Here is a 288,358-nt window from a genome sequence, read left to right on the forward strand (position 1 = left end):
GTCACTTTTGTCAGTGCTGTTGTGACTTTGAACGGTCACTAAATGAACTGTTGTAAGTCGAGGACTACCTGTATCCTAAGGGGGACTTTAGTTTAAAAAATATAGGGAATCTGAGCAATGGGAATTGCTTTCCCAGGCCTTCCATTCATTATTCCTATTCTCCTTAGAAATTTCATTACCGGTCTTCCTAAGGTGGGTCTGAATCATTGTTTCAGAATAATGACAGGGTTTTAAGTGACCATATCCTGAGCATTTTTCTAGCTTGGTGGTCGAAATTCTTGTTTCCCTTGTCATTCTCGGGTGTTGATATCTTCTAATTCAGGGGTCTCCAAACCTTGGCAACTTTTAAGACTTGTGGACTTCGACTCCCAGAATTCCTCAGCCAGCAGCTTATAGTATGTCTATAAGCTTACAGGTAGTCCTCATCTTACGACCGCTGTTCGGACCAGGATTTCCATTGTTAAGCAAGATGATTGTTAAGTGAGTCGCACTCGATTTTATTATCCTTTTTTTTTGCCACGGGTGGTAAGCAAACCGCAGTAGTTGTTAAGGGAATCATGCGGTCGCTAAGTGAATCCGGCTTCCCCCATTGATTTTGCTCGTCCGAAGGCCTCCAGGAAGGTTGCGAATGGCCACCATGTGATCCCAGATCTCTGCAGCCATCGTAAATATGTTCCTGTTGGTAACCTCCCACATTGTAATCACTTGAGTGTGGGGATGACAGTTGTACATTGAGAACCGGTTCTAATTCAGTTTTGCTACTGTAGCTTTGTTCTGATTTAGGCTTCCCCCGCAGCACAAAGTCGCGTCCTCGTCCCGATAAACCCCTTTTGTTTAATTGACAGTGAATTCCTCTCTAGCAAAGTCTTTCCTCTCCCACAGTCTTTCAAGATAGTTCACAGTTCCCGACCTTATCAGGTTTGGAGAGTGGCCAGGCCGTTATCTTTCAGACACCACAATACTTGGCAGGAAGTCAAGAACAGAATCTTCACTCTAATGAATTGAACTAACTGTCTCCTGCAAACTCCACTCCCCTTTCGCTCCTCTTTTATTCCCCATGGGAGGGGCCATTCACCGTCCACCTGTGGCCTTACTGCCAAGCCGACCGTTGTTCCTTAGCTGTTCCCTTCGTCTGGCAAGTCTGCACGTGCGCACATCAGGAACAGTCTCCAGTTGTTCATCTGCCTTACTAATGTCTGACTCCGATGGCAGCTGATAACTGCTATATGGCCCTGGCCTCATCTCTGCCTCTGAAGCAGAGCCCTCGTCAGAGCCTTCCCCAGACTCCAGGACTGGCCCATGTCCCTCCCCAACCTCCTCACTGTCCGAATCTGCTGCCAGCTCAGCTGGTTACTGGCGGGCCACCACAAATGGTCACTAAATGAATGGTTCTAAGTCAAGGGCTACCTGTATGCAAAGGAGAAGTGGCAACTAGTGAAATTGCACAGAATTTGGGAAAAATGAATGTAGAAGAAGCGATGAGCTTTGTTCTTGGGGTGGGGTGGAGTGGAGTTCCACGGAGTTCCAGGACGGATAGATTTGGTTCTCCAGATCTGTAAATGGATCACTTTTAGGGTTTGAGGTGTTTTTTTAAAAAAAAAGTCTGAATGGCAGTCAAGATGGACAGAAGGATATGCAGTTGGTCTTCATTTATAAGGATGAACGAGCAACTGGTCATTATTATTAATATTGGTTCCCTGAACGGTCAGTCAGATGTTCAGACTGGATTTGGCATTTTTATCCACCTATCGACTCCTTCCCAAAGGCCTGGGATAGCCTGATGTGGATGTTTTATGGTATTATTATTTGGTTCATTTTGGGTGAGATTCACAGCCTTTATGGCTGGTTGGTAGTTCAACAGCTCGAGTCCTAACCAAGGACGTAGAAACTGTTAAGGTAACGTCGGAGGATATAAGTTGTTCCAAGTAGGGTGGTTTTTTGTAGAGTCAGAATGTTCAAGTCAGGTACATTTAGAATTTCCAAATAGCGAGGTAGCCCTTTAGGTATTGCTCCAAGGGCTCCAATTACAATCGGGACAACACATGATTTCTTTTTCCGCAGTCGCTCAACTTCAATTTGCAAGTCCCGGTACTTTGTGATCATCATCTTCTTCTTCTTCTTCTTCTTCTTCTTCTTCTTCTTCTTCTTCTTCTTCTTCTTCTTCTTCTTCTTCTTCTTCTTCTCCTTCTCCTCCTCCTCCTCCTCCTCCTCCTCCTCCTCCTCCTCCTCCTCCTCCTCCTTCCTTCTCCTCCTATTATCATCATCATCATCATCATCATCATCATCATCATCATCATCATATTTATTTGCTGCCCATCTCGTGGTTCAAGAGGACTCTAAACCTGTCAAGCCAAGAAAGCCTAAAAATATGTCTATACTGGGGGTGTCAAACTCGATTTCCTTGAGGGACGCATCAGGGTTGTGCTTGATCTCGAGGTGGTGGTGGGGAAGCTCGACATCACCTATCATGCCACTTCTGTCTGTGGTGCCTGTGGTGGCCCGAGCGGGCTGCCAGCAAAAACGGAGCTCAGGAGTGCCGTTTTCACTGTGCAGAGGGTTGCAGGAGGCTGTGGTGAGTTCCGGATCCCGGGTGCAACTGATATGGTGCAATGGGGCCCAGCATCCACCACATGAACATGCGCAGCAGATGCGCACACACGTACTTACTGCCTGCAATGCTCCGTGACGCGTCCGTGATGCTCCAGCTGCTTGGCATAGCATCACGCAGGGGGCTGTAAGCTCCGTGCGCGTAAGCCCCGAAGTGCTCAAATAGAGGTAAGGAGCGCGGGCTGGTGGGTGGCCCTCTGGAGCACCGTACCAGAATGGTACCCGGTGTTCCTGGCAGGCACCGGTACACCTGTACCAGGGTGTACCAGTTGTAACCCACCACTGGTAGGAGGCCATCACAGCCCTCCCGAGCTCCGTTTTTGCTGGCAGAGGTACAACGCAGACCAGGATTCAGCCCCCCAGCCTTGAGTCTGACACCCCTGGTCTATACCTTTAAGTACCTTTCTTTTGAATTTAAATCAATTGAACAAGCTCTTTTTATGGGTAGATCTATCCCTTTTTAGAAGACCATTGAATATATATTTAACAGCAACTCCGGTGTCCTTCCCTCTCCTCAAAAACCATGACAGTGATGTCTCAAACCCATGGTAAGAGCCATGCAAAATTCAACTTAATCTTAACTGGATTAAGCTACTATTGAAAGCCTAGTTTATTAGATTATGTTGAGAGGATCTCAGCCCTGATTCTCAGGTGTATGACCTGGACAAAACAATGGGATCAATTATCTTGCAGTACCCTTTCTCCTAAAAAATAAGCCTAAAAATGATGTCTATACCAGGTATGCCACCTTCCTGATGTGTGTGTGGTAACCAGCAACCGTTGCTAATAATTCTGGGAGTTGGAATCCACCTACTTAGAAGTTGTCCAGTTTGGAAAATATTGCTATAAAGGCTTGAGAAAGAAAGCAAACTTTAATGGAAAGGAAATAAGATTGAATAACAGAATTACAGAGTTGGAGGTCCTCTAGTCCACCCCTCTACTCAAGCAGGAGACCCTATACCAGGACTGTCAAACTCCCGGCCCGCGGGCCCGATACATCACACGCTGGCCACACCCATTCCCAGTTTAGCAAAGGGGGGGGAAGTCCCGATACGTCACGTGACACCGCCGTGACAATGTGAATTTGACACCCCTGCCCTATACCATTTCTGACTTTTAGTCCAATCCCCTGCTCAGGCAGGAGACCCTATACCATTCCAGCAGTGGTGGGTTTCAAATTTTTTTAGAACCTCTTCTGTAGGTGTGGCCTGCTTTGTGGGAGTGGCTTGCCGGCCATGTGACTGGGTGGGAGTGGCTTGGCAGCCATGTGACCGAGTGGGAGTGGCTTGCCAGCCATGTGACTGGGTCGGCATGGCCAACTTGTAAAATGTGGTGAAACTCACTTAACAACGCTCTTGCTTAGCAACCAAAATGTTGGCTCAGAAACTCTGGCATTTGAAGCACACGAGTCTTAAAGCTGTCAAGTTACAAGACCCTCGCACCCCTAACCCTTTAGTAAAAAACCCCCAGGGGTGTTCAAACTTGACAGCTTTAAGACTTGTGGACTTCAACTCCTAGAATTCCTCCTCCAGTCATGTTGGCTCAGGAACTCTGGCATTGAAGTGTGCAAGTCTTAAAGCTGTCAAGTTACAAGACCCTTGCACCCCTAACCCTTTAGAAAAAAACCCCCAGGGATGTTCAAACTTGACAGCTTTAAGACTTTACAGTTTAGATAGGACTCTTAGAGGCGGGCGGGGTAATTGGTGAGCCAGCCAATCAGTGAGCAGTGGGCGGGGCAAGTGTGGTGCGGACAGGCGGGGGGAGGGAGCTGGAACCGGTTCTAAATGGCACGGTAGATTTGTGGAACCTCTTCTATAGAAGAGGTTAGAACTGGCAGGAACCCACCCCTGCATTCCAAATAAGTGGCTATCTAGTCTCTTCCTAAAAGCCTCCAGTGATGGAGGCACCCACAACTTCTGAAGGCAAGCTGTTCCATTGGTTAATTGGTCCCACTGTTAGGACATTTCTCCTTATTTCTAGGTTTTTGATATTTTTCTTTCTGTGTCTTTAAGAGAAGAAAAAAAAAGGAATCCTAGTCCTCAGAGAAACATTTTGCATTGAAGGTCATAGGGTTATCCAGCCTACTGCATTTTATATTGTTCCTACTGCATTATTTACATATATGACCACAATACAAGAAAGAGGTTGAGACTCTGGAAGAAGTGCAGAAAAGAGCAACAAAGATGATTAGGGGGCTGGAGGCTAAATATATATAAAGAACAGTTGTAGGAATTATGTATATCTAGTCTAGTGAATCCTGCCAATGCTGCCAACAAAAGTGCCTATAGTCAAGGCGATGGTTTTCCCAGGTGCAATGGATGGCTGTGAAAGTTGGACCATAAGGAAGGCTGAGCGCCAAAGGATGGAGGCCTTTGGACTCTGGTGCTGGAGAAGACTCCTGCAAGTCCCTTGGACTGCTAGGTGATTAAACCGGTCAGTCCTAGAGGAGATCAACCCTGACTGCTCTTTAGAAGGCCAGATCCTGAAGAGGAGACTCAAATACTTTGGCCACCTAATGAGAAGGAAGGATTCACTGGAGAAGAGCCTAACGCTGGTGAAGATGGAGGGCAAAAGAAGAAGGGGACGGCAGAGAATGAGGTGGCTGGATGGAGTCACTGAAGCAGAGCTTAAATGGACTCCAGAGGATGGTAGAGGACAGAAAGGCCTGGAGGTACGTTGTCCATGGAGTTGCGATGGATCGGACACGATTTCACAACTAACAACAACGAATCTAGTGAAAAGGTCTAACGGTGATATGATAGCAATTTTTCAATAGTGGAGGGGCTGTCACTAAGGTGAAGGGAGCACACTATTTTCCAAAGCCCCAGAAGGCAAGGCGAGAAACAATGGATGGAAACTAATCAAAGAGAGAAGCAACCTAGAACTAAGGAGAAATTTCCTAGCAGTGAAGACAACCAGCTTGCAGTCATAAGGTGTGGGTGCTCCATCACTGGAGATTTTTTTAGAAGAAACTAGACAGCCACCTGTCTGGAACGGTATAGGATCTCCTGCTTGAGCAGTAGGTTGGACTAGTAGACCTCCAAGGTCCCTTCCAACTCTGTTATTTTATGTTCTGTGATTTCTTTCCTACCTTCATTCAACAAACCCTAGGTGGCAGGGCCACTTCTAAAAGCAATAATGAGAATTTAACATGTTTGTACAGCCAAGGGGAAGTGGGGAAGACTCTTCATGCTTCTCCAGGTTTTAACACCATGCTCAGAAGGTCTGTATTTCACTTTTAAGGACTTTAATGGTGATTCTGAAAAGCCCTCTTAACGAGTGGAGAGAAAAAGAAGAGTCAATATATCACAGAGATAATGAGAGTCCGTTAACGGTGAGCATGCTTTCTCTGGGTGTTTTTTTCTTTTTCTTTTCTCTTTCTTTCTCATTTATATAACTCTCGGGTTCAAGGGAGGTTGAAGTGGGTTGAAAATGGAAAAAAATGAGCCTCTAAATAAGAAATAAAACAAACTTTTCAGTCATCTCGTATTTCATCAGGCAGCAAGAGATACCATAGTCTTAGACAATTAGGCTGGAACTCAAACGGAAGGAGTAAGGGGCATCAGGCCAAGATATGCGGTAGGAGGGGGGAGAAATAGATCCTGTAAATAAGATGTCTCTTTTCCAAAATCAGTGGAGGAGTTCAGTCAGGGGTGTCAAACTCAAGGCACAGGGGCCAGATTTGGCTGGTGTGGTGCTTACATCTGGCCCACAGGGGTAGCCTGGAAGCATCAAAGGACTGACCTATGGTACCTCTGCCAGTGAAAATGGGGGGAAGCCCCATGAGCTCCGTTTTCATGGCCGAAAACGGCGCACTGGGGGGGACGACGTGTCTGCCCCCCTAGGTTCCATTTTTGCTATCAAAACAAACTAAAAACAAAACAAAAGAAACAATGAACGGGGGTTTGACTAGATGACCTACAAGGTCCCTTCCAACTCTGTTAATCTGTTAAAAATCTGTGAAATGTTTCCCCTTTTGCATTTGAGTATGCAAGAAGAGACAGGAAAGGAGAAAGGGAAAGACAAAAGGGGAGGGAGTCTGGGAGGAAAGAAGGAAAGAAAGGAAAGAAGGAAGGAAGGAGAGCCTTTCTTCTCTGTTGCAGCTCCAGCCCTTTGGAACGACCTCCCCGTGGAGATCCGGACCCTTACTACCCTCCCGGCCTTCCGCAAAGCCACCAAGTCCTGGCTGCTCCAACAGGCCGGGGGGCTTGTGAAATATCCAGCCCCACAGTAACTGTGAATGTTGTGTATTTTAATGTGTTGTTTTGTTTATTTATCCCCTTCCCTTGTTTATTGTAAGCCGCCCGGAGTCCTTCGGGAGTGGGCGGCATACAAGACCAATAAACTCAACTCAACTATAATGCGAGGGAGGGAGGGTCTCAGGAAGTCCTGCCTTTGCATTTGGCCACCACAGCCCCCCCCCTCGACATGAGTCTCGTGTCATACCCATCTTGGCCACATCCACCCACCCACCTGGCCCTCCAAGGTCAAAACAATCATGATGCAGCCCTCAAATGAAATCGAGTTTGATACCCCTGAGTTAAGTCAAGAGGAGGTCATTAGAGTTTGTTCTCTGGAGATGGGAAAGAAAACATATGTAAATAAAAATGCCAAAAACATTTTTCAGGAATTCAGATTTATTTTTTTTTTGAAAATAAAAGAATGTAAGGATTGGAGGGCCGTACATGAAGTCTTTACCTGGAGATCTTCTGATAGATGATATCACGGTTTGCATTCAATTAAGTTGTTTACGGGGACATTTCTGTGAAGGGCTGAGGAGGCAAATATAGAATAACAGGCAGTCTTCGACTTACGACCAGAATTGGGGCCAGAGTGGTTATGCGAATCACTGCAGTCGTTAAGAGAATTGAGCGGTCATTAAGCGAATCCGGGTTCCCCCATTGATTTTTGCATGTCAGAAAGGTTGCAGAGGGTCAAAACTGCAACTGTCACAAATACCTGCCCTACGTCAAGTGCCTGAATTTTGACCCTGCGACAGTCAGGATGCGATGAAGATCATAACTCATCATTGTATAGTGCCCTCGTAACTTCAAATGGTCACTAAACAAATGGTTGTAAGTCAAAGACTATTTTTAACATCTGTTGAATTGCAAATCCTGATAGAAATACAACTTCTGACAGCAAATTCAATCTGGCCAGGCTAAAACCTGGGGTTTTCTTGAATGAACATAATTGCCACCAATGTCAAATGGACACCCAGGATGATCTTCTCCTAAGCAAAGGCCCTACCTAGAAAAATATAAAATGTTAAAACAGGGTAGATGAGTTTTTATGCTGACATGCTTAGATGTCAACAAAACAGCCATAACACTCCCCCCTCTAGTTTTAAAGCAAGTTAAAGAGGAATAGTTTACAGTGATACAAGTCAGGCAAATTTGCTGTTTGATTGAAAATTTATGCACCAGAGACAAATTCCTTGTGTGTCCAGTCACACTTGGCCAATAAAGAAATTCTATTCTATTCTATTCTATTCTATTCTATTCTATTCTATTCTATTCTATTCTATTCTATAATAATCTATTCTATTCTATAATAATCTATTCTATTCTATAATAGTCTATTCTATTCTATAATATTCTATTCCTTATTCATTCCATTCCACTCCATTCCATTCCACCTCCAACCCCCATTCCATTCTATTCCACTCCATTCTATTCTATTCCATTCTATTCTATTCCATTCCATTCCTGGGAAAAATGTCACAAACCTAGCAGAGACATTACCGCTGCAGAGGACAACAGGGCCATGTCTTCTGCTTGGAAGCCAACACATTGTGCTTCTCTTTGTAGCAAATGTCATCATAACTCTACTTTGATTCTATTTTCCTTCTACTTTTTAAATTGTCACACCCTTTTTCTAACAGCAATGTAGGAGACAGTCAAAATATCCCCCTTCTCATTAGTTCATCTGCTTGTTTGGGATGTATATACACAAGATGTGAAATCGCAACTGCCAGTTCTTTAGCTCGGGTTGGCCTTCATAGACTTCAAATTCTTCCCAAGAACTAGGAATCTCGTACAGGTTAGTCCTTGACTTACAAACCACCACTGAGCCCTAAATTTTTGTGGCTAAGTGGAACATTTGTTACTTTTGCCACATTTTACAACCTTTTCTGCCACAGTTGTTAAGTGAATCATTGCAATTGTTAAATTAGCCACACGGTTGTTAAGTGAATCTGGCTTCCCCATTGACTTTGCTTGTAAGAAGGTCTCAAGAGGTGATCACATGACCCCCAGGACACTGCAGATGTCATAAAAATGAGTCAGTTGCCAAGCATCCGAATTTTGCTCATGTAAGGATGGGGATACTGAAATGGTCATAAGTGTGAAAAATGGTCACAAGTCGCTTGTTTCAGTGCCATTGTAACTTTGAATGATCACTAAGTGAACTGTTGTAAGTAAAGGACTACCTGTAATAGATCGTATAGTACCAGGATGGCGAACCTATGGCATGTGTGCCACAGGTGGCACGCGGAGCCATTTGTTAGGGCACACGAGGTGTTGCCCTGTCAGCTCCAGCTGACTTCGGCCTTATTTTGAGGCCATTTTTCACCTTCCGGAGGCTTTCTTGAAGCCTCCGAAGCACGAAAAACCGGCCCTACGGGCAAACCAGAAGTTTAGGGACGCACTTCCGGTTTGCTCACAGGGACGTTTTTTGCCCTCCAGAGCCTTCAGGAGCCTTCAGGATGCTTCCCTGAAGGTTCCGGAAGACAAAAACCAAACCTACGAGCAAACCGGAAGTTTGTTAAAATCAGCTCTTTTAAAGTTTAAGTCACTGGTTGGATTATTTTCTATTGCTTATGTTTGCATTATATTGAATTCCAGTATGATGTGGTCACTTTCACCCAAGGTTTCGACAACTACAACAACTTCCGGTTTGCCCGTCGGGCTTGTTTTTCGCACTCCGGAGGGCCTCTGGGGGGAGTGGGGGAGTCTGTTTTCACCCTCCCCAGGCTCCTAGAAAGCTTCTGGAGCCTGGGGAGGGCGAAAAAAGCATGTCAAAAATGGGGGGGAGCGCTGGTCGTGTGTGCATGTGCGCTGGGGTTGTGCACATAGCATTATGGGTGTGGCCCGCCCGTGCATGACCCCCCTGCACTCCCCCCACTTTTGGCACGTGAGCCAAAAAAAGGTTCGCCATCACTGATATAGTATATCGGTGGTTCAAAACAGCATGGCCTTTTTTAGTTAACGGAAGGAAAAATTATTTTATTTCGTTTATCAAATGTTGTCAATGCACAGATTTTCTAAGCGCCATCTAAGATTTTTGCGCATGGCCCCAGTACACCAATAACCACTGGGACCACCATGACCAGTTTTTTCCATAATCTATAGTAAAATATATTATTATTATGACTCATCACACAGTCAAATAGATCTTTAGACTGGATTCGGCACTTTTATCTACCTATCAAGTCTTACCTAAGAACCTGAACTAGGCAGGAGAGTTCTTACTATTATTTCCAATTTCACCAATCGTGGGTCACAGTCAATATTGGCTCATTTTCTGCTTTAGGATTCAGGCTGAGACTTGGGAACCACAAAAGTAACATCTAGTAGCAACACTGTTGTTGTTGTTTACACGTGGGCTGTTTTAAGATGTTCCAGATTTAGGCAAGTTAATACCTATCTACATCCTTCTGGTGTGACCGAACACCAATCATAATAGCAATAGCAATAGCAGTTAGACTTATATACCGCTTCATAGGGCTTTCAGCCCTCTCTAAGCAGTTTACAGAGTCAGCAAATTGCCCCCCAAAATCCGGGTCCTCATTTTACCCACCTCGGAAGGATGAAAGGCTGTGTCAACCCTGAGCCGGTGAGATTTGAACAGCCGAACTGCAGAACTGCAGTCAGTTGAAGTAGCCTGCAGTGCTGCATTTAACCACTGCGCTACCTCGGCTCATATTATTAAGAATAATAATACCTCCAAAATGAAAATAAATTTCCCAAGTTTATCAGAGGCTTCCTATACCTCGTTTGCCTTTCAACTACTGTATGGGGGAGCTGCAAAAAACATGTTGCTAAATGTGGGCATTTTACTTTCCCATTTTGATATTGCAGACCGGGGAAAAGTGGGCTTCAGGAGTAGCCCAGGAAACATGCTGGAAAAGTTCCCTCCCCCCCTGCTTTTAATCATTGGCTAAGAAAAGGAATACTATGGAAGTCTTGAATTGTCGCATAACAATAATACTATGAGGCAATAGAGATTGTCTTACGCGCCTGCTTATCCATTTGCTTGCTATTCCTTAACACCCCTGGAGCAGAGGTCTTGACGCAATCCCAAAATCCCTGCGGTTCAAAGTGTGGCTGACACTTTGGCGGGGAAGGGGGGGGGGTTGGGGGTGCTGCGCATGCCCAGTGAAGGTTTCCCCAATTGCATGGCCACAGCCGAGCTCAGAATGGCACCGCTTTGGCCCGCATGGCGCTCCATGTTTAAACCAGCAATCACAGAGCATGCAAGATGGCTTGGTCCATTTCAGAACAGTGAGTTTAAAAAAAAATGTGTTTCAAGCAATGTAGCTTTTGTTGAAATATGTGTGTGTGTGTGTGTGTGTGTGTGTGTGTATACACACACACATACACATACACATGCACACATACTTACACACAAACACACATACATACCTACACACACACACACAGAGTCCTCGAGTTACGACCACAATGGAGCCCAACATTTCTGCGACTAAATGAAATATTTGTTAAGTGAATTTTGATCCCCATTTTACGGCTTTTCTTGCCATTGTTGTTAAGTGAATCACTGCAGTTATTAATAGCAATAGCTCTTAGACTTATATACTGCTTTATAGTGATTTACAGCCCCCTCTAAGCGGTTTACAGAGTCATCACATTGCCCCCAACAATCTGGGTCCTCATTTTACCCATCTCAGAAGGATGGAAGGCTGAGTCAACCTTGAGCCTGGTGGGATTTGAACTGCCAAATTGCCGAGAGATGGCACTCAGCAGGAGCAGCCTGCAGTACTGCACTCTTAACCACTGCGTCACCGCAGCCTATCACTTGTTAAGTTAGTAACACGGTTGTTAAGGGAATCTGGCTTCCCCGTTGGTCGAAAACAAAAGGGGATTGCATGACTCTGGGAAATTGCAAGAGTCATAAATTTGAGTCAATTGCTAAGCATCCAATTTTTGATTATGTGACTATGGGGATGTTGCAATGGCTGTGTGAAAAACAGTTATAACTCACTTTTTCCAGTGCTATTGTAACTTTGAATGGTCACTAAATGAACTGTTGTAAATCGGGGACTACCTGTATACACATATACACACATACATAAAAATGGATCTTTGTGTATAGGGTGTATGTATGTGTGTCTCTGTGTATGTACACATATATTGTGTATGTATGCAAATACATACACGCACGCACACACACACACACACACACACACACACACACTATATATATATATATATATATATATATATATATATATACACACACACACACACACACATACATACATATACATATACACTATACATACATATACATACATACATATATACACATACATACATATATATATATATATATATATATATATATATATATATATATATATATATATACACACACACACATACATACATACATATATGTATTGTGTCACAATTTATCAGCACAAATGCAACACACACACACATGCTGATCTTGTTGTATTTCGGTCTTTTCCCATGTAAGATCGAGATTGTCTTGGCAACGTTTCAGCGAGGTCTCACTCGCCATCTTCAGGCTGGTGTTTTCGGCTTAAAGTGTGATCGGAACTGCCATCTTTCTATAAATCTTGGTGGGTGTGTGTGGAGTGCTGGCGTTGTTTCAGTAAATGGATTGATTGGCTGTGTGGCTGTATCATGATTGGTACATTGACAGCCACACAGCCAATCAATCCACTTACTGAAACAACGCCAGCACTCCATCTCCCTCACCAAGATTTATAGAAAGACGGCAGCTCTGATCACACTTTAAGCTGAAAACACCAGCCTGAGGATGGTGAGTGAAACCTCACTGAAATGTTGCCAGGCAATCTCAATCTTACATGGGAAAAGACCGAAATACAACAAGACCAGCATACCTACACCCATGAAAATCTACGAAACACCCCTGATGAAATGCAGAATATCTCCTAGCTGTGGATGGGTGTCATATGGACTTCTTTTGTGTAATCCACAGTCCTTACAAAATATTTTTACAATGATTTTTCCCCCTGCCACTTTCTGTCGTAAGTTCCCTATGAAATAAGTATAAATAGTTGGTAGAATATATGTAATTATTTACATAGACATGTCTTTGTGTGTGTGTGTGTGTATGCGCAAGCACGACATACACATGCATATCCTTATACTGTATTTACATTTATCAGGGAACATACCAAATGAAACCAGTCATGCTTTGTATAAGAAAAAAAAAAACGACCAGTGTTTCTGTGTGAAATTATCTTGTATCTTCTGGAAGACCGAAGCGAAGCAGAGCAATAACTTGTTGTACCAAAATGTCATGTTTGATTTGCACATATCAGCTGGATCTGGGTTGCAGCTTAACCTCACAAGGACTTTGGCTTCCCGCCTTGTGTCTTTTGTCTCTGCCCTGGAATTGTACCACCGGCGCTGTACAGGTAATCCTCGACTTACGACCACAATTAGGACCAGAAATTCCTGTTGCTAAGCAAGGCAGTCGTTAAATCCAATTTTACAACCTTTCGTTGCCGTGGTTGTTAAGTGGATCACTACAGTTGTTAGTGACAGCTACGTGTTGACATTAGGCCTATCCAGCTTCCCCTATTGATTTTGCTTGTCCGAAGCCAGCTGGGAAGGCTGTAAACGGCCATCACGTGACACGCCCCCTCCCCCGATGCTGCAACCATCATAAATGCATGCCAGGTGCCGTTTTGAATTTTGATCATGTGACTGCAGGGACTCTTGTGATGGCCGTAAGTGTGAGGTTTTAAGACACTTTTCTCCAATGCTGCTGTAAGCTTGAACGGTCACTAAATGAATGGTTATAAATCGAGAACTACCTGTACTTGTTCTTCATATTAATTGCGAGTTTCCACCCCTGAAAATGCTCTTTGTTTTCTTCTTCCACCATATCTGTGTCAAGCATTTAAGATTTTTAAAAGAATTGTTCCACCTAAAAGGGAAATTAGAGAACGGTTATGCCCAGTCCCGGGGGAATCCTTTCTTTGTGTCTGTGTAACCAGTGGTGGGATTCAGCCAGTTCGCACCTATTCGGGAGAACCAGTTGTTAACTTTCTAAGCAGTTTGGAGAACCAGTTGCTGGAAGAAATCTCCTTTTGTATTTTTCCACTTTACAGGGCTAATGCTGTAAGGAAGGCAGGAAGGAAACATTTTGGTGTTGTTTCTAGCCTAATCTTTATTGCCCTGCTTACAGAAACTGCCTCTCTGGTTAACCCTTGTTACATTGTAACAGCTAAAGCAAAGCACCCATCGACCTGAGTGACGTTGAGTTATCCACGCCCAGACGGTCACATGACCACCGAGCCCCACCTACCCAGCTGGTCATTATGGCAGAGAACCAGTTGTTAAATTATTTGAATCCCACCACTGTGTGTAATGTAACCAATGATGTACAACAGGAGGACACAAGTTTGAGATGCACAAGGCTCTGGACATGAGTACAGCTGCCGGAAGTCTCCAAAAGTTCCTACCATTTTTCAATCTTTCATGTGTAGGAAGTGAGAAATTTCAAAAGACCAAATTCCTATCTGGAGCATTATCATACTCACTATACTTAATTTCAATTAAATTTTATGTGTAAACGAATGAAAAAAGACAATGTAGTTGTTTTTTTTTTTAATTCTGGCTCTCGTTCACTACTTTATGCCGTAATTCCTCATGCTTACCTTTACACAGAAATCGTTTTCATCTAATATGTCTTTTCCCAAAGGAAAAAGACTGGATAAACTGGCAAAAATCAAAGACCTTGTCTCGTCCCAAGGACAGAGAATTTTCTCCCCTGTTTGAAGATGACCGCATCAAACAGGACAGGACTGTATATTCCAACAGGGTTCGTATTGTGAAGGAGAAGTTCTCCTTAGCCTGATGCAATCCACCTTCCTGACAGAAAGGGATAGATGCTCTCTCCTTTCCCCATTTCATGAGCTTTTGCGTGTCTTCCACAACTACTCATCTTGGAAGGACAGGGGATAGAAATTCCCTATTTTTACACAGGGGACATCCTGTATCCTGCTTTTGTTCTGTTTGAAATTCATCAGGATTCCTCTGGGTGTTCTGACCTGGGCTTCCCAAGATCATGAAGCAGACTCCTCATCCCGATAAAACCTCTTTTATTTAGGTGAAAGGGAATTCCTCTCCAGCAAAATCCCGGCAAACAGTCATGAGATTTCACAACTACAGACCTTTATCAGGCTTGGAGAGTTGCCAGGCCGATATGTTACAAACGCCATGCTGTAGCAGCAATTACTTGGCAAGAAGTCAGGAACAGATCTTCACCCTAATGAATTGAACTAATTGTCTCCTGCAAACTCCTCTCCACTTTCACTCCTCTTTATTCCCTATGGGAGGGGCCAATCACCGCCACCTGTGCCTTTACAGGTCCTTGTTCCTTAGCTGTTCCCTTCTCCTGGCAGCTCTGTGCATGCGCAAATCGGGAACAGGCTCCGGCTGGTCTTCTGTCCCACTGATATCCAACTCTGAAGGCAGCTGATAACTGTCGGATGGCCCTGTCCTCATCTCTGCCTCCGACACAGAGCCCTCATCAGAGCCTTCCCCAGACTCCAGGACTGGCCCATGTTCCTCCCCAACCTCCTCACTGTCTGTGTCTGCTACCAGCTCTGCTGGTGGGCCACAACACTGGGTAGGGGAAATAGACAAAATATGCTTAGGGACATGTGAAAAATCAGTATCATTTGCACTAAAACATACAATCCCCTTGGGTCTTACGACAAACTCTTGCATCTACAGCAACGGTCTCCAAACTTTCTCGTTTGGGGGGGTGGGGAGAGGGGATGGTTTCGTGCACATGCACACACCGCTTTTATAAATGCAGCTTCGTGTACAGTGCATACACACGCTCGCCCACCACTTCAGTGGCCCAAGTCCAAACAGACTGTGCCCTGCCACTGGGCCGCAGACAGGGGGTTGTGGACGCCTGATCTATGGGATCTAGCTTTTCTATGTATCCAGATAGGGATCAAAAAACAGGGATAGGAGAAGACTCCTGAGAATGCCATAGGTAGCCAAGAAAACAAACAAACACACAATTGAACAATCAAACCAGATTTCTCACTGGAGGCACAAATGACCAGTTTCAAATGTGTACCTTACACACATTGTGCAAAGACTTGGGAATATAGGAATATTCTTTATTGGCCAAGTGTAATTGGGCACACAAGGAATTTATCTCCTGTGTATACATTCTCAGTGTATTAGAGACCACTTCACCGAGGCTACCAATGGTGGCGCCATCTTGAGGCGCCATCTTTGCTCTCTAGAGAAAACTCCAATGCTGGAAAAAATGGAAGGAAAGGGGAGAAGAAGAAGAAGAGGACAACTAATTGGAAGGCAGATGAACTCACAGTGGTGATGGGTGCACCACTGAAAGACTTGAAAGGTCATCATAGAGAAAATATGTTTGGTTACTAAGAGTCAACACTGACTTGATAAGACATAGAATAGTAGTAGTAGTAGTAGTAGTAGTAGTAGTAGTAGTAGTAGTAGTAGTAGTAATAATAATCTGATGAATTCTTAGGCATTCTGCAGTTGGATAACATCAAGCATGGAGAAGTAAAAACTATTGTCAGGCGAGAGTACACCAACAGAGTTAGGAAAATTTTGAAATCTTAAATTGAATGGTGGAAATACAATCAAGGCCATAAATACCTGGGCAATACCAGTTATAAGATGCACAGCCGGTATAGTTAACTGGACACAAGCTGATTTGGACATTTTGGACCGAAAAACCAGGAAACTAATGACAATGCACTACAGTTTACATCCATGTGGTGATACTGATAGATTATACCTGCCCCGAAAATCAGGTGGCAGAGGATTATTACAAGTGAAGCAAATAGTTGAAGAAGAAAAACATGCACTGGCTGATTATTTAAAAGAAAGTCAAGAACATCTATTAATCGAAGTAAAGAACAAAAATCTACTGAAGGCCCAACAGACGAAACAAGAATACAGAAAAGATGTGATAAAATCAAGAATGGAGAGTTGGCAGAAGAAAGCACTGCATGGCCAATTTCTGGAAAAAATGAAAGATAAAGTGGACAGTGAACAAACTTGGTTATGGTTAACAACAGGTACATTAAAGAAAGAAACAGAGTCACTAATCCTGGCTGCGCAAGAACAAGCTATCCGCACAAATGCCATTAAGGCCAAAATCGAAAAATCCTCTGATGATGCCAAATGCAGACTTTGCAAAGAAGCTGATGAAACTGTTGATCACATACTCAGCTGCTGTAAAAAAATCACGCAGACTGATTATAAATTGCACCACAATTCAGTAGCACAAATCATCCATTGGAATTTGTGCAAAAATTATAATATTCAAACAGCAACAAACTGGTGGGAACATACGCCTGAAAAAGTCATCGAAAATCAGATGGTCAAGATCTTGTGGGATTTTCGCATACAAACCGACAAAATACTGGCGCATAATACACCAGACATCACACTGGTTGAGAAAAATAAGGTCACAATCATAGACATCGCAATACCAGGTGATAGCAGGGTCGACGAGAAGGAACGTGAAAAAATCGTGAAATACCAGGACTTAAAAATCGAAATTCAACGATTATGGCACAAACCAGCAGTGGTAATTCCAGTGGTAATTGGCCCACTGGGTGCTATTCCAAAAGCACTGGAATTACATTTAAAACAGTTAAAAATTGACAAAATCACCATCAGTCAAATGCAAAAAGCCGCACTGCTTGGATCTGCACGCATATTACGAAAATACGTTACGACGTCCTAGGCCCCTGGGTGGGGCCCGACTAGTAACCAATGCCAAAACCGGCGAAACAACTGGCCGCTGTGATACAATTCTATAATAATAATAATAACAACAACAACAACAACAACAACAACGACCCTCCGAGGAGCTTTACCTTGTCATGGTGGAGGGGATTCCGTGCTCTAATGATCCTAAAGAATATGCTAAACAGGTACAACCATATCAGACAGGTCTTAAGTGAAAGGCCAGATAAAATTTGCGCGCACACAAATCGAATCGGCAATAATGCCGGCAGCAACTACCTGCTCTGTAAGCAAAATAAATTCATCACAACAATTACCATAATGAGATGGAAGAAATGTCCATTTGGGTTCAGTTCCAAGTGGGGAGAAAGACACTGGAAACATGGAGGCTGTTTGGAAAGATGGTTTTTAATGGTGGACAGATCACATGCTTTGAAGATGTTGGGGGAAGAAAAAAAAGGGCGCAGAGATGCTGAGAGTCTGTAAGTTTTATACCCTTTCTGGGCTTTTGAATTAGAGCTTGTATTTTGATTGGTTGTCAAACTCCCGTTGGGCCATGCAGGGGCAACTCTGTAGACTGTCCTGAGTCCCAGGCTTGGTTGACTCTTGCTAGGTGATGTAATCTTCCCAGGTGCCATATGGTGAGATGGGTAGAGAGCTTTGGGCAATTCCTACTATGGCTCTGCCTGAAGGAGGTAGATTTTTGTTATGTAGAATAGACTGGCCCAGGCCTTAATGGGCCACTGTCAAAGGTGGGGGGGGGGGAACTAAGTTTCTGCCTCCCTTTTAGGGGAAATATTCTGTCCTTTTAATATTTCCTAAAATATCTCCTTTTTCTAGGAGAGGGGTGGGTGCTGACTTCCTACAGAGGTATAACCCAGTGTTTCAGCAACTTTAAGCAACTTTAAGACGTGTGGCTTTCAACTCCCCAAATCCTCCAGCCAGGATGTTGGCTGAAGTCCACAGATTTTTAGGGTGTTGAGATTGAGAATCACTTGCCCAAACTTTCCCTCCGAGATGCCACCAAGTGGATTTTGCTCACTATATACAGCTTAGAGCAGTGTGTTTCTCCACTTTGGTCACTTTAAAATGGGTGGACTTCAATTCCCAGAATTCCACAGCCAGCTAAGCTGGCTGTGGAATTCTGGGAGTTGCTGTCCACAAATCTTAAAGTTACCAAGATTGGAGAACCCTGGCTTAGAGCACTAGATGGAGATATCGCTGGATAAGGCACATTCATAATTCCCTCCATGCAACACCTCCACTGGAACATCTCATGCATAGGAATTACATTAGAAAGGTGAAGCTACTGTGTTTCCCCAAAAATAAGACATGCCCTGCTAATAAGCCCAATTGGCCTTTTCAGAGCATGCGCCATAATAAGCCCTCCCCCCAAAATAAGCCCACCCCAACTATTTGAGCGCATGCGCAACCAGCCATTAGCACTGTACCACCTTCCAGTACAGCTTGCGGGGCAAAAAGAGGGCCCACCACAAAAACAGCAGCAGGCGAAGCAAAGTGCTCCCACCCACCCCGCCCTTCCCTCCTGCTCAACTAGAGCCCGCAGGCCAGCAATGCGATCACCCCCTCCCGCCTGTTCCTTCTTGCGCAAAAAAAACACCGCCCACCCCACCTCAATGGTAAAGGCAGCCTGCATGGTTCCTTTCCCTGCCGTCCCTTTAGCGAGGGGTGGCAGGTGAAGGGGGGGAAGAAGCAAGGCACGCCTCTTGCAACGGATCTGGAAAGGTAAGAGGCGCGCCTCGCATCTCCCCCCCCCCACCTGCCACCCCTCGCTAAAGGGACGGCGGGGAAGGGAACAGGCAGGCTGCCTTTACCATTGGGGTGAGGTGGGCGGTGTTGGGCCGCGAGGCACGCCTCTTACCTTTCCAGGTCCGTCGCGGTCCTCGCCATTGTGTCCAGCGAAGCCCCTGGTTAAAAAAAAACCTTCTCGTGACTTCAAGAAGTTTGAACTTGTGAGAAGGGTTTTTTTTTTTACCAGCGGCTTCCCTGAACACAATGGCGAGGAACACGATGGAGATGGAAAGGTAAAAGGCACGCCTCGCTTCTCGCCTGCCCCAGAAAATAATAAGCCCTCCCCTATAATAAGCCCAAGGCCATATTTTGTGGGAGCAAAAGAAAATAAGACCCTGTCTTACTTTCGGGGAAACACGGTATCTGCAATGCACTACATCCGGCATGTAATTCCTCCCTTGCTAGTAGCATGGATGTACTTAGTTGAGAACCAATGAAGCCACTTCCGTGTGAAGGGGCTTTTCACATAAATTTAGAGCTGCCTTTGACAACAACTAAGTACTTTTTAACGAGCTTCCCTCCCCATTCCAGTAATACCCCACCCCCAGGGAAACAATGGTGCATTCACCAACTTTGCAGCTCAGCATTTGTTTTATTTACTTTACTGGCATTTGTTTTGCATTTCAAACAGGTGAAATTAATGTCCATTTGTTCTTTGGAGAATGTGGTTAGCTCAGTTCCCTTTAGCCAGCTGCCTGTTCTCCAGGCATGCTGGACTTCTGCCAGGGGTGGGTTACTCCTGGCGTTACAGCCGGTTCGCAATTTGTATGCCATATGCGCGCTGCGCGTGCATGCACTATTCAATGTAAACTGTTCTGCGTGCAAGCACAGTCACTAAAATCCAAAATGGCTGACATGCGGTAGCAAGGGAACTGGTTCGGGGGCATGGCCGGCCAGGGTCGCTGCCGGTTCTGCGACCCAGGCCTGAATTCCAGTACCAGTTCGGCCGAACCAGGCCAAACCGGCAGCAACCCACCTCTGATTGCTGCACCTGATCTGCAAACTAGGGTAAGCCTAGATCTTCTCTATATATAAAAACATGCTTGTGTACATGCGTGAATGTGTGTGTGTGTGTGTGTGTGTGTGTGCGTGTTTTCCAGCATAACTCTGGAACGCCTCGAGCAATTTCAACCAAACTTGATACACAGATGACTTACTCTCTGAAAACAAATATTGTGGGGGTAAGACAGCCCTAAAACCCCTCAGGGTGTGTTCTGTTAAGATACAGCCTGTTGTGCTTTAAAATGGCTTCTACTGTAAAGTGCAGTGGAGTTGCCATGGTAACGGCTTCATAGTACTCCACAAGGGGGCTCCCTCTGGTGAGGGGAAAAATCCAACATTGTAAATTACATTTGGTCCGGACATTTTCCCCCTATAAATAAATACCTGGGCAACGCTGGGTTATCGGCTAGTTACAAATAAACCCAACAGCCTACCTTATTCCGTTCTTTCTGCAATGAATTCATTGGCCCCAAGTTTGAACCAGATTGCCATTTAAGAAGATGTTTTGCTGAGTCACTCCTCTGACAACAGGCCAAATTTGCAGGACAGCCCTTGCCAAGAAAGGCGGGCGAGGGGGATAAATACACCTTTATTAGTGTACGCTACACGTTCGGGCCGGTTCCTTGTGTAAGCAAATGATAGCAACAGAATTGTAGTCGTAATTGTAGGCTTTTCAAAAGAGACTTGCTGTCCACTTCTCTAACAACTGGATACAGACTGGGGTGGGCTTCAGAACTTTTAGCATGGGGTTCTCTGCCCAGTTGCTGGGTGGGCATGGCCTAATCAGCTTCCTGCCTCTCCAGGCTCTGGAGGCTTTCCTTGAGCCTCTGGGAGGGCGAAAACAGCCTCCCAAGGCTCCAGAGACTCTCAGGAAGCCAGAAACGAGCCCGTTTCCGGCTTTCCCAGCCTTCCGGTAGGCCCACTTTTTGCCCTTCCCGAGCGCACCCTGCATACAAAATGGGCCATGTGGGGACTCCCGGGAGGGGTGCGGTAGACGGGGCCAGCCAGGTGTGGGATTTGGGGGTTCTCCGAACTGCAGAGAATCTTAACTAGAGGTTCTCCCAAACCAGAAGTGGGTTCCTACCAGTTCGGACCGATTCGGACAAGTAGGTAGTAACTCGGCTGCCCGCGCAGCCGAAGCGGTTCTATTGTCGGCGGCGCCATCTTTATTTTTGGTTCTGCGCATGTGCAGAACAATCTCCATTGCAGAAATGTAACTGTTGTCCCTTTTCTAACGGTCTGCAACCGTTTTAGGTGTAAATGAGTACGCGCGCCGAACTGGCAGCAACCCCACCCGTCCCGAACACCCAGCAGCCCACCCCTGGATACAGAGATATACCAGTAGTCTTTGACTTACATCCTCAACTGAGACCAGAATTTCCATTGCTAAAGCAAGGCAGTTGTTATGTGAGTCACACCCAATTTAACAAACTTTTTTTTGCCATGGCTGGTAAGCAAATCACTCAACTTTTTAGAGAGTCACCTTGTCCTTAAGCGAATCCAGCTTCGCCTTTTGACTCGGTTTGTCGGAAGCCAGATGGAAAGGTTGTATATGGCCATCACCTGACCCTGGGATGCTGCAATTGTGAATACATGTTGGTTGTCAAACACTCCGTTTTTGATCACTTGATTGTGGAGATGCTGCCCTAAGTCATAAGGACTGGTTGAAAGTCATTTTTCCCCCCAGTGATGTTGTAATTTCAAATTGTCACTAAATGAATAGTTGTAAGTCAAGGACTACTGGACAACAACTCAGAATATCCACAAAGAAGGAGTCCAAAAGAGTCAAAATGGTAACTTCAAGCATATAATTGAAGGCCCACGCCCATTGTTTACATTCAATCACATGGTTCTGGCTGACAACTTAATATTTTTTGGGGGCTGCTGTGGTTACCTTTGCTGCTATTGAGTCAGTGGGAGCCAATTTGGTTAAGGCGCCAAGATAGAATCCAGGTGACTGTGAGTTCTAGTCCAGCCTTAGGCATGAAAGTTTTGCTGAGTAACTTTCGGCCAATCACGAGGAGACGAGGAGATCTAGACCCACCTTAGGCATGAAAATGGGCCAATCACTAGGAGACTGTGAGTTCTAGTCCTGCCTTAGGCACAAAAGCCAGGTGAGTGACCTTGGCCCAGTCACTCTGTCTCAGCCAACCCACTTCACGGGGTTGTTGTTGAGGGAAAATAGGAAGAAGGCGGAATATTAGATATGTGTCAGGCTGGCAGCCATCATTTATTTTGGATCTTTGGCCTGCCACACTTTCTATTATTCTACTATGCAATTTCTATTGTGGGAAAATGGGAGAGGGGGATTGTAAGGAGTGAGATGCAATGTAGCCATAACAACATTCTTTCTAGAAAGCCAAGGTCATCCTTTGTCTTTACACCTCTGCACCTGACCAGAGCTGGATGGGTGGAACTGCCAGCATAGCAGTCTTTACACCTCTGCACCTGACCGGAACTGGATGGGTGGAACTGCCAGTATGGCAGTAGGAGATTGGACCATGTGATGGACTTGTGGGTGTGGGGGGAAAGATCTTGAACTTTCAACTGGGTGGGGAAAACTGGGAAGTTTTCAGATTTGGGTTTTTCTAGATGGGCCCACATGGCTGTCTTAATAAATTGGAACTTTGAGGAATGCTTTGCCTCGAACTCTGATTTAATTTTGGATGTTATTTGGAACCCTGACATTAACTCGAATCTGCCTTAAAATACTTCATCAGTTCCCCCGAACTTTGGGGTGCTGTCCGGGGTCCTAAGCCCCAGTGCCGACATGAACCCAAGCGGCGTAAAGACTCAGGGAAGATGGAGGAAGCCTTTGCTTCGGATTTTGATTTACTTTTGGATGCTATTTGGAACCCTAACAATATGTTCACCGCCTTGAGTTATTTATAAAAATAATCAAGGCAGGATGAAAATAAATAAATAAAAATAAACTGAATGGGGAGCTTTCTCATGGGTAATAGTGACCAGGGGAAAGTCTCCTCCTCTGTTTTACTTCCTCAAAAACATGGAAAGACCATGCCTATTGTTAATTAGAAAATTATGCATCATGTACAAATGTTTATTTTGTCTCCTGGATCAGCTGATCATTTGCGTTGGCTAGTCCCCAAATTCTAACATTATGAGAAACAAAAGTGGGAAGGTTGTTCTCCTTGGCCCAATCTTAAATCAGCGGCCTTCAGATGTGTTTATTTATTTACTTATTTGATTTTTAAAATCTCACCGTTCCTACTTTATTAAGTAATTCAAGGTGGCAAACATACATAATACTCTTTCCTCATGTGATTTTCTCCACAGCAACAACCCTGCGAGGTGAGTTACATCCAGAATTGTAAATAATTAGGAATTTTGGGAGTCGGTGTCCCAACATTTTGCTCTAGTCATCAATCATCTGATCTATTGCCAGCACATAGAGATGTTTCGGTTTTCTGCTGTGCAGAACTGAGATGCAGATTGCGCACTGAATTCTGACATCATGTCAAAGAACTCCCGATGACGAAGACAAAAATAAGGTGGACAAGTGGCGGATACCCCATCTGGCTGAGGAATTCTGGGAGCTGAAGCCCACACATCTTAAAATTGCCAAGATTGAGAGAGAATTCTCTAAGACAGGGGTCGGCAACCTTAAACAATCAAGGAGCCATTTGGACCCGTTTCCCAAAGAAAAGAAAACACCGGGAGCCACAAAAACCTTCCCAAGCCTGACTAGTTTCTGAGGGAGCCACAAAACTAGCATATGTGGCTGAATTAAACATTCTGTTTTCTTCTGATTTTTTTTCTTTTCCTGGATTTATCCATGGCTGGCCTATAGGGAGTCAAAAAGCTCAATAAATTGCGTGCCAGCAGGTGTCACACATTGGTGGTTCTGATGCATATTTTGAGCGACAGAAAGCCACAGCAGAGGGATTGAAAGAGCCACATGCAGCTCCAGAGCTGTGGGTTGCTGATCCCTGCTCTAGGAGAGGGCACATATCCCAGAATACTCTGAGGCAGCGTTTCTCAATCTAGGTCACTTTATGACATTCATGCTGGCTGGGGAATTCTGGGAGTGGAAGTCCACAGGTCTTAAAAGTCACCTACGTGAGAAACACTGCTCGAGGTGTGTTGCCGATGAGAACACCAATCCCACAAGTGAAGAGGAACTGTCCTTGCCGTCATGTTCCAATTTGCCCCAGCATTTCCACCCACCCATCCCTACATAAATCCTTTGAGTTTTGAGAAGTGTGCCGCCTATTGCTGCTAAACTTTCTCTGGATGCGTTTCTCAGATTCATGGCTTGCAAAAATATACGGCAGAACCTCTCTTTTGGGCATGTCTGTTCTTGTCAATCATTCGCCCTGAGATGCCAATATTAAGTCCGATCTGCAGCGAGATCCCAGAAATGGAATAAGAGGAGAGAATGTTTATTCCATCGTTGTCCTTGAGAATCTATTCTTATTTTCATTGCGTCAAAACACCGTCTTGAGGGGAAACAAGATAAACTGCTGATTCATGCAGGATTTCTCTTGTGCGCTGCCAGTCTTTGCAAGACCGTCTCATCTGGACTACACAAAATACATTTAAATCACTTTAAATCTTGTCTTAGAGAAATGTAAACGCTCACATAGGTCCCTCTTTAGACAATGGTTAATGTTACTTTACTTGCAAACAACTCCCTTTTAACGACTTTCTAATTCCTTAATTCGGGGAAGAGTCAGGGCGACGAGAGGTTATTTCACAAACCTTCAACCTAGTTGATGTGTTAGTTAGTTAGTTAGTTAGTTAGTTAGTTAGTTAGTTAGTTAGTTTAATAAAATTCTCTTGTAGTTCTTATGCATTCCCTATTCTGCCTCATTACACCCTGGACCTCTGCCCTAAGGATCTGTCTTAAGGGCACCACAACATCAAAACTATAGCTAGAATTCAGCACACAGGAAATACCTCCTCTTTTTATTGCTGTTTTAATTAAGATGAACAAAAGCCAAAAAGGTCAGCATTGGAATCTCACATCAATATGGAGGAAGGACCAGGGAATTCCACCACACCTGAAGGTAGCAAGCGAAACTGGGTGTGTAAGAAAGCTTCCAACAATAAAGAAATTGCTGGGGTGGAGCATGTATCCTGAGAATATAGAATCCAGAGGAACAGAGTTGGAAAGGGCCTGGCTTGGAGGTCTTCTAGCTCAACCCCATGCTCAGGCAGGAGACTGTACCATTCCAGACAAATGGTTGTCCAATCTCTTCTTAAAGCCTCCAGTGATGGAGCACCCACAACTTCTAGCTATCAGCTGTTCCACTGATTAATTGTTCTGAATGTCAGGTGCTTTCTCCTTAGTTCTAGGTAGGATCTCTCTCTAATGATCTTCCATGCTTTACTTCTCCTGTTCTCAGGTGCTTTGAAGAATACATCAACCCCCCTCTTCTCTGTGACATCCCTTCCAATCCTGGAAGACTGCTATCATGTCACCCATAATCCTTCTCTTCGTTAGACTAGACATACCCAGTTCCTACAACCGTTCCCAGTATGCTTTAGTCTCCCCTCCCCCAATCCTCTTTGTTGCTCTTCTCTGCTTTTTCTCTAGTCAAATGCATTGTGTCAGGCAATTATATTCCTGTTAGAATCTTTGGCCTGCCACACTTTCTCTTATTTCATTATGCTGTTTCATTAGTATAGTTGTTGGGAGGGGGGAATAGAAAGGAGTAGGATTGTGGAATGTATTGTTGTCATTCTTTTCTAGAAGACCAAGGTCATCTTTTGTCTCCGCACTTTTACACCTGACTGGAAGCAGCTGGGTGGAGATGCCAGCGTGGAAGAAGAAGCTTGGACCATGTGATGGATTGTGGGTGATCATGAACTTTTAATTGGGTGGGATTCTGATGTTATTTTCGGAATTGGGATTTACACAGATGTGCTAAATGTGCCCCCTTCCTAAGAGAAGGGAAGGTCTTGTGTGAGACACTTACTTGGGTTACAGTTCTGGCCCAGGCTCAGATTTCTTTTATCTGACCCTTGTCTTGACAGTGTCTCTTCCTCCTGTTCCTCGAGGTTACTTCTTCTTCCCATTACATTCTTCCTCCCAGTCCCTTCTCTACCCTGAGCCATAAATCACTCATGCCAACTTCATTACCTCTCCGTCTTTCCCCCAAGCAGAGTTCAAGATGCAAACCAAGAATCTGATGAGGAAGAGAAGGATTAGTATCTGCTAACTCCATGATGGCCAACCTATGGCACGCGTGCCCAAAACGGCATGCGGAGCCATGTTGCCTGGCACACACAGCATCGCCCATTCCTCTTCTGGGTTTCTGGCGCGCATGCTTGTGCAAGCCAAGGTGGCGCAGTGGTTAAATGCAGCACTGCAGGCTACTGCTAGATCAGCAGTTCAGCGGTTCAAATCTCACCGGCTCAGGGTTGACTCAGCCTTCCATCCTTCCGAGGTGGGTAAAATGAGGACCCAGATTGTTGGGGGCAATATGCTGACTCTCTGTAAACCGCTTAGAGAGGCCTGAAAGGACTATGAAGCAGTATATAAGTCTACTGCTATTGCAACGATCAGCTGGCCTTTGTGCATGCGGCAGTGCCAGAAACTGGAGGAACTGGTCTTCCGTTTCCCGCCGTGAGCATGCGTGCCTGCCAGCTGATTGTCATGCGTGCATACACGCCAGTAACTGGAAGACTAGCATGCCGACGCGCATGCATGTGCTGGCAAATGGAAGTTCTTTTCCAGTGCATACATGCACCCTGGGCAACTCCTCTGGTGGGTTGCGGCCCTGACCAGTGTGCACGCTCCCTTTTCAGCACTTGGTGCCGAAAAGGTTCGCCGTCACTGTGCTAACACATCCAACAATTTTTAGACGCACTTTTCATCTCCATACAAAAGATATCTAGACAAAATTAGCAACAGCTACCTGTGTCTCCTGGCACAAAAACTGGAGGACAACAAGGGCAGGGAAGTAAAAGAGTTGCTGATGTCATTCTTAAAGGTCCTGATGTTTCCTGGATTACCTACATCAGCCTACACAAAGCTTCTGCTCATGAATACACCAATGCAAATACAATGTGCATAAATAAACATGGGCCACTTTCATGAGGTACTTCATGTTGAACTAGATGACCTCTGAGGTCCCTTCCAGCACTATGATTCTATGTCTATAGGGGCACAGCGGCCAACGGTTAAGTTGCTGACATGTCAACCGGAAGGTCGGTAGCTTGAAATCCAAGAACTGTATAAGCTCCCATTCCTTGCTCCAGCTCAAGCCAAACTAGCAGTTCAAAAGCCTGCAAATGCAAATAGATAAATAGGTAGTACTTTAGTGGGAAGGTAGCAGTGTTCTATGCACTTTGGTCTCTTCACTTGTTTGCCCGTCCCCATCTCTGGCATGCCAAGTCCTGGTGCCAGTCCACAGACCAGGGGTTGGGGACCACGGCCTTAGAGCAATGTTTCTCAATCTTGGGAATTTTAAGATGTGAGGGTTGCATTAGGGTTGTGTTTGACCTTGGTGGGCTGGGATGGGTGTTGCCAGCTCGACGTCACTCATTTCAGGGGCGTCTGTAGTGGTCCAAGTGTATTGCCAGTGAATACGGGCTCCCGAGCTCTGTTTCGGCTGTGACGGCCTCCTGCAACCCTCTGCCAATGAAAAGAGAGTTGGGAGTGCTGCCTATGGCCTTCGCAAGCTCAATTTTCGGCTGCAACAGCGTCCTGCAACCCTCTGCCAGCATGTGGCCCTCACAAGCTCCGTTTTCAACTGCTGCCAGTGAAAATGGAGCTCAGAAGGCCTTCCCAGTTCCGTTTTCACTGGCAGAGGCACTGTGGGCTCTGCCAGCACTGGTCCTTCGCTGTTTCCAGGGAGGCCCCAAGGGCCAGATCTAAGCACCTCCTGGGCCGGATCCAGCCCCCTGGGCATTGAGTCTGACACGCCTGTTTTACCTTTACCCTGTGTACGTCTGTATCTATCATATTTTTCAGAGTATAAGACGCACTGGAGTATAAGACGCACCCAGATTTTCAGCCTCTTTTTTGAGGGAAAAAGGTGCGTCTTATACTCTGAAAAATATGTCTTCTTTTAGGACTAGACTCTCTGAAACTCTCTTAGAGCCCAGTGGCTTTTCTGTGCTTTCTTAGGCCACAGCACAGTACTCCCTTGTTAACACAGATGTTGTGCAATGTTCATGCAACCATGGGATTGTAGAAGTATAATTAGAATGGCTGTTCTTGTAATGGTTTCAGAAGGTTGTCCTAAGCAGCACTGGTTCTGTTAGCTAGATACCGAACTGCTGGGTTCAAGAATCTTTGCTTTGAACGGATTCCTCCCTTGATCAAGAGACAAGCTCTTGATACTCTTGTAAACAAAGTTCAGCTGGGCTTTGAAGTGGGTTGCACTGCTACCTTTAATGGATGGATCATCTTACTCTTCTTTGAGGTTGCTCAATGACATGAAAAGGGGGGGGGAATCACTTGAGTTGGTATATATCAGCAGTGCTTAATAGGGGAGGAAGCAACAGGAGCTAAGCCTCCATCGATTAACATGTCTGAAGTAAAAATGACAGAGCTAATTAGAGGGGGGAGGCGGGTGGATGGGCCTATCAGGCGCACAAGGGCCAAATTGATCAATGATGTATAAGGGCAAATATCTATTCAATGGTAGTTTTTACACTCTGACATTGCTAGCAGAGCAGAGGTGGGTTCCTACCGGTTCGCACCAGTTCGGTAGAACCGGTTCATCAAATCTACCGAACCGGTTAGAAGAGGTTCCACCAGTGGACTCAGAAAGCAGGCCACACCTACAGAAGAGGTTCCAAATTTTTTTGAAACCCACCACTGTAGCAGAGGCTAATGAAAGCTAAGTGGATAATATATTTTAAGTTCAGGGAAGCCTCCTTAAGGCTCCGGAGGTCGAAAATCAGCCCTACAGACAAACCGGAAGTCACCATTCCCAAACTTCCGGGTTCCCTGTAGGGCTGTTTTTCGCCCTCCAGAGGCTTCAGGGAAGCTCCTGAAGCCTCTGGAGGGCCTCCAAGCGGGGTTGTGGGGCTGTTTTCGCCCTTCCCAGACTCCTAGAAACCCTCTGGAGCCTGGGGAGGATGAAAAAAATACGCCAAAACTGTGTGGGGGCAATGGTTGCGTGTGCATGTGTGCACGGGGGAGTTTTGTGTGCATACGCGCTGGGTCGCACGGGTAGCATTATGGGTGTGGCTTGCCCACCCATGACCCCCCTGCGCCTCTCCCACTTTTGACACGGGAGCTGAAAAGGGTTAGCCATCACTGGATTAGAAGATCTCCAAGGTCCCTTCCAGCTCTATTCTGATTGACTGAACTTTAAAACATGTGGATTTCAACTCCTCAGAATTCCCCAGTCGGGTGAAATCTATGTCTTAAAGCTGCCAAATCTGAGAAACATTGATCTGGATGATCACACATTGCCTACTGCTTCTACTGTCAGAAAGGAAGCAAATTTGGCTGAGCTGCTCTGGACTTGGAAACAAAGCAAGGTTGGATCTGGTTCGTACTTGGATGGGGAACTAATTGGAAATCATAGAACTGTACACTAAACTGAGAAATTGGAGGGGAAAACACTGAAAGAAGGAAATGGCATACTGTTGCGAAGAAAATGATGTAAATTTGTCCAGAGCTTTATCTTTATTGTTTTTATAAATAAGTTAAGGCAGCCAACATATTTTCTCACAACAACAACCCTGTGAGGTGGGTTGGGCTGAGAATGAGTAAATTGCCCTTAGTCACCCAGCCCGTTTTTTCATGCCTAAGGAGGTGGAACTAAAATTCACAGTTCTCCTTCTTTCTAGCCCTGTGTCTTAATCATGACACCAAACTGCATCAAATCGAAGGGGATAAAATGAATTTCTTGCCACAATTCTTGAATAAAAGCTCATCTGTCTGGAACCCGCACTGCCTATCAGACATTAATACAATTGAACGAGTCCAGATATATTTCACGAGAAGAGTGCTCCACTCCTCTGCTCACAGCAGAATACCTTATGCCACCAGACTTGAAATTTTAGGCTTCGAACTTCGCCGTCATTGATCCGACCAAAGTGTCGTACATAAAATTATCTGCTACAATGTCCTATCTGTCAATGAATACTTCAGCTTCAACCACAACACAACAAGCACACAATAGATACAAATTTATAGTAAAGCGCTCCAAACTTGATTGCAGAAAATATGACTTCAGCAACAGTGGTGTTGAATGGTAGTGAAAATATGATTCTGTGGTTTCTTCCCCAAACCCCCAAAACTTTAACCTTAGACTGTCTACTGTTGACCTCACCTCATTCCTAAGAGGGGCATGTATAAGCACACCAGTGTGCCTACTGTCCCTGTCCTAATTTTCCCTTTTATTCATATCCATTTCATGTATTTATAACCATGTCTATACTTATATCTGTTATCAATGCTCGACAAAATAAAATAAACAAAATAAATAAAATCAATTAAGTGAATCACTGAAGTTATAAAATTAGTAGCTCTGCCCCTAAGTGAATCTGGCTTCCCCATTAAGTTTGCTTGTTAGAAGCCAGGACACTGCAACCGTCATAAATACATGCCAGTTGCCAAGCATCTGAATCTTGATCCACGTGAACAGGGGAAAATGCAGCCATGGTCGTTAAGTGTGCAACGCGGTCATAGCTCACTTTTTTCAACGCCAACGGTCCCTGCATGAATGGTATACGGTCCCCTGTTTGAGCGGGGAGGTTGGACTAGATGACCTATAAGGTCCCTTCCAACTCTCTTAATCTGTTATCTTATCTGGTCGTAAATTGAAAACGACCTGCATCGCAGTTTCTCATCTGGCCCTATTCAGAGGTGTGAACTCTGTAAATTACTGTATATTGTTATGTATGTTCTGTGTTTTGTTTTGTCTTATTGTGTTTTTTTTCTTTGCTGCGTCTTTCCTATTGTTTTCAAAGATCAAAACATTTAATAAAAAATATTTTTTTAAAAAATATGAAAACGACCTGTATCGCAGTTTCTCATCTGGCCCTATTCAGAGGTGTGAACTTCAGCTCCCAGAATTCTCGGGGATTCCCTATATCCTCTACAATCAGCTCTGCCTCTTTAAGGCAGTTGCAAGGCTCGCCCCTGCAAAAAAACGCCATGAATTTTGCCCCCGGCCGGCCGCCGTCGGCCTGGCTGGGCGAGGCTTCCGTGACAGGCGGGGGTGAGGGGGCGGGGCCAGCGGCCGAGGGCGGCGTGTCAGGGGTCGGAGCGGCCGCCGAGGTGAAGTGCGGACCACGTGGGGCTGCGACGGGCTCGACTGTCCTTCCAGCGGCAGCGCAAGCAGGGCCGGCGGGGCAGCGGTAGAAGAGCGCGAGCGGCGGCGGCAGCGGCCGGCCATGGTCATTAAGGCGGACGAGATGACTCCTGCGGGAGGAGCGGCAGCGGAGCAGCCCAGCCAGAGCGCCGGCAAGGACCCGCCGAGGGAACCCGCAGGTGGGCGAGGAGGCGGCGGCGGCGGCGGAACCGAAGTAGTAATAGTAATAGTAGTAGGATCCGGGGTGTAGATCCTCCTGCTCTCCCCTATCACCTTCCATACCTTCGGTCGGGAGCGATCCCTCGCTTTGCTCCTGCGCCCGATCCTCAACACCCCCCCCCCCCCCCCGGCGAGGTAGCTATCCTGGAATAACTCCCGTTCCTCTCCTCGGTGTAGTGTGTGTGTGGACCCTGCGGAGGTCTTTTCTGCTCCCCCCTCCCCAGCCGTCGGTGTAATATGTTTATGGGGGGGGTGTCCTGCGGGGGTCTTTTCTACCCCCCCCCACCCGACGCGGCCGATGCATTCCTGGGGAGTTTCTTAACCAGGTGGGAAAGACTTAGCTTGCTGTCTTTAAAGAGAGTCTCCCAAAAGAGGAAGCCGTTGGGGTGGGATTTGAACCGTGGAGGTGGGGTTGGGGAGGCAGGCAAAGGGGCCTGTCGGCTCCCCCCTTCTCCTTGCATTTGGGAGGAAAGGATTCCTGGGGTCAGCTTCGGGATCCTCTCTTGCTCTTTCTGTAGCCGACCGGGCCTATTTTTCTCCCCCCGGGCTGTCTTGTAACCTTGCTCGAAGCCAACCCAAGGTTGCACTTTTTTTCTTAAGAGAGGAGCCTTTTTTTTTTTTTTTTTACTTTGGGGTGGGGGGTTAAATGAAAGGTTGCGGGGCTGAGACTTTGGGCGGCTGCAGTCTGCTGCGCACCCTTTTGGGGTGGGGGAAGTGTTGGAAGAAGTGAGGTTTACCCCTGAGTAAAATCTCCAGGACTGTTTGGAAGAAAAGGGAGCGAGCCTTGCCTTTGCTTTTTTCCCAACGTGGTGATAATCCCTTGGCTTTGATTCCTCTCTTTCTTTGCACCCGTTGTGGCAGTTGGTAAACCTTCAAAGTCAAGTTTAGGGAGTTGATTCAATCTACATGGATAGATAGACGGATGGATTGATAGATAGATAGATAGATAGATAGATAGATAGATAGATAGATAGATAGATAGATAGATGATAGATAGATATAGAGAGAGGTTTTGCAGATATAGATATATAGGTTTTGCAGGGAGCGCATGAAGCAATCGTAGCCACAATAACTTTAACCTAAAAAAAATCAAGCGATTGTGCAAAGGGAAAACAATAGTTTGCTCTTAATTCAACCAGCCTGACACCTCCCCCCCCCCAAAAAAAACCTCAAAGCACATTAACCTTCTGCATAGACTTCTATGAAGCAATGTTTTCCATTTTAGGCAATTTTACTCAGGTGTAAGCCTCAAAGGATATGCTCTCTGAAGGTTTTAACCCTGGGTGTAAATTGGTTAGCATGCAAGTACATATTTCTTACATATTTGCTTATCTCCCTGACCAGAGACTTTTGGAATAGGGTGGCCATAGCAGATGATATTAATGATACCTGTGATTATTATTTTTTTGCAGGTAGGATAATAATGCTTTGTTGTATGTGCAGTTTTCTGCATTTGAAAGCGATGAAGCCTGCATGCTTTAAGAATATAGAGCAAGTTAATCTTGGGGCCTAGAGCTCCGTGGGATCAAATCCTTTTTATTCTTCTGTCCTTCATATATGGAGGAGAGCGAGTGAAGAAGTATGGCTTACTTGAACTGTAGAACTCCCCTTTTACCTACATCAGGAGTAGTTTTCGTGTGTTGCCCTTCTTGCATACAGGTTTTTTTTTATTCTTGCATGATTTTTTTCTGGGGATAAACCCACTAGTTACTGTCAGACAGCAGTGTGGTGTGTATAACATGTAGATTACATTCCTCTGTATGGAGAATGGTGGTCTTGGAGGTAGTAGTTGACCTTTGTCCTGCTTGCATTCAATTCCCCCACTCGTCGCATGGCTTCCAGGAGGCCAGTTCTGCTCTGTAAATGTTGTGACCCCTATGTAACCTTCTGGATAAAGAGCTTTCCTAGGACTCTCGGCTTGCAAAGGCCTAGCCCTGCGGAAACAGCTAACCCGTGTTTACTGTCCTCCAGATGCACGGGATCTCAACAAACCCTTGACCTGGGGGCTTATGGGAGTTGAAGTCCAAAACATAGAGGCCCCTTGGTTGCGCACTTCTAATCTAGGTTGTGATTTTAGTGCTACTCGGTGCAAGAGAAACACAATTTCCTCCATAAAGAAATGAAACTATCCATGATTTTAGCTCTCCTTTCTTTCATAAAATGCTGGTTTGAATGAATTTTATGAGTTTCTGAACACCTCCAGACGCAACTGGAGTCTGCTTTTGCAGGTCACAGGCTACTCACTACAAAACTAGGCCTCTGTTATGCAGAGTTCCCCTTCCAATGTACATACTTTGCAGGGGAAATCATAGTCTCCTTTCCGCACAAAATGCTTTATATATGTGTAGCAGAGGTGGGTTCCTACCAGTTCGCACCTATTCGGTAGAACCGGTTCGTCAAATCTACCGAACCGGTTAGAAGAGGTTCCACCAGTGGACCCGGAAAGCAGGCCACACCTACAGAAGAGGTTCCAAAAATTTTGAAACCCACCACTGGTCCTTGGATATGATTATTCTACACTATCATGCTCATATTTATAAAAACTCAGTGCCTCTGTGAAAGGTAAGGATGACTACTGCGTTTGTGGTGCAATCAGAACATTGCGTGTGTTGAGTTGTTTTAACTTAAACCAAAGATGCCTTTTAAAAAATAAGCTTACATCATATTCTTATGCATGCCAGTGCTGTGTATGAAGTAATTTAAGGTGGTTCTGACAAGTGTCATCGGCATCTTCATATCCGGTCACATGGGCAGCAAGCCACTCCCATCCGGTCACATGGGCAGCAAGCCACTCCCGCAAAGGAGGCCACACCCACAGAGTAGGTTCGAACAATTTTTGAAACCCACCACTGATGTGTAGGCAGTGTCTCTAATCCAGCTATTAGCATGGTAACATTTGTGGGCATGGGGGGTGCTAGCTGCCTCTTGATATTCCTTGTACTAGCCCTTCCCTACTTTTCCAGGTGAGTTGTGCCTACAACTGTAGAATTCCTCACCAGGTAGCCTTCAATTTACGATCACAATGGAGCCTAAAATTCCAGTTGCTCAGCAAAACGGTTTAAGTGAGCCGCACCCCATTTTATGATCTTTTTTTCCCAGTCGTTAAGTGAATCATGTGGTCTTTAAGCAAATTGGCTCCCCCCCAATGACCTTGCTTGTCGGAGGTAAGCTTGGAAGGTGATCACGCGAGCATGGGGAAGTCACTTTTTCCAGTATTGTAACTTCAGTCTCTTAGCAAATGGTTGTAAGTCAAGGACTACCTGTATATAATCTAAATCAGTGTTTCTCAATCTTGGCTACTTGAAGGTGGGTGGACTACAACTCCCAGAATTCCTCAGCCAACTATGATGGCTGGGAATTCTGGGAGTTGAAGTCCACTTTAAATGGCCAACGTTGAGAAACACTGATCTAAATGTATCTGGAGTGCATCAGTAAACAAAGGTTTACGACATTGGAGGAAGGCCACGCAGTTCAGAAGGTACAGTTCAGAAACGCTACATTTGGTCTGCTGCTATCTGACAAAGTAATGCATTCTTGTAACTTATGAGAAACTATAACAAGGGATACCTCTTCAAACAGTAAGACTTATCAAATCTGCTTCCCTCTGGTTCCTCGCTGACAGTACTTTTCTTGATCTGAATATCTTATTTTTTCTTAAAGAGTTTAGGAGAAGATTCCAATCTGGACCAAATTTCTTTTAGCAATAGCACTTAGACTTATATACCGCATTATAGTGCTTTACAGCCCTCTCCTAAGACGTTTTACAGTCAGCCTATTGTCCCCAACAATCTGAGACCCACCCTCAGAAGGATGGAAGTCTTCTGCATGATTATCTTCACATGCTGTCCTAAACCACAATTTGCATAAGCATGGTTCATTGAATAAACCGTGGTTGGCTGGGCTCACACACAATATGTCATAAAGCATGGATCACAAGCCCCAAGGGATGGGTTGCAGATCATGCTACTGAATGTCTCCAAAATACATTATAACTTAAGACACTCAGCCTCTGCGGGGGATTATGTAGAATTTTCTCCCATCCTTTCACATGCAAACATTCTGCACTCTGATCTACACCGTTTAAATGCTTTCCTCTTGATGTAAATGATTACCTCAAGAAAAAAAACCTGTTATCTAATTTTTGGGTGTGGTTTGCTATCAGAACCAAAGATCTCCTAAGCATCCAATTTCCCCCAATGGCTAACCAGAATGGAAAATTGCAGAGAAAAATGTGAAAATTGAAAGTTTGTAATATCTTGAGATAGACTGTCTTGGTATTTGGAGGTTCTGCTTGAATTGGTATTGTGTGTATACTGCATTTTACTATGCAGCATATAAAAGATAGAGCTAGATTTATCTATTGGGTGTTAGAAGATGTTAAAGTAGAGCAAGGGAGTCAAACTCGCAGCCCACGGGCGCCACCCGGTTTAGTGAAGTCCCAATACATCATGTGATGCCACTGTGATGACGTGAGTTTGACACCCTTGAAATAGAGCTTGGGAATGGATTTTCAGCTTACCAGTAGTGTTCAATTTTTGTATTTCAAGGAATTCCTAGGCCGAGAATTCATTAAGACAGCAAACACGTAAAGGTAGTCCTCGACTTATGACCACAATTGAGCCCAAAATGTCTGTTGCTAAGCAAGGCATTTGTTAATTGAGTTGTGCCCCACTTTACAGTCTTCCATGCCATATTGTTAAGTGCAGTTGTTAAGTTGCTACATGGTTGTTAAGTGAATCTTTGCTTCCCCATTGACTCTGTTTGTCAGAAGGTTGCAAAAAATGGTCATATGACCCCCAGGACACCGCAACCGCCATAAAGGTGAACCAGTTGCCAAGCATCTGAATTTTGATGGTCATAAGTATGAAAACCGGTTATAAGTCATTTTTTCCTGTGCCATTGTACTGTCACGAAACGAATGGTTGTAAGTCAAGGACTAGCTGCATTGTGATAAAACATCATTAAATACCAGTCTTGCACTCATGCAAAGTGACTATATCTTGTTTGCCCCCTTCTTGGTTCTTTCACTTGCTTTTTTAGTCCTCTCCCCTCTATACCTCTATGGATTGATTGGAGCAATGTTTCTCAAACTTTGCAATGTTAAGATGTGCGAACTTCAACTCCCAGAATCCCCCAGCAAGCATGCTGGCTGAAAAATCCTGGGAGATGAAATCTACATATCTTAAAAGTTTTCAAGGTTGAGAAACGCTGGAATAGAGATTTGGCTGGCACATAAAAATAAATTCCGTACATGCTGAGAATTTGCAACCTAACAGTAGTTTTCTGTTGACACATCATGCTTGGAAGAGTTGAAATCTGGAAGCTAACAATATTGAGTCGTAAAACATAAAGTTTATTTGGTGACCCCCATTTCTACATCACTGTAAGCTAAAAGAGCAATATTATTTATTGTTTAAGTAATGATGATGTAGTTCATTTTGTTGTAGCTTCTTGTATATGACTCGATTCATTTGGTGCTTCCACTCCCCATGTACCAGGGTTATAACAAACCTTGGCACAGCATGTATCATATTTAATACTTGGACTGAGATAATGAGGAAATATTCTCCATATTTGCATGCTTGAAATAATTCTGTCATTATGGGAAGGGAATAAGAGGAGCCATATCAGTGTTGGCGAATCTTTTTGGCACCGAGTGCCAAAACGGGAGCACGCACACACATATGGGGGAGCACTGGAAACCAGAAGAGCAGCTCCCTGGAGTGCACATGCAGGAGTGCCAAAAACCAGAAGTGCAGTTCCCTGGCGCGCATGTGTGTTCCATGAACCTGAACTTCCAGTTTCCGGCATGCGCATGTGTGCCAGTCACTTGGTTTTTAAGTTTCCGGCATGCATGCACATGCAAAGACCATCTGCGACCACCATGCGCTCCAGGGAACTGCTTTTCCAGTGCTCGCACATGCATGAAGACCAGCTGGAACCCAGAAGAGCAACGGGTGACGTTTGGCGTGCCCGGAGAGATGGCCGTGCGTGCCACTTCCGGCAGGCGTGCCATAGGTTCGCCATCATGGAGCTATATTATTCACCCACAGAATCAGAAACCATGTTGTGTTGTCTCTTCACAACCTCCATTTCACACGTTCCCAAGTTGTTGTTGTTGTTGTTGTTATTATTATTATTACTATTAATATTATTATTGACAATACAAGGCACCTTAAACTGTGTAACATTTGCGGAAGACAAGTCACCTGCCTCCTTAATCACCTTTGGCAATTTCAATCTACACTAAAATGGCCGGATCATGGGATGCGATGGGACTGCTTTGTTCATAAAAATGTATAGCACATCTTTCCTGCTCTCACAAATCTCTCCTTCACAACTTACAAATTCTGCAGAATATCTCTTTGGCTCAGAGGGAAAGAGGAAAAATAATGAAACCATTTAGTATTGAGGGTTTAAAAAAAAAGTTTTCCAAAGACTGTTGATAGGGGAAGATGTATAAAATATGTATGTGAAGGTTTGGGACTGGGGAGGAAAGAAAGGCCTGAAATTGGCACATGGATGTGTGTGTTATATTAACGCCACACGTTAGGCAGAGAGGAACAGTTTCTGAATTAGTTTTTCTTCTTGGTGTGTTTGTTACGCAGTGCATTAGTGTCTTGGGTTGCATTGTATAAGAGCGCATTCTTTCATGCCTGTAACACTGGAAAAGCAAGCTACCTCTTCTGGTTCTCTACTAAAATGGATTACAGCCTCTTTTATAGATCTCTGTAAATCCCGCCTTCCACACTGCTTTTTGCAAGGAGTTAATGCTAACTGACGCCCCTTTCTCTCAGCCAATCATTTATGATCCTGGGAAGTTTTGAAAGCAGGAGAAAGTGTTAAGAAGGCGTCGGCCTCTTCCTGTTGCCAAGACTTAATCGGGCACCCTCTTCCCCTCCCTTTTTTCCGCAAGAGAGTTGGCAAGGTGGCAAGAAGAGCTGAACACTTACCTATTGGATGTTGGCTGCATTAAGTTAATCCAGGCAAGGAGCAATCAGTGCTAATGTTCACCCATTGCTCCATACAATCGTATACTAGTCTTAGTTTTGGCTTAGTCTAGTTTAATGAAATAGATGGGGTAGAAATGGAGCTAGTGACAGATTTTATTTTCCTGGGCTCAAAGATCACCGCAGATGGGAACTGCAGCCAAGAAATTAAAAGATGCTTGCTCGTGGGGAGGAAAGCTATGACAAATCTAGACAGCATGATAAAAAGCAGAGACATCACCCAGCCAACAAAAGGGCGTATAGTCAAGGCGATGGTTTTCCCAGTTGCAATGTATGGTTGTGAAAGTTGGACCATAAGAAAGGCTGAGCGCCAAAGAATTGAGGCCTTTGAACTCTGGTGCTGGAGAAGACTCCTGTGAGTCTCTTGGACTGCAAGACAATCAAACTGATCAGTCCTGGAGGAGATCAACTGCTCTTTAGAAAGCCAGATCCTGAAGATGAAACTCAAAATAGTTTGGCCACCTAATGAGAAGGAAGGACTCCCTGGAGAAGAGCCTAATGCTGGGAAAAATGGAGGGCAGAAGAAAAAGGGGACAACAGAGAATGAGGTGGCTGGATGGAGTCACTGAAGCAGTAGGCATGAGCTTAAATGGACTCCAAAGGATGGAAAAGGACAGGAAGGCCTGGGGGAACGTTGTCCGTGGGGTTGCAATGGGTCAGACACAACTTTGCAACTAACAACAACAGTTTAATGAACTCCGTGGTGAAGTTTGTAAGTCACGGTTGAACAACGGTAAATTGCAGGCGCCAAGATTTTTTGGTTTCAGGAATACAGGTTGTCCTTGACTCACAAGCATTCATTTAATGACTGTTCAAAATTACAACGACACTGTAAAAAGTGACATGACCACTTTTCACTCTTACGACAGTTGCAACATCCTCCTAGTCACGTAATCAAAATTCAGGCGCTTGGCCACTGACATGTGTTTATGTCGGTTGCAGTGTCCTATGCGATCAGCTTTTGTAACTGGCGTCCAATAAGCAAAGGCAATCTGGCAAGCCAAATTCGTTCAATGACCGCATGATTCACTTAACAACTGTGGCAAAAAAAGGTTGCCAAGTGGAGCAAAACTCACTTAACAGTTGTTTTGCTTAGCGATGGAAATTTTGGGCTCGATTTTGGTCATTAGATATAACCACCTATGTTGTAAATCATAGAACAAAATACAGTTTACCACAATGTACAGGTAGTCCTCGACTCATTGAGCCCAAAATTTCTGTTGTTAAGTGAAACATATGTTAAGTGCGTTTTGCCCCATTTTATGACTTTTCTTGCCACAGTTGTTATGTGAATCACTGCAGTTGATAAGTTAGTAACACAGTTAAGTGAATCTGGCTTCCCCATTTTTTTTGTAATTTTTTTATTTTTTATTTTTAGACAGACATAGACAAACAAGATATAAAACATAAAACCATCTTTCATTACATACAGTGTGTCGATTGGTTACAAGGTTTTTGTGCATCCTTTCCATAATCATCACTTGCAATTTATATATATTATCAAATCAAATATGTTTATATACATTATTATTGTACCTTATTTGTTTAACTATCACTATTTATTCTTTCATTTTCAACAAGCTATACTAAATATTGGGATCATTTATATTATAACAATTCATTACATCGTCTCCAATCTATCCAATAATAATATATCTTTATGCTATATTCAATATCATTCTATTATTCTTGTATTGATATCATTCTCTAGTACCTTTCCATTTTTTTTATCTAACCATTGATAAAATAAATCCCATGTCTTATAAAATTGTTTATCTTCTTGTTCTCTAATTCCAAATGTCAATTTACTCATTTCTGCACATTCCATTATTTTGAATCTGGCTTCCCCATTGACTTTGCTTGTCAGAAGGTTGCAAAATCTGACCACATGACCTCGGGACACAACAACAGTCACAAGTATGAACCAGTTGCCATGCATCTGAATTTGGATCCCATGATCATAGGGATGCTGCAAAGGTTGTAAGTGTGAAAAATGGTCGTAAGTCACTTCTTTCAGTGCCATTGTAACTTTGAATGAGCACTAAACAAACTGTTGTAAGTCGAGGGCTATCTGTATAGAAAACAAAGCTACTTTAGATCTTTTGCAAAAGTTTATACAGGTAATTCTTGCTTATCAGTTATGTCCCATTTTGGGAAGTTGCAATGGCCACAAGCAGTCATATGATTGCATCTTGGGCACTTGGCACCAGGCTTGCATTTATGGCCATTTGCAGCATCCCATAATTTTTGATAATTTTTTGCCAGTTCCAGAAACTTGCTGGTGTTTTACTTCTAATTTCTGACAAGAAAAAATGCCTTTGGGGAAAATGGACTCACTTAATGGCCATGGCCTTCACTTAACGTGCACTGCAAAACAACCTAGTAAAATCAGGTTGAACATGTGATGACCCACCTAATGGCCACTCGGTTTATGACTGTAATTCTGGGCTCAATTCTAGTTGTAATTCAAAGACTACTTGTGGTGCCTGCAGTTATCACAGGCCTGGCTCACAGAAGACAAGCAAAAGGGTTGAGCTGATTGCTCGTCTTCAACATTAGATGAACTGCAGGATATGCATTTTGGTTAAAAAGAGGTTCGTTCAACATCGCGAAGGCTTTTTTTAAAGTTCTGAGTAGATCACCAGAAGCTCAGACTGTGTTGACATGTAACCATTTGATTAAGATCCACCCAAGTTCTCACCTCTGTCCATCTTTCATATCCCAACACGTTTTGCATACAATACTATGTTCTCCATAGTGAGGGGAGGAGTATCCAGAATGGCTTGACTTTATCCTCTCGTTGATTGGACTGAGTCAGATAACCTCTTGGGACACGCCCCTGGCCTATTAGGCACCGCCCAGTTATCAACTCAGTCCCTCAACTGGACGGTTTGCCATCCTGGATCTCCGATAAATTTGGAAGAAATTTAAAGAAAGAAAAGGAATTAATCTGTCTCCATACCGCAGCAGCCACATGAGAGCTGGACAGCTCCCTGAGCTGCAAAAGGACAGCCAAAAACCCCCTTGGGGGCCTGTCCAGGCCTCTGAGTGAGATAAGCATCACTCAGAAAAGGATTCTGCCAGGCAAGCAAGAGACAAGGGCACAAGCCTTCCAAAGGCAAGCCATGCCGCGGAGGCTCCAGCAGCACCGGAGCACTCTGCCGCTCCCCACAGGGTCGAGCAGTGATCCGTGGCTTTCCTCAAACACTACGGAGCGCCCGCACCGATTCCACGTGAATCGGGCCACCGGCAAGTGAAGGCAGCACTGGATTCCAGCCCAAGAAGGTGAGCCTTGCTGCGGAAACTGCTGGGCGCCGGAGCGCTCCACTGCTCCCCGCAGGGTCTGCGGGCTGGAATAGAAGACCTCCAAGATGCCTTTCAACTCCTGTCATTCCGTTCTATTCTAAATCCAGCTTCTCTCATTGGCTTCGCTTATTGGAAGCAGGCTGGGAAGGTCACACATGGCAGTTAAGTGACTCTGGGAATCTGTGATGTTCATCAATACAAGGAATGTTGCAAGTCAATTTTTAAGTGCTGTTATAACCTTGAACTGTTCCTAAATGAAGATTGTAAGTCAAGGACTAATGGACCTTGGCTTAGTGTAGTGATGGCTAACCTTTTTGTCGTTGCGTGCCGAAAGCATAATGCAATGCACATGTGACCCCCCCACCCCCCTGAGCATATGTGTGTGACCCCCTGCATGCTCCCTGCCCCACGAATACGTTCGTGAGCCCCGCATGTGCATCCTGCGCATGGACCTGCATTTTCCACATGTGTTCCGTGCATGCACAGCAGAGACCGGAAACCAGCTGGCTGGTAGGAGGTGCGCATGCATGCATGGTGGAGCTGAGCTGCGGCAATGGCTCACGTGCCCGCAGAGAGGCCTCTACGTGCCACATGTGACACGCGTGCCAAAGATTCACCATCACAGGCTTAGTGTAATGATAAGGAATTTAGAATGCTTTTTAATCTAGGATGTTATATAAACCGACGTTCAGTCAACCATTAGTAACATAAATTTGCTTAGCACACTTTGGAAAATCAAGTCTTTATGTAAACTTGAGTGCATCTTCTATTCTATACAATGCATGATACCAGTGTTATAAATAATACCAGATTATTAGGGTTAACGTATAGGATGAAGGCAGTCTTTAAGTTAATGACCTGGTTAAGGCATATAAGTTTATCTTCCATTTCAACAATCTCTTTCCTATTGGATCAGGATATTAACATGTTCAAGAAGAGCATGTGAACTGAATCTACCTTAACTCAGAAGAAAAACGAACAGAGAAAAATGTTTGGGGGGGGATATATATGTATGAGGGGGTGTCTTATTATCTACTTATTTGTAAACTGAATCCAGCTGGTTTAATGAGGATTGCAAGTCCTAACAGCTACTTGGAAATAATCTTTTTATTTAAAACACTGACCTTTATATGACATTTCTTCTTTGGCCCCCAAAACTAATCTGCCCCCATCTTACCTCTTTCCATCTATGGAATATAATTCTTTGTCCGTTTGACAGTTCCTTCCTAAACAAACCTCTGTTTTCTTCTCGCTGGTCTTCCTGATTGTAGAAATCTTTCACAACTTTTCATTTGGTCTGCTTTTATCTTATTCACACTGACTTTTGAAACATAACTACAGACTGCCATCACCATTGGAACCAGCATTTCCATGGCTTAAGCAAGGGGGTTAAAGTGAGTCACCCCGCTTTTACAACCTTTTGTTCTGACCAAGGCTTCCCAAGAGCATAAAACAAAGTCCTTGTCCTGGAAAAAAAACCCTTTTATTAATTTACTGTGAATTCTGCTCATTCACAGCTGGCAAAGCCTTTCAAAGGAGGATTTACGGTCACAGACCTTATCTGGCTTGGAGACCTGACAGACCGATATCTGCAGAAGTTGGCAAGGAGTTTCGAAGAGTCACAAACCAATCTGGGCTTACTCCCAAGTCAACCCCTGTTCTTTAGTTGTTCCCTTCGCCTGGCAACTCTGCGCATGCGCACACTGGGAACAGGCTCCAGCTGTTCATCTGCCTCACTGATGTCTGACTCTGAAGGCAGCTGATAACTGGCATACAGCTCTGATCCCTTCTCTGCCTCTGACACAGAGCTCTCATCAGAGCCTTCTCCAGACTCCAGGACTGGCCCATGTTCCTCCCCAAACTCCCCACTGTCCAAATCTGTTGCAAACTCCATAACTTCAGTTGCTAAATGAATGTATGTAAATCAAGGACTAGCTGCATTTCTTGGGGCTGGAGCTAGACCATTTTCAACCTCATTTCTCCCCACCCCCCAATCCCATTATTCCCAAGCTTTATCAGCATTCCCCCGTACAAATTGCTAAATGTAATCTTCAAGAATAGCCCCTTGAGAGGCACTTTGCAATAATCCAAACTGAATGAGGTTTTAGATTAACCCATCTGGAAAGTGCTAGATCAGAAATCTGTTGTCTCCAATATAGTTAGGGGTGCTTTTGGAGAGCCTGAGAGCAGAAGTGCTTTCTAGAATGGAAGCAGGTGATGTTTGGATCAGGGTCTCCAACCTTGGCAACTTTTAAGACTTGTGGACTTCAACTCCCAGAATTCCTCAGCCAGCTTTGCTGAGGAACTCTGGGAGTTGAAGTCCACAAGTCTTAAAAGTTGCCAAGGTTGGAGGAGACCCATGGTTTGGGTGATCTAACTGGGCTTTGGAGATATTGGGGACATGCTCAAGAGGACATGTTGGGATAAGGGCAGTCATCAAACACTCCTGTGTGTTTTGTGAGCAAGAGGGCAAAGCAGTGGACCCAAGGAAAAGATCACACATGCAGTAGTGCCCTCCAAAATTTGCTAACCCCTGTTCTTATACAATCTGCCAGTGGGCATGGCTAAAAGGAGTCACCAGTGATCAGAACAAAAACTCACACATGCACGAAAGGACCTACAGTCTTTTTACCTCTGCAAAACACCTGCTAGTGACTGCCAGAATAGGTTCAGATTACTGTTGCTGATGGGTTTTAGAAGGATTTGGGTCTTAGGTCTGAGCAACATCAATTCTTTATGCCAGCACAGCTTATCCATTAAAGAGCCTCTCAGATCAGCCTAAAGCTGAGCTACATGAATCCTGGACTAGATCTAAAAAAAAGTTAAGCAGGGTCAAACCTGGTTAATACTGGGATGGGAGACCACCAGGAAATCCCACTGCTTTAACTTAGATTGGGAAGGCATAAAAATATCCTGGAAAGAAGGCAGTTGGCTAACTGCAGGCAATGCAGTTGAAGGGGGAACAGCAATACATCACATGTATTTGGCATTGGGTAAGACAGGTGGGGAGGTGGAGAAGTTTGGTGGAGTCTATGGAGAGTCTCAGTCATCCAGGTCATGGTTGTCCCAAAGATGCTTTTCCAAGAGGCAAATGGACTTTCTGTTTTTTCTTTGAAGACGTTTCGCATCTCATCCAAGAAGCTTCTTCAGCTCTGACTGGAACGCAATATAAATATACATGGAATATAGAGCCTTCCATTCCCCCCCCCCCCCCCCACCAATCCAGTCAGCTGAAAAAGCTTCTTGGATGAAAAGTGAAACGTCTTCAAAGAAAAAAAACAGGAAGTCCAGTTGCCTCTTGAAAAAGCACCTTTGGGCTTGAATGGGTATACCTGGACTGCTTTCAGAGGGGGAGGGGGGAGTGATCGCATGTTCAGGCTGGTGGTTGTTAGTCGCGAAGTTGCGTCCGACCCATTGTGACCCCATGGACACTGTTCCTCCAGGCCTTCCTGTCCTCTACCATCCTCTGGAGTCCATTTAAACTCACGCCTACTGCTTCAGTGACTCCATCCAGCCACCTCATTCTCTGCCGTCTCCTTCTTCTTTTGCCCTCCATCTTTCCCAGCATGAGGCTCTTCTCCAGGGAGTCCTTCCTTCTCATTAAGGGGCCAAAGTATTTGAGTTTCATCTTCAGGATCTAATCTTCTAAAGAGCAGTCAGGGTTGATCTCCTCTAGGACTGACCGGTTTGATGGCCTTGCAATCCAAGGGACTCGCAGGAGTTTTCTCCAGCGCCATAGTTCAAACGCCTCCATTCTTTGGCGCTGAGCCTTTCTTATGGTCCAATTTTCACAGGCATCCATTGCAACTGGGAAAACCATAACCTTGACAATACACACTTTTGTTGGCAGGGTGATGTCTCTGCTTTTTACTATGCTTATTTATTTATTTCATCAAGCATGAATGGGATAATAGATATAAGTGTAGACATGATTATGAATACATGAAATGAATACAAACACAAGGGAATATTAGGACAGGGACAATAGACCCACTGGTGCACTTATGCACGCCCCTGACGGACCTCTTAGGAATGGGGTATGATCGACAGTAGACAGTCTTAAGGTTAAAGTTTTGGGGGTTTGGGGAAGAAATCACAACGTCAGGTAGAGCGTTCCAGGCATTGACCACTGTTTCTGAAGTCGTATTTTCTGCAACCAAGTTTGGAGTGGTTTACCATAAGTTTGTATCTATTGTGTGCTTGTGGTTGAAGCTGAAGTAGTCATTGACAGGTAGGACATTGTAGCAGATAATTTTATGTGTTAACGTTTAGGTCTGATCTGCTAAATTCTAAGTTCTCCAAGCCCAAAATTTCAAGCCTGGTGGCATAAGGGATTCTGTTGCGAGCAGAGGACTCTTTGCGTGAAATACCTCTACACTCACTCAATTGTATTAATGTCTGATATGTGATGCGGGTTCCAGACAGGTGAGCTGCATTCAAAAATTGGTCTAGCAAAAGTTTTGTATGCCCTACTTTGCAGTTCATATTTCGAAAATTTCAAATTTGCTGTCTAGATGTGCCCTACCTTCCCTTCTCCAGGAGCAAGCGCCTTTTGATTTCTTGGCTGCAAGTCCCCATCTTGCACACACGGCTACCACCCCTTCAGGCTGGCCCTGTGTGCAAATTGCAACGGCTCGACCTTCTCTACCGCGAGTTCCTCCTCCTCCTCTCTTCCCCCCTCCCTTCTCCTTTCCACCACCTCCTCCCTTCAAGGTCACCTTCACCGGGGTGTGCAAATCCCGCGCAGCCAATCCGGACGGAGTGTGGGCTGGTCTTAATTAAGATCGCAGGGTTCCCTTTAGGGAAGGTGTCCTTTTGTGTGTACCTTTTAGCGGTGTGTGTGTGCGCGCGCACGCACACGCGGGAGGAAGGAAGGATTCCCCCAACCCGACCCGTCTCATCGTTCAAATAGATGCAACTCTTCCCCCATCCCCGACGCGTGTCCTAAAAAAAAACTGGCCCCGGATTTGGGGAAAGTGGATTGGAAGCGAAGCGTGCAGGGGAATCCCGATGCCCTTGGGCGCGCGCGCCCGCTCTGGAGCAGGGGAGGGGGCGGGGCAGGAATGCCTCCTTTGCTCCTCCCTTCTCCTCCCGCCCTTCCCCCCGCGCACGTGGCCGCTTCTCTTGTCAGCGAAGATGCCACCCTTGGCAACGGTGACTCCGCCCCCGCCGTTGCCTGGAGAGAGATTTAAAGCGACAGGCGCTTTTTTATTTTTATTTTTTCTTCTTCTTTTCCTTCCCATCCAAGTCACAGCAGCAAGTCGGCAAAGGATGCCCTCTTGACTTATTGGCTAGGTTAGGGGCATAGATGGTTGCCCCAAAACCATGGGGCGTTAATGGAGGTTTACAAAGATGCCTCTCTACCCTGGTGGCTTGCCGTTGCAGGTGGTTCTCCAATAGAATAGAATAGAATAACAGAGTTGGAACGGACCTTGGAGGTCTTCTAGTCCAACCCCCTGCTTAGGCAGGAAACCCTACACCACTTCAGACAAATGGTTGTCCAATCTCTTCTTAAAAACTTCCAGTGTTGGAGCATTCAGAACTTCTGGAGGTAAGTTGTTCCACTGATTAATTGTTCTAACTGTCAGGAAATTCCTCCTTAGTTCCAGGTTACTTCTCTTCTTGATTAGTTTCCACCCATTACTTCTTCTTGTCCTGCCCTCTGGTGCTTTGGAGAATAGCTTGACTCCCTCTTCTTTGTGGCAACCCCTGAGATATTGGAAGACTGCTATCATGTCTCCCCTAGTCCTTCTTTTCATTAAACTAGACATACCCAGTTCTTGCAACTCTTCATATGTTTTAGCACCCAGTCCCCTAATCATCCTTGTTGCTCTTCTCTGCACTCTTTCTAGAGTCTCCACATCTTTTCTACATCATAGTGACCAAAAGTGGATGCAGTATTCCATTCAGTTTTGGTCACCATGATGTAAAAAAGATGTTGAAACTCTAGAAAGAGTGCAGAGAAGACCAACAAAGACTTACAATGGCTTGTTTAACTGACCGTTCAAGAGCACTTGGAAATAAAGGAACTTCTTATGACCGTTCACTGACAACTTCACTTGCCGCCATTGCAGCCTTCCCGTGGTTCATGTGATCAGAGTTTGGATGCTTGGCAACTGACTTGTATTTATGGCGGTTGCAGGGTCCCGGGATCATGTGATCCCCTTTTGCAACCTTCTGACAAGCAAAGTCAAGGGGGAAACCAGATTCACTTTACAACCGTGTTACTAACTTAACGACTATGTCCAGACAGGTTGTAAAACGGGATCAAACTCAGTTAACAAACAGCTTTATTAATTTAACTGTGGCCAGACAGGTCGTAAAACGGGGCAACACTCATTTAACAAACGTCTCGCTTAGCAACGGACATTTTGGGCTCCATTTTGATAGTAAGTCAAGAACTTTCCTGCATTATGAAGCAGCTGATAAATAATCGCCTTGATTAAGACTGTTGTGATGAAATGAAAAGGGATGTAGAAGTTTTTATGTATGCCACCTTCAGTTAGGAGAGGCAATTCTTTTTAATTTAAATAGGGAAAAAAAAGAGAGCTGAGTTGTCATGCTGCAGAGCCAGGCCACCACTTTAGTTTATATTTCCAAGAATATCCAAATATAATAAAGGGAACAAGAAAATAAGTCTGATTCATGCTTGAAAAATAAATCTGATTTATGACTGAAGGGACTGGGATTATTTTTCTGATCTATGCATGAATGTTTCTAAATCTCACCTTTGTTTTCTGAGTTAGCCTGCTTTAATTATTAAATTAGATGGTCCGGGTGGAAAAAGGACCTATTGCAGGCGTGGCACGACAAAACCGCGCTAGTCAAAATCGCGGTGATAAAATCGCGGCGCTAAAGCCGCGACATCATCACCGCGCATCATCACCACCGCGACAACAGTGCGGCAACAGAAGGGCGCTTTAAAACGGCGCCGCAGCAGAAAGCCGACTTCAATTAAGGTAAGGGTTAGGATTAGGTTTAGGGGTTTGTTTTAGGGTTAGGTTTAGGGTTAGGGTTAGGTTTAGGTTTAAGGTTAGGGTTAGGGTTAGCATTAGGTTTAGCGTTAGGTTTAGCGTTAAGTTTAGGGTTAGGTTTAGGGTTAGGTTTAGGGTACTGAGTGCTTGGGAATGCGCGAATTTGCCCTCCGCGATTATGTCATCGCGGTAGGGTCGCGTTTTTCCTTAGCGCTTAGAACGGCGCAAATTAGTCTTCGCATTTATGTCTCCGCGGATAAGGGCTTCACGGAATTGTGGTGGACCCTATTGCAGGAATGGAATCACTGCATGTTATTTAATAAACTAAGGAAAATGCATTGATTGAGGTGAGGGAAGCCCCAATTAGAGGAAGAAATGCAGGCAGTTCTCACTGAACTACCGGTTCCTATGTTTCAAGTTACGACCGACCTCCCCAAAGCAACTTATGTTTGGGTTCTTGAGTTCTATGGTGGCCCCCTCCATCACATGATCATATTTTGGGTGCTTGTCAACTAACTTGCATTATACCATTTGCAGTGTCCCACAATTGTGATTCTTTTGTGAGGGGCTTTTTTTATTTTTTTGCCTGTTTCCAACATTTACTTCCAGTTTCTGGCCAAAAAAAAAAAAAAAGCCCATTGAGTAAAATCTGCTTTTGCTTAACAATCTTGCAATTCACATAATGATCACTGCAGAAGAGTTCATAAAACTGGCCATGATCATGTGGTGACCTGCTTAATGAACCCTGGAACTTGCAATCGTAATTTCCTCCCGAGGACTACAATGCCTGTCAAGAGTTTTCACATCTAAGGTGATTCCCCATTTAAGTCTGCGGAGCCTTAATCCGTATAAGCCTGGGTTTTTAATTCAGAATACCACTTTGCAGCTTTTCTTTTGAGACTGTGCATTGTTCCACTTCAAAATCGATTTCAGACTTCTGTGTGTGGCATTGCAACAAATCAAGTTTTTTTCTGGGTTATATAGGGGGCATTTAAAACTTCAATAAGGCTCATCTCCTATTTAAAATGTGATGACTTTTCAGAACTGTCCCTCTGGGGCCTCACTGTGTCTCCTTAGTTTCATTTACCCTTGAAGGTCTTTGAAAAAGAATGGTAGCTTGCTGGTTTTCCAGTTCCTCCCATGGAATTGCTAGATTTTTTTATATGTTTTATTTTACATTGTTGTTAGTTGTGAAGTCATGTCCGACCCATCGCAACCCTATGAACAACGTTCCTCCAGGCCTTCCTGTCCTCTACCATCCTCTGGAGTCCATTTAAGCTCATGCCTTCTGCTTCGGTGACTCCATCCAGCCACCTCATTCTCTGCCGTCCCCTTCTTCTTCTTTTGCCCTCCATCTTTCCCAGCATCAGGCTCTTCTCCAGTGAGTCCTTCCTTCTCATTAGGTGGCCTAATTACCTAACTCAAATTAGTATTTGAGTTTCATCTTCAGGATCTAATCTTCTAAAGAGCAGTCAGGGTTGATCTCCTCTAGGACTGACCGGTTTGATCTCCTTGCAGTCCAAAGGCCTCCATTCTTTAGCACTCAGCCTTTCTTATGGTCCAACTTTCACAGCCATACATTGCAACTGGGAAAATCATAGCTTGACTATACGCCCTTTTGTTGGCAGGATGATGTCTCTGCTTTTTAGTATGCTGTCTAGGTTTGCCATAGCTTCCCCAGGAGCAAGCGTCTTTTAATTTCTTGGCTGCAGTTCCCATCTGTGGTGATCTTGGAGCCCACGAAAGTAAAATCTGTCACTACCTCCATTTCTCCCCCATCTATTTGCCAGGAATTGAGAGGGCCGGATGCCATGATCTTAGTTTTCTTAATGTTGAGTTTCAAGCCAACTTTGGCACTCGCCTTCTTCACCCGCATCAACAGGCTCTTTAGTTCCTCTTCACTTTCTGCCATTATTTTACATATGACCTGGCAAATGCAAACACATATGATCTGAAGCAAAAATTCAAACAATAACAGAAAGTGCAGGCAGTCTATTTTTTTTCTCTTCATTTTCAGAGTGTGGAAATCACCTTTGTTCTTCATTCTTAGCGTTGCAGAACTGGAGGAAAAGAAGGCAGTTGTGGTTGGAAGAGGCCGTCCGGAAGAATTCTGGTTGCCTTAAGCAAAGTTCACTCTCAATCTCCTCGTCTTCAGAAGAGAGGACAATAATTATGTCTTGTTTTGTAGCAGGCTTCCCTGACCAGATGCAGTGTTGGGATTCGCAAAAGCTCCATTAGCTGGGAATTGGGGTTGGTGCATATACAGAGGGCGCTATGATAGAGAAGGTAGAAGTAGGATTACCAAAAGATAGGAGGCAGTGGTGGGATTCAGTCAGTTCGCACTTATTCGGGAGAACCGGTTGTTAACTTTCTAAGCAATTCAGAGAATCAGTTGTTGGAAGAAATCTCATTTTGTTTTTCCCCACTTTACAGGGCTAATCCTGTAAGGAAGGCAGGAAGGAAACATTCTGGTGTTGTTTCTAGCCTAATCTTTATTGCCCTGCTTACAGAAACTGCCTCTCTGGTTAACCCTCGTTACATTGTAACAGCTAAAACGAAGTGCCCATCAACGTGAGTGACATTGAGTTGGCCACACCCACCCAGTCACATGACCACAGAACCACAGCTACCCAGATGGTCATTAGAGCAGAGAACTGGTTGTTAAATTATTTGAATCCCACCACTGATAGGAGGTATGGTGAGTATGGCATAGTAGGAATAAAATGGAAAACTTCCCCTGAACTTGCCAAACTCCAATTTTGACTGTTGCAACCATCGGCAACATTTTGGAATTTGCAGACTGGGCCTCCCCCCCCCCCCCCCGGTGGTAACTAGAGATTGAATTTGGGATCATTTGCATACAAGGATGTTTTCCAGACATTGGCACATACAGAGAGTCCTCAGCTTACAACCATTCATTTTTTGACCATTCAATGTTACAACAGCACTGAAAAAAGTGACATGGCCATTTTTCACACTTAGCAACCATCCCAACATCCCCTATGGTCATGTGATCAAAACTCAGATGCTTGGCAACTGACTCATATTTATGACGATTGCAGGGTCCCGGGGTCATGCGATCACCTTTTGCCACCTTCTGGCAAGGGAAATCAAGGGGGAACCAGATTAAGTTAACAATTGGGTTGCTAACTTAAGAAGTGCTTAACAATTTACTTAATAATTGTGGCAAGAAAGGTAATAAAATGGGGCAAAACTCATTTAACAACTATTTTGCTTAGCAAAATAAATTTTGAATCCAATTGGACTTGGGTTGTAAGTCGAGGACTACCTGCAATGCCTTATGGCAGTGGTCCCCAACCTTTTTATCACCGCGGACCAGTCAGCCTTTGATAATTTTACCGTGGCCCGCTGAGCGCGCGCAGGGGTGGGGGGGCGTTGTTCCCTCTCTTCCCTGGAGCCTTTGCGCACGGCCCAGGAGCCTTTGCGCTGCAGCGAACATCAGAAGCCCAAAGCAGCATATATAAGTCTAATAAATAAATATTGTGCCATTTTTTCCTGCAACAACAGTGAGATTGGTTCATCTGAGAGCAAATGACCAAAATTACCCAGTGGACTTTTAGGTAAGGGACACCATTGACGGGGGGGGGGGGATGTTTGATTTAAAAAAATTGTTTCACTTAACAAATGTGGCAAGAAAAATTGTAAAATGGGGCAAAACTCAATCAATTTCTCACTTAACAACATACATTTTGGGCTCAATTGTGGTCGTGCATTGAGGACTACCTGCACTTACTTTCAGTGTCACTTCATTCTACTGTAGCATTAAATTTCATATAGAACAAGCTTGTTCTTTCAGAATTGTGGAATTGTTATATAACTGTCTACCTTTAGAAAAGTTTCTCTTGAGTTAAACTCAGCTCCTATAATTTTATTGATGTGTCGTAATTTTCTTAGCAGTAGTATGAAAATTGTCATTGTTGCTTTTGGACAATTTTTAATATTTTACTATTAAATATACAGTACTGAGATTCCCAGGTGGGTTCCCCTCCAATTATTAGCCAGGTTCAACCCTGCTCATCTTTTTGAGAGCAGGCAAAAACAGCCAGGTTACATCCCTACAAATTGAAAGCTCTCTCTCTATCTCTCTCCCCTCCCTTCCTCTCTCTCTGTCACTCTGTGTGTATATGTATGTGTGTGTGTGTGTCTATCTCTCACTCACTCACTTAATCACAGTGTGTGTGTCTGTCTCTCCCTCCCTCTCTATCACTCTATCCCTCTCCCCTCCCTTCCTCTCTCTCTGTCACTCTGTGTGTATGTGTGTGTGTGTGTCTATCTCTCACTCACTCACTTAATCACACTGTGTGTGTCTGTCTCTCCCTCCCTCTCTATCACTCTATCCCTCTCCCCTCCCTTCCTCTCTCTGTCACTCTGTGTGTATATGTATGTGTGTGTGTCTATCTGTTTCTCACTCACTCACTCACTCACTCACTCTGTGTGTGCATCTCTCTCTGTGTCTCTGTCTGTCTGTTTTTCTGTCTGTCTCTCCCTCCTTCCCAACCTGCAGATGGGCTCCGGACCAGTGGAGCCTCTTCCTTCTTTTTAACCAGGTGATCTTTATTAAGGCATAAAAATGAACCTTAATTAGAGGCTCAACAAAAGAAGCTGGAAAGAGATAATGAGATAATGGAGCCAAGAAGCTGAAACCTGGAACTGGAGAAAAACCTTTTCTATCCCCTTACCAGCCCATTCGGGAAGACGATCCCTCCCCCCGTGGATGGGTTCTAGATCAGCGGAGCCTCCCTGGACATCACAGCAGCAGCAGCCCCAAGTGTGCCGATCTCGGCGTTTTTCACATCGGGGCGTGCTGCAAGAGGGAGGGAGTGAAGACCTTTTCTAGCCGGCGCAAAGGACTTCCCCAGACTTGCTTTGCTGAGCAGGGGATTCAGTAGAAAGGAAAGCAACTTCAGAGCTACGGCTGGTGTTGGGCCGGCAAAGGCTTCCCACTGACCTCCCCCCCACCTCCGAGTTCCTGACAGATCGAATTATTTCAGCAACAGCTTCCCCCACCATGGCGCCCAGCCTCCCCCTCGTACGTCACCTCCGCTCCATTCTCCAGCAAGCCTCATGGGGTTTTTTGCCTTTAGGAATAAGAATGTTTAAAAGGCTTTTTTTTTTAATTTGAAAAAAAGATGATGCAGGTTCTGAAAGAGTGAATCTCCGTCGCACTGCTATGCTTTTTCTTCCTCCAAATAATGGTCACTGTTTGTAGAATTTTTAAAGAATTCCAAAGACGAGGTTCGGAGTAGAAAAATAAAGTTCCTTTTTATTTTCCAAAAATAAATCAGAGTTAATTTGAAAGCGGTTTGCAAAGCGCTGGTGGGTCTCACCCTGACTTCACCTGAGTCACAAAGGAGAGCCACACCAAATTCGAAAGTGAAACAGTAGTTATACCCTCCCTAACTCCTCCTACTCCTGGTCAGCTAGCCTGACGAGGGTGGTTACAGACCAATCAGAGACAATAATTACCCTATCTTTTACCTTATTTGGAAATACAATCTTTAGCCAATTAGCCCTTGGCATCCTTCTGGCCAATCAAACAATCACATTTTTCCCGCTCAGTTCATAGCCACTCCTCTTACAGTTCATTGTTCCCCTCTCAAGCATTTACATATCCTTCCCTCCGCCATTACCACGTGGTATAGCTCCCCCTAGTGGACTATTTTAGTAAAATATAAACACTTTATATTATTTTATTACTCCAATTCCCCCATTTCTTATTTGGTGATTTGTTTAATATTTTCTTTAATTTCTTTCAATCTTTCTTTCTCAGTTTCAGTATTTTTCATAGGGTGTAGAGTGTCCATACTTTCCAACAGGTGTATCTGGTTACCAATTTCTTTTAGTACCATCATTGTTTTCTCTGTTTGTTGGGCCTGCATAATACTTTTCACAGTTGTGATTACTAAGTTTCTTATTACCGGGATTAGACATGGCAACAACATTAATCCAATTAAAACTACACCAACCATAAATAAGGCTTGCTTCCAGTTTCTGAAAATGTCCCCTAGGAACCCTCCTTCATCTAGCAGGCCGGTCCAGGTCTGTACAGGAACATGAGCTGTCTGTATCATTTTATGGGTGATTTTCTCTATTACTATTCCGGAATCATCAATTTGTATGCAACAATTGCTAAGGTTAAACTTTCCGCAAACCCCTCCTTCTGCAGCGAGCAAATAGTCTAAGGCTAAGCGATTCTGCATAATATATGTTCTTGATAATACACTTTCCTTTGCAAGTTTTGTTAACGCCTTCGCAGTTTCATTTGTAATTACTTCTAATACTGCTTGTAACCTAATAATTCTGTTAATCATGTAAATTGGCGTTCTATATCCCCACGATCCATCTTGTGCCCACGTTGCAGGATCATAATATGCAATAATTCTCTCAGGGGGCCACTCATCATCCCTCCAGTTACCTATTTTTATCCCTTTAGAGAGATCCACTGAACGTCTACGTCGTGCGAGAACATCATATACAGGGACTCCCAATCTTTGTCTCTTTTCAATAGGAATTAGGAAAAATGAAGGTTGAATGGCCCCCAGAACACATGACCCATACCAACCCGCAGGTAACATATTATATGCAAAATTACCGCATATCCAATACAATCCATCAGGTGAATTCCATGCAATGGTATCGTTCTCTGGGTCCCAGATTCCTTGTAATTGAGTTACATTCAGTAACGAGTTCTCAGGTTTACTCATATTAATTTGTGAACTCCAAATATTATTTTCCCATTCATTAGTACATTTCAAAAAGCCCATGGGTTTATTCCGATTAGTTTGGTTATTCTTATTTCTAGTATAACATATATGACCTACTATATGGGATGTAACCTGCCAGGTTTCATTGAAATTATTTTTAAAAGTGAAGTTTCTTTGGTATAGTGCTATTTCAGTATAATTTGCCTCTTGCACATGCCATGGCCACCTATCTCCCATCGTAGTCCCTCCACATACAAAGCAATTCTTTAGCATAAGTTCTTTAGCTACTTCCTGAGCCAAATTTACAAACATGTTCTTTGCCCTCGGAGGCGTGGGTAGGTCGTTAAGTTTTCCAATCTCTTCTTCATAACTCCAGAAGAACTTTACAGGCTGATTTGTTAGCCTAGTCAACTCGGTTTTTATGACAATCCAACCGTAAGGGTCTTTTCCTGTTCCATCCACCCCGAGTCCCAAAGTGAAATATCTAATGGTAGGATGTTTATCATCTTCAGTATAATAGCGATTGATTTCTGTTAAATTAAATCGAAGACACAGAGGTGTACAAGAACCTGACAGACAGTCTGTAGTTACCGAGGGCTGGAATAAGGTTATACCAGGGGGTCCCTTAGCAGTTTGATGATTTATAGGGGCATACCAATAGGTAGTTCCCTCGTAACCACCATATGTGGATCCTGAAGATGGCTCCTGCCACAGGTATCTGCGGTTGACAATATATTGTTGTTCCCAAGAATGTGACCCACAAGTAACCCCTCCCCAGGACTTCTGCCCTTGTCCTTTCTCAATAGCTGCACAAACATCAAAGCAAATATCAATTGTGGTTCCTGTAGTGGTATTGGATCCCACCAGGGAATTTTCCCCCTTTTTGTATTGTATTACCTTATCTGCAGATCCACCTCCCTTATATCCTACAATAGTAACAGTACTCTGGATAGGTCCTACAGCTTTAGGCTCATAGCACTGTATTCCATTGGGAGTGTGACACTGGTTGTATTGAGTATTATTATATACACATGTTGGTAATATGGTCTCATTACATTCTGGCTTCATAGTATAGTATATTAAGGTCATAGAAACCCTTATACCTTGTTTAGTCTTTTGTAGACAGGCCCTACAGGTGTCATCCTTCAATTCTCTTCCTGTCCTAACTAATCTTAATGCTCTTTTCTCGAGATGGCCAAAACCGTCGCTTCCTCCCTCTAGCTGCTGTTCCAAAAAGGACAGGAACCATTCGCTAAAAGGAGGATATCCTATACTCGCTCTGGAGGTTACTTCTGCCATTATAATTTTTTTAGTCCTTTCTGATTGATACTGGGTGCACTGATACCATCCTATCGTTTGTTCAGTCACCTTGATGGTTATTCGTGACCGACACCTATTCTTTCCAGAATATGACATACCTCTCACATACCGGGGAGCTTTCTTATTTGCAGGCCAGACTTTCCATGTCATGAAACATGGTGCCTCTATACTCTGTAACCAACATGTCAAAGTTATCCAAGTATTAGCTTCCCCATGTATATGGTGAGGGTAAATACATATCCCTTCGGGATTGCACCTTGGTCCATCAGAATGTGGAACAATTGATCTTTTTGAGCGATTGTGCGGGAAAGGGATTCCATAGACTTCCTCTACCATCCCTTTCCTGCCTCTATTTTCATGCGTGCATACCCCCCATATGATTAAAGGTAAAATTCCCATCACTATTATCATCCCTATAAAATGCCATAGAAAATACTTGCAAGACATAGATGGAACCCAATAATCCCAGAACCCTTCTACTTGTCCTCTGATGAAAGGGCATCGTGGTTGCTTTACCCTTTGAACGTAAGGGCGGCCAGTAACTTGCGCAGGTCGGATCTTCATTTCCTTTTCTTTTAGGAAAGTTGTTGCCTTTTCAACACCAGCTTCAGTGGCTCCTTTTGAAACGCCCTCCAAGTTCCTGGTTCTTCCAAATTGGCTCTCTTCACTCTGGTGTAGTGGGTCCAGCCTTTTTCCCCAGTCCGGATTGCAGTGTCCGTGGTCAGCAGCACCAGGAATGGTCCATCCCACTTTGGCTTTAGGGAATCGTCCTTCCAAGTTTTTATCCACACCTGGTCTCCCACTTCAATGGAGTGTACTTTGAAGCTCAATGGAGGAGTCTGTATCAAATATCCAGCTTTTCTGAAAAATTCAAAAGTCTGGGACAGTGTTTGCAAGTATTGAATCAACCCTTTGTCTTTACTAGGTAAATCTCCCATTCGTATCCCAACATCTCTTAATGGCATCCCAAATAACATTTCGTAAGGTGAGATTCCCACATCCCTCCTGGGTTGTGTTCTTATTCTAAATAAAGCTATTGGCAAGGCTTTTATCCAATTCATTCCTGTCTCCAAATACAACTTTGTCAGCATTACTTTAATTTTTCCATTCATATTCTCCACCTTTCCACTAGAGGGCGGATGCCACGGGCTATGCAGGTCCCACTTAATTCCCAATACATTAGCAATTCCTTGAGTAATCTTCCCCGTGAAATGTCTTCCCTGATCACTATCGATTCTCTGAACCACTCCATATCTTGGTATAATATGCTCTAAGATTAATCTGACAACAGTTCTAGCAGTTTCATCAAAACATGGGTAGGCTTCCACCCACCCTGTTAAATGATCTATAATAACCAACAAATATTTATATCTTCCCACTTGTGGCATTTCAGTAAAGTCTATTTGTATATTTTGAAAAGGATAAAGCGCTAAAGGCCTCCCTCCTCTTTGTTTTTCCCTTAATTGGTTTTGATTTACCCTCTGACAAATTATACATTTTTGGGTCACTTGTTGCGCGGCAGTATAAACTTTTATTCCTGCATATTTCTTTAGTACTTCATCAATCAAAGCTTGAGTTCCCCAATGGCTCCCCTCATGTAATCTCTCAAAGATTTGTCTCATTAGGGGGTAATTGAGGATTTGTCTCCCATCTGGTAACCACCATTTCCCCTCTTCATTCTTCTTTCCCCCCATTTGTTTAATTTTATTCTCCTCCTTCTCATTAAAAATTGGTATTTCTTTCACTTCATACACATGGGGAATCATAACTTTGATCTGTTCAATGACTTCATTCATGCCTGCTTCTTTAGCCTCCTGGTCCGCCAGCCTATTTCCCTGTTTCTCTATTTCATCCCCTCTTTGATGTGCCCTTAAATGCACCACTGCAACTCTATGTGGCAATACAAGGGCTGATAATACTTCTTCTATTAACTGTTGATGTATCAGGTCTTTCCCTTGGCTTGTCACATACCCCCTCTCCTTCCAGATTTTCCCAAAGGTTTGCACCACTCCAAAGGCATACTTAGAGTCGGTGTAAATCGTCAAATTTGATTTTTCCCCCAATATGAGAGCTCTTTTCAAGGCATATAATTCAGCTGCCTGTGCAGACCAATGGTTTGGCAACCTCCCCCCTTCCAAAAGAGCCCACGTGCCCTCCTGAATTATAGCGTACCCATTTTGCCTTTTCCCCTCCACCACTCGTGAAGAACCATCAATGTACCATCTTTCTCCCTTTTCCAAAGGGGTATCCTGTAAATCCGGCCTAATTTTTGTTTCTAAATCCACTATTTCACTACACCAATGTTCAATTTCTTCCCCTCCTGATGAATTAATTTTATTGAGGAACTGTGCTGGATTCAATGCCGAGTCCGTTGTTAGAACTAGGTCAGCATGATCCAGCAACATACCCTCATATTTCAACAACCTTGAATCAGTCAACCACCTCCCAGCTTTCTGTCTCAACAATGTTCTCACTTGGTGTGGGCTGCTCACAATTAGCGCCCCTCCCATTGTGATTTTCTCACTCTTCTTTACTAATAACGCTACTGCTGCTATGGCTTGAATACATGTGGGCCATCCTTGAGCTACAGGGTCAAGGTTTTCGGACAGATATGCTACTGGTTTCTTTTGCCCTGCCCAACTTTGTGTCAAAATCCCCAGGGCTGTCCCTCCTTCCACTGACGCAAAAAGGTGAAATGGTTTCTCTAAATTGGGAAGACTTAAGACTGGGGCACTGACTAACAAGTGCTTAAGTCTCTGAAAGTCTTCATCCAACCCCTTGGTCCACCCAATTTTAAATGGTTTTGTTTGAGTTAACTGTTCATATAATCCTTTGGTCCATTTGGCATAATCTTCTATCCATAGCCTACAATATCCAATTAATCCTAAAAACTTTCTCAACTCTTTTTGCGTTTTAGGCCTTGGTTGTTCTATAATCCCTTGAATTCTTTCAGCACTGATCTTTCTTGAGCCCTGACTAATTAAATGTCCCAAATATTTCACTTCTGGTTCTACAAACTGAAGTTTCCCTCTACTTACTCTCAGACCCTGTTGGGCCAAAAAATTCAATAAAGCCACTGTTCCTTCCTCGGTATCTATTTTCTTCTTGCCTGACACTAAAAGATCATCTACATATTGGATCATGTTTATTCCTTTTGGTAACTTAAACTTTTCTAAGGTCTGTTCTAATACTTGTCCAAACAAATTTGGAGATTCTGTAAACCCTTGAGGCAACACTGTCCATTGATACTGCTGTTTCCTCCCAGTGAAAGGGTTCTCCCATTCGAATGCAAATAGAGCCCTACTGTCTTTGTCTAAAGGACAGGACCAGAAAGCGTCTTTTAAATCTATTACACTAAACCAGCGGTGTTCTACAGGTATTTTGCTCAAGATAGTATAGGGATTTGGGACTACCGGATGTCTGGTTTCTACTATTTTATTTAAAAGTCTCAGGTCCTGCACCATCCTGTAAGTACCATCTGGTTTTCTCACAGGCAATATAGGGGTATTGTAAGGTGACATAGTCCCTTCTAATAATCCGTCGTTTATTAGTTGGTCTATTACTGGTTGAAGACCTTTTCTTCCTTCCATCGGAATATTATACTGTTTTTGGCTTACTATCTCACTATTGGGTTTCAATTTTATCTTTAGAGGCTCTATCTCTAACCCACCCCTATTTCCCGGTTGCACCCAAACTAAAGGGTCGATCTTTTGCTCTTTCTCTTCTGTTAGAACATAAACTGTTTCACTTTTGTCAAAGCTTATTGTAATTCCCAAGGCAGACATCAGATCTCTTCCCATGATGTTAATTCCTGCTTCAGGCACATACAATAATTTTAGAGTCCGGATCTCATTTTTCCCATATCTTATTTTCACTGGTTCTAACTGCTTTACATTAAAAGCTTCCCCCTTTACCCCACTAACTTTTATTTTTGCTTGATCATCAATTTTTCCCTCTTTTGGCATCACACACATAGAGGTGCGAGATGCTCCAGTGTCCACTAAGAAGGTATATTCCTGGGTTCCCACCTCCAAATTTATCAAGGGCTCCCGGCGGGAACTCCTAATGAGGGGCCCCTGACTTCCCTAGTATATGTCTTCGTCCTCTTCCATCAGCCTATTAATTTGTTCCTCTCTGATCAGGGCGGGGCACTCTCTCTTAAAATGCCCCATCCTGCCGCAATGAAAGCAAGTTCCTCTTTCACCCATTGCCCCTCCTCTCATCATCCCTCTGGTGGCTCCACCCCGATTCCTCATTCCAAACCTACCTCTACATCCAACAGTCCCTCCCCCTCGCCCACGTGGCGCCCAACTCCTTTCTCCTTCCCTTTTCTCCGCTTGCATCACTTCCCTTACTGCAACTGCCATCATCTTGCTGGCCCTTTGTCCATCTCTCTTCACTTTCTCTTCCTCTCTGTTTACATAAACCTTTTGTGCTTCTCTTAACAGAACCTCCATAGCTTCCGTGGTCCAATTTTCCCTCTTCTGTAATTTCTTAGCAATATCCGGCCAGGCTTTGGTAACAAACTGGATTTTCACCAATTGGATATTTAGAGCATTGTCCGGATCCACCCCAGCATATTTACGCATTCCGTCCTTAAGACGCTGCAAATATGTTGCCGGGTCCTCATCCTTCCCTTGATTTATATTTACTGCTTTGGTCATGTTTTGTGCTTGTGGAATAGCTTCTTTCATTCCTTTTATGATTATTGATCTCAAATCCATCATATTCTGTCTTCCCTCTGCATCATTATTATTCCAATTTGGCCTTGCTAATGGGTATTTAATGTCCCCTCTGACTTGATTTCCTTGTACTCCCGGATTCTCCCTTTCCCAAATTGCCATTGCAGCTGTCCTAATTAAATTTCTTTCCTCTGGGCTAAACAAAGTTCTCATTATATTTTGCATTTCATCCCAGGTGTAAACGTTAGGTCCTAATAGGGCATCCAACTGATCGCTTACGGTCAGGGGATCTTCAACAAAACTTTTCATTTCTTTCTTAAATGCCCGTACTTCGGATGATCGTAAGGGTTCATGTACATATGTTATGATCGGAACCCCATTGGGATCATTTCCGTTCGGGGTTTCCCTTAAAGGGAATTGTTTAATTTGTTCTCCTTCTTGTGTGGAATCCAAAGGAGGCTGTCTAATTAGTTCCTCTTCCTCCATCTGCCTTGTTAAATCTTTCCTCACGTTTGCTAGCTCATTTCCCCTACAAACCTCCCTTTTGCCTGGAATCCACGGTCCTGAGTTGGTCAAAACCGGCATAGGTGGGGTCACAAAATTGGATGTTTCAAAGGGATTACTTGTGTTTCTTTCCACCATTTGGGGGCTTAAAATTGGCATAGAAGGACTGAGCCATTGGCTGGGAGTCAGCTGGCTTATTCCTCCAGGCATTTCAGGGTATAAGGGGGGGTTTAACACATTGGCTGGATGCGGGGGATTTTGAATATGTATCATATTATATGGGGGAGGAGCAGCAACTTGAGGAGGAGATGTAATTTTTAACAAATCTCTCCTCGTCTCCTCCTTCTCATCTTCTTCTATCTCTTCAATATTTTTAGACTTGGCTATCAAAATTCTTTCCGAAGGCCAAAGATCTGGGTTCCACAATAAAGCATAATCTAACTCATTCTCTAAGTTCTTACATTGTTTTTGTTTCACGTAATCATACAGATTACGGCATTGAAAATAATTTACAGCGCCATCTCGTGGCCACTCAATATTATTATCTTCCCACCAAATAAAACAGCACAGATTTACCATATTCTCTTTAGTCAATCCCAGCCTTAAAACCTCTCGATTATAGGGTGGGGACCCCCACCCAGCCAATATCTGGCCTAACGGGCCATTTGGATTGATTTTAAGTTTGGGATTCCTCCTCATTTTCTTTACACACTTCATTTTTGGTTTAATTGAACTTCCACCACCCATCTTCCCGATTGGTGGCTAACTTTTCTCCCGAGTATGTGTTCCTATGTCCCTCTCAACAACCCTTCCAAACTCACACGTCACCGTCCCCGGACATTCAACAATATCCCCTTCACTCACTCCGTCCTGCAGGTCCCCCAGGACCCCTCAAAAGGACTTTTTCCCAGCCCCCGTTGTTGATTCTCACCACACAACTCTAACCGTGACCGCCCTGGATCGTGTTTCTGGTGCCTTTTTACCAGGTACTCACTCAGGGTTCTGTGCACAGATGTTTCCCGGTCGATCTCCAAGCCGTCTTTTCCTCTTTATTCAACCTCTTTTCCTTTATTCAACTCCCCCTACTACTCGTCTATCGCACAATTTTTACGGGTTTCCAAGAGCTCCGCAGTTCTCTAGGTAGTTCCTCCTCCTCTCAAATTCGGAGAGGGGTGCACCCAAGGGAGACCCCCCTAGAGCCCAGCAAGAGATTGAATCCCGGACACGAGCCCCCAATTTGTTTGTAGAATTTTTAAAGAATTCCAAAGACGAGGTTCGGAGTAGAAAAATAAAGTTCCTTTTTATTTTCCAAAAATAAATCAGAGTTAATTTGAAAGCGGTTTGCAAAGCGCTGGTGGGTCTCACCCTGACTTCACCTGAGTCACAAAGGAGAGCCACACCAAATTCGAAAGTGAAACAGTAGTTATACCCTCCCTAACTCCTCCTACTCCTGGTCAGCTAGCCTGACGAGGGTGGTTACAGACCAATCAGAGACAATAATTACCCTATCTTTTACCTTATTTGGAAATACAATCTTTAGCCAATTAGCCCTTGGCATCCTTCTGGCCAATCAAACAATCACATTTTTCCCGCTCAGTTCATAGCCACTCCTCTTACAGTTCATTGTTCCCCTCTCAAGCATTTACATATCCTTCCCTCCGCCATTACCACGTGGTATAGCTCCCCTAGTGGACTATTTTAGTAAAATATAAACACTTTATATTATTTTATTACTCCAGTCACTGCTTATTGTAGCGAGTCAGCCTCCTAACTTCAGTCCAGGCTCTGCAACTACCTTCTCTCCCCACCCCCCCAAACCCACAGAAACAGGAGGGAATCGGTCATTATCATTAGCACTCTCTCCCACGCCTGGCCTCCCCTTCGGAGGTAAGGGGCGGGGAAGAGCAGATCTCCCGGGGACACAAATATTCCCCAAGTGCCACCACCCGCTTCTCGTAGCTCCCCCCACAAAAAACAGGAGAGGAGTGAAATGCTACGCTTTGGAAACGCGGATCTCCAATGCCAGGGCCATGCCAGGAGCTTCGGGGGTTCCCTCCAGGCCACCTGCACAGCCAGCAGCCGCATCCACAGGCTCCGTGGAGAAAGGCAGGCCATGGGAAAGGGGAGCAAGTCTGCTCCCTGGCTCCCCGCTCCAATCTCGCCCGCCCAGTTCCCAGACCCTCTCTTTGGAAAGAGTTCTCCAGCAGCTTCTGGCGAGGAGTTTTCCCCGCCCCACTCGGGCGCAAAGCAAATAAAGCAAATAAAATATAAAATGCTGGTTTACCTTTCTCTGCTGCTTCTCTCCCTGGCTGGAGCCAAGAGGAGATCCCTGTCCTAGTCTTCCTGCTGCCCTCGTGGCATGGGCAAAACGGACGGTACTTTGTCCCTTCTGTCTCCCCGTTGCTCAGAAAAGCAACTCCGGGAAGGTCCTTTGGTGGCGGCCCCCGGCCGCTGCAGCGATCATGGCCCCCGGCCGCTGCGCGGCCCGGTGCCAGGTACTCCACGGCCCGGCACCGGTCCGCGGACCGGGGGTTGGGGACCACTGCCTTATGGAACCAACTCCATATTCTTTCTGCCTCTCCTGTGACGAATTGACACTGTAATTGGGACAGGGATATTTTATAAAGCATAAAGTTTTATAAAGCATAAGCATGGCACTATATTGAGGTTGGGTATCCCACAACTTTTGAAGCCCAAGTAGCCTCCCTCCCAATTTCCAGGATTTCCTTCCCAGATATTTAATAACAGAACAAAACACAATTGGGTGTATTGCAATTTTTCATGTTGTTTTTTTTAAGGTAATTTGAAGATCACAGTCCATAGTAATAGAACAAACAGTCAAGAAATATGCTGTGAACAAAGGATAGGATATAGGATAGGGGATAGGATTAGGTTTAGAATTAGAATAGAAATAGGGTTAGGTAGGGTAGGATAGGATAGGATAGGATAGGATAAAATAGAAGCGGGAAGGGACCTTGGAGGTCTTCTAGTCCAACTCCCTGCTCAAGGAGAAAACGCTATACCATTTCAGACAAATGATTGCCCAGTTTCCTCTTAAAAGCCTCCAGTCCAATGATAAAGGCAAGCCATTCCACTGATTAATTGTTCTGTCAGGAAATTTCTCCTTGGTTCTAGGTTGCTTCTCTCCTTGATTAGTTTCCATCCATTGCTTCTTGTCCTGCCCTCAGGTGATTAGCCATGATGGTTTGTAAAATATGTTCAGATGCCCTGATGTGTCTCTACCTGCCAAGATCAGAACTGCGTGAACTATTTTCTGTGATATTCTATGGAAGTAAAAGTTGAAGACACAAAACAGAAAAAAAATATTGAGATTTTTGAACTTTGGTGTTAGAGAAGATTTCTGAGAATACCATGGGCAGCCAAAAAAATCCAAACCAAACGGATCATTGAACAAAATTAACTCAAGAGTTCTCAGTTGAGGCACAAATGATCAGCCCCAAATTTTCCTGGTTCAGACACGTTATACCAGTGTCTCTCAACTCAGGCAACTTTAAGATGTGTGAACTTCATCTCTAGTGAAGAGATGATCTAGGGGGTGACATGATAATAGTCTTCCAATATCTTAAGGGTTGCCACAAAGAAGAAGGGATCAACCTATCCTCCAAATAAAGCACCTGAATGCAGAACAAAAAGCAATGAATGGAAACTAATCCAGGAGAGATCCAACTTAGAAATAAAGACAATTTCCTGACAGAAGATCAGTGGAACAGCTTGCCTTCAGAGGTTCTGGGTTTTCCCTCACTGGAGGTTTTTAAGAAGAGATTGAATAGCCATTTATCAAGTATAGTACCCTGTTTCCCTGAAAATAGGACCTCCCCGATAATAACCCCAATCGGGTTTTTGAGCGCATGCGCTAACATAAGCCCTCCCCGAAAATATTGCAACACAGCAGCAGCCATGAGGTGACCACACTCGCCCCCTCCTGCACTTCAAAAATAATAAGACCTCCCCGAAAATAAGGCCAAGTGGTTATTGGGAGGGGGTGTCAAAAGAAAATAAGACCTTGTCTTATTTTCAGGGAAGCATGGTATAGATCAGGGGTCTCCAACCTTGGCAACTTTAAGACTTGTGGACTTCAACTTCCAGAGTTCCTCAGCCAGATTTGCTAGCTGAGGAACTCTGGGAGTTGAAGTCCACAAGTCTTAAAGTTGCCAAAGTTGGAGACCCCTGGTTTAGATCATCTGATTGAGCAAAGGGTTGGACTAGAAGACCTCCAAGGTCCTTTCCAACTCTGTTATTCTCTACTCTGTCTTAAAGTTAAAGAACCAATTTCGTTGTATTTAAGTACAATGACAATAAAGATTATACTTAACTTGCTTACTTAAAGTTGTCGAGGTTGAGAAACACTACATTATGCCAAGATCCAACTCTGAAGAGACTGCTCTGATGCCGAGAAAGATAGAAGGAAAGAGAAGAAGATTTCTATGGAGTATCCAGGTCATGGTTGTCCCAAAGATGCTTTTTCAGGAGGCAACAAGGACCTTTTTTCTTCTTTGAAGACATTTGGCTTCTCATCCAAGATGCTTCTTCAGCTCTGACTGCATGGTGGGGAATGGAATATAAATCTTTCCATTCCCCACCATCCAGTCAGAGCTGAAGTAGCTTCTTGGATGAAAAGCCAAACATCTTCAAAGAAAGAGAGCCAATTCCAGTTGCCTCCCGAAAAAGCATCTTTGGGACAGCTGACTTTTGAACACCACTTGTCGGCTGTGACCAGGGGGGCATTTGCCCAGGTTCGCCTGGTGCACCAGTTGCGTCCCTACCTGAACCGGGAGGCCCTCACAACAGTCACTCGTGCCCTTGTGACCTCTAGACTGGACTACTGCAACGTGCTCTACATGGGGCAGCCCTTGAAGAGCATTCAGAGACGTCAGCTTGTCCAGAATGCAGCCGCGCGAGTGATCGTGGGTGCACCTCGGTTCACCCACATAACACCTCCGCGAGCTGCACTGGCTGCCTATTGGTCTCCGGACACGCTTCAAGGCGCTAGTCGTCACTTATAAAGCCCTTCATGGTATTGGACCTGGGTACTTGAGAGACCGCCTGCTGCCAATCACCTCCGCTAGACCGATTAGATCCCACAGATTAGGCCTCCTCCGAATTCCATCCGCCGGCCAGTGTCGACTGGCGACTACCCGGAGGAGAGCCTTCTCTGCGGCTGCTCCGACCCTCTGGAACGAACTCCCCGTGGAGATTTGAACCCTCACCACCCTCCAGGCCTTCCGCAAAGCTGTTAAAACCTGGTTGTTCCGACAGGCCTGGGACTAAAGAGCTGTTGCCCCCGTCTTGAATGGTATGACTGTTGTGTGTTTTTAAATTATGTATTGTTATGTATTGTTTATTTTTTATTTTTTGTCTGTACCTCCCCCCTTCCCTGATTTGATTTGTTAGCCACCCTGAGTCCCCTTCGGGGGAAAAGGGCGGCATATAAATATAATAAATGAAATGAAATGAAATGAAATGAAAGTACCTTTGGGAAAAGAGAAGAAGAGAAGAAGAGGACAACCAAGAGCAAAGTGGATGAACTCAATTACAGCAGTGACAAGTGCTTCATTAGATGACCTGAAAGGACCAGGTTCTGGAGAAGGTCTAGGGAAGTCAGTCATGAGTCAAACTTGATGGCACATAACCAGGAGCAATCGTGAGCTAAGCATTAATTCTGCACAGTGCGTTCCTTCTGATTCTTTAAGGCTTAAAAATTGCTCCCCCCCCCCCCAATCCAGCAACAACATCTTCACTTCCCCAGATAAGCTTTTGGAAAGTAGCATAATGAAAACCAAAATGTGACTCATGCTTCATCGTTCCATTCTGAAATCCAATTTAAAATGCACTTCCCAGTCGCTCCATTTTCCCACTTTATTTTCCTAGAACAAATCCGAGGAAAAATAAAATAAACAAATGGCATCCTTCCTTGCAGATTTTTTTTAATGATTCCTTGTAGAAAACTGGCATTTTTCTTCCAAGCCTTCACCATTTGTTTTTTAAAAAAAACAGCTGCAGAAGGAGCTCTAAGCATCTGTTTCTGTCTCAACCTGTTGAGAACAAGATCTGCCTGGAAGGGAAATAACCCCCCCCAAAAAATAACCTTTGCCAGGAGTTTTTTGGCTACTGTAATGGAGACTGTTGAGACACGTTGGTGATGTTCAGCTTCTTATTTTAAGAGTGGCAGGAAGCTCCATTGTTGGATTTTTTTTTTCAGCCGTTGGGATTAGAAGGGATTTTGAGGTGTTCAGGAGGAAGGTGATGCGAAGCTGCAAGTTGTCAAACCCTATTTGGAAATGGGGGTGGGGGGGAAACACACCCCACCAATCTCTCCACCATCTCTTTAAGTCTGCACGGAATATATTATAAGGTGCTAACAAGCTGATGTCAGCATAATAAGATCCTGGTGAACTGCATCTCTGTGGGGTGTTTTCTTTTGCCCTTGCATCACAGATCAGCAGGTGTCTCCTTCATATTAAAGGACTGGGTTTGGTGGGGTAAAAGTGCACACTTGTTTACAGCAGCTCCATACGAACGCAATGTAGTTTGCGTTGTGTGGCAACCTACGCATGGAAACCATTCTTGAGGTTTCAAATCGGAGCGCCATCCAGGGAGATGTCTCGGCTCGCCCCTCCTGTTCTTTGCAGGATTTGAACCTTGCAAATGAATAAAAAGGGAAACCTTTGGCCCATCTGCAAAAAGGTAGGGGGTGGAAAATTGGGGATGGGGGGTGGTGGGAAGACATTGGTTGGCTTTTTCTCCAAGATATATGGGTCCTCAGGTGTCCACCTGTAACACAGTTGGTAGTTTTTGCCAAGTATTCAAAGAGATGAAATACTTTGGGCACCTAATCAAATACTTTGGCTACCTAATGAGAAGGAAGGACTCCATGGAGAAGAGCCTAATGCTGGGAAAGATGGAGGGCAAAAGAAGAAGAGGGCGACAGTAAATGAGATGGCTGGATGGAGTCACCGAAGCAGTCGGCGTGAGCTTTAATGGACTCTAGAGGATGGGAGAGGACAGGAAGTCCTGGAGGAAGGTTGTCACGATAGGTCGGACACGACTTGGCAACTAACAGCATTCAAAGAGAAAGAGCCACAAATTGTTGGATTGAATAAGGAATCATAGAATCGTAGAGGGGAAGGGAACTTGGAGGCCTTCTAGTCCAATCCCCATGCCCAAGGCAGGAATCCATATATATCTTGGTCAAATGATTGTCCAATTTTTCTTCATAGTGAGGAGGAGAATGGACTTGACCTTGTCCTCTCGTTGATTGGCCTGGGTCAGATAAGCTCTTTGGGTCACGCCCTGGTCACCAGGTCCCACCCAGTTATTGACTCAGTCCCCAACTGGACGGTTGGACCATCCTGGAACTCTTATAGCAATAGCAGTTAGACTTATATACTGCTTCATAGGGCTTTCAGCCCTCTCTAAGCGGTTTACAGAGTCAGCATTAGTGTCCCCACAATCTGGGTCCTCATTTTACCCACCTCGGAAGAATGGAAGGCTGAGTCAATCCTGAGTCAACCCTGAGCCAGTGAGATTTGAACCGCCGAGCTGCAGAACTAGCAGTCAGCTAAAGTGGCTGCAGTACTGCACCCTAACCACTGCACCACCTCGGCTTTTTCAAGAAAGATTCAAAGAGATCCTCCTGCCGGTGCGAGTCAGAAGCGCTCTCCACTAGCACTCAGGAACGGCGCACTGCCCAGGTCACTGAGCAAGTCCAGGGACACTCAGTGAGAACCAGTGACCGGGCAGCCGAAAAGCGAGGGCATGAGCCTTATTGAAGGAAAGCCTTGTCCAGGAGGCTCTACCGGCGCTGGAGCGCTCCACCAGTCCCCTCAGGGGTTGAGCAGTGAACCGTGGCTTTTCAAACACCGTGGAGCACCCGCGCCACTTACACGTGGCCCGGCAGGGAAGAGGCCATGAGCAGAGCCGGCCAGCAGAGCAGAGGAGGCAGGAGAGAGGAATCCCGGCGCGCGGCAGCTCCTTTGAACACCAGCCGCTGGCAAGCACATTTTCAAAGGCAGCGCCCTTTGTTCTTTGGCGTGAAGCGCCATTTTGAAGGCGGAGGGGACCACGTGATCAAAGATGGCGGCCCCCAGTACACCCGAGGAGGCCAGCAGGATCCTGACCCTTCCAACGATCTCCAGCAGCCCCTCCGGAGGGAGAAAGGAGCAATCCAGGTCAGTGACCACCTCTGAGGCGGCCCAGAAAGGGGGGGGGGTGCCAAGGCAAAAGCCAAGAAGAGGCACATTCTTCCCAGGATGGAATTAGCAGCTGAAGGTAGCCCCAAGCCCTCCAAGCCCATTTCTAAATTTGAAAAGCAGAGGCATGGGGCTTTGGAGCGACTGCAAGAAGGCAGGCAGCCAAGGCACCAGCTCGAGGCTGGGAACAGAGGGGAGGGCCCCAGACATTTCCTCACCCAGCAAGTCCACAGAGGGAGACCCAGCCTTACAAGGAAGGATCCCCATTGACACCTCGAGCCTCTGGGGCTCTGCACATGGGTGGCAATCACCCCCATATGCAGCATCATTGGGGCAACTCCCGCCCATGGGGCCTTCGCTACAAGCTACTTCCTCTGCACCGGTGGGCATGGGTACCAACCAGCTACCCTCCTTAGAGGTTAATAAATAAATACCCAACTTCCAGACCATGATGATGCAGGCCTTCCAGCAGCGCATGGCAGCGTCCTTTCAACAACCACAGAGACAACCACAGGCGGCACCCTTGCCTATGGTACCAGAAGGGCTGGAGACCCAGGAGGAGGATCCTCCAAATTCCCCAGGCTTATCCCAGGACGACAGTGACTTGGAATCAGAGGCAGGCGAAATTAGAGAGGACAAACTCTCTGAAGATGAAGGCAAGCCACTTCCCAAGCCAACTTTTTTTTTTTATTATTCCAGCCTTCTTTGTACAAATCACTTCTGTCCAAGGCCAAGACAGCCGCCAAACTAGGCAACAGGTTTCAGGTTTCAGGTTTAGTTTATTTGTATGCCGCCCCTCTCCGGGAGGGACTCAGGGCGGCGAACAACTCCGAAGGGGAAAAAGGGACACAGACACAATACATATAATTAAAATACGCAAAAGTCATACAACCATACAAGTCGAGAGGGGAGGGGAACTCATCAACCCCAGGCCTGCCGGCACAGCCAGGTTTTGACGGCTTTCCGGAAGGCCTGGAGAGAGGTGAGGGTCCGAATCTCCGCGGGGAGTTCATTCCAAAGGGCCGGAGCTGCTACAGAGAAGGCCCTCCCCCGGGTAGTAGCCAGATGGCATTGGCTGGTGGACGGAACCCGGAGGAGGCTGACCCTGTGCGATCTAACGGGTCTTTGGGAGGTAATTGGCAGCAGGCAGTCTCTCAAGTACCCAGGTCCAATACCATGAACAGAGCAACAGAAGCATCACCTCAGCCCCAGGGTTTCTCGTCAGAGACCATCTTCGAGGAGCAGGCCATCGAGGTCGACACGGTGCCCACACTTACAGTCGTAAGTGCAGTTGTAACTCTGAACAGTCACTAAGTGAACAGTTGTAAGTCGAGGAGTTACCTGTAGTAATGTTTATATATTGGCTTTCAACCTCCCTTCACCCCAAATAGTTCATGATGGTAAAATGAATGAACTTACAACTACTGTAAAGAATATCGGAAACTATATATTTTATTTTTTCTTTCTTTTCTATTTTTCCTTAACTTTTCTTGCACTTTTTGCTTTTTCTTTGCTTTCTTTCTCTTTTTCTTTCCTTACTGTATATTAATTTATATTTCATGGACTAAGATAAGGCTCCACCTCTTTCCCCCTGTGCATTTCGTCCCCATCTTTGTCAATTTTAAACCAGTTTACTATTGATTGTTATATGAAAATATTGGGTTTTTTTATTGATTGCAAGCTGCCTAAAGTCACCTCTAGCAAGGCGGACAGCATAATAAAAATATTTAGTGGTAATATTAGTTTCTCTCTTCTTTTATTAATGTTTCAGTACAAATCATAAACAAGAACCTGGTTGTAGTACATCCGTGTTTCTCAAACCTAGCCATTTTAAGATGTGCAGACTTCAACTCTCAGAATTCTCCAGCCAGCATCAACTTAAAACAGGGAGATCGCTAGAAAATTTCACACTAGTTTTATTTGCAGCTCAGACCAACCAACCTGACATTAATTCCGTATTGGGAATTGAGTTCTATACATCGTAAAGTTGCCAGGTTTGAGGAATAGCAACTTCACAGCGATCTGGATTGGGCCTGGAGCTTTAAGTAACACAAAAAGATCTGAATCGTCTTGCAAAAAAATTGCGCACTTGAGCTGCTGCCCGAAAAGGCCAGATTTGGGGTTTTCAAAAGTCGCGTTTTCCCCTCCAGTGATATTCAGAGCGTAGCATATTTAAATTATTCTGACTTGCAAGCAGGGTTGTGAAGCAATGTTTAACTGCAATTGTTCAGGGTGTTAATCTTCCTAAGGTGGCTCATAATTACCTCACAATCTTAAACCCTTAATACATAACGTCAGAATTCATAAAAGCATCATTACATTAGTTATATGAGATCTTCTCAAAAGCTACTACCGTGTTTTCTCAAAAATAAGACCTACCATGAAAATAAGACTCAAACTGCTTTTTAGCATGCTCCTAATTATAAGCCCTATCCCAAAATAAGCCCTAGTTGTTGTCATGGGGCGTGGCCAGCCAGAGGCAGCATGGGCATGGGGATTGATAGTGTCCGTCAGCAGCTGTGCAGTGCAGGTGAGTTGATTACCTGTCTAAGCAGCAAGCAGAGGCAGGGGGGAAGCACACGATCCAGATGGGCTGTGGGAAAGTTGAGAGTCGGGCTGGAGCAGGCGGGTGGCCACGTGCGGCTCGTCTTCATGCGGTGGCACCAGCAGCAGACAGTTACGGGGGAGGGGGAGGCAGGCAATTCGGATTTGTCACATGGGCCTCAGGCAAGGCCAGAGACACGAAGCCAAACCTCCCACGGCCGGTGCCTGCTCTGGCCCACCGACTTGGCTTTCCCGTTGCCCGTGCGGCATGGCCGGATTGTGTGCTTCTCTCACCGCCTCTGCCTCCATCTGCTGCTTGTACAGGTAATCAACTCACCTGCGCTGCGTGGGTTGCACAGCCCCAGAGTGCACTGACCAAGGGACCTGCAGGCTGCATCTGTTGCTGGACAACGTCAACCCTCATGTGTTTGCCACCTTTTGTGCATGCACGAGGAGGGACGCCCAGCCGGGCTGATCACCTTGATGTCATGTTTTCCCAAAAATAAGCCCTAATGCTTATTTTGGAGCCTCCCCCCAAATATAAGACCTGGTCTTATTTTCAGGGAAACATGGTAATAGTACAGGTAGTCCTCAACTTACAACCATTCGTTTAGCAACTGCTCAAAATTACTGAGCAGTAACAGAAAACAGTGACTTAGGACAGGTCCTCACTCTTATGACCGTTACAGTATTTTTTCCCCTCCCCATGGTCACATGATCAAAACTCAGGTGCTGGGCAACTGGCATGTGTTTATGACAGTTGCCACATCCCTGGGTCATGGGATTATGCCTTTTGGGATCTTCCGACTAGCAAAGTCAATGGGGGAAGCTGGATTCATTAACAGTCTCATGATTCGCAGAACAACTGCAGGGATTCACTTAACAACCACGGCAGAACAACCTTAAAATCAGACGCAATTCCTTCCACAGTTGCCTTGCTTGGCAACTTAAAATTCTGCTCCCAATGGCGGTCATAAATTGAGAGCTACCTGTTAGATGGCTTTCGCACATGCATTGGGGAGAGAGCAAACAGGGAACACCTTTTGAAATAAGCATGACGACCACCCCCCACCTCAACACAGGTTTGAATGACTTAATATTAACTCTGCAACGTGCTTTCCCCGAGGCAAAATTAATTTACCATGCTGCACGTACAATGGCAGTTCTGGGAAACAGCCAAGAAAAAGAGATCCGTGCCTAGATGGCTTTTTTGTTCAACCCACCCCACACCTTCCCGCGTCGTGGCTGTCAATCAACTGGGATAACCAGCAGTACCAGTTTGTCTGCTTTCAATGGCTGAGGATTGAGCTGGGCTGAGAAGACAGGAAGTGTTAAATGCACAGCTTCTATTAAAATACAGGGGAATATATATATATTAATATATACATTAATCATTTAAACAGCCTCAGGAGGCCGATTAAGTCGCATCGGTAGATTCTCCAGCAGAATCTATTCCGCGATTGAAGCTTCTTAAATATTCCAAGCCATTTTTCCACTTTCGTTTGAGTTTGCTCTTTCAGACAAGGTGCCAAAATCTCCTGGTGAAACTATTTAGGTTAAATGCTTAGGGTCGGGTGGGAACTGACTAAATTCCTTTAATTAACCCTTTCTGCAGAGGTTGATGGCAGGGGCATATGCCCTGAATAAAATTAATAATGAGGAAGAAATGCTTCATGTTCTCACAAAGCTGTGCTTCCTTATTGGAAGTTTTTGAAAAGTTTTGCCATCAAATGTACATACTCCATATCCTGAAGAACATTAGAATCTGAACTGAACCCCGTGAGACTTTTGACAAATTAAGCATATTATGTATTTTGTAATAAATTAAGGTGACATACTGCATTTAAACATACCAAAAGAATTTTTTGTTCCAAATTAAGATCTTTGATAAGAAAGATGGCTCAGGAAAATGTACAATTAAAGCAAAGCTTTGCTCGAAGACAATTAAGGGTATAAGCTATTAAAATAGTAATTGTACCACACCCAAAAATCTTTCTGTATAATGGATTCATGCATACTTCGAGGGAAGTATTTACTGAACAAAAATGACAGTCTGGAATCTGTCTGGTTTGATTAATGTTATGTTCACATATTTTAATAAGTAATAAGTGTATTTTTAGAAAGCGGGAATCTTCAGATAAATAACAACAGTGGATTTTTTTTCCCTTCAAAGGAAGCATTTTCCTTTGCATGTGATCAAATCCATGATGGTATGTAGTCAGAGCCCGATAAACACGGAACAATGTTTTCAGTAATGCATTTTGAGAGCCCAAGAACCATTGCTTTTTCAACATCTTGCCACTGCATTGGGAAAAGAGAACATTCAAACTGCCACTCTCAAAAAATCATGTAAATGCTTGATATTAATTTTCATCTGCTACTTTCAGTGCCCCTTAAAAGTTGTGAGACTCTATGCTTAAGCTTAGACCAGTGTTTCAAAAATGACAACTTTAACATGTGTGCAACTCCCAGAATTCTCCAGGCTGCATGAGGCCCTAAAGTAGTGATGGCTAACCTTTGTGTCCTCGCATGCCAAAAGCATGTGCGTGCATGCGATAGCACACATCCCCGCGTGCCCCCCCCATGCATGCACGCACAAATACACACCCCTGCGCCCAGTTTTGGACCTAGGTGGCCTCCTTGGAACCTCCTGGGACCAAAAATAGGGCATGGGGGGCACGCAGCACCCCATTCCCCTTTTGGGGCCTAGCAGGCCTCCCTAAAGCCTCCTGGAATGAAAAATCGTGTGCGGGGGGTTGGGGCATCCCCCACACACTCCCCCCACCCCTTGCACATGCGCATGTGAGCCCCCCACCCCCACGCATGTGCACGCTTCTCCTATGTATGCAGCAGAGACCCGAAAATCAGCTGGCCAGCAGGAGGAGCGCGCGCATGTGCGATGGAGCTGAACTGGGGTGACGGCTCGTGTGCCGGCGGTTCACCATCACGGCCCTAAAGGAAGACTAGAATTCGTGGTCTCTTGGTTTTTAGTCCAGCATCTTTCCTGCTTCACCAAATTGGCTGTCAAAATGTTAGCAAATGATTGCTATTTTATATAGATTTTAAAAGGGGGAGGGGGAAAGAACTGGAGGATTCTTTAAAAAAAAACCAAGAGATTTGGCTTGACTCAACCTCCTCATGTGATTACTGGATTTCTTTGAAGGCTCTCTATTGTTCAGCTCCAAAAAACCACAAGAAACCTTAGTAAGCTGTAACGTTGGGACAGGTAGAAGCAAAGAGAAGAGGCCACCGGCAGAGAAGGTGGATGGGCTCAGTTACAGAGGCGATGGGCGAACCATTTCTTGGCCCTTGTCTTCAAATCCAAAGTACAATATTTTCTCTTGCCACCTGGATACATAAACCTTGCGCATTTTCCTCTGCAAACCATATATAGATAATTTCAACCAAACTTGGTACACAGATGACTTACTCTCTGGAAACGAATACTGTGGGGGTAAGATACCTCTAACACCGCTTGGGGTGGGGGTGTTCTGTTAGGATACAGCCTGTTATGCCTTAATATTGCTTCTACCGTACTGCCTTAAAATGGCTTCTACTGTACAGCACTGCGGAGTTGCCAGGGTAACGGCTTCACAGTACTCCACAAGGGGGCTCCCTCTAGTAAGGGGGAAAATCCAACATTAGAAATTGCGGCGATGTTCATGGAAGGAGGGTTGGGATGAATAAATACCTGGGCAGCGCCGGGTTATCAGCTAGTTAAAGATAAAATGGAGAGACACAAACTATATGTCTTCTCACCCATGGCCTATACAGGTAGTTCTCCACTTACGATCACAATTGAGGCCAAAATTTCTGTTGCTAAGCAAGACCATTGTTAAGTGAGTTTTGCCTCATTTTACAACCTTTCTTGCCACGGTTGCTAAGTGAATTGCTGCGGTTCCTAAGTTAGTAATACGGACGTTAAGTGAATCCGGCTTCCCCATTGAAATGTTAACATGAAATTAAATATGTATATTGAAAAGGAATTATAAATACCATCAACATAAAATGGCGCTTGCTCAGAAGCTGAAATACACCAAGTAAATGAGAGGAAGAGTGGGGAAGAGAGGAGAGAGGTAAAGGGAAGAAGAGAGGGATAGGAGAGAGGGTAGGGGTGGAAGAGTAGGAGAGAAATGAGGAGTGGAAAGGGGAGAGGAGAAGGAGAGAGGAAGGGGAAGTAGAGAAGAGAAGGATGACGGAGGAAAGAAAGGAAATAGCGAGGGGGAGGAGAGAGGGAGAAGAAAGTGATGGATAAGGTACAAATATGGTGTATGGAGAGCAGAAGAGCCAATAATCGTTTTTGGGAGTTGATGGTAAGATGAATTGATGTAAACATTTAATAATACAATATGATGTTGGCTATGTAAGAGTATACATGTGATGAAAATGAAAAAATAAAAAAACTTTAAATGAAAAAAAAAAAAGAAATGTTCACATGAGATCCTAATTGACTCATTCTTCCCATTTCCTTATTTAAAAATTTAACTAAGCTGGAGCCGTTCAGTCTACACAACCTTTGCTGCATTAATTCTGACCCTGGGCCTTGGGATTTTATTTATGGCTGGCTTGGAAGTGACCACAACAATTCCTCTTGCAAATATTCAGATTGAACTGAAATGGCAGTTTTGGGTTTTTTTTGCTGTCCAGAATAATGGGAGAAAGCGAGTCGAAGTTTGCATGCATCAGATTGGCTTTATACAAAATACTTCTCAGAAACCTGTTTTTTGTGCAAAGCAAAGAATGGAAAGTTAGCCAAAGGTTCCCAGTTTGTTGTTTGCTTAAAAAAAAAAAGAACCAGTCCAGCACTTGCTGAACACAGAGCAATCAGGTGCTCCACTTACTAAATAGTCTAGTTCCCATATCATTGTTTTCTTTAGGCTTGGAGAATTAGGATGCTTCCAGTTTGAACATGTCTTCAGAATTCCTTGACTGAAAGTACAGGTAGTCCTCAAAGTCATGACTGCAATGGAGCCGAACATTTATGTTCTTAAGGGAGACATTTGTTAAGTGAGTTTTGCCCCATTTTACGACCTTTCTTGCCACAGTTATTAAGTGAATGACTGCAGTTGTTACATTGGGAACACGGTTGCTAAGTGAATCTGTCTTCCCCATTGACTTGGCTTGTCAGAAGTTCGCAAAAGGCCATAGCTCAGGAACCCTCATAAATGTGAGCCAGTTGCCAAGTGGCTGAATTTTGATCACATGACCACAGGGACGCTGTGTGAAAAATAGTCCTAAGTCACTTTTTCCAGTGGCGTTGTAACTTTGAACGGTCACTAAACAAACGTTTGTAAGCCGAGGACTACCTGCATTGTTTTTACACGCGGATTAAGCCACTAATGCAGGGAGCTTCTGCCGTGGTTTATTCTACAGGCAGTCCTTGATTTACAACTGTAATGGAGCCTGCCCATTTATGTTCCTAAATCATGACATTTGTGAAGCAGGTAACCCACATATCCAGGGTTGACTTTACAACTTCTTTTTTTGCAACGGTCATTAAGAGAGTACTGCAGTTGTTAGATGAACACTGTGGTTGTTAGGTGAACCCAGTGGAGGGCTTCAAAAATATTAGCAAGGGGTTCTCTGCCCAGTTGCTGGGTGGGCGTGGCCTAATCAACCTCCTGCACCATGGCGGGATGGGTGAGGTAGCCCTCCTCGGGCTCCAGAGGCTTTCCTTGAGCCTCAGGGAGGGCAAAAACGGCCTCTGGAGGCCCTCCCGAATTCCTGACCTTCCAGTAGGCCCATTTTTCGCCCTCCCCGAGCCTCCATGTGAGCCCTGCACTTACCTGCACCCAAATCGGGCCGCGTGGGGACTCCTGGGAGGTGAGGGGTGGGCGGGGCCAGCCAGGAGTGGGATTTGGAGGGGGGGTTCTCCGAACTGCACAGAATCTTAGCTAGAGGTTCTCCCGAACCCCTGCAAACCCCCAGCAGCCCAACTCTGGGTGAACCCATGGTTTTCTATGGGGTATTTTTTGCCAAAAGCCAGAAGTAGATTTGATTTACGGCAAAAAAACATCACAATTTGCCGTCACGTGGCTGTGGGATGCTGCAAAAACAGCTGTAAATGAAAGCTGGTGGCCGAACACCTGAAATGCAGACATGCGACCACAGTGGGTCAGCCCGGTCATCCGAACTTCAGAACTAGGCTGCTGTCGTCATTTCAAACGGTCACCAAGCAACCAGCCATACTCTGTCAAGGACTGCCTGTAGTTTTTCCTCTTTTGGACGATCCTGGGGAATTGTCTGCGGAGATTCTCAGTCATCCAGGTCATGGTTGTCTCAAAGGTGCTTTTTCAAAAGGCAGCTGGACTTCCTTTATTTTTCTTTGAAGACTAATTGATGAGAACTAAGGCCTTTTCAAGGGACGCGGTGGCTCAGTGACTAAGATGCTGAGCTTGTTGATCAGAAAGGTCAGCACTTTGGTGGTTCGAATCCCTAGCGCCATATAACCGAGTGAGCTCCCGTTACTTGTCCCAGCTTCTGCCAACTAAGCAGTTCGAAAGCATGTAAAAATGCAAGTAGAAAAAAAAAATAGGAACCACATTGGGTGGGAAGGTAACAGCGTTCTGTGTGCCTTCAGTGTTTAGTCATGCCAGCCACATGACCATGGAGACGTCTTTTGACAGTGCTGGCTCTTTGGCTTTGAAACGGAGATGAGCACCACCCCCTAGAGTCAAGAATGACTAGCCGATATATGCGAGGGGAATCTTTACCTTTAAGGTCTTCTCTCTTCCCTATCATCCTGCCAGAACCAATGAAGCTTCTTGGATGGGAAGTGAAACAAAGAAAGTAAGTCCAGTTAGTTGCCTTTTGAAAAAGCACCTTTGAGATAATCATGGGGAAATGCTTTTTGACTGATTGCTACAGATCTCCAATCTGATCTTTCAGCACCATGGGGGGAATTTTATCAGACAATTTTATCAGAATTTTATCTGCCCTCTTGTTAGTGTTTTCTGGGGAATCTGCCAGATATCCAAATTGAGAACAGTGCCTTTGACGTTCAGGACACTAGAAAAGAGAGATGCCTGGAGATTGTTTTGAAAGGGATAGTAGTGAAAAGACGCTGGATGTATATGTAAGTCCTTGACTTACGACCACAGTTGAGACCAATATTTCTGTTGTTAAGTCAGGCAGTCGTTAAGTGAGCTTTGTCCCCATTTTACAATTTTTCTTGCCGCAGTTTAAGTGAACCACTGCAGGTGTTAATTGAGTAACACTGTTGTTAAGTGAATCCGTCTTCCCCATCGACTTTGATTGTCAGAAGGTCACAAAAGGGGATTACATGACCCCCCCCCAGGAGAGTGCAAATATCATAAATGTGAGTCAGTTAAAAAGCGGGTGAATTTTGATTATGTGACCGTTGGGATGCTGCAGGGGTTATAAGTGTGAAAATGGCCATAAGTCACTTTTTTTCAACACTGTTGTAACTTCAAACAGTCACCAAATGAACTCTTGTAAGTCGAAACAACAGTTTGGTCTGTTCCAACAAGCTTGGGGATTTTATGTTGTATAGGCTCCTTCTATATGGGCGGCATATAAACCCATTAAATTGCTAATTGCTACCCTGTTTCCCCGAAAATAAGACCTCCCCAGATAATAAGCCCAATTGGGCTTTTGAGTGCATGCGCTACAATAAGCCCTCCCCGAAAATATTGCAACACAGCAGCAGCCATGAGGTGACCTCAAAAATAATATGACTTCCCCGAAAATAAGACCAAGTGCTTATTTCAGGGATCAAAAGAAAATAAGACCCTGTCTTATTTTTGGGGAAACACGGTATTGTCAGGAGTAAGGCTTGATGCAAAGCAGGTCAGACCAAGCAAGACAAGTACTGTCGATTCTTCTTTGTGTAGATTTTTGGTGTTTTAAGCAGGAGGTGATCCACAGACCCAAACACACTAAACCAGTGTTTCTCAACCTTGACTACTTGAAGATGTCTGGACTTCAACTCCCAGAATTCTGGGAGTTGAAGTCCAGACATCTTCAAGTGGCCAAGGTTGAGAAACACTGCACTAAACTGTCACAATTCAGTTGCCTAAGAATCATTTCTGATTAACACCTCTTAGATTGGGTTCACAAGCACATGAAGTTTATCAGTCACATCGAAGTTAGCTTGTGCAAACCCCACAAGAGTGTGTGCAAATGCACACAGAGAGACCAATTCCTGCTGTTTGTTGTGGCCCGACAGCAGAGCTGGCAGCCGATTCGGACAGTGAGGAGGTTGGGGAGGAACCTGGGCCAGTCCTGGAGTCTGGCAAAGGCTCTTTTGAGGGCTCTGAGTCGGAAGCAGAGAGGGGGCCAGGACCATATGCCAGTTACCAGCTGCCTTCAGAGTCAGACATCAGTGAGGCAGACGAACAGCTGGAGCCTGTTCCCAGTGTGCACATGCACAGAGTTGCCAGATGAAGCTAAAGAACAGGGGTCGACTTGGGAGTAAGGCCAGAGATAGACGATGAATGGCCCCTCCCAGAGGAAATAAAAGAGGAGCGAAAGGGGAGGGGAGTTTGCAGGAGACAATTAGTTCACTTTATTGGTTCGAGACTGGCAAAACGTGACTTATGACCATTGTTCACATTTATGACCGGTGCAGCATCCCCATGGTCACATGATCGGAATGTAAATGCTTGGCAAAGGACTCATATTTATGACAGTTGCAATGTCCCAGGGTCATGTGAAGCAAAGTTCGAGGGGGGGGGGAAGCCAGGTAACAACTGTAGCGATTCACTTAATCACTGTGGCAAGAAGGGTCGTAAAATGGAGCAAAACTCAACTTAACAAATGTTTCACTTAGCCACAGAAAGCTTGGGCTCAATTGTGGTCGTACGTCGAGGACTGCCTGTATACTACAGCAAAATAAGGGCAGGCAATGTTTAGCAGTCTGTGCCTAGTTCAAATTATAATTTAGACCACGTACCACACACAAACTGCGGCTCCCGGCACAGATTCTGAAAGAGGAATGTTCTGGAATGCACAATGTGTGGCTCAAGAGCAGCCCTGCCTCCCCCCCCCCCGCCCTCCTTGCCTTCCTTGGCGAGGATTAAAATGGCATTCTTTGCCTTTGCCACCGTGCTGGGTTGATCTTTTATCCTTCCCTTTCGTGTAAGGAATTTGGTCTCCTTCCTAAAACGATTCCGTAGGGTAAGTAAGGCCGAGAGGCGGCCTGTAGTTCAAAGCCATCTGTCACGGGGCTTATGCAGAGATTGAATTTGCAATTTGAATTTGCCCTTAAAAAAAACAAAACCCTAAGATTACAATGTTATAGATTGGAAATGTTGAAAGGAACCGTGAAGATCATCTAGACCAGTGTTTCTCAACCTTGGCGACTTTCAGTCCTGTGGACTTCAACTCCCAGAATTCCCCCAGCCAGCTATGCTGGCTGGGGGAATTCTGGGAGTTGAAGTCCACAGGACTGAAAGTCGCCAAGGTTGAGAAACACTGATCTAGACCAGGCGCGGGGAAACGACGGCCCTTTTATGAGTTATGGACCTCAATGCTGGCTTTGGTGCATCCATGCTGGCTCAGGAATTCTGGGAGTTGAAGTCCACGAGTCATAAAGGGCCCATCATTCCCTACCTCTGATCTAGACGAGGGGTCATCAACCTTTCAGACCTCAGGGACCACTAAATTCATAATTTTTAAATCCCACGGACCACGAATATGATCTGCCCAATGGGTGGGTGGGTGGGTGGGTGTGACTAGGTGGTCACATGACTGGGTGGGCGTGGCCAACCCGATGTCATTCATGTTGAGGGGCGCCTCACCGGCCTCTATTTCCCCCTCCCCTGCCAGCCCCTCCTCGCCTCCCCGCCTGGGCTCCTTAGGGCCCCAACAGGAAGCAGTTGTTGGAGCTAAGCAGCCACCACTAGAAAGAGTTGGCAAAACATCTGGCTCAGTTCAAATTGGATCTGACCGAGAAGCTCAGCGGAAGCACCTCACTGAGGACTACGAGCGTAAGCTTTCCAAGCAGAGGGAAGACCTGCGGGAGTGTAAGGCCAGGTATCCTGCTGGAGGCTCACTGGGCTAAGATGGTCAGCCAGTTCCAGGCCCTGATACAGTCCCACTGGAACGAGGCCCACCGACTCTCTGCCCCCAGCAGGACTTCCCTCCAGCCTTCGCCCAAAGCCCCGCACCAGGAGGCTGAAGCAGCCCCCAAGTGGGAATTTCTGCCCACCTCCGACTCGCCCAAAAAGATCCCAAAGGGGGGAGACTCTCTGTGGCAATACAAGCATTCATTGCATGTATCTGGCCCAGAGGCCGTAGTTTGAGGACCCTTGATTTAATGTAATATAAAAAATGCAAATAATTTTTCTGCGGACCACCAAAATATTCTCACGGACCACCAGTTGCTGGCCACTGATCTAGACTAACCCTCCATATGGGGCAAGAATCCACTACTACTGCAGGGATGGCCATCTATTACAATACAATAGCAGAGTTGGAAGGGACCTTGGAGGTCTTCTAGTCCAACCCCCTGCCTAGGCAGGAAATCCTATACCGTTCCAGACAAATGGCTATCCAACATCTTCTTAAAGACTTCCAGTGTTGGGGCATTCACAACTTCTGGAGGCAAGTTGTTCCACTGGTTAATTGTTCTAACTGTCAGGAAATTTCTCTTCAGTTCTAAGTTGCTTCTCTCCTTGATTAGTTTCCACCCATTGCTTCTTGTCCTGCCCTCTGGTGCTTTGGAGAATAGTTTGACTCCCTCTTCTTTGTGGCAACCCTTGAGATATTGGGACACTGCTATCATGTCTCCCCTAGTCCTCCTTTCTATTAAACTATCTGGTCTCTGTTGATGCGATGGATTGAGTTTGGGGGGAAAAAAGTTTTGTTTCTTCCCAATGGAAAGAAGATGCCACATATACCCAGAGGTTGATTTGGCAATGGCAATGGCAGTTAGACTTATATACCGCTTCATAGGGCTTTCAGCCCTCTCTAAGCGGTTTACAGAGTCAGCATATTGCCCCCAACAACAATCAGGGTCCTCATTTTACCCACCTCGGAAGGATGGAAGGCTGAGTCAACCCTGAGCTGGTGAGATTTGAACAGCTGAATTGCAGAACTGCAGTCAGCTGAAGTAGCCTGCAGTGCTGCATTTAACCACTGCGCCACCTGCCTTGGATTTGAGGCAGACAGGGTTGGGTTTCGGGGTTGCTTGCTATTCGTGCGTCTTGGCAGGAAATAGGTTAAAGCTACATCAGGAGTTTGTCTACACCCGTTTCGGCTTTAATTAAAAGAGGATGATTCAAGCCGAACTGAATTATTAGGTGATTTGTTTTCTCCTGTGCCTTCTTTGCTCTGCTTCTTCCTCCATTAACTGCCATGTTGCCTCTTTTCTCCAAAATATGTTTCCCCAGGCAAAAAAAAAAAAAAAAAAAAGAATGAGTCATTTAGGCGAGGAAAAATGCTAAGGGGAAAAAAAGAAAGATTAGCTTAATAAATCAATTTCTCCTAAGCATTCACACGCAAGAGCAAAAAAAAAAGCAAAAGGATGTTAACTTTGGGCCTGTTGCAGGTGATCCTCGACTTACGACCACAATTGAGCCCAATATTTCTGCTGTTAAGGGAGACATTGGCTAATTGCCTCCCTTGTTGAGTTTTGCCCCATTTTATGACCTTTCTTGCCCCAGTTCTTAAGTGAACCTTCAGTTGGCTGTTAAGTGAATCTGGGTTTCTCACTGACTTTGCTTGTCAGAAGGTCGCAAGAGCGTGGCACGACAAAACCACGCTGGACTAAAGCGCGCCCGATTAAACCGCGTCGCTGACGTCATCAACAGGGCGACAACAGCGAGCGCGGAGAAAGAAGGGCGCTTTAAATAGCGCTTTGAAAGCAAGCCGATTCAACTTAAGGTAAGGGTTAGGGTTAGGGTTAGCTTTAGGGTTAGCTTTAGGGTTAGGTTAAGGGTTAGGGTTAGGTTTAGGGTTAGGTTAAGGGTTAGGGTTAGGTTTAGGGTTAGGTTAAGGGTTAGGGTTAGGGTTAGGTTTAGGGTTAGGGTTAGGTTTAGGGTTAGGTTAAGGGTTAGGATTAGGTTTAGGGTTAGGTTAAGGGTTAGGGTTAGGGTTAGGTTTAGGGTTAGGTTAAGGGTTAGGGTTAGGGTTAGGTTTAGGGTTAGGGTTAGGTTTAGGGTTAGGTTAAGGGTTAGGATTAGGTTAAGGGTTAGGTTTAGGGTTAGGTTTAGGATTAGGTTTAGGATTAGGTTTAGGGGGGTTAGGTTTAGGTTTAGGGGTTAATTTTAGGTTTAGCGTTTACAGCGTGCTTCTGTCTCCGTGCTGTTGTCGCCCTGTGATGACGTCAGCTACGCGGTTTCGTCGAGCGCGCTTTAGTCGAACGCGGTTTTGTGGTGGAACCCGCAAGAGAGGACCCCATGTTCCTGGGACACTGTGACCGTCATAAATACGAACCAATTGCCAAGCCTCTGAATTTTAGTCACATGACCATGGGGAATGCTGCAATGGGCATAAGTCTGAAAAACGATCGCACCTCACATTTTTCAGTGCCGTTGTAAATTTGAACCGTCGCTAAACAAATCGTTGTAAGTGAAGGACTACCTGTATTGTTTTAGAATGCCTCCGGTTTAAAGTAGGAACTTGGGTATGCTCCCTCTAGCAGAAAGCAAATTGATTTGCTGCTGCCTCGTCTTCCTCCCATCTCCCTTCTCTTTCTTCTCCTCTTCCTCTTTCTTCTCCTCTTCCTCTTTCTTCTCCTCTTCCTTCCTTCCTTCCTCCCTCCCTCCTCAAATTGCACCCCAGTATGACCTCATTTTGAATCTCAAATCCTGAGCTGCTTTATGAAAGGACACAATTAGTCATCCTGCAGTTCCCAAATAATTTCTGAGCTCTAAATGCTGATCTGAGAGGCAGGATAGTAGAGTGGATATTAATTCAAGTTGGGTCAGGTCAGTTAAATCCTATAAATGATTGCGGTTATTTGCACCTGTGGTGAGCCATGCTTGTTGGGGGTGAGAAAAACGGGTAAGAGAGGAGGATCCTGTAAGAAATTTGGCAGCGATCATTCATCGTGTTCTATAAATTTAGTGGATAGATTTAAATTGCGTTTCCCACACACCCCAAAGGCGCTCTCGAAGAGGGCAGAAGGAAGAGCGTAACCTTCTGATAAACGTCCAGGTAACTTAGATCACAAATTATTGTAATAATTCTCATGACTACAACAATTGCAAAGCAGCTGCTTTTATTACTAGGCTATCAGAACCAAAGAAAGTGTTCTCTGAAATTGAACCTGTTAATGTAACGTATAAAAAAGAGAAAGTTGTGGGGGTTTTCTCCGTTGTTTTAGGGCAGCTGTTCTGAAAATGTGGTCTCAGAGCAGGGGTGAAATGCTACCGGTTCAGACCAGTCTGCCTGAACCGGTAGTAAAAAATGCTACCAGCTTGCCGGAACCAGTAGTAAAAAATGCTACTGGTTCACCCAAACCAGTAGTAAAATATGCTACCGGTTCGAGCAAACTGGTATTTCTGACTATCAGCTGTGCCACGCGATTTATATTAGCTAGAAAGCAGTGCTCACTTTTGCAAACTGGTAGCGAAGGCAAGTAGATTTCACCCCTGTCTCAGAGATCCCCAGAAGTTTTCATGGGGTGCATGAAGTCAAATATTTTAAAATATCCCAAGTTTTAATTTCTTATACAGTAAATATTGACAGATGTAGTCCACATAAACCAGAGTTTTGTGGCATTTTTAGGAACATAAAAGGTGTGGGAGAAGCAGTAGCAGAATCTGGGGTGGGGGAGAGACAAAAGAGGAATCCATCTAGAATCCTGACATAGCCACAAGCAGACTAAATCTAAACTCCTTTGAAGTCCCTGGACCATTAGCTAACTCCAAGAGATGCTAATCATTAGTTGAGAAGATTCCTGTGCGTAGGGTGCTTAGCAATAAATCAGTTTAATTCACAGGTGTCAAATTCGCGGCATCATGTGGTATTGCAATGTTTTTTCCCTTCACGAAACTGGGTTTGGTGTGGCCTGTGCGTGACGCATCCGGCCTATGGGCCGACAGTTTGACAACCCAGGTTTAATTAGACCTTCACCTGTGGACCTGATCTTTCTCACTTGACAAAGGGGTCCTCAGATCAAAATGTTTGAGGACCAGTGCTTTAAGGCATGCTTTCTGCAGGGCAATCACGAAGGCATGATCTAAAGCAAGGGTGTCAAACTCTGTTCATCATGGTGGTGTGACGTGACATATCGGGACTCCCTCCCCCCTTTCACTAAATTGGGTGTGGGCGTGGCCAGTGCGCGATGCATCTGTCCCGCGGGCCGGGAGTTTGACAGCCCTGGTCTAAAGTAAGGATGGGCAACAGCAGTGGGATTCACTTACCTTCCCTACCGGTTCGTAAATGTGAGCGAGCGCACGCACCGTGTCTCCCCATGCGTACCCTGTCTGTGCATGTGCAACGCCTTCTGTGCATGTGCAGTGCTCACGCATTACGTCAGGGTGAGTGGGCGGAGTCTCTTGGAGCCACCGCCACCGGTTCACCCGAGCCGGAGAGAACCGGCTGAATACCACCTCTGATGGGCAACTGTGTCAACTTTATAACCTGTGACTTTAACTCCCAGAATTCCTGAGCCAGCAGGGCTGAGTCAGGAATTCTGGGAGTTGAAGTCCACAGGCCGTAAAGTTGACATAGTGAACCCACCCCTGGTCTAAAGTGCATTGCTGTGGGCGATTAGCACCCGTGCTATTCAAGGGCTCCAGATAGCTATAAACCATCTTTTCCTTCTTTCCCATGACCAGAAGTGCACCCTTCCACCATCGCTCTGATGAACGGGGACAGCTTGCACGAGAACGGCAAGGAGGAGGCCAGGCAAAATGACCATGAAGATCCAAACCATACAGACGACCAAGAGGTCATTGTCATCCAGGACACTGGTTTCACAGTTAAAGTCCATGCGCCGGCGGTAGAACCCTTTCCCCTACAAGTGAGTATTTCTGCAAAGCCGTTTGGTCTAACTTTCTCTGCAAGTCTCCAAACCCTGCTGAATCATCTGTTCGTCTGCCAGTTTAATTAGCAGTCATTGCCTCAAATTCCTCTTCCCCAACCTGGTGCCCTCCAAATGCACAGGAACCACAGTTGCCAAATTTCCTAGCCAGTTGCGTTGGCATTTCCTGATGAAATCTCATTTGAGATGGGATTCTGAATCGAATCAAAACTAGACTTTGAATTTAGATTAGATTAGATTAACAGAGTTGGAAGGGACCTTGTAGGTCATCTAGGCCAACCCCATGCCCAAGCAGGAGACCTTACACCATGCCACCAAATGGCAGTCCAATCTCTTCTTGAAAGCCTCCAATGATGAAGCTCCCACAACTTCCAAAGGCAACTTCTGTTCCATTGGTTGATTGTTCTCACTGTCAGGAAATTTCTCCTTATTTCTAGGTTGAATCTCTCCTTGGTCAGTTTCCATCCATGATTCCTTGTCTGGCCTTCAGGTGTCTTGGAAAATAGCTTGATCTCCTCCTCTCTGTGGCAGCCCCTCAAATATTGGAAGACTGTTATCATGTCTCCCCTGGTCCTTCTCTTCACTAGACTAGCCATGCCCAGTTCCTGTAACCATTCTTCGTATGTTTTAGCCCCCAGTCCCCCAATCATCCTAGTTCCTCTTCTCTGCACCTTTTCTAGTCTCAACATCTTTTTTGTAGTGACCAAAACTGGATGCAGTATTCTAGGTGTGGTCAATTTTTTGCATGACTACTTGCTGTTCCATGTGGAGTAATTACAAAATAAATGAAGCTTTAGTTATCTGTGGAGATTCTTAATCATCCAAGTCCTGGTTGTCCCAAAGCTGATTTTATCAAAGGGCAACTGGAGTTGTTGTTTTTCCTTTGAAAACCTTTTGCTTCTCCTTCAAGAAGCTGCTTCAGTTCTATTTAACTTTCTCCTAAAGGAGGCTTCTACTTAATTTTTTCAGGTGTTCTTCAAAGAAAATGTATGAAAATGTATCCCACCTAGGGTGTGGTGGACCTTTAAACCCTCTCTGGGTAACTCAGTAATCCTGCCAGATCCACACTTCCTCTTCACCTCTTTTCCTCTTTTAAGGACTGGAAACAATCTGGCTTCTGCAGATGTTGGCTTCTTTGACAGTTCTGTTTACACAATCTTCTGCAGTTTGGCCAAAGTTCAAATAAGTGAGCAAGAAAGTCAATAATTCTCCCCCGGGGTTAAATTCTTCTAAAGCAGTGTTGGAACTGATTGGACGCATTTTTATTAGAAAAACAAGAAAAGCTGCATTTGGATGGAGTGACGTGTTTGAGGCTTTTCTACAGGGTAGGCTTTAGAGGAGAGATGGAGGCAGACATAAATGTGCTGGCCGGGGAATTCTGGGATTTGAAGTCCACACACCCTAAAAGTTGCCAAGGTTGAAAAACACTAGCTTAGACTATTCTGAAAGAGGGCCACTTTGGCATAGTGGTTAAGGCAGCAGGCTAGAAATCGGGAGACTCTGAGTTCTAGTCCTGCCTGAGGCACAAAGCCAACTGGGGAATCGTGGGCCAGTCGTTCTCTCTCAGCCCTAAGAAGCAAGCAATGGAAAACAGCTTCTGAAACCTTGGCAAGAAAAGTCCAGGGACTAGTCCAGGCATGAGTCAACACTGACGCAAAGACACACACACACACACACACACACACACACAATTCTGTGAGAAATCTTGTTCACACTGTGTTAAACCATAGTTTGATTAACAAACCATTAAATGGCTAGGTCCATTAACAGATGAAGCCCATAAAACCATAACAGCCAAGACCATATAACAGTGATGGCGAACCTTTTCCGCACTGAGTGCCAAAAAGGGAGTGCACATGAACGCATGGGACACTGAGTGCAGAAAAGGGAGCACTTCGCAGGCATCTGATCCACAACCAGGAAGAGGAGCTGCCCAGGGGCCATGCCCGTGCTGGAAAATGAACTTCTGGCCAGCAAGTCTTCCGGTTACTGCTGCACACATGCACGCACCAATCAGCTGGCCAGCATGCATGCTCACCATGGAAAATGGAAGACCAGCTCTTCCAGTTTCTGACACTGCGGGATGCAAAAAGGCCAACTGATCGTCACCTGCGTGTGCAAGCCAGAAACCTGGAAGAGGAACAGGAGATGCCACGCGTGCCAGGCAACATGGTTCCATGTGCCACTTTGGGTTCGCCATCACGGCCATATAACATTATAAGAGTCATGGTGGCGGAGTGGTTAGAATGCAGTACTGCAGACTACTTCTACTGACTGTCAGCTGCCAGAGGTTTGGCAGTTCGAATCTCACCAGGCTCAAGGTTGACTCAGCCTTCCATCCTTCCGAGGTCGGTAAAATGAGGACCCAGGTTGTCGGGGGCCATATGCTGACTCTGTAAACCGCTTGGAGAGAGCCGTAAAGCTCTCTGTGAAGCGGTATAGAAGTCTAAGTGCTATTGCTATTATAGGCAAAGGGTAAACAAAATACCTTACAGTTTAGCAGGAGAGTTAGACATGTTTTAAAGCCATTGTGTAACTTTGCAGAGTTTTAAGTATTTGGGGGGCCAAAGTGTTATAAGGTCTCCTGTAATCACAGATAGATCTTGCAAGCTTTGACTGTCCATTTTGGCCATTGTGGCTGCTGGATAATATCTAGACCTATTATGGCCGATTTGTAGCAAAATCAAGCCAGACTGGTAGTTTGACCTGAATGTCCAGAGGAGCCAAATCAAGCCATCCTATGTATCCTTCTCCACCTCATTTTCCAGATCCAAAATCTGGGGCTCTTCATTTACAGAAGGAATCTTATTCCTCTTTGTGCATTTAGGATTTGGCCTCTTCCATAGGATTTGTGATGAAGACTATCTTTCTTCCTGTTTCTCCTTTCTGAATTAACATGATTATTCCTTAGCTTTTTGACAGATGCTTTCAAAGAAAGTTAATGTTCCTCCTTTTCTCCAAGAGGTTTATTATTCAGCCATGTGGCTGAGAAATTTTGGACTTGAAGTCCACATATCTTAAACTTGCTGTGATTGAGAAACACTGGCTTTGTTGAATTGCTTACCACTGCATTTTTTTAAAAAAACCTGGTTTTATCCCTTACTAGCTGATAACCTGCCATTGCCCAGGTATTTATTTATAGGGGGGAAATGTCCAGACCAAAACGTAATTTCTAATGTTGGATTTTCCCCCTTACCAGAGGGAGCCCCCCTGTGGAGTACTGTAAAGCCGTTCGCATGGCAACTCCACTGCACTGCACAGTAGAAGCCATTTTATAGCAGTACAGTAGAAACCATTTTAAGCCACAACAGGCTATATCTTAACAGAACACACATCCCGAGGGGTGTTAAGGATGTCTTACTCCCACAGTAGTTTTTTCCAGGGAGTAAGTTATCTGTGTACCAAGTTTGGTTGAAATTTCTCAAGGTGTTTCAGAGTTATGCTGGAACATAGATACATACATACAGCCTTTTATGGATGGATGGATGGATGGATGGATGGATGGATGGATGGATGGATTTTTGTAGAGTAGATCTGACTTCAATATGTGTTTGACTTTAAATGCATGAATTGTATATTTTGAAAACTCTTTTCACATGCCCTGTAGAAATCCTAAAGGAAAACTGTGGACAGTTGTGACTCTCTCTTCTCTTGTCTGTTTCCTGCTCTGCAAGGTGTCTCCCCAAGAGATGGTTCAGGAGATCCACCAAGTTTTAATGGACCGTGAGGATACCTGTCACCGAACGTGTTTCTCTCTGCAGTTAGATGGCAATGTTCTCGATAACTTTGCTGAATTGAAGACCATTGAAGGCTTACAAGAAGATTCAGTATTAAAGGTAGTTGAAGGTAAGAACGGATGTACAAGGAGTAGTTGAAGGCAAGAGTTGCTATCTTGAGCAAGGTTCATGGAAGGAAAGTCCTTCCTAAGAATTCAGTCAGCCATTTATCTCTAGATGGTATCTTCCAGATATGGTTGATTCCAAGCCTATTGGCTTGGAATTTGGGGGAATTTGGTGTATCTGCATGGACTATTTTAAAGATGGTTGCTGTAACATCTGGTATCGGAGGGCTCAAGCATCCAGATATTCCTCTTGATTTTCAAAAGATGGAATTGATCAAGAAAAGTCTTAAAGATATGTATGGCTCAGGAAAAGACCATGTGAAAAGCACAAAAAGTGGAGACATTACATTTCCTAGATTCCAGGAGCTTGTAGCTGCCTCTGCAATAGTTTTAAAGACAATCCGTGCAGAATATATTTTATTAAGTAACTTTGTATTGGTAACTTACAACTTTAAGTGGAATATTAACTTCAGGCATCGCTCAATTGAAGCTGATGAACCCAACATTTTTAATATTATCCATTTTAATGCTTGTTTTGCACATTGCATTTCAATTTCAAGTATACTAAATTGTGTTTCTTTTTAATGTAAGTAGAAAGATAGGGCATAATTTAATAAAGTAGAGAGCTGAATACAGCTTAAGTTTTCAAACTTAAGACTGTAATGGAACCTGCCAATTATGGCCACAAGTGACGACAGATGTAAAATGGCCCATCATATCACTGACCCAATTTTATGACTCTCTTTTTGTGGTGGTTGTTAAATGAATGCCGGGTTGTTATGCGAATATATTGCTCATTAGGAGACATTTTTGCCCAAAGCATCATGAATTGTCCCGGGACAATGGGACGCTGCAAATGACTGTAAAAGTGGGCCGGTTGCCAAGTGCCCAAAATGCAGTCACATGATCTTGCGTGGGCTGGCCATCAGAACTTTGGAACTGGGTCGTAAATATCTTTTGGGGATGGGGAGTTAGCTGTGGTAATCAGCAGGTTCTGACCAGATCTGGAGAACCAATAGCGGAAATTTTGAGTAGTTCGGAGAACCGGTAAATATCACCTCTGACTGGCCCCCGTCCCTATCTATTCTCTGCCTCCTGAGTCCCAGCTTCGGAGGAAATGGAGATTTTGCAGTATCCTTCCCCTGGAGTGGGGAGGGAATGGAGATTTTGCAGTATCCTTCCCCTGGAGTGGGGAGGGAATGGAGATTTTGCAGTATCCTTCCCCTGGAGTGGGGAGGGAATGGAGATTTTGCAGTATCCTTCCCCTGGAGTGGGGAGGGAATGGAGATTTTGCAGTATCCTTCCCCTGCCACGCCCACCAAGCCATGCCATGCCCACCAAGCCACACCCACAGAACTGGTAGTAAAAAATTTTGAATCTCACCACTAGGGGGAGTCCTTTGTACTTTCAAATGGTTGCAAAGCCACCAGTCATAAGCTGACAGTTATCTGTAATGAGGTTTGTTTTTTTTGCTTGTTTGTTTTTTTACTTTTGTCGTCTACTCTCCATACTTGAAACCTTCCCAGAGCCATATACAGTTCGAGAAGCTCGGATACACGTCCGTCACGTCCGGGATCTCCTCAAGAGCCTTGATCCATCAGATGCCTTCAATGGTGTTGACTGCAACTCGCTGTCATTCCTCTGCGTCTTCACCGATGGGGACCTTGGAGGTATTGAGGAATATGGGCGCATGTGCAGTGGGAAGGAAATGCCTTGATGAGTCTCTGGAGCTTCTCAAACATTCAGGTCGTGATTGTCCCAGTTCTAAGTTAGAACTGAGGAAGCTTCTTGGATGAGAAGCGAAACATTTTCAAGAGGAAAAAAACCCCAAGAAAGTTCACCCAAAGGTGCTTTTTCAAAAGACAACTGGACTTTTTGGTTTTTGTTTTGCTTCTCATTGAAGAAGCTTCTTCAGCTTCAAGAGGATAGAATAGAATAGAATAGAATAGAATAGAATAGAATTCTTTATTGGCCAAGAGAGATTGGAAACACAAGGAATTTGTCTTTGGTGCATAAGTTTTCAGTGTACATAAAAAGGCAAGATACATTCATCAAGAATCATAAGGTACAACACTTAATGACAGTCGTAGGGTACAAATAAGTAATCAGGGAACAATATCAATATAAATCATAAGGATACAAGCAATAAAATTAGAGTCCTGCAGTCATAAGTAGGAGGAGATGGGTGATAGGAATGACCAGAGGACTATTAGTAATAGTAATGCAGACTCGGTGAATAGTTTGACAGTAGTGAGGGAATTATTTGTTTAGCAGAGTGATGGCGTTCAGGAAACTGTTCTTGTGTCTAGTTGTTCTGGTGTGTAGTGCCCTATAGCGTCGTTTTGAGGGCAGAAGTTGAAAAAAATTATGTCCAGGATGCGAGGGGTCTGTAAATATTTTCACAGCCCTCTTTTTGACTCGTGCAGTGTACAGGTCCTCAATGGAAGGCAGGTTGGCAGTAATGGTTTTTTCTGCAGTTCTGAGTTCTGAGCTTTCTTTCAAAGGGCTAACTTTTCAGTCTCTTCTTGGAAGCGTGAATTGGACTACAGATGATAAATTCGTTTGTCCTCTCTTCTAAGTTCACCTACTGGGTCTCAGGGTGTTAATATCTTTTTTTTTTTAAATCTCACCACCTCCCATGTTTTAATTCTAGAGAGCGGCAAGAGGAAGAAGAAGGGTACAGAATTGGAACAGATTGACTGCACCCCTCCTGAGCACATCTTACCTGGGAGTAAAGAGAGGCCCCTCTGCCCTCTTCAGCCTCAGAACAGAGATTGGAAGGTAGCATCCCTAGATCTGCCAATGGGAACTGATAATCTCTTCCAGTACTTGTTCAAAATGCCTCTTTCCACTCACATGTCTCCTCCCAGATAAACCCCACCTTTATTATTCCATGTCAAGGAAGCCCAACAAAGAGGCAGGCATTGCTTGGTCAGCCACATTGTGGGTATTCCTGTCCGAGTTTGTTGCATACATTCAAATCCAGAAGCACACACAGGTAACTGATGCAGCAGGGTTCATTAACTTCTTTATATACATGAGAATAGATGTATAAATATACAATACCAACAGGTATTGTACAGGTATTGTACAGAAAAACAGGTGTTTCTTCCAAGTAAACACAAGGCAGGAGAGTTACAGGCAAACACAAGCAGTTAGCTTCATTTCAGCAGACAAGCCCAGACGGACTGCTTGTTTACTTCTCAGAGCAGCAGCGTTCTTAAGTTTCTGTTTCAATTCTCTGCACAGACCTCTTTAAGCACCCATTGTCTGACTTAGTTGCTTTGCTTATTCATTGGCGAGTTTTTTCTCATGTCTCTCCCAGTCATGAATATTTTAACAATTTCCAACGTAAATTCCAAAGGGAGGGAAAAACATTGAAATACTACCAATGGGGACCGGTCCATTCAGTAATGTTATGTATATGTATTGTGTATTTTTTGGCTGGTGGCGTGGGAGAGGGAAGGAGGGACAGAGAGAAAGAAAAAGAGAAAGAGACTGAAAGGGAAGTAGAAAGCCAAATAACCCCGCCCCCAAATGCAAGGTTTATTTTTCTTTTAAAAATACAGGAAGCCATTTTTAATACAGGTAATGGTAGCCCTTGTTTAGTAACCACTCCAGGGGTGGGATTCAGCTGGTTCGGAACAGTTCAGGCAAACCAAATGCTAATTTTATATGTGGTTCGCTGAACCGGTAGTTACAGGGACTGGCTGGCCCTGCCCACCCCTCCTAGGAGTCTCTGCGTGGCCCGTTTTGGATGCCAGATAAGTGCAGGGCCTTTGCAGAGGCTTTGAGATTTGAGAGGGTGAAAAACAGGCCTCCCGGAAGTCCGGAAACAGAGGAGGCCATTTTCGCCCTGGAGGCTCGAGAAAAGCCTCTGGAGCCCGGGGAGGGTGAAAACGCGCCCCAGCCGCTGTGGTGCAGGAAGCTGAGTAGGCCACTCCCACCATGGCCACGCTCATCCAGCAACCGGGCAGAGAACCTGTTGCCAAAACTTTTGAAACCCACCCCTGGACCACTCGTCATTTTACCAAGGGTTGAGGCAGTGATTGGTTGCCCAGAAGGGGTGGGTTCTGGTTGTTACTACTGCTGGTTCATTTATGAGCAATAAAAATTGATCTGCGCATGCGCAGAACCAAAAAACAAGATGGCGGAACCAGGAGAACCGGTTCAGGAGAATGGCAGGCCTTGGTTGCTGCCGTTTCCTACCAGTTCGGAATGGTTCGGCTGAACCAGTAGTAACCAGTTCAGCCGAACCAGTCCGAATCGGTAGGAACTCACCACTGGTACCTAGGCAATTTTTTTCTTTTGGATCCAGAGACAGTAAATAAAGGGAATTTAAGGCATTTCATTATTACCTCAAGCAAACAAATTTAAAAAAAAAAAAGCAGATACACCATGAAAGTTGACATCCAGATCTCTTATAAGCTGTCAGGAGCTCCTTAATATCAACAGCAGAGATACTCCAAGAGTGACCAGTTTCCACAACATCCAGGGTTAGGCTCTGTGCAGAATCTCCTCACAGACAATAACAACAACCCCAAGGTTTTTTTCATCAAAGCCAGGCACCTTGTGTCCCTGTTATGATGAGGAGACTGCAAGATCTGATCTTGGCTGGCTGACATATAATTCTGGGATGGGAATTGAAAGTCTGAGACTTCCACAGTAAGGAAAGCTTTACAGCTTCATGACGGTTCCTTTATTCAATAAACGAGAATTTTTTTAAAAGCAATTTACCTCAGAATGAGCTCTAAACATCCAGACTTCTAATTTGAAGGAGAAATCAAAATATGTCATGAAGCTCCTCGAATGAACAATGCTTTTCCACATTGCCACTACATTCCTTTGGTGGCTCTTCAGTTATAAGGGCACTGAATGAGTGAGATTTATGATCAGTCCTCATAGTTGCGACCATCGCAGCAACTCCACAATCATACGATGATCTATGAACTGGGCAAATGGCAATTGGTTCTGAATTATGATAGACACAGTCATGCGATGACCATTGGAGATCATTTCGCTGCTGGCTTCCAACAAGCAAAATCAATAAGAAAGCTGACAGGAGGTTGCAAGGTGGTGATTGTGTGATTGTGGGATGCTGCAACTACAAAGGATTCATCCAAAAACAGCATCTTAAGACAGCCAGTTCTGCTTTATAGCCGCATCTCTTAATGACCATCATTAAGCAAGGACTTCTTGTACCAAGGCAGGTCATTTGTCAACTGGTTCACAATTGGCTGTCAAATCATATTAGCTTGCCTATTGGTTCCAAGTAATGCCCCCAACAAAAGAAGATTCCGAAGCTTGAAGTTCCTCAAAGTTCCATTTTATTAGGGATGTCATATTGGCACATCTGGGAAAACCCGAATCTGAAAGCTTCCAGGTGTTCCCCACCCAGAAGAAAGTCCAAGCACCTACCCAGCACCCACATGTCCGTCACATGGTCCAGTCAAAGCACCGTCCCAACTGGAGAGGCCTTCCAGTCACCCCCTTCCAGGTGCAGGGCAGAATGTCCTTGACTCTCGAAGGAAAGAATGTTGTTATGACTGTATATCTCCCCACCTCCATACGATCCCCCCTCCCAGTTTCCCACAGGCTAAATGTGGCAGGCCTGAAGATCCAATGCCCAAGATGGCTTCCAGGCCTGACAGGCCGCCCCCCCTCATCTGATGATCGAATCCTGCAATAAGAGCAGCATAGTGGGCTAACCAATTTTCCTAACCACCTCTCCCTCCCCTCCCTCCCAGGAGGACCCATTGGCTTGTCAGGATATTTATATGGAATTGTTTCACTTATCTGCCTGCCTTTAAGTTCCAGCTTTTAACCCAAGTAGCTTCAGACAAAGGGTACCCCTTCCAGTGAACTGAGTACTGTAATCGTCCTCTAAATGACTGATCGTGGATAAGAATTTTCTGTGTCCAGCTTGCAGCTATTTCCGCTGACCTATGAGCCACTGCCCACAGAGTATATATTGTGGCTGCTGGGCCTCACCAGGATCTCACAGCAAGAAGCTGCTGCATGAAAACCCCAAAGCTTCCTAACAGAGCACATGCTTCTTAGCTCTGGAAATCTGGCACGATAGCAGAGGAGGACATTTCAAACAACAATGGGTAACATTTTGAGCGTGAACTACTCCAAATGCAAAATGCCCCCTCAGTGAGAAACAGCTGCAAGGAATGAAGAGCAGAGTTTTGCTTGCATCAAAGTCATTAGTCTCCGGACCCGCTTCAAGGTGCTGGTCGTAACCCATAAAGCCCTACATGGCATCGGACCTGGGTACCTGAGAGACCGCCTCCTGCCGATTACCTCCCGATTACCTCCCTCAGACCGATTAGATCTCACAGGCCTCCTCCGGATTCCATCTGCCAGCCAATGTCGGCTGGCGACTCCCCGGGGGAGAGCCTTCTCTGTTGCAGCTCCAGCCCTCTGGAATGACCTCCCCGTGGAGATCCGGACCCTTACTACCCTTCTGGCCTTCCGCAAAGCCACCAAGTCCTGGCTGCTCCAGCAGGCTGGAGGGCTTGTGAAACATCCAGCCCCACAGAAATTGTGAATGTTGTGTTTTTAAAGTGTTGTCTTTGTCTATTTATCCCCCTTCCCTTGTCTATTGTGAGCCGCCCGGAATCCTTCGGGAGTGGGCGGCATACAAGACAAATAAATACAAATACAAATTTCGAGTTCAGATCTTTTTCTGCAAACCTAGAATCTTTTTATATAGTTGGAGATGCAGATCAATTTGAGGAGTCTGGAGATTTCGTGGAAATTGCTTTCTTCCAAATCGTCATCTTTTTTTTCTAGTTGCCTTCAATTCTACCTGCTTTTCCCATCCTAGGAAAAACCTCTGGATTTTACTGCAGGAGGAAAGATCCCAAGTCTGTTTCATGGAAATACTATGGGTTAACCATTTTCTGAATCCAAGGACCTTCCCATAAAAGAGGCTGTTAATTATTCCTCTGCAATCAGTCACTAGAAGGAACAAAGTCCAGAGCTGCTTTTCTCTTACATTTAAACCATTTTTCTGCTAAGATGCCACCAAGCCTCTATGAAGTATAAACACAGCACAACAGTCAAGCAGAAAAGTGGTTTATTGCATTGCACTAAATATAATATGCAGATCGTCCTTGAATTATATGACTACAACGGCGACCAGAATTTCCATTGCTAATCAAGGTGTTAAGTGAGTCACGTCCAATTGTATGATCTTTCTTCCCACGGTTGTTAAGGGAATCACTGCAGTTGTTAAGTGGGTCACTTGGTCATTAAGCAAATCTGGCTTCCCTCATTGTCTTTGCTCATTGGAAGCTAGCTGGGAAGACTACAAATAACCCGGGGACCCTGCAGCTGTCATAAAAAAATATATCTGGTTGCTAAGCAGCCAAATTTTGATCACATGACTGGGGAATGCTATAAACATCATAGGTGTGAGGAACCGGTCATAAGTCACTTTTTTCTAGTATCATTGTGACCTAGAACAGTCGCTAAACAAAGTTGCAGGTCAAAAAGACTACCTTTAATTTGTAGTTTGTAAACTCTAGTTTAACATGATATATGATGTGATGGAATCTCTTCGTTCCAATCAAATCATGGTTTAGGGAAACGAGTAAACCCACTCAGTATAACTATCTCAAGCAATTGTGCTCTGATAAAATGCATAGTATCAAAAGCCACATTAAAGATGTGGGCGAATGAAGAATTCTGGGAGTTTGGAGTCTGTGGTGTTGATAAAATGGTCTAAAATTGGAGGCTTTGAGAACAGAAAGACAAGTAAAGACAGATAATTTGGGAATGTATAGGAATTATTGCTGCTCTCCCCATGTAAGGGGTAATATACCAACTGGGAGCTTTGGAATTCACCATTTTAATTCAGAAGAAGTGGCTGGAATGCAGATCCTAACTATCAAAAGTGGAGAGAAACCACAAGATCATTGACTGGTTGGTTGGTTGATTGATTGATTATCTAAGTGTTTTTGCTTTTTTTTAAAAAAAGACATTCCCAAGAGGGAATTTAAATCTCTTGTTCACTTTAAAATTTTCTCTCTTTATCTCTTCCCATAACCCTCTCCTCCTGCCCCCCAAGCCTCTGCAGTGCCTAAAAGTCCTAACTATGAGTGGCTGGAATCCACCACCTGGCAATCGCAAGATGCACGGAGATCTCATGTACTTGTATGTCATCACGGTAGAAGATCGACATGTCAGCATTACCGCATCCACCCGAGGTTTCTACCTCAATCAGTAAGTAGCTAAATATCTGGGTTTGTTTTTTTTTGTCTGCCCCCTTGTCAAAGGCCAAATGTTTTGTTTTTAATGCTGAGTCTCATTTTGGGGCCAATTCCATTTTGGGGGCAGTCTGTCCCTCTTCTTTGGATGCATATTTGAGCTTTGAACAAATGAACTTCTCATTGATTTTGGGAGACAGTCTGTGAGACCTTACATTAAGTTCACACTGGGGGTAGAATTTGCCATTTCTGATTATTACCATTTTCCTCCCAAATGCATCATTTTTCTATTCGAATTTGGAAGGTCCAATATCTTTTCTGTTGTTGCTGGGTTTGAATCTCCTAAGCTGATGCTTCTATCACCAAAATGCTGTTCATTGACAGTGCTCCAAAAGAAGGCAGGATCTGGGTAATCTTTTTGAAAGAAAGAAAAAAAAAAAGAAGGCATTTTAAGAGATAAAATGGGCTTCTTGTGCATGTGCAATACCAAAGTCACCTATTATTTTTTCCTTTAAACTAACCGCCACATTTGGACCCAGTTGGGTTTCGGGTGGGATTTTGGGCCACAAAATGAATGCTGGCAGGTTGCAAAGGGTTCCCTTACCACTATCTTTGCACCACCAAGTCGAGGAAGCAGGGGCAGGCAAAGAGAGCATCAGTTTTGACAAACAGGTACTCCTAGACTTACAACCTAGATGCTTAGCGGCTGTTCCAAATTACAATCAACTCAAAAATGGGGACTTACAATTTGGATTTGAAGCACTAACAGTCAGGCCCTCTCCATGGTCACACCATGGACCTATTTATTGCCATTTGCAGCATCTCTTGGTCACATGACTATGTTTGCCAGTGCCAACTGACACTTCCAGTTTTGGGGGAAACCATTACCCTAGTGCAAGGGGTCACCAACCCCCGGGTTGCGGCCCACTACTGGGCCATGGCCTGTTCAGAACCGAGCTACGTGAGCAGTTGACTGGTGCATGAGTGTCCCTGCAACGGGTTGGTGCGCAGATGCACCAGCCCACTGCTTATGCATGTTGGTTCCTCTCTCCTCATCCCCTCCACGAGGCCTCCAAGCCCTAAAGATTGGGGACTGCTGCCCTAGTGAACCATTGGTTTGTTTAACAACTAACATTCAACTAACAACTAACGTTCATTTAATAACTGCTGCATTCAGTTTATGACTGTTGCATTTGTTTAATGAGCCCTGCAAAAAAGGCCACAAAATTGTGACTGATCCATTTGATGACTGTCGTGACATACAGATATAATAGAGCCTGCCCATTCCTATGGCAAGAAGTACTCATATACTCAAAGAGCCAGGGGGCTGAGTGGAGAAGCTCCGAGCCCAAGGAGTGTTCACCATGGATCTGTCTTTGGAGGACTTGGGATGTTCCACTTGAATCCTGAACTTCCAAGCTGTGTAATGTAATACCCTGTTTCTCCCAAAATAAGACCTCCCTGGATAATAAGCCCAATTGGGCTTTTGAGCGCACATGTGCTAAAATAAGCCTTCCCCGAAAATATGCCCTCCCTGAAAATATTGCAACACAGCAGCAGCCATGAGGTGACCACGCTCACCGCCTCCTGCACCTCAAAAATAATAAGACTTCCCTGAAAATAAGGCCAAGTGCTTATTTTGGGGGTCAAAAGAAAATAAGAACCTGTCTTATTTTCAAGGAAACATGGTACTTCTTTACAGAGAGGTCAAATTGGCATTCACAAACAGGTTAGTGGGACCTGGTTCCCTATGAGAAACCATTTGAGTTGAAGAGTTGAGTTGATCAGGTGCCATGTAACACACCTGTTATATCCAGAATCTGCAGAATCAAAACGGGGGTTGATTTCTGATTTGCTGAATGGCTTGGTGACTTGGTTTTTCTCCCCACCTAAAGATTAGGCTGTGGTTAGCTGTGGCGTTGCCACTAAACATCTTCGTGTTTCTTCCTTGCAGGTCCACAGCTTATAACTTCAACCCGAAACCTGCTAATCCCAGCTTCCTCAGCCATTCCCTGGTAGAGCTCCTGAACCAAATTAGCCCCACTTTCAAAAGAAATTTTGCAGCTCTACAGAAGAAACGGTAATTTTTCTCTATTAGCCTTTTATAGTCGCTCTCTTCCCCCCTCTCTCCCTCTCCCTCTCTCCCCCTCCCTCCCACTCTCTCACACACTCCCCCTTCCTCCCTCTCACTTTCTCTCTCCCTCCCTTCCCCTCCCTCCCTCTCTCTCCCTTCCCCTCCCTCCCTCCCTCTCCCTTCCCCTCCCTCCCTCCCTCTCACTCTCTCTCCCTACCTCCCACTTTCACACACGCTCCCTACCTCCCTCTCTCCCTCCCCCTCCCTCATTCCCTCTCTCTCTCACACACACATACACACACACCCTTTATGCATTCCAGCTGATAAACATTTTTTCATTTGTTGTTTCCTTTCCATTTTTTGTGTTACATTTTAGCATTTTAAGGATGCACATTTTAGCATTTTAAGGATGCACAATTTATTATTTACCAGATGTTTATCCCTGCCTTTATTACTTCATAAGTAACTCAAGGAAGTGCACATACTTGTTACTCCTTCCTTTTTCCTATTTTCCCCACAACAACAACCCTGTGAGGCAGGCTGCGCGGAGAGAGAGAGAGAGTGACTAGCTCCGAGTCACCCAGATGTTTTTCATGCCTAAGGAAGGATTAGAACTCACAGTTTCCTGATTTCTAGACCAATATTTTACATGAAACTGGCTGTTTATTTATTTTTTACATGTTTGTTTTTAATTCTTGCTTTTTGCTGGTAGAGCACCCAAGGCAGATAACATAAAAAAACCCAGCAAAAATAATTAACATCTCATTTCTAAACCCACATTGAAAAAGCCTATCTGGAGAATAGTTATTATTATATAAACACATATGCGGCTGAATCATTTGGGCTCTTGATAGCATACAACAATCAAGTACAGTAAGAACTTCCACAATGAAGTAGGAAGTGTCAAACTCAAGGCCCATGGGCCGGATCCAGCTCGCAGGGTGTTTAGATCTGGCCTGCGGGGCCGCACTGGAAACAGCAAAGGATTGGCCTGCAGTGCCTCTGCCAGTGAAAAAGGAGCTCGAGAGGGCCGCAGGCGCTCCCCGTTTTCAGTTATGACGGCCTCCTGCAGCGCTTTGCCAGTGAAAATGGAGCCTGGGAGGGCTGAGCGCAGCCCTCACGAGCTCAGTTTTCACTGGGAGACTGCTAGCAAAACAAACTACTAGCGAAAGTGGCATTTGATCACAGGAGGGATGTTGAGCTGGCCACGCCCACCATGGACCCGCCCACCATGGCCCCCTGAGGTCAAACACAACCCTGATGCGGCCCTCATTCAAATCGAGTTTGACACCCCTGAACTAGAACAAAACATCCACAGTAAAGGAAAAGAAAAACAGGATTTGTGAAAGAAGAACCTCACAGTCAGCCGAGTTACCACAACTTTTAATTCCATTTTTAAAACAATATGTTAATCTCAGTTTGGAATTTGTAGGCTATTGGGGGGGGGGGAGGTATGTTTTAAAAGAGTGGTAATGATGTGTTTCATTTTATTCCAAACCAGGGTCCAGAGGCACCCACTAGAGAGAATATCCACCCCCTTCCAAGTATACACATGGACAGCTCCTCTAGCCGAACATGCCATGGATTGTGTGAGAGCAGAAGATGCTTACACCTCTAGACTGGGCTACGAAGAACATATCCCGGGACAGGTAAAGACACACCGGGCTTTGTGGATCTCTTCATTTACTTTTACAGTTCGTCTCTATGTTCCATTAATTCTTACCGTCTGTGAGGCATCTTCTGTTCTGAATCCACTGCCCAAACACGACTAAACCCTCTGAAGTGAACTCAAAAGATTCCTTTAGTAGGAGTGCAGGCTGACAAGTTCATCCAGCAGAGTGATGAATACTTGTCTGCCACATCTGTTCATCTCTGCCCTCTGCCTTTTATCCTCAGAGCTAGGGTGGAGCTTCAGTTGCAGTGGTGGGTCTTCCATCCCAGGGATCGGCCCGTAGGTTTCCACTGCTCTCCTCTCCTCTACCTTCTACGCATCTGCGTTTCAGGCACTGGACCCAGCTGTTCCTCCTCTTCTTCATCAGCCACCTCCAGACCTGGGACCAGTGGTGGGTTTCAAAAATTGTTTGAACCTACTCTGTGGGTGTGGCTTGCCACCCATGTGACCGGATATGAAGATTCCGATGACACTTGTCAGAACCACCTTAAATTACCTCACACACAGCACTGGCATGCATAAGAATATGATGTAAACTTGTTTTTTAAAAGGCATCTTTGGTTTGTGTTAAAACAACTTCAACACACGCAATGTTCTGATTGCACCACAAACGCAGTAGTCATCCTTACCTTTCACAGAGGCACTGAGTTTTATAAATATGAGCGTGATAGTGTAGAGTAATCATATCCAAGGACCAGTGGTGGGTTTCAAAAATTTTTGGAACCTCTTCTGTAGGTGTGGCCTGCTTTCCGGGTCCACTGGTGGAACCTCTTCTAACCGGTTCGGTAGATTTGACGAACCGGTTCTACCGAATAGGTGCAAACTGGTAGGAACCCACCTCTGCCTGGGACTGTTGACTCTCCATCTGAAGGCTGATGGGTGGCCCAGGCTCCACCTCTGTCTCTCTGTCTCTGCCAGCTCTATTTCCTTTTCCTCCTCAGAGCTCTCAGGTTTCCTTGCCGCTGACCCTGACTTCCACGCCTCCACCTCTTCCTCTGATTTGGCTGCCAGAGGAGCTGGCAGCCGACAGGCCACCAGACCTTTTAAGTCTCATGAGGTAAAAAAAATTACTTTGAGAACCAAATGTCTTGAGGCCTGACGAGACCAAAGGAATGCTGATAACCTCTGGGCAGTTTCTTGTTTCTAATATAATTAAAGATCAGAAGGAGAAAAGGAGGAAGAAATGACGAACTGAAGACAGGCCTGTCAAAAGTAGAGCAGACAATCATGGCGAAAAAGGAAGAGCTGATGAATAGATGGCCTCTTCATATATCTCTCTGAACAAAGAGTGGATAGGAGATTGTCCACAAGTGATGGTTGCTCCCTTCTGGGACGCTACAAAACAAAAATAGGTTTTGAGCACTGGAAGACAAAGTAATAGCCCTCTTGTTGAAACCCTGGTTGGCGTCTTAAAAGGACACTGGATTTGTATCCTTATACTTTTCTAATCCCATTCAGAAATTGCTCACTAGCTACTTCTCAGCTATTAGAAATCTTTGGAGAGACAGATTTGAAAACTCTGGTAATTCAATCCTTAATGAAAGAAATTCTAACTACAAGCTTCTGTTCTTAAAAAAAAGAAATTGAAATAAACAGTAAAAAGCTTTTATTTTTATTTTAGAAAGTTATAAACTAATTAAAGGTCCAAATAATTTGGACTAAGACTTCTGAATTAATTATAATGAATACTTCCCGTGGGAAAATTAAATTGTTTTGAATTTTTTTTAAAAAAACAATAAGACTTTAAAAATTGGACACTAGAAGGGAACTAAAGATTAAGGAAGAGCACACAAATATGATTAACAGTTACAGACTGGTGCAAAATATTCTTAACACTGGAAATATTGAAGGACACTTTTTAAAAATTGAGTCAAAGGTTAATATTAACAATGTCAACAGAAATATCTGTCTCTATGAATAGACCAAAAGCCGTGAGAAAAAGTACAGGTTTTACCTGACAAGACATAGACTGAGTGATAGGCTACAAGCATTACATGGAAAAAGATGCTACAAAGACATTACATAAGTAACCATATGATTTTTTAAAAAATAACTAAAAGGGATATGCAATAAACCAAGAGAATAACCTGGATAATTTTTCTATATTCCACTTATATACTAAAGTTGTTAAAACTTTGAAGAATTTCATATGAGAATGGATAAAGAAGAAATGGGAAAAAAATCAAATCCTGTGACATTATTTGAGTGGACGAAAGATTAAGATTGTTAGAAGTAAAAAAAAGAATATAAAGTTGGTTTATTAGATCAAGCTAATGTGGCAACCCCTCAAATATTGGAATATTGCTATCATGTCACCCCTAGTCTTTCCTTTCATCAAATTAGACATACCCACTTCTCACAAACAAAGAGAACAAACGAAGCAATGTTGTCATTCCAAATGTTGCAGGAATATCCAGAAAGCTCAGGAGGATTTTCAACCAACACAACATCCGTACACACTTTAAACCCAAGAATACATTAAAGCAGGAGCTTATCCACCCCAAGAATAAAAAGCCCAGATGTAAACTGAGCAATGTGATTGATGCAATACAATGCAATGAGACAGATGCAGATTATATATTGGGGAAATAAATCACTTCACAAACTTACGTTACAACACAAGAGAAAAAACCCCATCGGGATAAGGTTCAGCGGCCTCTCTGCATCCGAAATGCAAAGGTTGTTCTTTTGAAGATAGCAAAGTCCATATTCTGGACAGAGATGATCACTGGTTTGAAATAGCAATAGCACCTAGACTTCTATACCGCTTCACAATGCTTTACAGCCCTCTCTAAGCAATTTACAGAGTCAACAAATTGCCCCCCAAAATCTGGGTCCTCATTTTACCTATCTCGGAAGGCTGAGTCAACCTTGAACTGATCAGAATCGAACTGCTGGCAGTCAACAGAGTTATCCTGTAATATTGCATTCTAACCACTGGGCCACCAGGGCTCAGAAAGAGGGATTAAAGAAGTTATCTAATGTGAAAATTGAACAGCCCTCTTAATAGGAAGTAGGGGGGATACGACACCACTTACCTCTTGTTTAGACACAGTCCTTTCAACCGTGACCCGACAAAAGGGCGAACGACAAAACCGCGCCTGACTCAACCGCATCGCTAAAACCGCGGCGACAACAGTGCTGAGACAACAGCGCAGAGACAGAAGGGTGCTTTAACTTAAGGTAACGGTTACGTTTAGGGTTAGGTTTAGTGTTACGTTTAGCGTTAGGTTTAGGGTTAGGTTTAGCGTTACGTTTAGCGTTACGTTTAGGTTTAGGGTTAGGTTTAGTTTTACAGCGCGCTTCTGTCGCCGCGCTGTTGGCGCGATTCAGCGCTCATTCGTTGGAGCGCTTTAGAACACGCGGTTTTGTCACCGCGGTTTAGTCGGGCGCGGTTTTGTCATTCGCCCTTTTGTTGGTGAACCATTTCAACACTCCCAAGAAGATTCCTCACTCATTTGCGCTCTGATTCAGGTGACCCTGAGGATACGTACAGAGAATTCCCTGAGGCCTCCCAGAGAGCTCACAACTCACCTTTAGAGTGCTAATGACTACAAAGAATATAAATTCTTCCATTCCCCACCGTTCAATCAGAACCAGGGGTGGGATTCAGCCGGTTCGGGCGAAATGGTAATTCTGGTGATCGGTTGGCCCCGCCCACCCGCCCCTGCGCTAGTCCATCCTGTATTTCCTCTGTTTGAAGTCCAGCTGGTAGGCACAGCAGAGTGGATTGCCACACCTCCACTGTTTTACTCACTGGGGGCTGCAGTAGAAGGTAAGTTTTGGAGCTGTTTTCAAACACACCGCAAGTGCGCTAAGCGGACACTCAGCGAACCGGTTGTTACACCGGTTGAATCCCATCACTGGTCAGAACTGGAGGAAGCTTCTTGGATGAGAAGCGAAAGGTTTTCAAGGAAACAAAAAAACACCCAAGAAAGTCCAATTGCCTTTTTCCAAAAGCTCCATCGAGAATCTCCATCGACCAAATTTAAAAAAAAAAAAAGCCCACAGGTCTATTAAAATAACCATTTTAGTTTTGAACTGTTTCATCTTTTATTTTGGCACTCATTAACAGCTCTCTGCAGTCTTGAAAGGTGCTTTTAATGTATGAATTAAGGTTGTAATTCAGTTCCATTTCACCTTAAGGTCTTTGTTTAAGTGCTCATTATGTCTCCTTCCATTTAGTCAAGTGCTTTGAGAAGCCCTTTTAGGGACTAAAACCTTATTTTTTTTAAAGAAAAAGGAAAGTGTACTGATCCTTTAAAGCCACTTAGCGAATAAGAGTACATTATGTGGTTCACACCCCATAAATCATTGTTTTAACAGACTTCAATTAGCAGACATTTTTGCCGTTTGGATACTACTCACATTTAACGTACCATTTGTTGTTTCTGATGTAGTCTTGCTTTTTTCCCCCATCTTTGTTCATCTGTGTCATTTGTGTCAGTTTACAATAATTCAGATTATATAAATCAATGCAGATTGGATTTAAATGGCATATTTCCCGCTCTCTTCAAATTACGCCTAACTATTTACTGTAGTATTTTTAGGAGCTTCTAAATTATGTTTCCCACAAGGTAATAAAGTAAATGCAAAAATATCATTTCCTGCCTTCTTAAAACAAAAGTTGCTTTGTGAGTGAGATGAGATTCCCCCCCCACTAAATTTGATATATAAATAAAAACATGAATAAAAAGCTCACGAGCTGTTCTCTTGCAAATGAGACACCTGCCCAGTTTTACAGCTGAGAAGCCACCATTTCTTGATCCATTTGAACTGGCAAGCCACAGATAATCCTGGTTAATACGGTAAAATCAGAGATGGTATGCAGCTGGTTCAGACCAGTTCACCCGAACTGGTAGCCGAAATCGCGGATGCTGGATGCCCAGCTCTATGCCGTCTTATTTAGGCATGTTTTTAAGGCCGGGTGCGCGCGCGAGCAAAGCGCATGCACAGAAGGCGCCCGTGCGCCCGGTGAACGGGTGATAACAAAATGTGCAACCCACCGCTGGGTAGCTCAGCTCAAAAAGGAAATGTGGTTTGAAAAAGCCAGAAATTTTCAGTGAGCCAAAGAGAATAGCAATAGCAATAGCAGTTAGACTTATATACCGCTTCATAGGGCTTTCAGCCCTCTCTAAGCGGTTTAGAGAGTGAGCAAATTGCCCCCAACAACAATCCGGGTCCTCATTTTACCCACCTTGGAAGGATGGAAGGCTGAGTCAACCCTGAGCCGGTGAGATTTGAACAGCCGAACTGCAGAACTGCAGTCAGCTGAAGTAGCCTGCAGTGCTGCATTTAACCACTGCGCCACCTCGGCAGAGGGCCTCATTCTGTATTTTGCCCAAGGTTGGAAAGTTGGTGTCTTTGTGTGCTTGCATTTAATATATTTAGCCTCTTCCCTGATCTCCTTTCAGACCAGAGATTGGAATGAAGAACTGCAGACAACCCGGGAGCTGCCGCGAAAAAACCTGCCGGAAAGGTTGTTGAGGGAGCGAGCGATCTTTAAGGTAAATTTCAAACCCTGCAGGAGAAATAGACAAATCCAGAAAGACGCAGCAACAACAAGCACAACCACAAGTTTCTAGTCCTTACCGTTATGAAGGATGAAACCTGTCATATTTTATGTCAGGGGTCCAAGTAACACTCCCCCCCCAACGAAAGAAGACTCCGAGGCTTGAATTTCCTCAAAGTTCCATTTTATTAGAGACGTCATGTTGGCACATCTGGGAAAACCCGAATCTGAAAGTTTCCAGGTGTTCCCCACCCAAGTGAAAGTCCCTGTCCAGCACCCACATGTCCATCACATGGCCCAATCAGGCACCATCCAAAACTGGAGATGCCTCCCAGTCACACCATCGCAGCTGCAGGGCAAGGTGGCCTTGACTCTCTGAGAAAAGAATGTTATTTTGACTTTATATCACCCATATTCCATATAATCCCCCCTCCCATTTTCCCACCGTAGAAAATGTGGAAGGCCTGAAGGCCAAAATGTAAAAGATGGCTTTCAGGTCTTAACATTTTACTTTCTTGCTCAGTGCTAAATTTGTCTGGTAAGGCTGTTTTTTTCACCAAGAGCATAGAGTCTGGTTTAAGGCAAGACGCTGTAACAAGATAAATTTGCTTCCTTTGGTCAATAATTAAAGTTTACAGGACTAATCCTTTCGCTAAAATCAGTTGGAATAAGCCACTGGATTGCTGAAAGCAAAGGTAAATTGCAAAAGGTTGGATATTTCTTGCATAAGAGGTGACCATGGGTGTTTTAGTCCCAAAGCCCTCAGAGTCTCATTAAGAAAGAGATCATAGGTTAGCGGTCAAAGGTTAGCGGTTTGTAATTTGGCATGCCAAAAGTTCTAAGATTAATCCTTCGCTTCCTCGGTTAAATTCCAGATAACGGGAGATGCAAATTGTCCGTCTGACTGAAGGTGATCGAGAAGGACCCAACTTTAGCATCAGAACTGCTGCTTTGTCCAAAGTTTAGTCATTAGGATCTCCAGGAAGACTTGGGGAGAGGGGGGGGAGAATAGTAATGGCCACTGCCAGTCAGGGTAGGTCAAGAATTGGCAGACTAAAACTACGGGATTACAACTTTTAGACAACCTTGTTCAGTCTATGGTGGTTGGAATCAGTGGAAGGTGAAGTTACCGTATTTTTCAGAGTATAAGAAGCTTCTCCCCCCCACCCAAAAAAAGAGGGAGAAAATCTGGCTGCGTCTTATACTGAATACAGCATTTTTGGCCTACTGAAACCCTGCTTCTTCACAAAAATGGACGTGCATAGGCTTTGGGAGGCCTAAAAAGTGCTCCTGAGGGCTGGGGAGGGCAAAAACAAGTGAAAAACTGGCCATTTTGCTTGGTTTTGCCCTCAGCCCATAGGAGCACTCTGCAAGTTTCCCAAAGCCTCTTGCATGCCCTGTTTTTTGCAAAAAATGGTCCCCTTTTTGCAAAAAACAGGGCGTTTTTTGCTTGTTCCCCCACCCCCAGGAGCACTTTGCAGGCCTCTCAAACTCTCTGCATGCCCCGTTTTTCATTAAAAAAATGAGGCATGCAGAGGGTTTGGGAGGCCTGCAGAGTGCAAAAACCTTTTTTTAAAATTTACCTCTTCAAAATTATGGTGCGTCTTCTACTCTGGTGCATTTTATAGTCTGAAAAATACGGTATATATACACCTGGAAGCTAATAAATGACCTACTTCAGCTGCAGGTGGTATTAAGCTAGTTCAGTCTTTCTCAGTCTTGGCAACTGGAAACTTTACGATGTGTGGATTTCAATTCCCAGAATTCCCCAGCCAGCGTGGCAGTAGAAGCATACACATAGTAGAAGTTCATCCACAGCCAGAATTCTGGGATTAGAAGTCCACGTATCTTACAGTTGCCACGATTGAGAAGCACTGAGGTGAATCATGCCAACTTCTAAAATTCCTGTTGTTGATGCAGTGAATGATTTAGTGTCCTTCACTTAGCACCAGGGCCTTAGTACCTGAGCCTGATTCTATATATTGGAGGCCTAAAATGTAAAGGATAAGAAAAAGCGAAATTAGGTTGTTCCCTTTATTTAAAAAAATAATGTTATTTCATGATAGTGTTTTTGTCTGTTATATCCTGCAGCTTGATAGGATGGAATCCAAGAAAAAGCTTTCTCCTTTTCATTGTGATCTTGTTATATCTGGTAGAATTCCTTTTTCATGTTGTGTTTTTTTTAATGTACAATTACCAAAGTGCAAATAAATAAAAACAGGTATTAAAAAAATACAGCATAAGCAGAGGACTGTTGTGGGGAAAATAGAGGCTATATCCCACCATGAGTTGATCAAAAATAAAGCTGAGATTAAAAGAAGAGAGGGGAGAAAAGAGAGGAAAGGAAAGGAAAAGAAAGGAAAGGAAAGGAGGCCATGAAAATGATTAGGTTTTTGCCTGCAATAGTTCTACTCCAGTTGGGCAACTATGAAAACATTTCAATCATTTTTGCAACCAAAACCAATTCTGAGCAAGCAATAGTCGATCTAAAAAGAAAAGGGGATTGAGAAACTACCATCCGATGTGATCTACTGTCTCATCTGGAATGTGTTTAACCATTTGAGCCCTCGCTTAGTGAATAGGAGAGAGTTTAACAAGGCTGGGGAAGGGCAGGGAAATGATCGCAGAGAGACAGGTGAATGAGCTGGCAGCTGATCTCACGGAGGGCAATGTAGCCCAGGTGGCCAGAAGCCTGGGAAGAAACTTTTCATTCACAGAGCTTCAGCTTTAATTATACGTGAAGCTGGGAAAGTGATCCTAGTGTTTTCATGAAGCCGTATTCATCCTAGCCTAGCATTAAAGGAGCTTTGCTAAAATCTGTGCTTGCTTAATCTTGCCCAGGTGCATGGGATTTGACAGTGTGCTGCGCAGATGTGGGCTCTGGGATCAGTGTGCAAATACAACATTTTTGATTGACAGCAGTCATCCAGGGTGTCAGGTAGTGGTGGGATTCATCCAGTTTGCACCTATTCGGGAGAACCGGTTGTTAATTTTCTAAGCAGTTCGACGAACCAGTTGTTGGAAAAAATCTCCTTTTGTTTCTTTCCACTTTACAGGGCTAATCCTGTAAGGAAACATTCTGATGTTGCTTTTAGATTAATCTTGATTGCCCTGCTTCCAGAAACTGCCTCTCCAGTTAACCCTTATTACATTGTAACAGCTAAGGCAAAGCACCCATCGACTTGAGTGAGTTGAGTTGGTCACACCCACCCAGTCACATGACCACTGAGCCCCACCTACCCAGCTGCTCATTAGGACAAGGAACCGGTTGTTAAATTATTTGAATCCCACCACTGGTGTCAGGGTTCCAAATAGCATCCAAAATTAAATCAGAGTCTAAGGCAAAGTATTGTTCAAAGTTCCAATTTATTAAGAGAGCCATGTTGGCACATCTGGGAAAACCCGAATCTGAAAGCTTCCCGACTTTCCCCACCCAGTTGAAAGTTCAAGATCTTGCCCCCACAACCACAAGTCCATCACATGGTCCAATCTCCCTCTGCCATGCTGACAGTTCCACCCATCCAGTTCCGGTCAGGTGCAGAAGTGCAAAGACAAAGGATGACCTTGATTTTCTAGAAAGAATTTTGTTATGGCTACATCTCACTCCTACAATCCCCCCTCCCATTTTCTCATAATAGAAAATGCATAGTAGAATAATAGAAAGTGTGACAGGCCAAAGATCCAAAAGAAAAGATGGCTGCAGGCCTGACACGGGGTGTTTAACAGCATTTTCCAGTGAAGTTCTTTTTAAGCAAAAGCAGAAGGGTTGGGGTATACAGACAGTCCTAACTTACGGCCACAACTGAACCCAGAATTTCTGCTGCTAAGCCAGACAGTTGTTGTGAATTTTGCCCCATTTTGCGACCTTTCTTCTCATGGTTGTTAAGCGAATCTCTGCAATTGTTCAGTTAGTAACACGGTTGCAAAGTGAATCTGGCTTCCCCGTTGACTTTGCTTGTCAGAAGGTCACAAAAGCTGATTGTATGAGACTGCAACTGTCATAAGTACAAGTTAGTTGCCAAGCATCCGAATTTTGATCAGGGGATCATGGGGATGCTGCCACGGTCATCGTAAGTGTGGGGAAACAGTCATAAGTCACTTTTTATTTAGTACTGCTGTAACTTCCAACGGTCACTAAATGAATTTTGTGAGTTGGGCACGGGTCCTTGAAAACAGGCACGCAGACTATTTGATTAAACTAAGGAATGCCACCGTTCTTGCAATCTAGTCATCCTTTGACTGTTCCGTCCTTCCCAGGTTCACAGTGACTTCACTGCAGCGGCCACCAGAGGTGCGATGGCTGTCATTGATGGCAACGTGATGGCGATCAATCCGAGCGAGGAAACCAAGATGCAGATGTTTATCTGGAACAACATCTTCTTCAGCTTGGGTTTTGACGTCCGGGACCACTATAAGGACTTCGGAGGAGATGTGGCCGCTTACGTGGCTCCAACCAATGACCTCAATGGGGTCCGGACATACAATGCTGTGGACATTGAAGGACTGTACACCCTGGGCACAGTGGTGGTGGACTACCGAGGGTACCGGGTGACGGCTCAGTCCATCATTCCAGGCATTCTGGAACGGGAGCAAGAACAGAGTGTCATCTACGGCTCCATAGACTTTGGCAAGACAGTCGTCTCCCACCCCAAGTATCTGGAGCTGCTGGAGAAGACCAGCCGACCGCTGAAGATCCAGAAGCACCTGGTTCTCAACGACAAGAGTGAGGAGGTGGAGTTGTGTTCTTCCGTGGAGTGCAAGGGGATCATTGGCAACGACGGGCGCCATTACATCCTTGACTTGCTCCGCACCTTTCCCCCCGACCTGAATTTTCTACCTGTGGAGGGGGAAGACATGCCCGAAGAATGTCAGAAGATGGGCTTCCCCAAGCAACACCGGCACAAGCTTTGTTGTCTCCGGCAAGAGCTGGTTGATGCCTTTGTGGAACATAGGTGAATCCCCTTGGTATTCCTTTCTCTTTTGCTCCCATCTTCCTACAGGCAGTCCTCAGCTTATGACCACAGCTGAGCCAAAAATTTCCCATTTCTAAGCAAGACTGTTGTTGAGTGAATTTTGCCTCATTTTACAACCTTTTTTGCCACAGTTGTTAAGTGAATCACTACAATTAAGTTAATACAGTAACTCCTAGACTTACAACAATTCATTTAGGAACCGTTCAAAATTGAAACATCGTTGAAAAAAACAACCGTTGACCATTTTTCACATTTACAACCATTGCAGCATTCCTCGTGGTCAGGTGATCAAAATTCAGCTGCTTGACAACCGATTCATACTTATGACGGTTGCCGTGTCCCAAGGTCATGCGATCACTTTTTGCGTGATCAGTGGGGAAGCTAGATTTACTTAACAGCTGTATTACTAACTTAACAACTGCAATGATTTACTTAACAATTCTGGCAGGAAAGATCCTAAATTGGGGCAAAAGTCACAAAAATCTCACTCAGCAACAGAAATGTTGGGCTCGGTGGAGTTGATGACTACCTTGCGCGAGATCACAGCCCCCAGAAGCTTCCATTCTTGGCGTGGAAAGTGTTTGCAAGCCAATGGGAGGCTTGAAGCAATGAGATTTTGCTGCCCCCAAGTCTTGTTGGCTTGCAAACACTTTGGGCGCCGAGACTGGAAGCAGGCAAAAAACCCGCGGCGGAGTGACTGCAGAGGAGACAGCTCGCTAGATCTTCATGAGGTAAGTGACCCTGCACGGCGGGATGGGTGGGAGCAATTGTGGGCACCCCACGGGAAGAAGCATGAAGTGTCTCGGTGGGTTGGGGGAGGCCTTGGCTGGTCTTAAGCAGGTAGCCTGTTCCATTGCTAGCCCCCCCTGCCCCCATGGCCCTCCCACTCTGAGATATCTCATGTGCATTTAACAACTTGCGCATTTGATTAGTGAATGCATGGGTGAAAGCACGGAATGATCACATTCGTTTGACGTGATTCACTCCAACGAATCCTCGGGTTACAAATGTAATGGGCAGGCTCCATTATATTCGCAACTCGAGGACTACCCATATAACGCTTCATGTATTATTAATCAAACCTATATCCTGCTGATCTCATCGGAGGGCGACTGCAGGCGGCTTACAGACATTCAGTTCGTACACACTTTGAAACATTAAAACAATATCTAAGGATCGTAAATTTAAATTTTCAATTAAATTTAAAACTAAGCAGGAAGGACAGGGTGGGGCGTTCTCTATCATCCACGTCCCAAGTGCCGCACCCCCATTGGGGCCTGCAGGCACATTGGCATGAGGTTTTCTTCAGGGCCTTTCGGAGGCCTTCAATTTTATTTGAAGGAAAATTCAGTTTAACATTGGTAAGCTTACTTTCCACCCCTCATGATTTCCCACAAAACTTCAAAACAGCTGCCAATTCCAGCACCAGTGTAATTTTGTTGAGGTATTGAACATGGACCGAAGAATTCCAGTTTCGGATCCCCATTCAGCAAGGAGACGAGCTTAATGAATAATGAGATCAAGTGAAGACCTAACAGTTGTGTTTGCGCACAGCATCCTGTGTGTGGCTTATGTTAACAATTCTGATGGTGGCTTAGCAGGCTGTGTGAATTCAGATATTTTTGCTAGCCAAGAGCCACATCAAACCTTGAGAATATGTTATTTCAGATATTAAACGCTTTGTCAGAAAATAGCCAGCTTCTAAGTCTGACTTACCCTCCCAAAAGAATTGTGGAAAACAAATTAAGAAAGACCTCCCTTGAGCTCTCGGAATAAAGAGGCAATAAAAATGCAATCACTAGATAATAATTTATTATAATAATTTATCAATAATTTTTTATTATTATAATTTATCAATAATTTATTATTATAATTTATCAATAATTTATTATTATAATAATTTATCAATAATTTATTATTATAATAATTTGTCAATAGTTTATTATTATAATAATTTATTACAATAATTTATTACTTACTTGTCACATAATACCTCCAAGGAATTTTTTTCCAAAATTAAGAGATGTCTGTGGAGATTCTCAGTCATCAGGTTATGGTTGTCCCAAAGGACAACTTTATTCAAGAGGCAACTGGACTTTCTGGTTTTTCTTTGAGGACATTTTGCTTCTCATCCAAGAAGCTTCTTCAGCTCTGTAAGGGAGTAGAAGAAGGTCTAGGAATCCATGTTCCTCCTTTGAGTTTTCTGCTGCCTTTCTTACCCTTTGATGGAGTTCATCCAATGTCCCAAACCCTGAATCTAGGCTAGCAAACATGCTGTGTCCAGAATAAACTGAATCATAGCTTAAAGCATACCGTAGGTGATGCAACATATCCAATCTCATTTTAACCTGGTGTGGTTTATTGTTATGAACCTAGTTACAGGTAATGCTCGAATAAAATGGAATCAGAATTTCCATTCCTAAGCAGGGAAGTTGTTAAGAGAGTCAAGGCCAATTTTATGACCTTTTTTTTTTGGGCCACAGTTGTTAAGCTAATCGCTGCAGTTGTTAAGTGAATCAGGTGGTTATTAAGCGAGTCCAACTTTCCCCGTTGTCTTTGCTTGTCGGAAATTGACTGGGAAGATTGCAAGTGGCAATCAAGTGACCACCGAATTCTTCAGCTGTTGTAAATTCATATCAGTTGCCCAAATGTTGATCACGTTAACACGAGGATACTGCAGTGGTCATAGGTGCGAAGTCATAAGTAACTTTCTTCAGTGAGGTTGTAATCTTGAACAGTCACTAAATGAACGGTTGTAACTTGAGGACCACCTATATTCTCCTTAATTAGGAGTTGCAGGTTATGGTTGAGGTTCTGTTTGAGGTAAATCTTGTGATTGTGCAACATGCTAACTGTTCAGAGATCTTAAGGGGGGCATTTCTATTCCGAAAAGATTTCTTTCCTAAACACTAGTTGAAGCTTCCTGGAAGCTCCCAAAGCAATTAAATTTTAAAGTTATTAACTCAAAAGATAATTTAGAAAACAACCCAAGAGGGGGGAAAACCAGAAATACATTACAGATTTCACCTCTGCGTATTGTTACATTTATAACTTCACAGAAAAGGGAGGAAATATGAAACTGCTAATTAAAATGTATTTATATAGTGTATTATTTACTGACACCTCATTCCAAAGGCAGCAAACAAAACATATATTACCAACAACATTTGAGTTCATAGATTAAAATCATACCAGTGTTTCTTAAAAACAAAGCACTTTTCATCTATAACACTTTCCAAAATTAAGGCTCCTGATATTCATTTGTTAGCAAAATTTCCTTTGCAAAGCTCTAAACTTCAACCATCTCAAATTAACCCTGGCTGTCTATTTTAGCAAAGTTTCTTTTTATGACTTTTCCCATAAATTAAAAGACATCCTAGCCCTGCGACTGAATATAAAATTGGTTGTTGCTCAATAAGATGGCCGTGTTTAGATAAACCAATATACAGAACTGCGATTCTGTATTTTTAAAGCAACATTTTTAAAAACTGTCCTCTGAAAGGATGGGGAACTAAAACAATTCTAAACCTTAAAATGTAAGTCTGAACATTTGGGGACAATATTTCTGGAAAATTCAGGGACAAGAAGAGGCATGCTCATGCACCTGAAAGTATCAAGATAGCTGGAACCTCTGGGGGTCCGTCTGCACATCTGGTTTGAGCATCAGCAGCAGAGGTGGGTTCCTACCAGTTCGCACCTATTCGGTAGAACCGGTTCGTCAAATCTCCCGAACTAGTTAGAAGAGGTTCCACCAGTGGACCCGGAAAGCAGTCCACACCTACAGAAGAGGTTCCAAAATTGTTTGAAACCCACCACTGGAAGAGAGAGATACGCAGAGAGACAGACAGACAGACAGACAGACAGACAGACACAGAGAGAGAATCACATAGAGAGAGGGAGGGAGGGAGGGAGAGAGAGGCAAAGAGCCACACACACAGACACAGAGACAGACTCACACAGCGAGAGAAAGAGAAAGAAAGGAAAAAAGAAAGAAAGAAAAAAGAAAGAAAAAGTGAGAGAGATGAAAGAAAAAAAGAAAAAAGGGACAGAGAGACAAAAGGAAGGAGAGAGAGAGAGAGTGAGAGAGAACACATGGCCAGCAAGCCACTCCTATCAGATCACATGGCTGGCAAGCCACTCCCACAAAGGAGACCACACCCACAGAGTAGGTTCGAAAAAATTTTGAAACCCACCACTGATCAGCAGACAGGTTCATTTTCTAAATTCAACTAGCACCAATTGAGTTTAAAAAAAAAAAAAAAAAACTAGTAATCAAGGAAGCAATGGTGTAGATTGGATATGATTTCTGTGCTGCATCTAATTGTGCTGTGATTTTTCAGGGGCCTCTGTGGCTCATGGTCAGAAAAACCCACCTATAAATCAAATGATCAAAGCCACGCCTCCTTTGGACACGTTTAAAAAGGGGGGGTCATTCACAGCCATTTTGAGGTTCTTTTTTTTTAACCCCTGTTGTTAAATCCATTTGTCAAATTGTGAAAGTTAAAAGCCACCAGGTCCAGAAATGTTTCTCCATTCATTCCTGTCTTCACAACAGCTCCCCCCTCCCCAGTTGCATCAGTTAAACATCAAAATCTTAACTATTGCAGCTGGGAATTGGCCTAAGGGGGTAAGAAATTCATGCTCCAGTGAGCATGGAAAAGGCCACACCAAACTCTGAAGCATGGGTGTGACAAACAGGTTGGAAACAAAGAGTACCTTGTTTTAAGCAGTTGCTTGTCTTCAGGGCAGAGAATCTAGATCTAAAAGGGGGAAGAATCAGCTAAGATACACGGCTTCTATACTTCTGAAATGATATTAACATGAAAGCAAAATCTGTCCATCATTTGAAGATAGGAAAAAGCAGATTTTATTTCAAACTTAACCACCGTTTTCAGAAAAGTGAGAGTCCGTAAGAGTTCCTTACTAATTAGTCCTCAACTTATAGTCATTTGTTTAATGGCGGTTCGAAGTTACAACGGCACTGTAAAAAGGGATTTATGACCGTTTTTCACACTTAACGGCTGTTGCAGCATCCCCATGGTTACATAGTCAAAATTCAGGTGCTTGGCAACTGACTCATACTTACGACCGTTGCTGTGTCCCAAGGTCATATGGTCCCTTTCTGTGACTTTATGACAAGCAAAGCCAATGGGGAAGCCAGATTCCCTTAACAACCAATTTAACTGTGTTACTAATGAAACCACTGCAGTGATTCGCTTTTCTTTTACACACACACACACACACAGAAATAGATAGATGATGTAGATAGATAGATAAATAGATAGATAGATGATAGATAGATGATAGATAGATAGATAGATAGATAGATAGATAGATAGATAGATAGATAGATAGATAGATAGATATAGATTGATTCTGGTTTGTTGTGTTCAGAAGTACCCTAAAAACAGCGAAAGGTCTGTTTGCTACAGACTTTAGGAAAACTTAAGAAATTGCACCACCAAGATTTAATTGCTTAATTACAGATTTAATCTGCAGCTTGATTTTGGCCTGGCTTCTCCATTTCTCCACCCCTAAAAAGATGCATCTGTGGGTGTTTTGCAGAGAAATGGAAGGATCTTGTGTTGTTTATTCCCGTCCTTAAATTTTTTGCAGAGTTACAAAACCAATCATCCAAACCCTTTTTAGTTCCACTGCTTTCTGTAATGTCTTTGTAGGCTCCTAGTGTTCTCTAGAGCAGGAGTCACCAACCTTGGCAACGTTAAGACTTGTGGACTTCAACTCCCAGAGTTCCTCAGCCAGCTCTGCTGGCTGAGGAACTCTGGGAGTTGAAGTCCACAAATCTTAACGTTGCCAAGGTTGGAGACCCATGTTCTAGAAGATCCGGAACCTTCATGCCTAAATATACCCTGCTCCTTCTGTCATCCTTACTCATCGAGTCCGCTCCTCCTCTTTTCTTCTTCTCCCCCCCCCCCCCCCCCCCCCCCCGTCTACAATAGGTATCTCATGTTCATGAAGTTGGCTGCTCTGCAGCTAATGCAGCAAAAGGCGAACAAGCCAAGTAGCCCCTTGGCGGGGAACGGGAGCAGCAGCCCTACCACTTTTCCAGAGAACGGTGTGGAAGACAAGGAGACCCCTCTGCTAGAAGTCAGCAAGATGGAGGATAATACTCCCGGTCTAGAGCAGGTGAAAGAGCTCACAGAGACCATCGCATCAGATGATGGAGCAGGTATCAACTCTCGTGGTGGGAATCCATTTCAGCGTCCTCCATCTCCGCGTGCTAGGTGGTTTTATTTATGGTTAGATTAACATCCTGTTTTTCACACAGGAGCTCAAGGTGGCATAGATACAGTGATGGGATTCAGCCAGTTCACACCTATCCGAGAGAACCGGTTGTTAACTTTCACAGCAGTTCAGAGAACCGGTTGTTGGAAGAAATCCCCCCCCTTCCAATTTTACAGGGCTAATCCTGTAAGGAAGGCAGGAAGGAAGGAACATTCTGGTGGTGTTTCTAGCCTAATCTTTACTGCACTACTTACAGAAATTGCCTCTCCGGTTAACCCTTATCACATTGGCAAAGCGCCCATCAACCTGAGTGACGTTGAGTTAGCCACACCCACCCAGTCACATGACCACCAAGCCCTGCCTACCCAGCTGGTCATCAGGGCAGAGAACCGGTTGTTAAATTATTTGAATCCCACCACTGCATAGAGAGTAGTCCTTCCTCCTATTTTCCACCTAAGAGCAACCTTATAAGGTAGGTTGAGTTGAGAGAGAACAGCTGGCCCGAAATTGCTCTGTGAGATTCCATGGTTGAAGGAGGGACTAGAACTGGGTTCTCACTCTCAGTGAGACACCTTCATCACGTCAACACAATGGCTGTATGACTGCGAGATTGGCCTAAAGCGGACGTGGGCAATTATGGCATCTTTATGACCTGTGAACTTCAACTCCCAGAATTCCTGAGCCAGCCATGCTAGGAGTTGAAGTCCACAGGTCATAAAGTTGCCATAGTTCCCACTCCTGGCCTAAAGTCAGCCAAGGAGCTAACTGTTGTGGCCCGCCAGCAGTCTGCGGGGCTGGCAGCAGATTCAGACTGTGAGGAGGTTGGGGAGGAACATGGACCAGTCCTGGAGTCTGGGGAAGGCTCTGATGAGTGCTCTGCATTGGAGGCAGAGGTGAGCCCAGGGCCATCTGACAGTTATCAGCTGCCTTCAGAGTCAGACATCAGTGAGACAGACGAACAGCTGGAGCCTGTTCCCAGCGCAGTTGCCAGATGAAGGGAACAGTTAAAGAACAGGGGTCGACTTGGGAGTAAGGCCACAGGTGGACAGTGAATTGCCCCTCCCATAGGGAATAAGAGAGGCAAGAAAGGGGAGTTTGCAGGAGACAATTAGTTCATTCCTGCCCAAAGCACAAATTCGCCAGGTGCTTTGGTGCTGAGGGGAGAACTATACCCTGGGCCTCCATTCCTAATTCAGTTGAGCCACATGGGCTCTGGGAGTGAGACAAATTGAGTACTTGTGTTTCTCATGTCTGCAGGACTTTTTTATTATTATAATTTTGCAGCAGGTCCACAAAAAGCATCAATTTTCTCAAATTGGATCGCGCCATAAACTGAGAACTAGTTGCTTATTGATGCCCTTTGATTTCCAGTTCTTAATGCTTGTAAATGTTTCTCAGACCCTGATTCACATCATTTTCTCTTTTTCTCACACAGTGGACCCCAAAAGCAGAGAAGTGATTCAGAACGCTTGCAAAGCTGTTGGCTCCATCAGTAACACGGCCTTTGATATACGGTTTAATCCAGATATCTTCTCACCAGGTGAGGGTCGTGTTTTAGGTGGATTGGAATTTTCCAACAGGTCCTACTCTTTGGTCCTTTGCTGTCAATCTCAACAGCCCAGTCTTGAACTGAAGGGGGGGGGATTTTGTGCAGTTTGCAGATGGAGGGGAGGGGGGGCGGTTGCTTCGGTTTAATCTGAAAGAGGGATGGGAAAAAAAACCCCACAATCTGCTTATCTCCCAGGTGTCCGCTTTCCAGAGTCCAGCAAAGAGCAAATTCAGGATCAAAAGAGATTACTGAAGGATGCAGCTGCTTTTCTAGTATCATATCAAATTCCAGGCTTGGTGAGTGAACATTCAAAAGGTTAAGGAACAGGCTTGGGAAAGCACCATGGTTAAAGGAGGATGGGTGTTGTGTTTGAGAAAAACACAAGAGCCACCTGGAGTTTGCAAATGATATGTCTGATATGCATAACAATACACGTGTCTACCAAGATTTTATATTCCCAATTTAGAATAGAATAGAATAACAGAATTGGAAGGGATCTTGGAGGTCTTCTAATCCAACCCCCTGCTTAGGCAGGAAACCCTACACCACTTCAGACAAATGGATATCCAACATCTTTTTTAAAAATTCCAATGTTGGAGCATTCACAACTTCTGGAGGCAAGTTGTTCCACTGATTAATTGTTCTAACTGTCAGGAAATTTCTCCTTAGTTCTAAGTTGCTTCTCTCCTTGATTAGTTTCCACCCATTGCTTCTTGTCCTGCCCTCAGATGCTTTGAAGAATAGCTTGACTCCCTTTTCTTTGTGGCAACCCCTGAGATATTGGAACAGTGCTATCATGTCTCCCTAGTCCTTCTTTTCATTGAACTAGACATACCCAGTTCCTGCAACCGTTTGTATGTTTTAGCCTCCAGTCCAATTTCTTCAAGAAGAAACAAAATTAATTCCACCACATACTTTTGCTAAAACCTATGATTACCAACAGATATTTCAATGCAATATATGCTCCAATCTCATCACAAAAGCAATATAGCACTAGCACCTATATACCATTCATAGTGCTTTATAGCCCTCTCTACGTGGTGTACAGAATCAGCATATTGTCCCTAAAAATCTGGGTCCTCATTTTACCCACCTCAGAAGAAGACTGAGTCAATCTTGAACCGGTCTGGATCGAACGGCTGGCAGTTAGCAGAGTTAGCCTGTAATACTGCATTCTAACCACAACGCCACCATGGCTCTTATATGTAATATATTTAACCACTGTATATAAAGAATAGGAATGAGTAGTATTGATATGGATAATAAATTGCATCTTGTTAAATATCCTGAAAGAATAGTATGATAGACTAAACTGGACTCCCTCGTCCTATAGAGCCGAGGTGGTGCAGTGGTTAGGGTGCAGTACTGCAGGCCACTTCAGCTGACTGTTATCTGCAGTTCAGCGGTTCTAATCTCACCGGCTCAAGGTTGACTCAGACTTCCATCCTTCCAAGGTGGGTGAAATGAGGACCCAGACTATGGGGTTGATATGCTGATTCTGTAAACCGCTTAGAGAGGGCTGAAAGCCCTATGAAGCGGTATATAAGTCTAACTGCTATTGCTATTGCTATATATTTTCCATAGGTATAAACTCCCAACTCCCAGAATTCTCAGCAATGGCCACCATGTTGGCAGGAGAATTCTGGGAGCTGAAGGCCACACGACTGGAAAGCACCTAAGTTGGGTAAAGGATGGACAAACCAAAGCATGCCTAGGTAATAAGAAGCCAATAGCAATGATTTTGGCATCAGATCTGAAAGTTTTACACCAAGGAGGAAGAAAAACCGCCTTTGTCTTCCCTGCATCTTCTTTCCTTCCACCCCAAAGTTACAATCCTACTTCATTATTCCCTGGTGATTGGCTGGGTCGAAGGACGTGTGTTCAGGAGCTTAATTTGAATATTCCGGGTTGCTAAGCTGCTTATTCGGGGGAGGTTTTAATCCCCTTCCTCTTTTGTGGATGATCTGATATAAAAAGATGACTTTGGTCTGTCCTCTGAGTTAGGGATTGGCAACCTGGGAGTCTCATCCTCATTTCAGTAGGCCATTGCAATGGATTAGGACCGACATCAGCAGGCTCATGGTTGAGGAACGGCGAAAGAAAAGAGTTATTGTTGAACTGTGGAGTTGGAGGAGACCACCAGGGTCTTCTAGCCCCAGGGGTCTCCATCTTTGGCCATTTTAAGACTTCTGGACTTCAACTCTCATGCTGGCCAAGGAATTCTGGGAGATGAAGTCCACAAGTCTTAAAAGTGGCCAAGGTTGGAGGTCCCTGCTCTTGTCCATCCCAACAATGGAGAGGGAAAGTAGAATAAAATAGAATTCTTTATTGGCCAAGTGTGATTGGACACACAAGGAATTTGTTTCTGGTGTACGAGCTCTCAGTGTACAGACAATCAACAAGTGATGAATCATGATCATAATCCTAAAATACAATCATCATCATCAATCATAAGATACAGATAGTCCTCAACTGACGATTACAATTGAGCCCCAAGTTTATGTTGCTAAGAAATTTGGTGAAGTGGGTTTTGCCCCATTTTATGACTTTCCTTGCCACAGTTGTTAAGTGAACCATTGAAGTTGCTCAATTAGTTACACGGTTGTTAAGTGAATCTGGCTTCACATCTTGACTTTGCTTGTCGGAAGGTTGCAAAAGGGGATCACTTGAAGAGCCGAGGTGGCGCAGTGGTTAGAGTGCAGCACTGCAGGCTACTTCAGCTGACTGCAGTTCTGCAGTTCGGTTGTTCAAATCTCACCGGCTCAGGGCTGACTCAGCCTTCCATCCTTCCGAGGTGGGTAAAATGAGGACCCGGATTGTTGTTGGGGGCAATATGCTGACTCTGTAAACCGCTTAGAGAGGGCTGAAAGCCCTATGAAGCGGTATATAAGTCTAACTGCTATTGCTATTGCTATCACTTGATCCCAGGACACTGCAGCTGTCATAGGTGTGAGCCAGTTATCAAACATCCGAATGTAAATCACGTGAGGGATGCTGCAAATGGTCATCAGTGGTGAAAAATGGTCATAACTCGCTTTTTTCAGTGCCGTAATCATTTCAAACGATCACTAAGTGAACTGTTGTAAATTGAGGACTACCTGTACTTATTAACCCATCATGAGAAACTAATTGCAATTGTAAATCGTAAGAAACTAATCTGTCAGGGGTCCAAGTAACACCCCCAATGAAAGAAGACTCCGAGGCTTGCGTTTCCTCAAAGTTCCATTTTATTAGAGATGTCATATTGGCACATCTGGGAAAACCAGAATCTGAAAGCTTCCAGGTTTTCCCCACCCAAAAGAAAGTCCAAGCCCCTGCCCACCGCCCACATGTCCATCACATGATCCAATCAGGCACTGTCCCAACTGGAGATGCCTCTTTCTTGCTGTGAGCCGCCCAGAGTCCCGATGGGAGTGGGCGGCATACAAATTTTAATAAACCTTAAACCTCCCAGTCACACCACTCCAAGTGCAGGGCAGAATTTCCTTGACTCTCTGAGAAAGGAATGCTATGTTGTTATGACTATATATCTCCCGTACTGCATATAATCCCCCCTCCCATTTTCCCACAGCATTGAATGTGGCTGACGGAAGGCCCAATGCAAAATATGGCTTCCAGGCCTGACACCATCCTTGATAGGTAGATGTCCAATTTCTACTTAAGAGCCTCCAGAGAACGGAAAGCGGTGACACTATCTACCACTACCGCCTTGCTGTTCTCCAACCAAGATCCTTTTCATCTCTTCGGTTTTATTTTCTCTTGAAGGTCAAGGACTGCCTCGACCACACCATGCTGCCCATGGATGGCACCACCTTAGCAGAAGCCATGCATCAGCGGGGTATCAACATGCGCTATCTGGGGAAAGTGGTCACCTTCATCCTGGAGACTCCCGCCCAGAATCAACTTGATCACATCTATGTAAGCCTTCTAGTTTTTTTCCCACTTGTCATCTAATTAATTAAACAAATGTATATGGCGGTGACGGCAAAGCTTTTTGGCGCGAAGTGCTGAAGCGCTTGTCAAGGCCGCGACCTGGAAGAGGAGCTGCCTGGTTTCTGGCACACACATGTGCGCCGACCAGCAAGTTTTCCGGATACTGCCGCACATGCGCACATGATGATCAGCTTGCCGGTGTGCAGGCTGACATCGGAAAACGGAAGATCAACTCTTCCAGTTTCCGGCACTGCTGCATGCACAAAGGGCAGCTGATTGTCGTGTGCCCATGCACACCATAAATCTGGAAGAGGAATGGGCGATGCCACATGTGCCAGGCGACCTAGCTCTGGGTGCCACTTCAGGCACGCACCCCACAGGTTCGCCATAGTGAGCATCTGTCGAGTATACGTACCTCACCAAACTACTCAATATTTCTGCTACCGGTTCATTAGAACCGTCCGAATACCACCTCTGCTTCCATTCCCCATCATCCAGTCAGAACTGAAGAAGCTTCTTGAATGAGAAGTGAAACATCTTCAAAGAAAAACCAGAGAATCCTGTTGCTTCTTTAAAAAGCATCTTTAGGACTCCTGATGGCTTCTACATTAAAATAAAGGTGTTCCTGGTTAGAGATTGGTGAATTGTTAGCAGTGACTCAGGAACCATAGAAAATATCTCTTTTATCTTGTTAGGGCTCCCTACTACTTGGAACCATTTCCCCCAAAACCTGAATCATCAATTAACCCAAAGCCTGGGTTTGCACAGTATGCTAACCTAGAAAAACAAAATCAAGGTTAAAACTCATTATGCAGATACCTCCACTGTGCTTTTAATTGCTCTGGGAAAAGCGTGTGGTGTGAACACAGCCCATAGGGTAACTGAGTCTCCATTCAGTTGATGCTATGAAAATAGCAAAGGCAAGCAGGATTTGGGCTGAAAAGCTCCATTAAGAAAGCAGGTTTGGTGTGGAGGTTTTCTTTTACGTGCATTGATTAGCCCTTTGGCCATATCAAAAGTGCAAAGTTCCAGAAGTGAATTATTACTAACATTTGATAAAAGCAATTTTAATTTCATAAAATACAATTTAAAATGGAATTGGAATAAAATACAATCTAAAATGAAATTGGAGTAGAATACAATAATGTAAGATATAGATAAAATACGATAAAATTATATTTCTGTGTCATCCTTACAATCTACCCTAATCAGTCCCACGTATGCAGATCTCAACCGAACCATTTTGTTTAAGTACTATGTTGTGTTAAATATTATTTTCAGGTTCTGGCCACACATAAGGTTAGCTGTTTTGTTATGGGGATCCCAATGGGTCCTTCATTTGGTATATGGACCAAGGTACTTGTGTCTCAACCCCTTATACAAGCAACAGTCAAATAGGATGTGAGCCAAATCTTCTACTTCTGCCTCTCCGCAAATGCAGACACGCACATTGTAGGATACAGAATGGAATCTCCCATATCTGACCATTGTGTCAAGCTGTTCAAGGTGTGGAGGTTATAGAAAAACTCCCTCCCTCACTCCCTCCCTCCCTCCCTCCCTCCCTCCCTCCCTCCCTCTCTCTCTCTCTCTCTATTGTGGTGGGGCACAATAGGAGAAAGAAGGTGTATTTTTGCCACCTTGAATTATTTATAAAAATAATAAAGGTGGGAGGAAAAATCTAAAAGAAATAAAATAACAGTTTCTTCTTTTGAAAAGTCACCAATCTCAAACGGAGGTAGTTTGTGACTCCTGCAGCCTGGGACTTTCTACCATTCTTTCTTTAGGGAAAGTCATAACATTTCCTGAATTTGGAGCCAACCTGAGCCGTGCCTAAGGCTGTGATGGCGAACCTATGGCATACGTGCCATAGGTGGTACACGGAGCTATATTTGCTGGCATGCTAACAGTCCGCTCCGGCGCGAATGTGCGCGCTGGCCAGCTGATTTACGGCCTTCCAGAAGGCCGGGGGAGGCCTTTTTCGCCCTCCCCAGGCTTCAGGAAAGACTCCGGAGGCTGGGGAGGGCAAAAAACAGGCCCAACAGGCCAACCAGAAATTTGTTCCCAATCGTTTCCAAACTTCCGGTTAGCCCATTGGGGCCATTTTTCGCCCTTCCCAGGCTCCAGAAGCTTTCCTGAAGATGAGGGCGGGTGAAAAACGCCCCCAACGGGCCAACCGGAAGTTCAGAAATGATCTGTTTCCGGCTTCCGGAGGGTCTTTGGTTGGCTGGGGGAGGCCGTTTTCGCCCTCCCCAGGCTTCCAGAAAGCCTCCAGAGCCTGAGGAGAGTCTTGCGTGCATGCTCAGGGAGGGGGGAGGATTGAATTGGTGGGGGCGCAAGATAGTGCGTGCATGCAATTTTGGCACGCCGTAAGAAAAAGGTTCGCCATCAGTGGTCTAAGGAATTCTGGGAGATGTAGTTCTAACATACCAGCGAACCCCAAATCAAGAATCCAGAATTATTTCTGTCTTTGAGAGAAAGAATGCCAAGCAAGATCCTATGTCGAATTGGAGAAGTTTTGTTTTAATAGGGCAGTAATAACTTCTTTTGTTCTTTGGAATACAGAAAATAGGAATCACGGAACTGATCACTCGGTCAGCCAAGCACATCTTCAAGATATACCTGCAGGTATGAATTGGGTTATCCAACTCTGAATGTCATCACTTGCTGCCCTTTCCTTAGCGTGATTATTTCTCCGCCCACCCACCCACCCGTGCCCTCCCCAGTCTCCTTCCTCAAACTAAGAGAAGCCATTTCCTCATTAGGCCCTTAGGACTGTTGCCTAGCAACCGGAAATGCAATCTCATTAGGACCTAAAATAGGTACAGGCCTCTGTGCGGAGCGGGGGTGGGGTGAGGAGTCTCTCTCGATGGCTGCAGCAACATTTGCACGCGTGCATCTGTTGCAAAGATTTCTCACCCAGGTTTCCATCTTCCCTGGTGTTTCCCCTTTGAAAAGCAAAGGAAAGGGGAGGGGAGGAACGGGTGGGGGAACAGATGAAGGTTGTGGATTGTTTTTGGCACAGCTAAAAAGAAAGTCTCATCTTGAGTAAAGGGGACATTTAGCCAGCATTCTTGGTTAGCCAGATCTCGGGACACTTTTTAACGTTTGGATTTCTTTCTGGAATAAAAACACTTTACTAAAAAAAAAAATTGGGGGGGGGGGGCATGCTAACTCTTGACTCTCAAACACCTCAGCACATTTACCCGTATTTTTTTGGACTATAAGACCCACATTAGCTTTAGAGGAGGAAAACACGAAAAAAATATATCTGCCTCTACCTCCCAGCATCCATCTGGTATTCATCTGCCTAGCGCCCTTACAGCAAACAGCCTGGTCAGCTTCAGCACGTTATCATAGCACGTGGCTCGTCTGAGCTCTGCTCCTTTGCGCCCACCACCAGTCAACTGAGTTGAGCTGCTGCCGCTGCCAGGAAACACTGGACCCTTCACTGCCCAGCAACTGATAGGCAGTTGAATCGGCTTCCCAGAATATCGCTGCCTTTTGCCACCGTCGCCTATCGCTGCCATTCGGCGGTGGCGATCGGCAACGGCAATTGTCGCCTAGAACAGGTAATTGGCAGTATTCCAGAGGCCAATCCAACTGCCAATCAGCTGTTCAGCAGTGAAGAGTCCAGTGTTCCCAGGCGGGCTGCGAACAGTGGCAGCGGTACCGTGTTTCCCCGAAATTACGACATGTCCTGATAATAAGGCCATGCCATATTTTTCCTGTGGGCAAAAATATACGCCCTCCCCCAATAATAAGCCCCCTGGACAATCCCTCCCCTCCAGCCAGGCAGAGCGCCACTCACCAACCTAGTGATATCCTGAAGCTGCAAAGCTGCAGGAGCCAGGGGGCGGGCAAAGGAGCTCACATTGCTTGATGCCTTTGGGATACTGCTAGGTTGGTGCGTTGTGCTGTGCCCAGCTGGAGCGGGGGATTGCTGGGTAGCTGCTCTCACGAGCAGCTGCCCGGCAATGCCCCTTTCCAGCCAGGCAGAGCACCACTTACCGACCCAGTCATATCCCAAAGGCGCTAAGCCACGTGGCGCTCTGCCTGGCTGGAAAGAGAGGTTGCGCGACCACTTGTTCTGCCTCCAACTCGCGTGCCTCCCAGCCTCACCATGACCAGCTCCCCCTGCAGGGCTGGGCTGCTGCTGCTGCCACCACCACCATAGCCCTGCTGCCACCGCGGCCATGCTCCAAACATAACCGGCTTCCAAACTCCGGAGATCTGCTGCCGAGTCTTCTGGCAGTGCCGCTCTGGGACTACACTCTATGGTTGTGGGCTGGCTGTTGGAAGACTCTGGTGGGACAGAGAGTCTTCCCGCAGCCAGCCCACAACCATAGAGTCCCAGAGCGGCCACTGCCAGAAGCCTCGGCAGCGGATCTCCCGAGTTTGGAAGCCAGTTATGCTTGGAGCATGGCAGCAGCAGCAGCAGGGCCACGGTGGCACCGGAGCCCTGGCCCAGCCCTGCAGGGGAAGCTGGGCATGGTGAGTCTGGGAGGCACGCGAGCTGGAGGCAGAACAAGTGCTCGTGCAACCTCTCTTTCCAGCCGGGCAGAGTGCCACGCGGCTTAGCGCCTTTGGGATATTACAGGGTCGGTGAGTGGTGCTCTGCCCGGCTAGAAAGGGGGGTTTCTGGGCAGCTGCTCATGAGCGTGGTCACCTCATGGCGGTTTCGTTGCGCTGCTGCGACAGCGCAACACAGCCGTTTGCCCCTGAGACTGTGCCCGCTTCAGGCGCCCGCTCGCAAGAAAGCAGCCACCCAACAACCCCAAACCAATAAGCCCCCCCCAATAATAAGGCCCAAGCAAAATTGGGGGGGGGTCAAAAGAAAATAAGACCCTGCCTTATTTGGGGGGAAACATGGTAACAAGTGGAGATGGTCACCAACCCCCCCCTCGGCCCACCGCAATATTTGCTCTATAAGACGCACAGATTTTTCCACCCACTTTTGGGGGGTTGGGGGAAGCACGTCTCATAGTGCAAAAAATACGGTATGTGTGGCTGGAACAGTTTCTAAACCAGGGTCTCATCTACAAGTGGGTTCCCGCGTGGTTGAGCATGGCTTACGGTATAATGCCTCTCTGACGCGTTTTGATTTTTTTGCGCTCGCTCTTTTAATAGTGCAGGAGAGAAACGGTTCATTTGGTTTAGTGGTTAAGGCAGCAGGCTAGAAAGCAAGAGATTATACAAGTTCAAGTCCCGCTTTAGCCATGAAAGTCAGCTGGCTGATTTTTGGGCCAATCCTTCTCTCTCTCAGCTCAACCCACCTCACAGGGTTGCTGTTGTGTGAAAAATAGGAGGAGGAAGGTGTGTGTTGGGATTTGTTCGCCACCTTGAGTTATTGTTAAAAATAAGAAAGGCGGGATGCAAATAAATAACACACACACACCCATAATAATAGTTACACAGGTAGTCCTGAACTTATGACTGTAATTAGGAATGGAGTTTTGGTTGCTAAGCAATGCGGTCATTAAGTGAATCCTAGACCAACCCCGGCTCTTGTCTTTCCCCCACAGGGAGTGGAACTCTCAGGGTTATCGGCTGCCATCAGTCACTTCCTCAACTGCTTCCTAAGCTCCTTCCCTAACCCCGTGGGTCACCTCCCTGCCGACGAGCTGGTCTCCCGGAAGAAGAACAAGCGGAGGAAAAACCGGAACTTGGGCACTGCCGACAACACCGCCTGGGCTGCCATGAGTCCCCAGGAGCTGTGGAAGAATATTTGCTCGGAAGCCAAGAGTTACTTCGACTTTGGCCTGGAAATGTGAGTGGAAAATCAAAGGTCGCAATCCGATTTGATTTAGAGACCGAGACGGCAACGCACGACTTGAGATCTCAATGCCCTTGGGTATTTTGTGCACGTTTTAATTATAGTTAATCCTCGAGTGACGGCCACAACGGAGCCCAAAATTCCTGTTACTAAGCGAGACAGTTGTTAAGTGAAATCTGCCTCATTTTATCAGCCGCCTTCTCACAGTTGTTAAAGTGAGTCGATGCATTTGTTAAGTTAATAACACCGTTGTTAAGTGAATCTGGCTTCCCCGTTCACTCTGCTTGTCAGAAGGTCGCAAAAGGGGATCCCATGAACAACAACCCCCCCCCCCCCCCCAGGACACTGCAACCATCATAAATACACGCCAGTTGCAAAGCGCCTGAATTTTGATCACATGACCCTGGGATTGCTAAAACGGTCCTAAGTGTGAAAAACGCTCATAAGTCATTTTATCAGTGCCGTTGTAACTTTGAAGGGTCACTAAGTGAACTGTTGTAAGTTGAGAACTACCCTTCTAGAATTTGAGATCCTATAGGCAATGGCTGTCACATCCAAGTTGTGAGCAGATCCTGTGTCCAATAGGATGCTTCTGTCGTATCCCTTGGAACTAGATTCCTTGATTCTAGAGCAGTTTTTCTCAATCTTGAAGATGAATGGACTTCAACTCCCATAATTCACTGCTAGCTGGGGAATTCCTCAAGTAACGAAATTGAGAAACACTGTTCTAGGAGGCTGGATCTAGTACATTATAAGTTGAAAAATCCCTTAGCTATCATGGAAGCCATCAGAGATGTAGGCAACTTTTTAGGATCTGTAGAGTGATGTTTGTCTTTCAAAGGCAGGGGTGTCAAACATAAAGCCTCGAACTGGATCTGGTTCCTGATGTGGTCAGATCCGGTCTGCAGGGCCATCCTGGAAAATGTAAGGAGCCAGGGCCCAGTCTACCCAATATAAAGGGGAAACATCGGGCCAGCGTGGTTTCAGCCCAGTCTAACCAATGCAAAGGGGAAACATCGGGGCAGCGTGGCTTCAGCCCAGTCTACCCAATGCAAAGGGGAAACATCGGGGCAGCGTGGCTTCAGCCCGGTCTACCCAATGCAAAGGGGAAACATCGGGCCAGCGTGGCTTCAGCCCAGTCTACCCAATGCAAAGGGGAAACATCGGGCCAGCGTGGCTTCAGCCCAGTCTACCCAATGCAAAGGGGAAACATCGGGCCAGCGTGGCTTCAGCCCAGTCTACCCAATGCAAAGGGGAAACATCGGGCCAGCGTGGCTTCAGCCCAGTCTACCCAATGCAAAGGGGAAACATCGGGCCAGCGTGGTTTCAGCCCAGTCTACCCAATGCAAAGGGGAAACATCGGGGCAGCGTGGCTTCAGCCCAGTCTACCCAATGCAAAGGGGAAACATCGGGGCAGCGTGGCTTCAGCCCAGTCTACCCAATGCAAAGGGGAAACATCGGGCCAGCGTGGCTTCAGCCCGGTCTACCCAATGCAAAGGGGAAACATCGGGGCAGCGTGGCTTCAGCCCGGTCTACCCAATGCAAAGGGGAAACATCGGGGCAGCGTGGCTTCAGCCCGGTCTACCCAATGCAAAGGGGAAACATCGGGCCAGCGTGGCTTCAGCCCGGTCTACCCAGTGCAAAGGGGAAACATCGGGCTAGCGTGGCTTCAGCCCAGTCTACCCAATGCAAAGGGGAAACATCGGGCCAGGGTGGCTTCCGCCCAGTCTACCCAATGCAAAGGGGAAACATCGGGCCAGCGTGGCTTCAGCCCGGTCTACCCAGTGCAAAGGGGAAACATCGGGCTAGCGTGGCTTCAGCCCAGTCTACCCAGTGCAAAGGGGAAACATCGGGCCAGCGTGGCTTCAGCCCAGTCTACCCAATGCAAAGGGGAAACATCAGGCCAGCGTGGCTTCAGCCCAGTCTACCCAATGCAAAGGGGAAACATCGGGCCAGCGTGGCTTCAGCCCAGTCTACCCAATGCAAAGGGGAAACATCGGGCCAGCGTGGCTTCAGCCCAGTCTACCCAATGCAAAGGGGAAACATCGGGCCAGCGTGGCTTCAGCCCAGTCTACCCAATGCAAAGGGGAAACATCGGGCCAGCGTGGTTTCAGCCCAGTCTACCCAATGCAAAGGGGAAACATCGGGGCAGCGTGGCTTCAGCCCAGTCTACCCAATGCAAAGGGGAAACATCGGGGCAGCGTGGCTTCAGCCCAGTCTACCCAATGCAAAGGGGAAACATCGGGCCAGCGTGGCTTCAGCCCGGTCTACCCAATGCAAAGGGGAAACATCGGGCCAGCGTGGCTTCAGCCCGGTCTACCCAATGCAAAGGGGAAACATCGGGGCAGCGTGGCTTCAGCCCGGTCTACCCAATGCAAAGGGGAAACATCGGGCCAGCGTGGCTTCAGCCCGGTCTACCCAGTGCAAAGGGGAAACATCGGGCTAGCGTGGCTTCAGCCCAGTCTACCCAATGCAAAGGGGAAACATCGGGCCAGGGTGGCTTCCGCCCAGTCTACCCAATGCAAAGGGGAAACATCGGGCCAGCGTGGCTTCAGCCCGGTCTACCCAGTGCAAAGGGGAAACATCGGGCTAGCGTGGCTTCAGCCCAGTCTACCCAGTGCAAAGGGGAAACATCGGGCCAGCGTGGCTTCAGCCCAGTCTACCCAATGCAAAGGGGAAACATCAGGCCAGCGTGGCTTCAGCCCGGTCTACCCAGTGCAAAGGGGAAACATGCCAGCAGTTTGGGGAATGGTGTCAAGCTGGCCAAGCCCACCCAGTCGGCCACGCTCAGTAAATGGTGTCAAGATGGCCACGCCCACCCAGGCAGCCATGCCTGCCCTGCCCCCCGAGGTCAATCACAGCCCTGATGCAGCCCTCAATGAAATTCAGTTGGACATCCCTGATCAAGAGCCTTAGGAAATGACAATTATCCCTCTTGTTTTTCTCTCCACCATTACAAGATCACTGAGCATATTATGGGTTTAATAAGCTTTTAAATGGAAATTTGCTTCCCTGTTGTATCATTTGCCACCCCTTTTTGGCCCTATCATCTCAAAGGGAGAACGATCAAAAGAGGTCTGGGCAGCCTCCACATAAGAACATCCTCTTGATTTAGGATTAACGTCTTTCTGGACATTTGGGGGAAGTAGGACGCTCTCTAAAGATAAGGCAGGCAGCGATCCTCTAGAAGGATTTTTTTGGCTGGGACAACTAACTCTGAAAAACCCACCACCATCATTAGGAAATTAGTAGAGCCTCTTAGCAAAGTCATCTCATTTAACTATAAGCCACCCAGAGTTGCTTTGCAAAGTGAGATGAGCAGCAGATAAATTTAATGAAATAAATGTTCCCGCTGATGCAAGCTTTCTGTCCCACTAACATTTGCTGAAATTATTGTGCCGAAATGCACATTTTTTCAACTTGGCCAAACTTCTGCGCCAGCGCTGTCACTTTTATGTGCTGATCTTCCATTCTGCAAGGATCGGGATCCGAACTAGACATAAACCTAGGTCATTTTTTTTTCAGCATTGTTGTACTTTTAATTAATCGCTAAATGAATGATCGTAAGTCGAGGACTACTATACCAAGAGGTTGGAAAAACACATCCTAGAAACAGCCAAACTGCTTCCATATTGTTGCTACTGTATTAGATCGCAAAGGAGCATCTTTAGCTTAACAGAGGGGTTTGTCAATCCATTTGATCTGCTTAGTTGTCTGCTCCCTCCTCCTGACTTCTGTTTCCTTTTGCAGTGAAAGTATTGATCAAGCAGTAGAAATGTACAACCTACAGAAGATTACCCTGTTGCGGGAGATTTCTCTCAAAACTGGAATTCAGGTGAGATCGGCATGCATAAACCATGGTTCTGTTCTCCACACCTCACTTCTTCAACCAAATTCAAAGGAACCCAGTTGCTAATATTTCATGCACAAGGTCACCTTTTCAACCTGCACTCCTTCTCAGTGTGCAATTCTCCAGCCAGCGTAGTTAACTGTGGCAGAATTTTGAGCAAGCAAAACTTCGAGGCAGGTAGATTCCTCAAAGGATAGCTTCATTGGATATGTTGTATTGGCACAGATCTGGTGGAAAACGGCTCTGAAGGTTCCCGCGGTTTTCACCTAATTAAAAGTAAACGTTTTCCACTTTCTCAAAACAATCAGTCACATGGTCCAATCACGGCTCTGTCTTGGTTGCCTGGTGACATCGCTCCTTCCTCTGACCAGGTGTGAGAATGTCCTTGGTTCCCAAGATGAAGTATTTTATTTTGGCTACAAAGTCCCAACTATCTCAAATCCCCCCCCCCGTCCTATCCCTCAACTCCAGTGTGGCAACCCTGATGCTCCACAATGGCTTTGGTCAGGTCAGCTTCAGGGTTGACATTTGAAGTCCACGGGATGATGAAAGCTTCCTTAGGTCGTCTGCTTAGCATCTGCCTGCCTGATTTGGGTGGAGACAGGAACGAGATTAACTATTTAGAATTCTATTATACCAGCCCAATGTTAGTGGACTCTTGAGTGGTGCGCAGCATAAATCAAAAACACCATAAAATATAACAAGTGTAAAAGAATCGCCCTATTTTGGGCAAATCCTGTTCAAAGACCATCTTTTGGACCTCCGAGAACAGGGGTCAGCAATCCGCGGCTCTGGAGCCACAGGTGGCTCTTTTATCCCTCTGCTGCGGCTCAACCCGTCAGCTGCCCAATTGATAAGGCTAGGGTTAGGGCTAGGGCTTTTGGTTAAGGACAGGTATAGGAAAAAAGACGCCGTGCTAGGAGACCATGGTGGGGGAACTGGACTTCCAGTTGGCAGAGGAAAAAGGAAGCCATGCTAGGAGGACACTCTATGGTGGGGGAGCCGAACTTCTGGTTGACTCGAGAATTGAACGGAGGGGTGGGGCTTTCAGTTAGGACCTTTGTGGCTCTTTGAGTGTTTACGGTTGCCAACCGCTGTTCTAGAGTCAGAGCAGCTTCCATCCCAGCCACATCTCCAAGGGAAGACTATTCCCAGGTGTGAAAGCTTTCACTGAAAAACCCTCATGTGCAAATGGGGATTCTCAAAAGACCTTTTAGACCAGTGTTTCCCAAACTGAACAGCTTTAAGATGGGTGGGCTTCGACTCCCAGAATTCCCCAGCCAACATGGAATTAATTAAAGGGAATTAAAGTACTTTTAGTTCAGAGGACTGTTATTGTTTGTGTCTGTCTGGCCCAAGGAACCACGAATGACATGGGGAATTACTACAGAGTAGTTCCTTTATTGTTGCTTAGGAATCTTGCCAGACTAAAACACTTCTCTGCATAGCTATTACATGACCAATTTTGCATCCAGTTTTGGCCACCAAAATACAAAAAAGATGTGGAGACTCTAGAAAGAGTGCAGAGAACAGCAACAAAGATGATTAGGGGACTGGAGACTAAAACATATGAAGAACTGTTGCTGGAACTGGGTATGTCTAGTTTAATGAAAAGAAGGACTAGGGGAGACATGATAGCAGTCTTCCAATATCTCAGGGGTTGCCACAAAGAAGAGGGAGTCAAACTATTCTCCAAAGCACCTGAGGGCACAAGAAGCAATGGGTGGAAACTAACCAAGGAGAGAAGCAACCTAGAACTAAGGAGGAATTTCCTGACAGTTAGAACAATTAATCAGTGGAACAACTTGTCTCCAGAAGTTTTGGGTGCTCTAGCACAGGACAGTTTTAAAAAGAGGTTGGATAACCATTTGTCTAAAGTGTTGTAGGGTTTCCTGCTTGAGGAGGGGGATGGACTAGAAGACCTCTAAGGTTCCTTCCAACTCTATTCAAGGTTACCTGTGAGCTGCTAGAGTATTGATGATGAACCTTTTCGGCACCAAGTGCTGAAGCGCTTGTCGATGTCGCATTCTGGAGGAGGAGCCGTCCGGGGGGCATGCGCGCACCGGAAAATGAACTTCTGGTTTCCGGTGTGCACATGCACGCCCGCCAGCAAGTCTTCCAGGAACTGGCACGCATGCGTTCACGATGATCAGCTGGCTGACATGCATGCCCACGCCAGAAAACAGAAGACCAGCTTTTCCGGTTTCCGGCACTGCATCAAGCACAAAGGCCAGCTGATCATTGCATGCGCATGCGTGCCAGAAACCCAGAGGAGGAACAGCTGGGTGTGCCACGCAACACGGCTGCGCGTGCCACTTCGTGCACACGTGCTATCACGTGGTGCTAGAAGGTATCCTCCTTCACCCTCTTTCTGAATACCCAAAAGTCCAAGCGATGATGTCTCTTTACTCCCTGGAAAAGAGCCCCTCCTGCAAATTTGGACTATTGTATTTTTCGGAGTATAAGACGCACGTTTTCCCCCACAAAAAAGAGGGTGAAAATCTGTGTGCGTCTTATACACTGAATACAGCATTTTGGGCCTCCCCAAACCCCACCCCTTCATAAAAATGGATGTGCAGAGGGTTTAGGAGGCCTGCAAAGTGCTCCTGAGGGGTAGGGAGGGCAAAAACGAGCAAAAACCAGCTCATTTGTGCCCCCAGCCCCCAGGAGCACTCTACAAGCCTCCCAAAGCCTATGCATGCCCTTCTTTTTAGCTCGTTTTTTGCTTGTTTTTGCCCAGCCCCCAGGAGCACTTTGCAGGCCTCTCAAACTCTGCATGTCCCATTTTTCACAAAAAACGAGGCTTGCAGTGGGTTTGGGAGGCCTGCAGAGTGCAAAAACTTTTTTTAAAAATGTACCACTTCAAAATCTTGGTGCGTCTTATACTCCAGTGCTTCTTATACTCCAAAAAATACGGTATATTCCACCACAGCGTCCAGGCCCTAGGTAGCTGGAGGTGATCTCCTTTCTCTATGTCTTCCTGTGGACATCAGGAAAGCCTAGAAAAAATTGGCTTTTGTGCATTTCAGATCCTGCTGAAAGAGTATAACTTTGATAACCGTCACAAGCCAACGTTCACCGAGGAGGACATCCTCAACATTTTCCCTGTTGTGAAGCACGTCAACCCCAAAGCTTCGGACGCGTTCCACTTCTTCCAGAGTGGGCAGGCGAAAGTTCAACAAGGTGGGGAACTCCTGATGAATCCTCTTCCAAGCTTCACATGGGAAAGGAAGAGCCAGTGGTGGGAGAGGGTTGCCGATTAAATCTGATGCTGGCTCCCTTTGAAATGCGCGAGGTACCATTTTTCCCTAAGTTCAGTTACAGGGGTATAGAGATCTCAAGGATTCAATTATTATGTCGCAAAGGTGCTTTTTTCAAGAGGCACCTGGACTTTCTGGTTTTTCTTTGGAAAACGTTTCGCTTCTCATCCAAGAAGCTGCTTCAGCTCTGACTGGTTGGTGGGGAATGGAAGGATTTATATTCCCTGCAGACAGCTGGTCATTTGCATCCTTTTAGAAGGTCATTGAGGCCACTGGGAAGTTTATCTCTGTCCTCAGGTTCATCTGACTGGTGCAAATCGGTTTGGAGCCGCCTTGGAACTGTTGAAAGGACTGTATTGGAGATAGATGATGTTGTATCCCTCCCCCTCTGTCAAAAGAGACCTCTCTCAATAGAGAGGGGAGGGGATTGACATCATCAGCCTACAACACAGTCGTCCTTTCAGCAGTTCCAAGAAGGCTCCACAACCACTCAGGTGGCCCTGAGGACAGAGATAAACCCCCAAGTGGCCTCAACGACTCTCTAAAAGGATGCAAATGACCAGCTGTCTGCAAGAAATATAAATCCTTCCATTCCCCAACATCCAGTCAGAGCTGAAGAAGCTTCTTGGATGAGAAGCAAAACATCTTCAAAAGAAAAAACAAGGAAGTCCAGTTGCCTCCTGAAAAAGCACCTTTGGGACAACCATGACCTGGATGGCTGAGAATCTCCATAGAAAAAGTCAGTTATTTGTTTTATAATAATTTCAGGCACCAGGTTAGAAACCAGGAGGCTGTGAATTAGCATGAAAGCCAGCTGGGTGACTTGTCAGGGGTGGGATTGAAATGTTTTAGCAACTGGTTGTCTGCCCGGTTGCTGAGTGGGTGTGGCCTACTCGGCCTCCTGTACCATGGAGGAGGAGTGTTTTCACCCTCCCCAGGCTCTGGAGGCCCTTCGGAGTCCGGAAACCAGCCCGTTTCTGGACTTCCAGAATTTCCAGGTCGTCTATTTTTTGCCTCTCAGAGCCCCCGCATGGACCCTGCACCTAGCTGGCATCCAAAACGGGCCGTGTGGGGACTCCTGAGAGGGGCAGAGTGGGGTGGGCGGGGCCAGCCAGTTCCTTGCAACTACTGGTTCGGCGAACCAGATGTAAAATTAGCATCCGGTTCGTCTGAACCGGCTGAATTCCACCCCTGGTTGCTGTGGTGGGAAGAATAAGAGGAGAAAGGAACATTAGGTATGTTAGCTGCCCTGAGTTATTTATAAAAATAATAAAGGCAGGGGGAAAAAATAAATAAATGTGCTGAAGTGGGCATGGGAAAATTCTGATCTTCCAGATGCTGCTGAAATTCAGCGTTTCTCATAACTGGATCTGAGCGGAATTTTGTTCCCCACAGAATTAGTGGAAATGTTGAGTTATTGAGCCTTATAACCTGGGTATAAACTAAGGGTGGAAAACCATTGAGGAAGCTCTTAAAGCAGGCCTGGAAGCAACAAATCTCCTCCTTTAAATGCCCCACCGTCGTCAGCTGGCTGGACCAAGTTATCTATCCACTCAGTGATGGGATCCTACTGGTTTTAACAACTGGTTTGGTGATTGGGTGGCATGCATACATGCACAGTTTTGAGAAAAAGTATCTTCTGCATTATTGCTGGGGAGGAAAACAGCTAAGGGCCGCAATCCGCTCTACTGCACGACTCAGCTGAGAAGATAAAGATGCATTAAGCGCAGGGGCGGGCGGGCAGGCCCACTTCATCTTCACAGCGAAGCGGTTCGCTCCCAGCTGATGGTCGGAGCTACCGGTTTGCCCAAAAAGGTCTGAACCGGTAGAATCCCACCCTTGTATCCACTGCTATAAAGATTAGGACCGTGGATTTAAAATGAGCAAGAAGAAGAACCCAGTGTTCCATTAGAAACATGGATTTGCAAACTGGCAGAGAGCTTTCTGCAACCTGGTTTAGTGTCTTAAGGGAAGGAGATCTTATTTTTCCATCTCTCTCCTAAGGTTTCTTGAAAGAGGGTTGTGAATTGATCAGCGAAGCCTTAAACCTGTTCAACAACGTGTACGGCGCGATGCACGTGGAGATCTGTGCCTGCCTTCGGCTGCTGGCGCGCCTGAACTATATCATGGGTGATTATTCAGAGGTACGGAGAAACAGAAACCTTGAGTCTGCTCAAAGCCTCTGTTTATTCTACGGAATCATGAAGAGCCTTGGCAAATCAAGACAAAACATATTGTCAGAGTATATTCATGAACTGGAATGGGGCATAGCAACAAGGTCAGCCAATGGGGGCTGAAACACTTTGGAGTTTGGGCATGGCTTAGCTCTGTAGCTCTGAGTCTGTGCAAAAGCTAAAAACTAGTCTGCTGCTGGAACCAAAACCAATCTGTCTCCTCTCTATCATGTTGGAAGAGCCACTCTTGGTATTGTATATATGTCTCATGTGTTGTGTTATGTACATAAAGAGAAGGTTAATGAATCATGCTGCATCAGTTACCTGTGTGTGTTTTCTGGATTTGGTTTCTGCAGCAAACTCTCTGACACATATACACCTGGTTTTGCATACTTGGCAGAGGGTTCCCTTCTCTCAATCCTAATGATGGATGGGCTTTCCCACTTAGCGTTAGTCGGAAGACATTGCCACAACTTGTAGCATCCATAATTCATGGGCTTTTAACCAATGTTCCCTTCTGTTCTGCCTAACTAGGGGTGTCAAACTCGAGGTCCGTGGGGCGGATCCAGTCTGCGGGGTGCTTAGATCTGGCCCGTGGGGCTGCCCTGGAAACAGCAAAGGACCGAGCCCGCAGTGCCTCTCCAGTGAAAATGGAGCTATGGAGAGCCGTGCGCCGAGCTCCGTTTTCGCTGGCAGATGGCTGCAGGAGGCCATCGCGGCCGAAAATGGAGCTTCGATGAGTGACGGCGAGCTGGCCACGCCCATCCTGGGCAGCACCCCCTCCCGTCCCCCCTGAGGTCAAACACAACCCTGATGCGGCCCTCAATGAAATTGAGTTTGACACCCCTGGTCTAGAGGCTTACAGCAGCTGAAGCCACAATCAGGCTTCCCCTGTACAAAACGGGAGCTTTATGATAAATGTCGGCCACAACAGCTAATTTAGTTTCTCCAATTGCATTTTCTTCTTTTTTTTTTTAGGCCTTAAGCAATCAACAGAAAGCGGTGCTAATGAGTGAAAGGGTCCTGGGCATTGAGCATCCCAACACAATCCAAGAATATGTAAGTAGCATAACAAAGCAGAGAGGGCTGGTGGGAAGAAGCGGGTTGCTTTCTCTCCCTGCCATAGTGGAGACCTAAAAAAAAATGTGATCCATCTCAAGCACAAAGTCCAGAAGTGGTTTCCAAGTAGAGGCAAAAGTCATTGCATTTTCTTTGATCAAAGCAAGTCAGTTTAGCCGTCTCTGCTAACTCCACCCATGAAACGTCGTTTTGGGTTTTACCAATTAGATAGATTCATTGTTGTTGTTGTTGTTGTTATTATTATTATTATTATTATTATTATTATTATTATTATTATTTATTTGTCTTGTATGCCGCCCACTCCCGGAGGACTCCGGGCGGCTCACAAAAGACAAGGGAAATGGGGGAACGAGACAAAGACAACATATTAAAAACAAAACCAACATTCACAATTTCCGTGGAGGCAGATGCTTCTCAGCTCCCCCCAGCCTGCTGGAGCAGCCAGGACTTGGTGGCTTTGCGGAAGGCCGGGAGGGTAGTAAGGGTCCAGATCTCAACAGGGAGCTCGTTCCAGAGGGCCGGAGCTGCAACAGAGAAGGCTCTCCCCCGGGGAGTTGCCAGCTGACATTGACTGGCAGATGGCCAATACATTGTTATCGAAATGGCTACTTTATATTGTTATGTAACAGTAAAAAGTTCACGTTTGATGCTATTGTCTTATCCTACTACACCAAAGGGAGTTGGAAATCAAAGGGGCTTTTCTTTTGTCCTACACTTTTCCTTCCCTTATTTTCCTAATATTTTTCTTGGTAATTTTTGTATTTTATATCATAAACTAAGAATTTAAAAAAAGGATTCAATCCAGAGGACACCCTGGTAGGTCAGCCGTTGTGTGTCTGAGCCTCTCTCCCCTTCCCTCCTTCCTTCCTTTACAGATGCATCTTGCTTTGTACTGCTTTGCAAACAGCCAGTTGTCCACAGCACTCAATCTACTGTACCGCGCACGCTACCTCATGCTGTTGGTATTTGGGGAGGATCACCCAGAGATGGCCCTTTTGGATGTAAGTCACCTCTTCAGCTTACCGATGCTCTGAAAAATATGGATTTTTTTCCTCCCAGGTTTTGATGCTCATGGGGTTTGTGGTCTTAGGAGGGAAAGTTCCCCTAGAGCAGGGGTAGGCTGGATCGGGCCCGTAGGGAGCTCAAGGCCCGTGGGCCAGATGCAGTCCAAGGGGTGCTTAAATCTGACGAATCTGCAGAAGAAGAGACTCTTCTGCAGATTCTCCGGTGCAAAGAATATGTTGCACCCAGTGGGTAGGAAATGATCCACCTCTTGGCTCCCCGGGGATCGCTGGAGGGTTTTGTGGGGGTAAATAACACACACACACACACACACACACACACACACACAGAGGCTTAGCCATCTCTTCCAACCGTGCTTCACTCATAGTTTTCTGCTCTGCCTGACCTGTTTTGGAAAATAAAAATTGTAACTCCCTTGTAGCTGCTTATGCTCCCCCTGGGGCGAATGTTGGCATCCTGATTCAGTTCAGTGATTCATGTCATTCTTTGTCTTAATCAGATCTAACAATCCAGGACTGCTTGCAGTCCCCAAGCTCTTTTTTTTTTTAACAGACACCAAAATTCCAAATATTGTTAGTAAATTGTAGTTTTGATGCAGTGGAAGGGAGAGACCATTAGCTAAATAACTGGAGAGAAGCCAGAGTAGCAGAGCTGGAAGGAGTTTGGAGGTCCAACCTTCAGTAGGAAATACCATATTGGACAAGAGGTTATCCAACGTCTTCTTAAAAACTTCTAGCATTGGAGCATTCACAATTCTGGAGGCAATCCACTCATTAGTTGTTCTAACTGTCAGGAAATTTCTCCTTAGTTCTAAGTTGCTTCTCTCCTTGATTAGTTTCCACCCATTGCTTCTTGTTCTACCCTCAGGTGCTTTGGAGAATAGCTTGACTCCCTCTTCTTTGTGGCAGCCCCTGAGATATTGGAAGACTGCTATAATGTCTCCCCTAGTCCTTTTTTTCATTAAACTAGACATACCCAGTTCCTGCAACCATTCTTCATATGTTTTTGTCTCCAGTCCCCTAATCATCTTTGTTGCTCTTCTCTTCACTCTTGAATTTAATTTGTTTTAAAATGCAGTGTTCCAATATCTCAGGAGCTGCTACAAAGAAGAGGGAGTCAAGCTATTCTCCAAAGCACCTGAGGCTTCGACTCCCAGAATTCCCCAGCCAACATGGAATTAATTAAAGGGAATTAAAGTGCTTTTAGTTCAGAGGACTGTTACTGTTTGTGTCTGGCCCAAGGAACCACGAATGACATGGGGAATTACTACAGAGTAGTTCCTTTATTGTTGCTTAGGAATCTTGCTAGACTAAAACACCAAAATACAAAAAAGATGTGGAGACTCTAGAAAGAGTGCAGAGAAGAGCAACAGATGATTAAGGGAGTGGAGGCTAAAACATATGAAGAACAGCTGCAGGAACTGAGTATGTCTAGTTTAATAGAAAGAAGGACTAGGGGAGACATGATAGCAATCTTCCAATATCTCAGGGGCTGCCACAAAGAAGAGGGAGTCAAACTATTCTCCAAAGCAGCTGAGGGCAGGACAAGAAGCAATGGGTGGAAACTAATTAAGGAGAGAAGCAACCTAGAACTATGGAGGAGAAGTTGTGAATGCTCCAACACTGGAGGTTTCTAAGAAGAGATTGGACAACCATTTGTCTGAAGTGGTGTAGGGTTTCCTGCCTGAGCAGGAAGTTGATCACATGACCTTGGGACAGTATAATTGTCATAAGTACCTGCCAGTTGCCAAGCTTCTGAATTTTGATCACGTGATATGAGGTTGCTACAACAATCCTAAGGGTGAAAAACAGAAGTTAATTTTTTCGGTGCCATTGCAACTTCAGACGGGCATTAAATGAACTAAGTCGAGGTCTACCGGTGTTTTGCCAATGAAGCAGCTAAATCTTTAAACTAACTTGGTTAACTCTGTTGTATAAGCAGAACTTTAAAAATTGGGAAAGGTTAGGCCAGAAATAACAGCATCAAATTGCCAATTCTTTGTTCCAACTTTGATCTTACACCCAAACCTGGTGTTTTGTATAAGTAGTCCTCGGCTTGCAACCATTCATTTAGTGTCCATTTGAAGTCACGGGAGCACTGAAAAACAACTTGTGACCAATCCTCACACTTAACAATTGTTGCAGCATCCCCCACATTCATGTGATCAAACTTCGGGTGCTTGGCAACTGGCATGTAGTTTCAACAGTTGCACTGTCTTGGGACCATGTGATCACTTTTTGCGACTTGCCCAGCCGGCTTCCAACAAGCAAAGTCCACAGGGGAAGCCAGATTCGCTTAATGACCATGTGATTCACTTAACTGCAGAGATTCACTTAATAACCATGATTTAAAAAGTTATAAAATTGGTGCACCACTCACTTGAGAAATACTTTGCTTAGTGTTGTGGCCCAGCAGAGCCGGCAGCAGATTCGGACAGTGAGGAGGTTGGGGAGGAAGATGGGCCAGTCCTGGAATCTGGGGAAGGCTCTGATGAGGGCTCTGTGTCGGAGGCAAAGAGGGGGCCAAGGCCTTCCGACAGTTATCGTCTGCCTTCGGAATCAGACATCAGTGAGGCAAATGAACAGCTGGAGCCTGTTCCCAGCACGCGCATGTGCAGAGTTGCCAGACGAAGGAAACAGCTAAAGAACAGGGGTTGACTTGGGAGTAAGGCCACAGGTGGACGATGAATGGCCCCTCCCAGAGGAAATAAAAAAGGAGCAAAAGGGGAGTGGAGTTTGCAGGAGACGATTAGTTCGCTTAATTGGTTTGTGACTCTCTGAGACTCCTTGCCAGGTTTTGCAGGTATGGGCCTGGCAGCTCTCCAAGCCAGATAAGGTCTGTGATTGTAAATCCTCCCTTGAAAAACTTTGGTGGATGCGAATGAGCAGAATTCACAATCAATTAATAAAAGGTTTTTTTGTCGGGACAAGGAGTTTGCTTCATGCTCTTGGGAAGCCTTGGTCAGAACACTTAGTGACAGAATTTATGGCCCCAAATGTAGTCAGAAGTCAAGGACTACTTGTATGTTGAGATGGACATCTTTGACGGTCCTTTTACCCTTCTGTGATTCTGTATATAGAAGAGCTGAAAGTTTGCCCTGTTAGGCTCTAACTGGCACCTGATTTTCTTTCCTAGAACAATATTGGCCTGGTCCTCCATGGAGTTATGGAATACGACCTCTCACTGCGATTCCTGGAGAACGCGCTTGTGATCAACTCCAAGTTCCACGGGGCCAAGTCCCTAAAAGTTGCACTGAGGTGAGATTCTTCTTCCCAGGAGCGTCAACAGGTGACAACAGAAAACACCCATCCTCTGTAGAAACTTGCATGAATCTATTCAGGGTATGCCAGCAACACGTAGAGGTACCTGAAACTGAAAGTGTTCAAACACACACACACACACACACACACACATGAGAGAGAGACACACACAGACAGACAGACAGTGATTGGCCCAAAGTTACTTTAGCCGCCTTCCATGCCTAAGGTCTCAAAGTCTCCTGGTGATTGGCCCAAAGCAGGCATCAGCAACCTGTGGCTCTGGAGCCGCATGTGGCTCTTTCATCTCTCTGCTGTGGCCCCCTGTTGCCGGTCGGCTGCACAATTGATAGGGCTTTCGGTTAGGACAGGTAGAGAAAAAGGTCACCATGCTAGGTGGAGACTCTATGGTGGGGAAACCAGACTTCCGGTCGTCTCCAGAATTGAACAAGGGGCTTCCGGTTAGAACATTTGTGGCTATTTGAGTGCTTAAGGTTGCCGACTCCTGGCCCAAAGCCACCTTTCATGCCTAAAGAGGGACTAGAACTCCTAGTCTATTAGTGAATGGCTCAAAGTCACCCAGCCATCTTTCATGCCTAAGGCAGGATTAGAACTCACAGTCTCTTCATGATTGGCTCAAAGCCACCCAGCTAGCTGGCAAGGGGCTTGAACTTACGGTCTCTTGCTTTCTAGCCTGGTGCCTTAACCCCTAGACCAAACTGGCTCTTAAGTAGGCTACCTCTAAGAGATGTTAAGTATCCACTCTTCCACCCCAGGCAGTTTCGCCCTTCTCATTGTCCCACACACGCTTTTCTTTCAGTGATGCGTAGAAACTTTTCCCCATCTTCTGTTCTTCTGTCTGTCTTTCAGCCATCACTTGGTAGCCCGGGTCTATGAGAGTAAAGCTGAATTTCGGTCAGCACTGCAGCACGAGAAAGAAGGCTACACAATTTATAAAAACCAGGTTGGATTTTGTTTTTTCTTTTCCTTGCTTGGCTTAATAGAGTGAGGACGTCTTCCGTCCTTTCAAAACTAATCTGCAGGTTACTAAGCAATGTACTTTGAAAGGAGTGGTTCTACCAGGCATTCGCAACCAGGCGGGATCTGTCAAGAGTTTGTTGCAGAAAAATCAAACGCAGAAAGCACACACAGATAACTGATTCAGCTGGATACATTAACTTCTTTATATACATAATAACAGATGAATAAATGACCAATACCAATAGTGGATTCTTTCAATGTGGTAGAAGCTACAAGCAGAACACGAGCAGGAGAAAACAGTCTCGGTTCAGAGCAGACAAAGTTCAGTCTTGTTTCAGTTTCGATTCTCAGCACAGACTCAGATCTATTTGAACTCCCATTGGCTGACTTAGTTGCTATGCCTATTCATTGGCTGGCCTTGCCCCCATGTCTCTTCCAGTCATGAATATTCTAACAAGATCCAGTCGTACAATGTTCACAATCAAGGGGGGTGGGGAATGGTTGAGAAACAGGAAAGTGATCAACAAGTGCCGTATTTGTTGGAGTATAAGACGCACCTTTCCCCCCAAAAAAGAGGGTGAAAATCTGGGTACTTCTTATACACTGAATGCACCATTTTCCCGAAACCCCTCCCCCTTTGCAAAAATGGATGTGCATAGCCTTTAGGAGGCTTCCAGACTGCTCCTGGGGGCTGGGGAGGGCAAAAATGAGTGAAAAATGGGCTGGTTTTTGCTCATTTTTGCCCCCCCCCCAGGCCCCAGGAGCACTTTACAAGCCTCCTAAAGGCTATGTATGCCCATTTTTTTACCAAAAAATGGGTCCATTTTTGTGAAAAACGGGCCATTTTGGGGAGATCTGCAGAGTGCAAAAACTTTTTTTTTAATTCACAATCTTGGTGCATCTTATACTCTGGTGCTTCTTATACTCTGAAAAATATGGTACGTTGGACGTCAGGTAGAAAGGATCCAATACAAATTGTGTAGTTAGCACTTGTTAAGCAGGGTGGGGGCTCAAGTGAGTGGGCCGCTGAGCAGGAGTTTAGCAAGCCCATGTTCGAGCCCTGTGTGCTGCTGTGGAGTGAGGTTGAGCTCTCATCCTTCACTCCGGCTTCTTCCGGGGACATGAAAGTCGTCCCCCAACTGGGCGTCCCCAAGGTGAACGTGATGTCACCAGCTAATCCTTTCAACCCAGAAGTGGTTCCCAATCCTTTCAACCCAGAAGTGTCTCAGTCCAAGCTGGGATTCCCTTACCTTCCCTACCAGTTCGCAAATCTGTGCAGCACTCGCGCATTACGTCGGGGTGGGTGGGCGGAGCCTCCGCAGCCGCCGCTACCAGTCCGACCGAACTGGTGAGAACCAGCTGGAAAAAAAAAAAGCACTTGTTTAAATGTTAGGATCTGTGGACAGCCTATTTGCGAACCGAGTGGGATTCCTTCCTCTTTTATGGTTGTTCTGTGTATTTGAAAAAGAAAACTTTGAAAAGAAAATGGGCGGGCCCTTCCCCAAAATGTACTTCCTTCATGCTGTACAGAAACAGTAGTTGGGCAAATTGGAGATGTCTTAGAGCTGGGGTCTCCAACCTTGGCAACTTAAAGTCTGGAGGACTTCAACTCCCAGCTGGGGGATTCTGGGTGTTGAGGTTCTCCAGGCTTTAACTTGCCAAGATTGGATACCCCTGTCTTAGAGACTATTGACCTCTGAAGAGCACAAAACATTTTTTCTCTCTCTGCTGTTTTATGAGATTGCAGCTGCAGACACGTTAGGCCCCATACTTAGTTACCCACTGAGTAGAAGAAAAAATTGCTCCGAATGCACAGCGGTATTTTATTATTCCGCCCACCATGCCTCCAGGCAGATTACAAATAGAACAGTAAAATCATATAAAAGTTATCATGAAAAACAAAGTTCACAGCCAGATTAAAACAAAGAGAAAAAAAAAATAATTGTAGTGGAAGAAACCTCAGACCCAACAACCAATTGCTGGGTTGTATGTAACCGTCCTGCCTCCTCAAGCAAGTTGGCAGAGCCAGGTTTTAGCTAGGAAAGTGGGGCACTGCTCACCTCCATGGGCAAACCGTTCCTGTTCTGACCCAGCTCCCCAAACACGACAAACCCTCAGAAGTGAACTCAAAGATCCCCTCATTAGGAGCCCCGGCAACTCAGGCTGACCCGTCCGTCCGGTAGGGAGATGAATTGTATGCCGCATCTATTCACCTCCATCCCCTGCCTTTTATCCCCAGAGCTAGGGTGGGGCTTCGCTAGCAGTGGCGACTCTTCCATCCCAAGGATCAGCCCATAGATTTCCACTGCTCTCCTCTCCTCTGCCTTCTGCTCATCCATGTGTCAGGCACTGGACCCAGCTGTTCCTCACTTCCTCATCAGCCACCTCCAGACCTGGGGGCTGTTGACTCTGGACAGCCCAGGCTCCATCTCTTTCTCTATCTCTGACAGCTCCATTCCCACTCCCCCCCTCGGAGCCCTCAGGTTGCCTTGATTATGGCCCTGACTCCCACGCCTCCTCCTCCTCCTCTGATTTGGCTGCTGGAGGAACCGGCGGGCGACAGTCCACAATAATTCCATAGGAAGGTGGGGCCACAGCCGAGAAGGTTCTCTCTTTAGACTCTGCCAGTCAAACGTCTTTAACCAGCAGCATCCTCAATATTACCTGCCCACCTGCCCAGGTGGGATGTGTCGATTAATTGAGACAAGATACTTCCTCAGATAACTTGATCTCATGCCCTGAAGAGCTTTGAAGCTAATGACCAACATCTTAAATTGGACCCAGAAGCAAACTGGCATTCAATGCAGCTTCCTTGGCAGAGGTGTTACATGCACAACGAAAAGTGAGCCCCCGTGGCACGGTGGTTAGAATGCAATATTGCATATCTGCCCACTGCCGGGAGTTTGATCCTGACCAATTCAAGTTGACTCCATCCTTCCGAGGCGGGTAAAATGAGGACCCAGATTGTTGAGGGCAATATGATGAGTCTGTAAACCGCTTAGAGAGGGCTGTAAAGCACTACGAAGTAATATAGAAGTCTAAGGGCTATTGCTATTGCTCGTGCCACTGCATTCTGCTGTCAGGCCTGCAGTTTTCTTTTGGATCTTTGGTCTGCCACATTTTCTATTATTCTATTATGCGTGTTTGTATTGTGGGAAAATGGGAGGGAGGATTGTACAGAGTTACTTACTGTGTAGCCAAAACAAAATTCTTTCTTGAAAGCCAAGGTCATCCTTTGTCTCTGCACCTCTGCACCTGACCGGAATTGGATGGGTGGAACTGCCAGCATGGCAGTGGGAGATTGGACCATGGGATGGACTTGTGAGTGTGGGGGCAAGAATTTGAATGTTCAACGAGGTAGGGAAAACCTAGGTAGGGTTTTCCCAGATGTGCCAACATGGCTCTCTTAATAAATTGGAACTTTGGGCAATACTTTGCCTTGGACTCTGATTTAATTTTGGATGCTATTTGGAACTCTGACAACTGAACCAGCTGCAGCTTCCGGATGCTCTTCGAGGGTAACTCCATGTAGAGCACATTGCAGTTGGTTTCCTCTTAATTCTTCTTTTGATGCACCTGTGTCTTTTCTGCCTAGCTTGGTGAGCATCACGAGAAGACCAAAGAAAGCTCGGAGTACTTGAAATATTTGACTCAACAAGCTGTGGCCCTCCAACGCACAATGAATGAGATCTACAAAAACGGATCCAACGCCAACATTATGCCCTTGAAAGTGAGTTGTTGAAAGTTGTCCCGTATCATAGGGGTCCCCACACACACCCCACCCTGCTCCATGGACCGGCACCGGATCCGCAGCATGCCAGAAACCGGTCTGCGCAAACAAGCGAAACCCCATCGAAGGGATGCAGGCAGTACATGAAACCACGCCCCCTCCGGTCCACGGAGAAACCGCTCTCCATGGAACCGTTCCCTGGTGCCCAAAAGGTTGGGGGCTACGGCCCTACCAGGGATGTCAGAGATGGACCAACCCAATCTCTCCCATTTTCACTGGTGGAGTGGCCAGTCTAATTTTGGAAAGTAACCTGTGCAATGTACCATATTTTTCGGAGTCTAAGACGCACCATGATTTTGAAGAGGTAATTTTTTTAAAAAAGGTTTTGCACTGTGCAGGCCTCCCAAACCCTCTGCATGCCTCGTTTTTTGCAAAAAAAAAAAAAAAAAAAGGCATACAGAGCTTTGGGAGGCTTATAGAGTGCTCTTGGGGGCTGGAGGGGGCCAAAAATGAGCAAAAAAACGGCCCATTTTTTCCCCAAAAGGCCCATTTTTTGCAAAACAAAAGGGCATGCAGAGGCTTTGGGAGGCTTGTAGAGTGCTCCTGGGGGGGCCAAAAACGCCCTGTTTTTTGCTCTTTTTTTTTTGCCCTCCCCAGCTCCCAGCAGCACTCTGGAAGCCTCCTAAAGGCTAAGCACGTCCATTTTTGCAAAGGGAGCGGGGTTTCGATAGGCCAAAATGCTGTATTCAGTGTATAGGACGCACCCAGATTTTCACCCTCTTTTTTGAGGGAAAAAGGTGCATCTTATACTCCCAAAAATACGGTACTTCAACAAGCTTGTCCAGTTTATTCTCCGCCGTTGTTATTGGGGGGGGGGGGGTGTTTTATAGCTGGGAGAATCCATGTTGGTTGCAGCCCCTTCTTGACTAGTCTCGGCCATATCTCGTGGTGCTTCAACAGGTTCCCCAATCACATCTGGGCTCTAAGAGCCCCTCAATATTGCAAAATCAAATTTGAGGACAGAATGTTATTTTTCAGTAAGGAGAGGTGTGGTGGCCTAGAGGTGGAGCTCTCGCCTTGCAATCAGGAGGCTGTGAGTTCCAGCCTAGATAGAGGCAGATATTTCTATCTCTGGACACACTGAGACTATACCTGCTGAACAAAACTCCGCACTGGCAACAGATAGAGCATCCGGCCATTAAAAAACTCTCCTAGCTTCATTCAGTTGCTCAGACTCTAGCTTGCAAGGGATTATAGGGTCATTAAATGAAGAGGATGATGATGATGATGATTGTTGTTTTTCAGTAGCAACATTTCCCGGGGGGGGGGGGGCATGTAAATAAAAATTAAGAGTTCTACGAAGCATTTCTTAGACATAATATTTCACATTTATGTTGCCTTAACTATTGGCAATTCCAAATTAAAAAAATGGGCTTCAGATTTTTGCTCTGCGCTTGCAGGAACATCACCACCACAGGAAGGGAAGAATTTCTGTCTTTCAGTTGAAAGACGTTGAAGATAGAGTAGCCAGCTTTTTGGTTGAGCATGGATTTGAACACAGCTCCCTTCCCCAAAACAAAACATATTCATGCTTTTGTCCCAAAGCTGCTTTCCAAAAGGCAAGTGGATTTGTCTGTGTGTGAGAGGGTGTGTTTTCTTCTGAAAACATTTTGCTTCTCATCCAAGAAGCTTCTTCAGTTCTGAGTTAGAACAGAAGAAGCTCCTTGGATGAGAAGCAAAACGTGAATTTGGGTGGTCGTCTTTTCTTAACGTGGCACTAAACTCGGCTTGTTCCATGTCCCAGTTCACAGCTCCCAGCATGGCCAGCGTCTTAGAGCAGCTGAATATTATCAATGGAATCCTCTTCATTCCACTAAGGTAAGGAATCCGGATGACACTCACTGCCTAACGTTGCTTCACTTCAGGCCAAATAGCAGGCGCAGTTCTCTTGAGGAAGCGTCCGTAAAGTTTGCAAGTTGTACATAAGGGGTGGAAGTTGGGCAGAGAGAAATCTCTTCAGGGCTCGGGGTGTTTGGACTGGTTTGAATTTTGTCTTGAATTTTTTCCTCCTATTTCTCTTCCAAACATCCCTTTTGTCCTCTTACCTGCTTTCAGCCTTTGTTCCTAACTTGTAAACCGTAGTAGACTTTCCCAGGATGCTGTTGAGTTTATCCGTTAAAATAAAAGCATGTCTTGGGGCATATTTTTTTTACTACATACAACTCGCTTGCACAAAATTCTGCTGCCAGATATTGATTGGCCGCCATAAATAACATTTTAATGAGTTATAACACACACAGACATGATCAGTAGAGTAAGAAGATCTCACCTCCACTCCATTTATGTATTGGTTTCTATTTTGCCCAGGTTTTGTTAACTTTTAATGCTCACTTTTTCCTGTGACATCTTAATATTTTATATTGCTATTTTTATGATGTGAATTGCCTAGAGTAGCTCAACTTTGGCATATAAATTTAATAAGTAAATGTATCTATATCTATCAATCTATATCCTCTATTTAAAAGAACTCATCAGATTTATCTATCATCTATTTATCTCTATTATCTCTGTCTGTCTATCTATCTGTCATCTATCTATCATCTATCTATATCTATGTCTGTCTGTCATCTATCATCTCTGTCTGTCATCTATATCTGTTATCTATCTGTCTGTCTGTCATCTATCATCTCTGTCTGTCATCTATATCTATCTGTCATATGTCTGTCTGTCTGTCTATAGCTATCTATCTGTCTATCATCTCTGTCTGTCTATCTATCTGTCTGTCATCTATATCTATCTATCTGTCATCTATCTGTGTCTGTTATCTATCATCTCTATCCGTCATCTATCTATCTATCTATCTATCTATCTATCTATCTATCTATCTATCTATCTATCTATCTATCTATCTATTTTAGCTATCTGTCTGTCTGTCTGTCTATCATCTATCTAAAAGAACCGATCAGATTTATCTATCCATCTACCCAAACTCTGCAGTGGACCATCACTAATTTCTTTCAGTGAGGTGCTGTTTCTTTTTATATTTATTAATTTTTGAAATTCATTGGCCACCCATCTTACCGCAGGGTAACTCTGTTACACACATGAGGCTCCCAGGTTCAGCTGACAGTCGTTCACTCACACACTCACAGCCCTGGAAAATGCCCCCCCCCCTCCCAACAAATCTCTTTCAACCAAACACTGAGACCCAAATAATTCTTTCGAGGATAGGGAGGCCCAGTGAATTTAAAATAATAGCAAAACTTTATTGCTTGTCATGTAGATAACTTGCTCTTTCCCACATGTACACACATACATTCCTCCACATTTACTTACACACTCAACTAGGCAGGCAGGCACGAGCCAGAGAGAAAGAAGCTGCCATGCCGGGATCCGAAGAAGACTCAGAGTGGGTGGGCTTTTGGGACCCCTTTTATCCTTTGAAGACCTTGCTGTGTTCGTTCACAAGAGTGACAGCTACTCTTGCCCCATTGATTTACAAGTCTGTTAGATATGCAGGGGTCTTGGAGAGGGTTTTGCGGATCTGGCAGCAGATTCAAACAGTGAGGAAGTTGGGGAGGAACATGGGCCAGTCCTGGAGTCTGGCGAAGGCTCGGACGAGGGCTCTGCCAGAGCCGTATGCCAGTTATCAGCTGCCTTCAGAGTCGGAGATCAGTGAAGCAGAAGAACAGCTGGAGCCTATTCCCAGTGTGCGCATTCGCAGAGCTGCCAGGAGAAGGGAACAGCTAAGGAACAAGAGCCACCTCAGGAGTAAAGGCACAGGTGGACAGTGAATGGCCCATAGCGAATAAAGAACGAAAGGGGAGGGGAGTTTGCAGGAGACGATTAGTTCGCTTAATTGGTTTGCGAGCCTCAAAGACTCCTTGCCAAGTACAGCGTTGCGTTTGGAAGATATCAGCCTGGCAGCTCTCCAAGCCAGATAAGGTCTGTGACCATAAATTCACCCTTGAAAGACTTTGCTGGATGTGGATGAGAGGAATTTACTTAATAAAAAAGGGGTTTTGTTGGGACAAGGAATCTCCTTTCGTGGTTTGGGGAAGCCTGGGTCAGAACAGGTTTCCTCAGGTGCTCAGGCCCAGCTTGTTTCATCTGGCTCATGTTATATTTTTTCCCCTTCATTTCCTGATTGTGGTTCCTTCTTAAACGGATCTTTTACTGGCTTTTACCCACCCTGCTGATGCGCTTGCTTCATCTTTAGATACGGCAGCTCAGGGCCAGTCTTACAGTACCCAAATTGGCCCTGGGGGCCTTTTGCATTTCAGGCTGATCGTCTTCCTGGCCAAAAATGTCCCCTCAGATTTTTGATTTGAAGGAAGGAAGACAGCCCAGCTTCCTTTGATGCACCGAGTCCAAAATCATCCCTCTTCCTTCTGATAATTGCCTCTGAATGGAGTCCTTCCCACAGAAGGAATAATTCCTTATTTTTATTGTGGCCCTCCTCCAGCAGCCAGCGGATCTGGCAGCAGAGTCGGACAGTGAGGAAGTTCGGGAGGAACAGGGGCCAGTCCTGGGGATGGAGGAAAGCTCAGACGAGGGCTCTGCGTCAGAGGCAGAGAGGGAGTTAGACAACAGTGAGGCAGAACAACAGCTGAAGCCTGTTCCCAGTGTGCGCATGCGCAGAGCTCAAGAGAAAATAGGGTCGACTTAGGAGTAAAGCCACACCTTGGAGGTGATTGACCCCTCCCATAGGAAAGAAAAGAGGAATGAATGGGGAGGGGGCTTTTGCAGAAAACCATTCATTCATTCGTTCGGTTGGTTCAAGATTGGCAAGTTTTCTATGTGATTTTAAGAGACTCTGTGCCATGTTTGCAATGAGCCAAGGTGGCGCAGTGGTTAAATGCAGCACTGCAGGCTACTGCTAGATCAGCAGGTCAGCGGTTCAAATCTCACCGGCTCAGGGTTGACTCAGCCTTCCATCCTTCCGAGGTGGGTAAAATGAGGACCCAGATTGTTGGGGGCAATATGCTGACTCTCTGTAAACCGCTTAGAGAGGCCTGAAAGGCCTATGAAGCGGTATATAAGTCTACTGCTATTGCTATTGCTATTGCTATTGCCTTCCCCTGCGTTTGAAACTACTGTATTTTTCAGAGTATAAGACGCACCAAGCTTATGAAGAGGCTTTTTTAAAAAAAAAAGTAGTTGCACTCTGTAGACTTCCCAAAAATGGTTTTTTGCGAAAATGGGCCCGTTTTTTGTCAAAACAAGGGCATGCATAGCATTTAGGAAACTTATAGAGTGCTCCTGGGGCTGTGAGTTGGGTGGGCAAAATTGAGCAAAAAACGGCCCGTTTTTCACTCATTTCTGCCTTCCCCAGCTCCCAGGAGTACTCTGAAAGCTTTCTAAAGGCTATAAACGGCCATTTTGGTGAAGGGGGTGGAGTTTTGGGAGGCAAAAATGCTGTATTTAGTGTATAAGAAGCACCCAGATTTTCAGCTTCTTTTTTGAGGAAAAGGGTGTGTCTTATACTCCAAAAAATACAGTAGTTATCTGGCAGCTCTCCAAGCAAGATAAGGTTTGTGCTGATAAATATTCTTCTGAAAGACTGTTTAATAAGCCTTGCTGAGTGTGAATGAAAGGAATTCACAGTCGTGTAAATAAAAGAGGTTTCCTTCTTGCTTTCTAAGGAAGCCTGGCTCAGAACAATCTCTCTGCTTCTCTTCCCACAGCCAAAAAGATTTAGAGAGCCTTAAGGCCGAGGTACAGAGACGGCAGCAACTGCAAGAATCCTTCCGGAGCAGCGATCAGCCGGAGACCGAAGAGAAGCCCCCCGAAGAGGAAGAACGAAGCCAGCCCGTCCGTCCCAACATCCCTTAGAGCTTTAAAGAGCTTTTTAGTTCACTGGTCCTCACCACAGAATTTGCCCCAGGTGATTCAAGCCTCACCCTGGGACAATTTTGGCAATGTTGTTTGTTTCTGGGGAGGGATAATTTTTTTTGTTTGTTTGTTTGTGTTTGATTTGCACTGGTACAATGAATTTACAATGCAAAAGAACAAAATTTTGAGAAATGAAGTCTACCTGTCTGTAAACGGGCCACCTGCAGGCATCTCAGGTGGCGTGGAAGAGAGCAGAAGGTCTGTGCCCCCAAACGGCCCAACTACACGTAGACCAAGGATGCCACATCGAGGTGGCGAGAGAGGAAGAAGAGGGGCAGGAGATGTACGTTGCGTGTATGTGTGTGAGTGTATCATCCATCCATTTCTACTGTGTACATAAGAGATTTAATTCCAAGTGAGGGATAATATAATATTTCTCAGGTCATTTTTATGTTGACTTTTAAAAAGAAGACATTTAACTTTGCAGAAATCTTTGGCCATCAGCCCACCAACTATTGATTTTAGAGTGTATTTTTTTCCCCTTCCCCTTCTTTCTTCCTGCCTTTAAGCCTCGGGCCCCTTAAACACTGTTTAGGTGTCTGCAACATTATAAATATTATATATTAAATATAAATTCAGCCATATTTTTATCGGAATATCAATTTTTTTAAAAAAAGAGCCCAAATGGATTTGGTTCGGAAGAGAGAGAAATTTTAAGGCGCGTTAAAAAAAAACCCCTCCTTATCTCTCCCCCTCTTCCTTCCCCCCCCACCGCGCTCACATTTAGGAAGAAAAAGCCACTGTGTTCCATTCAGGTGCCACGTTTAGCTTTATTTTAGGGGAGGGTAAAAAAAAATACAGGGAGCATTTTATTATTGTGGTTTGCAACTCGTCATGTCCCAGGAAAAAGCAAACAGTGCCTCAATAAATTCCTTTGGGTTTACACGAGATGGAATAAGATGAAAAACATCCCAAAGAAAGTACAGGAACCGGAATGTTAAAAAAACCCGCTTTTAATATTGGTTGAACGAAGGTGTCTCCTTCCCTCCCTCTCCCGCCTCCCAGGCATTTGCAAGTGAATGGTTAAACCTGGAGCCCAGAGCGATGGGAACGAGAGTCCCACTGACTTCCACTGACTGCCACTTAGTTCCAGAACTTGGGAAGAAGGGCTGATCGTTTCGTACCACCCTTCGATTCTGCCAACTTCCCCATCACTGCACTGTCCCGCACCCACCTGCCTCTTGGCTAACCCTCAGTGCCTGTGTGCTCTCCCTGCCCCCCCCCCCCAAAACGCTAATTCCGGAGGAGGGGGGGAAATTTGCACAAAAGGAAACTCATTTGCCCAGAGCGTCCTTGGAAAAGAGGGTGGGATTAGGAAGTGGGTGGGAGAGAAGCAGTGGACACATGTAACCAAGAATACCATCCCTGGAGAAAAAGAACCACCAACAACTGCCCCAGCAGTAGAATCGAATCAATCAATGTCTCTTTTATTTCTAAGGTTTATCTGTGAATGTATTAAAAACCAAGAATCATGAATCTAATGCTGCATCTGCTTTCATTTCTCTTCTCTCTGTGCGAAGCCACAGATTTTCCCCAGGTATTGAAGTACAGTTTCGACGTGTGTTTTGGGAGTCGGGGGGGAGCTGGCTGTTTCTCTTCTCAGAGCTTGGCCTTGGGACCAGTCCTGCTTTCCAAAAAGGCAGTCTCCAATCAGGGGTGAAATGCTACCGGTTCGGGCTGGTTTGTCCGAACCGGTAGTAAAAATGCTTTTTAAAAGTTTTTTTTAAAAAAAGTTCCAATGATCGCCGGCACAGCTGATCGTCAGAACTTTTTTTTTTTTTTTTTTACTTTTTAAAGCATTTTAACTCCCGAACCGGGAATTTAAACATGCTTAAAAAAAAAAAGTTTTTAAAAAGTTCTGACGATCAGCTGTGCTGCACGATTTATATTCGCTAGAAAGCAGGAAATCCTGCTTTCTAGCGGAATCTAAATCGTGCGGCAAAGATGTTCTCCCCCTCCCCCCCCGCTGTTCTACTTACCTTTGCAGATTCAGAAAAGGCTTCTACGCCCCTGCAGTGCGCATGCGCATTGGTAACAGACTTCAGAGCATTTCACCCTTGGCTCCAATGCTGAAAACAAGAGACCTCTCCCCACTGTGGGTCCTTTTGTTTTTCTAGGTCAGGGGGGTCGAACTCGTGTTGTCACGTGATGTATCACGACTCCCCCCCCTTCGCTAAAATGCATGGGCGTGGCCAGCGTGTGACGCATCCGGCCCATGGGCCCCAAGGTTGACACCCCTATTCTATGGGAACAGAAGAAATGGGGCATTCCTGCCAGGGTACAGCATCCATTTTAGCCGACACTAAAAGTGTGTTGTTGTGGACGGGTAAAAACAATGCTGCTCAGAGTTGTCCGACTCCACAGGTACTTTGCAGACATATTAAGTCTCAAAATGTATCTCCTCTGCCCCGACATCCAATAAGTGTTTAGACGATGCCGTAATCCAGCACTTCTCAACCGAGGACCATGTGAGGATGTCTGGACTTCAACTCCCAGACTCCTGTTGGAAGGAAGCTCTCAAGGTCTTCAAGTGGCCAAAGTTGAGAATCCTGTTCTAGTTAAATTTTGCAATACAGCTAATTCCTCAGCTTATGACCATACTTGAGCCCAAAATTTGTTGCTAAGTGAGACCATTATTAGGTGAATGTTGCCCCACTTTACAGCCTTGCCACGAGTTGTTAAGTGAAACACTGCAGTTAAGTAACACGGTTAAGTGAATCTGGTTTCTCCAGTGATTTAGCTGGTTAGAAGATTGCAGCCGTCATAAACGTGACTTGACAAGCATCTCAATTTTGATCCGATGACTAATGGTTGTCTGAAAAATGGTCATAAATCACTTTTCAGTGCCCTTGTGACTTTGAAGTCACTAAACGAACTGTTGTAAATCAAGGACAACCTGTAATCCTCAGCTGTAGTTGTCCATTCTGCTTAAACAGAATCCATTCTACTATGTGGCAGTGAATTAGATTTGGGGGGGGGGGGGGCTTTCGGAAATAAAGTAAGAAGCAGTAATACAATACAATAGCAGAGTTGGAAGGGACCTTGGAGGTCTTCTAGTCCAACCCCCTGCCTAGGCAGGAAACCCTATACCATTTCAGACAGATAGCTATCCAACATCTTAAAGACTTCCAGTGTTGGGGCATTCACAACTTCTGGAGGCAACTTCTGTTCCACTGATTAATTGTTCTAACTGTCAGGAAATTTCTCCTCAGTTCTAAGTTGCTTCTCCCCTTGATTAGTTTCCACCCATTGCTTCTTGTTCTGCCCTCAGGTGCCTTGGAAAATAGTTTGACTCCCTCTTTGTAGCAGCTCCTGGGATATTGAAAGACTGCTATCATGTCTCCCCTAGTCCTTTTTTTCATTATACTAGACATACCCAGTTCCTGCAACCGTTCTTCATATGTTTTAGCCTCCAGTCCCCTAATCCTCTTCGTTTCTCTTCTCTGCACTCTTTCCAGAGTCTTCACATCTTTTCTAAACTGGATGCAGTATTCCAAGTGTGGCCTTACCAAGACATTATAAAGTGGCATAACACTTTATAACATTAACACTTCATGTGATCTTGAGTCTATCCCTCTGTTTATGCAGCCTAGAACTGTGTTGGCTTTTTTGGCAGCTGCTGCACCCGGCTGGCTCCTATTTAAATGGTTGTCCACTAGGACTCCAAGATCCCTCTCACAGTTACTACTATTGAGCAAGGTGCCACCTATATTGTATCTGTGCATTTCGTTTTTCTTACCTAAATGTAGAACCTTACTCTTTTCACCATTGAATTTCATTTTATTAGATAGTGCCCAATGTTCAAGTTTGTCAAGATCCTTCTGTATTTTAAGCCTGTTTTCTGGAGTGTTGGTATTCCTGCCAGCTTGGTGTCATCTGCAAATTTGATGAGTTCCCCATTTATTCCCTTATCCAAATCATTGATGAAGATGTTGAAGAGTACTGGGCCTAAAACAGAGCCTTGGAGTACTCCACTGCATGCTTCCCTCCATGTAGATGCAGTTCCATTGAGGACTACACATTGAGTGTGGTTGGTCATCCAGTTATGAATCCATCTGGTGGTGATGCTGTCCAACCCCCATTCTTCTCCTTTATCTAGTAGTAGGTTATGATCTATCTTATGAAATGCCTTACTGAAGTCCAAGTGAACTATATCGATGACATTCCTCTGGTCCACTAATTTTGTCACTTTGTCAAAGAATGCAATAAGATTAGTCTGGCATGATCTGTTTTTGACAAACCCATGTTGGCTTTAGGCTATTACTTTGTTTACGCCCAGGTGTTCGCTAATTCGTTGCTTGATTATCTTTTCCAGAATCTTTCCTGGTATTGAGGCCAGGCTGATAGGTGTGTATTTATCAGCCTGACCTCAATACCAGGAAAGATTCTGGAAAAGATAATCAAGCAACGGATTAGTAGAGAACATCCAACTTCTGTTTTGCACCCTTCTAATGGGACGCGGTGGCTCAGTGGCTAAGACGCTGAGCTTGTCAATCAGAAAGGTTGGCGGTTCGAATCCCTCCACATAACGGAGTGAGCTCCCGTTACTTGTCCCAGCTTCTTCCAACCTAGGAGTTCAAAAGCATGTAAAAAATGCAAGTAGAAAAATGGAAACCACTTTTGGTGGGAAGGTAACAGCCTTTCATGTGCCTTAGGCATTTAGTCATGCCAGCCACATGACCACGGAGACGTCTTCGGACAGCACTGGCTCTTTGGCTTTGAAACAGAGATGAGCACCGCCCCCTAGAGACAGGAACGACTAGCACATATGTGCGAGGGGAACCTTTACCTTTTAATGCACCTCATTTTCCAATTTTATTTACTGGGAGGGAGGGAGTTTGACTCTCCTGCCTACGTAGCAGTGGTGGGTTCCAGATCCCACTGCAACGGGGTCTGGTGTCCACCACGTTAACACACGCAGCATGCGTGCAGCACATGTACTTACTGCCCGCGATGGTCCAGCTGCTCGGTGGAGTGTTGTGCAGGTGCCATACGCTCCATGCGCATACACAAAAGCCCCAATCAGCTCAAATAGCAGTAAGGAGGGCGGGTGGGCCCTCCGGGGCACCGTAGCAGAACAATATCTGGTGCTCCCAGCAGGCACCGGTCATGTCCCACCACTGCTACGTAGCATCTTATAGCCTTGTGGAAGATCCAGAAATATTCCACTCAAGAGTCACTTGCGATTAGTAGCAAATACATTTGATGATATTAATAAGAATCCGAGCGGGCCAATTTGCCAGCTTCACATTTGTGGGTTTGTGATGGCCTTGTAAGAGCACAACAAATTAAGGATGCTCTAGAACAGGGGTGTCAAACATGTTTCATCACGGCACATATCACAACTTATTTCCTCCTTTGCTACACTTAGCATGGGCGTGGCCGGCGCATGACGCATCCACTGTTGCACGTTTTTACAGTCCTGCTACAGAAAGATGGCAGGATGCAAACACCTGGGAAAAATTCTCAGGAGGATTTTATTGAAGGGGGAAAGTGCACATTTGATTTATCTTTGGGAACATTTGGGTCCATCTTTAACATTGGAATGCTGGGAGGGAACTTTCTGGCAATATTTTCCATCTTGGCTGGTTTTACTTTTCACGCAATTGCAACCTGGCTAACAATGTGTTTGTTGGCGGCACAGTAGTTAGAATGCAATAGCATTGCAGGTTGAGTCTGCCAACTGCCAGCAGTTCGATCCCAGGTGGACTCAGCCTTCCATCTTCCTGAGATCAGTAAAAAGATTGACCCAGATCGTTGGGGTCAATAGACTAAACCACTTAAAGAGGGCTGTAAAGCACTATGAAGCTGTATATACCGTAAGCCTTAAGTGTTCAAAGAATTGAGGCCTTTGGACGATGGTGGGAAGGTAACAGCGTTCCATGCACCTTCGGCGTCCATCATGACCCCAGGGTGACCTTAGGATACTGCAAATGGCTGTATTGTGGCCCTGTTGCTGAGTGTCCAAATGTGACCATATAGAGGGGGCCCAATCAGAACTTTGAATCCAGGCTGTAAGCACTATTTTTCTGGTTGGTTATAATTTCGAATAACGGCTAAGCAATTGGTTGTAAATTTAGGACAACCTAGAAGAGCCAGTCATTCCAAGTTTTCTTTGCTTATTATTTCGTGCCGGGGGGGGGGGGGGGGGGAGAAGGAAAGCCAACAACTTGAAGAGAGATACACGTACTGTCTCTACGCTGTCAACGGCCGAATGGTTTGTTCAGAAATGATTATTCCAAAATGAGTTGTTACCTTATTCATAAAACTGGCGTTAATCAAAAGTTACTATTTCCTGATGTAGAAAATTAAGGCAAAGATAGGAAAAACCAATTTATTGGAGGAGATGGTGTGGGAGAATCAATACTAATTAGGTTAATTAAATGGTGTCTGCTCCAATTAACACCATAATTCATTTGGGTTAGTTTAATTTGGGTCAAATCGCTGCTCTGAGGCTTTCTACTAGAAGTTAAAATGCATTCCATTTATTCCTGCTAACCATTAACCTCACAGGCACGGAAATCTGTTTCACTTTCCAGATAATATATGCCCGGGCAATTCACCCAACATGCCCAGTCTTGCCTAGCAGATTCATCAAGCCACGAGTGTGTCCTCTCTGTGATCTAAGCCCTGGAACAAAACCTTGTAGCCATGAGTACTAGTGATTAACACATGTATTTGCACAACTTAAATCTGATGTTCGGACTTTTCTTGAGAGAGTTGCAGGCCTTCAGATATTGCGTGACTTAACTCCATGTGTTGGGATCATATCAGAGGTGGGATTCAGCCGGTTGTGACCAGTTCTGGGGAACCGGTAGCGGAAATTTTGAGTAGTTCAAAGAACCGGTAAATACCACCTCTGGCTGGCCCCGCCCCCATCTATTCTCTGCCTCCTGAGTCCCAGCTGATCAGGAGGGAATGGGGATTTTGCAGTATCCTTCCCCTGCCACACCCACCAAGCCACGCCCACAGAACCAGTAGTAAAAAATATTGAATCCCACCATTGGATCATATATTGGAAAACCATGGAGTTCATAATTGAAAGGGACCTTGGAGATCTTCCAATCCAACCCCCTGCTCGAGCAGAGGCCCCCATACTGTTCTGGACAAATGGCTGCCCAATCTCTTCTTACAAAAACCTCCATTGATGGGAGCGCCCACTTCCGAAGTTAGGCCAGTCACTGTTGTAGCAACCATGGGCAGGTAAATGCTCATGCTCCACGACTGTATCGCAATCTGTGTTGCATCTGGCTTGTTGCTCTGGTCTCCCTAAGATTTACTGTCCTGGGATATCTGCAGGGCAGGGCCCATTGATTGAGTAGGCACTGCTCCTAAGGGGAGCAGATATGCAACATCAGTCTCTTGTTACACCTGGATGGAGAGTGTAAAATCATGGCAAAAAACAGTTTTTGCCCAGCTTCGGCAGAGACGCCAACTGCAGCCCTTCCTGGAGCAGGAAGATTATACCTTCATCATCCCACAGAATTCTGGCATATGATTTCCATGGGGCTGTTTTTTGAAATTCACTTGGAAGTTACCACTGATCTGAAATGCAGCCACCCGCACGGACTGGCGCCACCTACTTATTAGTTATTGCATCCATCCTGCGGGATACACCAATTCTCATTAAACTTTGGATGAAATCCAAGGGGCTCATTTTCTCTTAAAAACCCATCCATGGTCTGGTGCCCTCGGGATTGCTTTCCTCCAGCTTTCTCCAATTCCTTCCAGAACCTGTGTGTGATTCTCTTAATTTTTGCAAGATGACCAGCACTGAATCTAGAACCATTTCTCTGATTCTGGTTCCCATGCTTGATCTAAAATAGCTTCCTTCTGGCTACCAGATCCTTCCCAAACATAAAGGTCACTCTGGGAGGAACTTTGGAGAATGTGTCACCTGTAAACCGCATTTTATTAGGTTTATCTGGTATTATGGAGTGATGGCTAACCTTTTGCTAAGGGCGTGGCAAAATTGTGTGTGCGTGCACTATTGCATGTGTACCCACCCACGCATGCACGTTACAAACCTGCTCCCTCCCCCGGAGGCCCTCCAGAAGGCGGAAATGGATCATTCCCAAACTTCTGGTTGAACCCTGGGGCCTGTTTTTCACCCTCCCCAGGCTCCGGAGGCTTTCCTGAAGCCTGGGGAGGGCGAAAACGGCCACCCACATTCCTCCGGAAGACGCTGAGCTTGTGGATCAAAGTTCGTCAGTTGATATATCTATATTAGTTTTTAGGGACGTAGTGGCTCAGTGGCTAAGACGATGAGCTTGTCGATCAGAAAGGTCGGCAGTTCGGCGGTTCGATTCCCTGGAGCCGCGTAACGGAGCTCCAATTACTTGTCCCAGCTTCTGCCAACCTAGCAGTTCAAAAGCACATAAAAATGCAAGTAAACAAATAGGAACCTCCTTTGGTGGGAAGGTAAGTGTTCCGTGCGCCTTCGGCATTTAGTCATGCCGGCCACATGACTACAGAGACGTCTTTGGACAGTGCTGGCTCTTCGGCTTTGAAATGGAGATGAGCATTGCCCCCTAGAGTCAGGAACGACTAGCACATATGTGCGAGGGGAGCCTTTACCTTTAGGCTATTGTTAAGTCTGACAGACCTCACCATAGATACATCATCAGGGCCTGGAGGCAACCACTAGTCAATCTCTCTCATATGCAACATCCATACATCTCATTCAGCAAGAATCTTTCTCCCAAACGGATTCTATTCTATCTCAGCACTGGCCAGGGGGCCGATTCCAGTTTTACTTTTAAAGGATCTGCTCCTTGCAATGAAAAACCTGGTAAAACCAAGCCTACTGCTCAGCCTCCAGGGAGAGTGCTTTCTAAGCCCCTTTCCCATCCATGTTGTTTTTCCTCAGCTCTAGCGTGGAACTTCTCCCGGCATCTGCCAACCTAGCAGTTTGAAAGCATATAAAAAATGCAAGTAGAAAAACAGGGACCACTTTTAGTGGGAAGGTGACAGCGTTCTATGCGCCTTCGGCATTTAGCCATGCCAGCCACATGACGTCTTCGGACAGCAAGACTTTTCAGACAGCGCTGGCTCTTCGGCTTTACGGAGATGAGCACCGCCCCCTAGAGTCGGGAATGACTAGCACATATGTGCGAAGAGAACCTTTATCTTTAGTGTGGCACTTGGTCTTGCTATAGGCATTCAATCATTAACACAAAAATGCAAGTCTCTCCTTGCAGGTTCGACATTGGTGGTAGTGGAACCCCCAGAGGGAGTACTAGGAAAAGGGCATTTATTTATAATTGATTAGATTGCTAATGTTGCTTGTTTTGACCCAAGAGCAAAAGGCAGCGTAGATAGCAGTGCCTTCCCAATTCCCCCCTACAACCTCGCTACCTCTTGTGCTAGGACAGTGACTAGGGCCAAAATCACCCAGGTAACTCCTACAGCTGAAAGTAAACTTGAATATAAAAATACTGGGTTAACAAGCACAGAAGCTCGCACCTCACCCAGAGGTGGTATTCAGCCGGTTCGGACCGGTTCACCCGAACCGACAGTGGAAATCGCGGGTAGGCCTGCCCACCTGCCTCGGCTCTATGCCATCCTATTTAGGCATGTTAGCAAGCCACGTGCAGGCAAGGCACATGCGCAGAAGGCTGAGCACATGCGTGGACACGTGTGCTCACCTTTGCGAACCGGTAAGGAAAGTGAATACCACCTTGCCCTATATTTCACTAAACACAAGTGTTGAAATGTTCTTGACCCAGCAATTTAATCATTATGTCCCTTCAACCTCAAGACTGGACTACTGCAATGCGCTCTACATGGGGCAGCCCTTGAAGAGTGTTCGGAGATTTCAGCTGGTCCAGAATGCACCCGCCTGAGCGATTGTGGGTGCGCCACAGTACACCCACGTCACATCTATCCTCCGCGAGCTGCACTGGTTGCCTATTGGTCTCCGGATACGCTTCAAGGTGCTAGTCGTCACTTATAAAGCCCTTCATGGTATTGGATCTGGGTACTTGAGAGACCGCCTGCTGCCAATTACCTCCAATAGACCTATTAGATCCCACAGATTAGGCCTCCTCCGAATTCCATCTGCCGGTCATTGCCGGCTGTTGACCACCCGGAGGAGGGCCTTCTCTGTGGCTGCTCCGGCCCTTTGGAACGAGCTCCCCGTGGAGATTCGGACCCTCGCCACCCTTCAGCTGTTAAGGCCTGGCTGTCCCAGCAAGCCTGGGGTTGAGTTCCCCCCCCCCCTACTCGAATTTGCTGTGCTTTTTTAAACTGTTGTATCACTGTCCTGTTTGTCTTACTTTATTTGTTTTTCCCCTTCCCTTGGTTTTTGTTCAGCCGCCCTGAGTCCCTTCGGGGAATAGGGCGGCTTACAAATCGAATAAATACCAAATACCAATACCTTCAATTCCTGCTACAGGGAATATATCCTGTGACACCACAGCTATGATTACAGGTAATCCTCAATTTACGACTGCAATTGAGCCTGGAATTATGGTTGTAAGTCATTGTGGTCATAATTTGAGATACCTGTGACTGTAAGTAAATTTCTGGCCTGTTTTGTTAAGTGAATCCATTCACTTGAATTGGCTTCTTTTTTGCCAGAAACCAGCACAAACCATTGCAAATTGCAGACACACTGATCACAAAAAGCCACAAGCAATTACAGAATGCCCCAACCGGCTGTAAAACTGACTTACCTGAAATGCAGACAGGTGACTGTCTCATGCAGTGGGGCTTTTACAGGCCATGAAGCACCTGTTGTCATTGTGGTTGTGAAGCAACCAATCATTAAGCAAAGACTCCCTGTAAAGTTCTTAGCATTTCTGGAGGCTTATGGGGGCTATTTGTGCATATTTCAAAGGCAGTTTTACATAGTGGTGAGTTGAACCCAGTGATGGGTTATTAACTGGGAGACTCTGGCCTGTAGTTCTCCCTCAACCCATGGGGAGGGGGGGCTGTTGTAAGGAAAATAGGAGGCAGAATCATATTTCTTTTTAAGACCCTATAATCCAGTGTTTCTCAACCTTGGCCACTTGAAGATGTCCGGACTTCAACTCCCAGAATTCCCCAGCCAGCATTCGCTGGCTGGGGAATTCTGGGAGTTGAAGTCCAGACATCTTCAAGTGGCCAAGGTTGAGAAACACTGCTATAATCCCTTGCTTAGGGGTGGAGTCAAGCGACTGAATGGAGCCGAGCATTTACTGGCCGGATGACTTTCTTGACACCTAAGCGGAGTTCACAGCAGGTATTTTCTCTTTGCACCCGGCTAGAGAAACTTCTGTCGCTGCCTAGGATTGAACTCTCAACCTTCCAAGTTGGAAGGGCAGCATCTTCACCACTACCTCCACCACGCTGCTCAGGCAGGATCATTATATAATGGTGGGATGAGGAGGAGGATCACCACCATCACCTTCTCCAAAGGCCTCAGATGTGCTCTTTGGTGCAGAAGAATCAAATTTCGGCAGCCCAGATAGGGAAGGCACAGATGGGCTGAATTTCCCACCCTAAAGAGGAAGTCAAAGTTGATGCCCGATGCCAAAGGTGGCATTCTGGATCCCCTCAACTCTGGCCTCTCACGGAGGGTGGTGTGTAAATAAAAATGACAGCAGTGGGTGAAGAGGAGCGCCACTCCTGACGGCAAGGAAGTGCGTGCAACCCAAATTCATTCAGCTGCCCGCCCGTCCCGAGTCATTATCTCCCCTCCATTAACACAACCACATGGCTTCACAGCTCAGATCAATATTGATGCTCAAGACCATTTTACATCTGCTTTTCCCCCTTAACAGCAAGCACGGATGGCAAGCCGTAAGCTCATCCAATCTTTTTCTGCACCTAAACAAAAGAGAAACACGTTTAGTTTTATATTCATTTAATAGTTTACCAATTGGTACAATAAGATTTTTGTTTTAATAGGCAGAAAACATGAATAAATTTTGTTTTACACAGTCTGAGAGCAACAAATCTTACTGTAAAACACAGAGCAGTATTATATACATTCCTTTACTGATATTTTTTTCTGAAATTTTAATCGTGTCAATATCTTCAGTTAACTCCTACATTCGGGGGTGGGGTGGGGTGAGGAGAAACATTTTCCAATAGCAATTTCTACATCGCTCTTACTGGATTGAAAAAAAAAAAAAGAGAGGGAGAAAGACTTGTGTCTTGTCAGTGTCAGGATCAAACTTCTAAAACGTGGACAATTTTTTGCTAATTACTTCCAGAAAGAACTTTGGAAAAATTCAAAGGCTGTGCTTAGGACAAGAAAGCAGTTACAAGGACAGAGAGAGAGAGAAAAGAAGGAAGGGGAAACCGACTTAATATTCAGTTGTGACTTGTTAAATCCAGTTCCACATTTTTTTTAAAAAATCAACCTTATCCTATTTCCTCCCCAATCACTTTGGCTAACTTTATACACCATCATCAAGAGAGATTTATAGTAGCTAGTACCGTGGGGATATTTTTTAAAAATACATTAACTCTGAAATCATAAATGGAGGTGTCGTTTTTTTCTCTCTCAAATTCGGTCCATTTTACATTCTCAAATGCATTTCAGGATTTTCAAGCCACAACTGTGTGCCAAACCCAAGGCAAAAAATATTATCGTTTTTCAATCGCTTTCGATGGATCGGGGGTTGTGGAGTCACAGGAAGAGAGGCAGAGAGAGGAACGAGAAAAGGCCGTTTAAGGACGATTTGACCAACTCTTCGACTGACATAAAGGAAGGGAAGAGGCAAAACAGAAAGAGCAGCAGACAGAAGAGAGGGAGAAAGGGATACGGGGGATAAGGAGAAAGGGGAGGACAGTGAAGCGATCGCCAAAAAAGCTTTCAATAGACTACAGTGCTCCACAGCTCTTGACAACTTGCTAGCAACTAGTATTTTGTGGTTTTATTTTTATTTTATTTTTTTAAATTTTATTAGTGCTCTGGGCACATCATTGGTCACACCACACACCAAAGTAGGACGGCTTTGAAAACAAAAACAAAACAAAAAAAAGTGTAAAGTGCAGATTGTTCCAAGACTCCAGTCAAGGGTATCTAATTTTGGTCAACTTTTTAAAACCGGTGGACTTCAACTCCCAGAATTCTGGATGTTGAAGTCCAGGGGTTTTAAAGTTGCCAAAATTGGACACCCTGACTTAAAAGTTTTTGGATTGTGTTCAAACCACCCCCACCACCAAAAAAAAAAAAAAAAAGGAAAATAAAAGTATGCACTTTTTTTCAGGTGAAAGAACCAAAAAACCTCAACAAAAAAAAACACCTGGATCTAGGACTTTCCACGGGCACAGCCTCAGCTCCTGCAGTTCTGGAATGGTTCAAGAAAAACTGCCTGCGACTGAATGGACACCAGAGAACCGTCTGTACAGGAATCTGGCATTTTGTAGCCACTTTGCCCATCATCGAAATGACCAAATGCTTCAATGGTGAACATTTTTTTTTCCTCCCCCATTTGGTTTTGTGTTGAAAAAAAAAAACGTGGCTTAGTTAACTAGTTAAACCCATAACCATCCCTGAGAATGCTTTACTGATGATGGACTTATTAATTTAAGGGGCAAATTTGCAAGTTCCTTTGCCCCCAAATAAATAGGGGGTGGGGGGGAGGCATTTGGCTTCGATTTCTATTTGCTCTTTCTGTAGAAAAACACAATAGTGGTAAGCTCCCATTAGTAAGGTACCCTTGTTTCACTGATTATGTAAGTACAGTTACTTCCACTTAAAAAACAAAACAAAACTATTAGAGTCACTGCATCTGGCCAAGAAATATTTTTCAGCTGTTAGCAGGAATTGTTTATATGCTCAAAAAAAAAAGCGCCATCTCGCTTTAAAATAGAAAACCTCCAATATCCAATGTCTACAAGCAGGAAGTTCTTTTTGACCACAAAATGGCACAACCACATCCAGCCACTATTCTGGAGCTACCTTTGGTCACCTAGTTCCTGGATAAGAAACCGAAATGCCATCAACACACACACACACACACACACAAACACACAGAAAAAAAATCAGTGGGGTGAACCAATATTTGTGATGGAACTTTCTTTTCTCTTGGCATGCATTTCAATCCTCCAATGCTTCTGTGACTTGTGTTTTAAAGGGACATATTTTTGCTTTTTTTTTTTTTGTTAGTTAATAAGTCATGGAACAAAGAAAAGCAAATCACCATTTCTTTTAAAATAGGTCCAACTGGCAGCTTGCTACATTAATATGTAGGGGATTTGGGGGTAGAAAAAAGATTGGCCTCATTAGTTAAAAATTAGACTTTATGGGGAGTAAACCAGCAGTTGAGCCATAATGCTAAGAAATAGAGTAAGTACATCTATTTAAGATATCAACATTAAAAAAAAATTCTCCCAATTTTCCATATTGAAATAGGACTGTAGCCCGTATTTCCTCAAGAATAGGTTGGCTTTAAGGAGCAAAAGGTGGTTGGGAAATGATTCAGATCAGTGTTTCTCAACCTTAATCACTTTAAGATGAATGGACTTCCAACTCCCAGAATTCTGGGAGTTGAAGTCCACTCATCTTAAAGTGACTAAGGTTGAGAGATACTGATCTAAAAACTTGCAAGCTGTCTGTTAGCATATCACTGTTTTTCATTTGCTGTAACAGGAATTTGTGTCGCAATGTCTAAGAGCTTGCTACGTTCTCCACAAAACATTCCAAAATGCGGGACTGCTTGCTTTGAGAAGTTACTAACTGGAAAAAGGATGGGAGTGAAGAATTGCCCCACTTAATAAACCTCCAGCAGCTTTTTTTTTTTTTGGGGGGGGGGGGTTGGAAGAGGGATGATGGCTTTCCCTACAGTTGGCTTTGCACGAATCTGAAACCATAATGAAAGCCAACCGAGAGACGGCATTGACTGAACCCTCAGGAGTCAACTGGGAGATTCACATCTGACTGCTCCAAGTAGTAGCTAAGGAAGAGCAAGACTAGCAGCCTCCTATAATGGGTTTTGCGTGAAGCTACACGTGGTAGAACGCAAGGATGTCTTGACAAACAAATTGTGGAGAAAAAAAATACACACACATCATACCAAGGTTCTCTTCCTATTTTGCAGCCTGTTAGTATGAACATACTAATTTTCTTCTTCTTTTAAACGTGATAGGAAACCAAAATAAATATATATCCTATTGATTTGGCAAATACCATGACAGGGGGGGAAAAAAACCAGAAATTTTATTTGTTTCCATTAATTACATTTAAGATTCTAAGTTGCAGCTTTGTTTTAAATCTAGTATCTTTAGATTTCTTAAGCATACTTAAGTGATGTTACAGAGATACGTGTTTCTGAAATAACCCTCCCGCCACCCAGCCGCCCCCAAAAAGAACCCCCGTTATGAGTCACTTAGTAAATAGGCACCACCAACAGTAGAGTCGGGGATTCAGCTTATCCAGTACAGAATGATTTTGCTGTCACCAGTTTAAGTGCCCCTAATTCAACCAACCGGCTTTTGCCTTCTTAGGTCTGATGTGACCAATGCCAGCCCAAATTCTTAAACCTATGGTACTTCTAGACAACGTATGTAAATTTACAGTATACAATTTGGATTCACCATGCATGAATACTTTGTGTGTAACATTTAATAAGCTCAATCTACATCCAGAATAATTTACATGAAAGGACAATATTTATTTTAAACAGAGCTCAATGGGTAACCATGGTATCCGAGTGCATCCAGAGGGAGAGGAAGGGGAGGGAGGGGGTCAGATGTAAATCCAATCAACGGCACTCCCAGACTTTTACTGTTTGATCTACGCTGCCGGTGACCACATAGGGTGCTGTCTTGTGGAAATCTGCAAAGAAGAAGGGGAAAAAGAAAAGAAAAAAACTAGTAAGCATAGGGTAATTCTACGGAAACTGAATTTAAAAGCTTATGAACTGATATCATTTGGAATGTGATCCAACGCCTCATATCTGCACGAAATTAAGATTAGGTCAGGCAATTTTTTAAAAGGACTACTGAATGAAATGAAATACTGTCATTTCTTATATAAAACATTAATCAATGTTTAATTACATTAATAACAGGTAACTCCTAAAGCAGGGGTCTCCAACCTTGGCAACTTTAAGACTTGTGGACTCAGGAATTCTGGAAGCTGAAGTCCACACATCTTAAAGCTTTGCTGACTGAGGAATTTGCTGGCTGTGGAATTCTGGGAGTTGAAGTCCACATATCTTAAAAGGTTGAGCTACTGTCCCAGAGATATGTCTATGGAGACTCTCAGTCATCCAGGTTCACCTTTGTCCCAAAGGTGCTTTTTCATAAAGCAACTGGACTTTCTTGTTTTTCTTTGAAGATGCTTCGTTTCTCATAAAAGACGTTTCTTTAGCTCTGACTGGAGGGTGAGGAATGGAAAGATTTATATGCCATTTATATTTATGTTCCATTCCCCACCCTCCAGTCAGAGCTGAAGAAATTTCTTGGATGAGAAGCGAAACGTCCAGTCGCCTCTTGAGTCCCCTTCCCCAGGCCAAATATTTCTTTACTGTTCTTCACGTCCAGGTTTAGAGAGATTTGAAGTCATTCCTTTAAGGTGAAGGCCAAGTGCTTGCCAATAAAGCAAAGTTTATACGCTCCATTCAAATTTAATTAAACAAGAACAACAAGTGAGAACACAGGCAGGCAAGCTCTTACAAGGTCTGTGCTGGACCCTAAGCAATTCAGAAATGAGTCTGAAGCCTGCCGTGCTTATCTATCATAAGGTTCTTTGGACTGCAGATACTACTGCCAAATACTACAAATCAAACAAACGGAATATGAAAACACACAAGGCTGATGCTAATATAAGCTGCCTCTTCCTATCATGTCCCAAAGGTGCTTTTTTTATTCTTTTCAAGAGGCAACTGGACTTCCTTGTTTTTTCTTTGAAGATGTTTCACTTCTCATCCAAGAAGCTTCTTCAGCTCTGACTGGATGGTGAGGGATGGAAAGATTCATATTCCTTGCAGACAGCTGGTCATTTGCCTTCTTTTAGAGAGTCGTTAAGGCCACCTGGAGGTTTATCTGTGTCATCAAGGTTATCATGAGTGGTGCAAATGGGTGGAACTGCTGAAAGGACTGTGTTGTAGACTGCAGATAGATCAGGGTTGTCAAATTCCCAGCCTATGGGCCGGTTGCGTCACGTGCTGGCCACACCCACACCCGGTTTAGCGAAGGGGGGGGGGAGTCCCTATACGTTACAAAACGCCATCATGACGATGTGAGTTTGACACCCCTGAGATATATGATGACCTGGATGAGAGAGAAGCTCCACAGACATCTTCCTACCAGGGTTCCCAACAGTTACAATTCCTTTTCTTAAGCAACGGATAAAGACGTGCTTCCTTTGCTTCCTCCCAGGAACTGTTTCCCTTCCAGCCTCAAGACTCCTGGAGATGTAACACCAGTCTGCCATAGGTACAGTATTCCAAAAATGCTATGGGCAGCAAGAAAGGGTACCAGATTACAAAATAACAAGAGTTGGAAGGGACCTTGGAAGTCTTCCAGGTGCTCAAGCAGGAGACCCTATACCATTTCAGACAAATGGTTGTCCAATCTCTTCTTAAAAACTTCCAGTGTTGGGATTTTTGATTTTGGGGGGGAGGGAATGGAGCTCAAACCATTTGCCCACCAAATGAGAGGAGTGGACTCACTGAAAAAAGATTTTGATGTTGGGAAAGATGGAAGGCAAAAGGAGAAGGGGACAGTGGAGGATGAGATGGTTAGACAGCGTCATCGGTGCAGTGGGCACAGATCTGGGCAGGAGACAGCGGAGGGCAGGGGAGCCTGGCATGCTATGGCCCAGGGGCTTGCCAAGTCGGACACAACTTAGCGATGGAATAATAACAACCAGGAAAAAATAAAATAAAGGCTGACTGTTCTCCTGAGGTGATGATCAGCAAGAGCAGCTCCCTCTAAGAGGGAGGGGGTGGGAACCTGTGATTAATATGTATGCCAACGATTAAAGAAATAACTGGAATTTCCTTGCACCCACTTAATGCATATACATACCCAACGAGGTAACAAAATGTTCATGCGCGTTAAGAGTCTTCATGCATCTTTTGTTCTTGTAGTCCCAGACACGTAAGGTCTTGTCATCGGCACAGCTCAAAATAAATTTACCACCAGAGTGGAACAGGACACCACGTACCCAGTTATCATGGCCCACCTTTTAAGTGAAAATAGAAAAAGCCCAAAATCACAAGCAGATCACCGATGGGACATCTGGGTAGGAAGAACACAAATCTGAAATCCAGAGTTCAGATCGTGTTGCTCCTTGCCCCAAAATTGGCTCTAGGCTAGAATTAACAGCAAGTTGAGCTTCTTGGGTGGAAATGGTAACCTGTTTTTCTGTTCTTCCTTCAAGCTCTCCCAATTCTATTTATTCTGATGTGTGCACTTGGATTCCTCAGAGAATGCCTGAGCTCACCCCGTAAGAGGCGCAAATCTATTCCCTCGTGTAGCAACTAGGCAGAGTTGCAAAGCAGATGAACAGAGCAAAGGATATTCAGGGAACTTACAAGAGTCATAAGGCACATGCCAGTACTAATGTCCCACATCTTAATGGTCTTGTCTCTAGATCCAGAAAGCAGGAAAGGCCCAGGCTTACCACTCTTCTTAGTCTGTAGGGGAAGGAAGAAAAAAAAGAATTATTTTGTAAAAATTAGGTAATTCTGTATGAAGCAAGTCAACAATGTGGAGACTTATGTGAAGCTCAAAATGTTTTTCCCTTCCAGATATCCAGGATGAATACAACTTGAATGCAGAAACAGCAAAGAGTTACGCACACAGAAATTTTGAGTAAGACAGAGTTACTGTAAATTAGATGTCATTGCAGATTGTGTTGAAAGCATAAGGAGGTTTGTTCTTTGGTGAGAATTGAGAGCATTCATTCAATTACTGCAATCACAGAAACGGGGCAAAATGCCAGGCCAACTTCGTATGTTCTGAATCCTTGCCCGTCATGGCTGCCAGGATCCACCAGAGATGGTTAAATTGGACTGGCCTCAGCAGATGTAAATACACCTATGACTCTTGCTTGTCTGAATGTATTTACACAGACCGTAAATGGATTAGCTTGAAGTGACACAAAAATGTGTGTGTGAGAGAGAGGGGGAGGGAGGGAGAGAGAACAAGAGAGAAAGAACAAGACAGAGAGAACAAGAGAGGTGGAGGGGAAACAAGAGAAAAAGAAGGTGCCTGCACACATCCTACATTCTTCAATTTTCTTGAGATTTTACCTCAGCAACTTTTGACACCACTGACCATGAAACCTTGCTACAACAGCTCAGTGGGTTATGAAATATAGGTTCAGTGGAAGTTTTATTCCTATGTGTAGGACCCTCCCCAGAGTGTTTCTAATGGGAGATTTCGCTTGAGTTGTCTATCCAGAGCCACTGGAAGTTGACTGTCTGGAGACTGTGTCATCCTCATGAGATTCAAGTCAATCTCTTTTCTAATGAACCTTGTGTCTTTCTAAGTCAGAGATCCTGTTGACAGGAGGGTTTCAGACCCAGGGATTAGGAAAATGTTCCCTGTGGCAGAAGGTATCGCTTCTTCCAAATGAAGACATGCATAACTGGGTGCTTTCCGTGACTTTAACCTGTCACTAGAAGCATAGTTGCCCTCAGTTGTAAGGAAAATCTATACCAAGCTTCAATGCTCAAGATGGGTGCCTGGACCAAATAACTGCCTGTTATTTTGCTTTTCTGTTTTATTGAATGAATTTTGTTCTTTTTTAAAAATCTTTATACTGTGTTCGTTGTTGTTGTTTTTCATGATGGTTGCATGTAGGACTTTCTTATTATTCGCTCGCAAACTGCTCAAGCATCCTCTGGGAGGAACAGAGGTAGAGAAATAAAATAAAAAGACAACACAGCTACTTAAGGTTCAGCCAATGAACAGAAATTATCAATTTAAAAAAACCCAACCCAGGAAATCTGTCGAATTTAACAAAATATGGCTCCATCGTAAACTTCTGTGCAGTTTCTTTTCTTCATTTACACTTAACGAACTGATAACTCTGCCTTTATTGGTTGGGGGCTGTTTTCATTAACAGAGAAGACCTGTTGAGGAGAAGTGATTCTAGTACTGAGAGGAAGATGGTTTGAAGATGTCCCACAGCCAGACTAGGTATTATAATTTTGCCCGTGTTAAGAATCACTGTGTTTGGGGTTTTTTTCCTGCCAGTTAGTGGAAGAACCTGACCTGAATAACTCTTGAGTCTCAAAAATAGATCAAATGTAATAATTCACTCATTTTTTTCTTGTCAAGAACGATATAATCCTTGACTCGGTTGTCCTCAGGTGAGTTAGATCCACAACACCCAAGGTATCTGACAGCACCATGTTGAGAGGAGTTTCCATTGATCTTCAGAATGTATCTTTCCCCCTTCAGCTTTTTAACATCCAAATGGAAGGGTTGTGGTCAATATTAGGGTAACTACTTGGGGATTTCTTTTCAGCAGATCTAAAAATAAGATGCCATCGATCTATTCTATCTGAAACAACTCTGCACCAGAACGGAGCGGTTCTTCTGTTCAGACACAATGGGGAAGATATCATTTGTATCATGCATCATCTTCCATTCATCAATGGTAAGGCCTCCCTAATTTGCCTCCTTTTCTCCTTTACTCAAGGAGATCCAATTCAGTTAGAGTAGGGGTGTCAAACTGGATTTCCTTGAGGGCTGCATCAAGGTTGTGTTTAACCTGGGGGGTGGGGGTGCAGCTCGATGTCACTCGTGTCGGAGCGCCTGTGGTGGCCCCAGCGCTCTGCCAGCGAAAACGGGTTCCCAAGCTCCGTTTCTGGCTGTGGCAGCCTCCTGCCACCCTTTGCCAGAGAAAACAGAGCCCTCCCAAGCTCTGTTTTCGCTGGCAGAGGGTGGCAGGAGGCAGTCACAGCCGGAAACGGAACTCGGGAGCCCATTTTCACTGACAGAGGCACTACAGGCCGGTTCTTCACTGTTTCCAAGCCGGGCCATATTTAAGCACCCCCATGGGCCGGATGTGGCCCGTGGACCTTAATTTAGAGGTTCACAAGAACGGATTAAGAGGCTCCTTTAAGATAACATGTAGAAATCCAGCATAAACAGGACATGAAACATTAAAGACACTTAAGTAGCATCCAGGTCATAATTGTTGGCATGGTGGAGAAGAAAGCCTGGGGCACCTGACCATATCATTTACTCTTAAATGTCAGAGATTAAAAACAGAACTTCAGACACACAAGGCTACTCTTTAAAACCAGCATTCCACAAGTTGGTTCCCTCCAGAAATGTTTGCAATGCTGACTTGGAATTTTTCAAGGGAGGCTCTCAAACAGAGGATCCACCCTGGGAAAGGCTGATTTACGTTCAGTCAAAATATGAGGTTTGCTAGAACATTCTCTTCCCCCTGTTGACTGTGGGGCCCCTTTGAAAAGCAAAGCTGGAATAAGGTCTTAGTAAACAGATATTGGGAATCTAACATTTTCTTCGGCCCTGGAGGCTGGTGGTTATCATTCCAGAATTGAGCCAGCACAGGCCTGAGGAGAAAAAATAAGGTCAGCTGAGAGAAATGACCACCATAGGAATGCATGGATATCCTTTTTAGAGACTGAAAAAGTTTCAATTCTGATCACAGTAAAGGCAAACTGGTGGTAATCCTTTTATGGCGCCATTCTAAATGTTTACGCCAAAAAAACCCCCAAATCCCTAGTAAATTACTCAAAGGTGATTTTCCTAAAGGCAACTGGACTTTCTTGGTTTTTTCCCCTTGGCTTTTTTTCCTTCAAAACGTTTTGCCTCTCATCCAAGAAGCTTCTTCAGTTCTTTAGCTCGTGACTGGATGGTGGGGAATGGAATATAAATATAAATGGAATATAAATCCTTGCATTCCCCATCATCCAGTCAGAGCTGAAGAAGCTCCTTGGATGAGAAGCAAAATGTCTTCAAAGAAAAACTAGGAAATCCAGTCGCCTCTTGAAAAAAAAGCACCTTTGGGACAACCATGACCCGGATGATTGAGAATCTCCAGTCATTTAGTAAATGAATTTTCGCAAAAGAGTTGGCATGGATAGGAATTAAACCCAGAAGCCTCCTCTGCGTGTCTTTATTCACAGAAAGGGGGGACAAAATGGTGATGGCACTTTAGGATGGGTTAGGATGGTGAGAGATGCATTACAAACACAAACTTCACACACTGCTTACATCTGCTATAGTAAATGCACTGCAATGCAGTTATGGTTCCCTAGGAGTGTAGTCAGATTCTCAGGCCAAGCAGTAATTGACCCAAAATTTAGTAATGTGGCCAAGCTATCACTACATCAATCCACTTTCACCATATCCAGAGTCAATTGGCAGAGATGGGTGGCTATTGAAATCAAACGAACAAACAAATTAAAAATCCAGCCTTTTGGTCCTTCTCTTACCAAGCTCTTTGCCTTCACGCCCTAGTAAGTGCGAGACTGAGGATACCGTGATGTGGTTTATTTGGAAAAAACACTGAGGAGAAGCAACGGCTCCCTTGCACTCACTTCCAACGGGTTGGAAAGCAACATGAAGAGCTTCTGCTGCAGATCTTCTGCCGTAGATGAGGAGTAGGTCATTTATTTCATGATTCAGAGCCTCGTACTTAAGGCCCTTTGTATACTATGGCCAGAGGTTACTTCTCGGTTGTGGGCCTACTCAGAATCTCCTTAGAGGCATTCGGTTACATTTTATTGATGCTTCACTGAAATGCTAAAGCTAAAAACCTAAGGACAGACAGCGTTAACAATCCCTCTGCGGGCCAAATGACCAACTGTCACTGTTCTGTATTTGAATTTAGTCATTTTTTAAAAATCTTTACTGTAATCTTAATTGTTGAGTTTATGAAAGAAGACAGATACACCGTGGCATAATTCATATAGCTTTTATAGGTGGTCAGAATTTTGTTTGTTTGTTTGTTTGTGGAGGGAGGGGGTGTCTTGTGCCTATTTTGTTAACCATGGCCTATAGTTGAAAGTAGGGAATTACAAATGATTTTGAATAAACATTGATATCACTCTCCTAAAAGATTATTCAATGGTTTGAATAAACATTGATAGCATTTTTTTTTACAGGAAAAAAATACTGCAAATGAAAAAACAAATTCCACCACCTACCTTAAAACAAGGGTAATCTCCCAAAGTAGCAGGGCTGTGCCCAGACTTCCCCAATTTGATGCTATTTATTCCTCTAAATCAGATGTGGGGAACTATGGCCCCCTTATGGACTTCAACTCCCAGAATTCCTGAGCCAGCGTGGCCGGCTCAGCATGGCCGGCTCAGCAATTCTGGGAGTTGAAGTCCACAAGTCATAAAAGGGCCATAGTTCCACATCCCTACTCTAAATGTTTTAGCCCTATAGCTTCCACAATTCCTCAATGAGATTATATAATTATATTGTAATGCATCAATAGTACAGGTAGTCCTCAACTTATGACCATTTGCTTTACACAGGTCTGAAGTTACAACAGTCGAGAAAGAGTAACTTCTGACTCGTCCTCAAAGACAATCACACTACTGGAATTGCAATTTGGTTGCTTGGCAACTGGTTTACATTCACAACAGTTGCAGCCTCTTGAGGGTCATGTGATCATGATCTGCAACCTTCCCAGTTGGCTTCCAACAAAGCAAAGTCAATTTGGGAAGCTGGATTCAATTAATGACCATGTGGTTTGCTTAATGGCCACGGCAACATTGGTAGTAAAATCAGGTCCGGTCATGTCATCACTCACTCTATGACCGCATCAACTTATAAGGGAAATTCCAGTCCCAGTTGGGGTCTTAAGTCAAGGACTACTTGTATGATTCACAAAAACATATTCAGACAATCTGATATCAACCATCCTGCTTGCAATGGAAAACATTTCCCATATAACATAATAATAAATTAGAATAGAATAGAATAAATTCTTTATTGGCCAAGTGTGACTGGACACACAAGGAACTTGTCTCTGGTGCATAAGCTCACGGTGTACATATAAACAGCAAGTAATGGGTCATAGTCATAAAGAGAAGATAAAGAAGATTTCCCATGTCAAACTCTCAAAAGTTTGCCAAACCAATAAGGATATTTCTCTAAGTGGAATCTCTCACCTCAGATCCTGTAGCTTCCAATATGGTGGAATAAGAGCTCTCGGGAGCCCAGGAAATACACTCTACTACATGCTCATGTTCTCTAAGTTCAGCTTTGCACTCCTTTGTTGCTACCACCCAGACACGCACGGTCTGGTCATTAGAACAGCTGGCAATCAGCGTGCCATCCTGGTTAGGTCGTACCATGCGGACCCATTCTCGATGCCCCGTGAAAGTCTTCACACAGTAGCTGTTCACAGAAAAGAAGACATGCCTCATCAGTACAAGATTGCTACAGAGAATGGAACCAATAAAACGAGTGGTCTGAGAACAGTTCAGGTGGCTGCAGGATTTTTCCACCCCCCAAGAGCTAACCTGTAGTGTCTTGCCAGTTTAGAGATTTTTGTTATTAAACTGGGTTGGGAAGACTATGGGGATTTTGAATAAGCAGACAAAAAGGCAATTGGGGGTGGGTGGGTGGGAGAGAGAAGTTAAAGAAATAATGATCTGAGCAGGGGCATAAAATGGTCTCGGAGGTTTTCCAGGACAGCCACCAATATCAGACCAGAATACAGAAAGTACCCAAAACCCAACACTGGAGAAAGACGGGAAAACTGAGATCACTTTCCTTGCAAGTCTAAAGAAATGTTGGTATCACACTGGGCTACAGCCTATGAGACAAATGAGAAGAACTGGGCTTATATAATACAAAGTTGTTAAATCGGAATTGAGCAACCTAGCACCGCAGGTTGAAGGCAACACCTGGTTTCTGTGCGGAAAGCCAAGGGCCATGTTTTAAAATTGAGACAACCAGGATGAAGTACAAAGCCAGGTGATTTCAATGTTGAGCTGAATGAACACGATCACTCTCCATGCACTGAATGGTTTTTTTCCCTCCGATTTACAAAAGTACAAGGTTTTCAGACATTACATTAAATCAATATGTTTTCCTCCCTGAACAGAATTTCAGTATCACAGTAGCTTAAGAAAAAAAGTAGGGGAGAGGGAGGAAGAATGTCACCAGACTAGCCCAGAGCTTTATAGAGACAATTTGCCTTTATTTCTCACTTGTTCATCCCTGTGCTAAAATGTAACAGCCACACTGGCTACAGATTGGTGTGTTCAATACAATAGCAGAGTTGGAAGGGACCTTGGAGGTCTTCTAGTCCAACCCACTGCCTAGGCAGGAAACCTTATACCATTTCAGACAAATGGCTATCCAACATCTTCTTCACTTAAGTTCCTAGTGAACCTTCTGCTTAAGGCGATAATACAGCAGGAATCCACCTTATGAAATATTGGAAAGGGCGTGACCAAAAGTGAGTGTTCAGTATGTTGTCTCCAGGAGCAAACAGAGACCCTGGTGTGTGGTATTACACAATCAATATGGAAGTTTGTGTTGACAAAGAAAATACTTTGCCTTCCGATATTCCAGGAGAACCAGGGAAGCCATGAACAGGTTGGCACGTATTTTAAACAGATTTGGTTGTGTGGTATCCTAACCCAACCACAGGTCAGTCATGTGTTTAAGGTCATCTGATTGGGCAACCAAAGAAAACTTTGTATCTTCATCTGATGAACAGCTTTGTTGCTTCTGCATCAGACTGGTCTTCCCTTTATCATAGCCACCTGGTATAATGCCTAATAGAAGTTGATTCTGGTTTGAATTCTATACCTTGCCTAACCAATTTTTTCTAACCACATTTGTATCCAAAATTTCCTTACTTTTTTACACTACATGTGGTAGTATGTGCCTGGGTTACTTTGGGAGAGAAATTTGGAAATTGACATTGGCCACATCATATAAAGAGAATCTTTATAAAATGTTCTATATGTGGCACCCCCTCCCCCCCCCGCCAAGATTGGTTAAAACGTTTAGCAATATGTCCCCAAACTGTTGGAAATGTAAAAAAAATTCCAAGTACATACTACTACAGACTGGTCTTCCCAATTACCTGCCTCTTGATCCTGTTAACTTAAGAGATGCTAAGAATTCAATCTGGAGTTTTTCTGTATGAAATGCCGTTTTCCCACTACCAAGCCATCTGCAATGTTCATCTCATTTCCTAAAAGGCACGTCTAAAGGCGCATAGTTTCGTCTTCATATAAATGTATCTGCAAGCTCTTACCCTGTTTGAATTTCCCACATTTTGATGGTTTTATCCCTCGAAGCAGATACTATATAATCCCCATTGGGCATGATGGCTACTGAAGAAACATTATGATCATGTCCTAGAGGGGGAGGGGAAAAAAGAAAGCAAACATTACGTTCCTTTTGTCACAATGTATATGAATACCATTATTAAATTCACCCCTTCGCACAATTCTGTATGGCACCTAAGTGCCCATCTGGGTGCCCCTCCAGATGTGCCAGCTTATAACTGTCATCAATCTCAGTCATCATGCTACCATATGATAATCCTCAAGAAGCAAACAAGATGGGATGCTGGGGGAAAAACACATAGTATGCTTTGGCAATTGCCTGACTGTTATATAGAATGGTTTGTTGCACAGCTTCTGAGGAATAATTGTGGTATATTAATTTCAACCTCAAGAATACACATTTTCACCCAAGGTACTTGAGCAAGGTGGTTTGAAGGTTTATTGCATTTATATGCCGCCCTATTCCCCGAAGGGACTCAGGGCGGCTAACAAACCCAGAAGGGGGGGGGGAGTACAAACAAGGTAACACAACAAACAAGATACAGAGAAGAATTTAAAAACAATCAACAGTCACACAATTCGAGGAGGGGAAGGGAGCTCGTCAACCCCAGGCCTGCCGGCACAGCCAGGTTTTAACGGCTTTACGGAAAGCCTGGAGGGAGGTGAGGGTCCGAATCTCCACGGGGAGTTCGTTCCAGAGGGCCGGAGCAGCCACAGAGAAGGCCCTCCTCCGGGTAGTAGCCAGACAACATTGGCCAGTAGATGGAATTCGGAGGAGGCCTAATCTGTGGGATCTAATGGGTCTTTGGGAGGTAATTGGCAGCAGGCGGTCTCTCAAGTACCCAGGTCCAATACCATGAAGGGCTTTATAAGTGACGACTAGCCACAGCCCCTAAGGCTGTAACCTTGCAGATATTGAAAGAATGTGGAAGTAGCAAGGGAGCGGCCTCCTGCCAGAACCCCCAAGTATTTTAAATGAAAGAAAGATTGCTACAGAAATTAAAAAAGGACAAGTGGCACCCTTGACTTCAGGCAACCTATAAACAGTTTTTTTTTTTTCAGTCCTCAAGACCATCTATTCTTTGACTCTGTAATCAAAGCTACGCCATCTGAATGGGCACTGGGGAAGGGTGGTTATATTTTGAATAGCAAAAATTGATTGTCACATTCAAAAAAAGGTCACTGCAGGCCTGGAAGAGGGTAGCTGAATAATCATGGGCTAGAAACCCCAAAGAGGACACAGAACTGCTAAAGTGGAAAGGAGGATTACTGAAATATAAAATTATGCATGCTGCTAAAAGTTCTTGGCATTTTCTAAGCTTGGAGGGTTCCCTGCAGACATTTAATTATCAGGCTAGGTAATCTCATCAGTGCATCATAGAAAAGAGGAATCTTAGCTGTTGCTCATGCTGGCTAAGGCTGGCAGGAATTGGGTTAAAATCACAACACTTGGAGGGTAACCATCTCTTCTCTTCACTCACTTTATCCCCAGGGAGAAAGTTTGTGGATATTAGCTACCATTTTTAGCTGCACTTTTTGAAAAATAGCAAACATTTTCTGCCTCTGGGCTAGAAACACTGCTACTCAACTTCCTCCAGAAGCCATAAACTTGTTTTCAGAAACATGTTCTGCCTACTGGGGCTCTTTAAAGACACAGTCAGGAAGCAAAAATAATATTTCTGAATGCCTGTCAGCCACAGTTCTGAAATGGAGAACAGGCAAGTTTTTGATTCAAAGAACTGGAGAGAGAAACAATTTCTTTGCTTTTGAATACACCACAATAGCAAAAATGAACCAAAATGGATGCTTCCCATGGTGACTGAGTTGCAATGGCATCAGATAGTAAACAAACAGTAAGCATTACAGCCTTTTGCTCCCACTCAACGTATTATACTGCAATGAAACCTGTAACATTTTAATACCAGTAGAGTACAGCGAAGTTAAATTGTAAGCAGCCAGTAGTAAGAAAACAAAATACACCGGGCAACATAGCAGATTAGTGACAAGAGTGATTAACATATGCATGAACTGCATATGTTAGGGCTGTGAGTCATGTCTCCCCATGTTTTGCTCCACCCTAGAAAATAATCTGCTAATACATTGGAGAGGAGCTTAGGATAAAACTATGATGTTCATGTGGAGAAGATACTACTGCGTGAAAAAGGTTTTAAGGATGTGAGTACTCCTACCTGCTACACAAAACACTCCAATACATGGGTAATCAAGCTCTATGTGAGGACTAAGCCTTGGGACAAATATCTTGAATGTGATGTCTTCTTGTTCACAACATCATCAGAACAGAGAAGAGGTATATACCTAGTTTTTAATTTCATGTAACTATTGCTAATGATTTTTTTAAAACAATTCCTTACCATGCATGGTTCTGATGCACTCAAAGCCTTGGAAGTCCCATAGCTTGATGGTCATATCTGCAGAACAAGAGGCCAGTAGCTTGCCACTATGGTCGAAGGAAATATCCTGCACAGAATCTGTGTGGCCTTTCAGGGTGCGCTCAAAATCACCTGTCTCATAATCCCATACCTAGGAATTAGAGAAAGGAATTGGTAAATATGCATTGCCAACAAACTATTTTGTTCCCCTACATTTGCTTCAAAAGTACAGGTTGCCCTCGACTTACAACAGTTCCATTTAGTGGTCATTCAAAGTTAAAATGACACTGAAAATGGGCGTTGGTTCTTACCTGATACACTCATTCTCTGTTGAAGTGGAGACAGCAGCCAGAATAGGGACCATTTATGATCATTTTTCACATTAACAATTGTTGCAACATCCCCCATGGTCAGATGATCAAAATCCAGATGCTCAGCAGCTGGTTCATATTTTTGATGGTTGCAGTATCCTGGGGTCATGTGATTGTTTTTGTGACCTTCTGACACGCAATCAACAGGGAAGCCAAATTCACTTAACAATTGTGTTTCTAACTTTAACACCTGCAGTTATTCGCTTAACCACGGTGACAACAAAGGTCGTAAAATGGAGCAAAACTCACTTAACAACTGTCTCACTTAGCAACCTTTTTTTAGCAACCACCAGAAGTCAGGAAACAGGCTGTGGGCCGGGGGGGGGCACACACACATGTGCAGGGTGCATAGAATTATGGGTGTGGGCACACATGTGCACAACCTCTCCCCATTCACCCCGCTTTTGGCACGCGATGGTAAAAAGGTCAGCCATCACTGCCTTAGATAATTCACTTCTTCCAGAGTCCTTTGAAGTTATTGCACAAAATGTGTACCACATTCTCCATAATTCTCCCCCAGAAGGAAAGACCGGAAACAGATAAAAAGAAATCCCACCAATGTTAGTTCAAGTGATGGTTTCCTGAGGAGAGAGAAGATCACTGTTTGCTAGTAAGCCAAGCAGTCAACACAAGGATGAGTCACCTGAAGACAATAGATGATCACTTCTCACAGGGTTTTAAATTTATTGGGAGGAACAAGGATCTAATATGCAGGTGGCAATGCTGACATCCCCCAAAATCTCAACCAGTTCCTCAAAATTTAATCGTAGGGAGAAGATTCTTTTTGGTAGAAAAAAAAAAAAAGGGACACTAAGATATGTTTTAAAAGGTTAACAACTTCTCAAATTGGATTTAGATATATTCCCCAAGAATTAAAAACAATTCGTTGTTTGCAAGCAACACTGCATACATGACAGAATGAACATTTAGTTTAGTGCTGCTATTCCACTTTGGCATGTCAATTCACACTCGTGCATTTTGCAGGAACATACGAGATTCCTGTCACCTCCAAAAGCAGAGAACACTGTCAGCTAAAAATATAAATGGTTGAATCTCTATAGTGCACGTAAGAAGCAAAAAAAGAAAATAAAAGAAAAGCAGTTTCCTGTCATGATGCTTTTACCCAGAGTTTCTCTTGTGCTTTTATGTTCTAGTCTCAGGAGCTATACTAGTCAGAACTCTTGAAGCCACAAAGACATAACAAAAGCTGTTTTTTAAAGCACACTTAACAATTCAATGGTTCGGAGGGATGCATTATGTAATTTCCTCAAAAAAAAAGATCATACAGCTTTACTCTGGAAGCACACAAAGCCCCTCAACCTTTTATTTATTTGTACGCCATTCATTCCAGAAGACTGAAGGCAACTAACAAGCTGAAACATCTCACCTTCCCTCTCCCCAATAAAAAATCCACCCATAAAATAAACAAATATATGTTGTAATTACACAAAAAAGAAAAATGTACAAAATATACATCTGTCAAATATTCAAATATACAATCACAGCATGCCTTCGTCCTGAGCCTGATGTGTGTATGTGTGTGTGTGGGGGGGGGGGGGGAATATCAGGACTTAAATCTTCTCCAGAAACCTAGAAGAGAAGCAGCAGGGTGGAGCTCAATGGGGGAAGGATTTTCAGAGAATTCCTCAAGCGTTCGTTTAGTGAACATTCCAAGTTATCATGGCACTAAAAAAAAGTGACTTATGACCATTTTTTACACTTACAACTGTTACAGCATCCCCATGGCCATGTGATCAAAATTCGGACCCTTGGCAACTAGCTCATGTTTATGACGGTTGCTATGTCCATGCAGAGGTCATGTGATCACCTCTGACAACCTTCTGACAAACAAAGTCAATGGGGAAGCCAGATTTACTTTACAACTGTGTTGCTAACTTAACAACTGCAAAGAAGATCCTAAAATGGGGCAAAAGTCAAGTAATAACTGTCTTGCTTAGCAACATAAATTTTGGGCTCAATTGTGGTTGTAAGTCAGGGACTACCTGTATAATGATAATTAAAATTATGGAGATTACTGATTAAAAAAAGGCCTCATCCTATGTATCTCTATTGTAGTCTTAAGTGATGGAGCACAGTTGCATGCTAGTCATCTTGACAACAATTGGGCTTTGTTTTGTTTTGTTGTGTTGTTTTTAGAACAACTGCTTAGAAAGAAGTGATTGGGTTCTAAGTGATTTGTTCTAAAAGCAAAGCAAAAGAAAAGAAAAGAAAGCTCTAATTCTCTTCAAGATGCCCAACCTTCATCTGGCCTCCATCACTTAAGACTACAACAGAAATAAGAGTACAGTTCTACATTTAGGCAAGAAAAACAAAATGCGTAGGTACAGTATAGGTGGTACCTTGCTCAATAGTAGCAACTATGAGAGGGATCTTGGAGTCCTAGTGGACAACCATTTAAATAGGAGCCAGCTGTGTGCAGCAGCTGCCAAAAAGGCCAACACAGTTCTAGGCTGCGTCAACAGAGGGATAGAATCAAGATCACGTGAAGTGTTAATACCACTTTATAATGCCTTGGTAAGGCCACACTTGGAATACGGCTTTCAGTTTTGGTCGCCACGATGTAGAAAAGATGTGGAGACTCTAGAAAGAGTGCAGAGAAAAGCAACGAAGAGGATTAGGGGACTGGAGGCTAAAACATATGAAGAATGGTTGCAGGAATTGGGTATGTCTAGTTTAATGAAAAGAAGGATTAGGGGAGATATGATAGCAATGTTCCAATATCTCAAGGGTTGCCACAAAGAAGAGGGAGTCAAGCTGTTCTTCAAGGCACCTGAGGGTAGAACAAGAAGCAATGGGTGGAAACTAATCAAGGAGAGAAGCAACTTAGAACTGAGGAGAAATTTCCTGACAGTGAGAACAATTAATTAGTGGAACAGCTTGCCTCCAGAAGTTGTGAATGCCCCAACACTGGAAGTCTTTAAGAAGATTTGGATAGCCATTTGTCTGAAATGGTATAGGGTTTCCTGCCTAGGAAGGGGGTTGGACTATAAGACGTCCAAAGTCCCTTCCAACTCTGCTATTGTATTAGAAACACATAGGATGAGGGGTTTTTTAATCCAATAATTTCCATTGTTTCTACCTAATTTAAGTTAACATAGTAAAATGGGGGTAAAGGTAATCTTCTCATGACCTTCTTCTATTCTAGAAAGAAGAGATAATAAGTAGTAGTAGAAATGTAAACAATTGGGAAAAGAATGCATGTTTTAGTTCCCATCCCCTGCCTGTTACAACCAAACATGATGTGTTTTTGTTATTTTAGTCAATTGGGACAATTAAAAAAAGAAATTAATCTTAAGGCCCATCTTTTGATGGCTTGCATTTTCTCCAGAAGAGAAAAAAAAATCTGGAGAAAATCACAAAATACAAACACCTGCAAATAGAAATAGAATTACTTTGGGAAAAGACAGAAAAGCAAATACAGTACCAATAGTAACTGCGCCTTGGATACAATCCCAAAACATCTGGAGCATCACTTGAACTCCATCGGCATTGACAAAAATCAGCACCAATCAATTGCAAAAGGCAGCTTTATGTGGAACAGCTTACATCCTGCAACACCACCTTTAGAACCATCAAATTATTTCAATATCCCAGGTTTGGAAAGGCCTCGAAAGGTGGATAAAAATGCTAAATCAAGCCTAAATAGGTGGTTGTGTGACTAACAATAAAAAAAAGATATCAAAGGACCTGTAGTCATTATTCAACCATACTGTCTTTGCACCAGATATTTGCTTAACACAATAACAATAGAGTGTAGAGGTTATGAAGGTCCTACCTTTATTGTAGCATCCTCTGAAGCAGAGACCATAACACTGAAAACTGGATGGAAAATTACTCTTGTGACTGGACTTCTGTGCCCACTTAATGCGTACTTTTCTGGAGGACGGGGAATCCATTCTTTAGGATCTCGCTTCTGACCAAGAGGCCCACCTGATGTAAATTCTTCTTTAGCTTCATTTAATTTGGATTCTAATTCCATAACCTAAGTGTCCAGAGAATCAAAAGAGAGGGAGCTAGGAAAGGGTGCACTTAAAAAAATTAAAAAACCCTCAAGCCCTATCCTTTTTCAACAGGTTTAGGAATGAGAAAATTGTGTTGTAAGATGGAAATTAACGAATGTGAGGATTTATTTTTTTCTGATATTCTTTTTTCTTTAAGCAGATGCTGCTTAAAAATCTCAGCACATTTTTCTTCATAGTAATATTCCAATTTAAGTTTCTACTTACTTTCTTTTGTAATCTTATAACTGATGTCCATTTCTTTTCCAAGAGCCCAGCATATTTCTTATCTAATTCTTCATTCTGGAAAAAAAAAAAGATCAAAGTCATTAAACATATCAAAGTTTTTTTTTTTTAGGAGCGTTTCCCCCATGCTTGGTTTTTCTTCTTCAACAAGAAAGGAAGAACAACTTCTGGCTTCATAAAAATGTGGAACTTAATAAAGTATCACTACAAATCTACTACTGCCGGTTGGAAACCCTGTAAAATAAAAGCGGTATGACTTGAGGTATCATCCTTGTTACAATGTTAAATGTCAGTCAATACCAAGTTTGCTGGGTTTTTGTGAATGATTTGTAACACTATCACCCACCAGGAGTTATGGGAATTCAGAAGTATATAACTTGAAAAGTCATTGTTAATACTATCATCATATGAACCTATATTGTGCTGATCTGTCATGCAAATATAAGATCTACTTAACTCAGCCATTTTTCCTGCAGCAGGCAATCAGAAGCCTCTCTGAAAAACTCTAAATTCTAAACTCTAGATTCTTTTCCCAGATACCATTTCTCAGGGGCAGACTGCCTGAAACATTATCTAGATGAAAATCAACACATTTCATGCAAGCAAGTCTTAATCTCATCCACACTGTAGAAAAATAAAACTGTCAACCAGTGTGCCTTAAGAATGCAGCTACTAAGAAGCTTCCATAGACAAACCTGACAAAAAGCAGGTTAGTTAAGACTATAGGCAGATTATATAAAATATGCCGAATCCATAGATACAAATGCTTACTTCAGTTGGGGTAAGCAAGCAGGAGGTGTTACGGTAGTTTAAAAACACTAACAAATTGTCTATTACCAATAAACTTTCTTGAATCTCAATCTATATTATCAGATGCATGGAGTATTTTCCTGAGAATTAGATGTGTAAGAGCGTTAGGGAGGGAGAGAAGGAAGAAAGCAATAAAAAGCAAGGTCAAATGAAAAATGAAATGTAGAAAGTACAGTCAGCAAAAATTACCCACAGATAATGGTCATTAACAGTGCACAGTCTTGAATCAATGAGCTGATTAAAATATGCATTGCAGTAAGAAAACCTGGTCTCTTGTTTATTACTGGGGAACAGTATTGAAATCTCTCAATGTTTCTAACTCGGCTGTTTTGAGATGGAAATACTTATTTTTTTTATTCCTTTAAGAATAGTAGCTATTGCTTGATTTTTAAAATAATATTTTAAATTCATTCATTCATTCTTTGCCGAATTCACCCTCTTCTGGCTTCTATTTTATTCTCTCACGAATGCCTCCCTCGTGACTGAAATAACAAATATTTACCATATTCAGATTCTCCTTTTTTACCTTTTGGGAAAAATATTTAATGAGATTGATGGATAAGGCGGCACTCGTCTCATCAAGCACTGTTTTCAATTATAGCAGCAACGAGGTTACAAGAGGACATTATCTGAATGAGATGTAGGGAAATGAAATTGGAGCCTCAAGTGAGTATTTTGGTAAGGAAAATGAAATTTGATGTTTTCACAGTCTGGGATTAACATGTATTTAAATTGCATGTAGTCTGAGAGTTGTCTAAAGATCTAGGATATTTCCAGATCACACTGGAAGGTGAATGTAATGTCTTAAAGGTTAATTTATAAGGATGGCATTCTACATTGCTTAGGCTTTTTTAAAACCTAAGGTATTTTATTATAGAAAACCAATCAATGAGGTATCTTTATAGAACAATAAGTATCTTCTAAAAAGTATATACAATGAGGCAAAAAAGTATTTAGTCAGCAACCAATTGTGCAAGTTTTTCCACTTAAAAAGATGAGAGGGGCCTGTAATTGACATCATAGGTAGACCTCAACTATGAGAGACAAAATGAAAAAAACAAATCCAGACAATCACATTGTCTGATTTAGAAAGAATTTTTTTGCAAATTATGGCGGAAAATAAGTATTTGGTCACCTACAAACAAGCAAGATTTCTGGCTCTCACAGACCTGTAACTTCTTCTTTAAGAGGCTCCTCTGTCCTCCACTCATTACCTGTATTAATGGCACCTGTTTGAACTTGTTAGCAGTATAAAAGACACCTGTCCACAACCTCAAACAGTCACACTCCAAACTCCACTATAGTGAAGACCAAAGAGCTGTCGAAGGACACCAGAAACAAAATTGTAGACCTGCACCAGGCTGGGAAGACTGAATCTGCAATAGGCAAGCAGCTTGATGTGAAGAAATCAACTGTGGGAGCAACAATTAGAAAACAGAAGACATACAAGACCACTGATAATCTCCCTCGATCTGGGGCTCCATGCAAGATCTCACCCCGTGGGGTCAAAATGATCACAAGAACGGTGAGCAAAAATCCCAGAACCACACGGGGAGACTTAGTGAATGACCTGCAGAAAACTGGGACCAAGGTAACAAAGGCTACCATCAGTAACACACTACGTCGCCAGGGACTCAGATCCTGCAGTGCCAGATGTGTCCCCCTGCTAAACCAGTACATGTCCGGGCCCGTCTGAAGTTTGCTAGAGAGCATTTAGATGATCCAGAAGAGGATTGGGAGAATGTCATATGGTCAGATGAAACCAAAGTAGAACTGTTTGGTAGAAACACAACTCGTCGTGTTTGGAGGAGAGAGAATGCTGAGTTGCATCCAAAGATCACCATACCCACTGGGAAGCACAGGGGTAGCAACATCATGCTTTGGGGCTGTTTCTCTGCAAAGGGACCAGGACAACTGATCCATGTACAGGAAAGAATGAATGGGGCCATGTATCGTGAGATTTTGAGTGCAAACCTCCTTCCATCAGCAAGGGCATTGAAGATAAAACGTGGCTGGGACTTTCAGAAGGACAATGATCCCAAACACACCGCCCGGGAAATGAAGGAGTGGCTTCATAAGAAGCATTTCAAGGTCCTGGAGTGGCCTAGCCAGTCTCCAGATCTCAACCCCATAGAAAACCTTTGAAGGGAGTTGAAAGTCCATGTTGCCCAGCGACAGCTCCAAAACATCACTGCTCTAGAGGAGATCTGCATGGAGGAATGGGCCAACATACCAGCAACAGTGTGTGCCAACCTTGTGAAGACTTACAGAAAAAGTTTGACCTCTGTCATTGCCAACAAAGGATATATAACGAAGTATTGAGATGAACTTTTGATATTGACCAAATACTTATTTTCCACCATAATTTGCAAAAAAATTCTTTCCAAATCACACAATGTGATCATCTGGATTTGTTTTCTCTTTTTGTCTCTCATAGTTGAGTTCTACCTATGATGTCACTTACAGGCCTCTCTCATCTTTTTAAGTGGGAGAACTTGCACAATTAGTGGCTGACTAAATACTTTTTTTGCCTCACTATATAAGTATACAATATTAAATACAAAACATTAAGATAAACTTGTATTAGAAAACGGATTTCACAGAATATGAATTGAAAGCATATAGGATGAACTTTAAAAGAATAAAAAAGATTAAATAAAAAGAAAAGCTGAAGTTACTGTGTTTCTCCAAAAATAAGACAGGGTCTTATTTTCTTTTCACCCCTGAAATAAGGGCTTGGCCTTATTTCAGAGGGGGAGGGGGCTTATTATTTTGGGGGTGCAGGAGGCAGCGAGTGTGGTCACCTCATGGCTGCTGCGTTGTGCTGCTCCAACAGCATAACATAGCCGCTAGTCAGTTGTTCGCTCGAGGCTGTGCCCACGTCCTTCCGTCCCTGTGCCAGGCTCTTCAGGAACCCGCTTGCAAGAGAGCAACCGCCTGTTACTTCTTGCCACATGGTGCCCACCTAGTGGACAACCCCTCTCTCCAGCCGGGCAGAGCACCACTCACTGACCGAGCGGTATCACAAAGACACCAAACCGCGCGAGTGCCTGTCTCTCTCCCCGCTCGCGCGCCTCCCAGTCCTCAACTTGTCAATGTGGGCGAAGCCAGTGAGCACCAGGTCCTTGAGGAGCTCACAGCTGATGCTATCGGCACCCACCATCAGTACCAGCTCTTCCTGCAGGGACAGGGCTGCCGCCGCCGCCACCACCCCAGCATTGAGGATGGCTTCCTCTGCGGCTTCCAAACGTCGTCTGGAAGCAAAGAAGAGACCACTTGGGCCAGCTGCCTACTGTCGAATCTTCTGAGAGCCGGGGCAGAGAGTCCTCCGGCAGTGGCCACTCTGGGAGTGCGCTTCCCACTCTATGTTTCTGCCTCGGCTGCCAGAAGACTCGGCAGCAGGCGGCTGGCCCAGCTGGGGTTTGGAAGCCCCAGAGGAAGCCATCCTCAGTGCTGGGATGGTGGAGGCGACAGCCCTGGCCCTGCAGGGAGAGCTGATTCAGGCTGTGGCTTCCGCAAAGGGTGCTGGTGGTGGGCACCAGTGGCACCGGGTGTGAGCTCAAGGACCTGGTGCTCACCAGCTTCACCCACATTGACGAGATGAGGTCTGGGAGGCATGCAAGCAGGGGGGGACAGGTGCTCATGCGGCTTGGCGCCTTTGGGGTACCACTTAGTTGGTTAGTGGTGCTCTGCCCAGCCAGAGGGGTGGGGGTTGTCCACTGGGCTTATTTGGGGGGGGGGGAATTTAGGCCCATCCCAAAAATCAGGCATGGCCTTATTTTTGGGACGTGGCATATTTTCAGGGAAACACAGAATTTATCATTTATTTATTTATAAAGCTATGTTTTCTGCCATGACTGATACTGCAATTTCTTCAATTTATAATCTTCCAAAAAGGCCCAAGAGGCAGAGATGAAATGGGAAGCAGAGAACTGACTATAAGGCCTTCACATTCCACAAGTAAAAATAACATTAATGGAAAGATGGCCTGGTTCTATTGACATAAATTGTTCAGAAAAGAACCTGAAACTGTTTATCTTTATTAATAAAGTCAGAAAACAGAACTTATAAATAATTAGGAAATTTAGATCTGCACACACCCATTTTCTTTGCATCTTTACAAGTTGTTTTTGAAAAAAGAAAAAACAGGTTTGATATTCCAGCAAATCAAACGATGTTCAAGAATATTCTCTATGAGAATCTTATACTTATGCCATTCTAAAATTAATGACTAGTCTATTGTAGATGCCACTAATGTGCAACTATTAAACTAATCCAACTGTCCAATTTGAGGAATGATCCAAACCATTGAGGAAACTATTTTACATTCAAATCTTTAAACAAAAAAACAACAGAAAAATCATCTTTTAACTTTCATTGTTAAGGATAAAACATTTTATTTGTTTTTATTTATTATTACAGCTACATGCTGCTTATTTAATTGATTACAGCAACTTTGATTTCCAAACATGTTGTTAATATAGACCTAACTATCCATATTGAATGAAGTCCTGTGAAGATGTGGGCTGGATTATAAATTTCTTTCGAATGTAAAGTGGTGGAAAGCAGACAAAGATGTGTTAAATAATCACATATTAGTACAGAAATTAATAGACAGCTTAGTTGGTATTGTTTTGCATTTTAAACAAAGACTTTGAAGGACAAACTGGTGATTATAACTATTTATAATCTTTCCATTTAAAAAAAACCAAAAATGAAGATACAGAGAACTGACAAATGAGATATGCTGTTTTCTCCTGAAAATAGCAATAAAAGGGAATTTTAAAGAATACTGGGAATTGTATTGAAATGCCCCAGATAAATCTATACCTTAATCCAGCTCCAATATTATGGGATTTTGCAGTAGAGTTGATTGGGGGGAGGGAAAGTGTTGAACTAGACAAAGGTAGCCCGTTATATTATACTGGAAGTAGCTAAACATTTTTCCTTATTTTTGTCTAGTATCTGAAACAAGGGGATATGAGAATGTTTGAATATGGCAATGCAAATATCTTTGATCATTCCTGTTTTAGGCACTGCCTAAAACACCTATTTGGTCATGTTTCTTTCCTATTCTGTAACTCTGTCTAGTTAGTTTAATGGTTTATTTTTATCCTATAGCAGTTTTCATATTATTCTTGCAATTTGCTTCATTGTTTAATTAAATGAAAACTGCTATACAGATATTTTAAATGCTCATACCTATTCTGCTTCAAGGTGAGGAATATTATTTCAACAAAGACTGCCCAGAATCTACCAACAGGTAGCTATAACTTTCAAAATCTGGTTAAATTCATCATTAATGCTAAGAGTAACATTAAGACTATAGGACATAATACTATACGGGGGGGGGGGGGGGGGATGGCTGCTCTTTAGAAGGCCAGATCCTGAAGATGAAACTCAAATACTTTGGCCACCTAATAAGAAGGAAGGACTCATTGGAGAAGAGCTTATTGCTGGGAAAGATTGAGGGCAAAAGAAGAAGGGGACGACAGAGAATGGGGTGGCTGGATGGAGTCACTGAAGCAGTCAGTATGAGCCTAAATGGACTCCAGAGGATGGTAGAGGACAGGAAGGCCTGGAGGAATGTTATTCATGGGGTCGCAATGGGTTGAACACGACTTCACAACTAACAACAAGGGGGGGGGGGAGGACTGCTGAAACTATATGACACTGATAAGAGACTGTGGGAAGAATTTGTCCCAGCTGGAATATGAGAAATATACTCACCACATCAAGCTCTGCCTCCTTTTTAAAAACAGAGTATGCCTCTTCATAGCCGTTAGAACGAAGATAATCTGCTATCGCTCGATTTCTAAAGAGAGAGATTTGGTTCACAGATTAATATCACAGGAATTTTGAATAGTGCCCAACTTATGTTATCTCCACTACCTGCTCTACCAAAATCAACATGGAGACAAAACTGTCCCCTTTTGTTTGAAAGGGAAATTATGAGTCATTGCGATCCGTGTGTATATCTGTCATAGTTCTGTGCAACATAAAACTTACCTTACAGTATATTTATTAGTAGTTACACTAGTTATTTTGCTAGAGAAGAAAGGAAATTAGTCTTTGCCTGGACTTATTAGAGGTTTCTGACATAACTGTTTCTTCTGTCACCCTAGACTGTTTTACAGAGTTAGGAGTGTTGGATACATGTCTAAATTCTATGCCCATGATGGAGAACCTATGGCATGCGTGCCACAGGTACCACGCAGCATCCCCTCTGTATGCACACAAGCTGTCACACCAGTTCAGCTCTGCTGCACCTGCACGTGTGCCTCCCACTGGCCAGCTGGTCACTGGGTCTCTGCTGCGCATGAAGACAGCAGTGTGGGGGGCCGTGTGTGCATGTGCAGGGTGTGTGTGCATGGAGGTATGTGTGCATGCCCGCGGCCACACACACATTGCATTTTGGGGGTTTGTGCATGCATTGGATTTTGGGGGTTTGGGGCATGCCTGCGCTTTGGGCACTTGGTCCGCAAAAGATTAATCATAATTGTTCTATGCAGTGGAGGGAAGAATTGTGGACTTCCAACTACCGTATTTTTTTGGATTATAAGACGCACCTGACTATAAGACATACCTAAATTTAGAAGAGGAAAAAAAAAAAGGTTCTCATGTGTCTCACTTTCAGCCCGTTTTTGAGGTGGGGGGGGTGTGGTTAAAAAAAAAACAGGCCAACAAAAGCCTCAAAAACAGACTTTACAAAGCCTCGAAAATGGGCCAAAAAAGCCTCGAAAACAGGCCAAAAAAAGATCTGAAAACAAACGTGCAGAGGCAAAAAAAAAAAAAAAAAATGGCCGGTAGGTGTGCGCAGCTTTGGCAATATTTGGTCTATAAGACATACAGACATTTTCACCCCCTTTTGAGAGACAAAAAGATGCGTCTTACAGTCTGGAAAATACAGTAATTTTAACATCCACCCAAAATGACCTTGTAGGGGAGATGGGTGGCATTAAAAACGTAATAAACAGAATCAAAAATAAATCTACATGTAAGTAATTGTAAGGGGGTGGCAGAGCACCTGGCGTTAACACTGCATGTGTCAAGAACATTCAGTTACACATCTTTTCTTTCTTAAACCCCACCGTGGAAAATGGAAATCCTGAATTAATTCCTGGAATTAAAAATGGGCTGGGTGAAAGCCATTAATGTAAAACTTAAATCAGGTTTTGAAAGAATGATGGTACAGATAGCCCTCATTTTACGACCACAACAGGGTCCAACATTTATCCTGCTATGCAAGGTGTTAAGTGAATTTTGCCCCCATTTTACCACCTTTCTTGCTACAGTGATTAAGTGAATCACTGCAATTGTTAAGTGAGTAACACAGTTGTTAAGCGAATCTGGCTTTCCCATTGACTTTTGTCAGAAGGTTGGAAAAGGTGATGATCACATGATCCTGGGACACCCCATAAATATGAATCAGTTGCCAAGTGTCTGAATGTAAATCATGTGACCATGGGGAAGCTGCAACGTTAAGTGTGGCAAACGGGTCGGAAGTCACCCTTTTCAGTGCTGTTGTTACTTTGAATGGTCACTAAACAAATTGTTGTTAAGTTGAGGACTACCTGTTGAAGGGGAGATTTCTAATTGAAGTAGCTCATTAATGAGACACAGAGGTCAGGATCTTCCTTGAGCTAGCAGATTCAGATCTAAGAATCTCCCCTGTATTCCCAAATAGCAGCTCTGGCACTGCACTTTTTCCTTGATAACTGAGATTAGTCTCAGAGACCTCCCCATCTAATCCTTCTCTTACATCAGTTTGCTGCAGTACACACAACTGATTGAAAGTCTGAGCTGGTCCAAAATATCAATGTTGCAATTTTGTCTTATTCCAGCTGCAAATATTAGGCAACATCAGATCTAAGAGATCTGTCTATATCCAGGCTCAGCGTAGTGCTGGTCCTGATTCTGAAGCCCTATCTAAGCCTGTTTGCAAAGATAACTTTTCCATTCACATGTACTAGAATTATCCATGCACTATCGACAGAGCCTGATATACAATTGGATCATTATGATTTTAAAAGCTGCTAATTTTTTTCGCAATTGGGATTACTTTATTATTTTCCTGCCGAGAACTCATACAGAAGTGTAATCCAATTTTGGTTAAATGTTTTTTTTTTAATCAAAGTAATATAAATACAATTTTGGTCCCTTCTGGGTTCCCCCCACTCTAAGGAAGCATAAAATAAATGCAACTATTATTCCAATCAATCATGTAAGGGATGCAGATTGCTATTCTGTAGTCTAAACAAAAAGCTTTTTCTGTTCCAAAAGATTTGCTGGTAAAAAGCTGGTAAAAGCAGGTTGAAGTAATAAGGACAAAAGACACCAAATTTCAAAAAGGGCTATGATGGCTGGCAGGCTGTTACCAAAATGAAATGGCATTACTTGGTTTATTGAACCAGGACAGCAACCTGATCAGCAATTAATTGACCATCAACTAACCCTTTGATTACTACTGAGAGACCATCAACAGCAATAGCACTTAAGACTTCTATATGGCTTCCCAGGGTTTTACAGCCCTCTCTAAGTGGTTCACAGAGTCAGCCTATTGTCCCCAACAATTTGAGTCCACATTTTATCGACCTTGGAAGGATGGAAGGCTGAGTCATCAAGCTAGCAGAATGGTTTTCTTCATTGTATACGGCAATATTTTTGCCAAGAAATAACATCCTTGTTGAACAAAACTGCCTTGGTAAATCCAGAACTTGTTTAAAAGCTCTTTTTACACACACACACACACCTACTGAATATGTCATCTTGGAACAAGCAAATTAACTCTGCATAAATCCTGGTTTCATGTTCAACCTAAAATGGCAAGAACAGTCTATTCAACTTTAAACAGCTTCGAACCCAAGGTCAGATATTACAGAATAACAGAGTTGGAAGGGACTTTAGAGGTCCTCTAGTCCAAACCCTTGCCTAGGCAGGAAACCCTACACCACCTTCACACAAATGGTTGTCCAATCTCTTCTAAAAAACTTCCAGTGTTGGAACATTCACAATTTCTGGAGTCAAGTTGTTCCATTGATTAATTGTTCTAACTGTCAGGAAATTTCTCCTAAGTTCTAAGTTGCTTCTCTCCTTGATTAGTTTCCACCCATTTCTTCTTGTTCTACTCTCAGGTGCTTTGGAGAATAGCTTGACTCCTTCTTTGTGGCATTCCCTCAGATATTGGAAGACTGCTATCATGTCTCCCCTAGTCCTTCTTTTCATTAAACTAGACATACCCAGTTCCAGCAACCATTCTCATATGTTTTAGTCTCTAGTCCCCTAATCATCTTTGCTGCTCTCCTCTGCACTCTTTCTAGAGTCTCAACATCCTTTTTATATTGTGGTGACCAAAACTGAATGCAGTATTCCAAGTGTGGCCTTACCAAGGCATTATAAAGTGGTATTAACACTTCATGTGATCTTGATTCTATCCCTCTGTTTATGCAGCCTAGAATTGTGTTAGTTTTGGCAGCTGCTGCACAGGTCTTCAGAGACAACATTCCTAAAACCCTCCATTAAGATTGGTTGAGGATGCTATGCCTCTGAAACTACCAGTGAATTCAGTCTATAAGCGTTGGACGTTGTATAAGTAGCATGCCAATTATGGAAGTCAATGAGCATGTTCTGCTATATTTAAGTAGCTGGAAGACTGTCACATGCCTTCTCAGTAGTACTGTCCTGTTTAAAAAGTCTTTCTACTAAATCATTTGACCTGGCAGCTCCTTTGTGGTGCTCTTGGTAGCAGACCAAGAAAGTTTCTCTTTTTTTAAGCCACTTCAGGGATAGAATTGTGACAATATGTAAACAGCATGTAATACCATGTTTGGTTATAATCCTTACCACCTCCTGATGTGTTGGCTAAGGATCAAGGTGACTAGGCATTGTAAGAGTCGTAGTCCTCTATATCTGCACTATATTAGATAGGAGAAACCAATGCATACCTACAGGTAGTCCTCAACTTACAGCAGTTCATTAAGTGACCATTCAAAGTTACATCATCACTGAAAAAAGTGATCTGTTGTTTTTTTTACACTTATAACCCATGGTTATGTGAATTACATTTGAATGCTTGATAACTGACTCACATTTATGACGGTTCATAAAACAGAGCTATCCACTCTCAAACACTGTCATGCTAAAAAATACTTTTAGAACTTTCGTCAGCTCTTCATCAAAAAGATGATTAAGATATGGTTGGTGTAATGTGATGAATTAACTGTGACATTGAAATACCACTGAGGTGGCATTGCAACACTATGCAATAGTCAGCACCACTTCTTGGACCCTTCCCCAGCCATTCGTCATGTTGGCAGAGGCTGCTTGGTGGTGGAAGCCCAATGGGCCCTGAAGACACCCTAAAGCAGTGATGGCGAGCCTTTTCAAGACCAAGTGCCATAAAGGCAGCGTATGCACTTGTCTGGGACACGACCCGGAAAAGCAGCTGCCCAGGGGACAAGTGCATGCGGAAAAACAAACTTCTGGTCTCTGGCATGCGCGTGCGCATCAGCCAGCAAGTCTTCCAGTTACTGGTGCGCATGAGCACATGCCGATCAGCTGGCTGGCACACATGCTCACACCAGAAAACCAGTTCTTCCAGTTTCTGGCACATGGACGAAGGCCAGCTGATCATTGTGCACGCACAGACGCTAGAAACCCTGAAAGAGGAACGGGCGACGCCGCATGTGCTGGGTGACATGGCTCTGCATGTGCCATAGGTTTGCCATCATGGCCCTAAAGACATAAAATAGGGGAAGGCTGAGTTTCTGATCCTGTTCCCATGACATGATCAACCTCATCCATGTGCCAAGTTAATGTGAAGTGGATGAGGAAAAGAAAAAGGATCCTGAATAAATTCATGCTACATGGTTTTAGACCAATGCTCCTGAAGTACAGAAGTGCTGTAGCCACAATGTTCTCCCTTCTTCATTAAAAAAAAACAGGCGCTCCACCTTTCCAGCTACAATCAAGGTCAATCGAGATGGCTTACAATAAAAGAATCATAAAGTCTGCAGGTGAACACAGCATTGACAAATAATAACACAGCAGTACGCATATGACACCATTCAGAACAGGAGTTGAGAAAAGTGAAACACTGCATTACTAAAATGCACACATTCTCGGAAATGCTGCAGAAGCGAATTCTGTAATATTATTTCTAGCACAGAAGATGCCTCACTCAGTCAACATTATTTTCTTCTATCAATAGATGACAGAAGGCTTAAAGCTTACTTTAATGAGCAGGTGGCCTTGGATGGAACTTACCAATACATTCAACAAGACTGCGTGGAGAGATTGTTCTGCATTGTTGGTTCAATCACAGCACCAAACGGGATAGTGTGTTCCCTCTGGATCCATAACTAAAGCTATGAGTCAGCCATAGCCACTTGAAGGCTCAGACAGCTGCTTCATCATGTACCCAGAGACCTTGGGAGGACCTTAAGCAGCTACTTCAAAAGCCACTTCCAGAGTAACATTTAACTCGGTTACAAAATGAACTTATTTATAAGGCATAGTAAAACATACACAATGGAATCACAGCCCGTGTGTGTGTTTGTGTGTGTGTATGTGTATAAATCAATTAAATGAACATGCTGTACAAGCTATTCTCAAAAATATATGAAATAATCTTGATCTTCTGCTATGAACTTTATATAGATACTGTGAATATGCTGTGTTTCTTCCATTAATTTTGATGAGGAAGGAAGCCAGTCATTATACCTTTTCTCCAAATATTTATGTCTTCAAGTGATTCCTTTATTTTGCTCAAGTTTTTGCTCCATTTCTTTTCTGGAATTGAAGTATATCAGACTAACTCAGTTTAATTCTGGGTGAATATGTTCTGTATCCAGCCAACTAATAAAACATGGGTTAAAAAAAGAGCTAACAACGAATGTGTGTGAACAATGCCCATAACTGGGTATTGTAGCAAATTAAAACCTTACAGTAATTTGCAAAATGTGTGATTATCTCACATGTATTATGAATAACCCCCTCTTATCTTACTATGGTTCAAATTTCCTCAAGCTTTCGGATGGAAGCATAAGGCAGCTTGAAATCCTCCAACTTTATGAGCATGAATTCCCAGAATTCTTGAGATATAATAAACATGATCTTTATTAAGAATTCTGGAAGCTGCAGTTTGCACATCTAGAAGAGTCCAGGTTTGGGTAGATTTAAAACATGCTGCTCCCCTTCTCTGCCAACTTATGTCTAGTAGTCACTTTCCCATATGAAAGGAGAAATTAGAATTTGGGAGCAATCTGATGTGCTTTGTTCCTTACGAATTTCCACCATCTTTTCTTTAGCAATTGTGTTACTTTGTGTTTAGCAGTAGGTGTTAATTCAACAACATAAAACTTGACCGCAGGCAGCAGCTGATTTAAGACAAAGTCAACATTAAAAATTTGATACCCTCAAGTACTCACAGCTCATCTCGTTGCCTCTGTGACAGCACCATTGTGGCTGTGATGTCTGGTTAACGTGATCCAGCTGTCTCCTCTGCGTCAAGCTCCTTTGAAATTCTGTGATACACAATTCAGTCTGCCACAAAGTGGCTTCAACCCAAAAGACAAGGTGTTGCCACAGGTAAACACTAGCAAATAGGCAGGATGCATTCAACAATGAAGAGTCATTCCATCTAGAAAACAAAAAGAAAAACAATAGTATTTTGTAGACTGTGTCAGTAATATAGTTTTTTTTTTTCCAATTGAAGGGTGTTTGCAGCATAAAATATGCAGACATTTTAAGTGACATATAATTTTAGCTTAAAGAGTACCACCTTCCAAAAAGGTTTCTCCTAAACTTCCACCGGTAGGTAATTTTTAATGTGTCAGAAGAAAAAATATTTTATACAAAAGAATAATTGCATAACTACTTTCTTGTATTCTTAATTTATTTAAATTCTTAATTTAAATATAAATTAAAGCAAACTTGGTTTGTTCTGCCTCTCCTATATTTTACAAACATCCCCAATACCTTAAAAATTTGGCTACACAAATTAGAAAACATCAATGTTTGTCATTTGTTCGATCGCTTGCTTGTCCTAAGATAAAATGCCCATTAAACTCATATTATACTCTGGGAAGAGTAGGGGGTCCCTCAAATTTATAATTCAAAGATGGGGAGAGGAAAAGAATGATACAGTATAGGATTCCACAAAATGAACTAGAATAAATATTGTGCTTTATACTAAATCACATTAGTTGTTTCTTGCTTATGCACTTGGCAATAATTTGAATCTTCCGGGAGGTGGGAAATAGTATTTGGAGAAGTAAACTCACTTATGATTTCTAAAATTCCTCTCTAATTTCTTAGTGGACAGTTTTTCCTTTGTGATAATGAATTTTTGGAATTACATAAGCATCGTCTCTAAACATTTTAATGCAAATAACAAAAGTAAAAAAATCTAAAAGTACAGGTAGTCCTTGACTTGAGACCAAAATTTCTGTTGTTGAGACATTTATTAAGTGAATTTAGCCCCATTTTATGACCTTTCTTACCACAGTTAAGTGAATTGCTGCAGTTGTTGAATTAGTGACACTGTTGTTAAGTAAATCTGACTTCCCCATTGACTTTGCTTGTCAGAAGGTCACAAAAGGGGATCACATGACCCTGGGATACTGCAACCATCATATGAATCAGTTGCCAAGAATCTGAATTTTGATCATGTGACCATAGAGGTGCTACAACAGTCGTGTGAAAAGTGATCATGAGTCTCTTTTTTTCAGTGCTGTTGTAAACAGTCACTAAATGAATTGTTGCAAGTCAAGGACTACTTGTACCTTAATCTAAAGAAAATAGTCATGGTTATTCCAAGCTTCATTACAGGGGAATTATTTTAGCCAGGGCAACTTGGAGCTATGTTGTTATTGCTACAAGCTTAAGAATTTATTAATAGTTTTTCAAAACCTGTGCCTAAGAATAAATCCATAATGTCAATTAATAAAAGTTTCTCCAATTAATAATACTTTCTTGAGTGCTTCATAGAATAATCCTGTCATATTTCAGATGAGTGTAAACACAAACTAATTCTGAGAGCAACGGAATGCTTACCAGAAGAATGAAAATATATTTAATGGAAAGTACAAGCATTAGCTAATTTTCAGCAAATCATGTCACATACATGTAACATTTCAGAGGTTTAACTTAAACCAATTGCCTCTATGCTGCCCTACCACAAACTATGACATGGCCATCTCCCAATATTGTTGACTTCAAATTCTCAATATATTCAACAATGATTGCAGAATCTGGGATTGCTAAAAACTGCCATTCAATTATATCTAGAGGACCAAAGGTTCCTCACATCTATATGTTACCATTGAATACCGAGAATTTTCTGTGACCCGTTCATCAACATACAGGGGAATTGCAGAGATTAGATGTAATCAACATTTACTTCTCTCCCAAATGTCTAAACATATACACCTGACATTAATTTTGAAACCTTAATGGAATTTTACATATCAAAGTCATCTTACAGCATTACGCTGAATGTTCTAAGAAGAAAAAGAGATAATGAACTATGTGTTTATATATGCTAGTATATACTGTAAATATGCTAGAGGCTAATTAGTCTAAGCTTTCCTCTTGCATAATTATCAAACCTGTTTAATTTTATGATTCTCTGTCTGCTCAAGAAGTCTTTCTAATCAATGTAACCTCTTCATCTTTCCAATTGTCCACTTTTACCATTGGAAGGCTTCAATAAAATAATCTTTATGACAAATATGTCAAATAACTTTAAAACCTTGTAATTCTCATGTGTAAGAAATATATTAAAATTCCTAATCATCAAAAATTAACATAGACTCCTATGGCTTTGACAATGAATTAAAATGCTCAGCTACAACCTTAATTCTCAGTCTGTGTCCTATGACAGGAAATCAACTTATTGCCAAGTAAAAATAGTTATGTACTATTATGTACTTTCTCAAATAGCAAAAATGTATATTTTACACAAACTGAAAACACAATGTAAGATCAATTTAACAGATCTTGATGCAACAAACTTGTCCAGCACTTGACTAAAGTTTCTTTGCATAATTATACTATTTCATAATTCAAGTTTATTTGCAGGAGATCATCATTATGCAGATGACATCCTCACAGGAAAGATGCAAGGGGTCATTTAGGCAAATAAACTCCAATCCCTACTTCATCCAAATAAAAGCATCTATGATTGATGGCTGCCCCCAATTTATGTCTCAGCGCTTCTAGTAAAAGGAATTTACTATCTTTCTGAGTCCCGGATTCCCGTTAAGACATTCTTCCACAACAAAAATATTCTCAATGTTTAACTAGACTGTATCTTCCTGTAACACTTTTGTGTCCTATCCACTGAAACGCTATAGGTTAGCTCTTGAAATTTTCCATCCAACTATCTGAAGTATGCTATTACTGTATTTTTCGGAGTATAAGACACACCTTTCCCCCCCCAAAAGAGGGTGAAAGTTTGGGTGCGTCTTATACACTGAATGTAGCCCCACCCACCCATCAGTCCCAACGATTTGGCTTCTGCCTCCCAGCATTTTACCTCCTTGCAACAAACGGGGAAAATGGGGCTCGGAGCGGCTGCAATAGGCTATCCCTGGCTGCAATCCCTGCAGCCTGAAACAGCTGAGGATTGGGAGGCCCCTGGTGAAATTGAAAGTGAAACTTGCTGTTTGCTCCAGGAGGCGAATTGCTGGGAGGAAGAGGCAGATTATTTTTTTCTTGTGCTAATCAGGCTGTTTGCTGCAAGGAAGTCAATAACTATAAATGCCTACAGCGATGGCGAACCTTTTTTGGCTCGCGTGCCATAAATGGGGGGAGCGCAGTGGGGGATCGTGTGCAGGCGTGCTGCACCCATAATGCAATGTGCAACCCCCCCCAGTGCCCATGCATGCACTACAGGCGCGACCCCCCCATTTTTTGCATGCTTTTTTCGCCCTCCCCAGGCTCCAGAGGCTTTGTAGGAGCCTGGCGAGGGTGAAAACAGCCTCCCCCGCCCCCCGGAAGCCCTCCAGAGGCTTCAGGGACCTTCAGGAGGCTTCCCTGAAGCCTCCGGAGCAGTCAAAACGACCTTCCGAGCAAACCAGAAGTCACTTCCGCTTTGCTCGGAGGGGCGTTTTGAGCACTCCGGAGGCTTCAGGGACCTTTAGGAGGCTTCCCTGAAGCCTTCGGAGCAGTCAAAACAACCCTCCAAGCAAACCGGAAGTCTGTTCCTCAACTTACGGTTTGCCCGCAGGGCTGGTTTTTTGCGCTCCAGAGGCTTCAGGGAAGCTCATGAAGCCTCCGGAGGGCCTCCGGGGGGCGGGGGAGGCTCTTTTCGCCTTCCCCAGGCTCCTATAAAGCCTCTGGAGCCTGGGGAGGGCGAAAAATGGCTTTAAAAAAGGGTGAACCTGCGCGCTGGCCAGCTGACAGGGCAGCGTGCCATAGGTTCGCCATCATTACTACAGAATGTTCAAATTATTAGACTTATTTTTTTAAAGACTGCTTTATTATTGTTCTAGACAGCTTAACAAAATGAAGCTTTTTAAAATAAATGCTTGATCTGAAAAGGCCCAATGCTATTGTATCTTCTTTTAAATAGCAGAGAACAACTATACTTCCAGAAAACACCTCAATTTTAACAGCATCTGTACAAGTATAGTCTGAAATGTAACACTTCAAACAGTGTATATTGTCTGTACTGTTTGCTATTTGTTGCAAGGAAGCAAGCTGCTGGGAGGTAGATATTTTCGCCTTATTTTCCTCCCCAAAATCTAGGTTCGTCTTGTACTTCGGAGTGTCTTCTACTTCAGAGCGTCTTATACCCTGAAAAATACGATATATAGATATGTCCACCTTCAACATGAAAAAAAAAAATGATGCTCCTTCCAATAATTACACTGATGCTCTATAAATTCCTTAAAAACAATTCAGAATTCTTCTTTAGAATCTTCTCAGGTACCAACATCAAGCTGAGTAGTCCACTGTGGGTTCTGTGCAGCTCTGTGAGCTTGGTGGTGGTGGTGTTTTGCAGACATTTCATTACCAAACAAGGTAACATCATCAGTCCTAATCCCCATAGCCTTCTTTCAGCTCCTTAAAGATATCATCATCTTCCAGTTATCTCTTGAATTCCCAATGATAACGCAGACAAATTCTTCAATGACCAGGATGCAGTTCATCGGACTCTGAACATTTAAACTCATTCAAAATAAATAGATATTCTGTGTTTCTTCTGATAACAATATTTACTGGATTTTTCGGATTATAAAATGCTCCGGAGTATAAGATGCACTTAGCTTTTGGGGAGGAAAACAAGAAAAAAAAATCTGTGTCTGCCTCCCAGCATCCATCTGGTATTCATCTGGCCCGTTCACTGCCACCCGTTCACCATCGCCGCCGCCACTGCCCATTCGTCACCACCACAGCCCGTTCTAGAACAGCTGATCGGCGCTGCACCAACCCCCCTCTCCCCCACCACAATATTCACTGTTTAAGATGCACAGACATTTCCACCCACTTTTGGGGGGGAAGGGGGGGGAATGTGTCTTATACTCTGAAAAATACAATAATTCTACCATTTCACCCTGTTCTTTACAACTGCTGTATTGCAATCTTAAGAGTCATCCCACCAGACCTCAAGTATATTGATTACATTATATTTGCCTTCTTGCACTAAGAGTTCAGCTCACCTGATTTCTCACACTGACCACAGCCATGTCGGCAGCAAAGGCCATGAACTTTATGAGCCTATGTTCTTTTGGATTTTTCACTGAGTAGTTTAATAGGCTCCATTTCATCAACATTTCTACTTCTTTTAATAGTGTGCAAGTCTCTGAGATCTTCCCTTTAGGGTTTTCATCTACAATCTCAGCAGGATTCAGCCCTCCTCAAGCTACTTCGTCCAAAATACATTTTTATTAGTATGCCAAGAGCCCACCTTCCTGGTAAAAGAACCCTAGAAACCAATTGTTCCCAATATTTTTTTAAAAAAATTATTTACATGGAATCCACAATTTACAGCAGTTCATTTAGTGACCATTCAAAGTTACAATGGCATTGAAAAGTGACTTATGACCATTTTTTACACTTATGATCCCTGCAGCATTCCCATGGTCTTATGATTTGCCTTGACAACGGATTCATATTTGCCCAGTTGATCCCGGAAGTCATGTGATCCCCTTTTGTGATCTTCTGACAAGCAAAGTTAATAAGGAGGCCAGATTCACTTAACAACCATAATACTAATTTAACGACTGCAGCAATTCACTTAACAAATGGGGCAAGAAAAGTCATAAAAAGGGGCAAAATTCACTTATCAAGTTTCTCACTTAACAACATAAATTCTGGGCTCAATTGTGGTTGCAAGTCAAAGACTACCTTTATTTTCTTTTTTTCTTCCCATTTCCAGTTCTATTATGGAGTGGAAGGGCAGATTAAACATCCCACGAAGACCCCAGCACCACCTTTTTATGTTTGGATACAAGGATAGCTGGTCTTTACAATAATTTCATGTGGGCCAACCAAATTGGCCATCAGGGCACTTAATATATCTCAGAAAGTAATCTGTTACACCTTGATCCATGATCCTGGCAAACATCTTATTTTACAAAGTGAATGGATCTGGTTAGCATGCTTATTTACATTCCTCATTATATTGGTTTGCCCTCCTTTTCTTTTTTGTATAGTATACATCTATTCTCTCTATTCATGATTGTGAATGTTGTTAAGTTTTTATACCACTCTAAAGTCTTAGAGGAATGATAATATATTTGATTAACATTAATTGATAAAAACCCAATTTCAGATTAGTTGTTAAGTATTTTGCAATATTCTCTAATGCATTTTCTGCCAATCACCTGTAGCATTTGATCAACAAAGAAATGGCTTTTAAAAATCTAAACATCCCTCTTTACTACAAAAAGGTTGTGTAATCAAATTTATTTTTTTAAAAAAAATATGTTTAAATGCCACTCATTGTAATTCCATTAACATACTACTTGGTGAATAGTAAAAAAAAAAAAGTTCAAAAGCATCCTACAACTATTTTATCAAAAACAGCAAATTAAATTTGACATATCTAAGCATGTAATGTTAATAACAACCCTGCTCTGATAAGCCATGCCTCATTTGCTTTAAAACTAGGCAATTACTAGTTTTAGTAGTGGTGAGTCACTTGTGTGATGGGCAAGCTATTTGATAAATACATACATATTATAACTCTTGAATGATCTAAAAGTTATTTCATACTTCATTTCCCTCTTCTGATCTTTTATTAGCAGGCAAGAAAGTAAAACAAAGGAACCAGTGCGGGCTGTCGTCCCAGCTCAGCTCTCCATGGCGTTTCTTTTGTGAGCTTCTGTTTCCCTGCAAATGATGAAACAGAAGCTCATGAAAGAAGATCTTACCTCTTGCCGTGCTGCTGGTGTTGGGATGCCCCGCCTCCGCCAGCCAGCTGATCTTTGGGTCTCTGCTGTGCCTGTGCACATTTCTGCACGCATGCCCAACCTTTCAGTTTGGGCATGTGTGCGCAGTTTAGGCACCCGTGTGTCTAAAATGTTCGTCATCACTGTTATAGGGGATATAACAACAATTCCCTGTATACAGTCATGAACATTTAGTATTTGTTTTGGAAGACATTTTATAAAGATTGCAAGTTCCACTTAAAAGTGTTTTCTTAAAAGATTCCATGTGGCATAATACCACTTCCCAAGTTTGGCCCTTATTTATATCATGACATTAATACATCTCTACAGGTAAGCCCTGTTGTAGTATAGACTTCCATCAAAATTACACACATTTATTGGTTTATTTTGTAGATACTTTTGATTGCTGTCTCATCTACATATTTGCTATTCTTTAAATTGCCAGGAAATGGTCTGAAAATCCCTAATGAAGCAATCTTTCTGAAGCTACGATCTTGGATCTTATCAGTGAATGTTACAATTTTTTCATAAATCCCAGACTACATGTAAGTCAACTTACAACCATTTGTTAGGCAAGCTATGATGGCATTGAAAACGGTGATTTATGGCAAATCCTCATCATAAAGATCATAAAAGCAGAAAAATATAGTAAAAAAAATAATAATCACGTGAACAAACTAAAATGATTAAAAACACACTGTAAAGAACTGCCTGTTGGCAAGCAATATGCAGCCATACTTTCATGTATCTTACTATAGCATTATCTCATCATATCTTTCAAAATGAAAACCTAAAACATGAGTATTTGGGACAATTGATACAATGAAACTTATTTCATTTTGCTCAGAATTGTGCTGTAGACAGTTAATAGTTCCTAAAACTCAATAATTATGTATAAATGCTACAGATGTATGTTAATAAAAGAATGGGTGGCACCAGTTGAAATGAAGAATTTTTTTTTTTTAAAAAAAACTACTGTAGTATGTAGATTTGTCAATTGCAGTTCATATTCAGATCTTGGATTCTAAGCTTTAAAAAAAGCAGCTGTGTTTACACACATGAATGTAACAGCTGAAGTCTCTCTTCATTCACCCCTTCTATCCATTTTCTTCAACATGTTTAAAAGAGCATAATTTCTAGAGCAAAATCCAGTTAAAATATCCACCTAATTAACTGATTCAACATTAATCAAATGGGAATCAATTCTGGAATGGTGACTTTCACTAAAATTAGTCATAGTAATTAGAAAGAGTATAGTTAGTCCTCAACTTACAACAGTTTATTTATTGACCATTCAAAATTACGACACTGAGAAAAGTGACTTATGACCATTCCTCACACTTACAATCTTTGCATCATCTCTATGATCATACAATCAAAATTCAAAGGCTTGGCAACTGATTCATATTTATGACATTTGGGTTACTAACTTACCAACTGTGGCAAGAAAGGTCGTAAAATGGGGCAAAACTTACTTAACAAAAGAAATTGTGGAGGTTAAGTGTGGTCCTAATTTGAGGACTACCTGTATTCTTTATCTAACTATAATAATGATTAAGAGTGACCAGAAAACAGAAAAGCAAGAGATCAAAAATGGGGTTTATTCACTTTTTAAAAAAAGAATCATCTTCCATAATACAGTATAGAAAAGGAAAAATATTGAGGTTTTTGGTGTTTTATATACAGTTCTGTCTCTTTACTAGCTGTCTTGTTTGTTTTATTACATTACTAAATTAATGTAACAAATTGAAACCAATCAGATGTTTTGGAGATCAGAAAAATAAAAGTTTACTTTTAAAAAACAATAATAATGTAAATTTGTGGGAAAATTGAAATATATACAATATTCATTTTTATATCACTGTAAAGCTATATTGTTTAATAAAATCTTCCTTATATAACTGGTTGAACCTTATGGCAGATAAAACTGTAAAGAATAATACAGATTTGTATTATCTTTACAATACAGATTTGTAGACTGAATTTGCTTTAAAATGTTAATATTTATTAAAAAAAATACAAGCTATTAAAGCTTAAGGAACGAAAACAGAGATGTATCTTTTGCAAACATGTGGAGGTGACTATTTCTTTTGAACTCAGAAAAACAGATTACAGCAAAACAAAAAAGATATTATTTATGGTTATAACTGTATCAGATACTAAAAAGCATAACTTTTCAGAAAAATGTGAACCACCTGAAACACTAATCAATAACTCCTGAATTTGAAATACTGCCTATCAGCAATTTGTACTTCCTCTAATCCTTCATGTAAGGTTGCCTACACTTATAAAGCTTCTCATTTTCATGTTAATTTATTTTACATTTTCAACAATAGACTTTGTGTCAAATCTCAATAATTTAATATAAATTTAAAAAAGGAAATAATGGGAAATATTTCAGAATCCGTTTTTCCAATTGCTTAGAAAATATTGTAAAGCCTCTTGAATTTTTTTAAAACTGTAGTTGAACTATATTTTCCATAATCACTAACATTGTCAGTGAAAAAGATTATTTTAAAGATTGCCGATAGAGATTCTACCTAATTCAAGGTCATCAATAACACTAGATAGATGTGTAGAGGCCATAAGATATTATTCTTTCATTCAGGTTTCTTGAACAAAATGAGCTAAATGATATTCCCTTCGGCAAGTAATGTATACACTGTATCTATTTATAGCATTTATAGACCACTTTTAAAAAGACTCTAAGTCATCCGCATAACAGCAATATGGTAACATAAAAGAGCAATTATTTCTAACAATATATAACAATAAGTAATGGGAAACCAAGTATATTTGTAGGGGAAAAAAATCATAATCCCTCGAGACCCTCTGAAGAAGCCAAGTTTTAGCAAGCTTTTGAAAGGTGGTTAGGGAGCCACCCTTCCTTGGGTGGGAAGATTATTCCAAATGAGGGGAACTCCCCCCAAAATAGATTTCTTTAAATCACACCCCAAAACAGGCAGCCAGTATTCTCTGTTCACTCAGACTGGATAGAGACAAGATGGAAAAGGCACGCCTGGAGATACCCAGGCCCTGAGCCATAGAAGAATTTATAGGGACAGGCTGCATTTTTATTTGCACTTGGGAACACAAAGGTAGCCAAAGCAGCTCCCATGGCAACGGTGTTACGTGGCTGTAATTAGCATACAGGCAACTGCAATTTTCAACAGTTGAACTTTATGGGTGGTCTCCAAGGAGGGCTCATATAACTAAATTACAGTAATCCAAACAAGAGACAACAAGGCCCAAGAGACATCTGGAGTGCCTCCTATACTTCCATAAGGTTGCAACGGATATATCAGTCTAATTTGGTAAAGGGCCTCCTGGCCGCCCCACCCGCATACTCTATCATCCTGAGTGATGAGTCCATGACAACTTCTAACCTTACAATCCATCAAGTATCAAAATTGGTGTAATTTCAGAATCACCAGATTTCTGGTAATCCAGTTCCTGCCCTGCTGTTAGCCAAGGCTGGCCCTGGACAATGTTACATATTTGGGAAATGATACCCTTCTTCTACAATAAAGGTTCCCCTCGCATATATGTGCTAGTTGTTTCCGACTCTAGGGGGCAATGCTCATCTCCGTTTCAACGCCAAAGAGCCAGCACTGTCCAAAGACGTCTCCGTGGTTATGAGGCTGGCATGACTAAACACCAAAGGCGCACGGAACACTGTTACCTTCCCACCAAAGGTGGTCCCTATTTTTCTACTTGCATTTTTATGTGCTTTCGAGCTGCTAGGTTGGCAGAAGCTGGGACAAGTAACGGGAGCTCACTCTGTTATGCAGCACTAGGGGTTCGAACTGCCGACCCTTCTGATCAACAAGCTCAGCATCTTAACCACTGAGCCACCACATCCCTACAATCCAGTGCAATCCCACAGAGTTGGCCTCCTCAGGGTGCCGTCGGCCAGACAGTGTCGACTAGCGACCCCCAGGGGGAGACCCTTCTCTATGGGAGCGCCTTCCCTCTGGAATGAGCTGCCCCCGGAGCTTCATATAATCCCCGACCTCCAGTCCTTCTGACGCGCCCTAAAAAGTTGGCTTTTCCAGCAAGCCAGCCTGGCCTGAACAAAACAAAATAAATTATTGATCATTGTTAATTTTAACTTGAATTTTTTTAAAAAAATGTTATTGTCAATTCTAATTGGGTTTGTTTGGGATATTCTATTTAATTTTTTTAACTTTTGTATTATGTGTTTCTTTTAAAGTTGTACGCCGCCCTGAGTCCTTGGGAAAAGGGCGGCATATAAATCTAATAAACCTAAACCTTAACCTACAATAGTCACAATCTAATTCAAGTATTGTCTTCAATTCTTGGCAACATGCTTTAAAGCAAGGATCCCCAAACCCAACACCACCCTGATCCATGGATCGGCACCGGGCTGTGGCATGCCAGCAACAGGGTCGCGCAAACAAGCGAAGCCCATCCGTGGGATGCAGGCAGCACATAAAACCACACCCCCTCCGGTCCCTGGAAAAACCTCTCTCTACAGAACCAGTCCCTGATGCCCAAAAGGTTGGGAACCACTGCTTTAGAGGATGATTCATATAAAGTGGGACAAGATCATAGAAGGGAAATAAAGATGTTGGAAATAAAGATGTTAGAAATAAAGAAATTAATCACAATGGGGTTGATTATCCAGTGTGATGGTAGGTGGTCTTTCATTGGATGAGTTCAAACAGCGATTGAATAGCCACCTACTGTAAATCTGATTTTCGGTACAAAAAAGAGGGCTCAGAATTGATTATCTAAATAGATCTATAGCTAGATCTATAGATGGTTCCAAATCTATGATTTTGAGACTCCAGACAAGTGTCTTTATTCTCATTTGAGGCAGAAGATAGGAAAAGCCCTGTCGATCTACAATTGTGATGGAAAATCAATGCAGGATAATATTCCAGCTGTATTTAAGGTGAAATTCAATAATACTTTTTTTTTGGATAAATACAATATTGCCACAAATTAAACAGTCCTTTAAAAAATATTTGCTTGTAGATTTTTTCTCAGAGGTAGCATTTCCTCAACTGAAACAGCAAGAATCTATAAAACAATAGGAATATCAAAGGGGTGAGGAGGGATTATGAGTTGACAAATATTTATTAAGTTCTACATTTAAAATATGGTTTGTAATATAGGTATGTCTCAGTTTATGACTAAAACTGGAGCCAGAATTTCCATTGTTAAGCAAGACTGTTAAGTGAGTGACCTCCAATTTTATGACCATTTAAGTGAATCACATGGTTTTTAAGTGAATCCAGCTTCCCCCATTGACTTGCTTCAGTTAGAAGCTAGCTGGGAAGGTTGCAAATGACAATTACCTAGTTTTGGGCTACAGCCGTGAATACATGCCAGTTGCCAAGCACCAAAAATCTGATCGTATGAGCTTGGGGTTGCTGCACAGTCATAAATGCAATTTTTTTTCAATGCCAGTGTAACTTCAACCATCCGTTTACTGACTGTTCAAAGTCAAGGACTATTTGTAACTAGAAAAGATTTGTATTTAATCAATTGTTATCTAAAGAGAAGTGTATATATACAGTAGATAATCTTTCTTTAATTTTATAGCTATATTATTAGTACATTGGACTTAAAAACACAGTGGCTTCCATTGTGATAAAGGAAATCAAATAGATTATTGATTTCTATGCAAAATGTTTGTTTTTTATTTATTAAATTTATATTCCACCTTTCAATAGTGCTCCTTTTTCCTATTTTTCCACGCAACCTTCTGGTTACAAAACTTGTAACTGGCTCAAGGTCACACACCCCTAGCTGGGTTCCCACACTCCTAATCCAGCAACTAAACAACTGCATCATGCTGGTTTTCTTTATTACTGCTACAAAGGGAAGGTTTTTTGTATCCATTAGGTAGTATGGATGGTGAGGACAAAGAAATGTTAAATTTCTATGCAATTAATCCATTGTATATAGCTCACATGCCTCGAAGTATATACATACAGTATCTAATGTTCGTCATGCTAGAATTTTCTCTTGATTCATTGAGGAAGGAATTTTAACCCTCCCTTTAAGTCTGCTAGCAAGTCCCATAATTCATGACTACTACACAGCTCACTCATCTGGATCGACTGAATTAATGGGATTGGCTATAGAATAATAAAATATCTTGCTTTGGAGAATATACTAGGTTGGTTGCCCTGGAACAGACTTCTTGCACTGTGTGAGTTTCAATGCCCAATAACCTAGCCCATATATACAAAACATGTACAAGTTGAGATAAGAAGAAGTATAGCCCAGCACATCTGGAAAGAACCAGGTTGAAGAAAGTTGCACTAGACTAGAGAGAATTGTAGCATTATCACAAGAATTATTCTATAACGTTTGATGCTGTATGGACATCCCTCCATTATAAATTGCAGTTATAGTGTGATCAAAGCTCAAAAAGGCATTGAAGTCCAGTTTCAGCAATTAATGTTTAACAATGACCAAACGTTTGCTTTTGATCAGTAGTTCTCAACCTTCCCAATGCCGTGACCCTTTAATACAGTTCCTCATGTTATGGTGACCCCCAACCATAAAATTGGTGTCTCAGTTCCTAAGACCATCGAAAATATGTGTTTTCCAATGGTCTTAGGCGACCCCTGTGAAAGGGTCGTTCGACCCCCAAAGGGGTCCTGACCCACAGGTTGAGAACCACTGCTTTAGAGCATCATACATACATTTTTTTTTTAAAATGGGCACCATGGCCAATAATCACTCCTATTTGGACTACTGTAATGGGTTCTAGAGGGGCTGCCCTTGAAGAGCATCCAGAAGCTTCAGTTGTTTCAAAACATAGTGGCCAGCAGTTTTGAGGGAGCCCAGATTTGTGCATTTGTCATCTCTTTTGTGGGAGCTGTATTGGCTGCCAATTTGCTTCTGGTGCACTTCAAGATGCTGGTTATCACCTTTGAACCCCTGTATGGCTTGGGGCCAGGTTATATGAAGGACTGCCTTTCCCCAGTAATGTCTACCCCGCCCACAGGAGTGGGAAGGCAGGGCAAGCTGTTCCCCACAGAAGAGATGGTTCTGTCAGCAGACCTGGGACCTTACGTTGATACGATGCGCCAATCAAATCACTGGTTTGATTGTTTTTGTTACCATATGCTGTGTGTATGTGTTTTAGATATTTTAGGGCTCCCTGTTTTATACTACGGATTTTTTTTATATAAACATATTTTATTTCCATTTTCATAACATACAATCATATGCATACTATACATAGCCAGTATCATATAGTATTAAATAATGATTACATCAGTTCCTCTTGTCATCAACGCCAAAAAGTTAAAACCCATTATTAGCTCTTCTGCTCTCCATACACCTCTTTCTTCTACCTCTCTCCTACTTCCTATCTTCCCTCCATCATCCTTTCCTACTCTACTTCCCCTTCCTTTCTCCTTCTCCTCTCTCTACATTCCACTCCTCCTTATCCTCATCCTCCTCATCTTCCCCCCTTACCCTCTCTCCTATGCCTCTCTTCCCATCTTTCTTCTCCCTTCTGTTTCCCACTCTTCCTCTCATTGGTGTATTTCCACTTCCATATCAATATACTTAACATATCCTAGTTTTGAAGAAAAAAATAAGAAAAGACAGTATACATGTGGAATCAAATTACATTAAAATCTAACACCTCTCATCAAACCTGATATATATCCCTCCCTCCCCCCCAACCCCACCCCCCAGCCTTCCCTCACCCGACTTCCCAGAACCCATACACGGTATAAATCTTTAACAAAAACAGTCTAAAATATATTGGAAAAAAGAATAGAAGATACTACGGATTTTTAATGTTCTAAGCCAGGGGTGTCAAACTCGTGGCCCCATGGGCCAAATGCGTCACATGCTGGCCCCACCCCTGCCCAGTTTAGTAAAGGGGGAAAAAGGCGCAATACATCAGGTGATGCTGCTGGGACAATGCGAGTTTGACACCTCTGTTCTAAGCCTAAGAATTGGGTGGGTGTATACATTTGTTTAATAAATATATAAATAAACCCAGGAACGAAAATTTGATTGCTTTAATCACTGATCGAGAAGTAGAATATTTTAATCAGTCTCCTCACACAGGATGTTCAGTTGTGAAGATGGACATGTTTAATAATCACAATATCTCTCTTCTGGCATTGCAGTTTTTCAAATATTAATAAGGTATTTCTATTCATGCTTGTCAAAAGAAACTTTTTTCATTATAAATGCATTTAAAATATCTCTATACTGTTCTTCCCACAAGGAACTCAGCATTGCTTTTACTCTTCTGGCAGCTCTATGTGGTAAAGCTGATATACTGTGGTTTAATGAAAACATTAGATTAAATTTAGTTTATACTAACTACAGAGACAGAAATTCATTTCTCAAATTAGAAATAAGCATAACTATCAAGAAACACAGATACCTCTTCTTATAGAGAAACATCTGTATCCGGAAAAGTTGTGAAAAGGTACTTTTGTGATGCAATTCTATCTTATTCTATCCTATTTTATGCAACAAAAATATATGGATCTGCATCTTCCACCTTCAAGTAATTAATATTGGTTGGCATCTTTGTATGTGCATAGAAATATGAAATACAATATATGTAGAAAATGACCAATCCCTTATGTTTCAATTTAGTAATTAATATAATTTGAACAATTATGCCTATCCTATTCTTTTAATAGACAATATAACATAAATTTCATTTACCATACTGTTATTACATGGCTAATCTTGGATGAAAACATTCTTATTTCTGCTTTTATTTTCATTAAGTGAAGCTTCATTTTTATTAATCAAGTCTCGCAGAAACTCCTAGTGAGTATTTATTTTTCCTCTTGTATAACATAATGACCGCCTAGGTTAGGCCAACATGAGCTAATCTGGAATCTCATCTTAATTTTCAATACTATGCATATGCTACAAGTATCTCACTAGACCAGATAAGTTTAGGTTAATAAACAACTTTCAAAATAGAAACTCAAGTCCACAGTGATCAATTCGGCACAAGAAACCATTGGTTGCCCTCTGACACAACTGGATGATATCGCCAGATCTCGCTGCTTTAGCAAAGGAAGATACTCAGAGATGATTCACACCCTGGTCAGTGTCTCTTTGCACTTCTACCATCAGGCAGAAGACATCAAAGTATAGCCAGCCGAACAAACATGTTTAAAGATAGTTTCTATCCTTGGGCTATGAGACTTTTAAATACAACCACAATCATTCCATGCACACGCTAGTTTTTTTTTCCTTTTTCTTTCTTTTTTCGTTTCTGTTATAATTTTGCACCAGTGAGGTTAAAACAAATTTCGTTGTATTTAAGTACAATGACAAGGTTATACTTATACTTATTTACCAATGTCCATCTGATTAAAGGACATAACCTTGAACTTATTAGATCATCTGTGATATGCATTTTTTTCTTAATTTATAAGAATTTAAGTGGAATTCCAGTCTGGTAACATACAAGATAAAAGGACATAACTGGACTATCCTATTCTGATATATTATCATTTTTAATTTCTCATTAATCATTCTAGGTTTGATTCTACCATCCCCACTATAAAATTTTAAGTGGCTAATCTGTAAACAGTGTTAGACTAAAGTACGTACTTTTTAAAAAGAGAAGTATTTAATAACATTTAAGACCAAATAAACATTTTCAGATCTTTACAAAAAGCAAGCATTTTTAATCACAACCTCTTACATGGTATTCTTCTTTCAGGGTTCAGTAGACAATTTTTAACCAATAAATCCTGAGTTGTGTGTCTTGGAAGGTTATGTATTGGAAACATGACGGGGACTAAACCACAAATAAAAAATAATTGCTTAACAAAAAAGAAGTCATTATTTTTTAACCTGCCTTTAACTGACCTACATGACATTTATGTATTATATTCCATAATCATTCTCTGAAATAAACTTTAATAAAGAATTAGAAGTATTCATACGGAATATGTTTGCCATATCACAAATTTATACGGGTAGACAGGGGCAGTAATTAAAGGATTGTCTTAAAATGGTAAGCAAAGATAAATTAAGAAATGGTGTAGTTCATACAAAATTTAGTGTTTTATTTTATTCTCTACAAAGTCTTGCATCATCTTTCAATCCCCAGATTACAATAGTACAATTTTACCTTGTAGCGAGAAAGCTCCATATAAAATAATTTAGAAAGCACTACTAGCTGTATCTGTGACCTATCTTACAGAGCTGCTTCAAAGGAAAAGATGAATCATAGAGATTTAGAATAGTTCCCAAGAAGCTGAATTAAAATTACCTAAAAATACAGCATCACACAAACCAGAAATATTTTCATATTAATTGGGATCCACTCTTTCATTATTCATTCATTTCATTCATGGGCAGTGCTTCTTACTTGAATATCAGCACATAATTAAGTCTTGTGGTATCATTTCAACCTCATATCCAAGATAAGGTTATTATAGTAAAGCTAGTTGATCAGGACCTTTGTTCCTTATTTGCCATGTCACATCACAAATAATCTACCTATCAGTAGGGATGGAGTGGGGTTGGGACAAAGAGTTCAACTTTGTATTTCTCTGAATGCTAGTGCCTTAGGCCAGTTAAAAGAGAATCCATGCAATCAGTCTGCATGAATTGGCATCCATGAAAAAGTATTCAGATGAAATTAGTGAATTGTAGAAAAACAGTAACCTGTGTAACATAAAAGTTAGTATATTTTAAACAAGTAATCAGACCAAAACATTTGAAAGATGTATCCATTAAAAATGTTCTAAAACAGAGAAAAGACAAAATAATCAATTGTAAAACCATCCAAGTCTATAGTAAACACAAGGAAAAAAACAATACCTAAGCAGAGAGAGGCATAATTAAGGCATATTATGGAGACATCACAGGGATACATACTGTCATCCACATTAAAACCCTTGGCCTTTAAGTGCTATATGAAAGGCTGCACTTCAAAGCAGTGTCTGCAGCACCCAGGACAAAAACCAATTTAAAAATATTTTTATGGATTTTTCAAAAATCTAAATTGAACTTATTTCTTAAAACCTTATCTAAAATATTAAGAATTCAACTGTAAAACTATGATCATAACTTCTAAATATAATATCTTATTTGCTACCATGGAGACCTACCAGTATTAACTAAAGACTCGCTAAAAATGCAAAAGGAAGGAACAGTGCAATAACATTTATTTATTTGTTTATTTATTTATTTTAAAAATGTCTTGGGAGCCCATCGTATCACAGGTTAACTTTGGGCAATTTATTAAAAAGACAAAATTATACAAAACCTATGCAAAATGCAGTACAATTAATACAATTTAATATCTGGTGATGGTTGTTGTTATGTAACAATACACAATACTACAAAAAGATCATTAAATACCTACAATAAATAAATAAGCTGATTCAGGCCTTAATGATGCCACAAATATGTAGATAACGAATTACTGCAATACCTTCTGAAACTAAAACCTACAAATAATTTCAGATAAGAAAAAGATATAGGCAGCATTCATGTTATGTCAAACAAAAATAAACACTTACTATAAATCATTAAAGAATCTCCCTTAGTGAATAAATTGTGTTTAGAGATTTAAATCAAATCTATCTTGACAGAAACTGAGTTTTTTTATTTACGTAACTTAATTATTTATTTAGAAAATTTAAAAGGCACCCACTTCTTTAACAGCTGTCTTTTCCAATTTAATTTAAATAGTTAATTCAATTACTCTTTAGCATATATTTAATAGTCCCCCCCCCCCTTCTGCCACATTAAGATTACAAATTGGTAACAACTTTTGGAGATCTCTGGAGGTTGCATCCAAAGCTTTTAAAGGCCACATGGTTGCCTGGCAGCCTGAGGTTTTCTACTGCATAATACAGAAAATAAAAAGTACAATCTAAATATTGCATCAAAAGAAAGTGCGTCGGACCAAAGGAAGTAATCTATGTAATCAACTATGGAATATTTGAAATTGTAATATTTTTTTTAAAAAAATTTCCATAGTATTTAATAACTCTCAAATTCCTTTTTTGCCCACCCATACACACTTTTCTTCTTGTCAAGCTCAATAAGAGAATACAAATCTCAAGGTCAATGTGCTTTGTTATCTTAGTGTTATCCTGTGGTGTGGGGCATCCTAGCAAACAACTCCACCCCACACGCCATTGATTAAATTCCACAACAGATTTTTACAACTTACGTACTGATCCATGATACTCTATATTGAAAAGAATCAAATTATTCAGCTTGGTCGAATGAAATCTATGTATTTTCACCCTTAAGAACTGAATCTTCCATGACAAAGATTGAATTTCAATTAAAAAATACACCATCCTTCATTAGGCATGTATAAAGTATAAAGAAAAAAGAAATATTTTGTTTACCATTCCATTGCCCACGCCCTTTATCCTGCATTTGGACAAGCTCTTTTAAACTGTGTGAGGCATTAGCAACCAGCACCTAAAATTACTATCTCATGACTACACTCAATTCAGTCACGACAAGGAGGCATAGCTGCAGTTCTGAAACCTATCTAGCGTGTGTGAATCAATGAAAGTACAAACTGACAATATGGAAATATGACATAGTCTTTTAAGTAAATAACATTTTGATCTTTAATTTCATACTGAACTACTTAACATCAGGTGAACAAGTGAAGAAAGAAAAAAATCCAGGCCAATTTTCCTGAGGCTGCTCAAAGAATATCCCTGCTTTCTAACAGTGGCTGGTTACTTTAATGCCAGACAAATCAAGATCCACCCTAAAGGAGGAAAAAAACAAATACAGAATCCTACATTCATCTGATTTCTGCATCACTAGACTCCTCCCTAAAGAACAGACTTCATTGTTACTGCAATTACTATTCCCTCCACCGGGCAAAAACACAAGCAGAAGGGGGAATGCTATGAAAGGGTATCTAGCTGTGTTTCACAGCTTCTGCCTTACTCCACCCAGTTTCTCCTTCGCTCAAAGGCTGTACTCGCCCTCCACAAATACAATCCAACCGAACAAGAACAACAAAAACATTCCTGACGAACTAGCTTTCTGATGAAAAAAACCACGGTTAAAAAATGCTTCCTTTGTTCAGCATCTCAATTATTGCAAGAATATTCTGAACTACTTTGAATATAACTGGGTATCTGCTCTGACAATTTAATTACAATATATATATATTTAGCAATAAATCTGAAAATGGAGATCAAGGCCACTTTTCACACACATTACTGTGTGTGCATATGCACTGACCGGTATAACCTACAAATATATCTCTACAAGGAGATGCCATTCCACATGTTACACAAAGATGTATACGCAAATAGATTTTAGTGACCAACTAGAAAATTAACTGCCAAATAAGTTAAACTGCAACAATCAAATCCTACTGCAGCATTAGCAAGAGAGATTTTTGTTATCAAGGCAAGGCAAAACCAACCAAGTGCAATAGTATTAATATATATGTATTTTATAAAAGCTACAGGCCACATCAGCTCTTCCCCAGAGGTCAGGAATGAAAGACAACACAGAATGTAATATTTTAAAAGCTCCTTTTTGAACAAGTTCCAGGGAAAAAGACCTTTTACCAATATTATTATCTCCCCTTCCCCTTATGCAATCAAAGCAGGAGATGTTTTTTTTAAAAAGAACCACTGAATCCTTAAAATAGTAGCAATAAAACGTTAGCCCCAAACGTGTGGAATCTCATCTCCCTATTCTTTATCTTCCACTACATCCTCCTCCCATTTTTGCTGCGGTTCAATCTGAAGCTTTGAGCCACCTCCTATCAATGATTTTTCTCTTGCTCAGTCACTGCAGGGAGACGGGTGGGAAAAAGGGCCTCTTGTTGGAAGACCAGATTAGAGCTGTCAGACGGCTCTGTATTTTGAAATCCTCAGGCCCTTTATTATAGCACACCAACACATTAACCTTTAGCTCTTCTGTTTATTTGCTTAAACAGTTGTGCCACCTTACAAACAATCAATCTCCTCCCATTTTTTAAAAAAGGAAGAAGTTTATAAACAAAAGCAAGAGGGTGGATGAAAAAGGAACACGGGGGTACATCCTTTCTTAACCAGACCACCCTTCTTTATTTTGCTTGTAACAGTCACCTTAGTTTAAACTCCTCAACGCTCGTTTATTGCTAACTCACCGTGAGAAAAAAAACCTACTAAGAAACCCAGATAGCCAAGTAAGAGAGGTGATGATAAACACAGCGAAGACCCCTTAAAAATATGGAGCTAGGTATAGTACTGCAGCATGCTAGGTCTATGGGCTGGGAAACAAAGCTAATGGAAACACTGGGCTGAAAAAAAATTAACAGACTATGTGCAGGAGGAAAATAGGAAGGCGAGACTAAATTACAGGATGGCAAAGTATGGAACTGGAGCATTGGGAGTGGAAGATGCAGGAAAAACGGGCTGAGTGACAACCAATACAGCCGTGGTAGATGTAGGTCTGATTATGTGGAGTTTACAGAAAGCTGAAGCAACACATAATACAGATATGTCAAAAAAAAATAAGGGGCTACTTGGGAAAGGTTGCATACTAGTTTAAGGAAGCTGGGAATAGCTGACTATAATAGTCTCCGCTGATGCACTAAGGTGCGCTTACTGTGCTAGGAGTTAAAAACGCCAATGCCGGGAAGCAGAAGGCCTAGAAGCAGGGCAGTGAAATATGATTTCAGAGTGACAAAGCAGTTGCAAGATGAAAAATAAATAAATAAAAAGCCCTGGGAAACAGATGAAACAGAAAGGCTGTAGGGATGGAAAACAGAGGATATTGGCAAATTAAGTCCTCAAAGGTAAGCGAGTAAGGGGGTTCTGAGAGTAAATAGTGGAAGATGGCCATCTCTTACTACTTAATTAGGTAAAGAAAGAAGAGGTGTGTACAGAAGGGGAGGAGAAATGCAGTGAAATAGGATTGTATGTGATACAGCTGAGGGGCTTGAGGAATGGAAAAGGAAACAATACACTTACAGTATATTTAAGCTGAAGTGGAATTCTGGGTGAATGCAAAACATGTTCCAAGTTACATCAGAACATATGATATAAAATACAAGTCTCTCTCTCAAACCTTGGAAACCTTTTAAAAGAAGATAATAGCTATCTCTTAAAAGGGTTATATACTGATAAAGGACTTTTTCTAAAGTTAAAGGTTACCTGTTACCTATCATAGGAAGCAAGGTAAGGAGAAAAGGGCTGTTGTATTCTTGTATTCAAAAGATAAGATGTATCCTCACATACACATAGAATATTGTACTTTCTAAAGAAATGCAGAAATTGGGAGACCCATGTCTTTCTAATAGACATACTATTAGAAAGTGGGGAAATATTCCTTGCCAAAAAGGTATATATGAGAGTGATAAGGGATATTTAAGCCCCCAGGAGCAACAAGGGACATCTACAATCCTATTCAAAATGTCACTTATCTACCTCTCTTTAAAAAAGAAAGACAGATAAAATGAAAGAGAAAATAACCTTAATCCCATTACAGACTGAAAAAGGGCACTCTACTAGACACCTATGCATATGGGTCATGACACTCATCTACACCTTATTGAAAGGCTGATAGATGGAAGCAAGATATAAGTCATCCCATAAGATGGGGTCAGTGGTGGAGGAGAGCCAGATGGAATAAAAAAATGTGGAAGCTGCTTTGTGTAGAGCAAGAGAGATGCACAGAAAGCTTTTTTTTTTAAAAAGAAAAATAGAGCTGCTGTCTATGGTATGAACGAATGAGGGAAAATAAAAGATCTGGTCAATAAAGAGTAGAAAAAGCAAAAAAGTGGGTGGCAAAAGGATTCAAGGAAGAAGGAAACATATGCAGGGTAAGACAAATACGGAAGAGGAGGATGAAGGATGAAGGAATGGTGCATGTAGGATGAATGAGGAGAGAAAGGTGTAAGTCAGAGAACCTGGGAAAGGGAAAATTGGGGGGGGGGAGTCTGTTTAAGACAAAAAGATGTGGGGCAACACAAGAAGGGGGGGGAATACCATCTCCACACAAAATCTTAACCCAGTGGTTCCCAACGTGGGCCCCACGCCCCACAGGGAGGCAATTTGATTTGTAATGGGGGCAATTTGAACCTTGTTTAAACCAAGTCAGTAGCCTTTTAGGCTTCCTCCACATGAGTAGTGTTCACTTTTTTGAGTAAAGTAAGAATTATATGGAAGGGGGGTATCAGGATTTTAGAGATGCTTAGGTGGGCCCGGGGCGCCCAAAAAAGGTTGGGAACCACTGCCTTAACCCCTTTTTCTCAACCTTCCCTTCACACCCAGCCACACTTTCCCAGAATCACCCAGAGGGGGAAAAAAAGAGGGAGGCTGGGAAGTGGGCCAATAAGGCCAGAACAAACAGAAGCCGGGATTTTTTTTTGGGGGGGGGGGGGCGAATCAGAAGCAAGGAGGATTGTTATAGTAGAGCCCCATCCATTGTAAGAGCTCTGAAAAGACAGGAAAGATAACCCGGGGTTTTGGGGTTGTTTTGTAAAGACCCAGACAAGGAGACCCCCACGATCGCTCGGCCAGGCTGATAGGAGTTGTAGTCCCAAAAAAGCATCCGTCCCCTCTCCTCGCCCAGGCAGCGGGGAAATGCGGGCCGAGGGGGGCGGGGGGAGAGGCGGCGTGCAAAAAAAAAAGGACGCCCCGTCGGCAAATGACAGCAGCGAGAGAAAGGCGAGCCCGGAGAAAGAAAGATGTGTGGGTGAGGGAGGGGGGAGAAGCCCTCCCCCCACGAGTGCGCGAGACCTCAAGTCTCCCCCCTCCCCACAATACCGACACACACACACATCCTTCCCCCGCCGCGACCGAGTCAATGACGGTACCTCCAAGTCGCTGCGATCCGAGGAGGATGGAGCGCAGGCGTTGGAGCCGAGGGGGCGTCTGAGACCTCCGTTCCCCCCCACCTTCCCCTCATCGCATGGCGGTGCGGGGCAAGAAAGGGGGGTGCCGAGCTGAGCCCCCCCTCATGTTCCTCATCCTCCCCCCCCCGCCCCTTCCTCCCCCCCCCACCTCAACGGGCGCGGCGGCCATTTTGAGAGCGAGCTGGAAAGCAGCGGGCGAGGGAGGAGCGGCCGCCGGGGCCTACCGCCTCGAAGCCCTTGCAGAAGCGGAGCTCGACGCCCCGCGCCAGCTTCCTTTTCCCCCTCCCCCCATAACCCATACCCAAGCCGCCGCCCCTCCCTCAGGACTGAGGCCGGCCTTACCCGAGGAGCCGCGGGTGGTGGTGGTGGTGCTGCTGCCTGCGAGGCCGCTCCCATCCACCGGCTCGGGGCTTTGCTTTCTGTGTGTGTGACCAAGTGGCGGTTTCGGCCCCTCCCGCGAGGTGAGGAGCAGCGGCGGTTTCGCCCCGGCAGAGGAGGGGTCTCGGCCCCCCTCCTCGGTCTCTTTTACCGGCTTGTGTGGAGAAAGAAGATGGAGGAGGGGTGGAGCAAAGGCGGCAAGCGGCGGCTTCGTCGAAGGTGGCGGCGGCAGCGGTGTTGATGATGGTGGTGGTGGTGGTGGCCTTCTTCTGTCTTTCTCCTCGCGGCGGTGACAACGACTGGCTTTTCCGCCCCGGCCGTGTCAGTGGCGCCCCGGCCGCCAGGAAGGAAGGAGGGAGGGAGCCGGAGCGAGAAAGGCTAAGGAGGGAGCAGGCTCGGCCCGCTTCAAGCACTGCGCATGTGCGGGGAGGGGAGGGGACGGGAGGCAGGACACCATCTTGGGGAAGCTAAAGCGCCCCGCCTCCCGGCATGCCTTGCGACGGGGAAGAAGCCGGCGGCTTGCGGGACTCAAACTCCCGGCAGCCCGCGCGGCCTGTTTCAGGCGGTTGCTGCCGCGTCTCGGTCGCTCCTTCTGTTCAACCGTCTTTAAAAAAATAAAAGATGTATGTATTGTAACTCGCCGTCATTCGTTACCCTTTCTTTTGAAAACCATAGCCTTTCCCCTTGTTTTGTATCCTGAAGATACGTCGGGACTTCAGATCCCAGAATTCCTAGCTAATGCGGCTTTGCAGACCAGAGTTACAGGAGGTCGAGTCTGGTACAATATGGAAGGCAGGAGACTGGTGGAAGATGGTTCATCCTCCTCTCCCTCTTATTTCCTTCCTTCAGTCGGTTCATTTACAAGAAACACGAAAACAGCCAGTAAAGTGCACAGTGACAATCCCTATTGAAACAATCTGGAAAGAAAATAGGTACAGATATTGGAACAGGAGCAGAGAAGCCTGGCTAAAACTTCCCAGCCAGCGCTAAAAGGTTACATCATAAAGACAAAGTTGTATTTTGAAAAAAGCACCTTTGGGACCATACCAGGGGTAAAATTCAGCAGGTTCTGAAGAACTGGTAGTGGAAATTTTGAGTAATTTGGAGAACCAGCAAATACCACCTCTGGCTGGAATGGGGTGGGAATGGAGATTTTGCAGTGTCCTGCCATGCCCACCAAGCTACACCCACAGAACCGGTAGTAAAAAAAAATAGAATTTCACCCCTGGACGATACGATTGGTGCAACCATGTTTTGTTTAAACTCTGGTTTTAAATCAATTCAATTTCAATGTAGAGAAAAGTAAAGTTGTACACTTAAGTAAGAAAAACTAAAAGTACACATAGAGACTGGGTGAAACCACGCTTAATAGTAGTGACTGAGAGGGATTTTGGAGTCTTAGTGGATAACCAGCTAAGTATGAGTCAGCAGTGTGCAGCGGCAGCCAAAAAAGCCAAAATCCTAAATTGCATTAACCGAAGAATACAATCAAGATCAAGGGAGGTACTAATACCACTCTATAAAGTCCTAATAAGACCACACCTAGAATACTGCATCCAGTTTTGGTCACCACACTAAAAAAAAGTTGTTGAGCCTCTAGAAAAAGTGCAGAGGAGAGCAACCAGGATGATTAGGGGACTGGAGAATAAAACATATGAAGACCGCTTACAGGAACTGGGCATGGCTAGTCTAGCGAACAGAAAGACCAGGGGAGACATGAGAGCAGTCTTCCAATATCTGAGGGGCTGCCACAGAGAGGAGGGGATCAAGTTGTTTTCCAAAGCACCTGATGGCCAGACAAGGAATAAAGGATGGAAACTGACCAAGGAGAGATTCAACCTAGAAATAAGGAAACCATGCAGGCCGCTGCCTTTTGTACTCTTTTATAATCAGGATTATGTTAGCCATCTTAATTATTCAAACTTAACTGTTTCTGATAGTGAGATTGTGTGATCTATACTTTTGTGTTTTTATTTGTGTGTGCACGCGCCAGTGGTGGGTTGCAGGTGGTACGCCCTGGTACAGGCCTACCGGTGCCTGCCCGGAGCACCGGGTACCATTCCAGTACGGTGTTCTGGAGGGCCTGCCCGTCCAAGCTCCTTACCTGTATTTGAGCTATTCGTCGCTTCCGCACATGGAGTGCACGGCGCCTGCGTGATGCTTCGCCACGCAGCTGGAGCATTGTAGAGGCTTGAGGCGTTGCAAGAGGTAAGGATGCATGCGCGTGTTGCTGTGTGTGCGTGCGCGCTGCGCGTGTTCATGTGGATGCTGGGCCCCGTTGCAACCGTACTGGTTGCAATGGGATCCAGAACCCACCACTGGCACACACATATGTGTAAGCAGGCATAATTTAACAATCAGAAATAAATACATTAATTAAAGCATATACATAAGTGGTCCTCAGGAAGGCTGCATACCAAAATAAAATGCACATTGACACAAAATGTTAAAATTGATCACAAGTTTAGCTTAGCAAAATAATCTCTTGAAATCATTAAAGTGGCTTGCCAAAATATAGAATATGACCCTAGTGATCTTAAAATCTGGCATGTGACACAAAGATAATACAGGAAAGTAGAAGGGAAGATTGAGATAAACTATTTTATAGTGTAATATTTTTGTAGACTATTTTAAAAATTACAAAAACAAGGCAAGCTCTGCCACATTATTTCAGTCTTAACAGAACACATTAAAAGAAAATTGGATAGGGAAAGTAGAAAAAAGAATAAAAGTTAATTATGAATCAAAATAGAAGCAGTGACAAAATTGTCTTTTCCACTATTATTTAATTTTCTTCTATCTATAGCAACAGGTGATTAGTAACAAAACTTCAGTCAACTTTTAAGCATACAACAAAACATAATTATATTTTATTCTGTTGACTTTGTAAACTGTGGGCTGTGAAGCACTGTGTTAAGCCTTAAGTGCTAATGCTATTGCTATTCACTATTATACTTCTCCACTCACACATTTTCAAAGCCACTATAAACATTTTGAAACCTGTTATGCATATAACAACATCCTGGCCTTTGGCAAGGCATTAAAACTAGATTTTTGTCATCTAGGGCCTAAAAGTGTGAGTGAAATCACTGTCTGGTTATATTGATCGTGTAACGTTTGATTATTCATGGGTGCTATTTTATGCTGTCTCCTTTGTGTTTTTAATCACTAGTTATGTTTTCATTTATTCTTATTTTGTTTTAATTGTTAGTCTGGCCAAGAAGCAGGAAATTTGAGTTCTACCTCAGGTGTAAAATCTGGCTGAGCGACTTTGAGCCAATCACTCTCTCTCAGGCCAACCCACCACAAAGGATTGTTGTTGTAGGGAAAATAGGAGCAGGAATGAGTATGGTGTGTTTGTTTGTTGCTTTGAATTACCTATAAAAATAATAAAAGTGGGATAAAAAAATCTAATAAAATAAATGCATATGAGATTGGCTGCCTCATAGATTTACTACATAAATAAACTCATCAAACAACCCTAGTATTGGTCCTTTTGTCATTGTGTCAAAATATACAATAAGATACTGTTAGTTTATATTACTGTGGAAAAAAATCCACCACTGCAATTTGGAAGAAGGAAAGTGGAAAGGGGTATCTTATTTTTTGACAAGGGCAGAGCCAAAGTGGAAGGGAATCAAATCAGATTCTCTTTTTCTTTCATTCAAGTTAAAACCCACCCCTTTACTAGAAAATGGAATGTTTTAGGAAATATTAAAAGGACAGAATGTTTCCTCTAAATGGGAGACATAAACCCAGCTCTCCCCCCTCCCCTTTGTCAATGAGCCATTAAGGCCTGAGCCAATCTATTCTACATAACAAAGATCTCCAGCCCCAGGGTGATGGGATTAAGGCATGATAGCATTAGCCCTTCACCCATCTCATCACGGCACCTGGGTAAAAGAATGCTCAACCAAACTTGGACTCAAAACACAGCCTACAGAGTTGCCACTGCATGGCCCCATGGAAGTCTGACAACCAATCGGAATACAAGATCAAAGGCCAGAGAGGGCATAAAACCAGGGACTTTCAGCATCTCTGCCTCTTCTTCACCCAACATCTGGAAGCATGTGACCACCCCCCCTTTTCTGTTCAGGAATTCAAGCCAAATATATAAATAAAACTAACAAATAAATCACTTCCCCCTTCACTGGCAGGAAAATTGCACAGATGTGGCAACTGTAGGAAGTTAGTACCTACCCTTCTCCTAGGAAAATCAGATATTTTAGGAAATATTAAAAGGGCAGAATATTTCCCCTAAAAGGGAGGCAGAAATTCACCACCACCCCACCTTTGTCAATGGGCCATTAAGGCCTGAGCCAGTCTATTCTACATAACAAAGATCTACCACCTTCAGGCAGAGCCGTAATAGGAATCCCAAAGCCCTTTCATTACATCATCACCCAGCAAGAGTCAACCAAGCTTGGGATTCAGGAAAGCCTACAGAGTTGCCCCTGCATTGCCCCGTGGGAGTCTGACAACCAATCAGAATACAAGCTCAAATTCAAAAGTCCAGAGGAGGCATAAAACCAGGACACTCTTAGCATCTCTTCCCTTTTTTGCCCAGGATCTCAAACCACGTGATCCTGTCCCTCAATAAACCTTCTTTCCAAGCAACTTCTATGAATCCAGTGTCTTTTTCCCCACTTGGAACTGAACCTAGATGGACATTTCTTCCAACAATATCTTGCTTTTCGCATGTCCCCCCTCCCTCTCTCTATTTGCTTACTTATAAATTTTTTGGAAGGGGATTTGCCTCCAAGTCAGTGTTGATTCCTGGCAACTACCGGAGAAGTCTCTGCAGTTTTCTTGGCAATATTTCAGAAATGGTTTGCTATTGCCTTCTTCCTGGTGCGAAGAGTGATTGACTGACCCAAGGCTCCCCGGCTGGCTTTATGCCCAAAGGGGAACTAGAACTCACAATCTCCCAGTTTCTAGTCTCCTGCCTTAACCACTACACTAATCTGGCTTTCATATTTATTTAGCTAGCTACCCAAAACTTTAACCTTCAACTGTCTACCGTAAACTCCTCACCCCATTCCTAAGAGGTCTGTAAGGGGCGTACATAAGGGCATCAGCATGCCTACCGTCCCTATCCTACTGTTCCCATCTATTTGTACTCATCTCTTATGTATATCAGGGACATGCAGTCACTAGAGGCAGGGGAGGCATGGCCTCACCAGTCATGAGGAAAAGGAAAGAATTTTAAAGAATTTTTTTAAAATAATTAAAGCCAAGGTAGTTGCTGCCAGATTCCAAGTCACAGTGACTTGGAGTCTGCTTAGTGTTAACTATAGGAGGAGGCGAGAGAACTATGGGCCTCCTGTGCATAAGCAATTTTTCGCCTTTTAAGAGTTAAGCAAGGGTTAAAAAGCGAAAAATTTCGTATGCAAAGGAGGCACGTGTTCTCTCGCCTCCTGTAGAGGCGATTTTTAGAGGCTTTTAGAGTTCTCTGGGAGCAACTAGCTCAGTCTGATTCAGAGCTCTGGCCTTTCATGAGGGCAGGCAAAAGCAGAGTTGAAATCCTCTCTGAAACAGCTGGAAAAGGTGCGTGTGTGGGGAGGGGGGAAGAATTCGAAAAGTTTGATTGCATGCAGAACCACGTTGCCTTTTCAAACACACACACAGCTGGATAAAAGTATATATCACTGATTACAAGTTTGAAAAGGCAACGTGATTCACCTGCATTCAAAGGCTCGGATCGGAAGGCAGCAGGGAGGGGGGGTATGGCAGAGGAGCTGCTTTCAAACCTTTGGAAAATATATCCAATCCAACTTCTGTGTTTGTGTTTGTTTGAGAGTGAGTGAGTGAGTGAGGGATCCAACTTATCTCTGTGTGTGTGTCTCTGTTTGAGAGATGGGGGAGGGAGGGAGAGAGGGAGGAAGGAGGGGGAGGGAGAAGAAAAAGAATGGGAAAACTTATTTTGCAAGGGGGGAAAATGCTGTCACTTTAAATCGGAACTGAGCATGCCTGACTGTGGAATTCTGGGAGTTGAAGTCCACAAGTCTAAAAATATTGCTGCCTCACCAGCCATAAAGCTCACTGCACGTCATTGATGTATATACATATACCTGCTTATACTTATATGTTTACATGTTATATTTATACTTATACTTGTTTTCTCATACATGCTTGACAAACCAAATGAATGAATGAATAAGGAAAGAAGGAAAGAAAAAAAGAGAAAGAAAGAAAGAAGACGAAAGAAAGAAAGAAAGAAAGAAAGAAAGAAAGAAAGAATGAATACATTTATACCACGTCTTCCCTTCAGGAGCAAAACCCATCGATCTTTTTGGTTATTCGTTTTTGATGTATTATTCCCATAATGCCTCAAACGATTCCCTTTGTTGATTTTATTCTATTATTTTACTTCTGTTTGCACTCCTTTCCTTTCCTTCCTTTTTAATGTATGCCCCCTAGAGTAGTCCCACAGAGAGATAGCTGGCAAATAAATTTTAAAAAAATAAATAGATAAAGGTATTATAAATTCCTTTCCTATTTTTTCCCTTTCTCCCTCTTCCAGTGCTGCAGACATCCTTGTAAAAATATAACACTTTTAGCCATAACCTGCAAGCTGGACTTGCAACTCATCTCACCTGGAAAGAACTGAGTAGGAAGACTAATTCCAAATTCACCTTTTTAAGTATCTTTCTACGTTTCCTTGAACCAAAACCAAGACTAACGTTAACATAAAATGGATACCTAACTCTGATTTCCGTGCTTGCAGTTAAGGACTGTAGAAAGTTAGCACCTATCTAGAAGAATGAAATATTTTGAGAAATATTTTTAAAAAGCAGAATATTACTTTTCCCTGGATGAGAAATGGAGAAATGTGTGTTTTTTTTAAAGCAGCCCTCAGCAGATGTCAGCATTTAAGAGATAAAGAGCTTATTGAAAGAAGGCAAGTATCCAGGTAGCTCTATTCATAGGCAAAAATTCCCTGCAGCAAGATGGGAACAAAGGTAGGATTAGCCCTCAGCCACAAAAGGAATTGCCCAGCAAGCCCCTTCATTGCATCAGCAGTCTAAACTTCAACCAAACCTGGGAGCTCAGACCACCTACAGAGCCAGCTATGACCTCTACATAACCCCTACATGGCATAATGGGAGTCTAACAACAGCCAATAGAATACATCTTCTTGCACAAGAACAGGAAGTTCAACTGCAAAGAGAAGGTATAACACACACACACACCCCAATCTCAACTCCATGTAGTCAGCTATCCAGAATCACACGTGCTTGATGGTTCAGTCTCATCAATAAATGAAACCTCTTTCCAATCAGCCTCCAGCCTTCATTTTATCGCCTGTGCCTTTCTCCCAGCTTGGAACTGAACCAGACGGATATTTCTTCCAATATGACCAGAGGTGGGTTGCTCCCAGTTGGGCCTGGTTCGGACGAACCGGTAGTGGAATTCAGGCCTGGGTCACAGAACCAGCAGTGATGCAGGCCTGCCACGCCCCCAAACCAGTTCCCTTGCCGCCGCTGGGCCGCTGCCATTTTGGTTTTTAGTGACTGCGCATGCGCAGTTCCCTGTAACTTGTTCTGCGCATGTGCAAAGTACAATTTACATTGAATAGTGCATACGTGCATAGCGCACGTCTGGTGTGCATGCGAGTGGATTGCAAACTGGTATTAAACTGGCAGCAACCCAACCCTGAGTAGGACCTAGCTTCTCCTGACATAGAATTATAACATATAGTAATATAGTAATATATAATGACTCTTAAGTAATAAATCAGATCTCACATGTTTTGAAGCCATCAGTATTCTGTGCATAATGGTGGTGGGTGGGGGGGCACAAGCAAGTTTCTTGCTCTAAGACCTATTTGTCAGAACAAAAATCAACTAAAAATGCATGATTGTCTACTCTTTTAAAGCTCACCTGGCACTATTTAAAGAAAAATAAAATATATGAATAATATAACAAAAGTGACTAAAAAGAATTTAAACCATGCCTGAATTTCAGAAGCCGAACTCCAGAAACATGACTGGCATTTAATGCTTAGGAAATGTCTTTGTGATCTTTTACCTGCTAGGACATAATTTTAGAGGAAACAATTAGTACCAAATTTTATGCTAGGATGAAACAGCTCTCCGCAGAGTAATATTCTTTGAAAGACATTCACAATATAAACTTTTTGTGCTTTCCTGGGGTTTATTCCCCACATAAGGGTTAGTAGTTTACTTACCCACAAAGCAATCCCCCCCCCCCATTGGCAATAAACAATTTGCCATGATTATTACTTGATTTTTGCACTGTTGAATCAAAGCTGCTCGTTATATTAATTGCAGGCTGGGCCTAAACTTTGAGGAAAGCAACAATGCAGCATTATACAAATATCCTCAAGTCACAGGTGTGGAGGGATTTCATGCTGAGGGCCATTTTCAGCTTTGGATCAGCATTCCAGGGATAGGACAATATTTAAATGTAATTTAAACTTTAGCCTAATTAAAATAATCAAATGCAATTAATACGATTTTCCTCGTGTGTTTTACAAGGTTTCACTTTTCCCATAGTAAGAATGAGGGTTAGCTCTGGTCTAAAACTCCGAAGGTGTGGTTTTTCATAATATCATGTTAAGATACACTTATGCTCCATCCTTGACTTAGTTGGCTACAAAAGCAAATGTGGGTCCTGTTGAAAGAAATGTCCTTCTGGGTTCGGCTCCAAGTGGGGAAAAAAACACTGGAGACATGGAGGCTGCTTGGAAAGATGGTTTTAATGGTGGACAGGATCACATGGCTTGAGCTCCTGAACAGAAAAGGTGATCACATGCTTCAATGTTGGTGGAGAAGAGAAGAGAGGGACTGAGATGCCAAGTCCCTGGTTTTATGCCCTCTCTGGCCTTTGATCTTGTTCTTGTATTATGATTGGTTGTCATGGGGCCATGCAGGGGCAACTCTCTGGGCTGCGTTTTGAATCCAGGTTTGGTTGAGCTCTCAGATGCCATGTGGCGAGTTAGATAAAGTGCCAATATTGTCATGCTTTAATCCCAAATCCCCTGGAGCTGAAGTGGAGAACTCTTTATTATGTAAAGGGACTGGCTTGGCTTTCTTAATGGCCCATTGACAAAAGGGGGGGAGGCAGGAAGCCGCAGGAAGTTTCTCTTTAAAACGTTTCTCGCTTTCACATCCAGGGAAATATAATTTTCAACTGCCTTTTCAACATTTCCTAGGATATTTCATTTCTCTGGGAGACGGCTGGGTAATAACTTTCCACAGTCCAAAGTAGCAAGTTCATAGTAGACAGACCTAGACTTAGAATACAACTTGGATGCTGAACACCTTCAGCCTCTGTCCAATAAATCATTATGATCAGTGCCAGACAATTCTTGGCACTTGGAAGTACTCTTTTTGCCCGATAGGCCTGAAAATGCAAAGGAAACGGTCTCTGCCAATGAAAGAACACGAAGGTTGCTCAACGCAGTTAAAACATGAAATTAAGTATGGAAACTAACCAGCGGCGGGATTCACTTCACCGGTTTGCAACTGTGAGCACGCATGCGCACCTCACGCATGCATGAGGCCTTCTAGGCATGCGCTTTGCTCACACACGTGGCCTGCACACAGGTGTGCAGCGTCGAAAATGAGGCTACATAGGATGTTTTGTTAAATGAACCAGTCCGAACTGGCTGAATATCCCCGCTGAAACTAACACTGCAGTTGTCCTGTCTGCACTAGCAAAAGTGACCATGGGAAAGGATAGGCTCGCATTTCTCTATCTTGGCCACTTTAACATCTGTGGACTTCAACTCCCAGAATTCCCCAGCCAGCCAGTCAGTGGCTGGCTGGAGAATTCTGGGAGTTGAAGTCCACACGTCTTCAAACTGCCGTCCTTCAACTTAAGAAACAAAGCATATCTATTGCTATTTTTTTACGAAAGACAGGTGCATTCACCATCCCTGCCCACTTTGAAAATGGGCTAATCACACTTATTGAGATCTTGGAAGCCCCTCTCTCCCAGCACTCTTTTTGGCCCCAAAATGTTGTCCTCCACCACCACCCTGACCATTTAAAAAGGGCCAGGTCTAACCTTTAAGACAGAGAGGCCTGTATCTCAGAAAGCAAATATTAGCAACCAGTCGCAGCACCACACCGTCTTGGCTATTCTTCCCGGTTTCCTTTTGTGGAGAACATACCTGTGTATCTGCTCCTACGGTTGCCGTTAGCCAATAAGCTTGAACCAGTGCAGTGATTTTATTTTTGTGCATCCCAAAAGTTTGTTGCTGAGTGGAAGCAAGAGAGGGCGGGGGGAGCATTCTGTGTGCCACCGCAAGTGTTAAATACATCAGTTCACACATTTTTTCCTTGTAAGACTTCAGTCCCTGATCTTCTAATGCCCCTTATAGCAAGTACTCCCATTCGGAGCCGATCAGTATATTGGATATGCCCAGTTTAAGGAAAACAGGACTGCAGGTGACCTGATAACAGTATTCCAATATCTAAGAGACTGCCACAAAGAAGAGGGGGGTCAGCCCAGGGGTGGGATTCAGCCAGTTCGTGCCAATTTGCGTGAAACAAATGTTAATTTTACATCCGGTTCGGTGAACCAGTAGTTCCGACGACCCCGCCCCTCCCAGGACTCCCCACGCACCCTGTTCTGGCTCCCAGGTAACTGAAGGGAGGCCTCCTAGGCCCAAAATAGGGCGCAGGGTGGCACCCCCCCTCCCACTGCCCATTTTTGCTCCCAGGAGGCTGCAAGGAGGCTTCCTAGGCCCAAAGGAGGGCATGGCGGGAGTGCCACATGGGTCCCCCACAGCCCGTTTTTGCTCCCAAGAGGCTGAGTGCTGCCTGTCACTCCTCTTGGCCATGCCCACCATGGCCATGCCCACGCAGCAGGCCACTAGGGCAAAGAACCGGTTGCTAAATTAGTTGAATCCCACCACTGGCTCAGCCTATTCTCCAAAGACCTGAAGGCTGGGCAAGAAGCAATGGATGGAAACTAATCAATTAGAGAACCAACCTAGAACTAAGGAGAAATTTCTTGACAGAACAATTAATCAGTGGAATGATTTACCTTCAGAAATTCTGGGTGCTCCAACACTGGAAGTTTTTAAGAAGAGATTGTCTGAACTGTTTGTCTGAAATGGTAAATAGGGTTACCTGCCTGAGCAGGGGGCTGGACTAGAAGACCTCCAAGGTCTCTTCCATCTCCATTATTCTGTTAATGGGGTTGGCAATCTCTTTCTTTAGGAGTCAACAACTGGTTCTAATTAAATAACCTACACAATCACTCTGATGGATTTGGCAAGAAAAGTTCATGCTTAGCATAGGTCCAGGCACAGTATTTATTTCTATACCTATTATAATTATTCATCCGGTATCCACTTAAATTAATCTAGGGGGCTTACAAAAATTCATTAAAATATTCATAAATATTAAAATCATTTGAAATATTTTAAAATCCATCCTCCAATAAATTTCCAGTAAATCCCAAAAGCTCTGCAAAAGGGGGAAAGCTTTTCACCTGTTTCCTAAGGCTAAATAGATAGGCATTAGCCCCAATCTCAGAGGGGAAACCTGAAAAAACTTCCACTATATCCCATTTTCATCGAAAGGACAGCAATATATTTAAAAAAAATCATCATCGTGGTGATATTTTACCCCATAAGGTACACAGACAAGACACATCGCTCAATAGATGGATAGTCCCAGACTTAACGATAGTAATTGAGCCTGGAATTATGGTCCAGTCATGCTGGTTGTTAAACAGGTCAGCACATGCCTGTGCCCCATTTACAAACCTTTCTGCAGCAGTCATTAAGCAAATGTCACGGTCACTAAAGCAAACACTGCAGCTGTTAAGCAAGCCCGTTTTAGCCAAAGGGTTTATTTTTATTTTTTTTGCCAGAAACAGGAAGTAAATGCCAGTTTTTGGCCAAAAAAAGTGCCCATTAGAAATTGCGATCTGCTGAATGCGGGCCACATGCAATCATGTGATGGGAGGAGAGTGGGGGTTGCTGTTGGGACTTCAAAACTGGGTCCTAAATAGCTCTGGCTGTGCAACCGTTTGAAACTACCATGTGTGTGTAATTACATATATAAAGTGAGAAAATGTGTGCACGCGTGTGTATTCAACTCATGCTTCCTATTTTCCCCACCCAAAAAACCCCCCACCCTTTTAAGATTGCATCAGATCTGTATATGCCTGGCAGCATTTGGGCTCGGGACAATTTTAAATGAAAAATTCCTTCCCGTTTCCATTCCATGTTCTGCTCACCTAAGCCATTTAGATAATTGCAGCAAGCAATCTTTTTACTCCTTTCTTTCTCTGTCGCTCCCCATCTATCACTCCCTCCAGCCCAGGGAGAGAGAGCCGAGACAGTTTTCCCAGATGCCTTTCTTGGCAGAAGGAATTGCTGTTCTTCAGCACATTTACTTCATCGGGGGTCTCTGTGTACCTCTGAAAGGCAAAATGTCCAGGAGGGATTAACGCTTCCCTTGCTGTTTTGAAACTGTTCAGTGGTGGGATTCAGCCAGTTTGGGCCAGTTTGGCCAAACCAGTTGTTAAATTGTTGGCTGGCCCCACCCCTTCCTGCTCTACGCCTTCCAGGAGCCCCCACATGCGCCGTTTTTGCTCCCGGGTGTATATGGAGGCCTACTAAGGCCAAAACAGGATGCGGGGAGGTATAGCCCCCCACCCTCGTGGCCCGTTTTTGCTCCTGGGGGGTGCAGGAGGCCAAGTGCTGCCTGTCACACACCCTGGCCACACTCACCATTGCCACGCCCACCCAGGCAGAGAGACGGTTGTTAAATTATTTGAATCCCACCACTGATGCTATTGGACTTAAGCGCCCATCATCCACAATTTTTAGGGCAATCAAAGGGATATCAGAACTCAAAGTCACTCAATGGAAAAAGAGACGGCAATGGGATTGTGAACAGAATAAGGAAAGGATTTCTACTACGTTACAAAGCAAGTTGCCAGTAAAGTGTTCATTTCTTGGAATTCATCTGGAACCCCAATGGCGCCTGTAAGCTTTTTTAGAAAATAAGTATGACAGCTTTCCAGGGAACAAACAAGCCATCAAGGGCTACATGAGGCTCTCTGAACTAGTAGAAACTGATAAACCAAAATCAAAAATTTATTTACCCAGTCCACTTTCACAATCAACTGTATTGGTGGCTGACACCATTTAGAATTACAAAAAGGAACACATTTTAACAATTGTAGGACTTTATGCTCTTTTCTGCCCACATGTTGGTTTTCCCAAACATTTTTATAATTAGTGTGGGAAGTTTGTCAATAGGCCATTGAGAAGGCCAGGCTAGCCCACTTTACATAATAAAGACTTCCCCACTGCAGCTGTAGGGGGAAGGGATATTACTCAACTCTCCACATGGCATCTGAGAACTCATCTATGGATTCAAAACAGCCTCGAGAGTAGCCCCCTGCATGGCACCATGGGAGTCTGACAACCAATCAGAATACATTTCTTACACAGGAACAGGAAACAGAGAGGTGGGACTAAACAGGGTATAAAAAGCCTAGCAAGCCCCTTCCTCACCCCTTCTCTTCCTCTCCATCAACATTGAAACATATGATCACCTTTTCTGGTCAGGGCTCAAGCCATGTGGCCCTGTCCAACAATAAACCATCTTTCCAAGCAGCCTCCATGTCTCCAGTGTCTTCTTCCCCACTTGGAGCTGAACCCAGAAGGACATTTCTTTCAACATTAGCATTGTTCTTAAGTGTCCCTTAATATAATGTAACAATGTTTTCTTCAGTTTTCATTTAATTTCATTTTCTTCCTCATCCTGCCCCATATGGACTATGACAAAATAATCTTATTTTTTTTAAAAAATATTTTTTACCATTTACCATTTTATTATAAAAACATTTTAAAGTTCAGACTGTCCCAGGAGCTGTTGAAAACAGTGCTACAGAGTAATGATTGAGTCTGTCATTTGTACTACTATAACTGTCTGGTTAGAGAATATAAAGGGATGCGGTGGCTCAGTGGCTAAGACGCTGTTCTTGTTGATCAGAGAGCTCAGCAGTTTGGCGGTTCGAATCCCTAGCGCCGCATAACGGAGTGAGCTCCCGTTACTTGTCCCAGCTTCTGCCAAACTAGCAGTTCGAAAGCATATAAAAATGCAAGGAGAAAAATAGGAACCACCTTTGGTGGGAAGGTAACAGTGTTCTGTGTGTTTAGTCATGCCGGCCACATGACCACGGAGACATCTTTGCACAGCCCTGGCTCTTTGGCTTTGAAACGGAGATGAGCACTTCCCCCTAGAGTCAGAACAACTAGCACATATGTGCTAGGTAAACCTTTACCTTTACCTTTAACTGTCTGGTTTGGTACAGAAACCAATCAGGACAGGTACAGACTCCCAACAGATAGTTAAGACTGCAGAAAGAACAATTGCAACCAACCTGTTTTCCACTGAGGATCTGTATAATACAGGAGCCAGAAAGAGGGCTGAGAAAATATCTGCAGACCCCTCACATCCTGCGCATAAACACCTCCCCTTGGGATGCCGCTATAGGGCATTGCCTGCCAAAATAACTCGACACAAAAGATAGTTTTTCCCCTCATATCATCCCTCTGCTGAACATCTAATTCCCACAGTACTGTCTTATGTCTAAGTATATTTACCCATGAAGGATGGCTGTATTACTGTAACCCTTCTCAACTTTTTTATTATTCGGTATCATTATTATTGTTGTTGTTGTTGTTATTATTATTCTGTTGTTTTGCATGTACACTGAGAGTTTCTGCACCAGAAACAAAATTCCTTATGTGTCTGATCACACTTGGCCAAATAAACCTGTTCTGTTTTATGCTATGCTATGCTATGCTATGCTATGCTATGCTATGCTATGCTATGCTATGCTATGCTATGCTATGCTATGCTATGCTATGCTATGCTATGCTATGCTATGCTATGCTATACTCAGAGGTGGTATTCAGCCAGTTCTCTGCAGTTCAGGCAAACCGGTAGTGGCAGCTGTGGGAGGCTCCGCCCACCACCACCCCGACATAATGCGCGAGCACTGTGCATGCACAGAAGGCAGTGCGCATGCGCAGATGTGGCACGTGCTCACATTCGCGAATGAGTAGGAAAGGTAAGTGAATCCCACTGCTGGCTATGCTATGGTGTGCCATGCCATGCCATGCTATGCTATTCTCACCAATAGAAGGGAGAAACTTTGCCTGCAGCAAAGAGGAGGGGGCAAAACCCCTTTGAATGAATATGATTTCAATTCTGCTGACTTGGCACACTTTTCTTAATTGGATTTTCCTCATCATGTTCCCAAACACCTCAAATGAGTGAATTGTTTTCTTAGACAAAGAAGAGAGTTACCTCAGCAAAGATAACATTATGGAAAGATGCTGTTGATTGCACACCTGAGGTCAATGTCTTTTCTACAATAGCATATCCCTTATGTCAGAAAGCTATAAGGAACTATCATCTTCCTCTTATCAAATGCCAAAAAAATATATCATTATGTAGCTTCCACTGAACCACAGATGTTAAGGGAGCCGCTGTGGAAGGCGAGGAAGTCGCTGCTGATTAGTTGATAAACCTGCCAATGGAAAGAAGGAGAGAGAAATGTGATACACCATCCAGAACACCACAGAGAATGAATCTCATCTGGACTATTAGAAAAACGTGAATTGACTCCCCTGTCCTCAAATGGAAAAATAATGGGCATTTGTTATTTATTCAAGCCAGGATTTGGCTATAATGAGCAGCTCACAATCCTTATGCTATTATTATACCAGCTGACTTGGGATAAGGAACACAGAAAAGTATGCAGATTCCAACTAGGATCTCTAGATAGTCTCTGCCTCATCTGTAGAAAACCAATTCCTGACTTTCCATTACAAAGTATGTTAATGCACACACTTGCAAAAAAACAAATATTTGTAAATTTTACTTGCTTCTTCTGCAGCTCTTTTCCACCAGATATGATGATGATGATGATGATGATGATGACGACGACAATAATACATCAACAAATTGCAGCTTCCTACAATAACACCAGCAGAACTGCAAAAAGCTGCGCTACTCGGAACATCGTATATTCTAAGAAGGTACCAAGGACGCTCGCAGCAACCCGTATCAACTATTAGCACCAATCAATGGTATTTGTGATGCATTTTTGAATGTTCAGTTGACTGAGTTTCATGTTTAATGAATAATAATAGTAGTAATAACTACTATTACTATTACTATAAACTAATGAAAGCGAAGATGCAAAAATCCATTGACAATCCAAACTGCCGACTTTGCAACAACAAAGTCGAAACTGTTTCACATTTAATATGTGAATGCAGCAAAATCGCACAAACTGATTACAAAGCTAGATACGACCGAGTTTCTAAATTAATCCCCTGGTCATTATTTAAAATATATGATTTACCTGCATCCAGAAAGTCATAGGAACATAAAGTGGAAAAAGTTACCGAAAATGAGAAGGTGAAGATCTTGTGGGACTTTTGAATACAAACGGATCGTCATTTGGAGCACAACATGCCAGATATCACAGTTGTAGAGGACAGAAGTGTACAGTTTATTGATATCACTGTACTAGGAGATTCCAAAGTCGAAGAAAAAGAACTAGAAAAAATAATGAAATATCGCGACCTGGCCATCGAAACTACACAGCTATGGATGAAGCATGTAATAGTGATACCCATTGTCATCGGGGCACTTGGCACCATGTCCAAGAATTTTACAAGATACATCAACAAATTGTAGCTTTCTGCAATAACACCAGAGGAACTGCAAAAAACTGTGCTTTTCGGAACATCTTAAATTTTAAGAAGGTACTTGGTTGATTCCTAGGACGCTGGCAGCAACCTGCAGCAACCATTAGCACCAGTCAATGGTATTTGTGATGCATTTTGAATGTTCAGTTGGCTGAGTTTCATGTTTAATGAATAAAGTATAGTAATAATAATAATAACAACAACAACAATATCCTATATTTTAAGAAGGCACTTGGCTAATACCTAGGATGCTGGCAGCAACCCGTATCGGCCATTAGCACCAGTCAATGGTATTTGTGATGCATTTTTGAATGTTCAGTTGGCTAAGTTTCATGTTAATGAATAAAGTATATATAATAATAATAATAGTAATAGTAACAACAACAACAATAATCTTACATTCTGTGACAATATGTGATGTTGATGATACCTCAGCCATCAAATATCCACATGACTACCCGAGCTCCTTGAGAAACACTTGATAGACAGAAGAAAATGCCAAAACCAGTCTGAATATCTTACTGACAGTGTGACAAACCATAATAACCAGTAGTGGGATTCAACTGGTGTAACAGCTGGTTTTCTGAGCGCATGCTTTGCATGCTTCATAAGTTTTGCGTGCACCCCATGGTGTGTTTTAAAACATCTCTAAAACTTATCTTCTACTGCAGCCCCTGTGAGTAAAACAGCTGAGGAGCAGCAATCCACTCTGCTACGACTATCAGCTGGGATTCAAAGAAAGGAAATGTAGGACAGACTAGTGCAGTGGGCGGAGTCAACTGAACGCCGGAACTACCGGTTCACCCAAACCGGTCCGATCCGGCTGAATCCCACCCCTGATAATAACAATGTTGACATTGGCCAAAAGGACAGCAAAGAAAAATGGAAAATATTCTCCTTGAGAGCAAAGGAGCTGAACTAGCAAAATGGCTTGAGAGACGAATGGAAGACTAAGCCCGCCAATGATCTGTGTTCAAGAATAATTTGCCAACTTAGTCTCTGGAAGAGAGAGAGGACAACAGCGGTAGAGTTGTTTTGACACCCAGAAAGGAGAAAAGGAAAGAGAGAAAAAACACCACCATGCTTCTATTTTCCTTCGGCATCCACATACACACCCCAAGTTAAAATGCATGAATGGGCTTTGAGGAAGAGAGAACAAATATCAAATAAAACAAGAAAAGAAGGCAAAATAAAACTGCCACATTTCCCATCTCTCAAATCCCAGTCTTTAAGATTTGTAGAAGGTTGCAAAGTTTTGAGATGGATTTTACAATAAATGATTACAGAAAAGGAGAGGAAAAAGCTGTTGTGGATAATATTCTACTTTGCATCGCAAACGATCAGTGATTTGCCCCCCCCCTCCAAGCACAGAATGTGGCTGCTATTTATTACAATGAGGTATTGCCCGATTTGAGGAAATGTCCTTCAAGAACAAAGATGGATATCTTTTTTTATTCTAAGGCTGAATTTGATAATAAAGCTGTACATAAGTTGACCTTTTGCCAGAGTCCTCTTCCAAAATGTATTTAACAGATTTTTTTTTTTTTGGGGGGGGGGGGGCATCAGTAGGCCCCTATCACTGAACTTTATGCAAGTAATTCCATAACAGTTAGAACAATTAATCAGTGGAACAACTTGCCTCCAGACTTGGTGAATGTTCCAACACTGGACATTTTAAAGAAGATGTTGGACAATCACTTGTCTGAAATGCTGTAGGGTTTCCTACCTAAGCAGCGGGTTGGACTAGAAGACCTCCAAGGTCCCTTCCAACTCTGCTATTCTATTCTAATCTATTCTAAATATCCATCTTCATATCATGGCCGACTATTAGTGAGGCCTTGTATGGTTAAGTTAGTTGGAGGTTTCTCTCTCTCCTGAGTATAGAAGTCTATAAATGATGGGCAGGCAATCTTCTCACAGAGATACCAAGGGCTCCAGCAAGCCATGCCATTCCGAGTGGGGCTATTTTCCCCATTTGGAAGACGACTTGAGGAACTGGGGTTTAGTCCTCCCCGCAAAGCCCAACACAGACACAATATGGCTTATTTCTGGCTGGGTAAGGCACTAAAAAAAAGTAACAGAGGTGCCTTAAGTTTAAAGGGATCCATTTTTCCCTCCACCCACCTCCATCCGTGGACCAAAACATTTCTCCACAGACTGTGCCAGAACCAAGCAAAAGTGTAGCAGCACCTTGAAAAGTGACGTCTTCTTCAAATGGCATTCAAAAACGTTTTGCAGTATTACATTATGTTGGAAGAAATGTCCATCTGGATTCAGTTCTAAGTGGGGGAAAAGACACTGGATTCATGGAAGATGCTTGGAAAGAAGGTTTATTGATGGACAGGATCACATGGTTTGAGGTCCTGGGAGGGATAAGGGAAGAGATGCTGAGAATGGCCTGGTTTTATGCCCTCTCTGGGCTTTTGAATTTGAGCTTGTATTCTGATTGGTTGTCAGACTCCCGTGAGGCCATGCAGGGGCAACTCTACAGGCTGTCCTGAGTCCCAAGCTTGGTTGACTCTTGCTGGGTGATGATGTAATGAAAGGACTTTGGGATTCCTATTATCGCTCTGCCTCAAGGAGGTAGATCTTTGTTATGTAGAATAGACTGGCTCAGGCCTTAATGGCCATTAACAAAAGTGAGGTGGTGGTGAATTTCTGCCTCCCTTTTAGGGGAAATATTCTGCCCTTTTAATATTTCCTAAAATATCTCATTTTTCTAGGAGAAGGGAAGGTACTAACTTCCTACAGTTGCCACATCTGTGCAGTTTTCCTGCCAGTGACAGCGAAGTGATTTATTTGTTAGTTCTACTTATATATTTTGCCATAGCCATCTTTCAGGATTATTATTTTTTTTTTACTTCTCTAGCACAATATTTCACAGCTGTGATCTTGCTTAACTTTTTCCAGATTTTATTGTTCTTGCCTCAACATAGACTTATATTCACCTTTTCCTCCAGGGTTTGAAAAGATAATATAACATTCTGCCTTCTTCTTATTCCAACACCTTGCTTCGCCCCATCTTAGCATGCAGTTTGGTGCAGCGACTAAATTGGTGGCCTAGAATCCAACTAGACTGGGAGTTCTAGTTCTGCCTTAGGCATGAAAGCTGGCTGGGTGACTTTGGGCCCCTTTCACAACTTTGTTATGGGGGAAATGGGAGTACTGCTGTAGTGGCATTAGCCATGGTGGCGCAGTGGTTGAAATGCAGTACTGCAGGCTACTTCTGCTGGCTGCTGGCTGCACTTCAGCAGTTCAATTTTCACCGGTTCAAGGTTGACTCAGCCTTCCATCTTTCCGAGGTGGATAAACTGAGGACCCAGATTGTTGGGGGCAATAGGCTGACTCTGTAAAACTCTTAAAGAGGGCTGTAAAGCACTGTGAAGCAATCTGCAAGCCTAAATGCTATTTGGTAGGTTTGCAACCTTGACTTACCTACAAAATAATAAAGATGGGGGGGGGGAGAGAATTTAATTTCTCCTCATCTAATTGGATTTCAACCTGGGTCTTCCCCAATTTAGCATATCCCAATATAGATCAGAAATTGGCAGTAAATGTCTATAGATGCCATCCAGAACTATTACCGTATTTTTCGGCGTTTAAGATGCACCAAGATTTTGAAGAGGCAAATAAAAAAAAAGGTTTTGCAATCTGCAGACCTCCCAAAAATGGCCCATTTTTCGTGAAAATGGGCCTGTTTTTGTCAAAAAAAGGGCATGCATAGTCTTTAGGAGACTTATAGAGTGCTCCTGGGAACTAGCCCCCCCCCCCAAACGAGCAAAAAACGGCCCGTTTTTGCTCATTTTTTCCCTCCGGAGCCCCCAGGATCACTCTGGAAGCCTCCTAAAGGCTATGCACGGCTATTTTTGCAAACGGGGCAGAGTTTCAGGAGGCCAAAAATGCTGCATTCAGTGTATAAGATGCACCCAGATTTTCACCCTTTTTTTGAGGGAAAAAGGTGCGCCTTATACGCCGAAAAGTACAGTACTTACTGACCACCCAAATTTATTCATACACAGGTAGTCTTCAGCTTACATCTGTTCCTTCCATGACTGTTCAAAGTTATAATGGCACTGAAAAAAGTGAAAACAGTTTTTTAATACTTATGAGCATTACCGCATCCCCAGGTCACGTGATCAAAATTCTGACACTTGGCAACTAGTTCCTATTTTTGAGGGTTGCAAAGTCCCGGGGTTGTGTGATCCCCTTTTGTGACCCTCTGACAAGCAAAGTCAGTGGGCAAGTCAGATTCACTTAACAACCGGGTTACTAACTTATCAACTGCAGTGATTCACTTAGCAACGGTGGCAAGAAAGGTCGTAAAATGAGGCAAAACTCACTTAACAAATGTCTCACTTAACAACAGAAATTTTGCCTCTCCTGTAGCCCCAAGTCAAGGACTGCATATACATGCTCATACAGAAAGAGATTCAAATCTCAGGAAATCTCACATTAAAATATTATGCCAACTTGTATGGCATAAGAACCTAAGTCTCAAGTCACAATATGGTTTCTATTGTGATCATAGCATATTATGCAGTGGTGGGTTTCAAAAATTGAACCTACTCTGTGGGTGTGGCCTCCTTTGTGGGAGTGGCTTGCCGCCCATGTGACCGGAAATGAAGATGCCGACGACACTTGTCAGAACCACCTTAAATTACCTCACACACAGCACTGGCATGCATAAGAATAGAATGTCAACTTGTTTTTTAAAAGGCATCTTTGGTTTGCGTTAAAACAACTTCAACAGGAGGGAAGGAAGGAGAGAAGGAGGGAAGGGGAAGGAGGGAGGGAAGGAAGGGGAGTAGGAGAGAAGAAACGAGGGAAGGAAAGAGGGAGGGAGGGAAGAAGAAGTAGGACCGTTGTAAGATAAGATGGATCTATGGGATGTTAAAAAAGCAATCTTCGAGTATATTGTCAACAGTAGGGAAAAATTGTTATAAATACATATTATTAATAACAGTTATGAGATCATATAATTGTGAATGTATATATGAAATTGATAAAATTAAAATTAAAAAAATAAAAAATAAAAAATAAAACAACTTCAACACAAGCAATGTTCTGACCACAAACACAGTAGTCATCCTTACATCCTTCCAAGGACCAGTGGTGGGTTTCAAAAAAGTTTGGAACCTCTTCTGTAGGTGTGGCCTGCTTTCCGGGTCCACTGGTGGAACCTCTTCTAACCGGTTCGGTAGATTTGACGAACCGGTTCTACCGAATAGGTACGAACTGGTAGCAACCCACCTCTGATATTATGTATGATCCAGAGGTGGTATTCAGCCGGTTCCTACTGGTTCGGGCGAACTGGTAGCGACAGCTGCTGGAGGCTCTACCCACCTACTCTGATGTTATGTGTGACCTTCTGCATGAGTGCGCTCACATTTGCAAACCGGTAGCGAACGTAAGTGAATCCCACTCCTGATATGATCATAATGTATATTATATGAGCATAGCATATGTAGATTCTCCCCTCAGGATGCCGCTGCAGGGCATTGCATGCCAAAACAACCAGACACAAAGATAGTCCATCCGTCCCCGGTGCTATCACTCTGAACAGACCCATTAGATCTCACAGGGTTGGCCTCCTCCAGGTGCCATCTACCAGCCAATGCCACCTGGCTATTACCCAGGAGAGGGCTTTCTCTGTGGCAGCTCTAGCTCTCTGGAATGAACTCCCTGCAGGGATTCAGACCCTCACCTCTCTCCAGGCCTTCCGAAAAGCCGTCAAAACCTGGCTTTGCCGGCAGGCCTGGGGGTGATGAGTTCCCTCCCCTCTCGACATGTATGGTTGTGCGACTGTTGCTTACTTTTATTATTTGTATTTCGTTTTTTATGTTCCCCTTTTTCCCCTTTTGAATTGTTTGCCACCCTGAGTTCTCCCGGAGAAGGGCGGCATATAAATAATAAAATTCCATTCCAATTCCAACACTTAACTCCCACAGCACTGTTTTAGGCCTAAAGATATTTAGCCATGTCGTAGGCTGTATTGCTGTTCTCCTTGTCATCTTCTCGTTCTCATTTCTCATCTTCTCATCTTTCTGCATCTTATGATTTATCGTGTTTGTACCCTATGATTCATGATCTATGACCTATCCCTTTGTTGTTTGTATGTACACTGAGATCTTATGCATCGGAGACAAATTCCTTGTGTGTCCAATCACACTCGGCCAATAAAGAATTCTATTCTATTAAAGAAAACCATAATAAATGATAAAGGGGAAGCCCACAATGGTAGTTGCTTAATCTAGATTAGGGCTGAGTGTGTTGCATAAAAGTATCCTGAAAGAAACTTGCAGAAGCTAACTTGGAAATGGATCTTCTTCTCCTCGCCTGCCTTTGTCTTATGCAAATTGCAAGATATTGTTCTTCCCAGATAAATATTATCTTCCTGCCTTTCTGGTAGTTGAGTCATTTTCTTTCATTTGATAAAAATATGTAAACAGCCTTGAAGCTCTGGAAGCTAGGTTGGTCTCTGAAAAGATACTGATGCTTTATCCCTATTGATAGGTCACAATTAACTAGTTTGTGGAGATGGGGCTAACCTGTTGTCAGGGATGGGCTTCAAAAATTTCAGCAACGGGTTCTCTGCCTGCTTACTGCATGGGCATGGCCTAGTCAATTTCAATTTTCAATTTCAATTTCAATTTAATAAAATTTGTATGCCGCCCACTCCCTTGGGATTCTGGGCGGCTTACAGGCAGATAAAAAAAAAAGCATTTAAAAATATAAGATAAAAGATACAATTATTAAAATTACACATCATCCATTCTGTCTAGATGGGGCTGGACATTGTTCAGCAGCCCCAGGCCTGCCGGAACAGCCAGGTTTTAGTGGCTTTTCAGAAGGCCGAGAGAGTGGGAAGGGTCCGGATCTCTATGGGGAGATCGTTCCACAGGGCCGGAGCAGCTACAGAGAAGGCCCTCCCCCAAGGGGCCGCCAGCCGGCATTGTCCGTCCGACGGCACCTGGAGGAGGCCCAATCTGTGAGATCTTATTGGTCGTTGGGAAGTATGTGGCAGGAGGCAGTCTCTCAGGTAGCCAGGTCCTAAGCCATGTAGGGCTTTAAAAGTAACGACTAGCACCTTGAAGCGCGTTCGGAGACCAATGGGGAGCCAGTGCAGCTCGCGGAGGATGGGTGTGACATGGATGTATCTAGGTACACCCAATATCGCTCGCGCGGCTGCATTCTGGAACAACTGCAGTCTTCGAGCACTCTTCAGGGGCAGCCCCATGTAGAGCGCGTTACAGTAAGAGCCCCATGTAGAGCGCGTTATAGTAATCCAGTCTTGAGGTGATGAGGGCACCATGGTAGAGGGGTCATTTTCGCCTTCCCCAGGTTCCGGAGTCTTGCCTTGAAAGGTGGGCAAAAGCAGGGTGAAAACTGCTTCCCCATGGCTTTGGAAGCCCTCCAGGGTCATTTCCAGCCTTCTGGAACTTCCAGAACACCCAACTTTCCCCCTTCCGGATCCTCCGTGCTGGCCCAGCACTTACCTTGCATCCAAAACAGGCTGTGTGGAAACTCCTGGGAGGGAAGGGGGGATGGCATGGGAGAAGTGGGATTTGAAGGTTCTCCGAACCGGCCATAACATTAGCTACAGGTTCTCCCGAACCTGGCCAAACCCACAGCAGCCCACCCCTGCCAGTTGTACAACTGAGAAAAATTAAATCTTAGCCAATTAAGGACTTTAGGTTTAGCTGGAAACAGTCTTTGGTTTGAAATTTGGGGTTAGATTAACCCTTTTATATCTGAGGTGGCGCAGTGGTTAAATGCAGCACTGCAGGCTACTGCTAGATCAGCAGTTCAGCGGTTCAAATCCCACCGGCTCAGGGTTGACTCAGCCTTCCATCCTTCCGAGGTGGGTAAAATGAGGACCCAGATTGTTGGGGGCAATATGCTGACTCTCTGTAAACCGCTTAGAGAGGGCTGAAAGCCCTATGAAGCGGTATATAAGTCTACTGCTATTGCTATTATTGCTATCTTGGTCAAGCGTATCATCCAAATAGATCAAGGAACAGCCCACCAACATTTTTCTTATCCACAGCCAAGTCAAAAGAGAAGATATGCCTCTGGGTCCCACCAGATGACATCATTTAATAGAGGGTCTTGGAGCATAGTCCTCTTATCTGATTTGGTGGGCTGAGCAGGTATCCTCAGGGTGATAAACCTGAATTGTTCCTAAAAGACTAGGAGTCAGCACAGCTTGTGCAATAGTGGCATAACCCAAAGCAAATCTTGGAATATAACCCCAAAATGCATGTCACTGCATTCTGGCCACTTGAAACTTTCCACACGGAATGCAACAGAATAGACCAGTTAGGAAAAGACTAAGGCGGGAATAACCTTGAGCAGGAGCCCCTAAACCAGTGGTGCAATTCAGCGGTTCTATCTGGATCGGGCGAACTAGTAGTGGTGGCGGTGGAATGCTCCGCCCACCCACCTGACATCATCACGTCCCATTTTTGATGCTCTGCACATGTGCAGAAGGTCCTGCGCATGCACAGAGGTGCTCACATTTGTGAACCGATAGCGAAGGTAAGTTGATTTCATCCCTGCCAGGAATGGATGCTATTCAGAGGTAGTATTCAGCCGGTTCTCTCTGGTTTGGGCGAATCTGTAGCGGCAGCTACGAGAGATTCCACCCACCTGCCCCGATGTAATGTGCGAGCACTGCACATGCACAAAAGGCGGCACGCATGTGCAGACTCAGCGTGTGCGCTCACATTTGCGAACCGATAGGGAAGGTAAGTGAATCCTACCGCTAGTGCAATTCAGCCATGGCTGCTATCTACTCCTCAAGTTGGAAACAGGAACTCAGGACTCCAAAATTGAGCACCAGCTCTCTCCAGATGATTGCTACCTCATCAAGATGACAGCTGTCAGGATTCAAACCCAGAGCCACTCTTGTCTTGCAAAGGCAAAGTTGCAGCTGGTTCCTCCTTATCCAGATCCTCAGCACATCCAGGCACTAAAGCAAGTCCCTGAACGACATCAATTGTCCGATCTGGAGCTTGGGGTTGTTTTTTTTTAATTCCACAACCTTCTACTCCACCACTTGGTGCTGACTATAAGAGACGAGGAACTCAGGCAGGCAGATGTTGTAGAAGGGACACGCTGTGCCCATTGGGAGTGAAGGACATTGAAAAGGAAGCAAGAAAGAATCTGGTGTCCATTGAACCACTGCGAAAGAGCCTCTTTTATCCTTTTCAGGCAGACTGGAAAAGGGGGGTGTTTCTTCTTACTTAATGGGAGTGGGGGGGGGGGGGAAGCCAGCTGAACAAGAACAAAAATTCATTTTTCTGGAATGAAAAAAAAAATGGCCGACAGAGCCTGTCAGATGCTCCATTGGCCCTATACTAGCCAGGTGGCCCATTCCTGGTTTTCTTTGCCAAGCGAGCTGCTCCTTTTGGTAGCAGCCAAGCAGAACCAAGTGGCCAGATCCATCACTCACGCTCCAGTTACAGCTCATTTGGTCCAGAGCCAGCCCCCCCCACCTGCCTCCCACCAGCCCCCTCAAAACAAATGTAAACATTCAAAGCACAGCCAGTCTCGTCCCTTTATTTACACCAATGTTAGCTTGTTACACGGGCAATCCGGCCTCTCAAATGCTCACATGTGTCGAGACTGGATGTCCATTGTGGCATTATCCTGGTGAACACAATGCTAGGGTTCGCAAGAGAAGGTGGCGTACTTGGCTTCCTTCCCAAGGCTAAAATTGGCAACACAAATCCACCAGAACTGCAGCATTGTCTGATTCTTTCCCTTGTGACGTTTGGTTCATCACCTGGCAGGGTTGAATTATTACCTTGATAGAGTTTATCTCACTGAGCCTGGAGGTATTGTAAATATTTCAGATGCTGTGGCCGAGCTTTTAAACCATGCTGAAGCAGAAAGGGTTTATTTGGTGGGTACCTGAGGACCTAGGTACCTGAGACACCGCCTCCTGCCAATTACTTCCCATAGACCGATCAGATCGCACAGACTAGGCCTTCTCCGGATCCCATCTGCCAGCCAATGTCGGCTGGCGACTCCCCGGGGGAGAGCCTTCTCTGTTGCAGCTCCAGCCCTCTGGAACGAGCTCCCCGTGGAGATCCGGACCCTTACTACTCTCCCGGCCTTCCGTGAAGCCACTAAGTCCTGGCTGCTCCGGCAGGCCGGGGGGCTGTTGAAGTATCCAGCCCCACGGTAACTATGAATGTTGTGTATTTTAAATTGTTGTTTTGTCTATTTATCCCCTTCCCTTGTTTGTTGTAAGCCGCCCGGAGTCCTTCGGGAGTGGGCGGCATACAAGACCCATAAACTGAACTGAACTGGTTCTGATTTGGATCTGAAACTTGACGTTATAGCAATAGCGATAGCACATAGAGTTATATACCGCTTCACAGTGCTTTACAGCCCCCTCTAAGCAGTTTACAGAGTCTACCTGTTGCCCCCAACAATCTGGGTCCTCATTTTACCAACCTCAGAAGGTTGGAAAGCTGAGTCAACCTTGAGCCTGGCGTGACTTGCTCTGCCAAACTGCTGGCAGCTGGCAAGCAGCAGAGGTAACCTGCAGTACTGCACTCTAACCACTGTGCCACTGCAGTTCATTGTGATGTATAAACCAGGGCTCTCCAACCTTAGCAACTTTAAGCCTGGCGGACTTCAACTCCCAGAATTACCCAGCCAGATTTGCTTTATTGGCTGGGTAATTCAGGGAGCTGAGGTCCACCAGGCGTAAAGTTGCCAAGGTTGGAGATCCCTGGTATAAACCGTTGTTTACGTCAATATTTTGGACACCAGGGACTGATTCTGTGGAGAGAGGTTTTTCCACTGACCAAAGGGAATGTGGTTTCACATGCTGTCTGCATACTACGGGTGGGGCAGTGGTGGGATTCAAATAATTTAACAACCAGTTCTCTTCCCTAATGCCCAGCTGGGTAGGCGGAACTCAGTGATCATGTGACTGGGTGGGCATGGCCAACTCAATGTCACGCACGTCAATGGGCGTGCTTTGCCTTAGCTGTGACAGTGTCATCAGGGTTAATTGGAGAGGCAGTTTCTGTAAGCAGGGCAATAAAGGTTAGGCTAGAAACAACATCAGAATTTTTCCTTCCTGCCTTCCTTACAAGATTAGCCCTGTAAAGTGGAAAAAATCAAAAGGAGATTTCTTCCAAAAACCGGTTCTCTGAACTGCTTAGAAAGTTAACAACCGGTTCTCCCGAATAGGTGCAAACTGGCTGAATTCCACCACTGGGGTGGGGCTTCACTGGTTTACACTTGTTTGCACAGTTTCTGGCATGCTGCGGACCAGTCCCGGTCCTGGGACTGGGGGTAGGGGACCCCTGGTTTCACGGGTGGGATTCAGCCAATTTGGACTGGTTCTGGCAAACTGGTTACATCTGGTTCGCTGAACTGGTAGTTCCAAGGACTGGCTGGCCCCACCCACCCCACTCTGCTCCTCTCAGGACTCTCCATGGGGCCCATTTTGGATGCCAGGTAAGTGCAGGGCCCGTGCGGAGCCTCCGGGAGAGCGAAAAGTGGGCCTCCTGGAAGTTCCAGAAGACTGAAAACGTGCCCGTTTCCAGCCTCCGGAGGGTCTCCGGAGCCTGGGGTGGCTGTTTCCACCCTCCCAGAGGCTCAAGGAAAGCCTTGAGGATCCTGGGGAGGGCAAACCCCCACCCTGCCGTGGTGGAGGAGGCCAGGTAGGCCACACCCACCATGACCACGCCCACCCAGCAACTGGGCAGAGAACTGGTTGCTAAAATTTTTCAACCCCACAATGGCCTGGTTTTTATCACAGTCTAAAAGCTTTGGACTTCACTGATTTAGTCCATAGAACTACTATACTATTGCCTTATTCTCTTCAATTAACCAAGATGGGGCATCGTCTTGTCCTTTCTGTTTTAACAAGGACAAGTTGAAGAAAGCGGTTGGTGGATTCCCCTGAATCTTTATTTCTCTTTCCATCAGGGAACCCTGAATTGGCTTACAAAAAGGATTGATTTCTTCTCGTTGCTCCTGATTCTTCATTACATTCACATTAGCGGGTTCTTTTGGGAAACTCTGACCCTACTAGTTCCAGCCTCAGGCAGAAGAGGCTCAGTGGTGGGATTCAGCGAGTTCGCAACTATTCGGGAGAACCGGTTGTTAACTTTCTAAACAGTTGGGAGAACAGGTTGTTGGAAGAAATCTCCCCTCCCCCCACTTTACAGGGCTAATCCTGTAAGGAAGACAGGAAGGAAACATTCTGGTGTTGTTTCTAGCCTAATCTTTACTGCCCTGCTTACAGAACCTGCCTCTCCGGTTAACCCTTATTATATTGTCACATTATATTATATTGTTCCCAGCCCCACTTGAATTGTTGCGATTGTTGTGTAGTTTTTAATCTGTTTCTTGTATCTTGCTTTTGTTTTGTTCGTTTTTGTATTCCCCCTTCCCCATTTGTTAGCCACCCTGAGTCCCTCGGGAATAGGGCGGCATACAAGTATAATAAACAACTAAACAACTAAAACAACAGCTAAGGCCAAGCGCCCATCGACGTGAGTGACAGTGAGTTGGCCACACCCACCCATTCACATGACCACCGAGCCACGCCTATCCAGCTGGTCATTAGGGCAGAGAACTGGTTGTTAAATAATTTGAATCCCACCACTAACGAGGCTATAGTGAAAAATAAATTAAAAAATGACCTCTTTAATTGTGATTAATTGCCCATTTGGAGAAGATTTTTTCTAAGCCTTTGGTGGGTTTTTTTCTCTGCTTTTTCCTCCCCTCTGTGACAGTTGGCAGCATTTAGGCTGGAATTTGCCCAGGATTGTCTTCCAGAGATGCAAGCCGTATATCCTTGCTAAACTGCTTTGATCTGTGGCCACTGCATTTTAATGAGAGTTTGATAAGCCCTCCATCCTGCAAAAGCTTAGAAGCGAGATGGGCAGCCAACCAATTTAGTAGTAGCAATAATAATAATAAATAAATAAAATAAAATAAAACAAGAATGCCTGTCATTTCGGTAGCATCTATACACTCTCTGCTTTCTGGCTCTGTTGCCTCTGCCCTAAAGGCCAGTCCTGTTCTTTTGCATACAAGGCACAGCCTCGCAATGGCGGTGAAGGATGCCAAATTTCTTACATCATCTCACCCCTCCCTGCCTAAGGGATGGCTGCTACCGGCTGCCACCGCAGCTGCCGAATGAGAAACAGAGGAAACTGGCTGACTCCCGGCTTCTCAGCTGCCTTTCAAAGGCGTGGCTTTTGGCTTTCCTTTTTTTCATCCTCCTCTCCCTTTTTATTTTTAATTTTTTTTGCTGACGTGGTAAATGTCCGCAGGGGTTAACACAGGACTGCTGGGTTGGTTGAGTTGAAACTGTCTTTTCTCCGCCTCCATGACCAACTCCCTAGCCAGGGAGCTCATGGAAAGGATGTGTGTGTGTGCATGTGTGAATGCTATCAGATGTACTGGCATTGCCAAGAATTAAGTAGCTTGCTCAGGGCCAAGAGGCAATGGAGGCGTATTGGAAAGAAGCCTTCGATGGCAAGTTGCGTCTTCCTTTTTATTTTTATTTTTAACAATTCCCTTTTTATCTTGGGGTTGTTCTCTTTTAGAATTGCATGGCGTCAGTTTTTTTTTGCGGGATTTTTCAGCTGCCTGGGGCTGTTTTTTTAGTCAGGCGGTATCTAAATGGAGTAAATTAAATATGTAATCACAAAACATCCTCTCAAATGGAGGCAGGACGCAGTTGAAAGGGAATGCCTCTAATACAGAAGCCCTTCCCACCCCTCAAATCAAATTCACAAGGAATCCCAACTAAGGGCATTCTGGGGGAAGAAAAGGATGGGTGGCATCATTGACCAAAAAAAAAAACTATTAATACATTCTTGGTTCCACCACAAAACCGCGGACGACAAAATCGCGGTCGACGAAAGCGCGCATTTGACGTCATCACAGTGCGACGAAAACATCGCGCTGTGATCGAAAAATGTAAAAATAAAGCGAAAACCTTACCCTAACCCCCCCAAACCTAACACTAAACCTAACCCTAAACCTAACCCTTAACCTAACCCTAAATCTAACCCTAAACCTAACCGTTAACGTAACGCTAAACCTAACGCTAACCCTTAACCTAACGCTAAACGTAACCCTAACGCTCTAAACCTAACCCTAACCCTTAACCTAACCCTAACCCTAACCCTAAACCTAACCCTTACCTTTATGTGAATCGGCTTGCTTTAATTTAATTTTTATTTCAATTTTTAATTTTTTTCGTCGCGCTGTGATGACGTCAAATGCGCGCTTTCGTCGATCGCGCTTTTGTGGACCGCGGTTTTGACGGGTCACGACATTCTTAAGATTGTAGCAATAACAACATAGCTCCTAGTTGCCCTGGCTGAAATAATGTCTCTGTAATGAATGAAAACTTGGAATAACCATGACTATTTTCTTTCGATTAAGGTACCGGTAGTCCTCGACTGAAAACAATTCATTTAGTGATAGTTTACAACAGCGCCGAAAAGAAAGACTTATAACCATTTTTCACACCGCCGTTGCAGCATTCTCCTGTTACGTGATCAAAATTCAGAGACTTGGCAACTGGTATGTGATGGTTGCACTGGCCCGGGAATAATATGTTCATCTTTTGCAACCTCCTGACAAGCCAAGGCAATGGGGAAGCCAGTTTCACTGAACAACTTAACAACAAGCAGTGATTCACTTAACAACTGTGGCAATAGCAATAGCGCTTAGATTTATATACCGCTTCACAGTGCTTGACAGCCCTCTCTCTAAGCGGTTTGCAGAGTCAGCATATTGCACCCCAACAATCTGGGTCCTCATTTTACTGACAATGGAAGGATGGAAGGCTGAGTCGACCTTGAGCCTGGGGAGATTCGAAGTGCCGAATTGCTGGTAGTTGGTAGTCAGCAGAAATAGCCTGCAATACTGCATTCTAACCACTGTGTCCCCCCTGGCTTTTAGAAAAGTGGTACAATGGAGCACTTAGCACGTAACAACTGTCTCACTTAGCAATAGAAATTATGGACTCAATTTTCACTGTAAAAATAGGACAAGCTGAATATATTAATAGATTGTAGAAATACACCGAAGGGAGGAGTAGAGGGATAGAAGAAAGAGGGGTAGCGAGGGTGGGAGAGAGGACTGGAGGGAGGTGGAGGAGGAAGGGAGGGAGCATATCGGGAGAGAGGAGTGGTAGAGGGGGAGGGGAAAGGGTAGAGGGGAATGATGGAGGGAAGAAGGGAAGTTGGAGGGGGGCGAAAGAAAGGGAGTATGGAGGGTCGAAGAGGTACATTGGGTTTCTATTTTGGGGGGTATTGTCGACAAGAGGAATGGCTGTGTTTATTGTTTAATGTTATATGGCCCCGGTTATGCACAGTATATATGTGACTGTACGAAAATGAAATGGAAAAATAAAAACACATTTAAAAATAAAATAAAATTATGGGCTCAATTGGGGTTGTAAATCGAGGACTACCAGTGCAAAAGAGGGGGAGCTTTTTCTCCCCATATAAAAGTGAGGTTTCAGATTTAATGCATTGTTATTTTTATTGCAATAGGGTCATTCCTGTAATGTGGAAAGCATGGAGTAGTTCCAATTTCTGCAGTGTAGAAGCGATGTTTACTTCCTCAAAGTTGTTGTCAGGTAAAGGTAAGGGTTCCCCTCGCGCATATGTGCTAGTCGTTCCCGACTCTAGGGGGTGGTGCTCATCTCCATTTCAAAGCAGAAGAGCCAGCGCTGTCCGAAGATGTCTCCGTGGTCATGTGGCCGGCATGACAAAACGCTGAAAGCCCACAGAACGCTGCTACCTTCCCTCCAAAGGTGGTCCCTATTTTTCTCCTTGCATTTTTTACATGCTTTCGAACTGCTAGGTTGGCAGAAGCTGGGACAAGTAATGGGAGCTCACTCCATTACGCGACGCTAGTGATTCGAACCGTGGAACTGCCGACCTTTCTGATTGACAAGTTCGGCGTCTTAGCCACTGAGCCACTGCGTCCCAAAGCTGTTGTGGGCAAGGCCAAATATAATGTCAGTGGTTAGCAGACCTCACTCTGAAACTGCTCAATGATGAGCTGGATCTCGAAAAACATTCCTTTTATGAAAATAAGTGGATGGAGAGAGGCAGCAATAGTGCTGCATGCTTAAATAGAAACATACATAAATAAGGAGAAAATAACAGGGCTTGTGTTGACACAAGAACCTATAATTTATCAAATGACCCAATGGCTCTCAGAACACACTAAGCCAGATGAAAATATAAGTTTTAGTCTATAGCAGGGGGGGTCCATTGCTGGCTAGGGAATTCTGGGAGTTGAAGTCCACAAGTCTTAAAGTGGCCAAAATTGAACACACTCGGTCTGCAGTATGAGCCATGATTTGTCCTAGGACTGGTGTTAGGTGTGCACATCCACATTGCACATACGTACATGGTTTATTTGATTTAGTGTTTTGCATAAACCCTGCCTCAATTGTACAATTTGAGTGTATTGTGTAAACTCGGCAAATTGTGGCCTCGCCCACGAAATATGCTTTATGAAACCATCATATAGTGCGTAGGAATCCTGTGGCTGCAGTCAACATATAACTTATGATTACTTTAACCCACTTTCTGAAACAAACTATCCAAACGGGTTGGTTGTGCATAACATTCTTAATCTTGAAATTAGCCAATGATAATTATTTCTTGTATGCCTTTGCCGAAGTATGGTAAACAAAGCAAGAATCCTAGATCAGTCCAATAAAAATAACCGGGATTGTAGTATACAAACATTAACACAACAATAACAAGCATAACAATCCTTCACCAGTTTCCAGATTGCAATCTGTGTTAGGTTTTATCTGACTTGATTGTGTTTTATTTATTAAATTGAAATTTATACGCCGCCCATCTCATTGTCAAATGACTTGACAGATTGCAATTACTGTAATCTTCTATTCCAAAGAGCAGATTTATGTAGTGTAATGCTGTTCTTTGGAATGCAAGCTATATACGTAGATATGGTTATCTATTGCACACTTGCCATTATTTCTCATCCCATTCTCATTTTCTGTTTATATTATTATTATTATTATACAATTGTATCACAGTGGCCAGTTGTTTCGCCGGATTTGGCATTGGTTACTAGTCGGGCCCCACCCAGGGGCCTAGGACGTCGTAACGTATTTTCGTAATATGCGTGCAGATCCAAGCAGTGCGGCTTTTTGCATTTGACTGATGGGGATTTTGTCAATTTTTAACTGTTTTAAATGTAATTCCAGTGCTTTTGGAATAGCACCCGGTGTGCCAATTACCACTGGAATTACCACTGCTGGTTTGTGCCATAGTCGTTGAATTTCTAACCTCTTTTTTCTGGCTCTGAGTTGTAGTAACAGGCCATTATGGCACGGTTTTCATCTGCACTATATTTTTGTCGTTTTGTTGGCTGGTCCGCTTGTAGCCCACTTGTCGACGGATGTCCAGGGACCCCAACATCCAAGGCGCCTACTACTATTGGTACTACCCTTGTTTGCCTTTGTCACAGTCGTTCTATTTCTATTTATAGCTCTTTGTATTTTGCTCTCTCTTCTTCTCTTCCCCCTCCTCCTCTTCTTCTTCCCTTTCCCCCCTTCTTCTTCTTCTCCTCCTCCTCCATCATCATCGTCGTCATCATCATCTCCTTTTGCCTAAACACTTGCAAGCTTTTATCAGCTAGCTTCATATGCAGAATTCAGAAAATAAGTCGGAAATATGCTATTCCCTAGCAGTAATATGTTTGTACCTATTTACTTTAAACCAGGGGTAGTCAACCTTTTTATACCTACCGCCCACTTTTGTATTTCTGTCAGTAGTAAAATTAGTAACTTTACTTTATAAAATTTATAAAGCAGAGTTACAGCAAATCCCTACCGCGCACCATGAAAGCTGGAACGCCCACTAGTGGGCGGTAGGGACCAGGTTGACTACCACTGCTTTAAACGCAAGCTCCTTCCTCATTACTAGATTATAGCTTTATTGATTAGCCTACAGGCCATATCAAAGCATCCTCATTACTAAGTGTATTTAAAATTGCACCAAATCAGATTCCCACATTCCAAAGGCTTTAGTAGTCGAAGCCAAAACTGGTGAGTGGACACACGCCGACTTCCATCCCCCACCCAGCTTGCATCACGCCGCCGTCGGACAACTTCAAATTGCCTTGCCTGGGGCTGCAAGGGCTGGACCAAGCTTTGCCATCCAAGGAATTCTGGGAGCTGTAGTTCTGCAGTGATGCTGCATAGGCTCTAGAGAGAGCATATTAGGAACAAGGGGGAAAAACTACTTTCCCCAAAATTCTTGGAAAACCAAAGGCTGAACGTTCAGAGTTGTGGGTTTCTATGGGCATTGAAAGAGCAGTGGTGGGTTCCTACCTGTTTCCACTGGTTTGGCCGAACCAGAGTGGTTTGGCGGCCTGGGTCCACCTGCCACGCCCCCAAATCAGTTCTTCAGGCAGCGCCATAGGTGCTGCTATTCTGACTGCCTCCTCCGTTCAGTAACGAATACCGAGACAAGCTTAGCTGGAATGCCACAACACTTTATTTAGCAGGACTATAAATCTTGGTGGCTGAAAGCCCAAACACGAACGAACAGATAAAGAACCTTGGCAGCAACCCAGACTCCAACAAATACAGATAACAGCTTCTCCAGCGTTGATAATTACGTTGAATCCTGCAACCAGCCTCCTCACAAAATCTCTCCTTATATACTATCTTGAGAGGAGCCTAATTACAACCACCTGGGTCCAATTATCTTCTGCATCTGCGTAGTTGTTCTCTACGTCTATCTGCTCACCGTTGCCGGGCATCCAGGACCAACTCCCTTGTCTCCTCCCCACTGCTCCAAGGCGTGACATCAGGAACACACTCCCTTTGGCTTTCACCACCGCTCCATGCCTCAGGTGCCTCCTGGTGGCCAACCAGCCTCTCTGATCCTTGCTCGGAGTCGGAACCCTGTCCAGGGTCCTCCAAATCTTCCAGAGTTGACTCATAGGGCCCCTCACTATCGGAGTCTGTTTGCAGCTCCAACGGCTCCTGCTGGGCCACAACATGCCGCCAGCATGCACACAACAATTTTCATTGTACTGCACATGCGCGTATGCATGCATCAAGCATGCACCTGCACAGTGCGCCCACAAGCGAACCAGCAGTAGTGCCTGCTGAAACCTACCCCTGGTTGAAAGCAATATGACAGTCAGAGGCTGTACTACTACTCTACGCTTTGAGCGGAGTCGTATTTGGGCTCCATTCGCCTCCAACCTGGAATAAAACTGGTGGAGAGATGCTCATGCTTTTACAAAGATAATCAATTCTGTACATTAGGGCTCAGGGGAAGCCGCACTGATCTAAGATGCAGGGTCTCCTGCTTGGGCAGGGGATTGGACTAGATGACCTGCAAGGTCCTTTCCAGCTCTGTTAATCTGTCACTAATCCTGGTTTGAAAAACCGGACTTTTGGGCTGCTAATTATCCAAGCATAAAAGGACAAAGTTTGCCCAGCCCATATAAAGCAAGTGTGGGACCCTTTTATGATTTGTGGAGCCATGCAGGCTCAGGAATTCTGGGAGTTGAAGTCCATGAGTCACAAAAGGGTGATGGTTCCCAACCCTTGCCTTAAAGGGTTGAAATTTATTTCCTGGTCTGGCTAACATCTCTCTTTGGGAAAAGATTCTGAGGGCCTTTGGTTAAATACTGCATCCATTTCCTCTCTTCTTCTGTTTTTGTTCATGTTTATGAGACCACCGGATGGCTACTACAACTGTAGGGTTTCTGGCTATTTATAATCTAAACAAAAGGAGTTCTGTTCCCACAATGAAAAACAGAACTGAATTCTTAAAAGCCCGTTCAAAGAAAATTGCAATAACTCAAAAGGAAGTCAATCTATCCAAACCAGCAGAAAAAAAGGCTTTCCTGAAGTTTGGTGGGCACTAAGAAGAGAACCTCCTACACCAGTGGTGGGTTTCAAAAATTTTTAGAACCTCTTCTGTAGGTGTAGCCTGCTTTGTGAGAGTATCTTGCTGGCCATGTGACCGGGTGGGAGTGGCTTGCCAGCCATGTGACCGGGTGGGAGTGGCTTGCCAGCCATGTGACTGGGTGGGAGTGGCTTGGCAGTCATGTGACTGGGTAGGCATGGCCAACTTGTAAAATGTGGTGAAACTCACTTAACAACGCTCTTGCTTAGCAACCAAAATGTTGGCTCAGAAACTGGCATTTGAAGCACGCCAGTCTTAAAGCTGTCAAGTTACAAGACCCTCGCACCCCTAACCCTTTAGAAAAAAAACCCCCAGGGGTGTTCAAACCTGACAGCTTTAAGACTTGTGGACTTCAACTCCCAGAATTCCTCCTCTCGCTCTTCATCTTGATGATGTGCGGATGAGCAGGGGGAGGGAGCTGGAACCAGTTCTAAACGGCACTGTAGATTTGTGGAATCTCTTCTATAGAAGAGGTGAGAACTGGCAGGAACCCATGTATCTTCATTTGTTTGCAAGCCACCTTTATTATTTTTACAATTAACTCAAATTAGCAATGTAGGAAATTAAAACCCACCCTTCTCCTAGAAAAATGAAATATCCTGGGAAATATTGAAAAGGCAGAATATTATATTTCCCTGGATAAGAAATGGAGAAACACGTTTTTTTTTTAGGCAGGAAACAGACCAAGTCTTAACAGCCCCCACCTTTGTCAATGGGCCATTTAAAAAGCCTGGGCCGGTCTACATAACAAAGATCTCCCCCCTTCAGCTCCAGGGTGATGGGATTAAGGCATGATAGAATTAGCCCTTTAGCCAACTCACCACAGGGTACTGTAGGAAGTTATCATCCAGCCCTCTCCCAGAAAAATGAAATATCCTAGGAAATATTGAAAAGGCAGAATATTTCTCTGGATGTGAAAAGAAACATGTTTTAAAAGACAATAGTTGCCTATAGCTTTCTGCCCATCCCCAGCTAATGGGCCATTAAGATGGCCAGGCTAGCCCACTTTACATAATAAAGACTTCTCCTCACTGCAGCTGTAGGGGGAAGGGATATTATTCAACTGACCACAAGGCAACTGAGAACTCATCACAGCCTAGAGAGTAGCCCCCTGCATAGCACCATGGGAGTCTGACAACTAGTCAGAATACATTTCTTACACAGGAACAGGAAACAGAGAGGTGGGACTGAACAGGGTATAAAAGCCTAGCAAGCCCCTTCCTCACCCCTTCTCTCTTCTTCTCCATCAACATTGAAACATGTGATCACCTTTTCTGGTCAGGGCTCAAGCCATGTGGCCCTGTCCAACAATAAACCATCTTTCCAAGCAGCCTCCATGTCTCCAGTGTCTTCTTCCCCACTTGGAGCCGAACCCAGAAGGACATTTCTTTCAACAATTGGCGACCCACAGATGGGACTCCAAGTTAGCCTAACTAATGGATATGGCCCAGGTAAGCCTCCCATGCCGGCACAGACCCCATTGAGTCTGAGGGTGGACTTTATCTTGGCCTTAACCATTGGATCTAGGTTTTAAAGGGGTTTTGAGTTTGAGCTCAAAGGCTGCCTGGAAAGAAGGTGAGTACCTTTAAATTTTAATTCTCTAAAGTTTAATTTTAAAGCATGGCAAAGTGTGGGAGATGTGTGTATGCGTGCGTGTGTGGGATCCTTCTCCTGAGCACAGCTGGATCCTGGTTCCTCTGTGTGTTTTACCAAGAGAGCCTGGAAAGTATTAGGGTCAGGCCAGAGCACAGGACCTTCTGTTAGGGAAAGGAGAGTGTGTGTGAAAATGGATGGAAAAATGAATGAAAATTTTGTTGTTGCTGTTGTTCTGTGAAAGCAAAAAGAAAAAGCAAAGGCTCATTGTGTGTAAAGAGAAAGAGGAGCAGGTACTAACTGTTAAAGGGAACAGAGGTCCTCTGCAGATTACCTTTTTGATCTGTAAAACCCTAGCGGAAATTCCCTGGAAGGAAGGGACCGAATACTTCATTGGGGAATTTGAAGTCCTTCCCAGAATCTTTTTTTTTCTGAAAACTTACGGGGCGGTGGTCACCCGGCTAAGCCAAAGTGAGCCCTGCATGTAATGGGTCATGGGAAGCGTTATGAGATTGAATATTGAAAAGGCAGAATATTTCTCTGGATGTGAAAAGAAACATGTTTTAAAAGACAATAGTTGCCTATAGCTTTCTGCCCATCCCCAGCTAATGGGCCATTAAGATGGCCAGGCTAGCCCACTTTACATAATAAAGACTTCTCCTCACTGCAGCTGTAGGGGGAAGGGATATTATTCAACTGACCACAAGGCAACTGAGAACTCATCACAGCCTAGAGAGTAGCCCCCTGCATAGCACCATGGGAGTCTGACAACTAGTCAGAATACATTTCTTACACAGGAACAGGAAACAGAGAGGTGGGACTGAACAGGGTATAAAAGCCTAGCAAGCCCCTTCCTCACCCCTTCTCTCTTCTTCTCCATCAACATTGAAACATGTGATCACCTTTTCTGGTCAGGGCTCAAGCCATGTGGCCCTGTCCAACAATAAACCATCTTTCCAAGCAGCCTCCATGTCTCCAGTGTCTTCTTCCCCACTTGGAGCCGAACCCAGAAGGACATTTCTTTCAACAGTACCTGGAAAGAAGCAATGCTCAACCAAACATGGACTCAAAGCACAGCCTAGAGAGTTGCCCCTGCATGGCCCCATGGGAGTCTGACAACCAATCAGAATACAAGATCAAGTTCAAAGCCCAGAGAGGGCATAAAAACCAGGAACTTTCAGCATCTCGCTCTCTCCTTTGTTCTTCACCCAACATCTGGAAGCATGTGATATCCCTTTTCTGTTCAGGAGCTCAAGCCATGTGATCCTGGCCACCATTAAACCATCTTTCTAAGCAGTCTCCATGATTCCAGTGTCTTCCCCCCCACCCCCTTGGAACTGAACCCAGAAGGACGTTTATTCCAACAGCGATAAGAAACAAAGCTTCTTCTCCGGTAATATTGAACTGCAAACTAGGGCATGCAAAACTTTTGCTAGACCAATTCTTGAATCCAGCTCATCTGTCTAGAATCCGCACTGCATGTCAGACATTAACACAGTTGAGCGAGTCCAGAGATATTTCACAAGAAGAGCCCTCCACTTCTCTGCTTGCAACAGAATCCCTTATGCCACCAGGCTTGAAATTTGGGGCTTGGACAACTTAGAACTTTGCCACCTTCGATCCGACCCAAGCATTGTAGCAGATACATTGTATCTGCTACAATGTCCTACCTGTCAGTGAATAATACAGCTTCAACTACAATAACACAGGAGCACACAATAACTTGAAATCTAACACATACTATATATCCCCCCTCCCCCCTCAGACCCCACCTCCCTTCCCCCCCCCCGACTTCCCAGAGCCCGTACACGGTGTAGATTTTTAACAAACACAGTCTAAAATATATTAAGACAAAGGAAATTAAAAAAAAGAAAGTCAATAACATCTCTGCGTTGAATTCAGCTTCTTCCTGTTGCACTAACTTTGAGCAGTTTAGATTATTCCTAATCTTAAACATAGGCTATCTGGAATTTCTTAGTCCCGTATTTGTTTTGTGTATAGTCAATCCATTTTTTCCAGTCTCGTTTATATCTCTCATTTGAGTGGTCTTTAAGATATGCAACACAGGAGCACACAATAGATACACATTAATGGTAAACCGTTCCACACTTGATTGCAGAAAATACGATTTCAGTAACAGAATTGTCAATGCCTGGAATGCACTACCTGACTCTGTGGTTTCTTCCCCAAACCCCCAAAACTTTAACCTTAGGCTGTCTACAGTTGACCTCACCCCATTCCTAAGAGGTCTGTAAGGGGCGTGCATAAGCGCACCAGTGTGCCTACCGTCCCTGTGCTAATGTTCCCTTTTATTTATATCCATTTCAGGTATTCATAATCATGTTTTATTTAATTCATGCTTGACGAAATAAATGAAATAAAATAAATACCCAACACACCTTCCTCCTCCTATGTTCTTCACAACAACAACAAGAAGAATCCTGAAGGAGAGGTTGGGCTGAGAGAGTGACTGGCTCAAAGTTGCACCCAGCTGGCTTTCATGGCTAAGACGTGACTCAAACTCACAGTCATCCGCTTTCTAGCCTGGTGCCTTAACCACTGGACCAAATGTAGGAAGTTATCACACAGCCCTCTCCCAGAAAAATGAAATATCCTAGGAAATATTGAAAAGGCAGAATATTTCCCTCGTCGTGAAAAGGAGAAATGTTTGAAAGAGAAATTTCCTGCAGCTTCCTGTCTACCCCACTTTTTGTCAATGGGCCATTAAGAAGGCCAAGCTAGTCCCTTTACATAATAAAGAGTTCTCCACTTCAGCTCCAGGGGGATGGGATTAAGGCATGATAATATTGGCCCTTTACCCAACTCACCACATGGCATCTGAGAACTCAACCAAACCTGGATTCAAAATGCAGCCTACAGAGTTGTCCCTGCATGGCCCCATGGGAGTCTGACAGCCAATCAGAATACAAGCTCAAGATCAAAGGCCAGAGTGGGCATAAAACCAGGGACTCAGCACCTCAGCCCTTCCTTCTCTTCTTCTCCACCAACATTGAAGCATGTGATCACCTTTTCTGTTCAGGATTCAAGCCATGTGGTCCTGCCCACCATTAAAACCATCTTTCCAAGCAGCCTCCATGTCTCCAGTTTTTCCCCGCACTTGGAGCTGAACCCAGAAGGACATTTCTTTCATCACAAACCACTAGACTAAAATTATTGAGGGAAGGTCACAAAGAACCCACCTCCAATGACAATCCATTCAGAGTAGAGCTGGAAGGGGCCTTGGAGGTCATCTGGTCCAACCCCACCCACCCACCCAAGCAGGAGACCCTACACCATTTCTGACAAATGACAGTCCAGTCTCTTCTTGAAAGCTTCTAGTGATGAAGCTCCCACAACTTCCGAAGGCAACTTCTATTCCATTGGTTGATTGTTCTCCCTGTCAGAAAGTTCCTCCTTATTTCTAGGTTGAATCTCTCCTTGGTCAGTTTCCATCTGTTATTCCTTGTCTGGCCTTCAGGTTTCTTGGAAAATAGCTTAACCCTCCCCCCTCCTCTCTGTGGCAGCCCCTCAAATATTGGAAGGCTGCTATCATGTCTCCCCTAGTCCTTCTTTTCATTAAATTAGACATACACAGTTCCTGCAACCGTTCTTCATATGTTTTAGCCTCCAGTCCCCGAATCACCTTGGCTGCTCCTCTCTGCACTTTTTCTAGTGTCTCAACATCTTTTTTATAGTGTGGTGACCAAAACTGGATGCAGTATTCTAAGTGTGGCCTTACTAGGGCTTTATAGAGTGGTATTAATATAGAGACCTGTTGTGGCCCAGCAGGAGCCGTTGGAGCAGACTCCGACAGCGAGGGGCCCTGGGAGTCGGCTCTGGAGGATGTGGAGGACCCTGGACAGGGTCCCGACTCTGAGCAGGGCGCAGAGAGGCTGGTTGGCCACCTGGAGGCACCTGAGCCTTGGACCAGTGGGTAGGAGACAAGGGAGAGTGAGACGGAAGCCAATAGTGAGTTATTTCTGGATGCACGGCATCATAGAGCTACTAGGCATCAGGAACAATTACGCAATTACAGGAGGTAATTGTACTCAGCTGGTGGTCATTAGGCTCCTCTCCAGACTATAAAAAGGCTACTTGTGCACACGCCCCTCTTTGCAGAAGTCAACACAGAATCGAATGTCGGAGAACTTTGTATGAGCTTGGCAGGCTGGATTGCTGCCAAGCCTTATCTGTGTTTATTACTGCCCAAGCTTGTCTGTGCTGAGTTGCTGCCAAGGACCTGTGTCTGTTAATTAAATGCTGTAATTTATCTCTGGCTCGGAGTGTGCTTTGGTGTGGAACGAGGGGGGTCAGAACAGAGACCCTATACCATTTCAGATAAGTGACTGTCGAGTCTCTTCTTAAAAAGCTCCAGTGATGAAGCGCCCACAACTTCTGATGCTTGGTAACTGACTCATGTCATCAAGTTGGGGTTGATTCACAGTGACCACAGAAGGTAGATCTTCCCAACCTGGACTTTCAGGTCTACCAACATCTACTGGCACTGTAATTAAGTCTATCCAATTTGCTGCTGGTTGTCCTCTTCCTCTTTCCTTCCACCCTTCCCAGGATTATGGGCTTCTCAAGGGAATCAGCTGGATAGAAATTTAAATAAAAATAACACAGAGTTTGGCTGTACTGGGTATGCATCCAATGGGGAATCACCTTCCTAATATCATTCAAGAAGTCCAGTGGAAAATGTTGATTGGCCGTAAAAAGCCATCTTGCCTTAAATGCATCCAGAAACAAGCAAAGTGAAGCTAGGAAGAATGAACAGATTTAGAAAGTGGCTTCAGAAACTGTCGGCTGGAATTTTCTTCTTCTTCACAGCTCATCTCTACTCAAAGACCAGAATCTGACAGATGTCGCCAACTTTATTTGAGCACCATCAGGAATCAGAAGTAGTCTTTATCCTAGTCCCGTGATGGTGAACCTATGACACACATGCCACAGGTGGCACGCGGAGCCATTTGCTAGGGCACGCTAGGCGCTGCCCTGTCAGCTGGCCAGTGCGCACACGCGCGCTGGCCAGCTGACTTCGGCCTTCTTTTGAGGCCATTTTTTGCCCTCCGGAGGCTTCCTTGAAAGGCTCCAGAGGCTTCCTTGGGAAACAGACTTCCAGTTTGCTCACATGAGACCGTTTTGCGCCCTCCGGAGCCTTCAGGAGGCTTCCCCAAAGGCTCCGGAGGTCGAAAATTGCCCCTATGGACAAACCAGAAGTCACCATTCTCGAACTTCCGGGTTCCTCATAGGTCCATTTTTCGCCCTCCAGAGCCTTCAAGGAAGCTCCTGAGGCCTCCAGTGGGCGTCGGGTGGTCTGGGGGGGGGGCTGTTTTCGCCTTCCCCAGGCTCCTAGAAAGCCTCTGGAGCCTGGGGAGGGCAAAAAAACCATGCCAAAAGCAGGGGTGGGGTTGCTGGTCGCATGCATATGCATGCTGGGGGGGGGGGTGAGTCGTGCGCATAGCATTATGGGTGTGGTACACCCATGCACAAGCCCTCTGCGCTCTCCTCCCCCCTGCTTTTGGCACGGGAGCCAAAAAAGGTTCGCCATCACTGTACTAGTCATTTAATCCAATTCCTCTCTTTATTCCAAGAACCTTGAGATTTCAACTTCTTCTTACGTAGATCATGGCTTTCTGGCCAATTTCAATTCTACTGGCTTGGATGCCTTTTTTTGTCTTCAAGTCAGCATCAGTTCCTAGGGCCATGATGGCAAACCTATGGCACTGCTTGTCTTCTGGGTTTCTGGCCTGCATGCGCGCATGACAGTCAGCTGTCCTTCGTGCACGCGGCAGTGCTGAAAACCAGTGTGTGCCTATGCGCGCCGACCATCTGATTCTTGGGTGTGCATACGTGCCAGAATCCAGAGGTTTGGTTTTTCCAGAGTGTGATCCCTTTGTGCACGCGGCAGTACTGAAAATCGGCCTGTGCATGAGTACCAGCCAGCTGATTGTCGGGTGTGCGTGCATGTTAAAACCCAGAAGTTCATCTTTTTTGGAGCGTGGCTCCGACGAGCGCACACCTGCACATGTTTTTGCACTACATTTCCGTCACTGTCCTAGTGACTGCGGGACTAGTCCTGTACTTTTCTTGGCAAATTTCAGATGGGATTTGCCATTGCCTGCTTCTTAGGGATGGAAAAGAGTGTTGGGCTGGCTTTGTGTCTATGGTGCAGTGGTGGGTTGCAGGCAGAATGCCCTGGAACGGGCGTACCGAAGCCTGCCCAGAGCACTGGATACCGTTCCGGTAGGGTGCTCAGGAAGGCCCGCCCGCCCACCTTACCATGTTTTAAAGCTTTCGGCGCTTCCATGCACACGCATGGCACCTACAACGCCTGTGCGACGCTCCGCCGAGCAGCTGGAGCATCGCGGAAGCATGCGGAAAACGTCATTTGCAGCTACAGTGCATGCGCGCACCGCACATGTGTGCACATGCACTGCACGCATCCAAGTGGGTGACGCCGGGCCCATCCCACGGGATCCAGAACCCACCACTGCTATGGTAGGATTAGAACTTACCCAGTTTATAGGCTTGGGTGTCGATGCAGATTCTCAATCATCCAAGTCATGGTTGTGTGTTCTGACCCCCCTCTTCATACACCAAAGCACACCGAGACAAAGATACTTCAAGGATTTATTAACACACAGACTAGACAGCAATCCAGCACCGACTAGACCTTGTTGTTTTATGTTTTCTGCATTTTTTCAAAAATATGTGTTTTCCGATGGTCTTAGGCGACCCCTGTGAAAGGTTCGTTTGACCCCCAAAGGGGTCCCGACCCACAGGGTTGAGAATCACTGTTTTAGAGAGTCCTTGAGGCCACCTGGAAGTTCATCTGTGTCCTCAGGGTCACCTGAGTAATGCAATAGCCTGGAAATTTAACTGCTGAGCCAAAGTGACTCTCCTTTTCTACAAACCAGAGAAAGTCAAACATTAGAATGTAAAGATCCCCTCCCATTTATTTATTCTCACTGTTTGTACTATGGGTGTTTTGATTTAATGGGATGTGATTGTCATCTACTGAAAGTCCTTTGACTATGGCAGGTGGAAATCAAATGGCTTATAGAGACACATGGGACATATTCGTGTTGCCTTTTTTGGGGCAACGCAATAGAAGTGGCTTCTCATTGCCTTTTCCCAGGCCACTTTTTAACCTCCCAATTTCAGCTACTGCTTTGAGATACTTTAGACATCTCCTGTCCAAAAACCAGATCAATTTAGTTTCTGAGCCCACGCAAGGGCAGCCGATTGCTGTAATTAGGAGAGAGAAGCCAATTGGTCAATGCCACTTTGAAAGGGGGCAAGCTAAGCCATCAAACCCCACCCCTTGTTCAGAATAACAGAATAACAGATTCAGAAAGGATCTTGGAGGTCTTCTAGTCCAACCCTCTACTCAAGCAGGAGACCCTAGACCATCTTGGACAAAGGGTTGTGCAATCTCAGATTAACACATCAACAGAGTTGGAAGGGACTTTATAGGTCATCAAGCCCACCCACCCCCCACCCCAGCAGGAGACCCTACACCATTTCTGACAAATGGCAGTCCAGTCTCTTCTTGAAAGTCTCAAGGGATGAAGCTCCCACAACTTTTGCGGGCAACTTCTGTTCCATTGGTTGATTGCTCTCCTTGTCAGAAAGTTCCTTCTTATTTCTAGGTTGAATCTCTCCTTGGTCAGTTTCCATCCATTATTCCTTGTCTGGCCTTCAGGTGCTTTGGAATATACCTTCATCCCCTCCTCTCTGTGGCAGCCCCTCAAATATTGGAAGACTGCTATCATGTCTCCCCTGGTCCTTCTCTTCGCTAGACTAGCCATGTCCAGTTCCTTTAACCGTTCTTCCTATGTTTTAGCTTCCAGGCCCCTAATCGTCTTGGTTGCTCTTCTCTGCACTTTTTCTAGAGTCTCAACATCTTTTTTTAGAGTGTGGTGACCAAAACTGGATGCAGCATTCTCTTCTTAAAAACCTCCAGCACTCACAACTAAAGAAGACAAGCTGATTAATTGTTCTAGCTAAGGGTGTATGAAAAGCCTATCAAGATCTGACTTGACTCTCCACATACTTTTTAAAGTTTATTCTTGGCTCCCAAATAATTTAGAAATTTATTCATTGAGACTTCTCGCAACAGTGACACCTACAAAAAGGACAAAATAATGAAGGGATGGTCAACATGTCATTGTCCCGCTTGCCACTTTGACCTGTCACCCTACAAATGCCTCGTTGAGTGCCACAGGAGTCAGATGGCATGTAAATTTAATTAATTGATAATATAGAATTCAAGCAGAGGAACACTTGCCACATAATACCCCAGACATAACAACTGTTGATAAGAAAGATTTTTTTAAGAAGTCTGGCTAGTGCACCTGGCAGGACTTGGAGACAATAAAAAGGGAGAGAAAGAACTGCAGAAAATTAAAAACTACAAAGACCTGCAAATGAAGTACAGCAACATAAAGCAAAGATGGTGCCAGTAATGAGAGGTTCCCCTCGCACATGTGTGCTAGTCGTTCCCAACTCTAGGGGGTGGTGCTCATCTCTGTTTCAAAGCCGAAGAGCCAGCGCTGTCCAAAGACGTCTCCGTGGTCATGTGGCCGGCATGACTAGATGCCGAAGGCGCATGGAATGCTGTTACCTTCCCACCAAAGGTGGTTCCTACTTTTCTACTTGCATTTTTACGTGCTTTCGAACTGCTAGGTTGGCAGAAGCTGAGACAAGTAATGAGAGCTCACTCCGTTACATGTTGCCAGGGATTCGAACTATTGAACTACGGACCTTTCTGACTGACAAGCTCAGCGTTTTAGCCACTGAACCACCGCATGAGTGAGAGACACCTTGAATGCAATCCCAAAACATCCACAGCACCACCTGAACACCCCTGGCATTGACAAAATCACTCTCAGTCAATTACAAAAGGCAGCTCTACTTGGAATATAGGCAGTGGTGGGTTGCAGGTGGTACGCCCCGGTACGAGTGTACCGGTGCCTGCCAGGAGCACCAGGTACCATTCTGGTACTGTGCTCCGGAGGGCCCACCTGCCCGCCTGTTCTCCTTACCTGTATTTGAGCTCTTTGGCGCTTCTGCACATGCACACGGCGCATACGGCACCTGCGTGATGCTCCACCGAGTAGCTGGAGCATCGCGGAGGTGTCATGGAGCATTGCAGGAGGTAAGGATGCATGCGCGCGCTGCGTGTGTTCATGTGGTGAACGCTGGGCCCCATTGCACCGTACCAGTTGTACTGGGATCCGGAACTCACCGCTGAATACAGGTGATCCTCGACTTATGACCACAATTGAGCCCAAAATATATGTGGCTAACCGAGACCATCATTAAATGAATTTTGCCCCATTTTATGACCTTTCTTGCTACAGCAGTCGGGTGAATCACTGCAGCTGTTAAGTTAGTAACAAGGTTGTTAAATGAATCTGGCTTCCCCACTGGCTTTTCTAGTCAGAAGGTCGCAAAAGGGGATCCCGTGACCCCGGGATCCTGCAACCGTCACAAATATGAGTCAGTGGCCAAGCATCTGAATTTTGATCATGTGACCATGGGGATGCTGCAATGGTTGTCAGTGTGAAAAACACTCATAAGTCACTTTTTTCAGTGCCGTTGTAATTTCAAACGGTCACTGTGAACTGTTGTAGGTCAAGGGCTATCTGTAGCTTATATCCTGTTGCAATATATTTAATTCCATCAAACAACAACATCTGCCTACCCCAGGATCTTCAGAAGGACTCAATAGATGGATAAAAATAGCAATAGTACTTATCAATAATGTTAGGAATATAATCTAACAGTTGGGTTGGCAATATATAAATCATATAGCAATGCTGTACCTGTTTCTTTAAATCATACTGTAAAATGTGATTGGTTGCTGTTTTCCTCAATCGGCCATAAGAGGGAGCCAGAATGACTGTTAGCTCTCTGTTAGATGCTGGGCTGATCTGATCAGAGTGTTTTTGGAAGCTGGCTGTTAGAAAGTGCTGTGAGCTATTGTAAGTTTTGCAATTGCAAACTTTGTGTACCGGACTGATTTTATGATACTGGACTATGTTATTTGGATTATCCCTTAACTGAAAGACATTGATGACTGACTGTTTTATCCGTGTATGACTTGGACTGTTTGATGGACTCTAATACCTCTATTTCCACGAAAGTAAAAGCCTATTCAAACTGCAGTATCTCTGTATGCTGGTTTGTGTGTTCTCCAAAAACACTCTCACAATGCTTCTCTGAATGTACTCGCTCTCCCAACGGGGAGCTTACCTAACAAATAGCACTTAGACTTATTTACCACTTTACAGTGATTTATAGCCCTCTCTAAGCGGTTTACAGAGCCAGCCTGTTGCCCCCAACAATCTGGGTCCTCGTTTTGTCCATCTCGGAAGGATGAGAGGCCGGGCCAACCTTGAGCCTGGTGGGATTTGAACTGCCAAATTGCAGGCAGCCGGCAATAAGCAGAAGTAGCCTGCAGTACTGCACTCTAACCACTGCGCCACTGTGGCTCTTGCCAAATCCAGTCTAACTATTTGGCTGATGGTGCGATCACTCGCTATAATAATGGCGAATTGCACTGGGAATATCCTTTGGGTCTGCGATTTCTTGAATCCATCCACATCCTACAATCGATATGCTTTTCCGAACCTGGTTGTGTGTATGTAAGACTTTCTTTGATGTTGAGGCTGGGCAGCTAATTAAGTATGAACAAAGCCCACCGTTCTTTGCTTTTGACCTTGTGCTTTTCTTTCTTTTCCTTCCTGTCAAACATCCTGGGGAAAAAAAATAATTACCATATTTTTTTTCCCATAAATATTTGAAACACATTTGTGAGTGAGGTCACATCTGGCATCTGGATGTTAATAAGTAATTGCTTTTACAGCAATAATTTTCCTTTGATTTGCTGGGCACCTGATTACACTGGCCCAGACTCCTTTATGGTTGAAGCACTGGGCAGAGGATGTTCTTGACTCGAATTTTCTGAATCGTTTTTAAAAGCTCTCCCATCTATTGACTTTGCACAGTTAACTTCAGTGATTTCTTGGTAAGCTTCTTAATTCTTACTTTATACTCCTACTAGTGGATAACCCAGCATTGCCCAGGTATTTATTTATCCCAATCCTACATTAGACAGGAATGGCGATGTCAAGTGCCGGCGTAAATGCGGAATGGGTTGTCCTCCCTCCTCCCATGAACGTCGCTGCAATTCCTGAAGAGGCGATAGCAACAGCAACTTCTCCCTGAGCCCTGATTTCGGTGACAATTAAATTAGTTAAGATTGTTTTCCCTGTGCCTCCAGAAGTGTCATTTTTCATGTTGGATTTCCCCCCTTATCAGAGGGAGGCCCCTTGTGGAGTACTGTGAAGCCGTTACCATTCTAGCATGGTAACCATTCTACCATTATCAGTAGAAGTCATTTTAAGGCAGTACAGTAGAAGCCATTTTAAGGCACAACAGGTTGTATCTTTACAGAACACACATCCCGAAGGATGTTAGGGGTGTCTTACCCCCACAGTATTTGTTTCCAGAGAGTAAGTCATCTGTGTACAAAGTTTGGTTGAAATTGCTTGAGGCATTCCAGAGTTGTGGTGGAACATACACACGCACACACAACCATTTATATGTATGTATGTATGTATGTATGTATGTATGTATGTGTATATATATATATATATATATATATATATATATATATATATATATATATATATATACACACACACATACACATACATATACACATACACACATACACACATACATTTATATTTATATTTATATCATTTATATTTATATTTATATCATTTATATTTATATTTATATTTATATTTATATTTATATTTATATTTATATTTATATTTATATTTATATTTATATTTATATTTATATTTATATTTATATTTATATTTATATTTATATTTATATTTATATTTATATTTATATTTATATTTATATTTATATTTATATTATTTATATTTATATTTGGATGGATAGATAGAGATAGAGATATATAGATATAGATATATGTTCTGTCTCCCCTTCTCCGCTCGTTAACAGACGACAGGCAGACAAACGTAGATATAGATATAAATAGAGACAGAGATAGAGATAGAGATAGATATGTAACATTTTTTTCTAGAATGTTGTATCTATTTGAGCAATCATAAAATGTTCTTGTGCCTACTTAAATCTTGATCTGTCTGCTGTTTGGTGCCTCTAGAGGCTCTTCAACTCCCAGAATTCTCAGCATTGACCATGTTGGTTGGGGAAGTTTGGGAATTCACGTCTTACATGTAGAGGTCACCCAGTCTGGAAAAACTGGGTTCAAATCCAGGTACAATTAAAAGCTGAACAGGAAAAGGAGGAATGTCAGGAAACAAACCTATCAAATAAAAAAGTAAAAATTAACTGGGCGCCATCCAACTCCCCCCCCCCATCTTCAACTTCTTTCTCCCTAAACCAGATTTCAGGTTGAAAACTTCCATCATAAAAATGCCCTGGTGGCACAATGGTTAGAATGCAGTATTGCAGGCTAACTCTGCCCCCTGCCAGAAGTTCAATCCTGACTGGCTCAAGATTGACTCAGCCTTCCATCCTTCTGAGGCCAGTAGAATGAGGAGCCAGATTGTTTGAGGGCCATATAATGACTCTGTAAACTGCTTAGAGAGGGCTGTAAAGCACTGTGATCTGAAGTGTTATTACTATAGCTATAAAAGTCTAGAGCCAGTTTAGCATGCAATGAATCGGCAGTTTTGTAGCACCTTTCAGATGAACAAGTTTCACGAAAAGACAATGGCTTGGCCTTGTCAATAGAGAACAAAGAATTTCTGAGGCTCATGGTCAAGGAATTCCTACAGAAGGCCACCAAGAATTGGATGGCTCCAATACCTCTTTGCATACCAAGGCAACAGTTGCCAAAAAACTATGAGCAACCTCTTTCTCACCTCTTCAATCTGAGACAAATCATGAACAAGAAGCATGAAATGATAGCTAATTTAGTAGAGTTCATGAATAAAATGGTCCAGAACGGACACGTAGAACTTGCTCCACCTCCGAGAAATGATTAAGGAATGCTGGTACCTGCCATCCTTTGGAGTGTACCAGCCACAAGAGCCAGACCAGATTCGAGCACTTTTTGATACCAGCGTGCAATCAGGTGCCTGCTGTGTCATAAAATGTGTTCCTTAGAAAAATTCGAAGGGAGATTCCTCCTGTTGGCTCATGGGGTAAACGAGATAGGCATCACAACCAGGTGAGCGAATTCTTTTTTATTGTAAAAATAAAGACCTGCGAAAGAAGACCGCCACCGAAAGAAGACCCCAAGGCTTGAAGTCCCTCAAAGTTCTATTTTATTAGAGATGTCATGTTGGCACATCTGGGAAAACCCAAATCTGAAAACTTTTGGGTTTTCCCCACCCAAAAGAAAGTCCAAGCCCCTGCCCACCACCCACATGTCCGTCATGTGGCCCAATCAGGCACTGCCCCAACCGGAAGTGCCTCCCAGTCACACCACTCCAGGTGCAGGGCAGGATGACCTTGACTCTCTGAGAAAGGAATGTTATTTTGATTATATATCTCCAGCGGTGGGTTGCAGGCGGTATGCCCCAATACTGGTGCCTGCTAGGAGTACCGGGCACCTTTCCGGTATGTGCTTTGTAGGGGCCACTCACCTGCCCACTGTCCTTACCTGTGTTTGAGCTCTTCGGAGCTTCCACGCACACGCACGGAGCATACAGCGCCTGCGCAACGCTTCGCCGAGTAGCTGGAGCATCGCGCAGGCATCACAGAGCATCACAGGAGGTAAGGATGCATGCACACGCTGCACACATATGCATGCATGTACACGCATGTTGCACACATTCATGTGGTGGATGCCGGGCCACATTGTACTGTACTGGTTGCAACAGGATCTGGAACCCACCACTGTATATCTCCCATATTCCATGTAGTCCCCCCTCTCATTTTCCCACAGGAGAAAATGTGGCAGACCTGAAGGCCCAATGCAAAAGATGGCTTCCAGGCCTGACAGCTACATTAGAAATCACCATCTTCTCTCCGCCATCAACTCTTTACAGTTCCAGAAATGAGGGAAAGTCTCTTCTGAGCCTCTTCCCCCCCCACCTACTACAGGTGGTCCTTGACTTACAACCACTTGTTAAGTGACTGTTCAAAGTAACAACAGCAATAAAAAAGTGGCTTGCAGTAATGACTGTGTCAGGGTTCCAAATAGCATCCAAAATTAAATCAGAGTCCAAGGCAAAGTATTGCTCAAAGTTCCAATTGATTAAGAGAGCCATGTTGGCACATCTGGGAAAACCCGAATCTGAAAGCTTCCTGGTTTTCCCCACCCAGTTGAAAGTTCAAGATCTTGCCCCCACACCCACAAGTCCATCACATGGCCCAATCTCCCACTGCCATGCTGGCAGTTCCACCCATCCAGTTCTGGTCAGGTGCAGAGGTGCAAAGACAAAGGATGACCCTGATTTTCTAGAAAGAATTTTGTTATGGCTACATCTCACTCCTACAATCCCTCCTCCCATTTTCCCACAATAGAAAATGAATAATAGAATAGTAGAAAGTGTGGCAGGCCAAAGATCCAAAAGAAAAGATGGCTGCAGGCCTGACAAGCTGGTTTTTACTGTTGCCAAAATTCAAAATTCAAATACGGGGCAATTGGCCCTGTTCTACTTCTTGATCTTAATTGTTGTTTCCAACACCAAAGAAAATATTGAACTCTGGTGCTGGTAGTTGTCATTGTTGAATGACAACTACCAGCACCCTTCATCAGAGATGGATGAATTAGACAACAGTAATTTTGGGTGAATATATAACACTGGGGTTTCTCAGCTTTGTGAACAGCTCAAGCTTCAGTTTCACTTATTTGAGCATTTTATTTAAAAAAAAATATTGTGCAGTAAATTATTTAGATATAAGTAAAAGTAAAGGTTCCCCCGCACATGTGTGCTAGTCGTTTCCAGCACTAGGGGACAGTGCTCATCTCCGTTTCAAAGCCAAAGAGCCAGCACTGTCTGAAGATGTCTCTGTGGTCATGTGGCCAGCATGACTAAATGCCGAAGATGCACAGAACGCTGTTACCTTCCCACCAAAGGTGTTTCCTATTTTTCTTCTTGCATTTTTACATGTTGTCAAACTGCTAGAAGCTGGGACAAGTAACAGGAGTTCACTCCGTTACACGGCGCTAGGGATTCGAACTGCTGAACTGCCAACCTTTCTAATCAACAAGCTGAGCCATCACGTCCCTATTATTTAGATATACCTCTGGCCTAATAGAACTTTTTCTTTGTCATGTTGACTAATGTGCACATTTATGTTTGCAAAATGCTTATTTTCAAGTAATGTTCTGGGAACATTTCAATATATGAATTTTTCTAAGCTTTTCTGTTTCAAAAGGTTGGGAAACTGCATGGCAAACATTAAGAATATTGTGAATTACAAATCACTCCTACAGTTTGGTACATGTATTCATTCCAACACATAGCAATAGCAATATAGCAATAGCAGTAGACTTATATACCGCTTCATAGGCCTTTCAGGTCTCTCTAAGCGGTTTACAGAGAGTCAGCATATTGCCCCCAACAATCTGGGTCCTCATTTTACCCACCTCGGAAGGATGGAAGGCTGAGTCAACCCTGAGCCGGTGAGATTTGAACCGCTGACCTGCTGATCTAGCAGTAGCCTGCAGTGCTGCATTTAACCACTGCGCCACCTTGGCTCATAGCATAATATAAGGTTGCATTCAAATGCAAACTCAACAAATCTCTACTTGATTCCTTACAGTTGGTCTTCCCCGGTGAGGTTGCCATCAATTGTAAGTCAGCCACATTCTTAGGCTCTCTATTCCTATTTTACCTGCATGCAAATATAAAGGATTAGTGTTGTGGCCTGGCAGGAGCCGTTGGAGCTGCCACCGGTCTCCGACAGCGAGGGGTCTTATGAGTCGGCCTTGGAGGAGGTGGAGGACCCTGGACAGGATGTCAACTCCGAGCAGGGCAGGGAGAGACTGGTTGGCCACCAGGTGGCAGCAGAGCATTGGATCAAAGGGAATGTTCAGGAAAACATTTGGGAGTTGTTTCAGGATGCATGCAGGCGAAGGGCTACTCAAGGTAAAGAACAACTGCGTAATTGTAGGAGATGATTGTGCTTAGCTGATGCTGATTAAGATCCTCTCCTGAGTATAAAAGAGACTATTGATGCCACGCCCTGGTTGCAGGAGTCAACCTTCTCGTTCTCGCTCACGTTCATGATTCAGAGAAACCAACTTGGATAAGTGGTTTGCTGTGAGAAGCTTATTTGCATTCCTAGGTTTGTAGTAATTGCTGCCAGAGAGCTTATCTCTTTGTTTATGTGGCTTGCAGCCAACGAGAGTCTTGCCTGATTAAAAGAAACCTTTTTAGCTACGTGGCTTTTGGTTTCGTTCCTGAACGAAGTAGGGGGGTCAGAACAGATGGGTAACTCAAAATGCTTACAAATATTATTACTGAAATGTTATTCTTGATGGATAGTGTGAAGCCTTATGGGAGGTGGGATGTAGATGGAGCGTGGTTGCAGAATAAAGGGAAACGCCGCCTGATCTATATGGCCTTACAATGCTCTTCCATCAATAATAAATTCAGTTCATTATATAACATGCTTATACTTATAAATCTTTTATACACCTTCTGAATCATTCATTTCCTCACATATACATATTTCTCTTAAAGGCACTGCTGGAAAAAGTGGATAGCTGAACTGCACCTGCCATCCAGCATATGGAAAGCAGGAGCAACTGAAAAGAAAATAACATTATTTTGGAGGAGGCAGGAAATACCGAGTAGTCTGTAGAGATTCTCAATCATCCAGGTCATGGTTGTGTTTTGACCTAGGCTTCCTGAAACAGTAAAAAGCACGTGTTTAGTCCCAAAAACCTTTTTATTTCAAAGGCTGTGAATTATGTTGATTCACAGCCTGTAATGAGTCCCAAATAGTTGGAAAGAGTCCTATCATTTCATTTCATTTTTCATTTTATTAAGCATTTATAGGCCGCCCTTTTCCCTGAGGGAACTCAGGGCAGCTTACAATAATAGGGGGGGGGGGGGAGTGCAGGACAAAACACAAAAAGAAAATGTGATTAAAAATAATTAGCAGTAAAAACCCAACATTCATTCAACATTCGGGAGGGGCAAGAGTAAAGTCTTATCCCCAGGCCTGACGGGATAGCCAGATCTTGAGGGCTGTGTGGAAGGCCTGGACGGTGGTGAGGGTGCGGATCTCCACGGGGAGATTGTTCCATAGCGTCGGAGCTGCAACTGAGAAGGCTCTCCTCCGCGTAGTCGCCAGTCGGCACTGACTGGCGGATGGAATTCGGAGGAGGCCTACTCTATGCGATCTGATGGGACGGAGGGAGGTAATCGGCAGAAGGCGGTCTCTCAAATAGCCAGATCCACTACCATGGAGCGCTTTATGAATGGTAAGTAGGACCTTGAAGTGCACCCGGAGACCAACAGGTAGCCAGCGCAGCTCACGGAGGATCGGTGTTATGTGGGCGAACCGTGGTGCGCCCACAATCACTCGCGCGGCTGCATTTTGGACTAACTGAAGTCGCCGGATGCTCTTCAAGGGCAGCCCCATGTAGAGCACATTGCAGTATTCCAGCCTAGAGATCACAAGGGCTCGAGTGACTGTTGTGAGGGCCTCCCGGTTCAGGTAGGGCCGCAACTGGCGCACCAGGCGAACCTGGGCAAATGCCCCCCTGGTCACAGCTGATAAGTGATGGTCGTAGGCTGCCAAAGTCTTTTGGGATAAGGCTGATAAGCACCCACCTTTATCTTCCATGACACGCTGCCAAAGACTTAATTGGCAATTACCTTGGCAAGGCCACATGGAGCAAAGAGTCAAAACGGAACTTTAGAAGGCAAACTGACCAGCATGAACCAAGTTGCTTCCTGCAAAGGCTCATGTGCCTTTGCTCCTCCTTTATGTCCTATGGGAGGGGCCAATCACCTCCAAGCCTTACTCCCAAGTCGTCCCGTCTGTCTTAACTGTTCTTGTCTTCGGGCAGCTCTGCGCATGTACACACTGGAAATAGGGGGAACCTGTTCCTCTGCCTCACTGCTGTCTGACTCTAGAGCAGTGTTTTTCAACCTTTTTTGTGCAAAGGCACACTTTTTTCATGAAAAAAATCACGAGGCACACCACCATTAGAAAATGTTAAAAAAATTTAACTCTGTGCCTATAATATATTACCTACTTCCAGAAGAAATGTAGATACAGGTAATCCTCATTTAGCAACCACAATTGGAACTGGCAACTTGGTTATTAAGTGAAATTGCCTCTAAATAAAACTACTAAAACTACAACTGTGCTTATAATCTTACTTCAATTTTCCTTCCACCCTGACACACACACACCGAATCTACTTGCAATAGGACAACATGGGAATGTTTCCACAACATTCCATTTATACATGGTTAACCATGGTTTATTGAATTCATCCACTAATTTCTATTGGTTCTCATATAGATTGGGCTTACACAACACTTCTAGCTCTAGCATGGAAAAACTGTTGGCTAATGTGGAATTATGGCAGAGCCCTCCTCCCGCCCCAAAAGACGAGGCAAGCCACGTTGAAGCAAACAGCCTCCGACACAATTTTTTTTTTTAAAAAAACCAATGTCAGTTGTAGGAAAGGGGAAGAATGGCTGGAGGGGGAAGGGATTTTATGAATTACCTCTCTCTCTCTTTCTCACACACACACACACACACATTCTCCCACGCACAGAGCGGGAAAGGCGAGCAGCGACGCCGGGCTGCTTCCTCCTCCGCCGCCGCCGCCTTCACTACCCAGCAGACAAAAGCGAGGGCCGGCCGGCGGGGGCTGCTTTCGCCGCGGCTGTCAGTCCCGGCGAAGGCCGCGCGTTGCTTAGCCTTAGCCGCCGGACCCACTCCTAGCCCTTCTGGAGAGCGCAACGTGCACATTCCCTCTCTCTCAATTTCTCTTGGCTTGCAGCTGCAGCTGCTCTCAGGCAGGGTCAGCCCAGAGCCTGCAATGACAAGCCCCACCCTTGCGCGGCTCCCTCTTCCTCGGGCTCGTCGTCCCCTGGAGAAAATAGGATCGTGCACGTGTGCAACGGCCACGGGGCTTGCCCTAGCTCTGGTTCGGGTGAAAGGGACGACGGCGGCGGGAGATTAAGCGAATTCGCCCCGAAGGCTCCCAAGACAACAGAGGCCGAGTTCAGAAAGCGCATTTTAAAAACGATTTTTGGGGGGAGGGGGGGGCGAGTGTTTTTCCCACGGCACACCTCACACTGTGCCGCGGCACACTAGTGTGCCGCGGCACAGTGGTTGAAAAACACTGCTCTAGAGACCCAAGAGGCAGCACGTAACTCCCAGATGGCCCTGGCCCCCTCTCTGTCTCTGTCACAGAGCCCTCATCCAAGCCTTCCCCAGACTCCAGGACTGGCCTATGTTCCTCCCCAACGTCCTCGCTGTCCGACTCTACTGCCAGCTCCGCAGGCCGCCGGTGGACCACAACAGGTTGTCCCTAAGTTGCTTTTTCAGGAGGCAACTGGACTTTCTTGTTTTTTCTTTTGAAGACGTTTTGCTTCTCATCCAAGAAGCTTCTTCAGCTCTGACTGGATGGTGGGAAATGAAAGTATTTGTATTCCTTGCAGACAGCTGGTCATTTGCATCCTTTTAGAGGGTTATTGAAGCGCTTGGAGTTTATCTGTGTCCTCAGGGTCACCTGACTGGTGCTCCTGGTTCCTGTAGTCTGTATTTTTCCTCTAGAAATCCATTCCTACTCCCACACTATTCAAAGGGTCTTCATCCCAATTGTATAGCAAAAAAGGTCTGTAGAGATTCTCAATCATCCAGATCATGGTTGTCCCAAAGGTGCTTTTTTCAGGAGGCAACAGGACTTTCTTGTTTTTTTCTTTTGAAGACATTTCACTTCTCATCCAAGAATGGAAGGATTTGGAAGGATTTATTTGGAAGGATTTCCTCTGATCGGCTGGGTCTTCTTCTGTTGCCCTGCCCAGGAGAACGGAGCTGGAAAGCAGGTTAGTGGGGTGGGGAGGGAATGGGGATTTTACAGTATCCTTCCCCTGCCACGCCCACCAAGCCATGCTCACCAAGCCATGCCACACCCATAGAACCGGTAGTAAAAATATTTGAATCTCACCACTGGTACCGATCCATGGGTCCTTCTCTGCCTATGGAGATTCTCTGTCATCCAGGTCATGGTTGTCCCAAAAGTACTTTTCTTCAGGAGGCAACTGGACTTTTTCTTTTCTTTTGAATGTGGGAATAGGAATGAATTTCCAGAGGGAAAAAAATGCAGACTACAGGAACCTGGATCACTACCCAGGTGACCCTGAGGACACAGTTAAATCTCCAAGGGCTTCAAGGACCCTCTAAAAGGATGCAAGTGACCAGCTGTCTGCAAGGAATATAAATCCTTCCATTCCCCACTATACTGTCGGAGCTGAAGAAGCTTCTTGGATCAGAAGTGGAACGTATTCAAAAGAAAAAAACAAGAAAGTCCAGTTGTGTGCTCACATTTGCGAACCAGTAGGGGAGGTAAGTGAATCCCACCACATTTCCTGTAAAGGAAACTGTTCTGAACCCCTCCTTCGCTCGTTCAAAGACGACAGGCAGACAGACTTAAAAGGAAATAACTTTATCAGTCCTCGGCTCAGACTGGCTGCGAGCCCAAAATAAACATAAATAAAGTCTCTGGCAAGAAGATAACAGAATGCAAAAACAAAGATCTCTTACGGCCAAACCAGGTGTACAGAAAGAAAGCAAATCACTTCTCCAAGTGTCTCTTTGAATCAGGGTTACAGAAAGCAAGCCACTTATCCAAGGGCCTCTCACAAACAAACCATGACCGATGAACGATGAACCACGAACGAACAATGAACGTTGACTTCTGCCACCAGGACGTGGCACCATCAGTCCTTTTATCTCCAGAAGACCACACTAACGAGCCCCAGCTGCATTGTTATTCCTGCATCCCGACTCAACTCACAGCAAACTTCTGCTGAGTCACAACAGGAAACCTATCATAAAAACTTTCTGAGAGATAGGGCAAGTTATTATTTTATTTTGTCCTCAAAATTTCCTTCTATAGAGATGAAATGGTAGGACGGAGAGGCAAGGAAAGCTAAGCAACCTTGTCAAAGAGTCACAGACGCTTGTCATAATATAATACAATACAATAGCAGAGTTGGAAGGGACCTTGGAGGTCTTCTAGTCCAACCCCCTGCTTAGGCAGGAAACCCTATACCTTTCCAGACAAATGGCTATCCAACATCTTCTAAAAGACTTCCAGTGTTGGGGCATTCACAACTTCTGGAGGCAACTTCTGTTCCACTGATTAAATGTTCTAACTGTCAGGAAATTCCTCCTCAGTTTAAGTTGCTTCTCTCCTTGATTAGTTTCCACCCATTGCTTCTTGTTCTGCCCTCAGGTGCTTTGGAGAATAGTTTGACTCCCTCTTCTTTGTGGCAGGCTCTGCGATATTGGAACACTGCTATCATGTCTCCCCTGGTCCTTCTTTTCATTAAACTAGACATACCCAGTTCCTGCAACCGCTCTTCATGCGTTTTATAAATGTGTTTTATATGAAAAGCACCTTTGGGACTATTTATTTACCAAACCTTGCTTAAAACCAACTACATTTTTTTTCTCTTTACCCAACTGAATAAGTACGTGGTTATTTAATGATTTTGTTGAGGAAGTGTTCTTGAAATTCCAAGGGGCACTGAACTGGAATGGATAGTCATCTTTGAATTCTGAGAAACGGAGCTATCTGCCGTGGACAACTTCAAAATACAGTCAGCCATGGAAAAACACTTAACCGTCTATTCAAAAGTAACTTTTCGGGAAGGGTAAAGGCTACCAAGCAAAGTGGTAGCACCAGCTGATCTTGATGGATCACAGAAAAGCTAAGATGGGTCATGCCCTGGTGTAGCATTTTTCAGGGTCAGAGCAGAGGTGGGATTCAGCAGGTTCTGACCAGTTCTGGAGAACCGGTAGCGGGAATTTTGAGTAGTTTGGAGAACCGGTAAATACCACCGCTGGCTGGCCCTGCCCCAATCTATTCTCTGCCTCCGGAGTCCCAGCTGATTGGGAGGGAATGGGGTTTTTTTCAGTAGCCTTCCCCTGTCACGCCCACCAAGCCACGCCCACAGAACCAGTAGTAAAAAAAATTGAATCCCACCACTGGTAAGGATGGTGTTTCAATTTATGAATGTTGACAGTGT

General features: G+C 44.0%; 2 protein-coding genes across 2 annotated transcripts; one reads left to right on the plus strand and one right to left on the minus strand.

Moving 5' to 3' along the window:
* The first annotated feature begins 31,599 nt into the window (after positions 1 to 31,599).
* CLUH (clustered mitochondria homolog) lies at positions 31,600 to 158,639 on the plus strand. Its single transcript, XM_032214796.1, has 26 exons — positions 31,600 to 31,848; positions 87,914 to 88,098; positions 91,794 to 91,965; positions 93,487 to 93,630; positions 94,614 to 94,741; positions 100,038 to 100,192; positions 102,131 to 102,256; positions 103,752 to 103,899; positions 109,337 to 109,429; positions 113,692 to 114,386; positions 120,368 to 120,597; positions 122,089 to 122,193; positions 122,398 to 122,498; positions 125,968 to 126,120; positions 128,698 to 128,760; positions 131,658 to 131,902; positions 135,659 to 135,743; positions 138,788 to 138,941; positions 141,023 to 141,162; positions 142,171 to 142,251; positions 143,148 to 143,273; positions 146,431 to 146,552; positions 147,423 to 147,516; positions 151,129 to 151,263; positions 153,068 to 153,141; positions 156,951 to 158,639. Exons 1-26 carry the CDS (start codon positions 31,752 to 31,754, stop codon positions 157,096 to 157,098), a joined length of 3,999 nt encoding a protein of 1,332 aa, XP_032070687.1. The 5' UTR covers positions 31,600 to 31,751; the 3' UTR covers positions 157,099 to 158,639.
* An 11,000-nt stretch (positions 158,640 to 169,639) lies between these two features.
* PAFAH1B1 (platelet activating factor acetylhydrolase 1b regulatory subunit 1) lies at positions 169,640 to 228,216 on the minus strand. The gene is made up of 11 exons (XM_032215060.1): positions 227,769 to 228,216; positions 203,621 to 203,832; positions 196,923 to 197,007; positions 190,365 to 190,439; positions 189,914 to 190,120; positions 185,729 to 185,897; positions 183,323 to 183,425; positions 181,215 to 181,443; positions 175,638 to 175,739; positions 175,129 to 175,285; positions 169,640 to 172,930 (listed from the first exon to the last, which is right to left on the minus strand). The coding sequence occupies exons 2-11, from the start codon at positions 203,650 to 203,652 to the stop codon at positions 172,857 to 172,859; spliced, it is 1,233 nt and encodes a 410-aa protein (XP_032070951.1). The 5' UTR covers positions 203,653 to 203,832; positions 227,769 to 228,216; the 3' UTR covers positions 169,640 to 172,856.
* Between the last annotated feature and the right edge of the window lie 60,142 nt (positions 228,217 to 288,358).

This window comes from Thamnophis elegans, chromosome 4, assembly GCF_009769535.1.
Source record: "Thamnophis elegans isolate rThaEle1 chromosome 4, rThaEle1.pri, whole genome shotgun sequence".
In the NCBI taxonomy this organism is placed as follows: Eukaryota; Metazoa; Chordata; class Lepidosauria; order Squamata; family Colubridae; genus Thamnophis; species Thamnophis elegans.

What these genes read in the sequence shown, in the direction of transcription:
- CLUH (XM_032214796.1), top strand. Translation starts at nt 31,752, where the DNA reads ATGGTCATTAAGGCGGACGAGATGACTCCTGCGGGAGGAGCGGCAGCG. An exon ending in CATATCAAATTCCAGGCTTG is followed by an intron (nt 122,499 to 125,967) that starts GTGAGTGAACAT and finishes TTTCTCTTGAAG; the next exon opens with GTCAAGGACTGCCTCGACCA. An exon ending in TTCGACTTTGGCCTGGAAAT is followed by an intron (nt 131,903 to 135,658) that starts GTGAGTGGAAAA and finishes TTCCTTTTGCAG; the next exon opens with TGAAAGTATTGATCAAGCAG.
- PAFAH1B1 (XM_032215060.1), bottom strand. Translation starts at nt 203,652, where the DNA reads ATGGTGCTGTCACAGAGGCAACGAGATGAGCT. An exon ending in AGGAGGCAGAGCTTGATGTG is followed by an intron (nt 190,440 to 196,922) that starts GTGAGTATATTT and finishes TTTTTTTTCCAG; the next exon opens with AATGAAGAATTAGATAAGAA. An exon ending in TGGAAGCTACAGGATCTGAG is followed by an intron (nt 175,740 to 181,214) that starts GTGAGAGATTCC and finishes CTTCCCCTACAG; the next exon opens with ACTAAGAAGAGTGGTAAGCC.